The sequence below is a fragment of the Paroedura picta genome, chromosome 10, assembly GCF_049243985.1.
Source record: "Paroedura picta isolate Pp20150507F chromosome 10, Ppicta_v3.0, whole genome shotgun sequence".
Taxonomy (NCBI): Eukaryota; Metazoa; Chordata; class Lepidosauria; order Squamata; family Gekkonidae; genus Paroedura; species Paroedura picta.
The window spans coordinates 79399688-79618999 of NC_135378.1; the positions used below are offsets into that span (position 1 = coordinate 79399688).

Below are 219312 nucleotides of genomic sequence, written 5' to 3' on the forward strand. Positions count from 1 at the left end.
CCCCCCCCCGGCTCCATCCCCAAATCTCTAGGACTTTCTCAGCTTGGCTCTGGCAACCCTTTACCAAACCCTACCTTCTCAAGGCTCAACCTCCAGTCTATCTCTGAAAGGCTACTAGAGGAGCAAAAGAGTTTATTCAACAGCCGGTTGTCCATTTGGCTACTGCATAAGCAGTGGAACATCTTTATTCGAGCCCAGTAGCACCTCAGAGACCAACGCGTATTCCCAGGTATAAGCTTTGGAGGGTCGACGTTCCCTTTGTCAGATGAAGGTAGCTTGGAGTCTCAAAAGCTTACAATGGGGAAATTTAGTTAGTCTCTAAGGAGCTACTGGAGTCGGATCTAACTGCTATCCTGAAGAAGGAGAGTTGGTTTTTATATCCCACTTTTCTCTACCTTGAAGAGTCTCAGAACAGCTTACGATCAGCTTTCCTTCCTCTCCCCAGAACAGGCACCTTGTGAGGCAGGTGAGGCTGAGAGAGCTCTGTGAAAACTGGGCCTGGCCCAAAGTCACCTAGCCAGTCTCACAACTCTCAAAATGCCTTAGAACCTCTGTCCCTCTCCCCACACCAGGTACCTTGTGAGGTGGGTGAGGCTGAGAGAGTCCCGAGAGAACTGGGACTGACCCAAAGTCACCCAGCAGGTCTCATGTGTCTCAAATTGCCTTCCCTTTCTCTCCCTACCACAGGCACTTTGTGAGGCAGGTGGGACAGAGAGAGCTCTGAGAGAACTGGGCTCTGAGAGAACTGGGACTGGCATCCAATTCCTCCCTCATAGACTCACAGAGCTTTGCATTATTGTAGTCTCAGTATTAGAAATATGGACGATACCATCCCAAATCTGTACATCTATAGCAGGTAGGAGGAAGAACAATGCAACAACTAGGACTGGGAAAGTCTAGAGATTTGAGGGTGGGGCCTGGGGAAGGTGGGGTTTGAGAAGGGGAGGGACTTAATCCTGGCAAAATACCATACAGAGGTCTTCTCCAAGGGAACTGATCTCTGGCAGATCCCCAGGCCTCACCTGGAGGTTGGCAACTGTAGCCACAGCTGCAGTGCGCCTTGGAATTTTCCTGTCCTTTCTCCCCCACAACTTTCCAGTAGTGTGAAGACATTCCAGCGTTATAGGCTGCAAAAATCTACTGCGCCTTTATTTCTCTTCTGATGATGGGTTATTAAATCATACACTGTTATGAGTAAACACAGTGTGGATTGATCATTTTAGAAGCTTTCTCCAAAGGATTTATGTTGTGTTTTTTTTTTCTTGCCCGTATTACGCCGTGCCCACTTGGTGGCAGAATTACGCCGTTGAGTTATGTGAATTAGGCCGTGAGGTTTTTCAGGAACACGGTCGCTCCAGGTCTGATTTATTGGTACAGGAGTTTTATTGCTTTCTGTCTCGCTAGACAACTGGCTTAAAAGAATGTAAAAATCTATATCATATGATAAAGGAGGCGCAGCCTTCTCCGCAGGACTGAAAATTAGAAGTAAAAACAGATTTTTATGCTAAATCAGTCTGAACTATGGGGCTGCATTCTAAAAATTGCTTTGTCAAAAGGAGGGAGGCTGGTGAGCATTTATTGGCAAGCAGCATAATTAGAAATGTTGATTCTGATCCTATGCTGCCGTTTCACCCTATTGATTGCCATTTTGGCGTCACTTGAGAAGAGTTTAAAGGCCTGGCTGGATCTTTCAATAGCTTCCTTAAGTGATATGGGACTTCCCCACTTCAAACCAGGGCCAGAGCCTTCTCCATCCTGGCCCCCACCTGGTAGAACGAACTCCCAGAGGAGATCAGGGCCCTGGCGGAACTTGAACAGTTCCGCGGGGCCTGCAAAAGGGAGCTCCTCTGACAGGTATTTGCCAGGCGCCTCGCCACCCCTTTCCATGGGCCCTGCCCCTGAACCTCCCTCCTATGGCACCCACTACAATTCCACCCAAACCACTGGGCCATCGGTATGTGTTGATTTAATGTTTTCCAGGTAACATTTCCAGGTTCTGGCCACCTTTCGCAGTAGCCATTTTCACCAGACGAAGTAGAATAAATTTCGAAATAAATAATGAATAAGCTTGCAGAGGGCAGGGAGTTCAATGGGGTGTAATGTCACACAGTCCACTTCTAAGCGGCCATTTTCCTCAAGGGAACTGATCTCTGTAATTCCGGGGGATCCCTAAATTCTCAATAGGCTAGCATCCCTAAATTCTGTGGCGAAAGAAAGAAAGAAAGAAAGAGGGAGGGAGGGAGGGAGGGAGGAAGGAAGGAAGGAAGGAAGGAAGAAAGGAAGGAAGGAAGGAAAAAGGAGAGAAAGAAAGAGGGAGGGGGGAAGGAAGGAAGGAAGAAGAAAGAGGGAGGGAGGGAGGAAGGAAGGAGAGAGAAAAAGAGAGAAAGAAAGAGGGAGGGGGGAGGGAAGGAAGGAAGAGAAAGAAAGAAAGAAAGAAAGAAAGAAAGAAAGAAAGAGGGAGGGGGGAAGGAAGGAAGGAAGGAAGGAAGGAAGGAAGAAGAAAGAGGGAGGGAGGGAGGGAGGGAGGAAGGAAGGAGAGAGAAAAAGAGAGAAAGAAAGAGGGAGGGGGGAGGGAAGGAAGGAAGAGAAAGAAAGAAAGAAAGAAAGAAAGAAAGAAAGAAAGAAAGAAAGAAAGAAAGAAAGAAAGAAAGAAGTCCTCAGTGGGGTACGGTGGCAGAGTTCACCTTTCAAAGCATCCATTTTCTCCAGAGGAAATTGTGCAATTCTGGGGGATCGCCAGGTCCTACCTGGAGGCTGGCGTCCCTCCTCACGATCGCCTTCTGCACTACTCTTACAGCAACGCAGGAGACAGGCTGTCCTCCCTTTTTGTCAATTGACTTTTACTGTGTTTGGGGATCTTCTTTGTACAGTTTGTTCAGTGCCTAGGAGCCTCATGGCAAGCAATCCCTTGGAGTAACACGAAATATTTCCGCATTACTTTAGCAAATAGGCTCGAAAAGCCCTTAGTGGAACTTTTGTAGAGTGGCTTAATTTCATCATCTGTCAAATATTGTGTGACTGTCTTGTCTAATATCGTCCTCATTCGTGTTTCATGCATTATTACCCGACTATTTGTTTTGTAATGAATATCTCATTAGTCTCATATGGTGGAATCTCTCCATAGACCTTTTGTCGTCACTAATTCTTTGGCTCCTCTTCTAGGGAAGGGGCTCTCTAGAAAGTGTTTTACCTGCTGTCGGAATATACTGCTCATTTTTTATTCTCATTCACTGGGACCCAAAACATGAATGTTTTTGTAACAGAAAACTGCAGCTTCACTGAAGTTATCTGCACCTTCCTGGGTTATAGAAGAAGAAGAAGAAGAAGAAGAGTTGGTTCTTATATGAAGAAGAAGAAGAAGAGTTGGTTCTTATATGCCGCTTTTCCCTACCCGAAGGAGGTTCAAAGCGGCTTACAGTCGCCTTCCCATTCCTCTCCCCACAACAGACACCCTGTGGGGTGGGTGAGGCTGAGAGAGCCCTGATATCACTGCCCGGTCAGAACAGCTTTATCAGTGCCGTGGCGAGCCCAAGGTCACCCAGCTGGCTGCATGTGGGGGAGCGCAGAATCGAACCTGGCATGCCAGATTAGAAGTCCGCACTCCTAACCACTACACCAAACTGGCTCTCAGGTTCCAGGTAGATCCTGGAGATCTCCAGATTTTTTTTGTTTATTCATTCATTTGGCTCATATACTGCCCCTCACTGTGATGTCTTGGGGTGGTGTACGTCGAGCTAAGAAACAGGGAAATAGATTAAATATTAAAGCAACCATTTAAAACAAGGAAATATAACTGTCATAGTTAACTAATAGATAAAAGATAACAAGAATGGCCTAAGAGATGAGAGGGATGTATTGGGCATTGGTGTTACAGTTTCCTGGGGGCTGCATCAATTTTGGGGGTCCTTGTCTTATCCGAAAGCATGGCGGAAGATCTCCATTTTGCAGGCCTTATGGAACTGTTTGAATTCCTACAGGGCCTTGATCTTGCTGGGGAGCAAATTCCACCTGGTTGGGGCCAGCTCTGGCTCTGGTTGAGGCCAGGCAGATTTCTTTGAGTCCAGGGATTACCAGATTGTTGGAATGGGTAGAATGAGTCGCTCTCCAGGGAATACAGACAAGCAGACTGTCCTGGAGGTATGCAGGACCCTTACCATGTATGGCCTTCAAGGAGAGCACCAGCACCTTAAACTTGATCAACTGGTAGCCAGTGGAGCTCCTGGAAGGTCAGTTTCCCAGAGTAAAATGACTCATCGGAAGGTCGGCTCTATGACGTTATCCCCCTCTATGGCGTAATATCCCACTGAGGTCCTATTCTTCCCCAAACCCCTGGATGTAAGCTGTATACGCACTGGGTACCAGTAAACTAAAAGATAAAATTAGAGAAATAGATTCCCCCACAAAATGACCACAACAAGAATATCATTCCTGAAATATGCCAACAGTAGAGATCTACCAGTACTCACCTGGGCAAAGTTTAGAGGGCTAGGAGTTTGCCATGGAGAAAGAAATAAGGAAAGATAACCCCTGTACTAATCTGAGGGTTGCCAGCTCTGGGCTGAGAAATATCTGGAGATTTGGGGACTGGAGCCAGGGGAGGGCACGGTGTGGGGATCTACAATAAAAAACAGTCCCTCTAAAATTCGTAGCTCAATTGAAGGACCCAATGCCTGGAGGAGGAGGGACCCCACAGATCTTCCTTACTTTGACCTCAACCAAACACCTGGTGGAAGAGATATCTCTGCCATGGTCCTTCGCTCTTCCGGGCCCCTGACTCTAACTCTGCTTTAGATTTCTGCTTGTGGTATACCTGCAGTTCTCTCTTTCCTATAAACCCAAAAGGTCGATTAGTGACTTGTCCAAGGGTAGCGGCTGTGTTTCGTGGATGAGGACGTACCCGATACCTCCTCTGCTTTTAGAAAGAACTGGTCAAGAATTCGATGGCACTCTGCATCCTTAATGGGCAAGGAGACAGGAAAAGAGGTAGTTAACATGGACAGAGTCCCCTGTGTGCTTCAGTGCACTGAGCCATCTGGATGGGGGACAGCAGCTGCTTTTTTGCTGCTTTGTCTAGTGCTCCCCTGACAGCAGCCGAAGCCAAAAACCAGGGCATCGGCTGTCCTGGGACACAGCAAATATACTTCAACCGATGCTGCTACTGCTGGTAGAGAAAAGGTAAAAGTGCTGATTCAGCTGTATTGATCCTCTCCCAGAAACCTGCCTGGAAGAAACTGCTGATTTCCCCCCACTTTCCCCTTTTCACCCCAGAGACTTTGGGCAATTAAATGCAAATATTGATATAGCTTGACCTTCCTAAGCTGCTCTAATCTTATTGATTGTGCTCCTTTTGTTGAGTGACTACAGTTCTAACGCTACAGTGAATGTGGTTTTATTAGATGAACAGCTTATTTCTTAGCTTTATTGATATTAAAAATGTGTGTGTGGGGGGGGGCTTTGTGTCTTGCATAATAGGCTGCCAAATGAAATCCGATGATAGTGATTACCTTAAAATTATATCTACAGCAAGTAAATTGGATTAAGTTTTGCTGTCAATAAAAGTTTTCCGTCCCCCGAACTTCCAGGGAGGAAATGCCCTGATGTGTTCCGTCAGATTACCAAAATAATTCATTCTGAAATGTAGCATGGATTTTCTGGTTGCGGAATTTGGCATTTCCCCACATCCCATTCTGAGCATCCTGGTTCTAGCTTTTATCCCCCAATAGTTGCAGGTGGGGATTCTTAAGAACCTTAAGAACCTGAGAGCCAGTTTGGTGTAGTGGTTAGGAGTGCAGACTTCTAATCTGGCATGCCAGGTTCGATTCTGCGCTCCCCCACATGCTGGATGATCTTGGGCTCGCCACGGCACTGATAAAACTGTTCTGACCAGGCAGTGATATTAGCGCTCTCTCAGCCTCACCCACCCCACAGAGTGTCTGTTGTGGGGAGAGGGAAGGGAAGGCGACTGTAAGCCGCTTTGAGCCTCCTTCGGGTAGGGAAAAGCGGCATATAAGAACCAACTCTTCTTCTTCTTCTTCTTCTTCTTCTTCTTCTTCTTCTTCTTCTTCTTCTTCTTCTTCTTCTTCTTCTTCTTCTTCTTCTTCTTCTTCTTCTTCTTCCGATTGATTATTCTGGAAATATACAAAAGAATTCCAAATTCTGATGGCAACGCACTGGAATAATCGGATATGATTTAAGAATATAAGTGTTAGATCCATGGGTTCATAGATCAGGGCACTGGGAGTTCATTTCGCCTCTTTATTGTGACCCCAGCTTGATGGTACACAGAAGCAAAAACTGAACCGAGGAAACTTACAACCCCAATTTATATGCAGAAACCGCACAAGAGATCTTCCTGCCAGTGCGCACTATTGGTCAATTTCACTTAGTAGTCAGAGATGCCCATTGTGGGAATCTCCTGTGAAAACCCTTTTAAATACTTGAAATACTCAGCAACTCTTGAGGTTTTTGCAGCGTAATGAAAGGTGCAATTGCTAATACTGTGTGTGACCTGTGAAGCTGAAGGGTACTTTGTCTATCACAATGCAAAACATATTACTAATACCAGTTCGGTTTTGGGTTCAGAGTGATCCCGAACACCCAAACTGAACCAAAAGCCCTGAAATGAACTGGCCAGTTTGGATGAAAATGAACTCACTGGGAGAAAGGGGGGATTGCCCCTGACAGCAATGTAACCAATCTGGTTTTCTTCTCCCTGCTTTGAAGTTTGGGGGGGGGGAAGCAAAAATAATCACTTGGAATGGGAAGTAAAATGGAGTTTAAATGGCTCGTAGTCATTTAAACCTAGCAGCTGACAGGCGTAACACCCTGCACTGCTGTTGCATTTAAATGGCCCCAGGGGTAGTCAAACTGCGGCCTTCCAGATGTCCATGGACTACAATTCCCATGAGCCCATGCCAGCGAATGCTGGCAGGGGTTCATGGGAATTGTAGTCCATGGACATCTGGAGGGCTGCAGTTTGACTACCCCTATAAACACTCTAACTAAACCAAACAAAAGTATGGAGACTATTTGGGAAAGGTGCCTTCCATGAAACTCATGTTGGGCGGCATGAACTAGGACAAATTTGTGACGAATTCCAACTCATGAGCCGATTCCTGCACATCCCTATCCTGGACTACAAAAGCTCGATGGCTTTGAATACAACACTGTTTTGTCATTTCCTTTCAAGTAAAAAAATAATGACTGTGTTTTTTGCTTTTGTTCTAAAAGTAGGTAAGCTGGAAACAAGTTTGCTATAAATTGAGTTTTGTAGGTGACCGTTTTCTGTCCTGTATTATGGAATTAATATCAGCAAGATTTTCGGGTACAAGCTCTCATGAGTTAAAACGCTGTTGGTCAGATGACACATTCTTTGTATCTGACAGAAGCGCTGACTCCTGAAAGCTCATGCCCCAAATATCTTGTTGGTTTATCAGATGCTACTAGACCCAAACATAGCTCTTCCTTGGATGGGAAGAGGACAGTGAGTTCCATCTACTAGCCAAGACAATTAGCATCCATTTTCTCCTGGGGATTTGACCTCTGTAGGCTGGCGATGAGCTGGCATTCTGGGGGAACCTCAGGTCCCACCTGGAGGCTGGTATCTCTAGCTTCAGGTGCCCACCATGGGTAGATAAAACAACCCCCTTTCTGTCTGGCATATATACAGTTCCCCTACACCAGTGGTTCTCAACCTGGGGGTCGGGGCCGCTTTGGGGGTCAAATGACAGGGCAAGCAGCTTGGTGGGGGGGGCGCCATCCACAGAACAGCCTTGCGGAGTAGATTGAGATAGAGATTCGTCTGTCTGGAGCAGCGGAAAAGAGCGAGATTGGCATGGTGGGACAAGAGGCAGAACCGAACTGAGAAACCCCGGGGGGAAAACAATTTATATGCCACCGTGAACTATGGATCTTCACCACAATTGGTCAATTTGGGTTTAATTTCTGTGAAAGAACCCTTGCCTAATTTTATGGCTGGAGGTCACCACAACATGAGGACGTGCATTAAAGGGTCGCGACATTAGGGAGGTTGAGAACCACTGCCCTACACCGAAGTGATACCCCTGTAAAAAAAAAAAAAATCTCATTAGGTGAAAAAACCCTCCTTTGACACGTTTACAGAAGTGAGAAGAGGGGCCCTTGTTAGTGCTATTTAAGGTGATACCGATCTTTTCTTCTCAGGCTAACATGTGCAGCGAGGCATGATAATTTCGCCAATAATGCAGCAGAGCTAAATGCGATAACCGCGGTGGCGTGTTTTAAGTATTATGAATGTGTCAGGATGATGAATTTGCCCTAACGATATCACACCAATGGTAGGATACGCGGCTGGCTAGATCTCCATTTATCATTTCCATGCACAATCTTAGAGCCCCAGACGGACAGCTTCAGGGGGCTGTGGGTAGGGGGGGAGGAGAGGAAGTAGATAATTGCTAGTAATACTTGCTTGATTGAGTTGTGCTTGCCTCAAGGGCAAATGGCCGATGGTTTAGGAAGCAAAGTTCTTTGTAATAGATTTAACCTGCAGGTTAAGGATTGCCAGCAAGAGACGCTCGGGGAACTTGGGGGAGAGGCTGGATGCGGAACAGCGAAAACAAGTCCTATTAAAAACACCATCATAAAAATCTTAATCGGTCTACGGCTGCTTTCCCCCGCTCTTGGGGGAGGGGGTGGGGAGAAAAGAACCGAGCAGGCTTGTAGATTGCCATGCCAGCAAGATGAACTTGTCAGATGAAAACCAGATGTGGTGGTAACCTGGATCGCAGTAAAACTCATATATATTTGCACATACTAGACGGGCATTAAAAGACCCTGCGCTGGCTCTTGGAGTGGAGAACGCGCCCCTGTAATGTGAACAGCTGTGCATTTGGGCTTTCGCAAATAAGTCTTCTGACTCTGGCGGGCCATGCGTGCCGTCAAATGTAACACCAGGTACTAGGGAATACAGAGTGGATAAAGGACAGCAGCTGGTAAGCTCTGAGTTGCTGTGTCCTCCTTGCAGGGCGACCTGGGCTGGGTGAGGGCAGGGTGCAGAGGAAAGCCTGCATGGGTGGATTGGAGAGCCAACGGTGCACCACTGGGCAGATGGCATCACATGGACTGGAATGGGAGCAGGGACCTTCTCTAGCCCGCTTCCACCACCAGTACTCTGAGCCTGGCCCCCAGGGTAAGAACACAACGCAGCTGGGTGTTGTGAGCCCCCCCTGCCACCAGCCGCCATGGAGGGGGACTGGGAAGATGAGTTGAATAAGCCCCCCATTGTGGAAGTGTGTGTGTGTGGGGGGGGCAATGTCTCATGCACAAGGCCACGTGCACAGCAAGACTCAGGGAAAGCCAAGCCAGATATACTGGAGATGCTCATGCAACAGCAGCTGCCTCCAGCCAAGGCCATCATGCAGTCCCTAGTGGGGCAGTGCATGGGATTCAGGGATCACCAATTTATTGGAATAGGACGATCGTAATGTCCTTTGGGGCAGGGCATTTGCTGGCAGGGGCTCATGGGAATTGTAGTCCATGAACATCTGGAGGACCATAGGTTGACTACCCCTGCTTTGGGGGATATAGCTAGCTAAGTCATCCCTCATGTATGGCCTTGAAGGTTAGCACCGTGTACAGCCAATTTTAATGGCCCTTATTTCTGTGGGCATTTGGCCACTGATGCAAATGAGGGCTTTCGCCAGCCAAGGAACTAACCAATCAAAGGAACCTGTTAAGGTCCAACCAGATCGCTCTGCTTATTAGAGCCAATCCGATTGCTCTGCTTAGGGCCAATCAGAGGCAGCAGCTGGCTGCCTGAAAGATATAAAAGTGCATGAGTTTGCCTGTTTTTTCTCTGTTCAGTATTTGAAGTTTGTTGCTGGAGTTTGTATATAAAAAGAGCTGTTCTGAAGAATTGGGGTCTGTGTTCACGGGACCCGCAGACTTAATAGCCCTGTTGCAGATGTTGTGGTTATGTAAAAAGCAGAAAAGTCAAGAGCAGTATGAGTTCCCGATCTAGTAACCCCATGAAAAAGAGATCTGCTTCCCTGGGTGGGAACGAGGGAGGGGAGGGGAAGGCTTAAACCCATGTCCCCTTGCACCTTGATCTGAATGGACAGTAAGTTCCGGTCAGACAAAAGGAAATACCATTTTACAGAGATTGAATAATATGTGGAATCTGCTGCCAGAGGATGTAGTGAGGGCCAAATAAACGGCTTTAAAGGGGGGTTAGATAGATTAATGGAGGGTAGGTCTATCAGTGGGCACTAGTAACAGTGATGGAGAGGAACCTCCACATTCAGAGGCACTAAACCTCTGAATCCCAGAGCCAGGAAGCAACATCAGGAAGGAAGGCCTTGGCCCAGGGGTAGTCAAACTGCGGCCCTCCAGATGTCCATGGACTACAATTCCCAGGAGCCCTTGCCAGCATTCGCCAGCGAATGCTGGCAAGGGCTCCTGGGAATTGTAGTCCATGGACATCTGGAGGGCCGCAGTTTGACTACCCCTGCGTTGGCCTCTCTGCCCTGCTCTTCGCCCTTCAGAGGAACTGGTTGTGTGAAACAGGATCTGAACTAGATGGACCACTGGTCTGATCCAGCAGAGATCCTCTTACATTTTTGCGATGTCTTTGTTGTATGTCACCTGTGTCATTCGATGTTTTTATGAATCAGGTCCCTACGCGCCTAATTTTTCTCAAATAAATTGATGTGGGACATACTGACTGTGGAACTCACAGGTCACAGAGGCTTCAGAGGTTTCTGAACAGACTGATTTTTAAAATAAGGCCAGCCTTCCTGCGTTTTCAAACACGTGTGCGATTTTGGGCATGGGTGTGCTTATGGCTTTATTTCGTATACCTTCCCAGAAATGGCAGGAGCTGAAGAGATGTTTCCTCACTCTGGGAAGTTCTGGGATGTTCTTTCCCCGCCGTCTCCTAATTGCCCGGCAGACGCATGTTATCTTGCAGTGGCCCCGGGATAAGTAATTTGCGTCCCAGGGATGCAGGAACAGAGCTGCGACTCCGTTTGTAACAGCTATCAGCGGCAGCAAATTGGCTTAGGCAGTCAGAGCTGATTCTTTCTGACAGCATCGTGTTTATCTGGCACCCGCGTCGACTTGTTCCCCTTTTTCAAGAGTGCCTCTGTGTAAAGCGAGGCTTGTTGTCTAATTGCATGAATAATAAACGTCCTCGTGCAAAAGTTTTCGGTCCCAGGCAGGCTGCTGCAGAAGAGAGCCAGCTCAGTCTGACGGGCGATGCTAATTAAAGCTTCCCAAGCAGACCGCTTTCTCTGTCTGTTTTCCAAGGAGAGGTTGAGGCTAGAAAGGGAGGGGGGAAAAGGCACGGTGGCCAGACTCCAGGAGGTGCCTGGAGATCTTCTGGATTTTCAGCTGATCACCAGATCACAGAGGTCCGTTCTCCTGGAGATAATGGCTGCTGTGGAGGGGGGGATTCTACAGCATTGTACACCACTGTCCACACCTAAATATTCTGGCATTTCTCAAACCAGTGTTAGCAAGCCTAGGCAGAGGGTTTAAACTGAGAGCCAGTTTGGTGTAGTGGTTAGGAGTGCGGACTTCTAATCTGGCATGCCGGGTTCGATTCTGCGCTCCCCCACATGCAACCAGCTGGGTGACCTTGGGCTCGCCACGGCACTGATAAAACTGTTCTGACCGGGCAGTGATATCAGGGCTCTCTCAGCCTCACCCACCCCACAGGGTGTCTGTTGTGGGGAGAGGAAAGGGAAGGAGATTGTAAGCCGCTTTGAGCCTCCTTCGGGTAGGGAAAAGCAGCATATAAGAACCAACTCTTCTTCTTCTAAACCAGGCTTGGGCTGGTTTTCGATATCTTCTCATTTCCTTTCTGAGCAGAGCTCCTCTCCCATACAGTTTGGGATCACACAGATCCCATGATGACCTAGCAGTTTCTAACTGCAGATTTGGAAATTCCTAGAGATTTGAGGGTAGAGCCTGAGAGGGGAGATGTGTTTCGGGAGGGGAAGGGCTTCAGTTGGGTAGAATATGATGCAGCCTGGCTTTCCAATGCAGTCATTTTCTCCAGAAGTGAGATTAACATTTTCAATAGATAAATAATAAATTTAAAAGGCGATGATTTCTGTGTTCTGGAGACCAGCTGTAGTGCCCTGGCTTCTCCAGCCCCCACCTGGAGATTGGCAAGCTTATCCCCAACATAGTTTTAGGCTAGTTCCAAATGACCAAGTCATTGCTTTTTGATCAGTGGGAAAGCTGCTGGGGTCTAACCCTTTTGGTATCACGAAGAGATGGGCAAGCAATATGTACAAGCAATAGCAATTTTTTTTCTAACCCTGGTATACATAACCAGGAAAACCTTGAACAAGCAAGAACTATTGTGAATTGGAACCATGAAGTCCAACTGTTGTGCAGAGTCTCAGGGGGTAGCCCGGCCAGTCTGCAGGAGAACAGTTAGATTTGAGGACAGCGGCATTTAGAGACCTAAAGGAATTTCTGTGGAATTTTATACCCTCCAAATGTTCCAGATCTCTAATGTGCTACTGAACTTGAATCTAGCTGCTCTTGAGAGCCAGCTTGCTGGCAGGGGCTCGTGGGAATTGTAGTTCATGAACATCTGGAGAGCCACAGTTTGGTCATCCCTGGTGTTGTGGTTAAGAGTGGCGGCCTCTAATCTGGAGAACTGGGTTTGAGTCCCCATTCTTCCACATGCAGCCAGCTGGGTGACCTTGAACCAGTTGCAGTTCTCTCAGAGCTCTCTCAACCTCATCTACCTCACAGGATGTCTGTTGTGGGGAGAAGAAGGGAAGGTGATTGTAAGCCACTTTGAGACTCCTTCAGGTAATAAAATCTGGGGGACCAAAACACAGCTCTTCTTCATGCCAAGAGGCTGAATTCCAGCATTTCCTAGCACGGCAAACCAAGACCAGCGATAGGCTACACCAAATACTTAACAGTAAAACAGTTATGGTGTTAGAACGACGGGAGATCCTGAAAAAAAATGCTTCAGCAGATTAAAACAAAGTTTACCACTTGAAAACCGCTGACATCTCCAGTGCAACCCTGCCTGTCCTTTTAAGACCAGAATATAGCTTAAAGCATTTTTTTTTTCACTCTTTCTCTCGCACTTGACATGTTCCTGTGAGAAACAGGCAGTTTTAAATATAGAACGGTGCCATTTCTGGTGTGTGGGAAAAAAGGAACTTCAAAACATGCTCATATTGGGCTTTTGAAGCAATTGAAGAAAGCCATTCAGAGAGGATACATTACAGCAGGGGTATTCGCTGGCAGGGGCTCGTGGGAATTGTAGTCCATGGACCTCTGGAGGGCCGCAGTTTGACTACCCCTGCATTATATCCATCTCAGTGTGAGTGGTTTCAGGGTAGAAGGAGAGGAGCGCTGTTTTTTCTGCATCCCACTTGGCCATTTCTTGCTGCCCTAAAAATGTAGGGACCCTAAAACGAAGGTATGACCATTGTGCTCAACATCTATAGCTCCATCTGACTGGATTTGGGTCTTCTCTAGATGGCGTGTGAGCATCAGCTGTGCCCTAATGCATTACGCTTTTTATTATGTCGCGTGCACACTGTTTTATTGGGAAAATAATTGCGTGCGGCCCGAAACAATGTTTTCCATCCAGATTTCCATAAATGTTGCCCCTGCTATATATTGAGGCCAGGCATCTCAATATTTGGATAAACTGAGAACGTAAGCTTCCCTGTTTCATCCGATGGCCTTCACTAGCCGCCACAATCTCTTAAATAATACGCGACAGAGATGCAATTTGAAAGGGATTTAGTACCCTGCAGCCTCACAGCCCCCCCCCCCTTGTTTATCATTAGCATCTCTTCCCACTGCCCGGACAGCCATGCGGCTTGCCTGGGACTGGAAGAACGCCTGCCTGCTTACAATTCACAGCGTCTTTCAGATGTAATACTCGTTATTGAATCTGGTTACAGAGAGTTTGTCAACAAGCTTTGGAATCTATTTAACGGGTACTTTCAAATTCCCTTCGGACCAGACGATAAATCCGCCGCGTCCCCTTTTTAATGAATAATCCTAGGAGGCGGTTTGCTTTTCGTTTTGCTGAATCCACACAATCTTTCCCCCCCTTCCACCGCCCCGACTCAAAGAAGTAAGTTTTGCGCTGAAGACGGTAACCAGAGAGGAGTCTTGAAATCTGCATCTCCCCCACAATGCCGGGGGGCATGATGGGAAATGTCCCCTCTAAGAAAGACGCCTGTGTGCGGAGGCTCATGTGTCTTTGGGAGGGAGAAGAAAGGAAATAAAGAAATGCTAGAGATCCCTGCTGAAACTAGTGGGTATATGGGCCAGTCGGTAATTGAAGACACTGCAACTTTGACATAGCTCAGGCTAGCCTCATCTGGGGAGCTAAGCAGAGTCAGCCCTGGTTAGTACTTGTCTGGGATGTCACCAAGAAAGCCAACGGCTGCTACATGGAGGTGAGCAACAGCAAATAACCATTTCCGGTCCCTTGCCTTGAAAAATCTATGGTAGTCCTTTTCAACCTTTCGACCATGGAGAAGCCCCTGAAATGAATTTTCAAATCTTGAGGAGCCCTGGAAGAGATGCCAGCTGGCTACGCCCCCTGGAGGCGACACCATCACACGCGTTAACAGGCAGACTACGCCCCCTGGATGGGACAACATCACACGTGTTAACAGGCAGACTACGCCCCCTGGAGGGGACACCATCACACGTGTTAACAGGCAGACTACGCCCCCTGGATGGGACACCATCACACGTGTTAACAGGCAGGCTACGCCCCTGGAGGCGACACCATCACACGCGTTAACAGGCAGGCTACGCCCCCTGGAGGCGACACCATCACACGCGTTAACAGGCAGGCTACGCCCCCTGGAGGCGACACCATCACACGCGTTAACAGGCAGGCTACGCCCCCTGGAGGCGACACCATCACACGTGTTAACAGGCAGGCTACGCCCCCTGGAGGCGACACCATCACACGTGTTAACAGGCAGACTACGCCCCCTGGATGGGACACCATCACACGTGTTAACAGGCAGACTACGCCCCCTGGAGGCGACACCATCACACGTGTTAACAGGCAGGCTACGCCCCCTGGAGGGGACACCAACACACGTGTTAACAGGCAGACTACGCCCCCTGGAGGCGACACCAACACACGCGTTAACAGGCAGGCTACGCCCCCTGGAGGCGACACCATCACATGCGTTAACAGGCAGGCTACGCCCCCTGGAGGCGACACCATCACACGTGTTAACAGGCAGGCTACGCCCCCTGGAGGCGACACCATCACACGTGTTAACAGGCAGGCTACGCCCCCTGGAGGGGACACCATCACACGCGTTAACAGGCAGGCTACGCCCCCTGGAGGCGACACCAACACACGCGTTAACAGGCAGACTACGCCCCCTGGAGGCGACACCATCACACGCGTTAACAGGCAGGCTACGCCCCCTGGAGGCGACACCATCACACGCGTTAACAGGCGTGTGCAGGCTACGCCCCCTGGAGGCGACACCATCACACGCGTTAACAGGCAGGCTACGCCCCCTGGAGGCGACACCATCACACGCGTTAACAGGCAGGCTACGCCCCCTGGAGGCGACACCATCACACGCGTTAACAGGCAGGCTACGCCCCCTGGAGGCGACACCATCACACGCGTTAACAGGCAGGCTACGCCCCCTGGAGGCGACACCATCACACGCGTTAACAGGCAGGCTACGCCCCCTGGAGGCGACACCATCACACGCGTTAACAGGCAGGCTACGCCCCCTGGAGGCGACACCATCACACGCGTTAACAGGCAGGCTACGCCCCCTGGAGGCGACACCATCACACGCGTTAACAGGCAGGCTAGGCCCCCTGGAGGCGACACCATCACACGCGTTAACAGGCAGGCTAGGCCCCCTGGAGGCGACACCATCACACGCGTTAACAGGCAGGCTACGCCCCCTGGAGGCGACACCATCACACGCGTTAACAGGCAGGCTACGCCCCCTGGAGGCGACACCATCACACGCGTTAACAGGCAGGCTACGCCCCCTGGAGGCGACACCATCACACGCGTTAACAGGCAGGCTACGCCCCCTGGAGGCGACACCATCACACGCGTTAACAGGCAGGCTACGCCCCCTGGAGGCGACACCATCACACGCGTTAACAGGCAGGCTACGCCCCCTGGAGGCGACACCATCACACGCGTTAACAGGCAGGCTACGCCCCCTGGAGGCGACACCATCACACGCGTTAACAGGCAGGCTACGCCCCCTGGAGGCGACACCATCACACGCGTTAACAGGCAGGCTACGCCCCCTGGAGGCGACACCATCACACGCGTTAACAGGCAGGCTACGCCCCCTGGAGGCGACACCATCACACGCGTTAACAGGCAGGCTACGCCCCCTGGAGGCGACACCATCACACGCGTTAACAGGCAGGCTACGCCCCCTGGAGGGGACACCATCACACGTGTTAACAGGCAGACTACGCCCCCTGGAGGGGACACCATCACACGTGTTAACAGGCAGACTACGCCCCCTGGAGGGGACACCATCACACGTGTTAACAGGCAGACTACGCCCCCTGGATGGGACACCATCACACGCGTTAACAGGCAGACTACGCCCCCTGGAGGCGACACCATCACACGCGTTAACAGGCAGGCTACGCCCCCTGGAGGCGACACCATCACACGCGTTAACAGGCAGGCTACGCCCCCTGGAGGCGACACCATCACACGTGTTAACAGGCAGGCTACGCCCCCTGGAGGCGACACCATCACACGTGTTAACAGGCAGGCTACGCCCCCTGGAGGGGACACCATCACACGTGTTAACAGGCAGACTACGCCCCCTGGAGGGGACACCATCACACGTGTTAACAGGCAGGCTACGCCCCCTGGAGGCGACACCATCACACGTGTTAACAGGCAGGCTACGCCCCCTGGAGGCGACACCATCACACGTGTTAACAGGCAGGCTACGCCCTCTGGAGGCGACACCATCACACGTGTTAACAGGCAGACTACGCCCCCTGGAGGCGACACCATCACACGCGTTAACAGGCAGGCTACGCCCCCTGGAGGGGACACCATCACACGCGTTAACAGGCAGGCTACGCCCCCTGGAGGGGACACCATCACACGCGTTAACAGGCAGGCTACGCCCCCTGGAGGGGACACCATCACACGTGTTAACAGGCAGGCTACGCCCCCTGGAGGCGACACCATCACACGTGTTAACAGGCAGGAGTTTAAGCATGGCTATAATGCAGGGGTAGTCAAACTGTGGCCCTCCAGAGGTCCATGGACTACAATTCCCATGAGCCCCTGCCAGCATTCGCTGGCAGGGGCTCGTGGGAATTGTAGTCCATGGACATCTGGAGGGCCGCAGTTTGACTACCCCTGATTTAGGGAGTACAGAGGGTACTGCAGGCCCAACTCAAGGGGTGGAACGACACAGAAGAGAGAGAGAGAGAGAGAGAGAGATGGTTTTTATACCCCACTTTTCACTACCTAAAGGAGTCCTCCGAAAGTGGTTTGCAAACACCTTTCTCTTCCTCTCCCCACAACAGGAACCCTGTGAGGTAGGTGGGGCCGAGAGAGCTCTAAGAGAACTGATCTGTGAGAACAGCTCCACGAAGATCCGAAAAGGCTGACGGTGTTCCCCTCTCCCCCAGTTTATCCTCACAGCAGTCCTGTGAGATTTTGCTCCATTTAAACTATACCAATTTTTTATACACACTGTGCTTTGCCAATCATAGCTCTCCTTTTTTTTTCTCCCAAGGTTCCTCCTTGTTTTTTTGTTTTTTTTTAACCACCACAAAAATAGACTGGAAAAAATACAAGAAAAACACAACGAAAAAAAACCGGGAGAGCGTTAACAGACAAATTACACTGTGTGTAAGGACAGGTTGGGGGGGAAATAGGTACAGTTCCAAATCCAGGCTGGGGGAAACACTGGGTGCTGGGAAGCCCATAATAGTTATTTCGACTACAGATATAAACTGCTCGTGGAATACTGCCATGAAATACCAGCAAAGGCCAGTTGTTGGCAAAGCAATAACTCTTTGTATGTTATTTGTTTTCCCAAAGTTGCTCTTTTCTAATATGTTCACAGCAGGATGTTTTGTTTTTTTTTTTAAGGCGAGAAAATAACTCACATCAGCACCAGTTTCCTTAGTACCCACTGGGGAAATATTCCACGTCTCACGTTGTTGTTTATTCCCGATCAATCCTGGATCCTCGGAATGCCCCTGTTAGACACCGGCAGCGTGTACCTACTTTGCTCTGTTTTCGGGCAGCGGGGTGGAACTGATTGTTTCTGCAAAAGGGGAAGGAGGTGGAAATGCAGATTTATTTAAATTATTGAAAGCCCCACAAGGCGGGCATGTGTTCGACATGACAATGAGTGCGAGGAAATAGCAGACAAATGTTCTTTTCCAGATCAGCGGTGGCTGTAGCATTTAATAGCGATGCACCGCTGTCTGAATCAGGGAATTCAAATATAGAGCAGGGACTATGAGGAAATGGACATGCAGTGGGAACGCTTTAATGGGCCTTTTGCGATCCCGCCCTGGAAGCATTAAATGTCTTCTTTTTGACGGCGAGTACAGGGCTTTTCATGAGCCTCTTGTGGCGCAGAGTGGTAAGGCAGCAGACATGCAGTCTGAAAGCTCTGCCCATGAGGCTGGGGGTTCGATCCCAGCAGCCGGCTCAAGGTTGATTCAGCCTTCCATCCTTCCGAGGTCGGTAAAATGAGTACTCAGCTTGCTGGGGGGTAAACGGTAAAGACTGGGGAAGGCACTGGCAAGGCCACCCCGTATTGAGTCTGCCATGGAAACGCTAGAGGGCGTCACCCCAAGGGTCAGACATGACCCGGTGCTTGCACAGGGGATACCTTTACCTTTACAGGGCTTTTCAGCTGATAGGCAGTTGGAAAACGTCTTTAAAATTTGCTTGGTGAACCCACCCAAGTGTGGTTTTGATTGAGTCCAAAGCTGCCCTGTTCTCTGTGATATCACAGCAGCTGAACCAATGGCAGCTAGACAGGATGCTATATCTAGGGTTACCCTGCATCGAGTGCTCGAATTTGACGGAAGATCTTGTAAATTGTTAAAAAATGGTCCCCCACTGGGTTTTGAGTGCTATGATTTCTAATTTTAAATTTACGTCCATTTATTCTTTTGTCTAGGGAACTGACCGGTTTGCCCGATGCAGAGTTTAGAAGCTGATATTTGACGGTGCATATAATGCTGGGAGACGAACGAGTGAATGACTCTGAGATGTTAGGGTCTCGGGTGTTAAAACCTGATGTGTTCCCCTCTCCAGTCAAGCCTCATCCCTTCCTTCAGCATCTCCCTCTGTTCCAGACACCGGCTACTGTCTGAGTCCAGTCATGCTGCAGTCTGCTCTGAAAATCCACCGGTATTAAACAGATTGTCTACGGAGAGAATGACACCTTCCCGGCCTGGAGGGGAGGAATGAATGACTAGGCACTTGGCAGAAGCATCTCATAGTTTGCTGAGTCATTGACCTTGGGAGATGCTGCACAAGGCAAAAAGACAGCCTGAAAGCTGCTGGGCAAAAAAGGCAGCCAGAAAGGAAAGCTGCTGGGAAGAGTAGCGTATGAACTTCCTAGCTGGCAAAAGAAGAGTCTGGGGCAGTCCCTGCAATAGACAATTAACTGCAAACCAGCTAATCAGAAAGCTGGGGGGGCAACTGCCAGAGAGACTTATCGATGGGCCTTCTTCATTAAAATCCCTGGGCTGATTCATGGGCATCTTTTGGCAAAAGCTAAAGAAGTGCCGTGTCGTCTGTGCTGGACCACAGGTGAGTTTTCCAAGCAAAACTATGTACCCAGCTTGCTTGCTGGGGGGTAAACAGTAATGACTGGGGAAGGCACTGGCAAACCACCCCGTATTGAGTCTGCCAAGAAAACGCTGAAGGGCGTCACCCCAAGGGTCAGACATGATTCAGTGCATGCACAGGGGATACCTTTACCTTTAAAGAAGCGCTGTGTCGTCTGTGCTGGACCACAGGTGAGTTTTCCAAGCAAAACTACATTACCTGGGAGAGGCAAAAGTGTCCGATAAGTGTAATATCATTAGGGGTGCTGTGAATTTTGTCGGGAACATGTATAGCAACTGGACTTACTGTATTTGAAGTTAGATCCAGGTGGGTAGCTGTCTCTCTCTGAAGCAATAGAAGCACACTTTGAGTCCAGCACACTGAGACCAACCAAGTTGAATTCTAAGCATCACCTTTCATGTGAGCATTCGGGGAGGGGAGTATACAAATAGAATGAATGAATGGATGGATGGATGGATATCTAATGAAGTTCACAGGCACATGAACACTTCCAGAATTTAACTCTGTTGGTCTTAAGGGTGCCAGTGGATTCAAACTAGGATCAAAAGTCATCTCCTAATTGAGCCAGTTACCTGGGCTGCTTGGTTTGCGCTAAACAGCTGCAGATGCTGACCCAAGAAGTTTGCTTCAGAGTTTTGCACAAAACTCTGCGTGCAAAGACATACCTCATGCCAACTGACTGGCAGCCTTTAGCATCACTGGGAGCGACTTAGACAGACACTTGAGGATGCAATTCAGAGCATTTAGGTAGGTAGCCACCCGGAAGAGGGCCTTCTCATTGCGGGGATGCCACCTCCAGGGGGGTCCTGGGGAGGGGGTCTCCCAGAATTACTGCTCATCTTCAGACTACAGAGTTCATTTCAGGGTGCCACCCTCTTCTGAATATTATTCTCCCCACCAGGCTGAACTTGGGGGGAAGTTGGGTAACTACGATCAGAATTGTGACCACCGCCGCTTATATGTTATATGTGACTTGTTGTTGATGTTAATTGGGGTTTTTATGGGGATTTTATTGTGTTTTAACTGTTGTAAACCGCCCTGAGACCTATTTGGAGAAGGGCGGTCTAAAAATTAAATACTAATACTAATACTAATACTAATACTAATACTAATACTAATACTAATACTAATACTAATACTAATACTAATACTAATACTAATACTAATACTAATACTAATACTAATAAAATGGATCCTTCGGAGGGTGGAGCCTATGACATTGTACCGCACTGCGATCTGTGTCCTTCCCAGGATTCACCCCTAAATCTCCAGGAGTTTGCCAACCTGGAGAGGACGTGGTAGCGCTAGTTCTCAGTCAAGGCACCAAAGAGATGGAACTCTTTCTAAAGGGAGATTCACCCGTCCCCCTTCTGTTGCTGTCCCCCTCGAGCAGGTTTTTTTAAAATTTGTATTTATTTATTTTTGGATTTATATCCCGCCACTCTCAAAAGACTCACGGCAGCTTACAATTATAAAATCTCATAACCCAACAAAACCCCTATATCCCCCGTGGCAACCCTGCAAGATTGGCAGCCAAGTACCCCTACCTCCCGAGCAGGCCAACCTAGGAATAGGGTGCATAGATGTAAATGCCCGGCCTGAGGAGGGGTTACGTTGTTTCATTTCTGCATTCCCTCTTTCGATTGCTGTTTCATGTCTATGCAGTCTTTTAATTTAACAATGCATATTTTTTTTGGGGGGGGAATAATCGTAATGGTCTGAATTCATGCTCTCCATCATGTGTGTTTTATATGGCCGTGATCCTCGGTGGGCCTTGTCAGGACAGAAAGGCGGCTTACAGATTTTGCAAGTAAATAAATAAATGTTTCTGTGTTCTCATACCCCCCGCCCCCGACCTCATGTGGTTTGGAAGCAAAGCCTAAGCAAAACGCCCCTGCGGAAGCAACCCTGGAAACAAACGCTGCACTGCTGACGCTATGCTGAGGCTATCACACCTCCACAAATAGCATCTTGCATCTGTGTCCTTAGACTTGCATTGCAACCGTGGAGAGATAAATGTCCCCCGGCTGCAATCCAGTGGACTTGAGGGCCTTGCAACCGTTTGAACGTACGGTGTGCAGATGGCACTTGTGCACGGATATATCTTTAGGCGTCGGGATAGACGCTTAGCTGCAGACTTGCCACCCTTGCTGAATTTTCTTATTTTGCGGTTGTCGTTTCTTTTCCATTCAGGGGTTGCCATCTTTTTAAGATGCCTTCAGAAACCCTTTGCTACATTCACACAGGAATGCTGAAAGCTTCTAAGCATGACTGGACTGATTGTCTGGCTGCCCCGCTGCAACGGGGAGGCCAGCCGTGATCCCCTTGATGCGTATTTAGTCATTCCTCCCATGACTTCCACTGACTTTGCTGGCCACCGGTCCTTACTGCCTGCCCAATGCTATGTGCAGATTGATAGGACGACGACTGAGGCTGTCCAGAGAGACGGTTCGGGGGTAGGGTGGGGGAGGAATGCCGCTTGGCATACTGCAGTCTCATTATCTTTCTCCTTGCGGGACAAGAAGAGACGGGAAATAGATCCGCTGAAAGACCTAACGACAATAGGAATGCCGAGACCGATGGAGTCTTTCTAGGAGAAAGGAGGGCGAAAACTCAGGCATACGTGTGACCGGGCGAAGGCATTATGACTTAACTCTGGCACGGATGTTATGAGACACAAATGTTGTGGTTTGGAATGTCTGGGTGGGATGCAGCCTGCTTTTCTGCTGGTGAAAAATTGAGTTGCGAGTCCTGTTTGACTACCCAAAAAGTTTGTTCTGAGGAGCATGGAATTTGTATGGACAAAAGTTACATAGGATAAGAGGGCCCATTCTGCACACAGTGGATAATGCACTTTCTATGAGAGGAATGGGAAGGCGACTGTAAGCCGCTTTGAGCCTCCTTTGGGTAGGGAAAAGCGGCATATAAGAACCAACTCTTCTTCAACTCTTCTTCTTCTTCTTTTGCCACTGGATTTTCCTGTGCGGAACAGGAAAATCTACTTCTAAAGTGCATTGGAAGAGCATTATCTAATGTGTGTGGAATAAGCCGAAAAGTACTTGCCAAGACTGAGCGAAAAATCTGGCTGGATTCAACCCTTTATATCTCAAGTAGCATGCAAATAAGGAACTCTGCAGGAATCTGTTCTCCCAGGATGTTTAAAGAGGGAATCAAAACGTCTTTTGATTTTTCTCTTGAATTCTCAGAACGGTTGAAGGTGGCTGTTGAGTTGTGAGAACCAAACAACAAGAATCTGTTTTGTGGCTCATGATCTATGACCCAGACAAGACTTTGAAATGAGTAATGTAGAGCAGACACTTAATTTTGTACGGCTTGTGAGGTGGCCTGGTCTGCTTCCGAGCACTGCAGAAGATGGATGCAGAACTAGCTGAGATGGTTTCAGTCCACCTCTGCCAATTCTGTGTTGCTTCGCAGAGTTTGCAGTGGATGAAAATGCATCTTGTGCAGACTGAGGGTTCAATTACATGGTATGCCCAAAATGTGTCAAGTCACAGGTGCATGATTGGACTTGTGGTTGGACAGAAGGACCTTGCAAGTGGGGGGAGGAGAAGGAACTTCTGGTTTCTTCCAGCTCTATTTTTGCCAGTGGAAACTGCCCCTTTTCTCTGTTCCATGCTCTCTAGGATGCCCCTACCCGGTTGTCATTTCCACTAGCAAAACCAGAACAGGAGGGAAACCAGAAGCTTCTTTCCCCCTTTTATTTCTTTCACAGCACCAAGCGAATGAGTGCTGTTGCAGGTGAGTTCTTTTCTGTTTCTTGACAGTTCCTCCAAGGGGCATCCGACTGTGAGCTCAGTCACGCACCTGTGACTTGACCTATTTTGGCTACATCACAGATTTGAGCCTTAAATTTTCTCACTTTAAAGTCAGACATTAATATAGATGCCCATCCAGGACGGATTTTACTGCATTCATGTAGACCAGGCTTTCTCAACCAGGGGTTTGATGACCCTGGAAAAATTTCCTGAATGGGTGAAAGTTAATTTATAGATATAGATATAGATGATTTTTTTTAACATTTATAGGATGATATGACCATACATGGTCATGTTGACCTGCCCCCACCCATGGCCAATGATGGGCCTGGAGGGTGTGGAAAGGGGAGGAAGGTTATATCCACTCCAGGATATCGCGTGGGAAAGGTAGAGTCACTCCGGATCAATTATGCGTGTTGCAGAGGGGAAATTTAAATCTCCCCAAACCAAAATGGAAATTGCATTCAGTGTAGATGGCAGGGACTGAATTGACCTGGGATTGGAATAAAAGCTCTATGCAGATTCATCCCTGGTTGCCTCCTCCTGTTACTTTTCCTAGAAGAGTGAAGGAATGAAGACCAGCCCTGGAGTTGCCTCTAAATCTGCTGGAGGTAGATGGGCTGAGCGTCCTTGGTTAGCTGGTGCTGGATCCTTGAATCTACTTCTGTATCTTAACCACCCATTTCTGCGTAGTCCTACTTCCTCAGGAAGTTCTTCTTCTCTGGCAGATTCAGGGGGTCCTCAAGCATTCCTAGTAACCAGTCCTTAGGGTCATTCTTGGAGTTTTAAAATTTGTATTTATTTATTTGCCTAATATACTGCTCTTCCGGCAAAGCCAGCTCGGGGCGATGTGCAACATTAAATCACACAACAATCCCAATTGAGTTGCTCAATGGTAGTGCATACGCTTTGCATGCAGAAGGTCCCAGGTTCAACCCCCAGTGTGTCTAGTGACAAGAATCAGGAGATGTTAAAGACCTCTGCCTGAGACCCTGAAAGCCCCTGTCAGTCAGAGGAGACCAGTCTGTCCTTAGGAGACCAGTGGTTTGACTTGGTATAAGTCGGTTTCATTGTTTGTGAAGACCTCTGTGTTGCCACACTATTTTGAGCAATCTGGGGGGTGGGAAAGATCTGAACTGACTCTAAGGGAAAGTGACAAAGAGGAACAAAAAATGGGAATGGGATGAGATTGTTAAACATTTATAACGTTGTGCTTTAATGCCCTGTTTTTAATTATCCAAAGCATTTAGTTGTATATGCAACAACGGGGGCAATTTATGACACCTGCCTCACAATAATAATGATTTTCTTTCCTCCCATCAGTGTTACTTAATGAGATTTTATCGGGCTTTGAAGGTCACCCAGTAAAACTGTTCCATCTTGTAAGATTTAAGCATAGGGAAATTGCCCTGTTAGCGCCTTTGCATTTCCACCCACCCACCCCAAAGCAACATCAGTCTGTTGTCTCAGTTATATTTAGCGAAGGCCAAAGTCATTTCCTGTGCAAACCTGTTTAGAGTGATGCCAGTTTAAGGGCATTGGGGGCTAAAACTGAACTGACTTGGTTTCAAGTTGTACTGTTAGTTACTGTCTTGAAAGATTATTTCTGTCTCCTGGTGTGTTACCACTCGGCAAAACTGAATTTAAGCTAATCTGTACCTCCAAGGATTTGGCTGGAGTTCCTCCAAGTAACACTAGAGGCCATGACACAGAGGCAGGCCATAGCAAACCACCTCCAAATGACCCTTGCCAGGCGGCCAGACAATCCTCAGGGCCATTCCGCACACTGGCCGATGTTGCTAGATGTCCACGGCAGCCCAAATCACTACAATTAAGAGCAGAAATTTGTTATTTCACATGCCAGTAATTGTAGCGCAAAATTCATGTCCCCCTAGCGCTTTTTCAGTTCCCCACATGTTTCCGGTCTTGCCGAAATCGCAAGCAAGGAGATATAAATTTGTGGTGCTTCTGCTGGCTTCTGCCCGTCAATCAAACAGAAGAACCAATGAAACAGAGAGATGTCCTTGTGCCCCCAAAATGCCCTTTTCCGTTTACATTTTTTAAAAAACCAAAAACACGTGGCAACAAATATGTCTTCATTCATTGCGTCATATAGAACCGTCTTAAGTTGTCTTTTACGAAAAAATTCTTATTTTGTTTTAAAAGTGTACAAGAAAGTAACGCCCACAAGACAAGCCCACAATTTACCTGCTGATAGTCACCCACACGTACACCTGGGCACCCTCTTTCTTTGTTCGCCTTTACCTGTTGCTTGTCCCTAGCGCAATGGGGCAATGGAGAACATCATTATTGCCTTGGTGGCTCAGATGCTTGTCCTTGCTGGATGGGACGTGTTCATGCCACCATTTTGAGGATGATGGCTCAGATTTCGCCTACACAACACATGCCATACTAACTGGTTAGTATTTCAATGAGAGACTGTCAAGGAATTCCATGGTTGCTATGCAGAGGCCGGACATGATGAGCCATCTCTGAATGTCTCTTGCCTCGAAGGTGAGTTGCTATACGTCGGCTGCATCTTAACACCAAAAAACAAACATCAATTCTAGAATCATAGAATCATAGAATAACAGAGTTGGAAGGGACCTCATTGGTCATCTAGTCCACCCCCCTGCACTATGCAGGACACCCACATCCCAATTGCTCATCTACTGTCACCTGCCACCCCTTTGCCTTCACAGAATCAGACTCTCCATCAAATGGCTCTCCAGCCTCTGTTGAAAAATTTCCAAAGATGGAGAACCCACCACCTCCCAAGGAAGCCTGTTCCAATGAGAAACCGCTCTAACTGTCAGGAACTTCTTTTGGATGTTTAGATGGAATTTCTTTTGAATTAATTTCATCCCATTTGTCCTGGTCTGTCCCTCTGGGGCAAGAGAGAACAGCTCTGCTCTATCCTCCTTATGGCACCCTTTTAAATACTTGAAGATGGTTATCAGATCCCTTCTCAGTTGTCTCCTCTCCAGGCTAAACAGACCAAGCTCCCCCAACCTTTCTTCATATGTCTTGGTCTCCAAACCCCTCACCATCTTTGTTGCCCTCCTCTGGACACGTTCCAGTTTGTCAACATCCCTCTTCAATTGGGGTGCCCAAAACTGAACTCCAAGTGAGGCCGAACCAAAGCAGAGTAAATTCTAAAGCGTCATGCAGTCACTTGACTAACTTCCCCTGCTTTTTCAGCCATAACAAAGGACAGAAATGAAATCCTGAACAGGCAAGATCTTTCAGCAGACCTGCCGGTTGTCCTTTTCACCAGCTGGACTTTGTTTCCCAGGGTCGGACAATCATCAAAGATTAAGCCTCGGGTTCCTTTTTTGATCTCTGCCTCCCATTGCCCTGCATGTCTCCGTGGAAGCTTGAAAGGTTGGATCTGATCACATCCTTTGAAGGCCCTGTCAAAGCTGTTTGATCTCTCCTTCAAGCCCTTCTGCTTTGAAAAATCCCATCCGTTTGTCTTTTTCCGGAGACGTCTTATTACTAGGTTTGATAAAACTCGGCAGGTAAAGTTTGTTAATGCGATAGGAAAGGTAGTTAAAGGGAAGGGGGAAGTGACTTTTCTGAATATGGCTTTTGCGCCAATTATTTGTTTTCCTGATCAGAAGAAAGAATGCAGGATCAAAAAAAAACAGAAAAGAGAGCTTCAAAGGGGAGGAAACTTAGTTCTGCTGACAGTGAGGGCAGCTGGCTGGACTGAGAACAGAGCAAGATGTATATCCATCCAGAAGGCCCTTCCCTGAATTATTTAATGTTGCTGAATAATTCATCTGAAAATGCCCTGAAGAATCAAAGCGGTTGGGTTCATCCTTTGGTTACCGAACCATAGCCAAGCCTTGACAATCATAGAATCATAGAATCATAGTTGGAAGGGGCCATACAGGCCATCTAGTCCAACCCCCTGGACTAGATGGCCTGTATGGCCCCTTCCAACTCTGGTTGGGGGTCACCACAACATGAGGAACTGTATTAAAAGGTTGCGGCATTAGGAAGGTGGAGAACCACTGCCTTAATGCAAGAACATGCCATTCTCCAGATCAAATCTGTGCTGCATAATAGCAAATGACGATGCTATCCAAAGCACCAGGTGTGGAGGACATTAGTCGCTAAATTGTTCTGGTAACGCTAGGGTGAGAAGGTATGCAATATGGCAGCAGGTGACTTTTATAGCAGTTGCATTTCATAGAATCATAGAATCCTAGAGTTGGAAGGGGCCATACAGGCCATCTAGTCCAACCCCCTGCTCAACGCAGGATCAGCCCTAAGCATCCTAAAGCATCCAAGAAAAGTGTGCATCCAACCTTTGCTTGAAGACTGCCAGTGAGGGGGAGCTCACCACCTCCTTAGGCAGCCTATTCCACTGCTGAACTACTCTGACTGTGAAATTTTTTTTCCTGATATCTAGCCTATATTGTTGTACTTGAAGTTTAAACCCATTACTGCGTGTCCTCTCCTCTGCAGCCAACAGAAACAGCATCCTGCCCTCCTCCAAGTGACAACCTTTCAAATACTTAAAGAGGGCTATCATGTCCCCTCTCAAATTTCTTCACATAAGGAAATGGCTTTGTGGCAAAGGAGTAAGTAACCCATCTCCTTCCACTAGAAATAGATGGCCTAGATATCATTGCAAAGAACCCCAGTGGGCAGTAGATTAAGATTCAAGGTGTTCAGTGCATTGCAGCACACTCTCAACATCCCCATAAAATATTGAACCGGGGTGGGGATCCCATTCTTTGATATATGTAGTCTTACACCAAAGATGAATAAAACCCAAAAAAATCCCAACAAAGGCTTCCTTCTGAAGTCTCTCCAGAGGATTCAAGTCATGCACAATGTGGGATCGTCTGATTGTCAGGAAAGGACAGGATGTCCAGACCTGTGACTAATCGTCTCTCTTGATGAAGTACAGCTGTCATAACTGGGGGTGGGAAGTGTCACTGATTATGACGGTGATTGATAATAATAGGTGTCCACCTGCCAAGGCCTCATTAGGCGCGTCTCGTCTTCATTGCAAGCCAAAGCTCCGTCTCCTGCGGCATTATTTAAACGGACACCAAGAAAGCCGAACAGTGCTTTGATCGAGACGGTTTCTCCTACATCACCTACAGATCTCTTTGTTATGGCAACCCAGGCGTAACACTGGGGTAGTAGGATTGCCAGGCAGAAGTCCCAGGAGATGACACATGGGGGCGCTGCTGGGCAGCAGCGTTTTATCACTGCCAACAAAACTCCGTTAATCCACTCTGTGAATAGTCAGGAAACCATAGAGTTTCCAGTGATTCTTAGAGCTGATGAGGGTCATGTTTGGGTTTTCCTCAGGAGTGATGTCATGCCATTGACCACTGGCAATTAATTTTTTCTTCTTCTTCTGCTGGTCAGAAGAGGGGAAAAGTGAAATAGGATTCAGGGGTACGGAATCCCAACCCTCAGCAAGAAACTAGCAAGCTTGATCTCTGGGAATACCTGAAGTATTGCTATGTTAGTCTATTACAGCCTTTTAAAACTTTTTTTTTTACCATTGAGAAACCTCTGAAATATTCTTCAGGCCTTCTGGAGCCCCAAAAGTGGTGAGATCGTGCAGAATATGGTCAGGAAGCAGAGCTGTGGACACGCCCACTCCAGGCCCCTCCCCTTTCCACGCCATCTAGGCCCATCATTGGCCATTTTGGGAGGGGGGAGTGGCAACATGACCTCACATGATCGTATCACCCAATTAATGTTTAACAAAAATGTTAAAATATATGAAAACTATATAAACTCCCACCCATTTAGGAAACCCTTCCAGGGCCATCAAGAAACCCCCGGGTTTCATAAACCCTGGTTGAGAAAGCCTGGTCTATTGTAACAAAATAGAAGTGTAGTGGTGCCTTGAAAACCACTTTTAGAAGAAGAAGAAGAAGAAGAGTTGGTTCTTATATGCCGCTTTCCCTACCCGAAGGAGGCTCAAAGCGGCTTACAGTCGCCTTCCCATTCCTCCCCCCACAACAGACACCCTGTGGGGTGGGTGAGGCTGAGAGAGCCCTGATATCACTGCTCGGTCAGAACAGTTTTATCAGTGCCGTGGCGAGCCCAAGGTCACCCAGCTGGTTGCATGTGGGGGAGCGCAGAATCGAAACCGGCATGCCAGATTAGAAGTCCGCACTCCTAACCACTACACCAAACTGGCTTTATTCTATAACAAGCTTTTGTGAATCAAAGCACGCTTCTTCAGATGCAAAGGAGGAGCGTTCTGGATCCCTGCGCTGGAAGGAAGGGGGCTAGTAAAGAGAGCTGGGCTATGTATCTCAGTCTGTCACCAGCAGGGTACATGTATGACTGTACTATGGGTGTGGTCTACAGATCTCTTGTGTGCTGGTTACTCCTAGCTGTGTGCAGTATATCAGGGGTAGTCAACCTGTGGTCCTCCAGAAGTTCATGGACTACAATTCCCATGAGCCCCTGCCAGCAAATGCTGGCAGGGGCTCATGGGAATTGTAGTCCATGAACATCTGGAGGACCACAGGTTGACTACCCCTGCAGTATATGACAACACAATGCATTCTCTGTAGGGAATGGAGCCAGTTGGCTCAACCATGGCAGCCAACAACCTGAGGCCCGTGGACTGTGCAGTCCTATGTAGTTACTCCATTGTAAGCACACTAAACGATCAAATGCAACAGCTCAGAATAATATTGCACTGGTAGCGGCTGTAGTTCGTGCATATGTTAGCTCAATATTAGTTACACGTGTAGCTTCAGACAACAGCTGCTTAATTGTTTTATTTTGTTCTGAGATTTTTCAATATATTTGAGCCTGTTTTTCGCTTCAGGGATAGAATGGCAGGCTAAAGATGCTATGAATATTTAAACTCGGTTTGACGTACGTGCTGCATCTCTTTCCCAGGGACATAAACCCTTGTTTGCTTGGCATTCCAGGCCTATGCAGAGAATGGCTGTAGATTTGTACTTCTGGACTACAACTTATGCCATCGTTGGTTCCCAGGGTAAAGAAAGTACAACTTTCGGGAATGAATTCTTCTAGTGCTGAAAACACTGGACTGGTAGATCATTAGGCTATTTTTGGATTCTGGGTTGGATCCAGAATTATGGATTTTCTGCACCCTTGATTTTTTTTGACAGCTGGGCAGAGTCTGCACTTACTTTGTTTATTCCATTGTCAATCCTGTTGAATTCAGAGCACTTTGAACTCGGGTCTTCTCCCCCCCCCCCCCATTGAAACAGGAAAGTCTTCTACACGTGGTTAGGGTAGTTCAGAAGGTGGGGGGGAGCCAAGCCTCTTTCTTTCTTTTCTTGAAGGGGGGGGGGGAGAGGAGCCAGGCAGGGAGCCTCCTTCTTTTCTTGGAGGGAAGGGGGAGAGGATCGAAAAAAGTAGAGGAGGGAGGAAAAATCCAGGACCGACAGAAGTTGAGAGAAATTAGGGGCTTCTCCTTTAAGGCAAGCGTGTCACATGACCAGGTGTAGCCTATCAGAGGTTCTCTACCACGGAGCTTTCTTTCCCAATGGATATTGAGCGTTAAAAGCACTCCAAGATATTGCACAATAAAGATAGGGTCACTCCGGATCAATCCTTCTTGCTGCAGAAGGAAAATTAAAATCGCCCAAAATCCAAACGGAAATCGCATTCTGTGTAGAGGGCAGGGACTGAATCGATCTGGGGTTGGAATAAAAGCTCCGTACAGTTTACACCCTGATCTAAACACGTTGGAATTGGTTTCAGCGCAGATGTTCTGCGTGCCTACCCTCCCTCTTCATTTCCACTTCTGCAGGGCCCATACATTTAAATAATCTGGATTTTCAAGGGAGGGGGCTGTCATCACAGCGTTCCCTCTTTGAATCTGTTTTTATTTTTGTGCATCATCGCATCAAACTATCCATATTATGGCTGCACTTTTTCCAAAGGCACTAAAATATCGATATACCATTGTAATGATTCTTTGAATTGCCAGCTTTTTAGGATAAATCTCCTATTGCTTTCTCTCCTGGCGATGTAAGGAAAAAGGTATATCTCCACAAGGGAACAGGCTAGAAACTTCCTTTAAAAAAGAAAAAGAAAGCTGGAGATTTTGTTTAACCTGCCATTACAACTGTATGTCAATATAGTGATATTTTAGTGCCATTTAATTTTTTAAAAATATTTTCAGAGTGGGTAGGAGAGGGCATGATTTGTTGATGATGACACTCCATCCGGTCATAATAAAAGTGGGCGGAAACAGGCAAGACGAAGAAAACTGGCATTATGCATGAAGAGCAAGTGACTTCCAGAAGAGATTGTGGTAAAGGTTATCTCAAAAGAACCAGCAAACAAACAGAAAACTAAGTGGCCAAAAATGCATGTGGAAATCACAGGAAAAATCAAAACAGTATGGGGACGGAGCTCCTCCTGCCCCCACAAAAAACCCTGCCAAAAACCCCTGGACAGGTAAACTCCTAAGAACACCTTGCTTTCAAGAAGGCATGTTTCCATAGACCTGACCTGTCCCCCCAGGGGCAATTTGAAATGATGTAGCTCAGAAGCAGTTTTGCTGACTCAAGTAGGTATCAAGTAGCCTAGAAGATAGTCCATGGTTGCTCCTGGTGTAATCTAGCCCTTAGTTGGGTGTGGTGTGCAATTTGCAAGATTCCACAACGTTTCCCCCCATTTTTAATTGGGTTCATTATTAGAATGATCAGTTAAGGCTTTAGCCATTTAATTGAGGGGGGGATTGTAATCAGCAGGATTGAAGATAAAGAAGAAGAAGAAGAAGAGTTGGTTCTTATATGCCGCTTTTCCCTACCCGAAGGAGGCTCAAAGCGGCTTACAGTCGCCTTCCCATTCCTATAATAGGTAACCCTATTACATTTCATGGGTTCTGTTGTTGTTCCATATTAGGAAAGTAAAAGAAGAACATCTCTTTTTTGTAACGGAAGTAGCTTTTAGTTCGAAAGTTCTTATACTTCTTTTAGGAAACATCTCTTTTGAATTTTTGAAACGAATTCAAAATCTGTTGACCGTTTTACTCATATGAGATAACAGCTAACTGAACAAGACTTTTACATGGTTCCAGAACCCCTCAAAGGGTTTACATTACAGATTATCAGTGGTCCTTACTTTTTATGTTCCTCTAGTGAGTAATAATATCTTCAACTGCTGGATCTTTGTCTTTTTAATCTCCCCAACCATATAGGTTATAGTAATGCTATAACTTATGATGGGTTAGAATCATAGAATCATAGAGTTGGAAGGGGCCATACAGGCCATCTAGTCCAACCCCCTGCTCAACGCAGGATCAGCCCAGAGCATCCTAAAGCATCCAAGAAAAGTGTGTATCCAACCTTTGCTTGAAGACTGCCAGTGAGGGGGCGCTCACCACCTCCTTAGGCAGCCCATTCCACTGCTGAACTACTCTGACTGTGAAAATTTTTTCCCTGATATCTAGCCTATATCGTTGTACTTGAAGTTTAAACCCATTACTGCGTGTCCTCTCCTCTGCAGCCAACGGAAACAGCATCCTGCCCTCCTCCAAGTAACAATCTTTCAAATACTTAAAGAGGGCTATCATGTCCCCTCTCAACCTCCTTTTCTCCAGGCTGAACGTTCCCAAGTCCCTCAACCTATCTTCATAGGGCTTGGTCCCTTGGCCCCAGATCATCCTCGTTGCTCTCCTCTGTACCCTTTCAATTTTATCTACGTCCTTCTTGAAGTGAGGCCTCCAGAACTGCACACAGTACTCCAAGTGTGGTCTGACCAGTGCCATATACAATTGGACTATGACATCTTGTGATTTTGATGTGATGCCTCTGTTGATACAGCCATCTTTGGAATTCTTTGGGTTCTCCATCTTTGGAAATTTTTAAACAGAGGCTAGATAGCCATCTGACGGAGAGGCTGATTCTGTGAAGGCAAAGGGGTGGCAGGTTACAGTAGATGAGCGATTGGGATGTGAGTGTCCTGCACAGTGCAGGGGGTTGGACTAGATGACCCATGAGGTCCCTTCCAACTCTATGATTCTAATGCTCTTCCCTTGTAAAGGTATCTTTCTTCCTTCTCTGTTATTGTTGGATTTTGGACCGAGAGAGGCTGGTATTCAAATCCTGTCTTCCAGGTGAGGTTGTACCACTGATTTATAAAAATTAATGCTAAGAAATTCTGAATTATTCACGACCACAGTGGCACCCTGAGCAGGCCTTACGAGCTGCCTGCGAGGGAGCCTGACTCCCTTTTCTGAATAGTTAATTTGGAAGCTATCAATGTGTCAGAAAAGTTCAAATTATTCCTTCCAACTCACATTACCTACCTCAGAGGAGTGGTGAGAGGTTTAATTACTTAATACCCATAAAGTGCTTTGAAGCTGTAAAGTGCTATCTAAATCAGTATTATAACATTAGAGGAAATTAGAGAAGAAATGTTATTTCTCAACTCGGCTGGCTTATTAATGTCACAGGTATTTGCATAATGAGAGGGCTTTCCTCACGGCAGACCACATCCATTAACGGCCGTAGGCAAGAGCAGGCTTCTGGCCTTGAATTCTTGCCCCTCTGAGGACCGCGGGGAATTTGGACAGAGGTGGCCATCGCTTACTGGTAGCGCATATGAACATGGCGCAGAAAGTCCCAAGTTCAGTTCTCAGTTACAGGAACAACTAACGGTTGTTGGGAAAGACCATTTCTGCTTGTGACTCCGGAGCGCTTCCGCCCTCACGCATGAGACAGTTCAGAGACAGATAGGCCTGTGGACTGATTTCTGTATATGACACTTTTTGTATATCGTGTAAACCACTAGTCCCACTTACAGCACTTGTAACTATCGCTTACCATGTAGATCTGTTTTCCTCAGCTCTCTAGGATGGCCTTTCTCAACATTTTTACATTGATCTGTCCAGCCACCATTTAAGGGGCCATACAGGTCATCTAGTCCATCCCCCTGCTCAATGCAGGATCAGCCTAAAGCATCCAGGAGAAGTATCTGTCCAGCTGCTGCTTACAGAATCAGAGTTGGAAGAGCCATACAGGCCATCTAGTCCAACCCCTTGCTCAATGCAGGATCAACCTAAAGCATCCAGTAGAAGGAGCTGTCCAGCTGATCACCGGTAAGATGAAAAGCACTACTACAGTCCAAAATGGCACATTCTACCACTTTATACCCCTGTGTGTGTGTGTGTTAAGTGTCATCTAGTTGCTTCTGACTTACGGCAACCCTATGAATTAATGATCTCCACAACGTCCTATCACAGCCTCGCTCAGGACTTGCAAATGGAGAGCTTCCTCAGTTGAGTCCATCCATCTCAGCTTTTCGTAGCATTACTGTCTCTTCCAATGACTTTTGTCTTCTCATAATGGCTGCACGTGGAGGAGCGGGGAATCAAACCCAGCTCACCAGTTTAGAAGCCGCCGCTCTTATGCCTCTACACCAAGCTGGCTGAGATTCAGGGCCTCTCAAAGGCTCTCCCATACGTTGGGTTGAAGGTCTTGCTTCCCACTGCTGGTCGTGGATGAGCTGCGTTCTCTCTTCCTCCTTTACAGTCTCCTAAGGAAGGACTCATCTCCTCCCCTTCACGCCCCCCTGCCCCAGCTCCATGGAAGAAAACTGACTCAGCAAACTGTATTTCCCTCACAGCGGCATGTGTGACATGGCTTCTGGCCTCGTGGTTTCTCTTTCTATAAGCCCCGAAATTTATGACTCTGTCGATATTCTCCCTCTGCTCCGAGAAACAGGCCGACAAAGCAAAAGAGGCTCTTCTGTCAGACTCGCCATGAAATTTGTAGGCTGACTGTCAAGGTGAAATGCCTGGGTTTTGAACAGGAGCTAAATGAATTTTGGCTCTATGTGGAGACCCCTTCTTGGCAGATCGTGGACTCTTTTTCAGATTTTTTTTAAAAAAGCAGGCGTGGCCAAACTGTGGCTCTCCTTGGACTACAATCCTCCCTCACAAAAAAAGGGATGCAAGTCTTCTAAATAAAGAGTAACTGTTATTCATTTACTGTGTACGTTGGGTGGTGGTGGGGAGAAAAGAGCGTATGAAAAGTTCTATTGTAGTTTTGCCTTCCTGTCTGAAGTTCTCATCCCACTCCGCGTAGGAGTGAGAGTGTTGAAGGAAGCCCGGGGAGAACAAGGGTTAAATTCTTCTCTTGTCAAGAAACTCACTGTGTGATAGGGTTGCCAGTTCCCCCATAGCCTCTGGCAGGGGATGGGGAGGGGGAAGGGTTTCCAAATCCAGTCTGGGAGACTCCTGGTGTTTTGGGGCAGGACCTTGGGGTATGACAGAGGCCTCAGTTGGATACTATGCCCTATAAGCCACCCTCCAAAGCATCCACTGTCTCCAGGGAAACTGATCTCCGTGAGCTGTAAAAACAGGGGATCTCCGGGTCCCACCTGAAGGCTGGCATCCGTATATGTGTGTGCTTGGACCAGTCACATCTCCACAGGGTCATTCCAAAGATGAACTTGAAGAAGGGGAAGCCCATGTAAGCTCTTTCATTTTATTCAGGCTCTTTTATTTAAGGAGATACCTGCACCCCCTTTTCTCTGGGTGACCTTGGACCAGTCTCAGTTCTCTCAGAGCTCACTGACCTCACAGGGTGTCTGTTGCGGGGAAAGGAAGGGTTGGCGATTATAAGCCAATTTGAGACTCCTTTGGGTAGTAGAAAGCAGGGTACAAATACCTCCATCTCTCCTTCTCCTTCTCCTTCTCCTTCTCCTTCTCCTTCTCCTTCTCCTTCTCCTTCTCCTTCTCCTTCTCCTTCTCCTTCTCCTTCTCCTTCTCCTTCACCAGGGCTGACCCTGCATAGCTTCAGAGATCTGTCAGAACCAGGCTAGCCTGGGCGATCCAGGTCCAAGCAACACATCAGCGTGGGACTCTGGAAAGAGTTGTGCTCACGAAGAAGACAATTCTACGCACTGTGATCTCAACATTGCCTTTCGCCGTGTGGCAATCTAGGGGCATTTGCTCTTGTGAACCTTGGGTGTGATTTCAGCCCTCTCCTTTCCACAGAAACTTGGCACGGCTGAGATTCCGCTGCCCTGGTTCCGGGAAAACCAGGACGCAGAGTGGATTTGCCCTGCGCCTTTGCTGCATGCGCCGGCTTCCCCTCCTCTGGCTGGCCTTGGTGCTCTGCAATGTTGTCCCTCTCGCCTCCCCCTTGCAGGGCCCCTTCCCTTTCACAGGGGTACCAGTGACATTCATTGGGAACACGGCGGAGAAGCAAGCATCGCTTAGCCCCAAGCCCCTGTGCCGGGGACTGATTCCTTTCTTACCCTTCTTTCAGAACCGCCTGCCCTGCCGGCCGCTCCTCGCCTCCCTTGCAGAATGCCTGGGCGGGATGAGATCGGGTAAAGGAGCTTCCCTCTCGGAAGGAACAGCCATAGCTTAATCATAAAGAACAGCCTCTCCGCTGAGCTTCACAGGAGATACATATATATATATATATTTAAGCTGGCACCGTGGCAGCAAGATCCCTCGGCAAGAGGACTTCCTCCCTGCTTGTATATGGCAAAGTTTCTTTCAGAGCTCCTGGGCTGCACATTGCCACGCAAGAGACACTCCCCGATGTTCGAGGTAAGTGCCAAGGGCTTCGTGGCTCATGTGCTCATGTGCCTTGGCTTGCGCGTCGGGGAGGAGAGGGGAGGACCGGAGAAGACCTGGTCGGGTCTGGTGTAGCCTTCGAATGCCTTCAGGAAGCTGCTCTGTCATCCTAGGTCAGGAAGCCATCTCATGGGCAGGGCAGGGCAGGAAGAGGGAGGGGAATCTCTCCAGCCGTCTCCCCACCTGTGGTTCTCAAACCCAGAAGGGTTGCTTGCTTTCCATGCCATAGACCAGCACCGTAGCTGTCCACCAGCAGGGCTTTAGCAGTGGGCTCTGGACTTTGCAGTACTTGTTGGAAAATCCATGGCTTTTTGCAGCATACAGGTGTTACCTAGGCAGCTCTTTCGGGGATTCAACCCATCCTGTCGCTAGTGGAAAGCCTGCAAGGGCATTTCTTCTTCTGGGGAGAGGTTCTTGGTTTTGGACGTCTGTCCGGCGGTTCTCTGAAGGGAGTCGTGACTGGTTTAGGATCTGGAGGGCAACTCTTATGAGCCTCTTGTGGCGCAGAGTGGTAAGGCAGCCGTCTGAAAGCTTTGCCCATGAGGCTGGGAGTTCAATTCCAGCAGCCGGCTCAAGGTTGACTCAGCCTTCCATCCTTCCGAGGTCGGTAAAATGAGTACCCAGCTTGCTGGGGGGTAAACGGTAATGACTGGGGAAGGCACTGGCAAACCACCCCGTATTGAGTCTGCCATGAAAACGCTAGAGGGCGTCACCCCAAGGGTCAGGCATGACTCTGTGCTTGCACAGGGGATACTTTTACCTTTACCTTTAGGGCAACTCTGTCTATGGGGTGTGTGTGTCAAAGCCTGGACTGGGATTGCAAGGAGAGGGTTCGCTCTGGCAGGACTGGAGAAGGGTGCGAGGATGTCTTCCCTGGCAAAGATGCTTGTTAAGCATTGGCCGCGGGAAGGGAGTTTCGTGAATGAGGCACCTGTGCCCAGTCTGCTTTGGCAGAGCTTCCGGGGATTGCGTTTAAGGATGAGAAGCAAGCCAGAAAGCTGGCAAGGAAGGTCTCCTCGAGTGAGAATGCCAGCACACACACACACACACACACACACACACACACACACACACACACACACACACAAAGGCAGCAGCCGTAGGGGGAAAAGGAACAATCTGTTTCCTTAGGCTTTACCTAAGCGGTCAGTGTTGTAGGTCTGAAATCTAGGGATGGAGAATTCTGCACTTAGCCCCAAATGGGGAAGGAGGGCCTCGAGTTCAAGATACGCCCAATGTGGTTTGGTGAATAAAGTGCTAGTTTTGGCCTCAAGTTCAAATGCCTGCTCCATCCTTTGTCAATGTGGGTTGACTTGAATCAATCTCTCTCCCCCCACCCCCTAGCAATTTACCTTACCTTGCTGTACCGAAGAGAGGAAATCCTCCAGCCCCCCCCCCCCAAATTCATGGAGGAAAGTTGGAATATAATTATAAGTCGTGGTATTTCATCAGCCAGGTACTTCCGAAGACTTATGGGCTCATCGCCCCCTCCTACTGCAGAACCCTAGTTTCCTGTCTGTTGACCCCCAGGAACAAGATGTTGGGGTTGGGGGGTGGGGAGGCTGAAGCAGGAAGGGGAAGGGGGGGAGGCCCACTGTGTAAGATGGGCAGGTTGTTGGGTGACTGCCCCTGATGAATCTGGGTGATGCTAACCTGTTAGGTATTTGCAGATCAATGAGAAGGGCGTGCAGTTAAGGATTCATGCGGCGAATTTCTCGTGCAAACAGTGCAGATGTAGCTTTCTTACAAATGTAGTTTGAAGCCTCGTGTTGGAAATGCAAAGGGGATGGGGGAAAATAGTTCACGCTGGTCCTAGTGCCCCAGGGATAATAGGGGCTATGTTCTATAGAAGAATCATAGAATCATAGAATAATAGAATGATAGAGTTGGGTCCTCCTGGGTCATCTAGTCCAGCCCCCTGCACAACAATGTGTATTAATGGGCCGTGTCTGGGTGACCTGGACTCGATGTGCTTTCCCCTGTGGCAGCATGGCAGCCGTGGGAAACAGCTTTTGAAAGGTGTCCAAGTTGGCGCTTAACCATGGCATAAAGCAGGGGTGGCCAAACTGGTTCTCCAGATTCATTTAGATTTTTATACCGTCCTTCCCTACGGCTCTGGGAGGTTTACAGAAGACATATAGAACATTTACATAGAACAATGTCAATATAACAGTATCACAGATTTTAATATAACAAATAACAATAACATGTCAGCTAGAACGGCATTTCAACAAACAACTTGGACAAGCCCTCGGTAGGTTGACCTTTCCGTCTGGAGGGGGGGGGCAATGTCCGTGTATTGCAGTTCCCATGAACCCCTGCCAGACAGGCCAGTCGGCAGTGGCTTATGGTAATTGTAGTTCACAGACATATGGAGAGCCACAGGTTGGCCACCCCTGGGGGGGAGGGCGAACTCCTGCCCTCCTCCCTGCCATTTTCCTAGCTGAAACAGCTGGGGGGGGGGGGTTTAATTCAGCATGGAGAGGAAGCAGAAGCATCTTTGGCTCTGGCCACAGGCTGGTGGGATGCTCCATGTAATGAGTCCAGGGCCCTACGGGATTGAAAAGAGTTCTGCGGGGCCTGTAGGACTGGGCTGTTCCACCTGGCCTATCCTGGAGGCCATGGAAATAAGATCGAAGAGTCAGGCCCAACCTCCCTGAGAATCCATTCGCCCCAGCTAACCAAAAAACCCTACAACAACTGTTGCTCCTCCCCATAGGAGTACATATTGAATAAGAGGCATTTTAAAAATAGTTTTAACAGTTGACCTGTTTATTTATTAATTTATCAGACTGTTGGATGTTTTAACCTGAGCCCGACAGGGAAGGGCAGCATATAGAAATAGAATTTACTTATTTATTCGTCCAGGCCTAGACCCAACTCATTAAAAACACAACATGTAGTTCAGTCTTTTCTGTGCTTGAGGTTTGAGCTAGCAGCTTCCATGCGGTCTGCCCCAGGGAATATTTCCCACATTGCCTCATCCCACGGAGACGCCATTACCACTCTGTACCACAGGGGATTCTGGGTTATCTTTCCCGAGGCCCTTTAAATTCACCCGGAGCATCAAGCAGGTCTCCCATTCCTCTCTGAGGGCCAGTGGAAGAGTTATGCAGCCCTCGGGTCCAGTCAACCAGACCCCCCCTGCCAATTGTTTGCCTGGAAATGAATCCCCAGATGTGCCCGATGGGGACCGTGGCATCCGGGGACTGACGACTGAAGCCTTTTTCTTTGTGCTTCTTTGCTGATCAGCCTCTCTGTAAATTTCCCCAATGTGGCAAAGAACAGTTTCTGGGGCCACTTCAGTGAGAGAAAATGGCGCCCAAAGAGCACACACCCTGCCTAGAAGACTCCCTGAACCAGCCATTCTCAACTTTTTTTTTACCGTTGAGATAACCCTGAAACATTCTTCAGGCTTTGAGAAAGCCCCAAAGTGACACGACGATGCAGAATATGGTTGGGAAGCAGAGCTGTGGACACGCCCATTCAAGGCCTCTCCCCATCTCATCGTTGGCCAATCCCGTGATGTTTTTGGTTTCGATTGCTATACGTCAGGGGTAGTCAACCTGTGGTCCTCCAGATGTCCATGGACTACAATTCCCATGAGCCCCTGCCAGCATTTGCTGGCAGGGGCTCATGGGAATTGTAGTCCATGGACATCTGGAGGACCACAGGTTGACTAGCCCTGCTATACGTTATGTGGATCCCTGGATGGCCCAGAGTAGCTCTCTTTTGGCTCTCAGTAAGCCGCTTTGAGACTCCTTTGGGTGGAGAAAAGCGGCATATAAGAACCAACTCTTCTTCTCCTTCTCCTTCTCCTTCTCCTTCTCCTTCTCCTTCTCCTTCTCCTTCTCCTTCTCCTTCTCCTTCTCCTTCTCCTTCTCCTTCTCCTTCTCCTTCTTCCTTAGTTTCCTGTAAGATCAGCTCCCAAGCAGGATTTGAACTGGGGGTCCCACAGCAATGCGAGTTAACCCTTTGCCCTCCTTGTGCCATTCCAGATAACCACTTGGGGAACAGCTGCTGCTTTCCGCTAGCCTTGGCGGAGCAGATGATTTGTCTTTCTTCCGTATCCGATTCGAAGCTAACCGATTGGCAGCAGGGGAAATTGCACGGGGGAGGTTAAAGACTCTCCTGACCGCTGCCCCAGTTCAGATTGGGGTGAGGACACGGAGAGAGACTGGGTCTCTTGCATCTAATCCAGTCAAGTCCTCTGAGTCGTGATCAGTTTGTCAATGATCCAGGATGTGGCTCCAACCTTTCTGCTTTGGGAGTTTTCCCATGTTTCTGGCACCAAAACCAAGTTTGGGGGCAAAACCTTGGTGGGCATTGAATGGGGCCGGGCCAATGAAACATGACTTTGAGGGAATGGACTGTGTTGCCTTCTCTGCTGCTGCTTTTTGTTTTGGTAGTTCAGCAATGGGGCGGGGAGGGGGGGGGGGTAGCTGAGGAGAGTTGCTGAAAAGCAGTAGTGTCATATAGCAGTTCTAGTGTTGAACTAGGCTCCGGGACAACCAAGCTGGAAACTCCATTCTGCTAGGAGAGCTTGCTAGGGGATTTGGGGGCAGTCATTGGGAAAGCCAACACTACGTTGGGGAATTCTTGGGCATTTAGGGCACAGCCTGAAGAGGGGCAGAGTTTGAGAAGATGCAAGACTTAAGTGGGGCATAATGCCATAGAGTCTGGTGTGCAAAGTAGCCATCTTGTCCACGGGAAATGACTTCTGTAGTCTGTAATTTTGGGAGTTTTCCAGGTACCACCTGGAGGTTAGCAGCCCTAATGTCCCTCTCTCTTTCTCACCTACCTCATAGACTGGTTGTTGTGAGGAGAAAATAGAGGCGAAAGAGAGTTTGTAAGTCACTTTATGTCTTCATTGTGGAGCAAAGTGGGGTATAAATATCTAAATAAAAATAATTAAAGGCCTGATTTGTTTTTAAATCTTCATAGGATATTTGTTGGAGAAAGGACTATTTTGAAAAAAAAAATAGTATCCCTTCACTTCAAAATATATTGAGGTGAACCCCCCCCTCCCCTCCTTGCTGCCAAGTTTCTGATCTCTGAAAGGACCACGCTGCCACCGAAAAGACCCATCAAAACACAGCCCCGGCCTATCAGCTCCTGGCAGGGGCTAAAATTAGCTGGCTCTTTTGGCAGCTTCTGTATCCTCCAGCCTCGGGATTTCAGCATTTGTTAAGAGAGCGTCGGGAGCATTTGGTACTCAAAGAAGAACAGATAGCAAATTAGCCGCGGACTCTCATTCCATTTGATACCTCCTTCACATGGGGTCGCTTTTCTGTGTTCAATGAAAGCGGCCTTTGTATCTCCATGTGGTTTGCTTGATGTTTCAGACATGCCTTTGGGTTTCCCCCAAACCACGCGGGTTTTCGGAGAGAGGTGTGCAAAACTGAAAATTCAGAGGCAGGAAGAAGAGATGGTTTGTAATTAACCAAGGAATGGTGTGTCCAATTTTGAAGATCAGAGCATCCTTACCAGAGTGGGGATTCAAACCTGAGGCTCCCAGATACTCTAAACCAGGGGTGGCCAACCTGTGGCTCTCTAGATGTCTATGGACTACATCTCCCATGAGCCCCTGCCAGCATGTGCTGGCAGGGGCTCATGGGAATTGTAGTCCATGAACATCTGGAGAGCCACTGTTTGGCCACCAGCAGTCTATCTAGAGCAGGGTTAGTCAAACTGCGGCCCTCCAGATGTCCATGGACTACAATTCCCAGAAGCCCCTGCCAGCATTCGCTGGCAGGGGCTCCTGGGAATTGTAATCCATGGACATCTGGAGGGCCGCAGTTTGATTACCCCTGATCTAGAGGACATCAAGCAAACTAGAGAACAGGAAGGCCTGGAGGATCATTGTCCATGGGGTCGCGATGGGTCGGACACGACTTCGCACCTGACAACAACAACAGTCTATCTAATTTACTTGGATAAAATGGCTGCTTTGTTGAGGTCTCTCCGCAAACCCTCTGAGGTTCCCCCCCCAAAAAACCCCCCATGTTCCATCCCCCTTCCCTATAGGCTTGGGGTGTCTTACACTCTCTGCCCCCATCAGTGTCCAAGTCTTGCTAGATGGGGATGGCCAACTCAAGATATTGCTGAGGGGATCATACAAAGTCACCCCCAGCAATGGTAAGGGCAGCAGAAAGAATTCTGATTAAATTAGCATGTCAGTGATTTGGGCGGGCGGGCTGGGCTCTCACGCAATCTGCAGTCCTAAATAACCTGCTCAGATTTTAGCAGTTCAACAGCATCATATCTCCTCTGACAATTGCAGGAGCATATGGTGCCAGAGACAGCCTGTCGGTCCCTTCCAACGCTATGATCATTATACGCAAATATTAATTTGGCAACCGACTCTGCCGGAAAGTTAAATATGTTTTAATTACCTTGGCAGTAGGAGGAGATGTGTGAGCAAAAGGATGGGTCAGATTGCATCGCAAGCTTCCAGGTCTTCAAGGAAGTCCCTCTTGGGACAACAATCCTCTCTCGCTTTCATCTGTTGCTTTGCACCTTGAGCCCCCCCCTCCTCCGACATCATCTCAGAAAGGAGGTTTGCCAAGGGAATGAGATGGATTAGCGTTTGCTGATGCCCATAAAATGAATTTTTACACTGCCAATCCCTGCTGAGGTTCAACATTTCTTCCCTTCTTAGGTTTCAGATGACAATTTGAGTAACAGGCGCTAAAACTGGAAATGCCAGCTGACAATGGAGCCCTGAAAGGTCAGGCAGGAGGCTGTGAGGTTACCCACTTCTGGATGGGTCCCGGAGAGCTCCTGAAATTACAACGGGTCTCTTGACTGCAGAGATCAATTCCATCGGACACAGCAGTGGCTCTAGAGCAGTGGTTCTCAACCTGGGGGGTTGGGACCCCTTTGGGGGTCGGACGACCCTTTCACAGGGCTCGCAGCAGAGCAAGCAGCTTGGCTGGGGGGTTGCCATCCATACAACAGCCTTGCGGGGTAGAACGAGATTGAGCGTTCGTCTGTCTGGAGCAGCAGAAAAGAGCGAGATTGGCGTGGTGGGACAAGAGGCAGAGCTAAATTGAGAAACCCCAGAGAAAAAACCAATTTAGATACAATCATGAACCATGGATCTTCATGCCATTGGCCAGTTTAGGATTAATTTCTGTGAAAGAACACTTGCATAATTTTATGGTTGGGGGTCACCACAACATGAGGAACTGTATTAAAGGGGTAGTCAAACTGCAGCCCTCCAGATGTCCATGGACTACAATCCCCATGAGTCCCTGCCAGCTGGCTAGACCTGTTTGCTTCAGATTTTTCTCAGGCAAAACAAATGTTTATTTAGTCATCTGGCCTTTTAAATCTAATTAACTAGTTTCCTCTAAAATACTTACTTTTATCTGGAAGAAACGCTCAATCTATTTCTTTCAAATCCCCAGTTGAGAGAATTTGAAGCTGCTTTAATGGTTTTTCCCCCCTAGTGTTGGAAGAAAAATTACTTACCAATTCTTGAACAGGTCAAAATCTTATCCGGTATAAGAAAATACCGATCAAACAGTCTTTAGACGCTTTCTAAAATGTACCTTCTTTTTTGTACCTAATTCAGGGGTTATAAACGGAGACGTATATCAGGCTGATACAATCTATTACATGAGAAACCCCATTGTTGAAATTGGAATGCTTTTTCTGTGAAATATAAACTTACTGAATGTGAATGTGAATAGTCCAGTGAATGGACTAAGCCAACATAAGCATTATTGCTGCTGTCAAAACACAAGCAGTTTCAAAGAAGGGAACGGGGAAAAAAACCACTGCAGTGTTGGCAGAGTTTGAATATGCAGAGAGGGCTGAGCACCAAGCTGCTTAAAAAATAAAAATAGTTTTATTTATGAAGAGAAACGAGAGAGAGAGAGAGAGAGAGACCTGATTGTAGAGTTGGATCCCTTGGCCATCATAGAATCACAGAGTTGGAAAGTACCTCCTGGGTCATCTAGTCCAACCCCCTGCACCATGCAGGACACTCCCAACCCTCTCGCTCATCCACTGTCACCTGCCACCCCCTTGAATCTTCACAGCAGTTCCGATTTATCCCCCTGCCCCCATGAACTGGAATGTTTGTGAGCTAGGATTTCAATATGGTTGGACTTCCTTGTTGTTAAGAATTCCAAACCTGCCTCAACAAATACCAAGGAATTTGACTGTTTGATTGATTTATACCCCACCTTCCCTTGGAGGCTCAGGGATGGTGCCTGAGTAGGATGGAGTTTGGGGAGGGTGATGTCACTACTGGGTGATGCTCTGGTCTGCCTCCCCTATTCTCTGTGGTCTTTGCTATAGGAGTAAGGGAAATTCCTAGAGTGCCACTAGGTGGAGACCATTTTTGTGTCTTGAAACACCATGAGCCAAATTGTTTATGCTCTGTGGCGGACAGTCTCCCTCAGCCAGTCTTTGGCTCCCACCACTGCTTGAATTTTCTGGCAGGGACTAATGGGAATTGTAGTCCATGAACATCTGGAGGACCACAGGTCGACTACCCCTGCTCTAGGGTAGCTATTTTCTCTAGGGAAATGGATAATGGTCATCTGAAGTTCAATTGTAATAGTGGGAGACATCCAGGCACCACCAGGGGATTGGCAGCCATACAATTCTCCCCATGTACGGTCACGTATAAAATTCTCAGCTGAGGCGACATTTGGACCCCATATATGGCCAGTTATCATCTACATTTATTGTTTGATGGAGTAAGGCTGTTACTCCTGAAGGCATGAAACAACCAGCTCTCCCTGAGGTAGGTTTTTGACAGGATGTACGGCCTGCCCGTTCTTGAGGGCCCTCGCGGCCCTTCGCCGCTGCCACTCTTCTTGACTTTATTGCGTTTATTGATTATGGTCTTTGAGCTTGTTTTGTTTTAATTTTGTGGGAAGACACCTTGAGCTTCGGAGAGGCAGGGAATAAATGGCTTAAAACAAATCAATACATAGAAAACAGGGGAAAAAAGAGACACTACTTTGTGAGGATAAATTGAGTTGCCCCTGCAGAAGGAGGACTTCCTACCCAGAATGCATTGGGATGGGGAGGCTCATTTTGCACAGGCCGTTTCCTCACATGTGGTCTCAGAACTAGACGTGATGATAAAGAAGAGGGTTGACAATGAAAAGGGAAGGCCTAGGTCGAGGTTGTTCCTCCCTGACCTTTACCACGCAAGAAGTGTTGTGCAAGAAGAGCCACTGTCCGGTTTTTGGTTTGGGGCAGGTTCTTCTGCCTCTTCCCCGCTCCGCACAGGGGAACATTTGGCCTACTGCACCCAGTCCACCCTGGGTGTGTGCTTCTGCACAGCATCCAGGGCAGGGGCTCCACTGTGCTGCGGAGTGATGTGGCCCCCCTTTTTTTGCTTTTTTTTTTTTTTGCATTGAAATACAATGCCACTTTCTTAAAACAAAGAAACAAAAAATGCCCCAGGTAGCTCTGCCATGTTGGAGCTGCCTGGGACATTTATTTTTTCCTTCCAGGATGGATGGATGGATGTGCGTCTATGTTGTGTGTCAGCTAAGATGCAGCAATGTTGAAGACTCCTCAGAGGAGCAAGGGCCCTGTGTGGCTAGCTCAGAGGCAGCAGTAGCCAATAAACAAGCTGAGGAGGTGAGGAAAAGTGCTTGCTTCCTGGCTAGATGTCAGTTACCTGCTGAGAGTGATGATGAGTCATTGTAGGACTGAGCCTGAACAGCTGGTGTTTAGCTATTAAACCTCCTGAAAGATGATGTGGGACATGGATGCAATGTAAACTATAGATACTAACATGCCGACGCCTTCTTGCCTGAATGCTGGAAACTGTGACTTTTTGGACCAGACTATCATGCTTGACTGATTTCTGGAATTCTGAACTTTGGATAGGAATGACTTTGAACCTTGTAATCTCTCTTGGCTTACTTTATTTGGAACTGTAAAGGATACTGCACCTGACAGACTACTGCACCTGATACCAGCACCTGGCAGGCTACTACACACACACACACACAGAGTAGAAAAGCAATTCAAGACTCACTTGTGCTTCGGGAAAAAGTGTGATATGGGGGGAAACAATCAAACCCAGCCTTAATATGTGGGGATTCTTCTTTTGAAGGATTATGGGGAAGTTCTGGTCAAGTCCTGAAAAATAATGTGCTGAATCTAATTTCTGGCTTGCTGGAGAATTCTCCATCTTCATTAATGTCCTTGGCTCGACATATTGCTGAGCCAGCTTTCAACATCCGGAAAAAAACCGAGCTCAACCCTACCGTTCACTTACGCTGACCCTCTGCCTGGTAGATTTTTATGATGATAATATTTAACTTACATCAGCTAAGAGGTACTTGCATAACCTCATTTCTTAATTTAAATTATTTAGCTATATATATATTTATTATATATATATAACAGTTATATATATAAGCTTTTTTTCAAATAACTGCTGAAAATGGCTTACAGATGAGTTTGGAATACAGAGTTAATAGAAATACAGAAGATCCTACTAATATTCTGTTAGCAATTATGAAATCGTCCCTCAGTGGGGAATTTTAAGGCCACAGGTGAAGGCGGGGCCTAGTCTGGCTTGACAAAGCTTTGGGATGTATGACTGCATTCCCTCAAACACCCTGGGTTCCAGTTTCATATACCAGTGCTGTACATGCTTGGAAAATATGCACATTGTCCCATTCCTGCAAAATGGTGACCACGTGTGTCAGGAGGACTGTGTGTTGAGTGTGCTCCCCTTTTTGCACGATTGGAGTCCCAAAATCAAACATCTGACAGATGTCACCATCCTCCTCTTATCACCCTTGCCTTTCCCAGACCCTGCCCCCCAAATCTCCAGACGTTCTAACCCAGAGTTGGCCTTTTTCCTCAGCTTTTGGTCTCCAGTATTTAATCTGCGGAGCCTCTTGTGGGGCAGAGTGGTAAGGCAGCAGAAATGTGCTGTCTGAAGCTGTTTGCCTATGAGGCTGGGAGTTCAATCCCAGCAGCTGGCTCAAGGTTGACTCAGCCTTCCATCCTTCCGAGGTCGGTAAAATGAGCACCCAGCTTGCTGGGGAGTAAACGGCAATGACTGGGGAAGGCACTGGCAAACCACCCCGTATTGAGTCTGCCATGAAAACGCTAGAGGGCGTCACCCCAAGGGTCAGACATGACCCGGTGCTTGCACAGGGGATACCTTTACCTTTACCTTTTTATTTCATCTGCAGTTATCACCTTCTCTGCCTATTTTTCTGAAAAAATAACACCCAGCTGTCAGCGAGACGTTACAGGGCACAATTGGGAGTCACATGCAATCAGATCTTAGCCCTGGGAATATACTATGTAGATACTGGTGGGGCTGATGTAAAGGAGGCGTTTCTTTAGGGGCGGGAGATTTTAATGACTTCTCCAATTAGGCTTTTGATGGAATCCCTTAATAGAGGTTTGCTCAGTTTGTGAGCTCGTTGGCTACTTAATTAATGCCTGTTTCTAGGAATGTGCACAGCCATGTTTGATTAGCACATACCTCCTGATGTTCAACCTTTCTGCTCCAGAGGACAGCCGATATAACATAGCAGCTATGGTTGGGAGCCATGGTCCCTGGTTCAAATGTCGCCTGAGCTGAGAATTCAGTATGTTGTCACATCACTCTTTGGTTCTTGTCGCTCCATGAGTCTGCCTAGGAGTCCAGCATTCTTACAACTTCAGAAACGGTGAAAGTGGTTCATAGCCAGCATAGCATTAACCTTTCTGGCTGCTGAGAGGGTATTTAGTATCTCCCATGAAAAAAATGCTCAGAAAGTGTTGCCAAATCTGTGAGTTGCACCAGTGCAGACAAGTCTTATTATCAGCCTGCAGGTGGGGCCTGGAATTCTCCCGTAATTGTACTTTTTACTACCCAAAGGAGTCTCAAAGTGGCTCCCAATCGCCTTCCCTTCCTCGCCCTGCAACAGACACCCTGTGGGACAGGTGGGGCTGAGAGAGCTCTGAGAGTACTGGGACTAGACCAAGGTCATCCAGCTGGCTGCAGGTGGAGGAGGAGCAGGGAATCAAACTCGGTTCTTCAGATTAGAGGCTACCACTTTTGACCACTACACCACGCTGGCTCACAGGCGGCATCTGCTCCAAGATCACCTTCTGAAGTTCACAACCACCGGAAAAAACTAACTGGAGCCCAGTAGCTCAGAAACATAATAAATCCATAACTAGGAGTTGGATGTGTAGCTCCTTAAGAGCAGGTACTGATGTCCCCGCCCACCTCATTTGGCTACCACCAATGAGAGATGACTGCGAGGTTGGGGTAAGCATTTGAATGAAGGAGTAGCTTGATTCACTCAGTCCTGTCCAGTCTCATCAGGGCTTGGGAGCTAAGCAGGTTCAGACGCAGTCAGTATTTGGATGGGTTGCTACAAGAAGGTTGGGTTGCTACTTGGAGGAAAGCACTAGCAAACTAGCAAAGGAGGTACTCTGGGTCTTCTTCCTGGAATGTCCTGTAGTAAGGAAATGGTTGCGTCTTGCTGGCATGTTCTTCTAGGACAGCCTTTTTCAGCTTTTTTAGCGTTGAGAAACCCCTGAAACATTCTTCAGGCTTTGAGAAACCCCAGAAGTGGCGTGATTGTGGTTGGGAAGCATAGCTGTGGACACGCCCACCTGGGGCCCCTCCCCTTCCAACACCCTCCAGGCCAATCATCGGCTGTTTTGGGAGGCGGGTTGAGTCAACGTGACGATATATGTTCGTATCACCCAATAAATGTTTTATTAATTTAAAAAATTCAAATTAATTAACAACCAGCCATTCGGGAAACCCTTCCAGGGCTGTCAAGAACCCCCCAGTGTTCCACAAAACCCTGGTTGAAAAAGCCGGTTCTAGGAAAACCCAGATGTCACATCACAGCTATCTAATAATAGTCAGAAATAGCTGGTTTTCTCCAGAATTTATATCGGTCCTTTCTAATAATCGCCATGGGACATCTGGAGAGCCAAAGTGTGGCCCCTCCTGCTCTATGGTAAACCCAGTGATTCCTAGAGAGGCGTGATATCACTTCTGGATTCTCCCGCAGAGGCATCACATTATCACTGGCGAGAGTCTCTCAAGCTTCTCCCTCCCCCCCCCCCCGCCCGCCCCTGGGGTCTTCAGCTGGCCCCCCAAGCGGGGCTCGGCTCTCCGACAGCTCCACGAGCGCCATGTTGATTCTGAATGCTCGGAGCTATTTGACACGGTGCTCCAGAGTGTCCCCCAACTCGGTTCTGCACAAACAGCATGTCAGAAACAAGGTTGGCCATCAAGCTGATTTAGTGACAGCCAAAGAAAAGAGTACAGGGAAGAGAAAATGTCACCTATAAATCAGCTCTTGATCAATTTTGATAGCATAACCTGGAGGCTTGTTGGAAGGGACAGAGACGTAATTGGCACAATGTCAGCCAGAAGACTTTTGCTTCTTACCCGTGGTTAGAAATGAAATGCCGTTGCAACCTGGGATGAATGAGATGGGAGGGAAGCACATTGCGGGTCAAGGGAGAAGGGCAGGGAAAATTGGGCGCAGCATTCGTGCAGAAAATAAATTGCATCCAGCCTATGAAGTGCACCCCATTATCGGCTACGAATTGTTTTTTTAGTCCCTCTTACCTACCCAGATGGACAAGTTGATAGCCTCGTGTATTAAGGACGAGCTCTGACAAAGAAGTGAAACGTTAATAAATGGCTAGGCAATCAATGTTGCAAGAGACATACTGATGGGCCGCTGGACCAACTTCATTTTGATGGTTCACTGCAAGACGGAGCTGTGCTTCTTCAAGAACCGGAATCACAGCAGGCAGAAACATTCTCTGCTGGTTTCAGTAGGCGATTCTGCATTTCAGGACGGTGTTTTGGGGCTTGCTTGTTTCAGACTAGATGCTACAGGCTAGTTTTCTTTCTTAGAAGCACGTCTCTGTTAATTTTTAATGTCTAGGTCGAAGAAGAGCTCAGTTTTTGTACCCTGCTTTTATCAAAAAGAGTTTCAAAGCAGTTTACAGTCACCTACCCTTCCTCTCCCCACCACAGACACCCTGTGAGGTAGGTGAGGCTGAGAAACCTCTGAGAGAAGTGCGATTGACCCAAAGCCACCACAACCGCTACACCATGATGGCTGTCTTTTAGACAATATGATATATCTTCTGTGTCTTTCCAGTAAAGATTATTCCTTTTAAACCTCAAACCACTGTGAGTTTGGATCTTTGCCACAAAGATAACCTACACGCACTCTGTTACTCTGTAGCTCTATTTTTTTCTGGAGGGACGTAGGACCAAGACTAGAAGAAGAAGAAGAAGTGTTGGTTCTTATATGCCACTTTTCCCTACCCGAAGGAGGCTCAAAGCGGCTTACATTCGCCTTCCCTTCTTCCCCCCACAACAGACACCCTGTGGGGTGGGTGAGGCTGAGAGAGCGCTGATATCACTGCCCGGTCAGAACAGTTTTATCAGTGCCGTGGCGAGCCCAAGGTCACCCAGCTGGTTGCATGTGGGGGAGTGCAGAATCGAACCTGGCATGCCAGATTAGAAGTCCGCACTCCTAACCACTACACCAAACTGGCTCTCTGTCCAAAAGTCCCAACAGAAGGTCATTATTGCACATTCTAAATATTTAGAAGGCTGTCACTTGGAGGAGGACAGGGAGCTGTTCCTGTTGGCAGGATAGGACCCACAATTATGGTTAAAAATTGCAGGATGGAAGATACCAGCTTTTCTTTTTCCAGGAAGAGTAGTTCAACAGTGGAATTAGTGGCCTAGGGCAGGGGTAGTCAACCTGTGGCCCTCCAGATGTTCATGGACTACAATTCCCATGAGCTCCTGCCAGCAAATGCTGGCAGGGGCTCATGGGAATTGTAGTCCATGGACATCTGGAGGACCACAGGTTGACTACCCCTGCCCTAGGGAAGTGGTAAACAGCTCCTCAGTGGCAGTCTTCAAGCAGCGGCTGATGATCAGTCATCAGGGATGCATTTGGCTGATCCTGCATTGAGCAGGGAGTTGGACAGGAAGGCATGCGTGGCCCCTTCCAATTCTATAATTCCGTGGTTTGTCACGAATGCTACAGTGGACCAGCCGAAACACATTGTCAAAATAATTAAGTTATCCTGATCCTACGCTTGTTTACATGGAACCAGGTCTCGTAATTCAGTGGAATCAAACTTGCAGTGGTGCTTAACAAAGGCAACCTCAATAACCCCAACGTACTTAAGGCCAAAACAAACACGACAAGGATGAGAGGCCTCCATCAGTCAGTAGAAGGTGAATAAAGTTGCACGTGCATAAAGTTGCAGTTTGGATCAGGGCCACTTGGGAAGAGAAGAGAGGATTAAGGCTGTCAAGACTCACTCATCAGCTCCGGTTTCCCTTTGCATGGGAAGTAGTAGCTTTAAAAAGCTGTCATATTCTGTCAGCGGAGCACAGCCTTAATGCATTCCTCCTGGGAGAAAGCCAAAGGTTAGCTTAATCCCATGAAGGCATTTCAGTGGATTATAGGCCATTGGGATGCACAGTTATGCACATTGTCTCTTTGAGACCAGACGGGGCTTTTGTAAGAGCCCTGACACAATCCTGTCCCATCTAGAAAATGAATGCCACAGGAACTGCCGTGTTGAAGTGAATACCTGACTCCACTCGGGAAGACCCAATTCAAACTGACCCACAGCTATGAAGCTGACCTTGGTCTAGCTGTGCTCTCTTGGCCCACCTCGCAGGGTTATTGTGAGGAGGTGGCTGAGGAGATGAGAACATATTCATAGCTCTGTTCTCCTTAGAGCGAGGGTGGGTGAAAAAATGTGAGATGTACCCTCGAGATGGAACTAGATCAGTCTTTTCCTACCTTTTTGACCGTGGAGGAACCTGAAGTATTTTTTCAGGCTTTGAGGAACCCCGGAAGTGATGTCAGCTGACCACGCCTGCCTGCCACGCCCACCAGAAGTGACGTGTCACCGGAAGTGACGTTGCCCATACACTGCCACTGGTGTTTGGAAGGGCCAATAAGTTAACACGAAAATGGATGCTTTAGGTCTACTCTGTGTAGGGGCTGTAGAGCAACTGGGGAAGTGGGCTCCATTGACATTTGGGCTCACTCCACTTAGCGGCAGCTGCGGAACAGAACGCTCTGCAGTTTACTGTGTCTCCACGGGGGACACATTTCAGGGCTGGATCTGCTCCTCCGCCAAAATGTGTCCTTGCGGGGGGACACAGCAGTGGTGGAATAGTTCCGCCGTGCAAAGGGGGGGGGCTACAGGAGAGGTTTATTTTGCAGGATGGTTGGATTGCATTCCACACAAATCCCACCTTATACTGCAAAATATGAGTGCCCTGGTCCGCCCCGCGGTGCAGCAAAGCACCTCAAAGCCGACCGGGGCATTCTTTACCTTCTCTGGGCCACCGTAGGGCAGAGAGGAGCCGGGCCTGGAAGGCCTGGTTCTTCCCTGTCCACATGGGCCTGCTGCGGGACACACCCTGTTAGCTCCCGCAGCGGTTAAGGAATGTGGATTCTTTTGCATTCCCTTAGCCTGGGCCAACTCAGGGCCTGATCCGCAGCAGGACTGGGAGGGGACCTGCCCAGAGGCTGCTTCATGTGGAGGCAGGGATTTGCCCTGCTTCGATAGGCCTCCCCTCTCAGCCTTTCCTGCCCATGCAGAATCAGCCCTGGTGACGTCAGAGGCCAGCCGAACTTCTGGGAAAGGCCACGGAACCCCTGGTCGAGAATATCTGCCCTAGGTGTTCAGCCAGACTTCTCACAGAATCCTAGAGTTGGAAGGGTCCACACAGGCCATCTAGTCCAACCCCCTGCTCAACGCAGGATCATAGAATCATAGAATCATAGAGTTGGAAGGGGCCATGCAGGCCATCTAGTCCAACCCCCTGCTCAACGCAGGATCAGCCCCAAGCATCCTAAAGCATCCAAGAAAAGTGTGTATCCAACCTTTGCTTGAAGACTGCCAGTGAGGGGGAGCTCACCACCTCCTTAGGCAGCCTATTCTGTCCCAGAATAATTCCCCCCTTCCCCGTCAAGATACCAGGGACGGATCGTGAGATCTACATGCAAAGCAAGTGCCTTCCCCCCCCCCCTCTTCTGAGTACAGCTCCCTCATTTCATCCTCGACTATCAGCCATCCTGAGTTGACAAAAGGAATATCTCGCACGATGCAAACATATCAATATTTATGAATCATTCAAAAGATCAGGGTCTCGCAAACGATGCGACGGGGGGGGGGATTTATCAGGGTGACTTTTCCTTTCGACTGTCGCGTGGCCAGAATGATTCCTAACGGATAAGCGATTCAGGGATATCTGCTGAGTTTTTCGAACCCTGGATTTGGGCATCGGAAGATTTTTATTGAAATGAAACGTCGGGCTGTGGGCAGAACAGCTTGCCCGCCTAAGCCCTTGTTGCAGCTGTAAATTCCACGGCAAGCTCGGTGACATCTCTCCCCGGGTGCCTGGCATTTAGAGGCTTAGCAAGGTATTGCATTTAAGGAGAGAAAAGCTGAGTTAATAATCTTAACACTGTAGTTAACCAGGAGTGGGGGGGGGGATGTGCTGAGCAGCCTCCCTGTAACCATAGGCTTGATCCCGTCAGAGCAGAGCACTTTGAAGTCCTGTTAAATTCAGCCAGGAAGATTTGAGCGTGTGCTTAACATTAACATCGGTGGGGTTTTAGAAAAAAATCACTTTGCTTGAGAGCCAGCGAGGTGTCGTGATTACGAACGGCGGCCGCTAAACTGGAGAGCCGGGTTTGATGATGATGATGATGATGATGATGATGATGATGATGATGATGATGATGATGATGATGATTATAATATTTATATCCCGCCACTCCCTTGTGGCTCGTGGCGGGTAACAATATCACAAATCCCCATTAAAATCCCATAAAAACAATAATAACATTGCCAATATTACCGGCATGGCAAGAACGGCAGCTCAACTTCCCCCCTCCCTCCCACTACTAGCGGGTGGAGAGGAGGTCCTGATGATGTTTTGCTTCGGGTCCGGAACCCGAGTCCCCGGGGGAGGCATAGATCTATTATCAGCCCCCTCCTCAACCATAAACCTGGCGGAAGAGCTCCGTCTTGCAGGCCCTGCAGAACGTTGAAAGATCCCGGGAGCTCTCCCGGGAGCTCATTCCACCAGGTCGGGGCCAGGACCGAAAAGGCCCTGGCCCTGGTCGAGGCCAGGTGTGCTTCCCTAGGGCCGGGAACGACCAACAGATTTTCACCCGCAGAGCGCAAGGCCCTGTGAGGTTCCCTGCTCCTCCACATGCAGCCAGCTGGGTGACCGGGGGCCAGTCACAGTTCTCCTACAGCTGTTCTCACAGAGCAGCTCTCACAGCCCCACCTCCCTCTCAGGGTGTCGGTTGTGGGGAGGTGAAGGGACAGGTGTTTGTAAGCCGCTTGGGGACTCCTTTCGGGTAGTGAAAAGCGGGGTATAAACCCCCCAGCTCTTCTTCTGTTATTGTTATTAAAAACCCTTTATGTTTAGGTGGGGATAGAAGAAGAGCTGGTTTCAACTGGTTTCATTTTTATAACAATGCAAACCACGGATTCCTTCCGTGTCTCCACCCCATGAATGTCAGCTTGGGTAGGGTCCGAACGAGCGCTGAACATTGTTTCTCCTTTCCTCAAGGGCATACAGACCTGAACCAGGCTAGCTCGATCTCGTCCGATCTCGGAAGCTAAGCAGGGTCAACCCTGGCTAATATTTGCTTGGGAGATGGCCAAGAAGTACCAGGGTTGTGATGCAGAGGCAGGCAATGGCCAGACAGCTCTGAATGTCTCTTGCTTTGGAAAACCCACCAGGGGTCGCTGCAAATCTGCCGTGACTCCAAAGCCCTTTCCGTCACCCAAATTCACTCAGACTGTTTCTCGCTCGCTCGAGAGGGCTTGTCTCAGCTGCCACTCCGAAGGCAGGCTTGACCTACATTCCAGGCTCCAGGAACATCAGCCGGTCACAAATGCTCTTCAAGCAAGCTCTGTTAAAACAGACGCAAAGCCATCTCTTTATCCTCGGCAGCCACAGAAGTAGGGAAGGTTAAGGTAACACCCCTTGCTCTTTGCTCTCCTCGAATGCCTGAGAGCAGTTGCCAGGGTATCAGAATGGATGTGTACGGAGAGGATTGCCTCTACAAATGGTTCGATGTGGCTTTAGGACCTCCTCCCCCACCCCTGTGTTCCTCCCCCTCTCCACTGGATCTAGCCCTGTGTTCTTCCTTCTCCCCACTGGATCTAGCCCTGTGCTCCTCCCCCACCCCTGTGCTCCCCCTCCCCACTGGATCTAGCCCTGTGCTCCTCCCCCTCCCCACTAGATCTAACCCTGTACTCCTTTCCCACTCCTGTGTTCCTCCCCTCCCCACTGGATCTAGCCCTGTGCTCCTCCCCCACCCCTGTGCTCCTCCCCTCCCCACTGGATCTAGCCCTGTGCTCCTCCCCCACCCCTGTGCTCCTTCCCCTCCCCACTGGATCTAGCCCTGTGCTCCTCCCCCACCCCTGTGTTCCTCCCCCTCCCCACTAGATCTAACCCTGTGCTCCTTCCCCACCCCTGTGCTCCTTCCCCACCCCTGTGCTCCTCCCCTCCCCACTGGATTCAGCCCTGTGCTCCTCCCGCACCCTTGTGTTTCTTCCCCTCCCCTCTAGATCTAACCCTGTGCTCCTCCCCTCCCCACTGGATCTAGCCCTGTGTTCTTCCCCCTCCTCACTGTTAGCAGCCTTGGGCATAATACATCAAGGAAAGTTCTACTCTTCTGGAAGGGCATGGCTTATCTCCTTTCCTCCCTGTCGACCAGCTTTGCAGCTTTGCGCCTGTATGAAGCCGGGGAAGCGAAAGGCATGCTATCAGAGACTATCTACATACATTAGAGGCTTTTAAAATTCGTGTTGTTTCTCCTTCTTGACAGCCTGCGTCTCCTGACCTTAAAGTGAACTTTCCAGTAGCTCTAATCCCTCGCCTGGATTCCAAATGTCTAAGCAAAAGAGAGAGACAGAGAGACAGAAAATTCAGCCGCGTGTCATCCACATATCCAGAGGGAGAGTTGAAGTCTATGACTTAAATTTTTTTTTTAAATGTTCGCTGAAGCGACAGCCAGAACAATTTTCATTCCCTATGGTGGGGTGGAATAACAATCTATCTATGGCATTTGCAGGCCCTCCACCTCTCAAGGCTCAAAATGCTGGAAGGAATCCATGCGGCCTTTCTTTCTTCTCTAATAGGTGCCCGATCGCATTGCCATAAGTCAGGCTTTCTCAACCAGGGTTTCTGTAAAACTGGGATTTCTTGACGGCCTTGGAAGGGTTTCCCGAGTGGGTGGGAGTTAATTAATTTTTTTTTTGAAAATTTGTTGAACGTTTATTGGGTGATATGACCATGTAGACCCACCCACCCCTTCCCAAATGGCCAATGAGGTGGTAGGTAAGGGAGGAGTGTCAGGTGGGCATGTACACAGGTATGCTTCCCAACCATATTCTGCACGATTGAGCTGCTTCTGGATTTTCTCAAAGGAAAAGGCTGGGATGGCATCAGAATGGATACGGGGCTAATCCCAGTGTCCACATGATATCACTGCCATTCCAGGGTCTGCCACAGATCGGGCCCTCTTTTGTTCTGGGCTAAGGGAATGCGGGAGAATCTGCATTCCCTTTGCCCACCAGGCCCATTTGGACAGAGGTATAAAATGCCACAGTCTGCCTTGTGGTGCAGCAGGGTGGAATGGGGCTTTTTTATTTTGCAGGATGGTGGGATCGTGTTCCTGCAAAATTTTTAAAAAACAAGGCCCCCGCACAGCGGAAACTCTCCACTGCAGTTGCATCCCCTGAGGGGGACACATTTCAGTGGGGGACTGGGTGTCCTCCCCTAGGACACATTTTGGCACCGCAGCAGATCCAGCACTGAAATATGTCCTCCATAGGGACACAGAAAGCTGCAGAGCATCCAGCTATGCAGCTACGCAGTGCCGGCAGCCTGGCACGGCTGCCACTGTGGAAATGGCCAAAGCCTGAAGAAAATTCTACCCCTGACTCACAGGCAGGGCTGCTTTCAGTCAAACTGGGCTTGTGTTCGTATACTATCAGACAGGGCCTTTTGTCACTGCCCTGGCAACTAGGGTTGCGTGCTAGGGTGGATGCCGTGGGACATTCCGCCAATGGCCCGGGACGTGGGACTTTTGGCAAAAAGTCCGGACCATCCCCTGTTTTCCTGACGCATGGTCACTATAACTAGATGGCCTGCCTGGCCCTTTCCCACTCTAGGAGTCTATAAGCAGCGGCTGGACAGATATGCTCATCCCTCTTCCTCAGTCTCCAAATCAAGTTCCCCCTTAGTAGTGGTTTCTTTAATTTTAAAAACTGCTGTCTTGCTTCATTGGCAAAAAAAAACAAAACAAAAAAATCTCATGGGAGCTTCTGAACAAAGTTTCTAACAAGTCAGTGATTAGAGGCACAATAAAATAAACAGGCTCAGATTGAAAAATTAAAAGGCAGCAAATTAAAACGAGATAAATAAGAGCCGCGTTAAAAAATAAAAACCCAGAAGATTAGAAACCGTTAAACTACTTATGGGTAGTCCTAAACAGATCTGCCATTCTTCTAAACCCATTGATTTCAATCGACTTAGAAGTACGAAACTCTGCACAAGATTGCACTATTAGCGGATGCCACTTTGGCCCACATCTAGAATGAGGAGCTAATATTCTTTTGTAAAAAGAGTTGGGGCATTCATCCTACAAAGACAGGTCAGGGATAGGAGAAAACAGGGAAGAAAATTTGGGAGGACTCCTTGCTATGGGCCCTGGCTAGTGAATCCCCCCCCCCAAAAAAAATTTCATCCACAGCCACATTCCAGAAAGCATTAAAACTGCAAAAGTTTGCAGGCGTAGAAAACATGATAATCATCAAGTGCAGGGGTAGTCAACCTGTGGTCCTCCAGATGTCCATGGACTACAGTTCCCATCAGCCCCTGCCAGCATTTGCTGGCAGGGGCTCATGGGAATTATAGTCCATGGACATCTGGAGGACCACAGGTTGACTACCCTGTATTGAGTAGTGGCACATTAAACTCTGTTAAATGTCAAAACTCAATCTTGGAGCTGCATACAATTGAGTTATTTATGCTGGCTCAAGCAGATTAGCTTCCATTTCCCTGCTGGATCCCCAGTAGGGCTTGGATTCTTACCTCCTTCCGGTTTTCTTCCCTCTTGATATTTTCCCCGCTGACCTTGGGGTGACAAGAGCATATGGACTTTATTGGGAAACCAATTAAAGGGCTATCAATACCCATTAGGACAGTGCACTCTGGGATGTTAATTTTTGAAGGGCCTGCAGGGCTTCAGAAGGTGATGAATGCCCTGTGTACTCCAGGGGAAACAACAATCGTTGCTTCTCATCGATAAAACCTATCCTGCTGTCTCTCAGAAACCTCAGGACCTTTAGGAAATGTCACCACTAGGTAACGCTTCATGGGAGGGGGGGGGGCATTGTTTATGGTTTTGTCCCTGAGGTGACGTACCGGGGACAGCAACTGAACTGCGAGATAACAGATCCTGGGTTCAAATTTTGCCTTGGGCCACCCATGGTCATTCAATCTGCTGTAGAGATTATTGTAACGGGGGAATTTGGGACTAATCAAGGGTTATTGGCAGCCCCGGCAAGGTGTTTTCAAGGCAAGTGAGAAGCAGTGGCCTTCCTTTGCAAGGTCTCCCTTGGTGGCCTCCTGTCAATGTACTGACAGTGTTTAGCTTCAGAGATGTGATGAGATCAGGACAAGGCCGTACGCGGTTTGGGCCCAGTGTATCTGAGAGACTGCCTCCCTGCCTATACCCCCAAAAGAGCCCAATGCTCCGCCAGCTCCAACTTTAGGGCTGCAGATCCCTGGCCCTAAAGAGGCACGTTGGTCCTCAACAAGGGCCAGAGCCTTCTCGGTCCTGGCCCCCACCTGGTGGAACGAGCTCCCTGAGGAGATCAGAGTCCTAACCGACCAAAGTGCAGGGCCTGCAAAAGGGAGTTCCTTCACCAGGTATTCGTTTGAGGCTGACTGTAGAACAGCTGCTGAATCCCCAGACTGAAAGAACCAACCCATGAAAGAATCAACCCGCAATGTTACTGTTCATTGTTATTTATAATGTGGTTTATGTTACATCCTGTTTATGAAAGTTTATGTTACATACTGTTGGTACTATACATCGTTCCATGTAATTTGTATTATATAATGTTCAATGTAAACCGCCCAGAGCTGCAAATAAATGGGCGGTATAGAAATCTAAATAAATAAATAAATAAATAAACAAACAAACAAACAAATAAATAAATAAACAACGCCACCTTCCCTCTTTGCTATTCACAGAGGAATTCAAGTCATGACACTGGGTTTTGGCTCCTCTGTCATATAAAGCATGTGAGATTTATGCTGCCTTAGTGATATCTGTTTATATGCAGACATGGGGAATGGAGTAGCTGCATTCACCCAGACAAAAGTCTTTAAACTGTTTTCCCCCAAAGCAAACAGCATCTGCTCAGTTTCCCAAAGTCCCTTGTCCAGTCTTAGCTGCCAAAGGTAAGAAGTGTTTCAGATCTACTGCAATCCTAAGGCTGCAACCCTAAGGACCCTTCCTGGAAGCGAGACCCATTTTAATTTATTTTAAACATTTATATGCTCCCTTATGACCTAAAGAGCATCTTGTAGCGCAGAGTGGTAAGGCAGCAGACATGCAGTCTGAAGCTCTGCCCGTGAGGCTGGGAGGTCGATCCCAGCAGCCAGCTCAAGGTTGACTCAGCCTTCCGTCCTTCCAAGGTCGGTAAGATGAGTACTCAACTTGCTGGGGGGTAAACGGTAATGACTGGGGAAGGCACTGGCAAACCACCCCGTATTGAGTCTGCCATGAAAACGCTGGAGGGCGTCACCCCAAGGGTCAGACATGACCCGGTGCTTGCACAGGGGATACCTTTACCTATGACCTAAATAGGGTCCCCAAGCAGCAAGCAACACAAGGCTTACTTCTGAGTAGGCCCATTTTGATTTACTCCCTTGGCTGCTTTCCCAGCTCGCCCTGAGTATAGAAGGGGGGGGGAGGTGTGTTGTAGCTCATTGGCCACAGACCCTTGCACAAAAATCGGAGAGGGCTCCTTCCACACCGGCTGCTTCTTAAGAATCAATCCCATGACACGCAGGGAAAAGTCCACCTCTTCACTTGACATGCCAGGATGACCTTTATGTCCCGCCGTGTCCTCTCTCTTCCCTCCCGCCTGCCCTTTGTGAAATTTCCCATGGTGAGTGCCAGCTCAGCAAAGCTTATCGCACATTGCGCATCACTGCCTGTCTTGAGCCTTTGTGCCAGGGATTCTCTGAGAATACAGGGCTTCTGCCTCGCCCGCCCTCCCGTTACGGAAAGTTTGAATGTGTTTTAAATAATTAAAATGACGACTCATTAGTTCAGCTCCAGTCTTTTCTCCCCAGTCATGCCACAAAAATGCATTACTGTTTACTGATCCTTATCTTGTTAACGCTGCCAGATGTTTTCCGGTTCATGAAAAGGGGGGCTGAGGGTAGATCAGAGGGAGGGCAGGAGTGAGCCAGGGTGAGGTTAATGAAGGGTGGTGGCAGCGCTTCACGTTGGATTGCATTTCTGGGGTCCCACGCAATTCAGAAGACACACTTGTCTTGTCCCTCGCATATATTGCTATTTTCTCTCTTTCCCCACCCCTCCCCAAGCAGTGGCAGATCTCACAATCTGCTAAGGATGGAGCTTTGGAGAATGAACCTCTCTCAGCACTGGCAGAGAGAATACTGAGGGAAGAGCCATCTTGGTGTAGTGGTTTGGAGTGCCGACTTCTAACCTGGCGAGCTGGGTTTGATTCCCTGCTCTTTCTCCATATGCAGCCAGCTGGGTGACCTTGGGCTCGCCACAGCACTGATAAAGCTGTTCTGACCAAGCAGTGATATCAGGGCTCTCTCAGCCTCACCCACCCCACAGGGTGTCTGTTGTGGGGAGAGGAAAGGGAAGGGTGATTGTAAGCCGCTTTGAGACTCCTTCAAGTAGAGAAAAGCGGCATATAAGAACCAATTGTTTTTCTTCTTCAGTAATATCAGGGCTCTCTCAGCCTCACCTCCCTCACAGGGTGCCTGTTGTGGGGAGAGGAAAGGGAAGGCAATTGTAAGCCGCTTTGGGCCTCCTTGTTTTATGCCTTTTATTTTAAAACTGCCCCAAGGTCCATAAATGCTGTGAGCTAAAACTCTGCCATTCTCTGTTTGCACAGTCCCTTCTCTTCCCGCAGCCAGCCAGCTCATTTCTTTAATAAACACAGAAATCACATGCGTCGCAAACTCCTTATTTATTTATTGGCCCGATGTTGGGTTTCTTCAGCTGTAAACACTTAACAGCGACTTTAAAGATGCATCCCGGTTTCATGCGTTCCTTTCTTAAAACTCAGCAGAGTGTCAAGTGTCTCTAAACAAACCCCAGGTGGATGTGTTTGCACATTATAAATTATTGCGCAGTGAGACAGGAGAAGGAGGCTGAGCACACGGAGAATAAGAAACAGCCCAGATGCTGAGAGAGTGATCTTGATCTTGGAGGAGGGAGGTTTGAAGGTTGTACACACTGTCTGCAGGAATGCAAGACAAGAAGCTGCTTTAGGGGGGCAAATCCTACCACAATGTCTTCAGCAATGTGTAGCAGACAAGCCAGAAACATACTGCCTTTTTCAGAAGCTTCCTTTCTTTATTAACAAAATTATGGACAGTGTTTTTTTTCTTTCTCACTTGTTTCGCAGTCCCATACTGGCGTGAAGCAAAACACCAAGCAGAAGGTACGTTTGGAACTTCTTCCATCAATCCTGATGCTCTGATCAGACATTATTGATGCGGAAACACATCTATTGGTGTGCCCCCTGTAACGGATATGACTACGGATGTGACGTCCATTGTCCCACCCCAGGGAGCGTGCCAGTAGATGGCGGTTGGCCAGGCCAGGCCTGGCACTGAACCCTGATTGCTGTGGCACTGACGCCTCTGACATCCATCTCAGCTGTCAGGAGTACGGGGACAGCCTCAAAAGATGGGCACCGGAGGTGGTGACAGTAGCGGTGCAGCAAGTGGGGCTCAGCATGGGCCTCGCCAGCCACCCCAGTGTCCATTATGTGAAATGTGTTTCCACATAATGGGCGAAAATCCACTTGACACTGGATTTGTACGGTCACAGACCAGGTTATAAAAATTAGACATAGTAAAACATTATGATTGAAAACATGTTGTGGGGTGCTGATGCTCTGCTTTCACCATTGTCTAAATGTCTCAGATGTGAGAGTCCATGTGCAAGGATTCTTCTGTCTCTTTACTTTTAGTTCTTGGGTAAGAATGGAGCAGAAACCTTCTTTTCATCTAATGGTGAGAGCGAACCCCTAGAAACCCTACTCCAGACGAAAACTAAATATGTGTATAAACATAATGGAATGTTATTGATTTATACTGCTTAATCTGCTTTGAATCGCAATGAGAAAGGCGGACTATAATTACAGTAATGATATAAGTAAACTGAATTCCCTGTATCCGAATGGCCTTTTGAGGGGCATTAGATCAGCCCCCCCCTACCTACACACACACATTTATGGACAGCTCAGGATAAGGGTGAAATGTCTCCAAAACAGCTGTAGCATTTTGAAGGCTCAGATTTTGTGCAGAAAGAAAACCCCAAACAATTCCCCCATCACATACAAAGAACCATCCAACAAGCACAGTGTCAGCTGAAAGAACTACATTAAGGTTTTGTTTTATTTTTTAAATAACATTTTTATCATTTTTGCTTATAAGAGAAAAAGCATTAACTGAACTTCACCGTTTACAGTCCCCAATGTTCTCCTATCGATAACAACTCATTAAGCTATTTATTGATCTGGTCCATGTAGAAATGCCAATGCTCTTGAGTTGGTGAGTTTGGCCATCTCACATAGTTCCCAAATTTTATCCAACCAATCACTTATCTTGGGTACATTACCGTTTTAAACATTCAGAAACTTTGGTGGTTGCAAGATGTGTGCGAGCGCTGTCAAGTTAATTTGTACGGGACTGAACCCAAGAAGTGGCAAACCAATGTGCGGAATCAAGAATTGGAAAGTTTACCCTGCAACAGAAGATGTCCAGCGGAAAAAGGGTTTATATTTAACGATCTGTCCTGTTACATCAGTAATGCCTTGTCAGTCATGCCAGACAAAGAAAAGCTAATTGGGTTTACTAGCAGGCTGCTTTGCTCTTCGGTGTTCACCTCTTGCAAATTTTTGCTGAGGAGTGGGTGGGATATGGTTGACCCCACATCCCTAAGCTGGAGAAGTCTTTACAGGTTCTGTTTTAATGAGGGCGAGAGAAAGCGAGTACATGCCTCCATGAGGATTACTGGAGCTTTTTTTGTAAAACAGGAACAACAACAACATCTCGGTAACAGATTTACAAAACATCGGCATTAGTAGACCACAGCCCACTTCATCAGAAGCATGTCTGTTTATTTGCAAATGAAGCGTTGGTGATCTGGTGGAACTCAGAGCAATGGGTTGGTGTCGTGGTTAGGAGTGGGGACTTCTAACCTGGCGAGCCGGGTTTGATTCCCTGCTCCCCCACATGCAGCCAGCTGGGTGGCCTTGGGCTCGCCATGGCACTGATAAAGCTGTCCTGACCGGGTAGTGATATCAGGGCTCTCTCAGCCTCACCTCCTTCACAGGGTGTCTGTTGTGGGGAGAGGAAAGGGAAGGCAATTGTAAGCCGCTTTGAGACTCCTTTGGGTAGGGAAAAGCAGCATATGAGAACCAACTTCTTCTTCAATAATATCAGGGCTCTCTCAATCTCACCTCCCTCACAGGGTGTTTGTTGTGGGGAGAGGAAAGGGAAGGCAACTGGAAGCCACTTTGAGACTCCTTCAGGTAGAGAAAAGTGGCATATAAGAGCCAACTCTTCTCCTTCTCCTTCTCCTTCTCCTTCTCCTTCTCCTTCTCCTTCTCCTTCTCCCTTCTCCCTTCTCCCTTCTCCCTTCTCCCTTCTCCCTTCTCCTTCTCCTTCTCCTTCTCCTTCTCCTTCTCTTTCTCCTTCTCCTTCTCCTTCTCCTTCTCCTAGCATCTGGAAGTCAAGCAACAACAGCTAGCCTTGAGTATCAGTCGGGCTTCCAATTCTCTGCCCATGCACACGTTTTTGCTCCTTCATTAGGGCCTTCAGTTAGTTTGAGAATATGCGTTGTATTGCTAGCACGATGCCACATAATAGCTATCATGGCTTACAGTACGGCATTATCACTCTATTGCACCCTTGCTGCTCTTAACATTTCCCAACGTAGCAGGAGTGTTGTCATTAAAATACATTAGAACATTGAATGGTTGTAGCATAACATCCGAATCTACCTATCAGATCAGCTTCATGCGGAATGTTGGTGCTTCCCACATGTAATGATTGAAGGGACATACTTTAAATATATAATCATCACATTATATCCACGTGCTGCTGGAAACCAACTCACAGGGGTGTCGATATCATGACAATATTTATTTATTTGTTTGTTTGTTTGTTTGTTTGACTTATAGCCAGCCAGTCCCGCAAGGCTAGTGGCAGGGCACAGCAATAAAATCCCCATAACGCCCCCCCCCCCAAATACAATTAAAATCTTCTTTAAAATCTGGTAAATCCCGCAGGGCCCGCAGCTCACCCGGGAGCTCATTCCACCAGGCAGGGGCCAGTACAGACAACTTCACTAGCTAAATGTGGTAAGTAGTGTTGTGCATTTAAAAGGTTATGTGGATCTATGGCTGGGGATACTCCGAGCCACTGCGGGACCCCATTCAAGGATTCCACCCCTAAGCTACCTTCATGTCCTGCAGGCCCAGCCCAAATCCAAACTTCTCTATCGATATTACTTCAATCCATGTTTCATGTTCATATCCCACTCTCCTTTCAAAGAGCTCCATGGAGTGTATGCACCCACCCACACACACCCCTCCACAGAATCATAGAATTGGAAGGGACCTCCAGGGCCATCTAGTCCAACCCCCTGCACAATGCAAAAACTTCTATAAGAAGACTGTGCGACAGATTAAATAGAGCAAGAGAATGACTAAAGAGAGCCAGTTTGGTGAAGTGGTTAGGAGTGCGGACTTCTAATCTGGCACGCCAGGTTCGAGTCTGCGCTCCCCCACATGCAGCCAGCTGGGTGACCTTGAGCTCACCACGGTGCTGATAAACTGTTCTGACCGGGTAGTGATATCAGGGCTCTCTCAGCCTCACCCACCCCACAGGGAAGGCGACTGTAAGCCGCTTTGAGCCTCCTTCGGGTAGGGAAAAGTGGCATATAAGAACCAACTCTTCTTCTCCTTCTTTTTCTTCTAAACTAAGGTCATGCTTATTATTCTCCTTCCCTGCCAGCAATAAAGGGGATGTAGGATTTATAGCCACACCTAACAGTGGCACTTCAAGCTCCAAGGGTGACTGGGGATCCAAGAATATTGTCTGTAGTGCATCTCCTCTTGATGACCTCTTAGGATGAAAGAAAAGACTGGAGAGGAGGAAACTAAGCTCCTGCCAAGAGACCCCAGACAAAGGTTCCTTCTAGGTTCCCCTTCAGCCTCCTAGGCTCAACCCAAACAACCCAACCCAAAGGTAAATTGCACGAATTGCCTGACTACCTGAGCCCCCAAGGCGGGGTTGTTGGTAGCCTTTGGTCATGATGTCACTTCTGGTTTGTACCTGGAAGTGATGTCATGGCATTCTAGGGATTTGCTCATCTATATTTATTTTATTTATTTTGAGATTTCTAAACCATCCTACTGCAAAATTGGCCTCGGGGTGGAGTACAATAGTAAAAGAATACAAAATACAGATACACATAGAAACCTGAATAAAATTTTTCACCACTGAGATGTGCGATTCCTAGAGCGTTATGACGCCTTTCCAGAACAAATGGGAAATGACATCATAATGTTGCACAATATCCCTCCCCTCCCCTTGCTCCTCCTGGACTGAAGAAGACTCTTGGGGTTTGATGCCTAGCAGGAGCTTGGCTACCACCCCTACCTCAAAGCAAACAGGGTTCCTGGAACTTTCCTCCCCCTGTTGGCTTTCTTCAGCAGCCCTGGAGGGAGGCGAGTAGGGAGAATGCAGCTGGGCATTGGACCATCAATTACCATCGCTCAACATTTACTTTCCTCTCTGCCTTGGCCAGCCATTCTAAAGTAATGGGAATGAAGGACACACAGCCTGGCAACTGACTACCAGGTTGTCACTTGCCAGGGAAGTGAGACCAGATGGTAGGGGATAGGAATGACCTGAACTTGAGTAGCAAACAAATAGCCTATTAGCCTGAGTACTGACCTTTGGGTGGAATTCAGCACAAGAGTAGCTCTGTACCAAAGGAGCATGGGAGCATCTGAAAACGAAATGTATTTCACCATGCAATGAAGCTGCCTTGGGGATCTTTTTGGGTCAAGGAACAAGGCAGAAATCAAATACATATGTAATCTGTTGCTAGGGTCACAGAAGAATAACCCTCCTTTTACTATGTCAGCCACTGGATAAAGTTGTTTTTCTTTCGATTATGTATGGACGGTGTGCATCCAGAAATAACTGTAGGATCTCCTGCTTCCAGTGATGGTAGTGTTTATCCCAGTAGCACATGCTATGGGCTCCACAGTTCCAGGGCCCCCGCAGTGCTGTATGGTTAGGAGGGGGGCTTCATACTGCGATTGTTAGGGGGTCTTCATATCTTGCAGACTCCAAGAATGAAAAAAGGGTGATATGCATGCTCTGTTACTATCTGAGCATGCACATCACCCATTGAGCATGCAGGTGGACCACAAGCTGCATAAGTGTGAAGGTCCCCTGAGATATTGGGGCCCTGCAAATCCTTGAACTGGGTCGGGTGCTATGGGCCCTGCACATCCTTGAACCAGACCCACGTGTGGTAATTGCCTGTATAGTCTTAGTATCTCGACTATTAGAAACACTTGAAAAGGTGACAGAATGTGGCAAAAGGAAGGCGTGGGGGAACACCCCTAAACAGGCTACTTCTGCTTCACCTAGAGAATTGAAATTCAGTGCCCACATATCCCAAAGCACTTTCATGATAAGACTGCAAACAGGACTTTTGTACACAGGTCCCTGAAAAACGAGATAGCATTTCATTAGCAAGAGCTGTGGTGCCAGTGTGAGAGGCAGTGTGGTCTAGTGGTTGGAATCAGCAGGGTTGGGTTGAGTTGGGGAGATTACCATCTACCGCCATCTTATAATGGTGGGATATTGAGATTAATGTTGTTGTTTTAATGGGATTTTATGGGATATACTTTTTTACGGTTTTACTCTGTAACCGCCTCGAGGCGACATTGACGTGAGAGGTGGGGTATAAATCTAAAAATAAATAAAATAAATATAGATCTGAGGATCGGAAAGGTTTTCTGTCTAGTTTAGTTTTCTGACTGCCTTGGTAAGCCACCAGGAACAAGACCTAAACAGACGCTCGGGCATTTTGTCCAGGATGTGACCCTGAAAGTGCCTAGATTCATTTCTGATTTAATAGCATTTTCCAGTTTGATATCTTAGCAAAAATGTGGCAGTTCATAGAGGAGAATAAATCTGGAAACACCCCCCTGCCCCCTGCTGGGCTGATAAATTGGCTATTATCCACCAAGAGCTATTGTAGACACATCCAGACATGACTGATTAAAATGACATGGTGTTCTGTGTTTGTGAGTAAAGTCACTAATGCCTGGTCTGCTATTGATTGGAGGGTGAAATTTGATTTGCACTCTGAGAGGGTGCTGTTCTCTTTGCCTTTTTCAAGTATGCATTAAGTCTTTGAGCATAAATCCATCCAGGGAGCAAAAAGATCTCTGGACGAATCAATGGTAAAGCCATTATACAGCCCATCCGAAAATACCCTGCCACGTATCTCACATTAGGCAGTTGAATAATTCCACCTTTGATGGGGCATCTATGTTATGGAATTCACCATGAACATTTACAGAAGGGCTGTCATCTGTAGTGGGTTAGTCAAGTTTGCTGCCTGTTATCTGAATTTCTGTTCGTCCGAAGAGGACTTGGGGGCAGGGAATCCAGCCCTCCTGTTCTCATCAGCTGGACCTCTACAATGCCACCCACCCGACTCAGAAGCATTTGAGAGCACAGCCTGGAATGGGTCATTGTAGGACTACTCATCGCTAGGTCCCCCCAGGCCACCAGTGGAGGGGGGTTACGGTGCCAACTCCAGGACGGGGAACTCCTGGAGATTTGAAGATGGAGCCTGGGGAGGATGAGGACATCAGTGTAGAGTTCACCCTCCAATGCATCAATTTTTCTCCAGGGGAACTGATCCACCAGGGAGTTTTATATCTGCCTCACCGCAATGAAAGAGAATTTGGCACAGTAGGAAGGATGGAAAGAGGATGTTCATAGAATCATAGACTCATAGAGTTGGAAGAGACCTCCTGGGTCATCTAGTCCAACACTCTGTCCTATGCAGGTCACTCACAACCTAAGTTAACTTCCAATGAGACATAGGCTAGATATCAGGAAAAATGTTTTCATAGTCAGAGTAGTTCAGCAGTGGAATAGGCTGCCTAAGGAGGTAGTGAGCTCCCCCTCACTTGCAGTCTTCAAGCAAACGTTGGATACACACTTTTCTTGGATGCTTTAGGATGCTTAGGGCTGATCCTGCGTAGAGCAGGGGGTTGAGCTAGATGGCCTGTATGGCCCCTTCCAACTCTATGATTCTATGATTCTATCTCCGTTTAAGACCAATGAGAGATCCTTTTGGATCTTGTTCCTGGACGAGAGATCCTTTTGTTCAGGATCTATATATATTGGGTAAGGTTGGGGAACTCATTTCAGTGTGTTTTGCTCGGGTCAATAAGGAGCTGAAAGAAACTACCAATCTGCTGGTCTCTGAGCCCACAGATTTCCAACAAAAGGCACCAAAATATTGCTGACCTAGATTATTTTTAAAAAACTCATAGGATTTTTCAGAGGCTGGATATCGAAAAGCCAGTTCCCTCCCAAGCTTGCAGGTTGCTCTCCACTGAGTAAATATTGTCTCACAATTAAGTGGAACGATTAGATGCATTTAGCATTAAATGAAGGAGTAAGTGGATGTGATCTTATTGATGGTCTGCATTTCAGGCCATCCGCTTTCTCTCTCTGTAATTATCCAAGAGTCCGCCAAACGTTCATTAAGTAAATGGACGGCATACGAGCACCGTTAGTCAGCGATATGAATCCTGCTGGCACATTTTGTTAGCTCTCTCTGCACGATTAATATTTCCCGCATTACCACTTCTCAGGGAAGCTCAATGTTACCTGCTTCTTTATGGACTGCAATTGAGGAACAGCTTCCATATAGCACATATCCTGTGTTTCTGTAGCCAAGTAAAGGAGGCAAATGTAATGATTCTGGTAACTGCAGATGGCAAGGCCTCCGCGTGAGAACATGATGACCTGCCTAATACCAACCGTGGCATTGATATTCATTCATTCATTCATTCATTCATTCATTCATTCATTCATTCATTCATTCATTCATTCATTCATTCATATCCCGCCACTCCCATACGATGGCTTGTGGTGGGCCACAGAGTCATTCAAAAACCCATTAAAACCCCCATTAAAAGGACATACCAATACAATACAGAGAAAACACAGCAAACAAGGCAATAAATAACTCTATCCCCACACCCAAAAGACACCCACTATGGGGAGGGAGAGGGGGCCTAGCTGGCAACAACCCAGGTGCTAACACCAGCCCTGGGAGGGGGTGGGGCATGATCTTCCTCACTGCCCTGGCCTCAATCATAGACCTGGCGGAAGAGCTCTGTTTTGCGGGTCCTGGAAAACGCAGAAAGCTCCCGCAGGGCCCGCAGCTCACCCGGGAGCTCATTCCACCAGGTCAGGCTGGCCCAGGCTAGCCCACTCTTGTCAGATCTCAGAAGCTAAGCAGGGTCCGCCCCGGTTAGCATGTGGAAGGGAGACTACCATGGAAATCCAGGATTGAAGAGGCAGGCAAAGGCAAACCACCTCATCTCTTGCCTTGAAAGCCCTATGGCAGGGGTGGCCAAACTGTAGCTCTCCCGATGTCCATGCTGTAAATTGGAAGGGCCTCCCTGTTGCTCCTGGTAAATGCCCTCCCCTTCCATCAGTTGATTTAAAGCTTCATAGGCTCCATTATGGAGCAATTGTGCCCTTGCGAAATGTCAGGAAGAGACACAGGCATAAGCATAGATGTGCTGCGTTTTGATACCAGGCACGGGTAAGCGAGGGATTCTGCTACTCCAAGGTTTGCCCGAAGTTCTTAGAACCCGAGCTTCGATATTTTCAGCACCAAAGCCAAACCACTTAAGGCTGCTTTTACGGGAGGGCTTGTTGGGAGACTTGCCCCCTGCAGGCTGTTTTGCAGAGAATGCTTTCAGGTTGTTTGCCATCGCACTTTACATGTGGCTGCGCTTTCCCTTGAATGCGCATGGAACCGTCGGCACGGGTTTAATGTGCAAATGCAATGCGTGCCCGGAATGAAGACATAGAAAGGAGTGACCTTGGCAGTCTTTTATTTCTCCTTGACTTCTTAGAGCAACCTGGAAATGTTCGCTTTCCATATAGACGGCGACCAGAGTCTGAGCCATTAAAACCTGCTGGCCTGCAGCTCAATCCCTGAGAATCGGTCCTTGCATTAGGCCTCCCCGTGCATCCCCACTCCCCACCCCTCGGTTCTCTAGCTTTTGTCTCTGCTGTCCTCGGCTTCGCTGAACTGAATAGCGTCTGAGTATTTGGGAAATCCCAGAGCAGAGCTGTGTTAGTCTATAGCAGGGGTAGTCAAACTGCGGCCCTCCAGATGTCCATGGACTACAATTCCCAGAAGCCCCTGCCAGCGAATGCTGGCAGGGGCTTCTGGGAATTGTAGTCCATGGACATCTGGAGGGCCGCAGTTTGACTACCCCTGGTCTATAGCAAACAAAACAATACGGGGTTTCTTGAAGACTAGCGACTTTTGTGAGCCAGAGCATGCTTCATGCTTTGTCATCTGGCATGGTCATTCAGTCTATTTGCTTCCCTGCCAGTAGGAATGCTTAGAATCATAGAATCATAGAATCATAGAGTTGGAAGGGGCCATACAGGCCATCTAGTCCAACCCCCTGCTCAACGCAGGATTAGCCCTAAGCATCCTAAAGCATGCGTCCCTGCCTGCGAAGGGTGCAGGAAGATCAGCAAGGCCAGAGGTCGTCTAGACCAGGGTTAGTCACCCTGTGGTCCCCCAGATGTCCATGGACTACAATTCCCATCAGCCCCTGCCAAAGTTTGCTGGCAGGGGCTCATGGGAATCGTAGTCCATGAACATCTGGAGGACTACAGGTTGACTACCCCTGTTCTAGAAGACAGGCCCAGCAGAGGCAATAACAGAGTGCTCCTTGACTTCACCTACAGCAGGGGTGGCCAAACAGTGGCTCTCCAGATGTCCATGGATTACAGTTACCATGAGCCCTTGTCAGTGTTGGCAAGGGCTCTTGGTAATTGTAGTCAGGGGGCATGTGGAAAGAGACACGTTTTGGCCACTTCCGACCTAGGGTTGCCAGGTCCTCTCCGGTGGGGAATGAGGGGTTAGAATTATCAGATCCCGGCTGGGGAAGAGTTCCATTTTGCAGGCCTTGTGGAATTCTGCCGCGTGAGAAGGTAGTTCCTGTGATAAGAGAACTCTTTGTCAGTGGAATCTTGATCTTTTTTGCGGCGTGGCCCAGTGAATGTGTCCTCATTCCAAATTTTGCGTTGTCCTCATAACAGCATTTAAAGGTAACGAGACCTGAGCGAGCTTTCTCACATTCTGTTTTCCAGACCTCGCCATTCAGCTCCTTGGCCAGTGAGAAGTCTCTCTTTGACTGCAGAAGAGTAAGTGGATTTTTTTCTTTCTTTTAAGCGTCACCCCCGTCAGATGCTCAAAGCGTGTTGCTCAGCCATTGGGCAGATCAGCATCTTGAAGGGCGAGAACTGCTGCAATTAAATAACAGAAGAGAAGCCAGCGGATGCTTGAACAACAGCAGGTCAAAGAAAGTTGACATTTCTTTCAGTGTGCTATAAGTGGGCACGGAGTGGATTATGAGGTGTTCCTTCCTGGGCTGCCATTTCCTTCCAAGGGATTAGAGCTCTCCCCAGCGCCATTGAGGTAATAGCCATGCCTCTGTCGTGTTTGATGACATGGTTCTGAGCTTTTAGTTCCTTTTTATAGCATAATAGCAAAGTAATGACAATGGAGGGAGGAACCAAATCGGTCTGCTGATAGTTATGTCCAGGTGGGAATTGTAGCAGCCGTTTGGAAATGGGCATTTGGTTTAAACGAATGGTAATGGCTGTATTTACGATGGCAAAAGTTTGGTAAGGGCACATTTTTAAAGGCGGAAGCGTCTAAGGTTGTCCAGTGCTGAGAAACCCAATTCCCTCTTTCAGACTCATGTTTCTTAATCGGTCGTTTTAATCAGCCATCGGGCTCTTGCAATGGATCAAGGAAGCCGTTGACTTTATACCCTTCTGCAAGTGGCGCGATTTCTTTCCCGTTTTGCGTCGTGCTCTTCTTTGCCTCTGGAAGTTATTCCTTTAAAGATGGTTGTCCTTGCTTAGGCTGTTCAAATAGTTCTAAAATTTTCTTACCAAATGAATGAACTTGTCCCCCTCATCCCCTTTCTCATCTAGCCGTGTGGAAATTTGGCAAACCATTGCAGATTTGGGATGCTGTTCAGAACAGGATTTCTGCTGTGGGTTGGCTTCCTTCTCAAGAAGGGAGTTTAGAAGTTTGTAGGTCCCGCCCCTGAAGTCCAGTTCTGTTTTTCTGCAAACCAGATGGATTTGAGGTTGCTCAAACAGCCCCCAGTTCTGTTTGACCTCCTGTTTGCACGGGGCTATTCAAGCAGTCGATCAAATGACAAACAGTTAAGGTGTTCCCAGCCTGTTCAGGAAAAGGCTATTTGCATCTGGCTCTCAGCTGATGAAGGAACTTCTAGGAGTCGGCCTCTGATCTCCCATCTAGAGGGGGAAATTGCTGTGTCCCAGACTTTGTGAGACACTGCAAATTTCACTGTATGATTATGATCCAAAGCCCTGATGAATTCCCTTCTCTTCTCCCCAATCGAAGCTTGGACCACAGAGAAAATAGATGATCTGTTTCTGTTATCCCTTTTGTAATGAAATAGAGGGGAGGGAAACATTTTCTGTCTTTTGCAGTGCGGAGATGAGACACAATCAACTTCTGGTCCCGGCAGGGGTGCAAATGATTGTAATCAAAACACTGAACCAAGTTTTATTTGTGCACATCTCTCCCCCACCCCCCCGAATGCGCAGTAAGGGGATTTCTACCATCTCTTTGTCGCACAATGAAAACATATTGAGGACATTCAAGCCTGCTGAACTGGAACGTCACGTTGGTTGGCCCCTTCCAAGTCAAAACACAGACCTTCACCTCTCTCCTCCTCTCACCTGCCTTGCGTCTGCCCTGTATCTGTCACCTGACATCCTGTTTGACAGAGCGATGCTAATAGTGGCAAAACATCTGCGGAAGAACACAAGCGACATAACGTATTCCGGGGTTGGAACAGCACCGTGAGTTTCCAGGAGGCTGCACAGCGACTCCGGCAAAATATTTCCCTGGAATCTCCATAAAATATTCATGACACCTTTTAGGTATTGGAACAAAAGCTTGGCGCCAGCTCCCTCTGCCCTGTCTGGCAGGTAATATCAGGGACACAGGTGTTTGCGAAGAGCGCATGGTGTGAGCGTCCTACCCTGTGGGTTTGGAGGTTTGTTTTTAATTTACATGGATGATATTTCACTCGCCCAGACAGGGTAATCTTCATTCAGGAAAAGGGATTATTGGAACCACACGGCGCATAATGGGACGCAGAAATCCGTAGCTGTCTCATCGATGCCCCGCAAGGCCTTGTTGTCTGTTTAAACTTCTCTCCTCCCAAACAATAACGCTAATGGCTGTTTGCTTAATATTCCACACCAGCGTTTGATATTGGAGGAGATGTGGCGGGCAGGTATTAATTCCAGATTCCAGGAGCGCTTCGCTCAGGAGTTGCCTCTAGCAAGATGAATCCCATGGCGGATAACAAAATGTTTGCTCCCCCCGGGTGGGTTTTGTCTCGAGACGTGATGCCTTTCTGTGCCAAGTATTCATGGTCTCTGCAGGCCCATGGTGTGTGTGTGTGTGTGTGTGTGTGTGTGTAAAGGGCCATCAAGTCCCAGCTAACTTTTTGGCAATCTCCACAAGGGGTTTTCAAGGCGAGTGGGAAGCAGAGGTGGTCTGCCGTTGCCTTCTTCTGCATAGGCTTCCTTGGTGGTCTTCCTTCTAAGAATTAACCCTTCGTAGTTCCCGAGCTCTGATGAGATCAAGCTATACCAGTCAGGCAAGCAGAGGGATAAAGGGCTGTCAAGTCATGGCTGACTTACTGTGACCCCACGGATTCCAAGGGGAGTGGGAAGCAGAGGCGGTTTGCCTTCCCTTGCAGAGGCTTCCTCGGTGGTCTCCCTTCCAAGTTAGCTTCCGAGATCTGATGAGATGGGCTATAGCATGCTACCTTTTCTTCTCCGTCTGTCTCATGTATGTAAGTGCTGTCAAGTCACAATGGCGATCCCAGCAAGGGGGTTTCAGAGCAAGTGAGAAGCTGAGGTGGTTGGCCATTGCCTTCCTCTGCAGAGTCTTCCTTGGTGGGCCCCCTTGCAAATACCGACCCTGCTTAGCTTCCAAGACCTGAGGAGATCAGGGTACAGTAGACCATGCAGCCTTCTCTCCTACAGAGAGCAAGAGATAGCACTGTTAAACTATCATATCTGGCAGTGGCTTAAAGTATTTTCTTCCCCTGCAGAAGAAGAAGAAGAAGAGTTGGTTCTTATATGCTGCTTTTCCCTACCCGAAGGGGGCTCAAAGCGGCTTACAGTCGCCTTCCCTTTCCTCTCCCCACAACAGACACCCTGTGGGGTGGGTGAGGCTGAGAGAGCCCTGATATCACTGCTCGGTCAGAACAATTTTATCAGTGCCGTGGCGCGCCCAAGGTCACCCAACTGGCTGCATGTGGGGGAGCGTAGAATCGAACCCGGCATGCCAGATTAGAAGTCCGCACTCCTAACCACTACACCAAACTGGCAGTGATGGGCTGCCGCACAAAGATTTCAGTGTTGTGTAAAACAGTCACCTCTCAGAACATTAGAAGAGTAGGGGCAGAGACCCTTTAATACAGGCTTCCTAAACCAGAGTTTCTTGAAACTCTGGGGTTGCAGAAAACTTAATGAACAGGAAACAAGAATGACCCAGATAGGAAGATCTGAATGTTCTGTTTTGAAGATGATGGGATGGAGAATTTGTGTAGCAACTGGAGCAAGTCTGGTGAGCATTTCATAGTATCATGCAGTTGGAAAGTCCTCCAGGGTCATCTAGTCCAACCCCTTGCACAATGCAGGAACTCACAATTACCTGCCTACCCATAGTGACCCCAAGTTCATGCACAAGTGATCCACCCCCCAAAAATCTCCAGAACTCACCCTGGCCTAGAGGGAATTCACCTACCATCACACAGTGGTGATCAGAAATTCCCTGGGTATGCAAGGAAGGGCCACAAGAGACAGAAATTGGCGCATTCCTTCCTGCCCACCCACTCACAATCGCCCTAGGTTCATAAAATCAGCACTTCAGTCAGATGACTAACTAGCCTCTGCTTATAAACTTCCAAAGAAAGAGAGCCCACCATCTCCCAAGGAAGCCTGTTCCACTGAGGAACTGCTGTAACTGTCAGAAACTTCTTCCGGATGTTTAGCAGATAATTATTTTGAATTAATTTCAACCCACTGGTTCTGATCCGACCCTGTGAGGCAACAAGAAACAACTCTGCTCCATCTTCTATAGAACAGCCCTTCAAGTATCTGAAGATGGTTATCATATCACCTCTTAGATGTCTTCTCTCCAGGCTAAACAGACCAAGCTCTCTTAACCTTTCCTCATACGGCTTGGTCTCCAAACCCCTCACCATCTTCATAGCCCTTCTCTGGACATGCTCCAGTTTCTCTACATCTTTCTTCATTTGTGGTGCCCAAAACTGAACACAGTACTCCAAATGAGATCTTACCAGAGTGGAGTAAAGCAGTAACATCACCTTGATCTGGACACTATGCTTCTTTTAATACAGCTCAAAATCCCATTTGCCTTTTTAGCTACCGAGTCCCACTGCTGACTCATGTTCAGTGTCTGGTCTACTTGCAAAAAGAAAATTAAATTTTATGTCTTGATGAGAAAATGGAAAGCTTCTAAGGCAGAAAGGTTACATGGGTGTCGAAAGGGGACCTCTCAAGCTGTCAATGAACTCATTTCTGTCTGGGAGGACCAGAGATGTCAACAGAGGTGAAAGAAAACTGCTGGCAGCAAATGACCCTTTTGTGTCTGAAGGCTAAAGGAAAGATGAACTGCCAGTGTCTACTTGGGGGGCACTGGGGGTCTGCACAGTACAGAATCCGTGAAAATGGCCTCTCCCCGGTTTTTGGCTGGTGGAAGTGCATTTCCCAGCAGCTGGACAGAGACTTCTCTTGGATGCTTTAGGTCAGGGGTAGTCAACCTGTGGTCCTCCAGATGTTCATGGACTACAATTCCCATGAGCCCCTGCCAGCGTTTGCTGGCAGGGGCTCATGAGAATTGTAGTCCATGAACATCTGGAGGACCACAGGTTAGACTACCCCTGCTTTAGGCTGTTCCTACATTGAGCAGGGGGTTGGACTAGATGGCCTGTATAGCCCCTTCCCACTCTATGGTTCTATAAGCAATGGTTGGACAGTTCCATTAAGGTCCTCAGCTCTTCCAGGAGCTCATTCCACCAGGTCGGGACCAGGACTTTGGCAAGTCAAGGTTCTAGCCAAAACCCTGTTGGTCTTTAAGGTGCTATCAGACTGTACTCTAGGTATCTATTCATCTAGTTCTGAACTTGGCCTCAGAGTGCCGATCAACAAACATACACAATGGATACAGGGGACTTTTCTGCAAATTTGAGGGAGCCCTTACATTTATCGAAAAATCTGAAAAGAAGAAGGGAGAGGGGCTTAAAGCCCCACTAAACTCTCTGAGTTTAAGCTGACATACAGAAACGGATTGATTTTGTGAGGCTATGAGATTTAAAGTGCCAGTTTGAGATGGGGGTGGGGCATTAGATCCATGGGTGCAGAAATCAGGACATTGGGAGTTCATTTCAGCTCTTTATTGTGACTCTAGCATGATGAACCAAAACTGAACTAAAGAAACCCACAACCAACCCCAACCATTTTGGCCCTGGCCCTGGCTTGGTGGAATGAGCTCCCACGTGAGATCAGGGCTCTGCCTTAACTCCAGCAGTTCCGCAGGGCCTGAAAAATGGAGCTCTTCCACCAAGTCTTTGGTTGAGACCAGTGGGCACCTACTGCATGTAGCAGAAATCAGGCCTTCCCCTACATACATACATACATACATACATACATACATACATACATACATACATACATACATACATACGTCTACATATGTCTATGTGTCTATGTTGCCCCCTCTATTTCTGGGGTAGAAATTTACCATCTTTCCCCCAAGTCGCCCAACTATCCCCACACTGGGACGAATGAGATGGGGTTCTGATGGCTGATTTTGCAGAGGAGTTGTCTGTCTATCTTATTCTTTATTTTACAATTTTTATTCTAAATTACAGGCTTTGTTGTGAACTCTCCTTTGTTAGCCACACCAGGACTTTGCGAGAGGTGGGATATAAATTAAATCATAAATAAATGTGCAGAAATGGAGTCAGAAGATAGACACTTAAGTGGGTGTTCCTGGCCACCAGCAGATGATGGGGAGGGAGTGGGGATAAGGGTTGCCCAATACAATTTGGGAAACTCCAGGAGATTTGGGGATGGAGCCTGGGGATGACAGGGACCTCAGTGAGTTATATGACCATCGAGTTCACGCAACCCCCGGTCCGGAGACCGGTACCGGTTCATAGATTAGTCAGTTCCGGGCCGCAGCTCCTCCTCATCCTCCTCCCCGGCTGCTGCCTCGGGGGCTGCCCTACCACTCTGCCACTGGCTCACCTTTGGTGCTCTCCAGTGGCCGCCATGTCTGAAGATCCCCCTTGGTGTGGCATTGCGCAACTGCTGCTGGCAGCGCCCCCCAGTGGACGGCAGGATTCAGGGGCGCCGGTGGGAAAGCAAGTGGTGCAGGGGCTCAGCCGGCAGCGACATCCCTTGGCAAAGGACTACCCCCCCCCCCCGCCGGGCCTCAGTAAAATTGTCAAGCGTTGACCGGTCCCCGGTGATAAAAAGGTTGTGGACCACTGCTCTAAAGCATTCATTTTCTCCAGGGGAACTGATCTCTGTAGTCTGGAGATGAACTGTAATTATGGGGGATGCCCAGGTCCCACCTGGAGGCTCAAACATCCAGCTTACCCTACCCCTGGTAATAGCCATCTCTTTGTTTACCCACCTGGAGGCTGGCAACTCTACCCTTCAGCAAGATATACATTTTGCGTGTATCTGGGGCCCAACATTTCTTTCCAATGAATACATTTCTCTACCGCATGCGAGGGGCGCAGGGGGGGGGGGCTATCGCCTGACTTAATTATAGCTCCATTCCGATCGGCTTCCTCCCACCTAAGAATGCACAAAGGGAGACGCTTTTGTTACTTCTGACGCGGCGTCTTGATTTCCTTCGCGCCTCTCTCTTGACAACGTCGTCCTTTTGCCCGGATCTGTTTGAAATTCCAGGCTCAGCTTTGTCTTGCTTCTGTCAGCCTGCCGCTCGGTGGACTCTGTCATTGTTATGACAGACTTTGAGAGTCTCTAGATTGGATGCCTCGTAGCATGCAAAAAAAAAAAAAGAAGAAGAAGAAGGAGGAATAAATAGTGCAAATGGCTTGGTAGGGGAGGGCTTGGGAAAGCTGTCATCCCAGTGGTGTCAGCCAAATTGCCCCTAATTACCTGAGCATGCTGGAGGAGCTCCTGGTTGTGCATTCAGAGAACCGTCTGGCAGAGGCAGCAGCATGTTCCCATTGAGAGCCAGTTTGGTGTAGTGGTTAGGAGTGCGGACTTCTAATCTGGCATGCCGGGTTCGATTCTGCGCTCCCCCACATGCAGCCAGCTGGGCGACATTGGGCTCGCCATAGCACTGATAAAACTGTTCTGGCTGAGCAGGAATATCAGGGCTCTCTCAGCCTCACCCACCCCACAGGGTGTCTGTTGTGGGGAGAGGAATGGGAAGGCGAATGTAAGCCGCTTTTCCTTCGGGTAGGGAAAAGCGGCATATAAGAACCAACTCTTCTTCTTTTGTAGGGGCAAATGTGCCCCACAGACCTGAACAGAAGCCAAAGCATTGTAGACAGGACGTCATTTCACCCCATCCCGTCTCAGGGTCAGAATTTATAACCGTGTGGCATTCTTAACCAGTCTGGGGCGTAAATTCTCATTCCTAGTTCATATTTGCCTCCTCAGCCAGGAGACAAACCAATGGGAGCCATGCCTCTTCTTGGCCCTTTCTTGCATGCCTAGGCCCCAGGGAACGCTGATTGCCACTGTAGGGTCAGGAAGGTATTTTCCTCCAGGCCAGGTTGGCCCAGGGATCCTGGAGGTATTTGGCCTTCCTCTGGGCTTGGAACAGAGGTCACAAGGGAAGCTTGTGTTTTGCGGGGAGGTAGCTGTGGATTTTCTGACAAGATGGTTTTCAGGGGTCCCATCCAGCTCTATGTTTCTATGCTTTTTGCTCTGGAGATATATGCACGTGAGACTTTCCATGGCCTGGAACTCAACGTGGTCACCTGCTCATTGCTTAAGTGACCAGTGGACCAGTAGGAGTAGGATTGCCAGGCAGTTCCTGGCAAATGGCTCGAGGGCTGGCGTGGAGGGGGGCAGTGTCCCAAGAGTAAAATTGAAAAGACAAAGTAGTCTTCGGCTACGTACTGAACGTTCTGACCATAGAGTTCCTGGCGATTCCTAGAGATACCCAGAAGCCACAAGGGTAGCTCTAGGGGGACAAGGGTCATACCAATATAGCAAGACTGCCATAGGGTTCTGGCAGTTGCTAGAGCTACCCCTGTCACTTCCAGATACCTCTAGGAATTGTCAGGAGTTGGATTTTGCGACGATTGTCATTCAGGAAAATGGAGCCTATCTGCATCAGTTGTCCTACCATGCGTTATTGCTACACGGGTAGTCATAAAGAGGAAAAGTTAAGATACTTCACCTGATGTTGGAGCTCTGCTCTCTGAAATCTTTATTCAACCACTTACTTGGCTTATTGTAGGGATGCCAGTCCCCTGGTGGGACCTGGGGATCCCCTGGAAGTATAGCTCATCTCCAGGTGACAGAGATCAGTTCTCCGGGAGAAAATGGCTACTTCGGGGAGTGGCCTCCACAGCATTACACTCCACTGACGTCCCTCTCTCCCCAAATGACACCCACTCCTGGCCCTACCCCCAAAGACTCCAGGTATTTCCCAACTCAGAGCTGGCAACCCTATCTTTATGATATAGCTTTTTTTTCTGACGCACTCTCAGCACAGAATTATATAATAGCGAAGAATGGTGACGCTAGGCATATATCTTAGGAGGTGGTCTCCAAAAATGATAAAATTTACATATATTGGTTGGAGCCATAATGTACAGATCCCATTCAACCACTCAGCTACACTTTATAAAGAGTTTAATATAGATATTTTTTATATAGAGTGTCTTATCACAGTTCTGACCACTGAGGAAGACCCAGTAGGGTCAAAACACGCTTGGTCTTATGTGCTGTTAGTTCTGTATAGTTTTTATTAAGTTTTTATTCTGTTTTTAATTGTGCACTATAATAAATAATTAACAAGTTTTACATCATTTTATTGTACAGCTCAACTTCTGAGTTCCTACCTGTTAAGGTTGGGTTGTGTTCCTGTTTTGGTTTTGAACCCCACCTTTAGGACAATATTCATAGATACTTCCTTTTGACATGGTCCTTTGTGTAGTATCTTATAAACTAGGTATTGTACGAAGAACATCAAAATTCAGTCCCTGTCAGGTCTAATTTAGATTGGGTGGGGTGGGGTCTTTAAAAATAAAACTGAGATTTAGACAAATACACTCTTCCAAGCCAACCCCCCCCCCCCAAAAAAAAAACAACTACTGACATAGATTGGATTAAAATTTAACACAACTATTCTAGCTCAATCTTGGATAGAATCATAGAATCCTAGAGTTGGAAGGGGCCATACAGGCCATCTAGTCCAACCCCCTGCTCAACACAGGATCAGCCCAAAGCATCCTAAAACATGGATGGACCAGGTGAGCCCAATCTTGTCAGGTTTCAGAAGCTAAGCAGGGTTGGCCCTGGTGAGCATTTGGGTGGGAGACAGAGGCAGGCAGTAGCAACCTACTTTTGCTTGTCTCTTGTCTTGCACGGTCACCAGAGGCTAGCTGTCACTTGACGGTCCTTTCCATGACCTCATGTAGTGTAACATGCCCTGCCAGCAGCATGGATTCAGGCTCAGGAAAAGGATGCTGGGCTCCCTTCTGCCATGGAAGCTGGCATTTTAAACTTTAGTTGGAGCCTAGGGCAGATTGGTGCCCAGCTGCTTCCCTCTCTCTGACCAATGGGGAGCTGTAGGGAGCTCAGTTTTGCAGCCAGCATGTGGCTTTCCTGAGTCTCTGCAAAACCACAGCATACTTGGATCCTGGTTTCAGCTCTGAATGTGCAAAGATGTCGAGGATACGGTGGCCAGATCCATCCAAAGAGAGAATAAAACCCCAGAGATGGCGCTAGAAAAGCATTTTTAGCTCGGTCTGCGACTCCCAGCTGCAGGCATGGCTCTGGGCTTTAAACCCCAGGAATCCAGCCAATGTGAATTTTAATGAATGGGCAAAGTGACTTTGTTCCTTTCCAATATTTCTAGGGCTGCAGCCATCTGTTTCTTTGCCTTGCTAATCACCGAAAGTTAAAGGCATATTGGCAAAAAGGTAGCCAGCTTGACGGCCAACAAACCAACAGTTTTAATTATTCCGCTTTAGATAGCTAATGAGGGATGAAGCCTCCTTATTTACAGACAATGTGCTCCTCTTTAATTAGGCAAGTAAGGAATTTTCAGGGAAGAGGAAAGAATCCTAACTGGTCATCGTTGGTTGATCTTCTGTCCGGCCTGGGGCACAACAAAGCTCTCGGTGAGTCTTTGGTTGACAAAAACGGAGACTAAAGGAATGGAAATAGCAATAAAAGTGAATTGTTTTCCTAGAAAGAAAACTAAATCAAAAATGCCGTAAGGCTGAGATGGATTTATGTCCCATCTCATATCCTTTCAATGCTTTTTTTTCCGGTTTGGAAATGGCAAGGATCAGTAAGTTTATGAGCACAAATCAAGTCTTATTATTGTCAAATTCCAAGTTCCTAGTTAATCTGGAGTTTGGCGTGAGAATTGTTTGAGAACATGTCGTGAGGAGGTGACAGAGATGTCAAATCATAGCTGTCTCTTTTCGAATGGGATCTCCTGTGTTTGGTTCCACAGTGGATTGTAGTAGGAGGGGGCAACCCTAAAATGACACATTTTTTAAAATGTATGTTTTCTCACCGTTTCCTCATAGCTGGAGAGCGGAAAAAGCTTTGAAACTGTGCATAGGAAACGGTGACCATATATACAGATTACCTTTAATGGCATAAAAATTCAAGTAAATACAGGTAGCCACAACTCAGAAGAAGATAGGCAGTCTAGCATTTTTGCAAACACAAAAAATATTAAATTTTAACATTGAACAAACTTTAGACATTGGCAACTTTGGACAGCAGAGCATGGTTCTTCTAACTGAGAAGAGCTTTCAAGGATGTATGTATTTATTTATTTAAATTTATATACCACCGCTCTCAAATGTCTCGCAGCGGTTTACAAAAATCTGTGAATACGATGAAATTCCATCATTTGCTGTTCATTCCTGCAGTTCAGCCCTAATTTGACTATGTAGTCCTGACCCGGGGTACATTGGCTACAAAGGGCCGGGCAGGATTGCTTTAGGATGCTTTGGGCTGATCCTGTGTTGAGCAGGGGGTTGGACTGGATGGCCTCTATGGCCCCTTCCAACTCTATGATTCTATGATTCTAGGCCAGGATGATGTGGGAGAGGGTGTCAGGGACCTCTCTCTGATTCCAAAATATGACAAAACTTGTCATGAGTCCCATTTGAGAGAAAGGCTTTCTAGGAGTAGTGCCTGAAGGGAGTCCGAAGAATAAAGATAAGCGGACAGTGGGAACGGTGACTAAAGAGGGCGACATATTGGTGTCTGGCAAGAGAAGAAAGAATCTCCCCTACGCTGTTATATCGAGTAGATTTGACAGCAGCCTTTGTCAAAGTGAGAGCGACGTATGCGCAAGGATGTTTTCCCTCAGAGCAGTCAGTTCTGTCAGCAGCCATAAAGTCAAAACCTTGCAAGTTTAGGGAGACTTCCGCGAAGGCAGCTTGAAGCACAAGCTGAGACTTCCAGAGCGACAACAGGAGCTGCGGCAACAACCCGTTAATTTAAAAAGCTCAGCGGCGAGAAGCCTCCATTTTTCGGAGCAGACACCTGGAAGAGCGGCTGACCGTTCATTGTGTCCATCCGGCAACTCTCCCTTCCTCACCTCGGAAACAATTACGGTGATACGGAGGGAAGCCTGCCTGTTGACATTTATCGCATTTTCAATTTCGCTCCATTTGCACTGCTCTGGGCCTGAGTGTATTAGACTGAGTTACAGTGTTAAGGCCTCAAAATCCCTCGGATGCAGGAGGAATCAGAGAAGTTCAGCATTTGCTAACTAGGGGAGGGGCACACAGGAAACTCTTCTGCCTCTGCTTCTGTTCCCCATAGGGATGCCAGCCTCCAGGAAGAACCTGAAGATTCCCCAGAATTACACCTCCAGACTGGAGAGATTGGTTCCCCGGAGAAAATGAAGGCTTGGGAAGAAGGAGAAGGAGAAGAGTTGGTTCTTATATGCCACTTTTCTCTACCTGAAGGAGTCTCAAAGTGGCTTACATTCGCCTTCTCTTTCCTCTCCCCACAACAGACACCCTGTGAGGGAGGTGAGGCTGAGAGAGCCCTGAGATTACTGAAGAAGAAGAGCTGGTTCTTATATGCCACTTTTCTCCACCCAAAGGAGTCTCAAAGCGGCTTACATTCGCCTTCCCTTTCCTCTCCCTACAACAGACACCCTGTGAGGTGGGTGAGGCTGAGAGAGACCTGATATTTCTGCTCAGTCAGACAGTAGGGTTCCTATCCCATTTGATGCCTGATGCAGGCAGAACTTGTGGGGCTGGGGGGCAGGCTGGAGACTGGCAAACCTAGTTTCTATGTAGCCATCATAACTGGGCTTCCATCCTCCAGGTAAGGCCTGGAGATCTCCCAGGATTATAACTGATCTCTGGATTACAGAAGCTAGTTCTCCCGGGGGGAAATGTCTACTTTGGCAGATGGGCCCTCCAGCATCACATCACAGCTGAGGTCCTTCCTCTCCCCCAATCCTTCCCAGGTTCCAGGCCCAAATCTCCAGGAAAGCTTCAACTTGGACCTTACTGCCCCCTGCGAAACATCTGCAGTGGCTTGGGTCGATTAGCCTTTTTTACAAGGTTTTTTTATTCTGCCACATGTGAGCACCGAGTAAAAGAAATGCTGTCAAATGCTTGTATGGAACTGAGGATGGTAGAAAACGGAAGGGTTTAAAAAAAAAAACAAGAACAAGAACAAGAAGTGCCAGTCATTTCAGAATTTTGCCAGGCTACAGACTTAGTTCAAAAGCCTGGGCCCTTTTAAAGCTGAGAATAAGTGGATTACGCAGGATAAAATGAAGATGCCATTTTTCCTTTCCTCCTGCAAAGCGCTTAGTTATGCTATTGAACGGAGCTGAGGGTTGCAGTTACGGCTTGTCACATCCGCCGCGTGTTTTGCTAACGCTTCAGGCTTTTGAATGCAAGATGTCCTGGTTATTTTTTTTTACAAAAGGAGAATCTATGTTTGACTTCTTGTTATGTCAGCAGTTAAGCGCCTTTAGTCTCCCCCTGTTCAGATTTAGTGTCTCGGTCCTCTTGAACTTCGGAAATGGTCCTGGCTGCCTTGGATTCACCAATGGAAACAGGGTTCTCATTTGGATTACTTTTACTGACCAAAGAGTTGAGAAATGTCCTTTGATTTGCCAAGCAAACTGCATACGTTGCTCATCCTCAAGGCAGCGGAGTGTATTTGATTTGAATGCATTTGCATAATTTGCTGATTAAGCTGCCTATTAGTCTTCTGACCTTTGTGCTTTTATGGTGCCGCATAATGATGAGATCCCAAATGTTGTCGAGAACGTACGTCTTCACAATGGATTTATAACCTGTGCACTTTGGGGTTGGAAGGTACGGTGCCGTCCTCCTGACAGCCTATTTTTATCGTTTCAAAATGAAAATTGGTCTATCTGATAGGCCCCGTGCCATGAATATTCATGCCAAGTGTTCATTTCCTTGTGCCAACCGTCACACAATTGCAGTAAATCCTTGATCGATGGCTTTGCTGCCATGCAGGTTGTGCAGCAACCCTGGATGGCTTGCTAGCAGATGTGTCTACGGGTGACAGTACAAGTCTTGGGTAGGGTTGCCAACGTGGGGCTGGGAAATTCCTGGAGATCTTGGAGACGGAGCCTGGGAAGGTCATGGTCTGGAGAGGGACCTCAGTGGGATCTACTGCCAGAGCCTGTTCTCCTAGGCAGCCACTCTCTCTGGGGGAATTTGATCTTTGTTGTCGGGAAACCACTTGTAAAAGCGGGAGATCTACAAACCCCAACGCAAGATTGGCAGTTCTAGTCTTGGAACTGGAGCCCAACTGGGTCAGGGATCCCAACAATTGGAGGGTGTGTCAGATGCAGCAGTGGGGGGAGATTGGACAAGAGAAGAGGTGGGAGATGTGATTGGCCAAAGGGCAACTGGCCCCAATATCCCTGAGGCTGGGTTCCATACGACTATGCTTGCACCCCTTCTAATCTCCATCCCATCCCTAGAAACATGATAGAGGCTAGAGGAGCTACCCTGTCTCTGACACTGATGTTGTGCAACATCGGGTCGAATAATAACATATCCTCGACTATGCAGGCATGCTGTGCTGAGGACGAGGTTGACCTGGTGTGCGTGACCGAAGGGAGGGAGGGAGAAACAGTGGCCTTGAAAGAACTGCCCCCCACAGATTTTCAGTCCTGAAACTCAACCCCTCCAAGACAGAGGTCCTGTGGTTGGGTAGGAAAGGGTCAGGCAAGGAAGTGCAACTACCCGGCCTAGATGGTGTGCAGCTCATGGCTGCACAATCCCCTGGGAATCCGGGCGTGATATTTGGTGCCTCCCTTTCAAGGGAGGTGTGGGTCATGAAGGTACCTCAATTGACATTTTTCCATGTTGCTGGGCTTAGCTACTAGTACCCCCTTGACCCCAGGTCACCTGGCCACAGTCGCCTGGCTAGACTTGCTCTCTGTGGGTCTACCCTTGACTCTGACCTGGAAATTGAAACTGGTTCAGAATGCAGTGGCATGAGTCCTTGTGGGAACACCTTGGAGGGATTATATTCAGCCAGCCTTGAGGCAACTGCACTAGCTCCCAGTTGAATTCCGGCTCCAGTTTAAGGTGTTGGTATTAACCATCAAGGCCATACGCAGTCTGGGCTCAGCGTAGCTGACTGACTGTACCCCTGAAGAGCACTGTGTGCTGCCTATTCCAACAGTCCAGTGATCCCTGGCCCAAGAGACATACATCTGGCCTCAACCTGGCCCAAAGCCTCTTTGGTCCTGGCCTGTACTGGTGGAATGAGATCCCAGAAGAGCTGAGGGCCCATTTGGAGTGGACCCAGCTCTGTAGAGTCTGCAAAATGGAGCTCTTTCACTAGGCCGAATGGAGCTCTTCCACTAGGTTGGGGCCACTGAACTCCATTGATAATAACCTACAACATCACCTGGGCTCCCCTCCACATGGATACTGCCCCTCCCCCCATGCGCAATGGGCCTATCAAAATAGCCAGGAATGATTTAAGGATTGGCGGGGCCTGTAGCACCAGAGCACAACTGCAGCAGGAGCAGCCAGACCAGGGGCGGAGGGGCTCCCACAGTGGAAAGGGGTAACACTCTGAGGGTCCTTAAAGAAGGAAACGGGGGAGGAGAGAGGCTACAGCCCTGATCCATTGGGGGGGGGGGGAAAGGTGCTGCACAGGGCCCCTGGAAGCGCAGGGCCCGTAGCCCGTGCTATTTGTGCTGTATGGATGAACCAGCCTTGAAAATAGCCCTGCTGCAGTTTAAATGCCTTCCCGCACCCTTGACTTGCTCTCCCCCTGCAGCCGCCACCCATTTCCTGCCAAATCCTGGTTGTAGCTGACAAGAGATGGCCTCACCTTGTCCAGATTAATGGCAGCCTTTCAGTGGCTGGGTCCTAAGGCAGACACTGTTTCTTGGCACTTTCTAGAGATGGATTGATCAGCTTCTTGGTTTGTGGCCACTGGGGTGCCATGTACAAAACCCTTCCTGGCAGGGAGTTGCCAGCTCAGACCTTGTCCAGGACTGGCCTTGGAATGTATTTGAATTGCTTTAACAGCTTTGGATCGGAGATGTAGTTTATCAGCACCAGATCTGATCAAAACCAGGACTGGGGAGCTGGAAATCCGGGATTCCAGGGCTGAACTCTAACGGAGCACCAATATAGGCATTGCAAAAAAACAAAACAAAAGGGGGGGGGGGAACAGGTTGCAAAATTCACTGCCACTTCTTGCTGTCACCTCTCCCATTGTGGCCTTTGTTTGCAGGTCGTCCTATCAGGTTAAATGCAGGGGGAATGGCAGAGAAAAGCAGAGGAGCATCTTTTTATCAGCAGTTTTTAGCAGAATAGCCCCCTTAAGAAAAGCGGAAATGTCAGCCTCTAGCCACAAAGTCATCCCATGCAAGAGATTCAACTGGCACCGTTCAGCATTGACAAAACAGATCCCCGGCGGAGAAAGCTATTAAAAAATAATGTGCCAAGCATTTCAAAAAAGCAGAAGCCCTTGACGTAAAAATATATTATTTGAAAGAAATTGCAGAGGCCCAGACATCTTCCGCAGGCCACCTCCTGGGGGGCAGTGTTAAGCAGTATCCCCCCCGGGCTTGGAAAGAGGGGGGAGGTCTGCAGTGCGACTGTTTAGGCCAGGGGTAGTCAAACTGCGGCCCTCCAGATGTCCATGGACTACAATTCCCAGGAGCCCCTGCCAGCATTCCCTGGCAGAGGCTTCTGGGAATTGTAGTCCATGGACATCTGCAGGGCCGCAGCTTGACTACCCCTGGTTTAGGCCATGGAATCGTGAAGACAGAAGTGGATTGTTTCTGAGTGGCGTCTTGTGTCAGGCTTCCTAAATTCCAGTCTTCCTAAAGGAGAGTGTTTCTCGATGGCTGCCACCACATGAGCCCAGACAGACTAAGCAAAGGGTCTGCAGGGGAACGTGTTACTACACTGATGTGCTAAAAGCTAAGCCTCTTGCCAATGTCACAACTCCGCCTTTTGGACTTGAAACAAAAGCAGACGTGGGATGAATTAGGGTTGCCAACTAGCCTCTGCTGCTCTGCCTTTAACTGCAGCCAGATCTGCCGGGATAATGCAGCTATCCATGCCCCACATCCCAAGCAGCATCATGCGCCGCTTTCTGCAGAGGAGCAAGAGAAGCCAACTTTTCGGCTCAGGTCAGTTGGCAACCCTAATTACCGCCACCAGATTGGATAGATTTGATAACACTCACTGCAGGAGATTTCATCCAGCTGTCGGGTGGCGGAAAGAAAAGAGAAAAAAGCAGTAGTGTCAAATTCTGTAGGTATAATTTTTAAGATCCAGAATGCAGTATAACAAAAGAGAAATGATTATTAACTACTTATACCACATAGAAATCAGTATTAGAAAGAGCAAAACGAACTTGCTACTTCACCTATGACTCTCCTCATCTGTTCCACCCCTCAAAGATCTATATCGATGATTCCCAACCGGGGGCATAGACAACTGGGGTCTGCGGGTATTCTGAAGGGGGTCTGTGTAGGCGTGGTATGCGGGGGGGGGGGGTCAGGGCTATCTTCTCAGCTCCTCCTCTTCTTTCCAGCCTACGTGAGGCAGAGCCACCAGAGTAATAGTAAAGTCTGGGGGAAGGAACAAAAAGAGGCCTAAGGTAGTGATGTCACTTCCGGGGGGTATGGCACGGAGGGCGTGGCCAGCTGCCCACTTCCAGGGCACCTCAATATCTGAAAAATTATTTCAGGGACTCCACCAAGGTCAAAAGGCTTAAAAAGACTGATCTATATGGTGTTAAGCATTGTTCACTTGAAGACACAGTTACCCTTACAGTAGAACTCCGCAAGACTTATCCCACTCTTTTAGTTCTATTTAGCTTTCAATGCAAGAGCCAGCATGATGTATTGGTCCAAGTGTTGGATTAGAATCTGACAGAGTCCCAGGTTCAAATCCCCATTTTGGAAGCTGGAAGTGGGCGAGAGCCCACCTTAAACAAAGGAATCCCTAGAGCATGTGGCTCAGAATTGCCTGCAACCTCTCCAATGACCACTTGATGCCACTAGTGAGCACATTGATATAGCTGAGCTGTTTAAATAGCTTAACAACAGCCCTTCAAGGCTGACTTCACCTAATTACTTGCTGATTGCAGTTCCAGCAGAAGGGACCTCAGTGGGATATAATGCTATATTGTCCACCTTCCAAGCCACCATCTTCTCCCGGTAAACCGATCTCTGTCACCTGGAGATCAGTTGAAATCCCAGGAGATCTCCAGCCACCACCTGAACATTGGCAACCCCAAGGAGGGTACTTCTGATCGCCGAATATCGAGGCCTGTAATTTCCCTCCCTTCTGCCATCCGTTTATTGTCTCTGCAGGCCTCTCCTGATCGAAAGGACAGTGTCACGGGGTGTTTTAATAAGAAGGGATCAAATTGCCCCCAAGAAGGATGTTAATATTGGAAGGGGGATATTTGCATGGCACAGGAGGAGAGAGAGAGCTTTTATAGGTTGCTTCAAGCCTGGCAGGTCTTAATATCACCCCATCTGTGTGTTCGCGGCTCTGATGCCTCTGATTACAATTGGAAATGAAGAGCTTAGTCGTTAAGGCCCACAAAAGCTCCCAACAAGAGGGAATGTATTTAACGTGGATTTTGGTAAATCGCTGGGAAGTGATTAGCATTGCTGGCTCGTTTTCAACACACACCAAGTCTGGGTTGTCTTCTGTCTCCCTCCTCCCCCTCCCGGCCCCCCTGGGGGAAGATTTTATGATATTTGCCTTCCAGTTTCCAAAGGCCTTTACACCAGCTAGCAGTGGGGTCTGGAGGGCTGCTGGAACCATTGCAAGCTCCTGCGTACGAGCAGACTGGCTGCTCTCTAGCCGTTTAAGCTGCAGGCTTTCCAACCAGAGGGGCTCTGCTAAGAGCACATTAATTTTTTCGTCTTGCCTTCTCTCTACGCTGATTCTGGTGGCAATCGGCAGTCCTGGATTGCTTGGCTGCTTTTAAGAAAAGGAAAAATGGCCCCAGACAAGCACTAGTGGCCATAAAGATCGGTCATGGCCGCCAATTAATATGCTGTGAATGAATTCACAATATTTTAATCCATGCTGGCCTCCCGTCGTAATCCCGGTTTCTCGGATGTGAATATTAAGCCGTCTCTCCTGCCTCGAGGAGCGATCGCACCACAGCAAAGCAGCAATTACAAAACTCATTCCGTATGCCGAGCGACATGCCGCGGCTTTCCTTAGTGTCAAAGCAGTTTGGAGCAAAACACCACCGTATCTATTGCATTGGTCTTAATTGTCCCTGTTTGCAATAGATTGCTTTGTTTTCTTGAGTACCTGCCCAGAGGAATGGGTTTCCCTGCTCTGTCTTTTTTTCCAGAAATTCGGGTGGGTGCTTTAAAAAAAATATTTTTAGGGTATGCCCTGATCTGGATGGCCCAGGCTAGCTAGATCTTGGCAGGTCCTGGAAGCTAAGCAGGGTAAACCCTGGTTAGGATTTGGAAGAAGAAGAGCAAGGAGAGTTGGTTCTCATATGCCACTTTCCTCTACCCAAAAGAGTCTCCAGTCGCCTTCCTTTCCTCTCCCCAAAACAGACACCCTGTGAGGTGGGTGAGGCTGAGAGAGCCCTGATATTCCTGAAGAAGAGTTGGTTCTTATATGCCGCTTCTCTTTCCCCGAAGGAGTCTCAGAGCAGCCTTCCCTTACTATCTTTACATTTTTTAGACTTCTGGTAAGTACCTTGTATAAAATGACAAGAAACTGTGACTCCATTTCTACATTCTCATTTTCCTTGCTTGTGTGTTCCTGTTGCTTCAGGGTTGTTGTTGTTTCCTCCTCTATACGTATTTTGCTCCCTTTAGCGACCAGTTCAATAATACACTGCTTTATGTCTGATGTACCTCTTTGCAGATTCCAACCACAGGTTTTTATGCTGGAAATAAAAGATGTAATGTCAAATCAGCCACTAGAGGGGGCAAAACAAATGCAAAACAGAATTTCCCCCAGGAATATGAACACACAAGCAAGAAAAATGAGAATGTTATTTCATTCCCATAATAATGTGCTAAACAGTCTTAGGTTCTTCACTGGGGTTCTACATAACAATGTGATGTCATCGGCATACTAAAGAACTGAGAAATGGTGATTGGCTAGTTTAGCTTAGTGGTCAGCTTCATGTAGATTTTAGATGAGACCATTTATAAGGAAGTTGAAAAGCAAAGGGTCCAAAAGGAGCCCTTGTCTCACTCCCTTTTTTGTCCTGATTATGTCAGAAAGGTGGCCTTACCTGCTGCATCTGACTTGCAAGACAGTTTGTTCATGGAGAGCTCAATTTAGAAACAATAGGAAACGATTGTCAGACAAGGATTCCAATTTTTTCCAGAGCTTTATATGGGAGATGGAGTCAATAGCAACCTTCAAGTCTACAAATGCTGTATATAAAGAGGATGTGTCCTTGTTGCCGTACTTTCCCACTATATGTTGTAATACAGTACAATGATCGATGGTAGATTTCCCCTCAGTTTATAGCTTGATATGTAGAAATGCACCTGGCTTGACTAGCATCAGTGGCAGATTTCACTGGGCAGGTGGTGGTGGATTTAGGTCAGAGAAAAGGAACCATCACTTCACACAGCACGTTGTTCACTCATGGAATGAATTATCACATAGGTGGCAATCAGTGAGAGATCGGGAGGGGGGGGGCTAGGACTTGCCTTTCCAATGTGGTGTAATGTAGGGGTAGTCAACCTGTGGTCCTCCAGATGTTCATGGACTACAATTCCCATGAGCCCCTGCCAGCATTTGCTGGCAGGGGCTCATGGGAATTGTAGTCCATGAATATCTGGAGGACCACAGGTTGACTACCCCTAGTGTAATGGATAAGAGGAGTGGCCTCTAATATGGGTCTGATTCCCTACTTCTTCTCCACATGCAGCCAGCTGGGCCACCTTAGGCCATTCGCAGTTTGCTCAGAAATCTCTCAGACTCACCTACCTCTGTTGCGGGGAGAGAAAGGGAAGCATGTTTGTAAACCACTTCGAGACTCCTTTGGATAGCGAAGAGCAGGGTATATAACTCTTCTTCTTTCTTCTTCATCCAATACTGAATTTACACTGAATTATACACTGAATTATACACTGAAAATCTTGTTTTTATTTATCGATTTGATTTTTATACCACCCTCCCACAAAGAAATGGCTGGAGAAATCTTTATTAGAAAGAAAATAAAAGTCTGGCCGATTTTTATCTTTCTCTGCTGAGACCTCTCCCCTCCCACCTTTTCCCTTGTCAAGTGTTTTATTGTTGCTCCTTTACGACATGAAATGCCCATCAGTAATGGCTTCCTCATTTCAACAGGGGAACATTTCCTTCAAAATACGTTGTCTAGTGCCACTTTTAATTGTGGCTCAGATTCATTGTCATTTAATTTAGTTTAAGAGCCGGCTGCAACGGCTGAGGAAGAAAACCCTGCCCAGGCAGGCCGTTTTCCTTTCTATTGAAAGCATCCAGATGAATCCATTCTAACAGCCAAAGCGCAAGGTGTTTCGGTAGTTTATTTTATTTTATATTTATTCATATTGTTATTTCTAGGCCATCTCTCTCTATTAATAGTCTTGGGGCGGCTTCCAAGAAATTAAAATCTCAAGCACAAAATTCACACACAAATTCAAATACTGGTAAAATATGTCAACATTAAAACCATGTCAACATTCAAACAAGTAGGCTTTAAATGATCAATCCAAACAGCGTAATTAATCCGATTGCCTGCTCTGTCACTTGACCAGGGGGCAGATGTAATATGTTTCACCCCAGCTTAGGTCATGGAGAAAGGGAAAGGTGACCAGAAACGGGGGGGGGGGGCATGCAGCTGATGGTAGATGCTTAGCTAAGTTCGTGTTGGGCAATTCCTGGAGATTTAGGGGTGGAGCTTGAGGAAGGTGGGGTTTGGGGATGGTTATAATGCCATAGAGCAGGGGTAGTCAACCTGTAGTCCTCCAGATGTTCATGGACTACAATTCCCATGAGCCCCACATGCAGCCAGCTGGGTGACCTTGTGCTTGCCACAGCACTGATAAAGCTGTTCTGACTAAGCAGTAATAGCAGGGCTCTCACAGGGTGTCTGTTGTGGGGAGAGGAAAGAGAAGGCGATTGTAAGCTGCTTTGAGACTCCTTCGGGTAGTGAAAAGCGGCATATAAGAATAAATTCTTCTTCTTCTTCTTCTTCTTCTTCTTCTTCTTCTTCTTCTTCTTCTTCTAACTATCTTAAATGAGTGGGGGGCAATTGTCAAGAATCAACATCCCCGCTCTCTGTCCTTGCAGAAATCCTCATCAGAATCTAACCGGTATTAATTTCATGCTCACACAGATTCACGCTTCATGCACATTTTTGCCAGATTCACACAAACTAGAACATCTCTTGAGTTCTTCCGGCTCCGCTCGTGCGTTGGCCGATAAAGCATGAATTGGAGTGGGGAAACATGGCAGGCCTTGCTGTTAGAGCTAGTCCCAGTGCCCTTCAAAACGCTGCATCCGTAGCCGATCCCAAAGCACGGTCTGTCTCATAATACCGGTAGGAGCTGGTGGATGAGTGCCCTGATCCCAAGCTGTCTTCAGCTTTAAAGGTTCAGAGTAGGATTTACAACAAAGGCTAGAACCTCCAGGGAAGTTCGTGAAGGACCTATCCTGAGCGGGTGAGAATCCTCGGAATTCCCCTGTGCGCAGTTGGAAGGCTATTCCTGCAAAGTGCTTTGGCAGAGTAAAAGAGCCGTAGGAATGAAAAATGATCTCAGTAAAACGCAAAGTGGGAGGCATTTGAGGGGAAGGTAAAAACATCATCTCTCCCTCCGCTGACTAACACTAAATCTTGGTCGGCACCGAAGAAATGTCTGCAGAAGTTGCAGTGGAAGAGGATGGGATAAAACTGGAACGCAACGGGAACTGTGACATTACCTTATGCTGAATGGGAACTTTGGCCCATCAAATTCAATAGTCCTTCGATTTCCAGCAGCTCTCCAGGCCAGCCTTTCTCAAAGTTTTTACCATGGAGAAACTCCTGAAACGGTCTTCAGGCTTTGAGAAATTCCACTGAGAGCCCCTCCCCACCCCCACTAGGCCCATCATGGCCCCTTTGGGGAGCAGGGTTGACACGATCAGATATGGTCCTACCACCCGATAAATGTTTAACAAATGTACAAAATGGATTAAAAACTTAGTTAACTCCCACCCATTTGGGAAATCCTTCCAGGGCCGTCAAGAAACCCCAGGATTTCACGAAACCCTAAGGGCTGGTCTAGGGTCTCGGACAGAGGTCTTTCACACCCCCTGCAGCCTGGTCCTTTTGACTGGAGAGGCCGGCGATACAACCTGGGACTTTCTGCGGGCCAAGGAGATGCTTCATCATTTAGTCATGGCCCCTAACCAACTCAAGGTCTCATCCTGCCCAGCAGTGACTCCAGACCAGGGGTAGTCAAACTGCGGCCCTCCAGATGTTCATGGACTACAATTCCCATGAGCCCCTGCCAGCGGTCGCTGGCAGGGGCTCATGGGAATTGTAGTCCATGGACATCTGGAGGGCCGCAGTTTGACTACCCCTGCTCCAGACCCTTCCTCAAAGTTCCGAGGCACATCTGTACCGATGCAGTTGCTAATTTCATAAGGGAGCCTCACTTGATGGCACTAAATTGCTAATGAATTGCAACAAGCGTGGAATTATTCCTTGCTATGGAAATCCAGCATCAAGGCTTCTCCCAGCACTGCAGGAAACCCCCCTTGGACGGCACCCCAAGCTCTTCATTAACCTTTCCTTTCAAGTGGTAGGACTGATCACAATTATCAGACCGGCGTCTCCTCTTCCATTTTATCTGTAGGAAATAGATAGGAGCCTTTGTGCAGATTCCTCCTCATCATTCTGCCACTGTGTTGTGTAATCCCGTGGAGCACGTTTTCAAACAAACCTGCAACAGGCCTGTAGAATTACTGCCTTCTTCAAAAACGGGTTTTGAAGCTGATTGGTAAGGTGTTCTTCGGGAGAGACATCTGAGCGGGTTTTTGGGAGGGAAGCAAAAAGGGTTTTGATGAGACGAGTGACTGTTATAAAGCAGGCAGGACGGAGGTGAGCCCCCCTGACCTGACAGGTGAGCCCGTTCTCATCCGATCTCATCTGCTAAGAAAGGTCAGCCACGGTGAGTTAAGGTTACCGGATTTGGGATGGGAAATATCTGGAGATTTTGGGGATAGAGCTGGGAGTGGGTAGGATTTGGTCCATCAAAGTAGTGGTCCAAGAAAGAAAAATCTAAAATAGCTAAGGGAAGCTTTTTGATAAATGTTGTGTCTGCAGACCTGCCGAGGCTGACCAGTGCATGGCTGGATCCCATCTACCAGATCTAGTCAGTTCAAATGGAAACTGACCAACCGCATGCGCTAGCAGGAAGATCCTTTGTTTGCAAGTATATATAAGTGGGGGTCTTCTTGGGGGGGGGGGGTTGGTTCCGTTGCTTCTTGTAACATGCCGGGGCCCTAATAAAGAACTCAAATAACTTCCAGGGTCCGTGTCTACCTCTGAACCCGCAGCTTGAACAAATAAATAAATAGGGTGATTCTGCAAGGATGTTTGAAGGAGGGCAGAATTCTTTCTGACCTCCTTGGTAAGGATTTGGGATGCTGGGCTTCCAAACCATTTATTTATTTATTTGTTTGTTTGTTTGTTTGTTTGTTTATTTGATATATTACATATATCCAACTAAAACACAATTAAAACTCATTAAAATTCCATTTAAAGGACTATAACAGCAATAATCAACAGCAAGTGAAGATGGCAGAACCCTCAAACCCTCCCCCATTCATCTACTAGAGGGATGAGAAAGGAGAGACAGATGATGTCCGTTGTTGGCAACAGGGGCCCCCGATTCCTCTTCCTGCACTAACCTGGCCTCAACCATAGACCTGGCGCAAGAGCAGGCCCTGCCGAAGGCACCAAGGTCCCGCAGGGCCTGCAGCTCACCCAGGAGCTCATTCCATCAGGTTGGGGCCAGGACCGAGAAGGCCCTGGCCCTAGTCGAGGCCAGGCATGCCTCTCTCGGGCCCCTTTCAGGGGAAGGTGATGTTGTTCACCAGCCCGCTCGACTCCTGGGCCTGCCTCAACTCCCTTCAGCCTAAGCATCGTGTGGGCCTTTGAAGCAAGGCAACCTTTGCCGGGACCGTGTTCGAAAGACTTCCAGCCCTCCCGTCTGCCGGGAGCATGGTCTGTCACGGATGGAAGCTATTTCACTGCATCAGCATATCTGGCACAGCCCTGTGTCAAATGGAACCCGGGCAGTGCAATCCTAAATGAGAGTTATATGCCCTCCTCAGCCCATAGGCTTCAGTGGAGTCAAGAGGGTGTACCTCTCTGCACTGTGCATTTGTTAGCAGAAAAGGAATACATTGAAGACGGGGTCCAGTTAGAATGCCCGGGGAAATTTCAGCTCCATTTCCTCCTGCTTCCTCCACCTTCGCTATCGCAGGGCCAGGCTGGCTGTGCGCTGCCTGAAAGAAGACCTCTTGGCCTATTATGTTCTATCGACTGTTCTGTTACGCTGGGTTTTTCTTTGTTGCTTGCAGAAACTGTAATGTTAAGAGTACAGTAGAGGAGGGGGAAAGAATCATAATTCTTCAAGCAGCAAGAGCGGAGATCCGTAACCTGCATAACATCTGCAGACTAAGCAAATACGTAGGTTTCACGAAAGTGGGAAGCCAATATTCACGGAGGTAGGACATTGTGACTCAGTATCATCAACAGAGGGAAATTCCGCACATCGGCAAAAATAGCGCTACGCCAGCTGAACGGTGTCGTGCTAAATATTATTTTGCCTCCCAGCCCCTCCTCACCTTTTTGCTGTTTTGCTCTTGTCTTCTGCCTTTTCGTGCTTCTCACTCTCCGCATTGCCTGCTGGAAATGGCGGAAGAGAGCAATGCGCTTTACACGCGACTCTCTTCCGCCTGTCAATCAATCCAGGTAGACAATCCCCTTTCTCCCTTATTAAAGGTCCTGCGATGTCTCCACCCCCACAATCTCTGGGTATTTCCCTATCCAGAGCTGGCAACTCTAAAGGCAGGCAGTCCTCAGGGCCCTTCAGAACAGTCCAGCCCAGTGGCCAGGGGCCTTGTTGAAAATGAACTGTTGACCACATCCCATGGATCAGCTTCGTCCTCTATTTGGTGCTGTCAGAAGTCTAATCTGGACCAACGCTTCATCCTGTCAACATTTTGTATGTAAAATATACGTAAGCTTGGGTGGGCAGAAGAACATTGCCTGGAAAAAGGCACCTTTTGGGTGCCCTTTGAGTGCCCAGAGTATTTTCTAGCACTGGGCTATGGAACATCATGGCCCCCTCCTAGCCCACATGATTAGATATCGGTAGGAGGGTCAGGTTTGGTTTCGCCATTTGTGGTTTTCTTGTTTATTGTTGGATGTCCTGTTTTTAATGGGGTTTTATCTGGGTTTTATGATGGACTGTTGTAACCCGCCACAAGCCAGCTTTGGGAACGGCGGGGAATAAATCACATAACAACAACAACAACAGCAATAACAACAACAACTATAACAATAATAATAAAATTGTTAGAACATGGTACAGTCTTGGGCGATGACAAGTAAACTGGTGTGATTGTCCCTTCTTGCCGTGTTGCCAATTACTGTGGACTTATTATCCGACTCTGCTGTGCGACTGAGAAACGGAAGGCCCGTTAATTAATCCACTGCAGTGATTAAAATGCACCTGCATGTGCATCTCAGCACACAGATGCACATGGCAGAATCTGCTCTTCGCTGTATGCGAGAGAAGGTGAAAGGGAATCTGTTCTACGCAGCATGTGCGTCAAGCATTCTTCTTTCTGAACATCTGAGAAATACGCAGTTCCCTGATATAAAAAGAGGAAGGACATTTTTATCCAAACCGCAAGCATTAGTGCCTTTTATGAATGTTTTCTACAAAGAAATGCAACAGTGAGAACCCATGTTCCGCATGATCAGCAACTGAAAATTAATCACTTACTAGATATTTTGTCCAATCCAAAGAGAGAACATGTTTTGTGCAAGCAGCTCTTACCAGCTGCAAGCTGATAAATGGATAGCAACACATTCTATACATATGTAACTGTGAACTAATGTGGTGTAGTGGTTAGATTGTTGGAGCAGGGTTATTGTTCATCCCTCCCTCCCTCCCTCCCTCCCTCCATCCATCCATCCATCCATCCATCCATCCATCCATTCATTCATTCATTCATTCATTCATTCATTCTTCACTTTTCTCACTTGGCTCCAAGGTGGATTACAATGATTAAAAACAATTTCAACAAGTCAGACAGCAGAGAACAAAATATGATCCCCTCAGGACTCTTGGCACAATGCACATTTTTAGCCAACCAGACTGGTTTTGTGAAAGTACAATGAAAGGGTCAGTCCCTGAATGCCTTGGAGGAAAGTTGGAATACAAATAGATGGAAACACGTGGACCTCAGAGAAACAGCCGCCCGTTCCTTGAAGGGTGAGCCCATCATCTCTCCAGTTGGGGCTTCAGAGAAATCGGGATGAATCAGTCCTTTCCAGCCTTTTGCCCATGGAAGATCCGTCAAAATACTTTACAGGCTTCAAGGAGCCCTGGGACCGGGCCAGAAGTGATGTCAACTGGTTATGACTCCCTGCCACTCCTGAGAAGGACTAAGGGGAGGGAGGGAAAGGAGGCGGTCTGTGGCAGAAATAGGTGTCCAGGCTCCACCCTCTCTCCCAGGCACAGTAACCACCCATTAATGCAGGGGTAGTCAAACTGCGGCCCTCCAGATGTCCATGGACTACAATTCCCAGGAGCCCTTGCCAGCATTCGCTGGCGAATGCTGGCAAGGGCTCCTGGGAATTGTAGTCCATGGACATCTGGAGGGCCGCAGTTTGACTACCCCTGCATTAATGCCTTCCTCAGGTCAGTGGAAGCAACCAATTCCCTGCTTTCACAGCAATGCCAGGAATAGCTTGTGGCTGAGTCCATGAAGGCAGGATATAGGGGAAAGTCCTGGGAGCACTCGAAGACCTCTCAGGGAACCCCAGGACTCCAGGGAGCCCTGGTTGGGAAACCCTGGGATAGATATTGCTAAGATTCTGTTGTCAGCCTAAGATTCTATTGGCAGCTTTCAGTGTCTCTGACTTCCAAATGTTGGACAATAAAATCAGAGTCCAGAGGCACCTTTAAGACCAACAAAGGTTTATTTAAGGCGTGAGCTTTCGAGTGCAAGCACTCTTCCTCAGACTGTGAACTTCCATCATGACAGTGGGAATATAAAGCAAAAATGAATTCTGTTAAATTAGTAAACTGTGTCACGCCTTGAATCAATCTTTGTTGGTCTTAAAGGTGCTCCTGGACTCTGATTTTATTGTGCTACTTCAGTCCAACAGGGCTACCCATTTGAATCTTCCATATGTAGGGGAAAGGCAAGCTGTTAGGGGTACCAAGTCCCTTATGCGCTCCTATGGGACAGGGGAAGGAACAATGTTTTACCAGGATTGGGAGGGAAGCCATGGTTACGTTGCTGGTGAGGGGGCAACTTCACCTCCAGAAGGTGCCAGAACATCACAAAATGAAAGCCAAAAGAGGCCACCTGTAACAAAATAGTTCAACATTATTTTTTTTTTGGCAACAGCTGTTGAAATCCCTCCCAAAAGGGATTGGGATGGTCTCTGAGCACTGCTGCAAACCATTTCCCCAAATGAGTCCTTTGGGGCTTAGCCCTGCCTTTGGGATCAACTTACACATGGTCTCCATTTCAGTTGGCTGGGCCCCCTATTTGGGAGCGTGCCCCTTCCCCCCCTGGAATCCGGGGAGACCGAATTGCTCATGTATCAAGGGCTGCTACCAGCGGCAGTCAACGTTCACGCAAGCCGACTATAAAATACCAACAAGCCCAAAACACTGTGGTGCAGCAGCAATCAAATACGGGCAAATATGAAAGGCCAGTAATCAAACACTGCCAAATGTGAGATGCCGTTGCGTGTCAGCTGTTAAACTCCGTCAGATATTTTTTTTTGAAAAATGAAACCAAACACCGTCAGATGTCAAATGCAAATAACAGGTTGGGATCCTGATGAAAGAATCTGCTGATGGAAGGTTTTCGGCACACGGAATCAAACTTCCTTGCCCCCTGCACCGCTACAGACCGGGAAAGGAAAGGAAAAATGACGGGAAAGGAGGTTCTACTTAAATATTAGGATCAAATGTGTAGCCGTGTTGGTCTGAAGTAGCACACTAAAATCAGAGTCGAGCAACACCTTTAAGACCAACAAAGATTTATTCAAGGCGTGAGCTTTCGCGTGCAAGCACTCGAAAGCTCACACCTTGAATAAATCTTTGTTGGTCTTAAAGGTGCTACTCGACTCTGATTTTATTAAATATTAGAAAGCATTTCCTGGCGGCGAGGGCTGTTTGTAGGTGGAATAGGCTGCCTTGGAGTGTGGAAAATTTCCATTTGTGGGAAGGTTTTAGGATATTGCATTCGTCAGACCCCACCTGGAGTACTATGTGCAGTTCTGGAGGCCTCACTTCAAAAAGGATGTGGAGAAAATTGAGGGGGTTAAGAGGAGAGTGATGAGGATGATCCAGGGTCTGGGGGTTAAGCCCTGTGAGGAAAGGCTGAGGGACTGGGGAATGTTCAGCTTGGAGAAGAGGAGGTTGAGAGGAGACATGATGGCTCTCTTAAAGGATTAGAAAGGTTGTCATTTGGAGGAGGGCAGGGAAAGGTTTGTGTTGGCAGCAGAGAAGAGGACCTGAGGTAATGGGTTAAAACTACATGTAGTATCATACCAGCGGAGTATCAGGAAAACATTTTCACAGTCACAGTAATTCAGCAATGGAATTGAATGCCTGGGGGGGTCCCCCCCCCACTCTAGGCACCACCGAAGAAGAAGAAGAAGAAGAAGAAGAAGAAGAAGAAGAAGAAGAGTTGGTTTTTATACCTTGCTTTTCACTGCCCACAGGATTCTCAAAATTATTTACAATCACCTTCCCTTCCTCTCCCCACCACAGACACCTTGTGAGGTAGGTGGGGCTGAGAGATCTCTTGAGAACAGTACGATCAGGGCTTTGACAAGCCAAATGTCACCCGGCTGGCTGCATGTGAAATGGGGACTCAAATCTGACTCACCAGATTAGAAGCCCTTAACCCCTGTACAACAGCTGCTGGGAGAGCCCTTGATGGATTTCCCAGCATCTTGTCTATCTTCCCCCTCAAACTGGGGACTTTCTAATCCATCTGCTCAAAGGCTTATTAACTGGAACCTTCAGAAGTTGATCTTGCAGATATAAGCCATGTCCCAAGTCACCGAGGGGGTTGCCACCCTCCAGGGGGAGGCCTGGTGATCTCCTGGAAGCACAACTCATCTCCAGATGACTAAATATCAGTTCCTCCGGAGAAAATGGTTGCTTGAGGGGCGGATGGACTATATGGCATCACACCCCTATAAGATCCTCCCCCTCCCCAACTCCTTCCCTGGTTCCATCCCTCAAATCTCCAGGAATCTCCCAACCCAGAGTTGGCAGCCAGAGCCCCTCAACTGTGACCTTTCCACAGCTGCCAAACTGTTTAGCACTTCAGATGCATTCTTCCGTGTGTCGTCCAGCGAGGGGGTTGGGGACTCCTGTAACGATCGGAGAACCCACGGTGAGAAAAAGATCTAACCCTGGCAGATGAAAACAGAGGCCCTCTGGGCTGCCTTTGTTGTCCCCGAACGAGGGCTGACAGGTGGGCCCCGGTACCCCCTTTCCCCCCACTTCTGTCAGCCTTGCCAGAAGGTCTGTGCGTGTCCCCCCCCCCCCACTCATGAATCCAGCTGTCAGTCAGGACGAAAGATGCTTTCCCCAGCGCTTCCTCGCCTGCCTCTTTCTACTCCAGCTTCAAAGCTTTCAGCGAACGCCAGACGACAGCAAGGAGGTTCGGTTGACAAGCAAGCCCTCCTGGAAAAGTTCCAGGCCAGCTACATGTTTTAACAATTCAGTCTCTCGCCTCCCGGCTGATAGGAGAGATGAACTTCCTCCAGAGATCTGGCTGCCTGGAACAGCTTGCTGGCTTCCGACCAGCTTGGAATGCAGCCCTGAGAGGCCGGCCAGGGAGGGGGCAGGGGGCAGCTTTGAACGGAGGCGGCCGCCACACGCTCCAGAAGGATGGTCTCGGAGTCAGGTATCTTTTTGCCGTTTGTTCTGACCGGCAGCCACGTTATGCAACAGCAATGACCGCTCCTGGCAAATGCGTAGGCATCGGGGTGGGGTGGGGGGGTTGGTTGGTTGAGAAAGGAGCAAAACTAAATTTCACCAAAACAAAAGTCAAGATTCTTGGTTTTTCTGCCCCACTTTCCACTGCAAGAGAGGAACGGAGGCGGTTGTCCATGGCCTGCCTCGTGTAAGAAGAAGAAGAGTTGGTTTTTCTACCCTACTTTTCACAGCCCTAAGATGTCTCGTTATTACCGCTGTCGGTATTGTTTGCCAAAAGCCAGGAGGAAGAGTGTCTGCACTCGAAAGCTCACGCCTTGAATAAATCTTTGCTGGTCTTAAAGGTGCTACTGGACTCTGATTTGATTGAAAGCAGGGAAAGTGAGGGATCTCCCTGCCACCACCTAGGAGACATGCGAACGGTCAGGCCCGGTGTCGATTTAGCCCATTTGCAGGTTGCACACGTAGATAATTCCTCTCTCCTCTGCTCACTTGCCCTTGGCCTGCATCTAATGGTTTCGAACAATAATCCCTTCTGTGAAACACCAGTGAGTTGGCCTCTGACAGAAATACTCCTGAGAACAGCGCATTGATTGATTGATTGTCCAGTCTGAGTTTGAACTCAGAGGGGGTCCTTTGTCTCTGCTCCTTTCTTACTGAGTTAGGATCGGGCTAGCTTCTCCCTAGTCCCTACTGGTCCTTAGGTTCTAGAATCCTTGGCAAGCTGGTTCCCAGGAAGGTAGGAAGATTCTCTGTTCTTGCCTTTTCCCCCTTGCCATTGGAAACAATGGAGGTTGGATGGGGGCCCGTAGAATTGGACCCCCTGGTCCAATCTGTCTGAAACTTGGGTGTTCTTTGGAAGAGAGGCTCCCACAGCTACGCTGAAAATTTGGTGCCTCTGCCTCAAACCACCGCTTCCCTTCAGGCCAAGGAATAGACAAAAAAGGGAAAATTTTCTCCCTTGAAACTGTCTAATCTCTGCATGGGCAAATAGCACCTGAATAACTCCTGCACTTCTCTTTCCTCCCCTGCAATGAAAGGGGGCAGGAGGGGGGGGGGGGGGAGAAGGCAGGCCAGGCTTCACGAACAAAAGTTGGCTAGGCTCCTTGCAACTTCCCACCCCTGCATGGCCCTGCATGGCCCGGGGGGGGGGGGGAAGAGAGTTCTCTGACACCCCCAGCTTCCCCAGGGTCAGAAATGGCCCAGCAGCCTACTCGGCTGGACAGGAAACAGGACTGGGGCAAGCACCTGCTGCTCCCTCACCCCCTCCCACAGCCCCAATGCGGTTAAGTTAAAATGAGAGTACTCCAATTGCTACCATGGGCAATGAGCCTGGGACAGCAAGGACTTTTGGGGCCAGGACCCCTTCCCCCCCTCCAGGCCCATCACTCGCCATTGGGGGGGGCAGGATTGACATAACTATATATGCTCATAACACCTGATTAATTAAAAATATATATTAATTGACTCCCACCAGTTGGCAAGCATTTTCCAAGGCCATCCAGAAGACCCAGGGTTTCATGAACCCCCTGTTGAGAAAGCCCTGCCCTAGGGAGCTCCTGCCGGCTTGAATGGACAATACCAAACTGGATGGGCCAGGGGTCTGCTTGAGTGCAATTCCTGAAAACAACAGTAAAAGCAACAACCTTTATTGGCATAAAAAAATAAGACAAATCCGAATACAGTCAGTTCGTTCTTATGTTCTCGCAGCTTAATTGCCATTTGTAAAAATTTAGCCACTTCATCAGTTGTATCTGGATCCTGATTGGAGAGAAGGAACTGTACCTTGCATTTATGAGAGTAAGGTAAAAGGTAAAGGTATCCCCTGTGCAAGCACCGAGTCATGTCTGACCCTTGGGGTGACGCCCTCCAGCGTTTTCATGGCAGACTCAATACGGGGAGGTTTGCCAGTGCCTTCCCCAGTCATTACCGTTTACCCCCCAGCAAGCTGGGTACTCATTTCACCGACCTCGGAAGGTGAGTCAACCTTGAGCTGGCTGCTGGGATTGAACTCCCAGCCTCATGGGCAGAGCTTTCAGATGGCTGCCTTACCACTCTGCGCCACAAGAGGCTCTAATGAGAGTAGCCAATACATTTAACTAAGTCTAGAGCTTTAGCCTGAATAGCATCGTATATGGGGCAGTAAAAAAAGATGTTTTCTATGGTTTCTATAGAACAGGGGTAGTCAAACTGCGGCCTTCCAGATGTCCATGGACTACAATTCCCAGGAGCCCCTGCCAGCGAATGCTGGCAGGGGCTCCTGGGAATTGTAGTCCATGGACATCTGGAGGGCTGCAGTTTGACTACCCCTGCTATAGAACCTTGTTTACATGGGCAGTGTCTCTGTATGTAAGGAATCTTCTGAAATCTCCCCATCATAATTGCTGTTGGGAGGATGTTAAACCCAGCAAGCATAAAGTCCCTGCGTTGTTGGGGGATAACAAGAGGAGAAAATATTTCTGAAAATAGTTCCGGGCAGAAATGTTGATCTCTCTGCCGTTCCCCTCACTTTCCTCGCATTGGTCAGTGTCTGTTCAACATTTCTCTGGTTAATGACCATTGTCTATCTTGTTATTATTTATTATTATTTATTTGATTTGTATGACCGCCGTTCTCGGAAACTGGCTCGCGGCGGTTCACAATATTTCAATACAAATACATGCAATCTGGGCGGAAAGTTCTGCTAAAAAAAAAAAAAGAAGAAGATACATGTTGATTTATGCTCTGGAAAGTTGGGTTACCCAATCTGCTTCCACGGCAGGGTCCTGGTTTCTCCTTTGAAAGAGGATACGCTTGATCTTGGCATCCTCCCTGTTCACTAGGCAGCTGTTTGGAGACTGCCCGGATCATTTCTGTCGTTTTATTGGACCACCTTCTGTTCAGGGAAATCAAACGAGAAAGAAGGCCTGTAGATGATGTCCTCTTGCTAGATTCCAGCCACTCCGCATGACATCGCCAGCCTCTTGTGCCCGGCCAGCAAACTGCTCTCTATAGCCAGCATTTTAAAGTGCAAGTTCATGAATCCCAAAAATTGAATTCATGAACCTAAAAAGTTATTGTGACACAAAGCATGCCTCTCTAAAGCCTCTCCCCTCCCCCCCAAAAAATCAGGAACGAGATTAATGTTTAAAAGTATCTAAAGACTTGTGATTCCATAAGGGGTGGCATTCAAAAAGCACTATGTGTCTGTGCATAGGCATTTAAATGGAGAAGTATGAATTAACAAAAAAAATTAGCGGGCATCGCAGGACCTTTAAGACATAGAGAAAGGGGATTGGCTGCCTGGATTGATTGACAGGTGGAAGAGTCGCATATGAAGCGTGTTGCTCTCTTCCGCCATTTCCAACAGCAGTTATAGAGTGTGAGAAGTACAAAAAGGCAGCAGACAAGAGGGAGACAGCAAAAAGTTGAGGAGTGGCTGGCAGGCGTGATAATATTTAGCGCTACGTCATTCAGCTGGCAGAACGCTATTTTTACCGATGTGCGGAAATGCCCTGAGTTTTCCAAGTCCTCCCTAGCAAGCTTCATGACAGGGCTCTCCCAGCATGATACTTGGACCACTACCTTACACTGGCTTGGTGTAGTGGCTAAGAGTGGCAGCCTCTAACCTGGAGAACCAGGTTTGATTCCCCACTCTTTCTCCACGTGCAGGGTGAGCTTGGGCCAGTACCAGTTCTTCCAGAGCTTTCTCAGCCCCTATATCACAGGGTGCCTATTGTGGGGAGAAGAAGGGTAGACGATTGTCTGCCACTTTGTAACTCCTTTGGATAGTAAAAAAGAGGGTACAACCTGAGTCATGAGTCAACGCTAGAGGTGGTTTATCCTAACAACACATGTAGCATGAACTACGGGCACCACGGTTCCAGGGCGCTGTACAGTTAGGAGGCCTTCACATTGCGATTGCTAGGAGGTCTTCATACTTATACAGCTTGTGGACCGCAACAATGGAAGAAAAAAAAAAGCTCTCAGTCACTTCCAATGTTGTGCTCTTCTAATGCCCCGTGAATCCTTAAACTGGCTCTGGTGCTACGGGCCCCACCAAATCCTTAAACCAGGGCTGGTCAAAGCAAAGGTGTTTTTCTCCTTCTTACAAGAACCCCTGCAGCCATCAAGAGTGCACAAGAGAGGCTGTTCCTCCAGTCAGTGGGAAAGGGGAAGGAAGGAGGATTTCCTGCCCTGTCCCTTTTCGGCCCCATCAGCAAAACAAAGCAGGCATGCCAAGCACATGGCTTTGCACCTGCGGGGTGAAAACTGCCCATTCCACCAGGCATCCTTTTGTTTTCATCGCTAGCAAGATGTTGTTCCCTTTCATGCACGACATCCGCGGTTCCCCGTGTTCTGTGGCTCCCAGTGTCCTTGGGAGAGGCTGCGGAACAAACACAAGAGCACCGCCTGACCCGGCTGAAGCACTCCAGACCCAATCCCCAAAGGGAAAGTCCGGAATTCCATCACTTGGAATCCACACTGTGAAAAAAGGGTGATTCTGACCAGTGGTCCACCTGATCCGGTATCCTGTCTCACACAGCGGCCAAACAGTTCCTCTGGAGGGTCAACAACAGGGCGCAGAGGCGGAGGCCTTCCCCTGATATTGCCTCCTGGCTCTGGGATTCAGAGGATTAGTGCCTCTGAAGGTGGAGGTTCCCCTCGGTCACCCTGGCTAGGGTTTCTCTATCCCCTTTTTAAAGCTGTCTATGCCTGTGGCCATCACTGCATCTTCTGGCAGCGAATTCCACTTCTTAAACCAGGGGTAGTCAAACTGCGGCCCTCCAGATGTCCATGGACTACAATTCCCAGGAGCACTTGCCAGCATTCGCCAGCGAATGCTGGCAAGGGCTCCTGGGAATTGTAGTACATGGACATCTGGAGGGCCGCAGTTTGACTACCCCTGTTTTAAACACTCTCTGCGTAAAGCAGCGTTTCCTTTTGTCCGTCCCGAATCTACAGCCCATCTGTTTCTCTGAATGCCGCAAGGTCCGGTATTCTGGGAGAGGAAGAAAATGTTATCGCTGTCCACTCTCTCCATCCCATGCCTGATTTTATAAACTTCTATCACCCCCTGCCCTGTCACCTTTTCCGTAAACCAAAAACTGTTCTCAACTGTTGGGAGGCAAGGACCGAGTTTTGCCGCAGCCTATTCCAAACGGCGAATATAAGAAGAGAATGATTTTAGCAAAGGCTCCTCCTCTTCCTAGCTTTTGGGGCTGCAAGCCAAGGAATGCTGGATCCTGTGTTCGGGTTTTTCATCATAACAGGGCTTTCCTAGTGCCGTGAGCCTTATATTGGGTGTATGAAGGAGGGCAGCGTGTCTGGCTTATTAAAAAGAGGAAATGAGATTATCTTCTACATTTAAAAAAAAACCTTTATTGGGAGGAAGTGCTGGATTTTATTGGGCAAGAGAAGACTGCTTGAAAAGGGGAAAACTGTAAGCCAGTGCTGGATGAATGTTGAAATCAGAAACCAGGGATTACTTTAAGCAGATCAGGGGCTGGAGTTCTGGCCTGTGATGCGTAGATCTGGTGCATAATGCAGCTTAGGGTACAACAGATGTGGCAAAGATCCCCAGCGGTAAATATAAACGACGAATTACATGCCCATTCCAAAATTCTAGACTTTATGGCTGCAGGAGCGGGCTTGAAATCTTGTGTGTCCATCTGGGGTAATGGCTAGAACAGGTTTTCTCAACCAGGCGTTTGTGAAACCCTGGGGTTCCTTGACAGCCCTGGAAGGGTTTCCCAAATGGGTGGGAGTTAATGTAAGATATAAAAAATTTCCCCCTAGTTGTGGAGTGAGGAGAACATGGGGTGGGAAGGCGTAGAAAGCAGCTCAGCTAGTAGGAGGGCTTGAATCTGCTCCTAGTAATTATCGTGGCACCAGATAGCATATCCCCGGAGGGACATCCTGGGTCTCCCATCTCGAAGCGGGCCTTGTTTCTGAGCCAGTTTAATGCCTGTCATTTCGGAATCCCACCGGACTGAAAATCAACTCACAGCTTGCTCACAGAGATTGCGACTTTGTTTCTAAGAGCTGCCTTTAACAACGGACTCGAGCTGATTGCCTCTCAAACTCAGCCAATTAAAAAGAAATGCTTTAACTTTTTTTCCCCATAACATTGTCTAAGATTTTAGACCTGGGTAGATTGTTTCTGGTCATTTTCTGAAACTTTCTGAGAAAGAAGTTTGTTCGTTTCCTTTTTAAATTAAGCATCCAGGAGACTTTGTTGCAATGCTCCACTCCACATGAAAATATTCCTGCAGAGGTGTGATGTCACTGCCACAAGTGTCCTGTCCCCCCCGGGGGGGTCTCTTGCTACTTCCTAGGCCATGGCAAGCAACCCTAGCACCACATTCTGCTTTTACTTTAGTTTCAATTTCCTGTGAGATGGTAGTGGGGAAACAAGGTAAAAGAGTGACACCAGAATGTATGCGCCTGACAGGGATGTTAACCACCCAAAACGTTTAGCCCATAATTACACTATCCAGGATGGCTTGAATTCAGCTTTGCTGCTCCTAGCAAAGAGTGCCTCAGAGGTGCACATCAACTGGTAAAATATGATGGCAGAATTACAACATGCAAACGATCATAGCTTCAGACCGTATAAAGAACAACATAGTTTTTATTCAGAAGAAAAACAACAATGTATAGAGAGGAGACAGAAGAGACTTGTCTATGCTAACTGTTGTCTGAAGTCATTCTTCTGCTTGATCAACTGCTGTTATGGAGGCAAGCGGGGAAGAAGTGCCCTGAAAAAGCAGGAAGTCTCCTGTTGAGCCAGTCAAGACACTGGAGGAGATAATTTGAAACCCTTCAGGAAGTTCCTATCCCATATATCCTAAATATACATCTCTAATGCCCCCTGCATATTCTCTAATGCCCCCTTCATATTCCGCTTAATTATGTACACTGCAGATCATGCATATTCCAACAAACAGAGAGCTAAGCTGTTTGCTCAGCCTCACTTTCCACTTTCTCTGGTAAACCATGGGCCATTTCGCACGGCTTCAAAATAGCACAATGGTTGCTAATTGGAAACGCTACTAATTTGCCATAACCCACGACGTCGTAGACAATCTGCAACAATCCTGAAACCGACCCGCCAAAAGCGCTTCGTTGTGGCGCTTTCAGGGGAATCCAGAAAAGTGGATTCACCCTCCGGATAGCGATACACTCCTGCAACCAATCTGCAACACTAGCGCTAAAGACCTGTGCGTTACCATTGTTGCTGGTTCTTCAAAGTCCCTCCCCCTGGCTCTCTCCTCCAAACTTCCGGCGAAGCGATCGCCATTTTTTTTTCTCCGAGCGAGCGGGGATAAACGCACCGGCGAGCCTCTTTCTGTTTAGAGGCTTCCCTGGCTTCAGTCCTTCACCTTTAGTCACTAAGCACAAACCACTTAAAAGCCCGTTTGCTGAAATAAAGTCCCTTTATTTTTTACACATAAATTCAGCCGAAAATCGGGCCCGTGAGAAGGGGGGGGGGATTTTTTTTTATCACTCGAGGCAGTGTGCAAACGATCATACAATCAAACGACAGCTCACATTAGGCAGCTGGATGGGTCTCTCCGTAGCAACGAATCTACCTAGATTCGTTGCTATGGGTCTGTTTTTTTTTTTAAACCTTTCTTAAAGGGAAAGGGGCTGTTTGGGAGCATGCTAACGGCTGCCCATTGGCTGCTTGACGGCCAGGGGCGGGACGAGCTTGGCAATAGCGCTTCCTTTCTAGCGATTTCTGCCGAGACCGGAAGCCTGTGGGAAACGCTAAAAAATGCAACTGATTCCACTACAAAGCCAGGTGTGCAAAACGACGAATTCCACTATTTTAAATGGCGATTTTTCATTCCGCAAACAATTTGCAACAAAGATCCCCGTGCGAAAAGGCCATTTCCCACTGACTTGATAGAGCTAGTTCTCTCTAGATTACCAAAAGTCTACATCCGAGGCTCTAAAATCCTACTCATCTCCTTGGCTTTGCTCAGTGAAACTCAGGTCCCCACCGTTAAAGGGAAAAGAGATGTTTAAGCTGCCATTAGCAGAGCTGGGGACCCGATCAGAAGCTGAAGGGTTAAACCCTCTCTCCCTTCTCTGCATTACCCCAAGACAAATCAAGGCAGCACAACAAACCTGCAGTTTAGATTGCAGGGATGGACGGAGAGGTGCAAACTTCATCTCATCTGTTTGACCCCTTTTCGCACCATTGCTGTCTGTACCTGGTACCCAGCTGCTGAGATTAAAACGATAGCACTGGTGCATTTTACACGTGGGAAGAGTCTGTTCTTCAGGAAGAAATCAGGGGCCCAATGCAGTTTTTGGCATACTTGTATAATGTGCTGTCAGGGTTAAGGTTGCAGGAATCCTGTCTACGTGTCCATTGTATTCTCGCCTTGAGCCTCTGAGAGATTCTTTTCTTGTGTCTTTCTCGTTCTCCACCATTTCCAGGACTGACGTGTGCCCCTCGTGAGTGCTCTGGCTGATGCAAAGCTGCGCTAGGAATTTATTTATTCATTGTGGCGCTTTTAATTGTATTACACTTTAGCTTCATTTATATTCTGCCGTTCTCACTGGGGCTCGGGGGCAGATTACAAATGTGACAAGATCTACTCAGTCAATCAGCAAGCAATTTACAAAGGATAATAATTTTCGAGCATGAGTCGCCCCCCCCCCCACACACACGCACACAACTGTCTTGAGCCTGTGGACACCTTTGGAATTCTAACCCAGGATGGCGGGCACAACTACAAAATGGCTGCTGCAGGAGGTGGAGCCAGCCACAATATGGCTGCGGACAGAGGCGGAGCCAGCAGTAAAATGGCTGCTACAGGGGGTGGAGCCAACCCCATAGAAGAAACCAAAATGCAGGACATAAGAGGGTTAATTTAAACAATGAACAGGGTAAGAGGAGAGAGAATAAAGCACTGTGGGAGCAAGTGCTACTGAAACAAGTTATTTCAACCTGCGCAGCCAATCAGGTCTCCAGGGGCCATTCAGAAGTCCTGCTGGGCAAGGGCCCGATCTGGTCACCAGGGACGTTATTGGCAGACACCACAGCGCCCAAGGGCCCCACGTTGGGGATCCCTGATTTCGACTACAGAAAAGACTACAGAACTCAGAAAAGACTACAGAAGAGGCTGATTGTGGCCCGTCTGTTTTGCTCTGTCCCCCATTACCGTGCCTGATGCTGTTCTGCCAGAGAAGGGCTTTTTGTCAATGCCAGGCGGCAGCCCCGACTGCAGCTGTTGAGGAGCATTTCGGGATGAGGCATGGCCCCATCATTCCTGCTGTCAAGTGTAAGTGGAGCATATTGGGAAAGACAAATCACGCCATTGACACGGGGAGCGAGATTAGCGTCAGAGTTGAGGACAATTAACATTCAGATGGGAAGTTTGGATAGATCCATTTCATTTCTTTACGATCCCGCCGTAGAGTTTACAGCGAGCCCTCTTTATTTACTTTCGGCTCAGTGCCTCTGACCATTACGTTGTTTATCATTGGAATCGTCGTGCCGAAAACCCCGAGCGTTTCCCCCGAGTTCGGCAAAACCAGCCGTGGCTCGAGGAAGCTCATAAGTGCTGTTGGTTTTTAACGTGAGGCTGGACGTTTGCTTCATTTTGCGTACTCAGTAGGGTTGCCAGCTCTGGGTTGGGAAATACCTGGAGATTTGGGGAGAGGTGCCTGGGGAGGAGAGGGGAAGAGTCTCAGCAGGGCGTAATTTTGTGAAGTTCACCATCCAAAGCAGCTATCAATCAATCGATCGATCAATCAATTGTATGGCATGTGTCATGTAGCCAGGGGATCTGAGGATCATCTGACAGCCAGGCAAGGGACGTTCAGAGGTGGTTTGCCATTGCGTGTCTCTGCGTCATGTTTTTGGGGGACCCCCATCCAAATCCTTGGAGGTCTCCCATTCAACTACTAGCCAGGATCAGCTCTTTTGATCTTCCTAGATCTGACGGGATCAGGTTCATCTGGACTATCTAGGACAGGGCAGCAGCAGCTGTCTTCTCCAGGGGAACTGATCTCTGCTTTCTGGAGACCAGTGGCAATCTGGGAAGTCTCCGGCTGGTACTCAGATGCTGACAAACGCTACATGGTAGTGTTGGGAGGAAATGAGAACTTTGTCCCTGCAGGAATCGTTCATCTTGCCTTGTAGCATAAACTTGTCCATGTGCCTCGGATGTTGTACGATCTAAGACCAGAGGGACATACTACCACGGGTGTACTCATGTACAGAATAACATACAGGTGTTCAGAATCACAGAATCCTAGAGTTGGAAGGGGCCACACAGGCCATCTAGTCCAACCCCCTGCTCAACGCAGGATCAGCCCAAAGCATCCTAAAGCATCCAAGAAAAGTGTGTATGCAACCTTTGCTTGAAGACTGCCAGTGAAGGGGAGCTCACCACCTCCTTAGGCAGCCTATTCCAGCTGTACCTATGTGCCTGGGAAAACCCTTCTCCCTGGTGATCCTTGCTCCTATTTGCTCACATTTTATCCAGGAGCGGTTTAAGGTTTCATGGGGCCCGTAGCACTAGAGCCAGTTTAAGGATTTGCGGGGCCCTTGTGGAGGGAGCAGCCAGACTGAAGGATGGAGGGATCTCCCCCCACATTGGAAAGGGGTGTCACTCAGAATGCCCTTAAAGGATGGTAGTGAGAGGCTACAGCCGTGATCCATGGGGGGAAGTCCCCATGTGGGGCCCTTCCCATAGGGCCCATAGCATGTGCTACATGGATAATTCAGCCCTGGGTTTATCTCTTGGAAAGATTTTGGAACATTTTCTTTGGGATGGGACTAGCCAGGTATTGTTGTTTGTGTGTGTGTATGCATGCACATGCTCAAGTTCCCCCAGTTCCCCTCCTTGCTACAACGCCCATCCCACCATAACTCACTTAATAGTCAAAAAGGGACCCCCTTGTGCCCCCGTTCACTAGGGAGAAATCTGGTTGGACTTAACCTTTGCGTTTTTTTGTGTTTATGTGCAAATTGCATTAGGGTTGCCGACTCCATCTTGGGAAATGGCTGAAGGTAGGTGTGTGTGTGTGTGTGTGAAGCCTGGGGAAGAACCTCAGCAGGATATCTCTAGTCACTGTTCTCACCAAGCAGTTCTCTTAGAGCTCTCTCAGGCCCACTTACCTAACAGTGCGCTTGTTGTGGGGAGAGGAAGAGAAAGGTCTTTGTAGACCATTTGGAATTTGTTTGGGTAGTAAAAAGCAGAAGATAAAACACCAGCCTTCTTCTGCTTCTATAATTTGGAATGATTTTGAATTTCTCATCATTGCAATCTCTACCCCCCAAAAAAAGCCCTTTCTGCTGTTGCCATTTCCTTTTTCTTTGCACGGAACGTCCCCCCCCCCCCCCATCACATGTGCACATTTTTCAAAGTTATTTATGCGTTGATGAATCAGCGCTGCCCAGAAATGTATAAATGAAGTGCATTGTACTTATAAATACTGTGCAAATTGCATATAAAAACCGCACAGCGTGCGCCCAATACAAAACAAATCTACAAAAGCCAACGGTGAAAAGCAGCGACCTGGAACCGCTGAAAGAAATGAACAGCGGAAAGGAAGAAAGCCCGGAATGTTTCCTCATCCCTACCAACAATGACACTGACAGGCCTGTTCTAAACATGAGGCCTGTTTTTTGAAAAAAGAGATTATTGAGGGCAGGAGACAGTCTCTTAGTTGCTTCTAGGGATGCCAGTTCTCCTCCCCATGTGAGATCTGGTGAACTCCTGGTTTTCCAGCTCACCTCCAAGTGACAGAGACCAGTTCCCCTGGAAGAAAATGGATGCTTTCGAGGGGGGACTTCTTAGAATTATACTCCATTGAGGGCCCTTCTGGCTCCAAACTCCACCCATTCTTGGCTCTACCCCTAAAGTCTCTAAATCCCGCCCACTCTTGGCTCCACCCCAAAGTCTCCAAATCCCACCAACTCTTGGCTCCACCCCCAAAGTCTCAAATCCTGCCCACTCCTGGCTCCACCCCAAAGTCTCCAAATCTCGCCCACTCCTGGCTCCACCCCAAAGTCTCCAAATCCCACCCACTCCCGGCTCCACCCCCAAAATCTCCCAATCCCGCCTACTCTTGGCTCCAACCCAAAGTCTCCAAATCCCGCCCACTCCTGGCTCCACCCCCAAAGTCTCCAAATCCCGCCCACTCCTGGCTCCACCCCAAAGTCTCCAAATCCCACCCACTCCCGGCTCCACCCAATTCTTCTTCTTCTTCTTCTTCTTCTTCTTCTTCTTCTTCTTCTTCTTCATTAATCTCGGGTAGAGAAAAGCAGCATAGAAGAACCAACTCTTCTTCTTCTCTTATATGGTCATATCACCCAATACATTTTAACAAATTCAAAACACATTTTAAAACTAATGCACTGTCACCCATGTGGGAAACCCTTCCAGGGGGTTTCATAAAATCCTGGCTGAGGAAAGCCTGGTTTATCCTCTCGGGGCTGTACAAGTGACTCATGCTTCCGGTGCATCCATGGACTTTGGGAAGCACCATTTTGACTACATGCCAGTTTCCCTTTAAGAAAGATTTCCTTTCCTTCTTTGGAATGTGCAGCATCTCCTCCGAACAGATGTGTAGAGGCCGTGTAAAAGTCACCCAGGGGCCATCAGCACTTTCTCGTTTCTAATTGCGGTACATCGGAAGAGGTGCGGGAAGCTGAGCTTGGAGGGTCATGCTGGAAGACCTCTCTTCTTCTGCCGCCTGTCTTTCTACCACCTGGAAACTGCATTCGTGGGCCCGTTTGGTGGAGGCCAGCCAACAGGACATGGCTCTTTTTGAGTCCTTCTCACCTGTATACTCACCCCTGCGACCATAACGCAATGGCTGTTTTTCAGCTTGTACATATGCTGCATTTTGTTCATCTCCATTGCTCATCTCCCAGGGAAGCGTGCCCTGTAGCCTAGCCAGATCGGCCCCACTGCGTGGGAGAAAGAGGTTTGTGGGAAATCAGGATGCAGTTAAAAATAGAAGCAAACAACCCTGTCCTTATGAATTTCCAGGCAGGCCTCCTGTTTGGAAACCTTGTGAGTTCTGATCATGCTTGAAACAATTTAAACATTATCGCATGCATTGCCACCCCCCCGGGGGAAAAAATGTTGTTGAATCTTCTTGATATAGTAGCCTCTGTTTTTTTATTTATAGAAAAGTATGTCCTGTCCCTAAATTACAAAACTTAAAAATAAATAAATAAATAAAAGCCCCTCCTGTGGTTTGCATATCTGACTCAGCTGGGATAAAGGTCTTGTCGGCCATGAATGCCTTATATCTCATGTTTTAATTACGGCTGGAATGCCAACATAAAATTGGTGTGGTTGTTGGACTGAGAATGTCGAAGATGGACAATTCAGCATGCTTGGATGTTGGGGAGTGGACACTAGATCACTCTCTCCGTGTATAGGTGCTGTCTCCTTGAGTGAGATGTCCTCCTTTGTCTTTACCTGGGAGCTGCCCTCTTGGAATCTCAGAATCATAGAGTTGGAAGGGACCTCCAGGGTCATCCACCTCCCGCAGAATGCCGGAAATTCACAACTACCTAGCCACCCACAGTGACCCCAGTAATGTCCAGATGATGCTCCCCTTCCCCCAACCAGATTGTCTGGCCAGTCTGGCCAGGAGGAAATTCATTTCCTGATCTCAAAGTGGTGATCGGCATTTCCCTGGGCCTGCAAGAAAGGGCCACAAGCACTGACACAGACCCTTCTGCCCACCCACTCACAATCTGCCTTAGTTCACAGTTCACAATCTGCCCTCCTCTGTCCCCTTTGCCCTCTCACTCCATCCACATAGCCTTCTACGGAGAGACACATCCCTGATGAGACCGTGCCCTCACAGAAGGCTGGACACGCTGGCCATTTGTGATAGGGGAAGTGCTCTTTGGATTATATTTATTGATATATTATTTATTTATATTTCGCTTTATAGGCCACCCCACTCGTCACGGTCTTGGGGAGGCTTACGCAACACATTAAAACCAGCACAATAGATTTGGGTTTTAATATACATTTAAAACATACTATAGACATTGTTCCTGCACTCCCTATATCCCTGGAAATAAGATGGTTACCGTTGATTCATGGGACAGAATGGAGGAGAGTGGAGGGGTGTGTGGCTGGGGGCCCCGGCTTGATGGTGATGGTGGTCCTTGGCCTTAACCCCATGGAATAGTGACATCTTGCAAGTCCTCTGGAACCTAGAGAGCTCCATAAGAGCTTGCATGTCAGCCAGCAACTCATTCTTCCAGGCTGGAGCCACAGCTAAAAAGGCCATGCCTCTGATTGAAACCTCTCAGTGGAACAGGCTTCCTCGGGAGGTGGTGGGTTCCCCATCTTTGGAGATTTTTAAACAGAGGCTGGACAGCCATCTGACGGAGAGGCTGATTGTGTGACGGTTCAAGGGGGTGGCAGGTGACAGTGGAGGAGCGATTGGGATGTGAGTGTCCTGCATAGTGAGGGGGGTTGGACTAGATGACCCTGGAGGCCCCTTCCAAATCTATGATTCTATGATTCTGTGACTCTATGGGGCCACAGACCAGAAGCCAGTTGGGTTTCTTTCTCTCCTTCTGACTGCCACCTGAATGTGAACTGGATCTCCTTGAATAAATGTATTTTTGCAATTTACTTCTTGGAAGATTTATTGACCAAATTCAGTATCACGCTCCTATGACTGGGCAAAACTCCAGTGAATCAGGACCCTACTGCACTCTCCCCCGGGCCAGCAGCCCCACAGCTTCCCAAGGCCAAGCCGTAGCGCTACTCATAAAATGCTTTGAACTAATTCAAACGAAATCTCCTCAAAGGAAGGGCTTTCGTTGCATTGTTTGGGAAGTGATTCAGCACCCCGGCGGCCTGCAGAGGAAAGGGTGAAAGATTGAGATGCAAGCTTTGGCAGACCCTGGACGCTTCTCTGTTTGTTTTCGGGTGTGCAGACTTGAGCTACTGTTTTTCGAGACAGCTAAATTGCTGCCCAGCCCTGGAGGATAAATAGCCTTTCTCCTCTTCATGTGTGGTTTGGCAGCGAGACAGGATCGGCTCGGAGTTCAGGCCCTTCTTCTCCAGCCTCTGTTTTGAGTTCCATTTTTCTGTTTTTGTTTTCTTTCCATTTTCCCCTCCTCCAAAATAGAAAGAGAAGAGGGGCCAGGGCCTTTAGTCACGTAAACACGGCTGGTCTTGGGATAACAGTCTGGTTTGCAGCGGGAGGCGGAAAATGCTCCAAGCAGGATTTATGCGTCTCCTTCCCCTCTGGTTAGGGTTGCCAATCTCCATGTAGCTCCTGGAGATTTCCCCCCTCTTGGAATTAGGACTGGTTGCCAAGCAACAGCGACCTGTTTGCCTGGAGAAAAAGTCTACTCTGGAGGGTCAACATTTAAGGCGTTATACCCTGTTGAGGCCCCTTTCTTCCCGACCTGGCCCTCTCCAGGCTGACAACCCTGCCTCTCCCACTGTTAGAAGAAGAAGAAGAAGAGGAAGAGGAAGAAGAAGAAGAAGACTTGGTTCTTATATGCCGCTTTTCTCTACCCGAAGGTAGAGACCAACACGGCTACTCTATCCTTATTTACCCTGCTAACATCCCCCCCCCAGGTTTTGTCATTTGTCTTCTGCTATAATCCAACTGTTGCCATAATCTTTGACCCCCAAATATGCCCCTCATCCTACATCATTTTCTCGTGACCCAGAACGAGTCCCACTCCCAGGCTGGCTCTGCTAGGAAGAAGAACAAAGCAGACACTTTGATTTTGGACTCAGGATTCTCCTGATCCCGGGCGACAGGTGTTTGCTGACTGATGTTCTTCCTGTGATATTTCTTCCCCCACCCCCGGCGGGCAGATGGGTTAAGCAGCAGTCCTGGCTTGCACAGGCATCCCCTTCCCTCCTCTGTGATTCATGCCCCGGCTGTCCCGATTGCCTCTGATCTCCTTTCTCCTTGGCCAGCTGCTTGGTAGCTCCTCTTTTGGGGCTCTGGAAGTGGCCCCGCTAACCTGTGAAGTGCCTCCGGGCGATCCAGCCTCCCAGCCAGCCAAAGAGGCGGGACGAGGGGCAGGTGGCGGCAAGCCGACTTCACAAGGAAATCAAACAGAAGTTTCCTTTTCATGCGTAATCTGGGAAGGAGAAGGGGTGCAGAAGGCCTTTTCATCGGGCCATCTGGAGCGCCAGGCGGTTTTGCCGTCACTTGTTCCTGGCGCGGGACATGCAAGGGGAAGAGCTCAGTGGGAGAGCATTTGGTTTGCATGCAGAAGGTCCCAGGCTCATGGTGTGGGATGCATGGGTTCGGAGGTGGGCACGGACGCTAGAAGCGAGTTGAGCTCTCTAATAAGAGAGAGAGAGAGCCAGTTTGGTGTAGTGGTTACGAGTGCGGACTTCCAATCTGGCATGCCGGGTTCGATTCTGCGCTCCCCCACATGCAGCCAGCTGGGTGACCTTGGGCTCGCCATGGCACTGATAAAGCTGTTCTGACCGGGCAGTGATATCAGGGCTCTCTCAGCCTCATCCACCCCACAGGGTGTCTGTTGTGGGGAGAGGAAAGGGAAGGAGACTGTAAGCCGCTTTAGGACTCCTTTGGGTACAGAAAAGTGGCATAAAAGAATCAACTCTTCTTCTTCTTCTTCAGTAATATCAGGGCTCTCTCAGCCTCACCTCCCTCACAGGCTGTTTGTTGTGGGGAGAAGAAAGGGAAGGCGACTGGAAGCCGCTTTGAGCCTCCTTCGGGTAGAGAAAAGCGGCATATAAGAACCAACTTCTTCTTCTTCCTTCTTCTTCTACAAGCAGAACGCAAAACTGAACCAAAGAACGCCCAAACGATCCCACCTTTTATACAAAAGCCACACAAGGGATCTTCCTGCCAGCATGCGCTAGTGGTCAGTTTCACTTTAAGTTGTCAGGTTCCGGCAGATGGGATCTAGCTGCCCATTGGTCAATTTCATGCTGGCCAGGATCCTGCTAGGACCCCAAGCTCAGTACTCAGCAGGTTTACAGGCACAACACATGGTATCTCCCATTAAAAAGTATCCTATGGACAGAGCTTGGGGTTTGGACTGCCCCCGCAGTACCCTGCACTGGGCTAGATGAGCCAACAGGCCAACAGTTAACATGCAGAAAGAATCTCAGAGTTGCACGTCTCAAGAAGTTTCCTGCTATCATTGAGTCCCTGGGCTGTGCCTGAGGTCAGCAGTTAAAGAATATGCCTCAGGCATCTTTTATTCATTTAATTTGTACTCCCCTGTTTCTCCCCAGTAGGCTGCAACATTCTCCATTCGAGCCTCACAACAACTCTGTGAGGTAGGTTAGGCTGAGACTGTGTGACTGACCCTAAGGGCATCCCCGGGGCTTCCACGGCATTGTAGAATTCGAACTTGGGTCTCCAGAAAAACAGATCTCCCCATCGGTGTTCAAATAGCTGATAGGGAATGTTTATTGATGCAGTGCTAAGGCGGAGAGGAGTTGGGTTTACTCTATAGGAAGAAAAAAAATACAGTGATCCCTGTTTATATACTTACTTTAAAATTGGTACCTTGCTAAATAGTAGTCTAACCTTTTGCAGGATACCCATGTGCAGACGCAATGAACTGTTGCATACCGACAGGCAGACTCTTAAGCAACTCGGGGAAATCCGAGGAACGCTTAGAATATATTGCTCTATTGGTGCAGATAAGTCGTTGCTCCATGTCTGAGGAGCAAATGATGCACGGCCTGAATTTACGGCGTGTTGTTTTGTAACGGCATGATATCTAGGCCTATTCTGGGAGATACCTTTAGCCCAGGGGTAGTCAAACTGTGGCCCTCCAGATGTCCATGGACTACAATTCCCAGAAGCCCCTGCCAGCGAATGCTGGCAGGGGCTTCTGGGAATTGCAGTCCATGGACATCTGGAGGGCCGCAGTTTGACTACCCCTGCTTTAGCCCATGTGCTATGTCTGGGGGCCTGTGCTGTCTCCGATTGTGTCACCGTTTGCCCCACGTTGCCGTGTTGTATATTACCACCGGCGCTGAAACCCACAAGAGCCTGAAGAAGACTGGATTACTTGAAAACCTTCCCCACATGACAAAGGATCGGTAACTGATTCACCACGCTGGCAATCAGCCCGGAATTCTTGTCCTTGCCTTTAAAGTTCTCCAGGGGATCCCGTGCATATTTCTTGCTCGCTCATATGGCCTCTGCTTGGACTGATGCTCATCACTCCCGGCTGTGGTTGATCCCGATGTCTCCTGCTCCCTGAATAGGCTTGCCAACTTGCAGGCAGGGCCTGGAGATCTCTCCTTATCACAATTGGTCCTGGAAGGGTTTCCCGAATGGGTGGGAGTTAACTAATATTTTAGATGTTGTTGACGTGTGCTAAACATTTATTGGGCGATATGACATAGAATAATAATATTATAATAACTTTATTTTTGTAGCCCGCCCTTCCCGGTTGGTCATATATGGTCATGCCGACCCACCTTTCCCCAAATGACCAATGCTGGGCCTGGAAGGGGTGGGAAGGGAAGGGGCCACAGGTGGGTGTGTCCACAGCTCTGCTTCCCAACCAGTCAGAGTACCTTTACTGGCATAAAGGTTATCCCAGTCATATCCGAATAATTGTCTTATGGTTATCCCAGCCCTATTCTGCACGATTGCACCACTTCTGGGGTTTCTTGAAGCCTGGAGAATGTTTCAGGGGTTTCTCAATGGTAAAAAGGTTGAGGAAGGCTGGTGCAGAGACTGGGGAAGGCAAGGTTAGGGAGGGGAGAGACCTTAGCAAGGCATAATGTTATAAACTCTGAGCCTACAAAGCTGCCATCCCCCCACCCCCCGGGGAATTGATCTGTGTAATCTGAAGATTTGCCCTGATTTTGTGAGATCTCAGAAGCTAAGGATGGTCAGCCCTGGCTAAGTGACCTTCAAGGAGTACCAAGGTCACAGCACAGAGGCAGCCAACGGCAAACCACCTCAGATCGTCTCTGGCTCTGACAACTCTGTGGGATCACCGTAAAACAGCCATGACCACCACCACCAATCTGAAGGTCAGCTGTAATTTCAAAAGCAGACAGGAAAGAAGTTTTCAAGCTGGCGATGGCAAAAACTTTATTCAAACAATAGGACGAGTTCCTAAGTAGAAAACCTCGTTTTCGTATTTTACTTCATCAGTGAACTGTAACAAAATCAAAGTAAATCATGTCTTCATGCAGACCTTATATAACATTTATACATACACACACACACACACATATATATATAAATGTTATATATGGAAACAAATATATACATTTTATAGCCTATATCGTTGTACTTGCAGTTTAAACCCATTACTCTTCCTCCTCCTCCACTTTTGCCACTACTTTGCTTGTACATTTTACACAGCAGTGTTCAGATCTTGCATTGGTTTATAAGCTCAGTGTCTGGGCTGGACTGTGCATTTGTATACGCCTGTTTCCCCATGTGCCGAGCAGGTTCTTTGTCTGCCTCCCCTCCCCTGCATCTTCGGCCGCCTGTCCCTCCGCCCTCAGCATTTCCTGGCAGCGCTCCGCTGCAGCGGACTCTAAGCCATTGGCACAACGTCCACAAAGCCAAGTGGCAGCCTGGGCCTGCCAGCTTTATAGTGCAGGCCACCTGGCACAGCTGGCCTCCCCCTCCCCCCCATCATGTTGTTCCTTTATCTAAGCAGGGATGGCCCAGCCAAGAGAGCAGACGAAGCGGAGCAGAGTGGATTCCCAAATCAAATGGGGATCTCAGGGGCACGTGTTACTCTGGCATTACTGCCTCCATGCTCTTTCTTGCTCCAAGCGTCAACGACGCCTCTCATCACTGTGGCCAAGTAAGCTGTAGGTTTGCCAGCTTCTTGGTAGGGTCTGGAGAACTCCTGGAAGTCCAATTAGAATCATAGAATCCTAGAGTTGGAAGGGACCTCATGGGTCATCTAGTCCAACCCCCTGCACCATGCTGGACACTCACAATCCTATTGCTCATCCACTGTAACCCACCACTCCCTTGAGCCTTCACAGAATCAGCCTTTCCCTCAAATGGCTCTCCAGCCTCTGTTTAAAGATTTCCAAAGATGGAGAACCCACCACCTCCTGAGGAAGCCTGTTCCATTGAGAAACCGCTCTAACTGTCAGGAACTTCTTCCGGATGTTTACACAGAAATTGGTTCTGGGCCGTCCCTTTGGGGAAAGAGTGCTCCAGATGTCCAAGATCAGCTCCCCTGGAGAAAAAGGCTTCTTTGTAGGGTGAACTCTATGGCATTATACCCCTCTGAGGTCTCTTCCCAACCCAGACCCCACCCTCAATAAGCTCTACCCTCAGATCTCCAGGAATTTCGAAACTCAGAGGTTCCAACAAGTTTAGGAAATCCCTGGAGATTAGGAGATGGTGCATATGGAGGGTGGCTTTGAGAGAGAGTTGGATGTTCTGCCGAGATCTGTTGCTACAATACAAGCAGGTGGCTGGTGACAGTGGATGAGCGATAGGGTGAGTGTCCTGCATAGTGCAGGGGGCTGGACTAGATGACCCAGGAAGTCCCTTCCAACTCTATGATTCTATGATTCTACCCGCCTTCCAAAGCTACTGTTTTCTCCAGGAGAAAATATATCTGCTGTCTGGAGAGAAGTGATAATTCTGGGAGATCTCCAGACCCCACTTTGAGGTTGGTAAACCTACTCAGAACAGCTGCCCCAACGGTTACCTGTTGAGGACTGATTTGTCCCAGTGAAGATGGTAGAAAATCTGCCTGGCCATTGAAGCCGTGTAGCCCATTCTACAGCGCCCCTGGGCATTGCCCCTTCGCCGCTGTAGTCAGTCTCTCCTGACTTGAAACGTCACAGAAACCCCCACACCAACTATTCCTATTATTATAAAATGCGCGGGGTGATAGATTGAGAGCTCCCCCTGAAGCCCTCTTCAGTTTCCCCCCCCCCCCCAGGAATCACTGCTTATTGCTGTGTTGGCAGAATCCTGTGCAATTACAACACACACTACAGCGTTACCACTTAGCCTCATTATAATATTGTGAGTGTACAAGGGAAGCCAAAAGAAAAAAGAAAAGAAAAAAAGAAAAAGCAATTTTGAGATTAAAATACTCAGTCCATCACCTTTTATAGTAGGAGCCAGGCTCGTTAAAAAAAAAACACACCCTCCAATTAACTTCTTAGACACTTGTAAAAAAGGAAGATTTCTCCAGGGACAAATCGGTAAGAGGAGTTGATTCTTTATGCATAGGATTTTGATTCATCAGTGACTTTGGTGCTGATGAACAGATCTGTTTTATTAACTGGGCAAAGGATGTATGTGTCATGAGCAGGGCTTTGGGTTTGGAACTCACTAGTACCAGCATCAGAGCCTCTTGTGGTGCAGACTGATAAGGCAGCAGACATGCAGTCTGAAAGCTCTGCCCATGAAGCTGGGAGTTCAATCCCAGCAGCCGGCTCAAGGTTGACTCAGCCTTCCATCCTTCCGAGGTCGGTAAAATGAGTACCCAGCTTGCTGGGGGGTAAACGGTAATGACTGGGGAAGGCACTGACAAAGCACCCCGTGTTGAGTCTGCCATGAAAACGCTGGAGGGCGTCACCCCAAGGGTCAGACATGACTCAGTGCTTGCACAGGGGATACTTTAACCTTTACTATTAACTGGGCAAAGGACGTATGTGTCATAAGCAGGGCTTTGTGTTTGGAACTCACTAGTACCAGCATGGGGGGGGGTCTCCCAAGTAAGTCCTATGTGTGTGTGTGTGGGGGGGGGGGATTGGAGGAAATTGGTACAATGTTATGTATAAGGGACTGCCTGACTATACACCCTCCCCCACCACCCAAAGGGCCAGTTCAAACAGGCTGGCAATCCCTGGCCCTCAAGAGCTTCATTTGCCCTCAACCAGGGCCAGAGCCTTTTCGGTCCTGGCCCCTACCTGATAGAATAAACTCCTGGAACCACCTGTGGACCCTTCAAGAGCTGGCTCAGTTTCGAAGGGCCTGCAAGATGGAGCTCTTCCACCAGGCATTTGGTTGGAGCCAATGGCCAGTAGCGTCATCTGAGCTGGCCCCCTCCTGCAGTGAGTTCCCTTGGGATGAATGAGGTATGCGTACAGGCAGTTGCTTCAGGATCTGAAGCCATGAAGGAATTTGAGAGAGGTGTTCTATTTCAATTAATGTTGTTATTTTTTGCGCTGATATTAAGGGCCATTCTGCACCAGGATCTATGTAGCAAATTGGTTGCGGAACGAAAAAAAGGCATTTTAAATAGTGGAATTCGTCGTTATGCATACCTGGCTTTGTAGTGGAATCCAGTTGAGTTTCTATCGTTTCCCACAGGTTTCCGGTCTTGGCAAAAATCGCTAGCCAGGAAACGATATTGCCGAGCTCGTCCCGCCCCTGGCCGTCAAGCAGCCAATGGGCGGCCGTTTTCATGCTCCCAAAAAGCCCCTTTCCCTTTAAGGAAGGTTTAAAAAAACAAACAAAACACACACGTTGCAACAAATCTGCATTGATTCGTTGCAACGGAGAGACCCATCTAGCTAGCAGGTGGTGTTTGAGCTGCCGTTTCATCGTTGCCACGCTCCCCCCGAGTGAAAAAAAAATAACCCTCCCCCCCCCCCCCCGCACGGGCGCAATTTTCGGCCAAAAATAGAGTGAAAAATAAAGGGAAAATAAACCAGAAACGGGGCTGTGTGTTGTTTCGTGCTTGGTGACTTAAAACAGCTCTGGGGAGGGACTGCAGCCAGGGAAGCCTCGCTGGGTAAACAGAGGCTCGCCGGTGCGTTGATCTCCGCTCGCTCCGAGCAAAAAAAATGGCGATCGCTTCGCCGGAAGATCAGAGGAGAGAGCTAGGGGGAGGGACTTTGCAGAAACCGCAACAATGGTAACACACAGAACTTTCCCGCTAGTGTTGCAGATTGGTTGCAAGAGTGTAGCGTTTTCCGAAGGGTGAATCCACTTTTGGGGATTTCCCTGAAAGTGCTACAACGAAGCGCTTTTTGCAGATCGGTTTCAGGAGTGTTGCAGATTGTCAACGACGTTGTGTATAACAGCAAAACAGTAGCGATTTCAATTTGCAACCATTGTGCAATTTTGAATGAGTGCGGAATGGCCCTAATGATTCTGTTCTATCTATCATGTTGTTAACCGCCACCAAGTCAGCCTGCTGGAGAGGCGGCCATAGAAATCCAAACAAACAAATAAACAACTGGTACCTCCTTTAAAAAGAAAAAAAAAACCCCACAAGCGATGAATATGTTATTTTTTCCGCTGATATTAAGGGCCATTCCGCACCAGGATCTATGTAGCAAATTGGTTGCGGAATGAAAAAACGCCATTTTAAATAGTGGAATTTGTCGTTATGTATACCTGCCTTTGTAGTCACCCAGCAGTCACCTATGATATAGTTCCAGGCCCCTGCCTGGTGGAATGAGCTCCCAGAAGAGCTGTAGCCCCTGTGGGAGCTTTTGGCATTCCACAGGGCCTGCAAGATGGAGCTCTTCCGCCAGGCATTTGGTTGAGGCCGGCGGGCTAAGGAAGACCGAGACCCCCCTTCTGGGATATTCTGTCGGCGGAATAAGATCAGCAACCCCTCTGTCCACCCAGAGGTGATAGTGGGTGGGATTTTTTAGTTGATTTTTTGCTGCTGTATATCTGGGTTTCTGTATTGGTTTATGCTGTATTTTATAGTGTTTTAGGGGTAATATTTATTGGGGATTTTATGTATATTGTAACCTGCCATGAGCCTTCGTGGGAGTGGCGGGCTAGAAATTTAGATGATGATGATGATGATGATGATGATTTGCAGTCACATTCTATACACATTTTCTTGAAAGCAAGTTCTGTTCAATTGCCATGGAGTTTTTGCCCCTCTCCCAGCTGGCTGAGGATCTGGCTGAGTGGAGAGATGATTCTGTACAGCAGCCTTTTTCAACCTTTTGATCATAGAGGAGCCCCTGAAAGAATTTTTCAGGCTTCGAGGAACCCCAGAAGTGGCCACGCCTCCCTGACACACACCCAGGAAGTGACATCACTGGAAGTGACGTCACCACCGTGTTAACAGGCAGGCACAAGGAAGACTGAGAGGGGGAGAGACAGGAGGGGGTTTCAGGTGAAAGTAGGTGTGCAGGCTCTGCTCCCTCCCAGGCACAAAACCCACAAGAAAAACACAATGGAAGTGTCTGGTTCCCTAGCCACGAACCCCCTCCGGAGGTCCCCCGGACCCCTAGTTGGGAATCCCTGAAGAGTCTACCCACCCAAGCTACCATTTCCTCCAGGGGAACTGATCTCTGTTGCCTGGGGACGTGTTGTAATTCCAGGAAATCTCCAGCCGTCGATTGGAGAGTGGCATCCCTATTTTTCATGCGCATAAAACGGCAGCTGCTCTGGCCTGCAGGCGGTGGGGTGGCCAGCCCACCAGGGATTTTATGAAGCATGAAAATTGCTTTCCAAGTCAACAGCACTTTGTGCAGTCAAGGAAAATATGCCCGCGAGAGGGGCTTTATCTGAGTTTGAATAATCCATTCTTCAGCACCATGTAAATCTGCCCTTTCTTTGATTTAACGTCAGTGCAGGTCGCTCCGATGACATGCAAAGCATTAGTGCAGTGGTGGTTTTGTGGGTGGTTTCCCAAGGGCATTGTCCCCCCCCCACACACACACACATCTTACATTTTGTTTGCTCGGACAGAAAGGGCATCGGAATTGGAGGGAGGAGAAAGGAGGCCTTAAGCATACGTAGAATGCCAGGCATGGAAAACGGACACCCAGACTCGACATACATAATTACCATATTCTGTGTATTTATTCATGATTGCAGCCTATTGGCACCAATGTATAATTTTGTAAAAAGGAATGTCTTAATAGCGCTAAGAAAGTTCCTTAAAAAAACAACCACAAACTTGAGTTCAGAGGTATCACCACACCTCTTGCATGGACCTCGTGGAGGGAGAAATCAGGCAATGAAGTAGTTATTTGGAAGAAGCAGGGTAAATGGAGGTTTGTTAATGTTTTCAAGCAAAATGTTTCAGTGCCGTCTTCAAGTATTTAAAGTTCCTGAAGGGAGCCAGTTTGGCGCACTGGTTAGGAGTGCGGACTTCTAATCTGCCATGCCGGGTTCGATCCTGCACTACCCCACATGCAGCCAGCTGGGTGACCTTGGGCTAGTCACAGCCCTGATAAAGCTGTTCTGACCAAGCAGCGATATCAGGGCTCTCTCAGCCTCACCCATTTCACAGGGTGTCTGTTGTGGGGAGAGGAAAGGGAAGGCGAATGTAAGCCGCTTAGAGACTCCTTCGGGTAGAGAAAAGCGGCATATAAGAACCAACTCTTCTTCTTCATCTTCATCTTCTTCTTCTTGTTCTTCCGAGATTTTAAAATGTAGCCCTTTACGAGTTTTATTTTTTTAATTTTTTAAAAAAATATTGGTGTTTTATTTACGTTGGAAGCTTCCTTGTGTTCCACAAGTTAGACAGGTGGCTAAAAATGGTTCTGAAATAAACCAACCCCCTCCTCCGACCCCTGTTAGTAGGTCTCCAGGAGTGGCGGGGAATGAATGAATGAATTAATTAATTAATTAATATGCAGGGGACATTTCCTTGCTGTCAGGCTGGAAACATGGCGGAAGCTAATGGAGGGGGGGGGAGCCTGGTCCACAGTGGGGGCCCAACTAGACAAACCCTCCTAGATTTACCCCTGGAAGGGGCACACGTGTTCGAAGCACCTCTCCTGATCTGTTTTTTGCACAAAAGACGTGCTTCACCGTGAAACGGTGTTCCCTCCCCAAAGTGTGTTGGCTTTCTTTACCAAAATGCTGGAGGGCTTGGCTAACAGTGCGTCTGAATTTCCTGACGAGCGGATGACAGCAGGCACGATCTCCCCCCCCCCCCCCAGTGCGTCTCCACCTCGGCGTCAGCCCTCCCTCCAAAGACCTTGGGATGGCAGGTATGGGCTTGTTCCGTTTTATCTTCCCATCAGACCTGCCAGGGAGGTTAAGCTGCAGTCGAGTGATTTTGGCAATGCCATTCAGGAAGCAGGGCTGAGTTGGGCAGGGCCAGGAGGAGTACAGGCAACCATTGTTCTGGTTTTACTACAGAAAGCACCCAGGCCCTGTGTGAGCAGGTGCTGAAGTAGAATAGTAATACGAACGTCCTTTTTGGCAAGATAGTCTCTGATCATTCTGTGAAAACATTCACGTCCTTCGGGGAAGGAACATACAAGCCCTCCTGCTCCATATGGTTGGCGCTGGGAGGTTGGAGAACTCTGCAGCCGTTCCAAGTCTCCATCTGCTGATGTCGCCCCTTCCCCAGGGGCGTCGAACGCTGGCAGAGTTTAAGCATGCAAGAGGAGTCCAGCACCAGGTTGATCAAAAGAACAAAATAGTTTGGTTAAGCAGAAAAACCTTGGTGTAGTCTGCACGGGGCTTTTTACCCACTGCCAGTTCGAATAAATCCCTCCCGTCCACACTGAATTTGACTTCCATTGTGATTTTGGACGCTTGAAATTTCCCCTCTGCAACATGCATGACTGATCCGCAGTGATCCTACCTTTCCCCTGCGATATCCAGAAGTGGATATAAGCCTTGATGTTTTAAAAATCACCATCAATAAGTGTGCAGATTTCTACTTTTTGCAAATGAATTCCTTTCTCTGTGTCCTGTAGCAAAGCAGTCTCCCCTGATTGGCCAGGGCGTCAGTTCAAAGATTTCCTGGTTCCCAGGTTTTTTTTATGCATCCAAACTTCCAGCAAGAGCCTATAATTATGGGTAGAGCAATGTAACGTTTATGGCATTGATGTCTTCTGCCATGCGGCCTTTTGTCTCCCTGGAAAATGGCTTTCCAGCCCTATTCTCCCCACTGCTCCCCCATGGCAGCCTTTTCAGAACTGAAATGTGCCCATTCCTTTTGTTCTGTAAATCTCCCCACATGCCAGCCTGCCTACTCTGACTTCTCTGGCTTACAAGGACTTGACCGCTGCTTCCCAGCCCCTCCCGGGCAAACAGGACACGCTCAGGCTGTAGGCTTGGGGGAACAAAGCAACTCCCCCTGTTTTACTTTATTATATTACACGTAGGAGGGTCAGACTAAACCATTACCCTTCTCTGCTTGGCCAGGGCACAGAGCCTTATATCATCCCACCCTGTACAACAGGACATGCTGTGTGTGTGTGTGTGTGTGTTGTGTGTCTGTTCTAGGAGCCCTGCCAAAGACTGCCATGGCCAAAGCTTGTGCTGGGACGAGAGGACGGATGACCCACCACAGAGGACCCGTCCTGCTTGCCTCCCACTCGCTGTCATTGGAAGAAGCCGTCATGTCAGTGGCAGCATGAATTAGCCGGCAGGGCGACTGAGCAGATTAAGCGTTGAGAACACAGCCTGCCCGGAAAAGGGAGAGGAGCCAGGCCGTCCACAAGCCAGCGTGGACTGCTAGTTTTGATTTCTTTAAAACGCCCCAAACAAGGGAGATCTAACCTTAGTGTAGCACAAAAAACTGACAGGCAACAGGGTCATTTCCAAATTGTGTCCCCTGCTGCCCTGCTGTGATCTGTGGAGTGATGGAGCAAACAGGGATGGGGCAGTACCTGGAAGGGACAACACAACATCTCACAATGCTCTAAAGGTAAAGGTAAAGGTATCCCCTGTGCAAGCACCGAGTCATGTCTGACCCTTGGGGTGACGCCCTCTAGCGTTTTCTTGGCAGACTCAATACGGGGTGGTTTGCCAGTGCCTTCCCCAGTCATCACCGTTTACCCCCCAGCAAGCTGGGTACTCATTTTACCGACCTCGGAAGGATGGAAGGCTGAGTCAACCTTAAGCCGGCTGCTGGGATTGAACTCCCAACCTCATGGGCAGACAGATTCAGACAGCATATCGCTGCCTTACCACTCTGCGCCACAAGAGGCTCTTCACAATGCTCTAGAAACCCCCAAATTACAATACTGATGGTGAAATTCCTTGTATGTTCAAATTACCTCTGTGGGGGAATTCCTAGAGCGTCGTGTGATGTGGTGACATCACTTCTGGGTCGCAGGAGTTCCATCCTGGGGTCATGCAGTGCTGTTTCCTCCACTCTCTGCCCTCCAGGACCTCCTGCCTCTGCCCTCCTGGAAGCCCTACTTACAGGCTGATTTGCATTGATCTACTTTATCCAGAAAGGAGGGACTTCCATGGGGGTATAATCCTACAAAGTCCTCCTTCCAAAGTGGTCATTTTCCCCAGGGAGATCGGTCTCTGTCACCTGGAGGTCAGTTGTAAAAGCAGGATATCTCCAGGCACCGTCTGGAGACTGGCAACCCTATGCTTGCCCTCTCACTTGGCTTGGTTAGGTCCTGACTCTTTTGCCAGCCCCCAAAGAGCACCAGCTGCCTTTGAGTCCTCTCCGTGCCCTTGAGTGTCCCATGGATTGCTTTAAAATATGTGAAGCAGACTCAGCATCCCCCAAAACAGGATTGGCAGCTCCAGGTTGGGAAATACCTGGAGATTTTGGGGGGTGGAGCCTGAAGAAGATGCAGTTTGGAGAGAGGGGAAGGACTCCCAAGCAGCCATTTTCTCCAGGGGAACTGGTAGGTTGCCAGGTGGGCGGGTGTCTCTTGCTTTCTGGATGCATCTCACCCCATCGAATTCCCCTCCCTAAATTCATTCCGACCCAGAAGAATCTTGGTTTTTAACACAGCGTGTTAACATCACCTGGAAGTGACATCAGCATGCTGGGGCCATCCGGGGGGATGCTCTGGTTTTGGGGAAAAACTCTATGAGTTGAAGCATATTCTACCCCAAAGCCAGAGTACTGCCCCACAATGTCTCCAATGCGCCGATGTCTCTTTTGGGTGATGTGAGTTAGTTGGAAAGCACCACTTCATCCCCTGCTGGGAACACCGATACCTCCCAACAACCCTAAGAAGTAGTCTGGGTCATTCTGAGAACATCGGTAATAGGGGAAGACCTCCAGGATCTTTGCAAACCTAAGAACTTAACGGCCCTGGAAGGGTTTCCCAAATGGGTGGGAGCTAAGTAATTTTAAATATTTTAAATATTTTTCTAAATATTTGTTAAACATTTATCGGGTGATATGACCATACAGGAAGAGCCTCTTGTGGCGCAGGGTGGTAAAGCGGCAGAAATGTTGTCTGAAAGCCCTGCCCATGAGGCTGGGAGTTCAATCCCAGCAGCCGGCTCAAGGTCAACTCAGCCTTCCATCCTTCCGAGGTCGGTAAAATGAGTACCCAGCTTGCTAGGGGGTAAAGGGTAATGACCGGGGAAGGCACTGGCAAACCACCCCGTATTGAGTCTGCCATGAAAACGCTAGAGGGCGTCACCCCAAGGGTCAGACATGACTCGGTGCTTACCTTTACCTTTATGACCATACAGGGTCAACCCATCCTCCCCTCCCAAAATGGCCAATGATTCTGTGAAGGTTCAAGGGGGTGGCAGGTGACAGTGGATGCGTGACAGGGTTGTGGGAGTCCTGCATGATGCAGGGGGTTGGACTAGATGACCCAGGAGGTCCCTTCCAACTCTATGATTCTATGATAGGCCAGGAGGGAATGTGAAGGGATGGGGCCCCAGGTGGGCATGTCCACAGCTATGCTTCCCAACCATATTCTGCACAATCGCGCCAGTACTTTGGTTTCTCGGGGCCTGGAAAATGTTTCAGGGGTTTCTCCATGGTAAAAAAAGTTGAGGGAGTCCGTTCTGGGGGTGAGTGTGCTTCAAGGTGCTGTCCGCAAAGGAAGCAGGAACGGGTGTAATCTGTCATAGGACGAGTGGTTTGCTCATCGAAGGCTTAGTTATGCAACGTAGATTTCTGGGTGTGTGCGCCCAGCTGAGAACGGTTCATGCCCAACGTAAACATTACTCATGAGAACGAGGCACATAAACAGAGATCTTTCACGAGGAAGACGTTTGGCCAGCGTTCAAAGAGGGATCTTAAAAAGAAACTTTGCTGCAATCCCTTATTAAAAATGAAAGAGGGAGGTTATACTTAGCAACCGAGCACATAATGTTCTGTGTTCTTCAGCACAGGCCTGTTAAGTCAGACTGGGAGGAAAAAAACAAAGGGCTGGATTCGAGCACCCCTTTTTTTGGCAAAGTTTGGAGCCTTTCCTCCAGCCTAAGGAGGGTTGCTCGAACCTCAGTGGGAGGTTGTGAGTGTCCTGCATTGTGCAGGGGGCTGGACTAGATGACCCAGGAGGTCTCTTCCAACTCAGTGATTCTATGGGGCTCCCAAAGTGGCTGTTTTGAGACACTTTGGCTAGAGAAGAAGCGTTGATTTTTATACCCCGTTTTCACTACCCGGTCTCTTCCTCTCCATGCAATGGGCACTTTGTGAGGTTGGTGGGGCTGAGAGAGCACTGAGAGAACCGGGACTGGCTCAAGGTCACCCAGCTGGCTTCTTGTGGAGGAACAGGGACTCAGTAGGCACTCAGTTCTCAATAGGTTTTCCAGCAATTCCTGGAGAGGTATGATGTCACTTCCGCAATTACATGCTCTCAGCCCAACAAGTGTTTTTAAAAAATTATATTTCGCAAGCTGGCAGCCCTGAATTCCAGCCTTCAACCACCAGGAAAGTGTTTCTGCTCAACTCTTCCCCGTCGCATGCTCACACCCAAGTCAAGTTGACTCCCCTTTGAAATCCCTGCACAGAATTTGAGTGACACTTTAAGCTGTAGCGAGAAATGACGCATTCAGTCCAGCAAGGTGTGATAGAAACTGGACCCCAGCGATTGTATCTGAGGTCGGGATTCTCCCTGCCTGCCTTTCTCACTTATAGACCAGCTTTTTCACCATCTTAGAGCCTTGTGATCAAAATGGACAAATGGGGTTTTGATAGTAAGGCTTTGGGAAGACTCAAGAGAGGAACACTAGACTGGGCCTTCATAGTGAAACACCAAGCTAAATCGATGTGTCACTTGAGCCACTCCCCGGTGGAGTCTCAATGCGGCTTACAATCACTTATGCCTCCTCTTCCAGCAACAAGCACCTTGTGAGGCAGGTAGGGCTGAGAGAGCTCTGGAAGAACTGTGGATGGCCCAAGGTCACCCAGCTGGCTGCATGTGGAGGAGGACCGGGGAATCAAACCTGGCTCTTCAGATTAGACTTAATCGCTCTTAACCACGACACTAGGCTGTCTTGGAGATTTGGGAGGTGGAGCCTGGGGAGGGGAGGGGTTGAAGAAGGGGTCTCAACAGGGGGAAATGCCAGAAATTCCGCCCTCCAAAGTATTGATCTTGGTTGCCTGGAAACCAGTTGTAATAACAGGAGGTCTCCAGGTGCCATCTGGAGGTTGGCAGCCTTATACGTGATTCCGAGAAGAGAGGCCGAAACATGCCTTTTCTCTCCCCCCCCCCCCCCTCTATTCTTAACAGTCTCCTTGGCAAAGTGTTCTGGAGAGCTCAAAAAGCTTGTTGACTGTTTCATGTTATTTTTATTGGCTCTTACACGGCTCCATTACATGCTGGGAAAGTGGAGAAAGGAGCAGAACAAGTGCATGGAAATTCCCCCTTTTTGCTTACCCACGCCTTCCTCCCACAGGGGTGGGCACTAGCCGACTTACAAATGAAAGCTCATGACTAACTTTGGCTGGTTTGCCCATGTTTGTGAACATTAGAAAGGCCGCAAGCATCCACGAACTTCGATGCAGGGGGGGGAGCGGAAAGCAGGGTTTTAGACTTTAACCAGCTCATGGACCTATACGAACCAGTTCAGTTCGGGAACCAGTTTGTGTTAGGTTCATGGTTCAGTCATGAATCATGAACCAAACCACAAAAAACCATCCCCCCCCCCATTCCACCACGGGCCAGAATGCCAGTGGGCAACGAGAGCTGTGTGTGGAAACTCTCCCAAGCATGTGTGAGTGTGCCCTTCCACCCTATCAGGAATGCTGCAGAAATGAGAGTCTTGATCATGTGAGTACTTTAAGCTGTCTTCTACCAAGTTACCCCAGTGTTATCTCAGACCAGAGGTCTTTCCCATCATCTACCACCAGAGATACCAGAACAAGGAACCTTCTGCACCCAAATTATATGCCCTGCCACTAAGCCACTGTGGGACTCTTCTTCTTCCATTTCCCAAACCAGAATTGGCAGTTCTGGTCATGTGAAGACTCCTTCGGGTAGTGAAATGTGGGGTATAAACTCAACTTCTTTTCTATTTCCTAGCCCTAATCCTGTGTCAAATGTGACTAGAAAATCAAGCAGTGCTGGGTGGAGCTTCTCCTTTGGCCTTCTGGAGCAAGAAGAAAGCGGCAGCTTCCACTTGTACGCCAAAACATGGGGCGTACAGTCCAGCCGCCAACCATGATGCCTGTTTCGCCACTCCTTCTAGACTCTGTCTCTAGCCTGAATTAATAATTGTTTCCTGCAGCTTCTACCTCCGTGCTGTTATTAGGGAAAGGGAAGCCACTGGGGCAAGAAAGTCGAGGGAAGTCACTGGGTAAATAGAAGATATCGGGCAGAAGAATAGCAAAATGTGAAGACGTGAAAGATAAGGTCCACCCTGGGAAATGGGTAGACAGTGATTAGTGTCTTGGACAAGGGGTGGGATCTCGGTCTTGGCTAGTTTCCTTTGGATCCAGGAGGCCCCGGAGAGTGGGTTTATTTTCCTAAAGCAAAGTTTGGGAAAGCTAAACTCTGAGAGCGGAATTTTGTTTCTGTAAGGTCTCACTTGGGAGGGAGGGAGCCCAACCCCTTTACAGGCAGCCAGCTGGCCACTGAGGTAAAACTGGACATCTCCTGTTATTACAGTTCTCTCCAGATGAGCAAGTTCAGTTCCCCTAGAAAACAGCTGGTTTCGGGGGGGGGAGGACTCTAAAGGCATTATACCCTGCTAAGGTCCCGCCCTGAACCCTGCTTTCCCCAATCTCTACCCCAAAATCTCCAGGTATTTCCCACCCCAGGGCAAGGCCCCACAAGAGTAGGGAATTCGGGGGTGCTGTGGCCAGAAGGAAAGAAGGATGCCTTATTTAAATCCAGATACCAAATCTACTGCTCTAGGGAAAAATGTCATTGTGATCTCCAATGCGTTTTTTGTTTTTGTTGTGCTGAAGCAAATTTCTTTTTACTAGGTGTTGTGGGGGGTGGGGGTAGGCCACCGGGTGCAGTTGTCCCCAGAGTCAATGGGAGGCAGGAGGAACCAACAAAAGTGCAGGGAAACATTACACACATGAACAAATGTGACTCCGAAACAGATGAAGGCAAATGTGATCTCAAAAGAGGCAGAAAACTATCTGCCAGTGGCGGAAAAGCATGTATGAAAGCCAGGGGATAAACCAAAACAGTTTGGAGCCACAACTGATATAATAAATGCCTTGTGCTGAATTAATTGGTTCCCAGCATAGAATTCTCACTTATTATAAGGCTGGGATTTTCAATGATACATGGGTGTGTTTGCATCGGGGTATGTCTAGAGGGAAAGAACACACACACACATCTTGAATTAATCTGCTGTCCAATGCATGGGTAAAATATAAGGCCTTGGAAAGGATAGGTCTTTTAAGGCAGGGGTAGTCAACCTGTGGTCCTCCAGATGTTCATGGACTACAATTCCCATGAGCCCCTGCCAGCTGGCAGGGGCTCATGGGAATTGTAGTCCATGAACATCTGGAGGACCACAGGTTGACTACCCCTGTTTTAAGGGATGTAGACAAAATGCACCATTCCTTATGGCCTGTGCTCACATATGTGAACGCGCACCCCCAATTTCTTAACCAAATGTCATCTCCGGACAAACTAAAACTACTAAAACCTATAAAATTGATAGGTTACAGCAGGCTTTCTCATCCGGGGTTTCATGAAACCATGGGGTTTCTTAATGGCCCTTGAAGGATGTCCTGAATGGGTGGGAGTTCATTTTTATATATAAAGATAGCTTAGTATTGTTAAATATTTGTTGGGTGATATGACCATATATGGTCACGTTGACTCTCCAATGGATAATGGTGGGGTGGGAAGGGGAGGGGCCCTGGGTGGGCGTGTCCACAGCTTTGCTTCCCAACCATATTCTGCATGATCCTGCCACTTCTGGGGTTTCTTGAAGCCTGAAGGATGTTTCAGGGCTTTCTCAATGGTAAAAGAGTTGAGAAAGGCTGGATTAGAGAAATGAGAGCACACACAATAAACAATGACGCCTCCGTTGTACCTCCTTCACCTCTCTCCATCTACTGGCTGGCTGTGGCAATCCTTGCAGCTAGACTACTGCCATGTACTCACCATGGGGCTGCCCTTTTTTAGCATGGTGCCTGACACCTGGCAAGCACTTTTAGAAGAGGGGGGTGGGGGAAGGCTAGGCAGGTATCTGCAAAGCAGGCGTCTGATGAAGAGGCATCCTGTTAAACAGGGTTCCTGCCTGAAATGCTGAACAGTTACATGTAGCCTTGCTTCCAGACACTTTGTGACTGGCTCCACCTCCTGTGGCAGCCATTTTGTGATTCGGAACACTGCCCTGTCACGGAATTCTAATCGCGCCCTGTTATTCCAGGCAAGGAACTGCTGTGTGATATGTGGTTTTATTATTGTAATTGTTCCACTATATGTCCTGCCTTACGTATGCAAACGGATAAATTATGCCTCATAAGGGGCAGGGAGGTTATAAATATCATAACAGATGAGTTAATGAATAAGCAGCATCTGGCTTTGGTTTTATTCCAGATGGGAGCTCTGCCTTGGTTTGCTTTTTGCTTGGCACATGATATAGTCCTCCTTCACATACCCATGCTATAGTTTCTTCCCCACTTACTGACTGTCGTTGCCATTGACGACCCTGACGGCCCAAAAAGGCTGATGCTATTCTCCTCTCCTCCATTCTATCCTCACAACAACCCTGTGAGGTAGGTTCAGCTGTGGTCCCAACCTTCCCTAAACCCTGCTGTCTTCAGCCTTCACCTCCAAATCTCCAAATCTCAGGCGGATGGTGAGTGAGTGGGTGGGCAGAAGTTGGTGCTTGGCTCTTGTGGCCCTTTCTTGCCCACCCAGGGAAATGCCAATAGCCACTTTGGGACTGGGAGGCAAATTTCCTCCAGGCCAGACTGGCCAGGAATTCTGGAATTTTGGGGGGGTTAGGATTAAGGTGGAGGAGTGATCATCTGGGAATGGAATTGAGGTCACTGGAGAGGCAGGTAGTTGTGAATTTCCTGCATTCTGCAGGGGGTTCGACTAGATAACTCTGGAGGTCCCTTCCACCTCTATGATTCTGTGACATTTCTCCAGACCTGGAGCTGGCAACCTTGGCTCGCCTGCTCCTGTACAACCCACGCATGTTGCTGTGATTAAGAGGAAACACTTCCAATGAAGTGATGACGAGTCCCCATCGCTTCTGCTTTAAACAAAAAAATGAATCACTCCCTTGCCGTTTCAGCCCCTGCCCGTGTACAAATGGGCATTTTTTGAAATAAAAAAGAGATACATTTTAGACTCCTAAAATCTACCACTGACTGTAGAGCGGTGGGAGGGGAAAACCATGGACGGCTGTCCATTAATCTCTTTTCACTGGATGAGTGATGCCTGTGATTATACTTCAGCTGCAAAGGAGGCGTTTTGAAGGACTTGATAGGTCATTCAGGCCTCCTGCGTTCTGGCAGTTACCTGATAATGGGAGAGACCTTGGCGCACTGTAAAGTGTATGGTTGAACCTTCATAATCAGACCCTGTCTCCCATCTATAATGGCAAGGTTTCACCACCTGTGGCCAAAATACGCTGCCCGAGAGGGAGGGGAGCACAACCTTCTAACATTCTAGAGCAGGGGTAGTCAACCTGTGGTCCTCCAGATGTTCATGGACTACAATTCCCATGAGCCCCTGCCAGCAGGCTGACTACCCCTGGTCTATGGCTTGCAGCCCTCTGCCAGTGGTCCTCCAGATGCCCAGGGGCTCATGGGAATTGTAGTCCATGGACATCTGGAGGACCACAGGTTGACTACCCCTGGTCTATGGCTTGCAGCCCTCCACCAGTGGCCCTCCAGATGCCCAGGGGCTCATGGGAATTGTAGTCCATGGACATCTGGAGGACCGCAGGTTGACTACCCCTGTTCTAGTGAACCTTCTAACATTGCACGTAGAGAAGGGGTGGCCAAACTGTGGTTCTCCAGAGGTCCATGGACCACAACTACCATGAGTTCCTATCAGCATGGTCAGTTTGGCCAACCCTGCTCTCAGTGGTCACCTAGAATGTTAGAAGGTTCAAAGCAGTTCTGGCAGGGGCTCAGGGTACTTGTAGCCCCTTGACATCTGGAGAGTCACAGTTTGGCCACCTCTGACCTAGAGGAATCCTAGCAGATTATGGGGTAGAAGATGCCGTCAATGAAGTGCACGAATTCATGGAACGGTAGCAAATCTATTCAACGGCAGTGCTGGAGAAACATCAGGGGTAATTCCATCGACGCCAAAAACAATACCCTTCTCAGCACTCCATCCACTGGCAGATGTGCCGGATTGGATGAGATTGGGCTAGGCTGAACTATCCAGGTCAGAGCTGGGTATAAATACCAAGAGAAAATACATAGAATCAATTTCATCCTCACCGGTCTAAAAGCAGGGGTAGTCAACCTGTGGTCCTCCAGATGTTCATGGACTACAATTCCCACGAGCCCCTGCCAGCAGATGCTGGCAGGGGCTCGTGGGAATTGTAGTCCATGAACATCTGGAGGACCACAGGTTGACTATCCCTGCTAAAAGAAATGATAATTTATGAGAGCGTTAGAAGGCTAGAGTGTTGAACTCAGAAGGAGGAAACCTGGGTTCAAAGCCCCCATTCAGCCATGGACCTTGCTGCCCTACTTTAACCTACTTTCTCGGTTAGTTCTGGGGACAGAATGCAGGAGGAAAGCCAACGCATGCAGCCCTGAACAGGATATGAAAAATACGTGAACACACTAATAATGGTGCGGAATTCCTCATAACTTCAGAGAGAACCTCATTAAGTGCCGGAAATGCCGTGGCTTGCCAAAAGACACATTATTATATGTGCCTGTCATCTGTGGAACATTTGGTGAGCCTGCATGCACCTCTAGACTAATGACAATAATAATTTTTGTTATTATTATTTATTAGATTTAGAAACCACCCGTATTTTAAAGGCCTTGTTTGTTTTTACTTTGGGTGTAGTTTTCTTTCATCCTTGGCAACGAAGCCTTGTAATTAACTAATTGGTTCAACAATGGGATTGAGCAGGCATTGATTCTAAGGGAACCGAATGGTTCGTTTTCTCCAGCAGCGCCCTGCGCAGGGACTTGCCTGGACTTGGACTTGGTTTCGGCTTAGCACCGTGGCAGGCAGTGTGGTGTAGTGGTTTAAAAAATGGCAGGCTCTAGTTTGGAGAATTCGGGAGGGTCTGGTAACCCGACTCCCCACCCACCCCTGGTAGCCAGGGGTAGCATTGCTAGGTACCCCCATGACCACTGGTGGGGAGTGTGTGTGTGTGTGTGGGGGGGGTATGGTTGACATATTAAGTACCTGCTGAGAAGGACAAGGAGCTCAGTGGGGTAAAGTGCCATGGGAGTCCACCCTCCAAAGCAACCAATTTCTCTGGGTCTGGAGATGAGCCACAGTTTAGGGATGAGCTATAATTTGGGGGCAGTCCCCAGCTCCCATCTGGAGACTGGTATTCCAAGCCAAGGGGGACCTGGCAACGTTAAGCTATGGTGGGTTCAGCCTTGTTGCTGTTGGCGATTGCCAGGAAGTGTGATGGGCCCAGTAGTGTCCCTAGTGAGGATGGGGGAGGAAGCCACAGCATACCAGGTAGCAGCAAAGGAGGGGGGAAAGTTAAGAGGGAGGAAAGCCCAAATTATCACATGTCCCCACTTGTTATCCCATATTCTCCTCCCATTTTCTCCAGGGGAACCCAGAATAGACACAACAAGGTTGGCTATTAGCCCCGCCCTCTGCTATTCCTTGGAAGGGGTCTCCTCATTTTCTTCCACTCTTCTCTAGGTCGGCTGCTCAGGGGTTTGCCAGGACTCGTTCCCAGGTCAACAAACTCCTCCTCGTGGTTTTAGGGCAGCAACGTAAACATCCAGGGCCACTGGCTACTTCACGCATTGGGCGTTTTCTGTATACGCTAGAGTTGCCCATTCTAGGCTGCGAAATCCCTGGAGAATGAGGTGAGGACTCAGCAAGTGTGTGATGCTATGGAGCCCTCCCTCCAAAGCCTTCACAGGAGGCTCTCTGAGCACCATTCTCCGATGAGGCACCTGTTCTGTTTCTGGAATGCAGCTAAGCCTCTTGTTCAGTGGGGGAGAGTGATTAGCAGGTCATTCCCACCAGGAATTAGCATTAGGAATGACCATTAGGTCATTCAGTTCAAATGCCTGGCAGAAGCGCTCTGTCTTGCAGCCCTGAAGAACTGAGTTACTAGTTCCAATAGGGCCTTTGGCTTGGTGTAATGGTTAGAAGTGCAGACTTATAATCTGGCGAGCCAGGTTTGATCTCCTGCTCCTCCTCCACATGCAGCCAGCTGGGTGACCTTGGGCTCACCATGGCACTGAGAAAGTTGTTCTGACCAAGCAGGAATCTCAGGGCTCTCTCAGCCTCACCCACCTCACAGGGTGTCTGTTGTGGGGAGAGGAAAGGGAAGGCAACTGTAATCCGCTTTGAGACTCCTTCAGGTAGAGAAAAGCGGCATATAAGAACCAACTCTTCTTATTCAGTAATCTCAGGGCTGTCTCAGCCTCACCCACCTCACAGGGTGTCTGTTGTGGGGAGAGGAAAGGGAAGGCGAATGTAACCCGCTTTGAGACTCCTTCGGGTAGAGAAAAGTGGCATATAAGAACCAACTCTTCTTCTTCAGTATTATCAGGGCTCTCTCAGCCTCACCCACCTCACAGGGTGTCTGTTGTGAGGAAGGGAAAGGGAAGGTGCATGGAAGCCTCTTTGAGACTCCTTCGGGTAGAGAAAAGCAGCATAGAATAATCAGCTCTTCTTTTCCAGTAATCTCAGGGCTCTCTCAGCCTCACCCACCTCACAGGGTGTCTGTTGTGGGGAGAGGAAAGGGAAGGAGATTGCATATAAGAACCAACTCTTCTTCTTCTGAGAGTCTCCCTGTGACCTAAGCCTCATTGAGGGATGCCAGCCCCCACTCCCCGGTGGGACCTACGAATCTCCCAGAATTACACCTCATCTCCAGAAAACAGCCACTTAAAGGTGGACTGTTTGGCATTGAAGCCCCTCCCCTCCCTGAACCCCGCCCTCAACAGGCTCCACCCCTGAAGTCTCTGGGTTTTTTTCCACCCCTACTCATGCTAGGGTTGGAAGTTAATATGGCTCTTTTGGCAGACAGTATATGCAAATGTGGCTCTCCATAACCTGGGGAGTGAGCATCACTACTTTAGAGCAGGGGTAGTCAACCTGTGGTCCTCCAGCTGTTCATGGACTACAATTCCCATGAGCCCCTGCCAGCGAATGCTGGCAGGGGCTCATGGGAATTGTAGTCCATGAACATCTGGAGGACCACAGGTTGACTACCCCTGCTTTAGAGTACCACACCCATGATGCTAACGTTACCCACAGTTGTGGCAGAATATGCCATCTGGCAAAGAGCTTGGAACGGCGTTCTTTGAACCTCCCGTGCCACATTTCTGCGCTCCACCAGCCGGTTATTTGGAGAAGGGCGCGGATCCACCCACTAGCAGCATGACCGTCTTCTCTCTTTGCTGCTGAGGTCGGGTGCGTTTCGTTTTCACTTTGCAACCTGCACCAAAAAAAAAAAAAAGAAAGGAAAGGAACGGGAAAAGTTCCTTAACAACACACGCTCTTATGTTAAGAAAAATGCACTCATTAGGAAATAAATGGCTCAGCTTTCACAGAACGCTGCCTGCATAGCTAAACCTGCCTGCTTTGCCGTGATTTATCAAGATGTGTGTACGGCGTGGGAGGAAACAGGCTGTGGAGTTTGTTCTTCTTGAGAAACTGGGGGGTTCCTTTGTTTATTGAGAAGGTCGATTGTGTCTTTGCTTCGCTTGTGCAGGCTCTGCTCCCGTGGAGCCCTGAAGGGGCCTTTTATAAAGCAGAGCAGGGGATTGTGGCCTTTGTGTGGGGAACGTGAAACGTCACCCTGAATAATGGTGACTCACACAGAAGTTCAATGCAGCTGAACCTCAGACTCTCTGTCTGGCTCCTTTTGGGCTGCCAGGTCCCCCCTGGGCACCGGAGGGACAAAGGTAAAAGGTAAAGGTATCCCCTGTGCAAGCACGGGGTCATGTCTGACCCTTGGGGTGACGCCCTCTAGCGTTTTCATGGCAGACTCAATACGGGGTGGTTTGCCAGTGCCTTCCCCAGTCATTACCGTTTACCCCCCAGCAAGCTGGGTACTCATTTCACCGACCTCGGAAGGATGGAAGGCTGAGTCAACCTTGAGCCGGCTGCTGGGATCGAACTCCCAGCCTCATGGGCAAAGCTTTCAGGCGGTTGCCTTACCACTCTGCGCCACAAGAGGCTCTACCGGAGGGGTAGGGGGGTAGAATTGCCGGAAGCATGTTGAGATCTGGGGGTGGAGCCTGGGGAGGACATGGACCTCGGGGGGGATACAATGCCATGAAGCCCACCCTCCAAAGCATCCTTTTTCTCCAGGGGAACTAATCTAGTCTGGAGATGAGCTCACATTCTGCGGATCCCAGGTCCCACTTGGAGGCTGGCATCCCTAGTTCCCTTCCATCCCCAAATGCGAACTCTTTAGCCCAAACCACTGGGCTGTTGTTTCAGACAGGCTGAGTATTAATTCCAGAAAATCATAGAATCATAGAGTCGGAAGAGGCCACACAGGCCATCTAGTCCAACCCCCTGCTCAACGCAGGATCAGCCCAAAGCATCCTAAAGCATTCAAGATATCTAGCCTATATCGTTGTACTTGTAGTTTAAACCCATTACTGTGTGTCCTCTCCTCTGCAGCCAACGGGAACAGCATCCTGCCCTCCTCCAAGTGACAACCTTTCAAATACTTAAAGAGGGCTATCATGTCCCCTCTCAACCTCCTTTTCTCCAGGCCGAACATTCCCAAGTCCCTCAACCTATCTTCATAGGGCTTGGTCACTTGGCCCCAGATCATCTTCGTCGCTCTCCTCTGTACCCTTTCAATTTTATCTACGTCCTTCTTGAAGTGAGGCCTCCAGAACTGCACACAGTACCCCAGGTGTGGTCTGACCAGTGCCGTATACAATGGGACTATGACATCTTGTGATTTTGATGTGATGCCTCTGTTGATAGAGCCCAAAATGGCATTTGCCTTTTTTACCGCTGCATCACACTGCCTGCTCATGTTTAGTTTACAATCCACAAGTACCCACTGGGCTCTCCCAACCCCGGCGTTGTGCATGCATGCACACTACTTTGGGGCAGTCCACATGAGCTGGGGGATTCTGGCCTCCATGCGTTCTCGGGATGCCACCCCACCGCAAGGACTTGGCAGCGGCCCGGCACAGCCATTGCTGTGCATAATTGGTCCAAAAGACACGCCGTGTTGCCCACGTTGCTGCTATATTCTAAATCCTTTCTCCTGGCTGGGGCTTTTGACCAAGAAGGGCCGTTGGTGATAAGAATAAGCAGGGACTAGTTTTAAAGCCCGACTTCAGAGGAAGCAGCAGTAATCCCTTTTATATTGTAACTAGAGTCAATATGACATTATAAATGGCTTTAGACAAGTCCTTCGCTGTGCGTTATCTCTCCAGCAGGCTTTTAATCTCTCCAAGCAGCCGTGTCTGAGTGGGAGGGGCTTGTGTTCAGAAGGAATCCGGGGGAATTACAAGGCTCTTTGATCTCAGGGTCCTCCAGGTAATTCGGAGAGTGGGTTTGAACCTGCAGAGAAAAGCAAGATGAGTTAAATACAAGGCAAACACGTTTAAAAGGGCATTAAAGTTGCCCTGACTTCTCCCTGGCTCCCATGAAAGGAGTAATGAGCCAACCAATCAATCCTTTCCCCTTGACATGTTTTTAAGTTTGGAGGTTTTTTTAACGACCGGCCCCCAAAGAACCAAGATACCCATCTTGAAGGTCACAGCCAGCTTGAGCACCTCAACTGCACACTGGCGCCATAAAGCATCGCTCCATGGAGGGAATGGATACCTGTGTTCCACTTTTGATCCGGCTCCAAGATTGATTCTAACAAGCCCCTCTGATATAGCATAACCTTTGTAATGAAGGACGGCTGGGTAGGAGGCATTCAAGTTTTCTTCCTGTCTTCCCTAGTCTTTCTCCTCCTCTGCTTCCTTGGAATTCAGGCCTGTTGCGTCCTGCGCCATCTTGGTCTTGCTGTTATACAAACAGTCACAGGTTGGCTGTGGAAACTGTTGTGATATTTGGGTTTATTTATTTATTGTATTTGATTTCTATACCGCCCTTTCATATGGCTCGGGGCGGTTTACATACAATATCACAGGGGATACATGGAACGAGTTAACATACAACATAGTCAATATACAACAATAACAACCCAACAGAGGTTCTAAACCAGGGCTAGTCAACCTGTGGTCCTCCAGATGTCCATGGACTACAATTCCCATGAGCCCCTGCCAGCATTTGCTGGCAGGGGGCTCATGAGAATTGTAGTCCATGGACATCTGGAGGGCCACAGGTTGACTACCCCTGTTCTAAACAACTTCAGTGGTCCCAGCAATAACAACATACAGGCTAAACCCCCTAGAGAGTTCAGGCTTCTTCAGGCCATGGAGGGGATGTCAGAGGTGTGGGGGGGGGGGACCTGTGGTCGGTCTCAGGCAAATGCCTGGTGGAGGAGCTCCCTCTTGCAGGCCCTGCGGAACTGTGGGAGTTCGGGCAGGGCCCTGATCTCTTCAGGGAGCTCATTCCACCAGGTGGGGGCCAGGATGGTAAAAGCTCCGGCTCTCATTGGGGACCAACGTGCTTGTTTGGGGCCAGGGATCATGAGCCAGTTGGCAGTGGCAGAGCGTAATGCTCTTTTGAGGGTATAGGCAGAGAGACGCCTATCACTCGGTTAACATAGCCGAGTTGGCCCAGTCAAATAGGCATGATGTTGTGCGGGGATGTTAGCAACCGTTTGTGGTACACAAAAATCTGTTAGGGGCAAGGTCATTCCCTCCTGGTGAGCCACATCGGCCTTTAGTCCAGTAGAGTCTGCAGAATGCTGCCTTGGGAGAAACCCACCCTGGTGTGTATTATGACAGCTGTGACCTTCATCCCTCCCTCCCTCTGATGCGGGCCACAGGATACAGCCCCACCCTGTGCTCCACTGAGGACTCTTAGGAGGGGAGCCAAAGAGACACGAGCAAGAAGCTGCTGCAGGCAAAACAGGAAGCGCAAACTGGACCAAAGGAACTCGCGTTGCGGCTGCTAATTGCCTTGGCGGAGGAAAGGAAACAGGTTTTACACGCTCTTCCTCGTGGAGGTAGAAAAGCAGCGACTGTGCAAAAATTACATTGACTCAGCAGAACCCAGCCGAAGGGGGCGGGTTCACCCTCAGTGAGGTTAGCGTCACCAGTGGAGTGGATTCGAGTCAAGGGAAAGGCTGTCAGATGTGGGTTTATTGCAATGTCAAAAAGCTCCACTGGTTCAAAACAGTCTCTGTAGCCAAAGGCAGAGATCCAGACTGGGGCTTCTCAGCCTGGAGAACTGGGGATGGAGCCTGGGGTTTGGAAGGGGTGGGGGGACCTTAACAGGGTATGATGCCATAGGGCAGGGGTGATTAAACACTGGCTCTCCATATGTTTATGGATTGTTGTTGTTGTTGTTATTATTATTATTATTATTATTTCAATTTATTGCCCGCCACTCCCCAAAGGCCCGAGGCGCGTTACAAACCTCTGGATAAAACCCCAGTAAAACCCCTTGAAACAGACGTAAAAACAGAACAATGCAAAATACAATCAAACCCCATGAGGATAAAGATGCTGCGGCAAAAACTCATCCCAGTCCCGATAATCCTCCCAATAGTACATCCTGGAAGGGAAGGGCAGAGGGTGAGTGGCAGAGGGTGCAGGTGGAATTTGCTAATGCCACTCCTGTAGGGGGGCCACGATCTTCCTTGCCCGCCGGCCTCAACCGTAGGCCTGGCAGAAGAGCTGTGTTTTGCAGGCCCTGCAGAATGCCAAGATTTCCTGCAGGGCCTACAGCTCTCATGAGTCCCTGTCAGTTTTCCGTGCTGGCAGAGGCTCATGGGAATTGTAGTCCATGAACACCTGGAAAGACACAGTTTGGCCGCAGTTTGGGTGGACTTTATACCTTCAAAAGCAGCCATTTTCTCCAGGGGAACTGATCTAGGCTGCCTGGAGTTCAGTTGTGAAAGTGGGAGATCTCCCTACCCACCCACCCCGCCCCCCAAGGCTGGCAACCGTAAGAGAAGAGGGAACAATGGTTTATGCCTTCCACTTTATAGGTTCTTTTAAAAGCGCACCAGTGATCTCTGGGCCGTAACCAAGGAGTTTCCTGAGTTAAATAACCCTGTGGTCCAGCTTGGAATATTTCTCCATTGGGCACAATCCACGAAGCATGTTTACTGCTCCAGAACGATGAACGCAAATAAGATTTATGCCCGAATACACCCATGCCCTGTCTTCACAAAGTTGTCCATTTTCTGGCACAACCGACTGTTGCCGGCAGATTGAGGCTGTGCTGTCTTATTATTGCATGCCGTAGCCGAGATCAACTGAGGTTGTTCTGGACGGAGAAAGGAGACACAAAAGAATGCGGGTGTCATTCCAACAAGGCTAATTATAGATTTACATCTTCACAAAGGCTGCAGGGCACCGAGGGGGAAATCGGGGCTGAAATGAAACGCAACGAAATTGATTTCTTTTCAGTCAGACAAGCTGTATCTCCTCCGCCAGGATGTTAACAGATTTGTAATAGCAATGCCTCTGTCTCCCGTACCAGCCGGCCCAGGAGCTATCAGACTCCTGTGTAACAGGCCGCACGTGCAAAGGGAGAAATTTATTCCTGCTAACAAGGAGGAAGAAGCTGGGGAAGGGACAGGGAGAAATCATACCTGTGTGTGTGCGCATGTGTGTGTGTATGACAGAGAGAGAGAGAAAGGGAGATAGAGAGTGGGTGTGAGTGCGAGGGAAAAACTTGAAAATGTCCCATACTTCAAAACTTCTCCCTTCCATGATTATATAAACTGAGAAGGTGACTTTTCCCTCCCTTATTTTTCTGTGTCACATACAAGGACATACTAGAGCGCGTAAAGCCTGTTATGTAAGGTAAAATCACTGATATATCACTGAAAGGCAGAAGAAGGAGGAGAAGAAGGAGAAGGAGGAGGAGGGCAATTTACACGGTGGTCACAATATAAAAATATAAACTTCTTCCCAATAACTCAGAACCCCTTCGCCAGCATGGACTGCAATCACAGCATTGGTCATGGAACAACAAACAAGGTTTCTTCTGTCCGTCAAATTTCTTGATCAGAATGGCTCGTCTTGCTGACGATGAATATTTTTTCTTTGTCTCCGTTGGGTTAGTGAGCATCAGGATGGGTTTCCTGTTCTCCATTTAGAGGAATTCCCTTTCAGTTTTTTTTTCTTTTCCAGAAAAGTATCTTTCCTTAAACACTGTGTACTCTGACAAATCCGTGTGAAGAATGCCTGACTCAGTCACCCTTAGATAGTTTTCGGTCTGGCGCCGGTTCTTGTGCCAGAGCCCACCAGTTAAGGTCATCAGCGTGCGATAAAAACGTATGACCTTCCCTTCCTCTGAGACATCACGGATAAGAACAAAGGGAGGTGTGATGTCGGATGATGTATTTGGTTCCCACCCACCCTAAAAAAAGGAATGCGTCCTTTGAATCTAGTCCCCTTCCTAGGGCCTGATATGGGCCCACTGGAATCTCACGGGGTACATTGAAAGAACAAAATTTGAGTGCAGGGGCGCTTTAAAGTTTTATTCAAGGGCTGAGCTTTTGTGTGTATGCACACTTCTCCAGATGGTGAAATGGAAATCACTAGACTACGACTATCGGGACAGAGTAAATTAGCAGTAAATAAGTAAAAAGAGTCAGGAAAATATCCAATAAATAGGCAGCATAATGAAGAAGGAGGAGAAGGAGAAGGAGAAGGAGAAGGAGAAGGAGAAGAAGAAGAAGAAGAAGAAGAAGAAGAAGAAGAAGAAGAAGAAGAAGAAGAAGAAGAAGAAGAAGAAGAAGAAGAAGAAGAAGAAGAGATGGTGAGAGAGAGCCAGCTTGGTGTAGTGGTTAGGAGTGCGGAATTCTAATCCTATTGCATCACTCATGGGCCATTCTATGCTGTCTGATTGTGCTGTTTATATCCTTTAATCCACCTTGAGTCTAAGCCAGAAAACCAGACTATAAATAAAGGACACAATAGTACAAATCGTAGTGGGGTCGCCTCGAAAACCTTTTAAGTAAAAAAGACATACAAATGGCTTTAGAAGGGAGTAACTCCGCTACAGTCTGCACTGACCTGGATAGGCCAGGTTAGCACAATCTTGCCAGATCTCAGAAGCTAAGCCAGGAGGTCCTGGTATTTGGGTGGAGAACACCAAGGAGGACAAAAATCACAGTGCAGAGGCAGGCCTCATCTCTTGCTTTGAAAACCCCACAGGGTTTTCAAAGCGACCCCACTACGAGTTGTACTATTGTGTCCTTTATTTATAGTCTGGTTTTCTGGCTTAGACTCAAGGTGGATTAAAGGATATAAACAGCACAATCAGACAGCATAGAATGGCCCATGAGTGATGCAATAGGAATAGGGAGGCAGAATCCAAGAACAATGCAAACAAACTATCTGGGGTAAGATTCACAATACAGAAAGTTACTTTCAGGGTCTAGGACAATGCAGTAGAAGGCAGGGGGTCCCTGCAATAGTCCCTGCAGTGGACTATAATCCAGTTCCATGATAAAGGCTGTTCATTTTCCTGGGCTGTTCCTTCTTCTCCAGTTATGCTTGGCAACCTCCAGGTGGGGCCTGGGAATCTCCTGGAATTACAGCTGATCCCAGGTGATTGGAGTGTCCGGGGAATGGGTGTCACGTGTGTGTAGCACCTGGTACCCAGTAGTAACCAGTCTGTGGTATTCTGCACTCACAGGAGCTTCTGAATTGTCTTCAAGGGCAGGCCCATGTAGAGTGCGTTACAGTAGTCTATCCTTGAAGCAACCACAGCATGGATCCACATGGCCAGATCAGCTGAGTCAAGAACGGGGGATTTTCCAAGCCAATAGGAGCCTGTGGAATGACTCCTTTGCAGCTGTATTAATGGGCTTCTCCAGGAATTAGGCTGGGTAACTGAGTCAGAGAGGGTCAGCTGGACCCCAGTAGTGGCGGGGAGCCCACCCCTCACGATTTCAGGTTTCTCAGACCGCATGGTCTCCATTTATTTATAAATGCATTAATAGATATTTATTAATAAATGTATTACTCCATATTTATTTCATTTGTGCCACACCTTTCTCCCCGATGGGGACTCAAGATGGCCGACCTCATTGGCCTCTCCTCTGTTTTATCTCGCCGGCGATGGAATAGACTCGAGTGGGATTCTGAGTAGACCGGCTTAGAATGGCCCTTTTTATCGCACGAAATGCAACACTAAGCGTAATTTAATTAGCTCTTGACATTTCCAATTAACTGATAACGGTACTGGCTCAAAAAGGAATTTGCGACTGAAATGGGCCTGTCAATGTCATCGTTTCTATTAACACAAAACAAGCATGCTATGCAATGAATCTGTCAGTGCGTGAGTCACCTTTCGTGCCTTGAGAATGCAGAGTGACCTTCTACCTACGGCTGGTGCTCCAGGGCAGGAAATATCTTGAGATCTTTGGGGTTGGAGCTCGAGGATCAGGCTAAAGCATCCAGGATAAGTATCTGTCTTGCCACTGCTTATAGGATCACTGGACCATAGAGTTGGAAGGGTCATAGAATCAGAGAATCATAGAGTTGGAAGGGGCCATACAGGCCATCTAGTCCAACCGCCTGCTCAACGCAGGATCAGCCCGAGGCATCCTAAAGCATCCAAGAAAAGTGTGTATCATGCTGCAGAGTCCACCTTCCGAAACGGCCATGTTCTCCAGGCGAATAGATCTCTGTGGCCTGGAGATCCCTTGTAATAGCATTAGATCTCCAGACACCTTCCGGAGGCTACCACAAGAATAAATTGGCTCCACAGTATAGGTAGCTAAGCACGAAAATCGTGAGAGGCAACTGTATAACAAGAAGAAGAAGAGTTGGGTTTTATACCCCGCTTTTTACTGCCCAAAGGAGTCTCAAAGCGGCTTACAGTCACCTTCCCTATCCTCTCCCCACAACAGACACTCTGTGAGGGAGGTGGGGCTGAGAGAGTTCTGCCAGGATTGCTCAGTCAGAACAGCACTATCAGAGTTGTGATAAGCCCAAGGTCACCCAGGTGGCTGCATGTGGAGGAGAGGGGAATCAAACCTGTCTCGCCAGAGTAGAAGTCGCTGCTCTTAACATGCTAGTTTATTTTGTAGTACTAATAAGAGCTTCAATAAAGGCTTCCTTGATTTAACTTCCTTATCAATTCCCCATATGACTAGCTCATCTAGATTTAAACAGCACCCGGTAACACTGCTTTCAAATCAGAAATCGTCATCTGAATTCCAATTATGTCTTGTCTCTGAGCTGTCAACAGGCACATACTCCCTTCAGATTCTCACTCCAAAATGCTACAAAAGAAACTGGGAACGTCTCATGATCTTCATGCTTCGCTACCACCTGGAATCTGGGAACCCCTCTGCTTCATGCCACCCAGTCACAGAATCATAGAATCATAAGAGTGGGAAGGGATCTCCTGGGTCATCTAGTCCAACCCCCTGCACTATGCAGGACACTCCCAACCCTCTCGCTCATCCACTGTCACCTGCCACCCCCTTGAGCCTTCACAGAATCAGCCTCTCCATCAGATGGCTCTCCAGCCTCTGTTTAAAAATCTCCAAAGATGGAGAACCCACCTCCTCCCGAGGAAGCCTGTTCCACTGCTCTAACTGTCAGGAACAGGAACCAAATCCTGTACCAGGATTCAGCTCAAAGGCTTTTGGTTCTTTTCCATTTCCTAGCCTGCTGGATCCCAGCAGTAATATCTCGGGGTATTTTTATGGGCGCCGTACGACTTGATGCTGGATTTTATTGTTACGAGGCAGAAGATCCCCAAGCTAGAGTGCCACAGGAGTTTGAGAGGTGATGCCAGCAATTCATGGAGTTTCAGCCTCTGGATTGTTCAGCAGAGCAATTCAAGTGTAACGGAATTATGCCGTAATTCATACCATGGTGTGTCTATAAATACGTTTACTGTCTCGATGGTTTCAGATGTTTGGTAATTGCCTCTAATGTTGTTCAGTATAAATCCCGGAGAGGACCCTGCAGAGAAGACCCATTAGTGTAGGATTAAATGGCCCCATATTTAAATGCTGTGTGGAGCCCCCCGTTTCTAGCTGATTGTGGAAGAGTAAGGCCAGTAAGGGAAGGAGTCTGAGTTTGCCTCGTCAATATCCCTGCAAGAGCCAGAGATTGCCCAGAATTACAACTGATTTACAGATTACATATTTCCCCTGGAATGGTGAAAACGGGTGTTTGGGAAGTTGGTCTTTTTGGAATTATATCCCACTGAAGTCCCTCCCCTCAATAAACCCCACCTTCTTCAGGCTCTGCCCCCCAAATCCCCTGGGATTTTGGCTTATAAGCAGTGGCAAGACAGATACTTATCCTGGATGCTTTAGGCTGATCCTGCAGGGGGTGGGACTAGATGGCCTGTGTGGCCCCTTCCAACTCTATGATTCTAGGATTCTCTAAGCAGCAGCTGGACAGAGACTTCTCCAGGATGCTTTATACTGATCCTGCACTGAGCAGGGGGTTGGCCTTCATGGACCCTTCGCACTCTATGGCTCTAGGAGTCTATTCTATGAAACCCGGAGTTGGCAGCCTCAGTACTCCTCTGAGAAGTACAAAAGCAGCCGTTTAACATTTAAATCTCATTGGGTAACCTGCCTGCAGTATGTCTTTGTGTCTCAAAGTTGCCAACTCTGGGTTGGGAAATTCCTAGAGATTTGGAGGATTGACCCAGGAGAGGGGAGCAGGGTATGGTGTGATGGAATCCACCTTCTGTAGAAGCCACGTTCTCCAGAGGTTCTGATCTCTATGCTCTGGAGACCGCTTGTAATTCTGGGTGATCTCCAGGCCCCACCTGGTCCTTCTGCTTCATCTTCTGGGCTTTCCCACTTTCCTGACTGGTCATTCCCGTTTGCTCCTACTTGCTGCTTGGCAGACTTCCAATCACTTGAATCCCAGACAGACCATCCATTTGTTTGTTTCCTAGTTCAATTCAAGGTGCGGAATATTGCCTGCAAAGACCTTATCTTAGAAGTGATAGTGCTGGGTTGAAATGAGAGGATGGAAGAACTCCAAAACAATAATTTGACAAAAGCTGACCCCCTTGAAGCCCTTCCCCTCCACAAACTCTACCCCACCTCAAAAAAAAAATCTCTAGGGATTTTGCATCCCAAAGCTGGTGACCCTAGTTTTGAATCTTGGAGTAAAATGGGGAATGATCCAGGAAGCTAGAGGGTGGGCATTTGTGTGTACCGAGGACACCCCATGTGCTGCAGATAAGCAACTAGAAGAAGAAGAAGAAGAAGAAGAAGAAGAAGAAGAAGAAGAAGAAGAAGAAGAAGAAGAAGAAGAAGAAGAAGAAGGGTTCTTATATGCTGCTTTTCTCTACCCGAAGGAGGCTCAAAGCGGCTTACAGTCGCCTTCCCATTCCTCTCCCCACAACAGACACCCTGTGGGGTGGGTGAGGCTGAGAGAGCCCTGACATTACTGCTCGGTCAGAACAGTTTTATCAGTGCCGTGGTGAGCCCAAGGTCACCCAGCTGGCTGCATGTGGAGGAGCGCAGATTCGAACCTGGCATGCCAGATTAGAAGTCCACACTCCTAACCACTATACCAAACTGGCTCTCCAACCAGAGAAGAGCATATCCATGTTTTGACCGTCTCCTCGGGCCGTCTGATGTATAAATGACACGGGCCAAATGAGCCTGAAGGTGACCTAAGTGCTTAAAAAAAACTGGCTGTGTATCAGAAAGTGTTTCTATTAGATTTTAGTCCTGACATTTCAAGGGACCTGAGGCATCCATCGGCCGGACTGAAAGTTTTCCCTGTAAGTCTGACTTAGAGTCCCAGAGTGTAAACGAACCTTGACATCAGCCCCCAAAGAAGGATAACCAATCTGGGATCTCTTCACAAATGACTCTGCGTTTTCTCTGGGAAAGGCAGGCAGGGCAGGGTGAAAACAGGTCCCGCTCCATGGTGTTTTTCCCTCCACGGGAGCAAAATGTTCCAGGGCTCCTCTGTAAACTTTCGCATACTTGGTTTTCTGAGGCCAAGGTTACTGCTGGTCACTCTGATCAGACCGGGGTGGAAGGCAGCCAATGCCACCACGCAAAAGGAAACAAATTACAGTGCCCAGAGGGCGAGGGAGAAAGTGCTCATTTGCATCTCAGCTTGGGTAACCACGTGGATTCTGGCTTTCTTCTTCTTTACCTTTTCCCCTGTGTGTTTATGACATTTAACTGGACATATCTGGAAGTTATCAAGTAACGAGGCAAGGAAGGGGGACGTTAACACAGGCTAGATGTTGGGCCAGTTTGCAGAATATTTTGGGGGGGAGGAGGGGATGGGGACCGTGCTGTCCGGCACTGTAATTTCAGGAAAAGCATGGTCATTGTGACACCGGTGACAGGTAACAAAAGCTTCAGTTGCTGCTACTGAACATGTTCAGTGTGCGTTTAGAGCATTACATGAGCATGCTGAGTAGGGTTGCTGGTCATAGAATCATAGAATCATAAGAGTTGGAAGGGACCTCATTCTGCACGTGTTGGATTATGGCGTCTCAATGTGCTTTTGCAGCTGCATGGCCAGCAAAACAGGAAAATCTGCTTTTCAAGTGCATTGTCCAACATATGCAGAATGAGCCTAGGAATATCGTTTATAAGGGAATCAGCTTAAATGTGGAGCCAATGAGTTAGAATCATAGAATCCTAGAGTTGGAAGGGACCTCCTGGGTCATCTAGTCCAGTGGTCCCCAACCTTTTTATCACCGGGGAACACTCAAAGAGACCGATTTTTAATCTCCCCACTCTTCATTGGAGTCCCAAAGAGGCTTAGAAGCACCTTTTCCTTCCTCTCCCCACAACAGACACCCTGCGAGGTAGGTGGGACAGAAAGAGCTCTAACAGAACTGCTCTGTGAGAACAGCTCTAAGAGAACTGTGACTAGCCCGAGGTCACCCAGCTGGCTGCTTGGAGAGGACTGGGGAATCAAACCTGGTTCTCCAGATCAGAGTACCACTCTTCGGAGTGTGGACGGTATGGCATACTATGGAGAACTAGGAGAAATATATATCCCTCCCCAGACACTGTTTCTACATCTCCAGGAATTTCCAGAGCAAAGTTGGCAACCTGGAAAGCAGCTGGATTAAAACAAATGGTATCTCTGCCACTCAGACCAAGTCTATTTGTGCCAAACCAGATAATATGACAGCTGTTAAATCCATGGACCCAGATACCAGGAGAAAGAAAGAAAGAAAGAAAGAAAGAAAGAAAGAAAGAAAGAAAGAAAGAAAGAAAGAAAGAAAGAAAGAAAGAAAGAAAGAAAGAAAGAAAGAAAGAAAGAAAGAAAGATCCCTTTTGTAAACCTAAAAGCAAAACAATTGTCGTGCCAAAACAAGAGGCAATGTTTATTGCTAAAGTGTTATATAGGAGAGATTGGATGTCAACAGAGACACCCTGGGAGATTCACTTCTTATTATGCAATTGTCATTAGCATCCTGGGGTACATTTTCCACATAACAATAAATTGACCCACATTCGGGTGCGCCATCTCAGTGGTGATTTCTGTGCCATTTAAAACCCCATAAATACACAGCAATCTTCTGGGTGATTTTATTTATTATTTTAATTACTGGGCGGGAGGAGGGACCCTCCTAATCCACCTTTCCAACCACAAAGGGCAGCTTATTATAGCCATAAAAACATCATCCAAACAAACAGATAAAGTGGAGGAGAGTGAGAACGCATCATGTCATCCTGAAAACCTGGCTGAGATTTTTTTTAATGCACTTAAATGCAAAATAATCTGGGAGTGACTAGGATTTCTCCTTATTCTTTTTGCAGAGGAAATTTATGACCCTGATCTGCAACAGGTAATATAATAATAATAATACAGATACGTTAGCCAGCTTGGTCTCGTACTCAAGAGTGGCAACCTTTAATCTGGAGAACTGGGTTTGATTCCCCATCCCTCCACCTGCAGCCAGCTGGGTGACCTTGGGCCAGTCACTGTTCTCTCAGAGCTCTCTCGGCCTCATCTACCTCACAGGGTGTCTGTTGTGGGGAGAGGAAAGGAGGGCGATGGAAGCCACTTAGAGACTTCATCTGGTAATCAATAGTGGGGTACACAAATCCAGCTCTTCTCCTTCTTAAAAGCTGCATTAACCACGGCAAAGCATCTCGAAACACTGGTCCACAGGAATCAGATGCAAATGAGCATAGAGTCCTGTAAGGTGGCCCGCACCTGGCTGGCAACTGGTGGGAGTCTCACCAAAGCAGCTGAGCCATTGCCAACAACATGATGATATTGCCGGCAATGGACTGATGTCACTTCCTTTGCGACAGGAAGTGATGTCAGTGTGTGTTCAGAGTTGCTCTAGCACTTATGCAAAACTCTATGGTTTGACTTTTACCAAATGAGAGCGCCTCCCTGGCAATAAACTGATGTCAATTCTGGGGTGTCAGGACACAGGCTATCAGCCCCCCACCCCATTTTCTACTCTATTGTTCTTCCTCTGCCCAAGTGAGGACTCACCACAAATGGGGAGTCTCTCACCTACAGCCAGACTCTGGCAAGCTGGGGGAGGGTAGCAATTTTAATTTAAATATTTCTGTGCCACATTTCTGCCAACAGGTGCTGTCGAAATGCACAGGCCTGCTTAGCTTCAGAGATCAGGCTAGCATGGCCTATCAGGCTGCTAGTTCTGAACGCTTGATTATCTTTACATTTCGTTAGTAGCCCCTTTTGTATCTTCGATGTCCAATTTGCACGCAAAACGTATCCCTGTTGTACAAGAAATAAATCTGCCCCGCAGCGACTTCAGTGAATGCTTATTCGTGCCGTCTCTAAGCAAATAAAAAGAAATGTGCTTGTGCTAGAGATGATGACAAAGGGTTATTTCCGCGGTGTCAAAATCGCTCAGATGCACACCCGCCTTTGCGGGACAGGCAGCGAGAAGGGACGCTGTCCTGCCATTTAAAAAACAACAACCCTGCGTGTTGGCACAGTGTAAGGACATACGACATATTGTCAGCTTGACAGGTGAAGATGAACTCTTTGGACTATTTTTTTTAACAGCTGCTGAGTAGTAAATTACCTAGAAAGGCCTGCTAGCAGAAACACATCCTTGCAAGCCCGGGGCTATTTCCCAGGTCATCTGCTCTTTAATCTATGTTTACATACCGTTGGGACAAACAATTAAGAACTGTGGTCTACACTGCCACACATACTTGCTGTAAGTAAGACTCTACCAAGTCATTATGGGTGGGCAGGTAGTTGTGAATTTCCTGCATTCTGCAGGGGTTGGACTAGATGACCCGGGAAGTCCTTTCCACGTTCCTTTCCAGGTTCCACCTCTCCACCCTCCATGGATTTCCCAGCCCAAAGCCGGCAACTGTGCCATGCCACTAAATACGACTTGGATTGGTTCAGGCATTGGGACAGATTTCGCAAGGTGCGAACAAATCAAGGGAGGTTGCTTTCCCCGTGAGATCTTGGGAGGTCCCTCCCCAAAAGTGTGATGGGCCAGGGTGGGGCAGAGGGCAGCCAAAGTTCTCATGGGAAAGCAACCTCCCTTGATTTCTACACCTTACAAAATCAGCTCCTGTGTGTTTTGCCCTGAGCCGAGCCACGTCACGAGAACGGTGCTGTTTAGCCATTCTGCCGCTCAGCTGATACAGCTCTGGGGACAATTCGCTTGTGCAGCGTCTGAGCAGAGCCCGGTGAAGAGATTGGGGAAGAAAGGAACAAGCAAATTAACTCCCTCCCCAGAGAGCTGTCACTCTGTTTCCTGCGTAAGTGGAAATAATCAAGTACATTGCTCTGGCCCTTTCCCCAGCCCCCTCTTTGCCCTTGCTGTTTGACCTTGACTGTTAACCTTTGCTGCTCAGATTTGATCAACACTCCAGGAAATGAAGACCATGTGCATCCATATGCCATATCTCTGTATTATCCCAGAATAAGATGAAGGCTGAAGTAGCATTAATTGCGATATCCCATGGAGGGGGGGGGAGGTAGAACAAAGATGTTTATCGCTATTCTGGGCTTTTTCATGAAACCCTGGGGTTGCCTGAATGGGTCGGAGTTAATTAATTTTTAATATATTTGTTAAATGCTTATCAGGTGATATGATGGTTTACGGTCATATCAACCTGCCCCCCCCCTCCAGAAATGGCCAATGATGGGCCTGGAGGGGGTGGAAGGGGAGGGGCCCTAGGTGGGCATAGAATCCTAGAATCCTAGAATCATAGAGTTGGAAGGGACCTCCTGGGTCATCTAGTCCAACCCCCTGCACTATGCAGGACACACTATGCAGGCATGTACACAGCTATGCGTCCTAACCGTATTCCCCACAATCGCACCACTTCTGGAGTTTTTTGAGACTATGATCGTCAGACTATGATCTTGCACTTGAAAACTCACGCCTTGAATAAATCTTTGTTGGTCTTAGAGGTGCCACCGGACTCTGATTTTGTTTTTTGTGCTGCTTCAGACCAACACGGCTACCCAGTTGAAACTATTTAGCTAAACAGCCCTGCAAAATTTCATATTCCTATCTGGCAGGTGTGCTCATAAATTAATTGTCTAGATTCAAATTAGTAGGAAATTTTCTGTTCTTGGTTTGCTTCTATGCCAGTGCCAGATTTTGGGGTACATCTACACGACATCATCACCTAATCATTCTGCATTTCCACCCCCTGCTGGGGTGTGATCTTTCCTGAATCTGTTGACACAATCTTTTTGGAAGGGTGTCAGACAAAACTCCTATGGGAAGATATGTGTTTCTGAATGCCCCATCCACGCTGGCTCCATTTCCTTTTTAAAAGTTTGTTAATTGCTTGATCAGTGTAGCATATTAACATTATAATAACAAATTGCCAACCATCAACTACTTCCTCTGAATTTCCAACATTCATTGTTTAAAAAAGGTAACTTCAAAAGGGACATGGGCAAGATGGAGAGAGGGCAGAGAAGAGAAACAAGGATGAGCCGGGGCCTGGGGACCAAGCCCTAGGAGAAAAGGCTGAGGGACTTGGGAATGTTCAGCCAGGAGAAGAGGAGGTGGAGAGGGGACATAATTGCTGTCTTTACGTATTTAGAGGGGGGCAGAGAGCAGTTCCTGTTGGAAGCACAGGATAGGACCCACAGTAATGGGTTTAAAATGCATGTAGAATGGTATCAGCTAAATATTAGGATAAAGATGTTCACAGTCAGAATAGTTCAGCAGTGGAATCGGCTGCCTAAGGAGGTGGTGATCTCCCCCTTCATTGGCAGTCTTTAAGCAGTGGCTGGACAGATACTTCTCATGAATGCTTTAGACTGACCCTGCACTGAGCAGGGGCTTGGATTAGATGGCCGGCATGGCCCCTTCCAGCTCTTTGAGTCTACGTAGCCCTTTTCATTTCACAGATATAAGGAGAAAGGTGAAGACTTTATAACAAAAAAAGAGTTAGGGATTTTTTAAAAAACTGTGGCTGGGAATTCAGAAAAGCTACTAGATTGCAATAACATTATAAATGATTTTTTTAAAAACCGTATGGCTGTCAGGGTAGAGAATGGGAGACATGGAAGGTATTTCAAAGGGTGCCATATTGAGGATGAAGCAGAGTAGTTCTCTCTTGCCCCAGAGTGACAGACCAGAACCAATGGGATGAAATTAATTCAAAAGAAATTCCATCTAAACATCCGTAAGAAGTTCCTTACAGTTAGAGTGGTTCCTCAGCGGAACAGGCTTCCTCGGGAGGTGGTGGGTTCTCCATCTTTGGAGATTTTTAAATAGAGGCTGGGTAGCCATCTGTCAGAGAGGCTGATTCTGTGAAGGCTTAAGGGGGTGGCAGGTGACAGTAGATGAGCAATTGGGATGTGAGTGTCCTGCATAGTGCAGGGGGTTGGACTAGATGACCCAGGAGGTCCCTTCCAACTCTAGGATTCTCTGAACATTGAGGCAAGGAAAGTGTAGGGGCAACCGATGTCCGGCTGCTCCATTGTCACTCCAACACCCTCTGCATCGAGAGTGGCAGCATGCAACTCACCCCCATGTAAAAGTGGCCTTGGATCAATTTGCATCGGTCAAGAGGTACGCGGGCTTTCATGTTACACAAAACGCTTCATCTTGCATCAACTCGAGTTCTCCGGGATACATGAAAGCTCCCCTACTTTCGTGCCCCGCGCAGCTGTTCAGGAAAAGGTCATCTCGACACTTTGGTTTATTTTTCTTCTTGAGGAACCGGAGACAGTGCCAGCTGTGTCCTCTGAAGACCAGTAATCACTGACTTTGGAGTGCAGTGGAATTTCTCTCCGTATTAATTCTGCTGCCCCATCCCACCTGCTGTGGTACATACGAGGGGAGGAGGGGGCCACGAGAGGCCAGGATTAGAATGGGCTATTAGAGGACCCAATTTGCATTCTGAGAGCTCATTTGGTGGTTGGCTGGGAATGAGGGAAAGCTCCCGGAGCAGATGCCGTCTGCAGTAGGGAGCTGAGAATTCCCCCCCCCCCCATATAATGCTTCTGACCTTGAATTTATGAAAGGGCGTTTTGATCCCATGTCATTGGCTGCAAGGTCCTTGTGGGTAGATAACAAGGAAACGTGGTCCACGTCGGTCTTTCCATCATTTGGGGCATAACATTTATGCATGCAAAAATATGCTTCTTGAATTGATCCTCGGAGGGCGTGCCTCTTACTTTACCTAAAACGCAGTCCAAAATGAATCTCAGAATTAACCAAATAAGGGATCGCATTCCCCCCCCTCTGCGCTCCCCCTTTCAAGGAGCCTGTCTGGTTCCTTTGGGATTGAAGGGACGTTTGATCAGCCACCGTTTTTCAGGTTTTGAGAGCTGGTGTGGTGTTGTGGGAGGCATAAACGACAGGGGATAGCAACGGGGCTCAAGTTTCTTGCCAGGGTTTGCCAGGAAGCAGCAAGAAGAAGAGTTGGTTTTTATATGCTCTTTTTCTGTTTTTCTCAAAGCGGCTTATAATCGCCTTCCCTTTCCTCTCCCCACAACAGACACCCTGTGAGGTGGGTGAGGCTGAGAGAGCCCTGATATTACTGAAGAAGAAAAGGAGTTGGTTCTTCTATGCCACTTTTCTCTACCCAAAGGAGTCTCAAAGCGGCTTCCATTTGCCTTCCCTTTCCTCTCCCCACAACAGACCCCTTGTGAGGGAGGTGAGGCTGAGAGAGCCCTGATATTACTGAAGAAGAAGAAGAGTTGGTTCTTATATGCCACTTTTCTCTACCCAAAGAAGTCTCAAAGCAGGTTACAATCGCCTTCCCTTTCCTCTCCCCACAACAGACACCCTGTGAGGGAGGGGAGGCTGAGAGAGCCCTGATATTCCTGCTCAGTCAGAACAGCTGTATCAGCACCTTGGCAAGCCCAGGGTCACCCAGCTGGCTGCATGTGGGGGAGCAGGGAATCCAACCCAGCTCGCCAGATTAGAAGCTGCCGCTCTTATCCACTGCACCAAGCCATCTCTCAAGCTGCTTTGGCTTTAACTACAGTCTCATCCTCCATACATGTACAGAGATTTCCAATTCCACGTTCTTTCTTTGGGACTTTTGGACCTCTGCTTGCCATGCAGAAACCCACCTCTACTGCCTTCTTCAGAAGTTCTGTCTAAACCTCCTACGTTCAACCTGTGGATCTTTTACATGCATAAATTGTACTAGAGGTGAAAATGATTTTCATATCTGGGGATTTGCAGATTTAGAGAAGAACAATTTGAGAATTCGGGGTCCAGCAGGGAGGGAAGAGGCCTGTGGCTTAAATGCTGGATGTTAAGGCAGTTTGGGTATCCTGAGGAACTTTAGAGAAAAAGACACGGAAACTACAGGAATAGGACAGACAGACCTTGATTACTGTCATATGTTAAAACCAGAATTTAAGACATCCTAAAATACAGCATTGAAAGATGAATGGTTGCTATTTTGTCCTTGTGCATCGAAAGGGGGAAAGATAAAGCTGGGTCACCAAATATAGGAAGTCCAAAGAAATGCTCCCGTAATTTCAGGGCAGGGTATCTGAGAAGCCAGGACTGACTGTGAATTCTGAGATGGGTTTGGAGTAGGACTGCCAAACTCCCCCACCCCATCTCACCGACCACTGGATAAGGACGCCAGACCCAGGTTGAGAAACATCTGGAGATTTGGGAAGGGATCCTGGGGAGGACAGGGACTTCCCTCAGGTGCAGCACCATAGAGCCCCCCCCCCCCCCAAAAGAAGCCATTTTCTCCAAGGGGACTCACCTTTGTAGACTGGAGATGAGTCGTAATTCAGGGGGAGCCCTCAGGTCCCACCTGGAGGCTGGAAATCATTGTGCGATAAACTCAAAAATGCTTTCCCCTCCAAAAAACTATCATATTCAACTGCTTAGGGGGGGGGGGGAAAATGCATGTACATTTTACAAAATTGCTGTTGCTTTTTTACTTTAGTTGTCACCCTGCTGTCCGCGTGAAAATCTGGCTGAAACTTTGTTTCACTGAGTTCTTGCTTCTTCAGTGGATTCAGAGGACCACGTAGAAGAAGTGGATGGCCTCCCCCACTCCCTCCCCCAGGAGCTGGAAAGGCTGCAGGCAGCTCTTATGGAACTCACCGGCAGGGGCAGCTCTCACACAGCAGGGATCTGCAGCCTCCGAGCCTCAGAGGGAAGTGGAAGGAGGAGGGGTGATCAGGGGTGGGGGACGGAAGGTGATTGGCTGGCCACTAGACAGACAGGCCAGGCGGTTGGAGGAAGAGGCACTCAGGGGTGGGACAGCTGCCCTGCGTGGGTGTTAAGCGCTGAGTGACACAAACCATGAGACCAGCTCCTCCTCCTAGGCCTTACCAGAAATATGTGGAACAGATTGCACTCTGTACATGCTCTGTGAAAAGGTCCGGCATTTTAAAATTATGTGTCAAATGTGTCCTACTGAGAACCAGCGTGGTGTAGCGGTTGAGAGCCACAGCCCTATAATGTGGTGAACTGAGCTTGATTCTCCACTCCTCGCCATGCAGCCAACTGAATGACCTTAAAAAAGTCACAGCTCTCTCAGAGCTCTCCCCCAGGGTGTCCGTTGCGGGGAGAAGAAGAGCAGGCAATTGTAAACGGCATTGAGACTCCGTCAGGTAGTAAAAAGCTTGGTAGAAAAATAATTCTTCATCGTCGCCTTCTATTTTTACTATTTCATTATTTTATTAGACTCCCTCTGACAAAACTGCATGTGAAATGCCTAGAGGTTATACACTATTAAAGATTCTATTTCCCTGAGCACCGATTTCTCTCTTCATCTTTGTTTTGCCTGGTCCCCCCCCCCCCTTCATTTTGGCTTGAGGCCATGGTCACGGACCATTTCTCTGATTCTGGCCGTACCTTGATGCCTAGGGGGAAAGACGCCCGGCAGATAATGAGATTTTATTTGCACAAAGGCTAATGATCTAGCTTTTGGGATGCATTTATTAAATCGCAGAAGCCCCAAAGCTCCGTGATGAAACGGCCGTCCCGAGGAGGCCACCAGCCAAGAGATGTTATCAGAATCTATTTGATGCCGGTAATGCAAGCGAATAGCATTTCACGAAGACTAATAAGATTCATCTGTTCTTGATTGCCATTGTGGAATAGTGCGCAAAACGATGGGGTGTTAAAAAAAAAATAGCAACTCCTTTGTGAAGTTTTCTCAGGATCTTTACAGGGGAAGGCACAAGCTGTGGGGGTCTCCCTGCCCTCCTCCATCTCAGATATGGAACGTCACACAGGATGCATATTTTTGACAAGGATTTCCAAGTGTGTGAATAAAGCACTGCCAATTTGCAGCTTATTTCGGGTGTTCGAGGCAAGGGATTTTCAGGGGTGATTGGTCAGTGACTTCCTTGGTGGTCTCCTATCAATGTACTCATCAGGGCCCACCTTGCTTAGCTTTTGGAGATCTGATGAATCATAGAATCCTAGAGTTGGAAGGGGCCACAAAGGCCATCTAGTCCAACCCCCTGCTCAACGCAGGATCAGCCCAAAGCATCCTAAAGCATCCAAGAAAAGTGTGTATCCAACCTTTGCTTGAAGACTGCCAGTGAGGGGGAGTGAGAGCAAGCCAGGCTGGACTATCCGGGTAATCGATGTGCCGTCAAGTCACAACCAACTCATGGGGGCCCCAGCCATAGGGCGTTCGAAGCGAGAGAGGGGCAGAAGGGATGGTCATTGCCTGCCTCTGCAGAGCGACCCTTGACCATGTGAAACACCACATTATATTACTTGGCAGAAATCACTCCCTTTCAGTTCATGGGAAAGGCTCACGGGGAGGACTGGAAACTTTCTGTGTGACAACCCTGTTGCCCGAAAAAGAAAAGTCTGGGGTGGTATTGAGGGAAGCGTTTGATCCCTTTCATGCGTACGGCTGTGCACAAAGTTCTTCCACATGCAGCTGCCGTGGGAAGGGTTTGAAAGTGGTTTCCATATGAAAAGCTCTGATGAACCTCAAAACTCAAATCTCTTTAGAAACTTGGGAAGGGATATGGAATAAGATGCCAAAGCTAACTAGGGCAGAGTCTGCACTTACTATTTTTATTCCATTGTCAATCCTGTTGAATTCAGATCACTGTGAACTCGGGTCTTCCTCTCCCCCATCCTCCAAATTGAAACAGGAAAGTCTTCTGCACGTGGTTAGGGAAGCTCAGAAGGTGGGCGGGGGGCTCTTTCTTTCTTTTCATGGAGGGGGGGGGGAGAGGATCGAAAAAGGCAGAGGAGAAAGGAAAAATCCAGGACCGACAGAAGTTGAGAGAAATTAGGGGCTTCTCCTTTAAAGCAAGCGTGTCACATGACCAGGTGTGGCCTATCAGAGGTTCTCTACCACGGAGCTTTATTTTCCAAATGGATATTGAGGATTAAAAGCACTCTAAGATATCGCACAATAAAGGTAGGGTCACTCCGAATCAATCCTTCTTGCTCCAGAAGGAAAATAAAAATCGCCCCAAATCCAAATGGAAATCGCATTCTGTGTAGAGGGCAGGGACTGAATCGATCTGGGATTGGAATAAAAGCTCAGTGCAGTTTACACCCAGGAGTCAGGCCGTTAGGGAGAATTGGTATAAAATGTTTGATCGTTGGTACCTAACACCAAAAGCTTTAGTAAGGATGTCCAATAGGGGTAATAACAAATGTTGGAAGTGTCCGGAAAAGGTGGGATCATTTTTTCCCATGTGGTGGAGGGGTCATAGGGTGTATAAGTATTGGTCCAAGGTTCACTCTCCACCAGGGTTTTGTGATGCCCTGGGGTTTCTTGATAGTGCTGGAAGGGTTTCCTGAATGGGTGGGAATTAATTAATTTTTATAGATTTTTAAAATTTATTCAGCATTGGTCAAAGATAGGCCTGGAGGGGGCGTGAAGGGCACGTCCGCAGCTCTGCTTCCCAACCATATTCTACACAATTGCACAATTTCTGGGCTTTCTCAAAGCCTGATGAATGTTTCCAATGATGACGCTCCACATTGGCTCTCATTGGCCCTACTGGGTTAATATTGTTTTCAGTGATAAAAGGGCCACATAGATTGTTTTTCCCGATGTGCAGATAAGGTTGCCAGATACATGGAGATTTGGGGGGTGGAGCCGAGGAAGGACAAGGTTTAGGGGAGGGAGGGACCTAAGTGGAGTATAACGCCGTGGAATCCACCCTCCCAAGCAGCCATTTTTCCAATGGATCTTGGCCATCTGGCAATCAATTGTCGCCGTGGGAGATATCCAGGTGCTACCTGGAGGGTGGCAACTGTATGCACAGGCTCCCCAGTCTCACTGTGGCAGCTGAAACAAAAAGGGTTATTTGACAAAATGGTTTATAAACCTGCAGGCATGCTTCTGAATTCACGAGTGAGAAAAATACCAAGCCCGGTGATGTGATTTCCATTTCATACAATTCAGCCCTCCTTATTCAGCGCACAGAGTTGCCCAGTCTTTCTTCTTTTTTTTGGCAAAAGACATTTAAAATCCGATCAATCGTCTATCAATAAGAAGGGGAAAGTGCCCTTGGTAGCAGCTCTTTTCTTATCCCTCCTTCCCTCCCTCCCTCTTGGTACCTGGCAATTTCTTCTTCCCATGGCGCACCGGCATTGTTAAATGGGTGCATTACAAGAAAGCACAAACGCCTTTTAAAACAGGGGAAATTCCACACTAATTGCTCAATAACTCAGTCTCAGGGATAATAGGCATTGTTACAGCCATGCCGCCAAGTGGAGAGAGGGGGACAGGAATCTCGTAATCATTGCTGGCATTTCCACCTCCCTCCCTTCTTCTTCTTCTTCTGAGGGTGGCTTTCTATTTGAATTGTAACACCAGCACGAGGTGGAGAGAATTATCCTCCACGGGTTCCAATCTCATCTATTAATAACGTATGTGGGAACTGCGCAGGAAGAAGCTAACGAAGGAAGCCGGGAGGAGATGTGGGCAAGCCGACTTTGATTAGCTACACATTGGTATTCCGGTTTCTCAGTCAGGACGGCATAGCCAGAATCCCTCCTGGTGTAAACACATTTCCCCAGTTTCCAACTTTAGCTTGAAAGAACCGTCCCCCCTCCAAAAAACAAACAAAAAAACCACCCAGATCCCTTCTTTTTGCCTTCTTTTTCCTTTTCCTTTCTGCCTCGCATGTACTTTCCAATAAAACTTGCTTTGTTGTTGTTATTAGGTGCAAAGTCGTGTCCAACCCATCGCAACCCCATGGACAATGATCCTCCAGGCCTTCCTGTCCTCTACCATTCCCTGGAGTCCATTTAAGCTTACACCGACTGCTTCAGTGACTCCATCCAGCCACCTCATTCTCTGTCATCCCCTTCTTCTTTTGCCCTCGATCGCTCCCAGCATTAGGCTCTTCTCCAGGGAGTCCTTCCTTCTCATAAGTTGGCCAAAGTATTTGAGTTTCATCTTCAGAATCTGGCCTTCTAAGGAGCAATCAGAGCTGATCTCCTCTAGGACTGACCGGTTTGTTCGCCTTGCAGTCCAAGGGACTCGCAAGAGTCTTCTCCAGCACCAAAAACTTGCTAGAAAGCGTTTTTTTTTTCCAGAAATCTGCTTGCATCTGAATCGCAAACAAACAATAACAATACACTGCAGTGGTGGGAAGCTGTGCTTTGCGGAGGGTGTGCAACAGGCCTGACATGGAGGAGGTTGGATGAGCACCTGTCAGGAGTGTGTGGTTTTTAACTGCCCTGAGACATTACAGTGAAGCTTGGTATATGAATGAATGAATGAATGAATGAATGAATGAATGAATGAATGAATGAATGAATGAATGAATGAATGAATGAATGAATCCTCGAGAAGTTAGGGGGATAGGCTGAATGGCCCTTTGTGGTCTCTTCCAGCTGTGTGTGATTGTGTGATTCTGTGATCGCTTTGCCAGCTCTGGGTTGGGGGATTCCTGAAGATTTGAGAGCTGGGGGGTGGGGGGATTGTACCCCACTTTTCACTACCCGAAGGAGTGTCAATTACAATCTCCTTCCCTTCCTCTCCTCCCAACAGACACCCTGGAAGGTAGGTGAGACTGAGAGAGCTCTGAGAGAACAGGGCCACCCAGCTGGCTTCGTGTGGAGGACTGAGAGTGGAGCCTGTGGAGGGCAGGGTTTGGGGGATGGACATCAGTGGAAATGTGATGCTAGAAAGTCCTTCCCCCCAGAACAATGGTTTTCAGGTTCTGAGAAAGCCATCATCCGCTAGTGGCCCTCATTTTGAGGCCTGCAAGATATTCAGTGGGCTGCTTGTTGTTTATAGCAAACAGCGGGTGTTATTTTCAGCTCAGCGGATCACAAGTTTCGCAGGCCGTACTGTACGGCCTCAGCTGAGAAGCATTCCAACGGGCAGTTTTAGCCTCTTAAGGAGGTCAAAGCTGCTTTGCTCGGAACATCCGTACTTTTTATTGCAATATTGATGGTGGTGGGAAGTGCCGGCTAGTGGCAGCTGACTTGGGCCGGCCCAGTAGGTAGAGTTTTCAAGGCGAGAGAGGTGATTTGATGCTGCCTGCGTCTATGCTGCAGCCCTGGACTTTCTAGGCAGTCAGCCATCCCATAGACCAGGGGTAGTCAAACTGCGGCCCTCCAGGTGTCCATGGACTACAATTCCCAGGAGCCCCTGCCAGCGAACGCTGGCAGGGGCTCCTGGGAATTGTAGTCCATGGACATCTGGAGGGCCGCAGTTTGACTACCCCTGCCATAGACTAACCAGGGCCGATCCTGGTTAGCTTCCCAGATCTGATGAGGTTGGGCCAGGCTGGGTCATCCAGGTCAGGGCATTGAAATACTTACTTCCTATGAGGCTCAAGCCACTTTATAACGTCATCTTGAAAATATACAGAACACTAGAAAAGCCCAAGTAACCATCCTGCCCCCCTCCCCAAATCTGCAGCCTTCAGTCCATTAATAGTTAGGGATGCCAGCCTCCAGGTGGGACCTGGGGATCCCCTGGAATTACAGCTCATCTCCAGGCAAAAGAGAGCAGTTCCCCTGGAGAAAATGGGCAGCATACAAATGGAAATATAAGTCTTCTGTAGAGTGGGGCACTTAATACAAAGTGCCGGCTAGTCAACGCCGTTGTCTTCCCCATAACAACCCATGGATGTGAAAGCTGGACCCTGAAGAAGGAAGACAGGAGGAGAATAGATGCTTTCGAATTAGGGTGCTGGAGACGAATTCTGTGGAATACCACGGGCAGCCAAAGTTACCAACAAGACAGTGTTAGAGAGGAGCGAACCAACTATGTCATTAGAAGGGAAGATATTACGGCTAAAGCTCACTTACTTTGGACACATCATGCGATCAGACTAATTAGAAAAATCATTAATGCTCGGCATGGTCAGCGGCAAAAGGAAACGCGGTCGCCAAAGGATCTGCTGGCTCAACACGATCAAAGCCGATACAGGGATGACCACAGAATCATAGAATCCTAGAATCATAGAGTTGGAAGGGGCCATACAGGCCATCTAGTCCAACCCCCTGCTCAACGCAGGATCAGCCCTAAGCATCCTAAAGCATCCAAGAAAAGTGTGTATCCAACCTTTGCTTGAAGACTGCCAGTGAGGGGGAGCTCACCACCTCCTTAGGCAGCCTATTCCACTGCTGAACTACTCTGACTGTGAAAAACGTTTTCCTGATATCTAGCCTATATCGTCGTACTTGAAGTTTAAACCCATTACCATGAACCAACTGAAAGAAGCAGTCAGAGACAGGGACGCATGGCAAAGACTTTCCTGTAGAATTGTCGAGGGCCGGACACAACTGAATGGATAACATCATCATCATATAGTGGGGTGCACGTACTTCAGACGTGCTGAGGATGTGAGAAGCTGGCATGGAGGAAAGAGGGAAGGTGCTGCCATTCTGGACGACCAGCCTGTGGTCCACTCCTGTAGGATTTGCAGCCCTCTTTCGGGTCCCGGCCCACAGCCTGGCAAACCCCAGTCCAGACGGCGCCTCAGCCTTTTGTAACGAGAAGGCGATGCTCAGGTTTAAGATATTCGTAGGCCTGAGGCAGAAATTCCAGAATGTACACCCCCATGCACAAAAACAACTATAATTATAGAATATAAAATAGAATCGTAAACTGGGTAATTGACAGTTGGCTGCTCTTTAGTGCCCCCATGGCAATTTCGGAGCAGAGAGAGTATTTGTTCCTTCGGTTAAAGACACATTAGGAAAAATATAATCGCCCCCATGATGCCTCGGCACCAATTCAAAAATGTAATTTAATAGCGGCAGTGCGTGGAACGGCAAACGACTACCTGGTGCCTTAGCGTTCATGTGCGCGTGGGCGGGCTTCTCCTTGTAGAAGAACTCACGTTCGTTCTCGCTCTGAGACAATTTGTAGAGACTCCTTTGACGGAACTGAACTCAGAAGAACAACAAGTCAAGCCATGTGTGCGACTTATTTAAGAGGCCAGCATCCAGACTGGGGTTGCCAATATCCAGGTGGGGCCTGGCCATCTCCCAGGATTACAGCTCATCTCCAGGCGACAGGGATCAGTTGCCCTGGAGAAATTGGCAGCTGTCTGGAGTGCCCTGTATGGCAGTCCACCTCTCTACCTTCCCTCTCTGAGCTCCACTCCTAGATTTTCAGGTATTTAAAAGGGTGCCATGTAGAGGATGGAGCAGAGTTGTTCTCTCTTGCCTTGGAGGGATGGACCAGAACCAATGGGATGAAATTAATGCAAAAGAAATTTTGTCTAAACCTCCGTAAGACGTTCCTGACAGTTAGAGTTGTTCCTCAGTGGAACAGGCTTCCTCGGGAGGTGGTGGGTTCTCCATCGTTGGAAATTTTTAAACAGAGGCTGGAGAACCATCTGACGGAGAGGCTGATTCTGTGGAGGCTCAAGGGGGTGGCAGGTGACAGTGGATGAGCGAGAGGGTTGTGAGTGTCCTGCATAGTGCAGGGGGTTGGACTAGATGACCCAGGAGGTACCTTCCAACTGTATGATTCTATGATTCCCCAAATTGGAGTTGGCAACCCTAGCCCAAAAGGAAACAAAACCAGGACAGCGACTTATAAAAGATGGGTGCTAGAAAATTGGGATTCTGTGTGTAAAATATTATCGAGGCACAAGCGACTCATGGTGACTCCAGCAAGGAGCTTTCAAGGCAAGGGAGAAGCAGAGGAGGCTGGCCATTGCCTCCTTCTGCAGAGGCTTCCTTGGTGGTCTCCCGTCCAAATGCCGAAACTTCTTGGCTTCCAAGATCTTTGGTTATGCCATGCTGTCTTTCTCCCTTGAAAACTGGGGTCCCCCCTGGTAAATAAGGACCATTTAAAAGATATAGCTCTCATGCACCTGTTGAGACAAATGGACTGACGCAGCAGAAGGCTGCTGTGGTCATGTGGCCAAAACCTGCAATTGGAGGCAGATTGTTGCATCGCCTGCCTATAGTTAAGGTCTAAATATGTATTTTTTGGTAAAAGTAGATACAATTCAGGCACTCTGGCCATGGCCAAGATCATGGGAGTGTGGAATGCAGTAAAGGAAACTTTTGCCACAGGTGAGAACTGGATAATCAGAGCATTTCTCCAACCAGGCTCCCAGTTCAAAATTTTTGGAGAAAAAACACGAAAGGCGTTAACCATACTGCTGCTAACCTTTTACACATGTACAGCGCACCTTCTTCACCTATGGAGCAGGAGAGTTCAGAAATAACGTCTTCCTTTTTCCCGAGAAGCAAATCTCTTTCAAGCAAGAGGCTTCCGAGAAGACTTTTTGAGGAAGAGCGCATGAAACATCAGGCCGGCACCTTCCCAGCTGCTTCTTGGAGCCATGAGTTTCACAGAGGCCTTTGCTGGAAACCGCATTCCATCTTCCCACCCAGCTGCACATCGGCTGTTCAAAGTCATTGCCAGATTGCTGGCTCGGTGCCTGGCTGCAGCCCATCTTTTCCGTCCGCTGGAAGGCCCTTTGCCCTGACCTGGCTGGGCCAGACGAGCCAGAGCTCATGAGAGCTCAGAAGCTAAGTGATGTTGGCCCTTTCTAATATTTGGATTGGAGACTGCTGTGGAGTACCAGGGTTTCTGTGCAGAGGCAGGCCATGGCAAACCTCCTCTGGATGCCTCTTGCCTTGAAAAGCTTACGGGGTCACCAGAAGTCGGGTGCAATTTGGGGGCACTTTCCACCACCACCCGAAGACCCTTCGGCAAAGGCTGTTGGGCTGTGTTCAGAGGTCAGCTTCACACATCTGTCAGCATTCAGAGTGTGTATAACACTGTGCAGGAAAGAGCAGGGCTGGCTATTAGGTTTGGGGGGGACCCTGCACCAGATCTGGGGTCCTTCCTCAGGATGCCGGTACATCTAGGGCAGGAGGTGCCCCCTTGCCCTGAAGCTGGCTGGGCGGGGAGTGCAGGGGGCGAGCGATTTTGGTTTGGCAGGGAGGAAAGAGGGATTATACTGCCAGGGGGTTTAGAATTGCATTCTTACTGGGGTTTTATTGTAATCCGTCACGAGCTGGCTTGGACCGGGAGTGGTGGCCAATAAATTAAATAAATAAATAAGATGCTTGAATGCTTAGGGAAGTATCCTTCTCCTTTTCAGCATACCACGGCTGATGCAGCAAAACTAACCGTCTCTGGTTGTCTCCAAGCTCTACTGAGCATGACCCTGTTGCATCCTCCACTTTGCGTATTTGCACAAGACAGACGTGGTCAGTATCAGCAGGTATAGGGGGTGCTCCCTATGAATACCTCTACCACAGAATCCTAGCATCCTAGAGTGGGAAGGGGCCAGACAGGCCATCTAGTCCAACCCCCTGCTCAATGCAGGATCAGCCTCAAGCATCCGGAAGAAGGATCTGTCCAGCTGCTGCTTATAGAAACCTAGAATGGGAAGGGGCGATCCAGGCGGTCTAGTCCAGCCCCCTGCTCAATGCAGGATCAGCCTAAAGCATCCAGGATAAGTATCTGTCCAGCTGCTGCTTAAAGGTGGAACTCCCTGGCTTAATTAAGCACTCTGCTAAATTTTCTGGATACTGCAGACCCACATCATGGGTCCAAGCACTCAATATCTATCAAAAATATTGTAGGTCATCTGTGATTGATATTCCCCCCGCTCCCAAAAACGAGCAAAGCTTGAGTCCAGTGGCACCTTTAAGAACAGCAAAGTTTCATTCTGCATATAAGCTGATACCCAGAATTAAAATTTGTTGGTTTTACAAGTTCCAGTGCTCTGTTCCATTGTTTCACTCACCTGAATCTATCCCCCCCCTCCCCCCACACCAATGTTTTTCTTAGTTTGGGATATCAGTTAATCAGTTTTACACAAACATGTCACAAGGCAAGCCACGGAAACGTCTTTTTTGGACTGCAAGCCTCAAACGAAATACGAATCTTTGGGGTCTTGTCCCGGGGTTTGGCTGCGGTTGGGAACTGCTGCCCAGCTTGGAGATTTTTGGTGGAGGGATTATTTGGGCATGAAATTGGGCCCACTGGGGGTGGGCAGGTAGTTGTGAGTTCCTGCCTGGGGCAGGGAGTTAGACTAAGTGACCCTGGAGGTCCCTTCCCTCTCTGTAATTCCTAAAAGGCCTGTGGGGGCAGGTGCCGGGGACAGACGCTGTGCCAAACCACACACGAAGAGGGAACATGTTCTAGGCCAGCTTGCGAGAGGCAAATTAAAACAGTCAGCTCTGTCTGTAACGCAATCCGTCAGCGTGGAGGAGCTGTCAACTGAGTGGCTATCCGAGGAATCTTAGTCACCGTGAGCGACAACCAGCGCAGCGTTAATAGTTCTCTGGAAGAGATGAGACACCCTCCCCCACTCACTGTTGACGTGCCTCATTGGCAAAGGCTGAGCCTAGGAACCACCCTTGCCGAATCATTTGCAAGCCCAGCATCTGCAAGCAGGCCAGCCATGGCTGTAATCCGGAGCATTTAGGCAGGAAAGAGGAGGAAATGATGTCATCTCCCCCATCGTCATCCTTGGCCGGTTTTTCTGCATGGCACCTTGATCCAGTGAATTCTGTGAGTTCCTCTGATGCTCCAGGGTTTAAACAGAGCATTGGGTCTGACCTGATTTATCTCAGGTGAAAAAGGGAGTGTCGGTTTGCCAACTTTGACTGAGTTTGCCTGCTCTCCAAAGGATCAGTTTTCTCCAGGGCCTGTTCTGCACACAATAGATAATGCACTTTCAATGCACTTTAGAAGTAGGTTTTCCTGTTCTGCACAGGAACATCCAGCTGCCAAAGCACATTGGAAGTGCATTATCCTATGTGTGCGGAAACCCTGCAGGGGACCTGATCTCTGCAGTCTGGAGGTGAGTTGGGGTTCTGGGGAAGAGTGGACTCTGTGGCATTGTATCCACTGAACCCCACTTGGTGGAATTGTCCTCATTCTTCACAGACCCCTCCCCACCCAAAAAAATCTCCAGGAGTTTCTGAACCCCTTCTGGAACCCCTACCCCTCTAATCACCTGTCCCTGGCCATGGATGGAACCTGGCATCCTCAACTGGAGTGCAGATTTAGTAGTAGAGGCCTGTAATGACAGAATGACATCTGATGGTCTCCTTCTTCCTCCTACCCCATCTCTACCACCCGTTGTGAGTGATTGTATCCACTTCATCTGTAAGAGCTCTCTCAGCCCTGCCTACCTCACAGGGTGTCTTTTGTGGGAAGTTGAAGGGTAGGCGAATGTAAGCCCCTTTGAGCCACCTGAGGCCTGCTGGGCCGGTCACAGGACCTTGGGCCAGTCACAGTTCTCTCAGAGCTCTCTCAGCCTCACCTACCTTGCAGGTGTCTGTTTTCGGGAGAAGAACGGAAGATGATTGTAAACCGCTTTGAGACTCCTTTGTGCAGGAAAAAGCGGGATATAAAAAACAACTCTTCCTCTTTTTAGCTGCCTCTCTTAACAGGAGGGCCAACCTCCAAGCATGACTGAACCCTGCTTTCCTCTCTGCCCATTTTAAGCTTGCCAGCTCTGGGTTGGGAAATACCTGGAGCTGGGAATGGACAGGATTTGGGTTCAGGAGTGGAGTGTAATGCTATGGAGTCCCACCCAACGAAGAAGAAGAAGAAGAAGGAGAAGGAGAAGGAGAAGGAGAAGGAGAAGGAGAAGGAGAAGGAGAAGGAGAAGGAGAAGGAGAAGGAGAAGGAGAGAAGGAGAAGGAGAGAAGGAGAAGGAGAAGGAGAAGGAGAAGGAGAAGGAGGAGAAGAAGAAGAAGAGTTGGTTCTTATATGCCGCTTTTCTCTACCCGAAGGAGGCTCAAAGCGGCTTCCAAGCGCCTTCCCTTTCTTCTCCCCACAATCAGCCCCTTTCTCCAGGGGAACTGATCTCTGTAGTCTGGAGATGAGCCTTAATTCCCAGAGACGGACATCTCTAGCCCCTATCTGCTGCTGCTTTACAGTCTTAAGGGGCTCTGCTGTAGCTAGTAAAATCCAGGCAAATAACTCCCATGGCTTCCTGCCCATGGGACACTCCTGTGCCTTCAAGGCAGCAAGCGGCATGGGTTGGGAAAGTGCATGAGGATGTCCGTCTAACCTTCAGAAATGTGCAGGCGGGTGGAGCTTTCAGCCACATCATTATGAAATTGCTTTGGCCGTGTGGGTCGGCTGGCAGTCCAGGGCCGCCCTCTCACCAAGTCGCTTTTGCAGCAGAAGTCAGCTGCATTGAAAAAGAGCTATTTCATTTCCCCACATTTGCCGCTCGAAAAGTTATAGAAACCCCAGCCCAAATGATTCCTTGTTGCCTAAGAATTCAGAAAGGACTGCTTTGGTCTTTGAAATCCCTCTGAATGGCCTTCTTGGACTGAGCCTCGCCAAGGCAGCTTCCTCCTGACTCCAGTCTGCCCATAGGGCATCCCTTTCCACAGTACGAGCGCCCATCTGTCCAGCAGAGGTCAACCCAACGACATGTGTGACCTCCAACCCATGCTAAGAGGTGCTTGGCAGGACTACTGAAGTTCACAGTCACAACCTGGAAGGGGAAACAAGCCCAGCTGGATATCGGGAAGAAAAAACTAAGGAAGCAGCTTCTGTTCTCCATTTCTTTCAGGAAACCGAATATTCCCCCCAGATGTTTGTTAAATCTCTCCAGGCCTCCTGAAAGCTCTTTCTGGATGCACTTCAGACGCTTCCACCCTCAAAGAGCATGCAGCATTCAAAAGCTAGACGAACCATGTCTTGGAGCCCCAGAGATGTTATGGGTGGCCCAGCCATCACGATGGGGGTGGGAAAGGCAGGTTGGTGTGTGACAGCGGGCCAGGAGGGCATGGGTCCAAGTAGAACGAAGGTGACTGTGTAAGAGCCGCAGATCCTGGGAATGCCAGGGCTTTCGTCCTCGGTCTGAAAGGCATTGCGTAAGCAAAGTCAAGGGGCATCTTGGTTGGACGTGTCTTTGCGAATACCTTGGAATTTTGCAGAGTTCATATCACGGGCCTGCTTTCCCAGGAAGAGGTCCTTTGTTACAGGGAAACACTGAATTCGCCAGAATCTTCTTTTCCTTATGCATCATGAAGACTAAGCTCAAAGCAGAGAAAGAGACCTTCTGCTGAATCAGACCCTTGGTCCGTATTGCTGTCTACTCAGACCCACAGTGGCTCTCCAGGCAGGCTTTCTCAACCAGGGTTTCATGAAATCCTGGGGTTTCTTGCTGGATGGGTTTCCGGAATGAGTGGGAGTTAATTAATTAATTATATAGAGCCAGTTTGGTGTAGTGGTTAGGAGTGCGGACTTCTAATCTGGCATGCCAGGTTCGATTCTGCACATGCAACCAGCTGGGTGACCTTGGGCTTGCCACGGCACTGATAAAGCTGTTCTGACCGGGCAGTGATATCAGGGCTCCCTCAGCCTCACCCACCCCACAGGGTGTCTGTTGTGGGGAGAGGAATGGGAAGGTGACTGTAAGCTGCTTTGAGCCTCCTTCGGGTAGAGAAAAGTGGTATATAAGAACCAACTCTTCTTCTTCTTCAGTAATCTCAGGGCTCTCTCAGCCTCACCTCCCTCACAGGGTGTCTGTTGTGGAGAGAGGAAAGGGAAGGTGACTGTAAGCTGCTTTGAGCCTCCGTTAGGTAGGGAAAGTGGCATATAAAACCAACTCTTCTTCTTCACTTCCAGGAAAACTCAATAGAAAATGCTACAGAAATCACCACAAACTCTATGGTAAAGCCATCTCCCCGACAGCAATTTTTGGGGAGTTATTTTTCTTTCACTGTTGGAAGGGCAGCAGGATTAATGGGTTGCCGCTGGGAGGTCTCCCACCATAACAAGAGACCTCGCTAGGGATGTCAGCCTCCAGGTGGGACCTGGGGATCCCCCAGTTTTACAGCTCATTTTCAGCGACAGAGATCAGTCCCCCTGGAGAAAAGGGCTGCTTTGGAGAATGGACTCCATAGCATTCTTCTCCACTGAGGCCCCTCCCTCCCTTAAACTCCGCCCACTCCCAGCTCCGCCCCCAAAGTCTCCCAACCCATAACTTGGCACCCTAGACTCGGCCACCCTCGTGCAGAATGAGAACCATTTATATGCAGCTGACCTGCTTTTGGCGATGCTCCAACGCAGCTCTTAGAAGAAACTGGGCTTGATCATGACCCAGATGTTTTCTTTTGCGGAGAGAGGACACTCTTCTGAAACGCTGACAAAAAGCTCCCTCCTTCCAGGGCCTCCCAAGCAGAGTAAAACGGCAGCCGCTTGGCTCCCGGTGACGCTGCAGGATTGCCCCAGGTCCACCCACCTCCACACCCCCAGAGTCTGCAGAATCTGATTATTCACGTCCTTAAACCTGTGGCAGACTGTTAATGTCTTAATGCTTATTCGAGTGCCGGAGACTGTTGGCAGATGTCAGGTTAAATAGCGGCCTGTCAGCGAGGGAACGACTTCCCAGCCACAAAGCCAGGGCTGCCGTCTGTCAGGCGGCATTTGGGCAGGGCTGTCTGATGGAAAGGGGAACGTGGAGGGTGGAAGATGGTGGGGGCAGGGCTGGCAGGAAGGGGGGCTCCAGCAAGATCCTTCCTCCCGTCCCACTTCCGATTTTGTTCTTCTGGGGCCGACAGACGATGCGGAAACAATCTGGAGCCCATGTGCAGGAGGCACCCAAGGAAACCACAGAGGGAAAAGACAGCTCATTTCCACCCCAGCTTTGTTGCGATTCCAGCTTCCATCCAATAGACCAGGGGTGGCCCAACGTTGGCTCTTCAGATGTCCATGGACTACAATGACCATGAGCCCCTGCCAGCTGGCTGGCAGGGGCTTATGGTCATTGTAGTCCATGGACATCTGAAGAGCCAACGTTGGGCCACTCCCTGCTTTAGACTCATGGTCATTGTAGTCCATGGACATCTGAAGAGCCAACGTTGGGCCACTCCCTGCATTAGATTCATGGTCATTGTAGTCCATGGACATCTGAAGGGCCGCCGTTGGGCCACTCCCTGCATTAGACTCATGGTCATTGTAGTCCACGGACATCTGAAGAGCCGCCGTTGGGCCACTCCCTGCATTAGACTCATGGTCATTGTAGTCTATGGACATCTGACGAGCCACCGTTGGGCCACTCCCTGCATTAGACTCATGGTCATTGTAGTCCATGAACATCTGAAGAGCCAACGTTGGGCCACTCCCTGCATTAGATTCATGGTCATTGTAGTCCATGGACATCTGAAGGGCCGCCGTTGGGCCACTCCCTGCATTAGACTCATGGTCATTGTAGTCCACGGACATCTGAAGAGCCGCCGTTGGGCCACTCCCTGCATTAGACTCATGGTCATTGTAGTCTATGGACATCTGACGAGCCACCGTTGGGCCACTCCCTGCATTAGACTCATGGTCATTGTAGTCCATGGACATCTGAAGAGCCACCGTTGGGCCACTCCCTGCATTAGACTCATGGTCATTGTAGTCCATGGACATCTGAAGAGCCACCGTTGGGCCACTCCCCCTCCACATGCAGCCAGCTGGGTGACCTTGGATCAGTCACAGTTCTTTTGGAGCTGGTCTCACAGAGCAGTTCTGTCAGAGCTCACTCGGTCGCATCTGCCTCACAGGGTGTCTGTTGTGGGGAGAGGAAGGGAAAGGAGTCGGTAAACTGCTTTGGGATTCCTTCAGGTTTGGGAAAGCTTCCTTTTAGCTTTTTCTTTTTCAAACTACTATTCGACAACCTTATGAAATGGCCTTTTAGTGGCGGTCTGTCATATGATTTCAAACTTTGGCTCTGTTTAATCGTCTGCTGAATGGAACAGGACCTCCTGAAGGTGCATGAGAGGTTACAAAACCGTTTTCACTTTTAGCTTTTGTCCTGTGTCCAGTAGCTCTTTAATAGTTTGCAGCTAGCAGTCCCCGTTAAAGCACAGGCGGAACAAATGCAGGCTTTAAAAGAAACTACCCGAGGCTTTCCCCTGTGGAAGGGGAGATTCCTACACCCTGCAGAACTGAGATTTAGCAGATCCTCGGCCCCCACAGAGAAGCATTCCCCTAAAATCTGGGGCACCAGTTCCTCTTGGGGATTCTGCATTCATCCTTTTTCCAACAAGAGGGTCTTGCCGTGCCATCCTAAGCAGAGTTACACCCTGTGAGGCCATTGATCTCAAGGCAGTTAGAAAGGGGGAAATCTGTTTAGGATTCCACTGCAGGCAGAGAAAGAGGAAATTGGTCATAGTTCTAGAAAAGAGGAAAAGTTATCATGCAAATACCAAAAACTTTATTTTGGTGCTGAAGGGTTTTTTTTTTTTTTTAAGGAAGAGGGAAGTTCCTGCAAACAAATTAATCCTTTTCGTTCTCTGCCGGTCTGTGGAGTCTGCTGGAACAATTCCCACCCTCAGCATTTGAAATGATCCCAAAGGCTTAATTCTTTGTATATTTATTGATAGTTTGCCTATTTATTGATAGAGAAGCAGCATGGTATTGTGGTTAAGAGCAGCAGCCTGTAATCTGGAGAACCGTATTTGATAACATCCAGTCAAGTGACCTTGGGCTAGTCACAGTTCTCTTAGGACTGTTCTTGCAGAGCAGTTCTCTCAGAGCTCTCTCTGCCCCACTTACCTGACCGGGCTTCTGTTGGGGGGAGAGGAAGGGAAGGCGATTATAAGCTACTTTGAACATGAGAGAACATGAGAGAGCCTCCTCCAGGTAGTGGAAAGCGGGTTATCTTTCTCTTTATGTTATTTTTAGTTCTTGTATAATTGGGGGTTTTGTGGGTTTTTATGCTGTATTTTACTGGGGTTTATGTGCAAACCACCCCAAGACGATTTGTCGTGAGGGCGGTATAAAAGTATGAACATAAATAAATATAAAAACCAACTCTTCTTCATCTTTTCACTGAGATGCAAGGCAGATTATGCCCTGTAAATCAATACATTCAAAAGGATGTGTCACCTAATACTCTTTATTATGAATTTATTTTCTTCTTTTGGACCTGACGTCTCTCCCCAAAATAACTGAAAGCAGCTGACATCCTTCTCCTCTATTTCATCCTCACAACAAACCTCTGAGGTAGATCAGGCTGAGAGAGTAGTTCACCCTGTGAGCTGCCATGGTGTAAACAATGTGATTGGACTAGGAATACTGGAATTTGAACCAAAGCCAAAAGAAAAAAAGTATTAGGCACGTCATGCTTAACAATAAAGGAAATGGTACTATAATATCATTTTTCGGCTTTAGCGGAATGATCTGTCTGAGATCAACCTCTTCCGGGATCTCACACAATCCCGGATGGCCTACAAAACTGAACTTTTCCACCAGGCCTATGGTTGAAGCCAGGCCATAGCGTCATGGGATGCTGGCCTCCCCTCCTGAAAACACCCACCCGCAGGGCCCCCAAACCCTGACCCATCCCCACAGGGAGGCAATAACAGGAGTCTGTTTTTTATGAAGGCCTCGTTACTTTATTGGTCTCATTGTTTACAAGGTATTATATTAAAGTGTTGTTAACCGCTAAGAGGCATGGGGCAACATGCAAAGCAAATATTGATTATTTTACCATAATAGTAATAGCAAGGGAGCTCCAGGCCTCACCCGGAGGTTGGCAACCCTACTTTCAGTACCCCTCCCTCCTCCTCCTCCCCCCCCCCGGTTGTTTGCATTTTGTCATTTCTGCCCGGTGGATCATCACATCCTTGCTCCAGAACCACAGCTCAGAGGTGATTGGACGTTGCTCCTTCAGCAGCTGAGGTTGGGGCTCAGCCCGCCTGGCTTCCCTCCACCCGCAGCCTTCCAGATGCGTATTTGGATGGGAACAGACGGCCAGACAGAGCCTCTTCAGGTTGCCTCACCTGTGAGAGCCTCCGGGCACTTGAGCAATCCCTGAAGTCTCCCTTCTGAATCACCCGTCAGAGGTGTCTGCCTACCTATCCCCCGGGTGGCCCAAGTTCTACCTGTGGGAAACGACTGGATCCAAGGAGCCCTTCTACGGTATCCTCCAGAGGTTACAGAGACACAACTTCTTTCTCAGCCACTGTAGGTGTCCCATTACTTAGCATGGCCGCCCCCTTGGCTCCTGGGCCACATTCCTAGTGACCCCCCACGCAGAGAGACACGAACGCACCCGGTGTTAGGTCTACTGCGAATCCAAAACACATTAGATTGCATACACTTCTTTTGTGGTGGTTGTTCTGCAGCAGCCATATTGAAGTCTGGAATATATATACACAGATAAGTTCTCTGTAAAAGTCACTTTGGGTCCTCATTGGGGAGAAAGACAGATGCGGGGAGAGAGAGAGAGAGAGAGAGAGAGAGAGAGAGAGAGAGAGAAGCAAGCAATGGAAAATCCCAGGACCAGGAGCAAGCAGGAGAAGGCTTTTCCAGCATCCCAGCAATGGAAACTTTTGGGGAAGGGGTGCCAACCCTGGATTAAGAAATCCCTGGGGATCTGGGGTGGCACCTGGGATGGACGGAGCTCAGCAGAAATACTGTCCTTTCCTTCAAGAAGCTAAGAAGGGTTGGCCTGCAGAGCATTGCACCTGCGTGTGTGTGCCCCCCCCCCAGCGCCCACACCTCCCCTGGCTGCTTCGGGTCCAACCTTATCACACCTGCTGTTTCTACTGTTGCCAGCTTCCTGGTGGCACCCAGAGAGCTCCCGCCGTTACGATTAATCTCCAGACAGAGAAGATCAGTTCCCCTGAAGGAAAATGGCTGCTACGGAGGAGGGATTATCTGCCATGAGATCTTGCTGAGGTCCCTCCCCGCTCCAAATCCTGCAAACGACGGTACAAAAAATTGTAAAAAACGAATTGCACGGATACCAGCAATTTTTTTAAAAAGAGCAATGAAAACATGCTAATAAAAACAGCCAGTATAAACAAGAATGCCGAAGCCTCTAGAGCAGGGGTAGTCAACCTGTGGTCCTCCAGATGTCCATGGACTACAATTCCCATGAGCCCCTGCCAGCAGGGGCTCATGGGAATTGTAGTCCATGGACATCTGGAGGACCACAGGTTGACTACCCCTGTTCTAGAGAGCTGCTGCCAGTTGGAGAGAGCAATACTTGTTAGGGTGGGGGTCTGACTCAGCAGAAAGCCCCTTAAATGTTCGTTTGTACTTGAACACCCCCTCCTCCCAGTCCAGGAGGCTGCACTGAGCAGCTCCATTACCTAGAAAGGAACGCACAAAACAAGTAAATCGTTTCACCTTGACAGCCGCAGCGTAGCTTGGGGGGGGGATCTTTATTCATAGACCTTCTTGTTTAATATTTATAAACACCTCTGCAGCGTTTCGGGTGCCGTGCCACACTCAAAACCGACACGATTCTGGCCGCAGACTTCAAACCAACTTACGTCCCTCTCGTTCCCAGAATACCTTTTAATTTGCTTCTTTCCTGAACGGTCTCTTGGGCGCCGTGGGCTGTATCCATTACTCCGATTGAATCTGAAGCAGCGCCAGCAAAGGCGGGCCCTCCAGTTCGGTGTTTCGGAACAGGAGAACGCTGTGAGTTCGCCAAAGCCCCCTCGGAGTGTAGTTACCTTCTTTGGGGATCTGGTGCAGGATGAGAGCGCTGTCTGTTTCCGGGGCCGCATCTGCCTCTACTCGACTTGTGTGTTAGCAAATCTTGCAGAGAGATTGGACGTCCCTGGTGCTCCTTCATCCCAAGGAAGCCAAAAAGCAGCTTGCAATCCCCGGAACTTCTTGCCACTCAATTGTAGGGAAATGCAGAATGATATTTCAGGCTGTTCGGCTTTCCTGCAGCATTTGTTTGCAGTTAAGTTAAGGAGGGGGTATAGCGAGTGAGTATAACCAGATCTCTTCTGAGCTTGGGAGCTAACTGGCCTGCTTGGTACTTGGATGGGAGACCTCTAAGGAGAACAGCAGAGGAAGGCCATGGCAAACCACTAAATGTGCAAATGACTGCAAATCAGCACTCTCCGTGCTGAATAGAAACGCCCAAAAGGGCTTTAACAAGGAAAATGAAAAAGAAGAACAATTGTGACTCTCAGCCACTTAGCTGGAATTCAGCTAGGATCTATTAAGGCTTGAAATGTAAGCTGTCAGCCACTAAAAGTTCCTGTGAAAATGGATTCAGTCAGTGCGGTGTTTGAGATATGGCAAAGATTCTGTCCTCAGGCTGACTAAGCGGCATATAAATGCCGGGATCCTTGCAAGGTTATTATTTATTTACTGAATTTATATTCCACTTTCCTCAAGGCGGCTTACGCCAGTCTCCTCACCCCCGTTTTATCCTCACAACGACCCTGTGAAGTAGGACACTGCTTCTGACCACCTTAAAGCCCAAATCACACATTATGTTCTGTCAGTTCATCTTGGGGACTTGCAGCCTGACTTCAGCTACAAGTCCCTGGGCAAAAGCACTACAGAGCCCCCCCAGTATAGGGCTGCAGGAGGTAGGGCTTCTGCCTTCTCCCCCATTCCCTTTTCTAGAGCGGCGTGAGTCACGCCCCATGGAGGGACTCCATTTTCTTCTCACAACAGCCCTGTGAGGTAAGTAAGTTAGACCACAAGTGTGTGAGCGGCCTACGGTTCCATGAGGAGTCTTTTTGAAGAAACCCACCTCACAACCTTCCTTGTCCCTTTGGGAGAATGTGCGTGATATAGACCAGGGGTAGTCAAACTGTGGCCCTCCAGATGTCCATGGACTACAATTCCCAGGAGCCCCTGCCAGCATTTGCTGGCAGGGGCTCCTGAGAATTGTAGTCCATGGACATCTGGAGGGCCACAGTTTGACTACCCCTGATATAGACATTAGTCACACTGAATCTTTCTGACTGCTATGGATGACCTTTGGAGAACCTCACTGATAGTTTCTCTCACAACCTACACATAAAACTGGAGCCCACTGGCACCATTAAGACCCACAACATGTGAGCTTGGGTGTGCAGGCACACTTTGCACAAAAGCCCGCATCTTGAATAAAAGTTTGTGGTTCGTAAAGGTGCCAGTGGACTCCCAGTTTTGCTCTGCTACTTCAGAATGACATGGCTACCCACCTAAATCAACCGACATGTAATTATCCCTTTATTTTATTGTCCTCAGGTTACAGCTGTATGGCAACTAGAATAACAGAATATTACAGTTGGAAGGGACCTCCTGGGTCATCTAGTCCAACCCCCTGCACTATGTAGGACACTCCGAACCTAATCACTCATTCCCTGTAACCTGCCACCCCCTTGAACCTTCAGAGAATCAGCCTCTCTGTCAGATGGCTATCCAGCCTCTGTTTAAAAATTCCCAATGATGGAGAACCCACCCCTGTTCCACTGAGAAACCACTCTGTCAAGAACTCCTTCCGGATGTTGAGACAGAATTTCTTTTGAAATAATTTCATCCCATTGGGGTTTTCAAGGCCAGAGCTGTTCAGAGGTAGTTTGATATTGTCTGCTTGCCCTGGACTTCCTCAGTGGTCTCCCATCTTAATATTAACCAAGGCTGACCCTGCTTAGCTTCCAAGATCTGGCAAGATCAGGCTGCCCTGAGCCACCCAGCTCAGGGCAAATGTCCTTCCTATCTGCTAACAAACTGGCCAGCTCTCATAGGGATGAGGATACCGCACAGTTGCATCACCCACGGTAAAAGTACGGTCTCCCGTGGACTCGGCAGACTGCCCAGGTACACACACAACAGGATTGTGTAAACCAATCCAAAGAAAAAAGACCCTTTGAAAATTATCTGAGGAGGATCAGCCGTGCTTGCTCAAAACAAGGTTAGGATGCAGAGGGCGGCTCTGTGAAGGGAGAAAACAGGGTGGAGGGTAAACAAAATCAGTTTGCTGAAGGTCCTGAAATTGTAGGGAAGTTATTTTGGCAGGGGGGGGGGGGTTTGCATGGGATTTCTAAACTGTTTTGAAAGCAACAAATGGCAGATAAATACTAATGGCCAACCCCAGGTTGCATCAAGACCCTCTTTTTATGTATCATTGATGTTGGCTCCGGTATTTGGGCAATAGCCCTCCCCTCCCCCAATAGCAAGGATATCACAGAGTGGTAACAAAATACCTGCAGAAAGCGCACACGCGCGTGTCTGCCATGGATCTGGGCTTCAGAGCTCTGATCTGGGGTGCCACGCCTTGGAGACTGCATCCAAGGGCTTGGAGACACATGCCCACAATTCGCACCCCGTGTTTGCTGAGGGATTAGGGAATGCCACCAGCATCCAAGACAAATAAGATAAGCGGTCTCATCCTGCAGCCTTGGGCTCTCTGCTGGAACTGGCAATGATAAACAGACTTGTTTTTGAGGGGAACATTTCAGTTAAGGCATATGGTTGCCAGCCTCCAAGCAGGGCCTGGAGTTCTCCTGGAATCACGACCCATCTCCAGAGGGCAAAAAGCAGTTCTCTGGAAGAAGAACGGCAGGTTTGGGAGGTGAATTCTACAGCATGGGGTACTTTCCCTTCCCAAATCATGTTGTCCCCAAACCCCATCCCCCAAATCTCCAGGAATTTCCCAACCTGGAGGTGGCAACTTTCGTTCATGCTCATTTTTATCCTGCTCCCCTCCCCCGAGGATCAGGGCGGTGTATCCTTATTATTTTTGACTTTATTTACAGCTGGTCTTTCTCACTGGGGTGCAAGGCAGATGAGTGTGAAACACAGCATCAAAATAGCACCAGCCTCCCTAATAAACAATGTAACGGAATGAACTGCAGAAATCAGAAACTGGGGGAAAAACAAGGGGGGGGGGGAATCTGGAACGCTGTCAAGTCAAGTAGAACATGGGTTGACAAAAGTAGAAAACTGCAGGAACAACAGCCTTCTGAGGTCGGCCAAGCCGAGCGCCTGGCCCGAGATGACCTGCTGGCACTAAAATTTAAGGACTTGCCAGCTTTACCTGCATTGGGCAACTGGTTAACTTTTGCTTACATACTACTTGAGAAGACAGGAGTCAGTGGGACAAAAGGAAGATCCAACCTGAGATGGATGCTCCGTCAAGGAAGCCAGGAGACCTGAGCAAGGCTGTTCAGAAGAGGACATTTGGGAGGTCAGGTTCCACCTGCCAAGGGTGGCCCTTTGAACTGGACGGGAGATGCCAGGGACTGAACCTTCTCCCTGCAAAGCGACCCTTCCCTGACCACATACTCTACCCAGGGGTAGTCAAACTATGGCCCTCCAGATGTCCATGGACTACAATTCCCGTTCGCTGCCAGGGGCTCATGGAAACTGAAGTCCACGGACATCTGGAGGGCTGCAGTTTGATTACCCCTGCACCATTCCCTTTTGCTCTGGGGGATTTAGGGAGGGACCGTGGCTCAGCAGCTTAGCATGCCGAAGGTCCCTGGTTCAGTCGCGGCAAAGACCGTTCAAAGACCTCTGCCTGAGATCTTGGAGACCTGCTGCCAGCCTGAGCGGGCAATGCAAAGTTAGATGGACCCATGTTCTGATTCAGCGTAAGGCAGCTTCACCCGTTCACAACCAGCACGGGAGGCGATGCGAATCCCCGCGCAGAAACACGCTACCCCTTCCCACCGAAGATCTCTCCTTGCTTAAATCCCCCCTTCCTCCCTCCCTCGCCGCTCCCCGCCCCATACCACCCAGTTTGTGGGCGGAGAGATCCCGGCCTGCGATTGGTGGGAGAGCGGGAAGGGCGGAGCAGCAGGGCCCGTCTTAACGGGGGCGTGCTCGCTAGTAGCAGAGCGGCGAGGGAAGGGAGCGATCAGTCGAGGAGCAGAAGGCGGCTGGCGCGCGTTATCGATCCGACTTGCTTGGAAGGGGCTCTGTTGATTGCAACGCGATGCTTCGCCAGATCGACGCTAGAGGGCGGCGCTGAGCTCTCGCCGCCGGGGCTCGGAGTTTTCGCTCCGGCTTTTGGGCAGAGGCGCTGCGGGTTCCGCGGAGTTTCGCTTTCCGAGCCAGGGAGCTGGTGCTGCACCGGCCGACCAGCCGGGGGACTTTCTTTCCCGGGATCTTCGAGCGCGAAGGAAAAGCAGGTCGAGTCCCCGGGAGGTCGCCCAGAGCCGCGAAGGTAAACCAGCAGCTCTCCCGTGCGTGGTGTGAGTTTTCCTTCTGGGGTACGCCGATCCGCGTCCGCTTTTACTCGCGAGTAGTTGCTTCGGCGCTGGCGGCGCGCGAATGGGTCGCTCCGGAGTCAGCCCGAATTCTGTGCGCCCCCAGGTGCGTGCGGTTCGGGGCAACCTTGCGCCCCCTTGGCCAACTCGGAATTGCTTGCGTGTTGGTTGCAGTAGGTTTATACCGGTTTAAGGACTCCGGTTTAAGTGGCCGCCGGACGCGCTGCCCTGTTGGCTCGGAAGCCGGTTCGATGGGATGCGGGGAGGGAGGGTCCGTTTTTCGTGCGCCCCCTCCCCCCCAAAAAATTCTATGCATTCTCCCTTTTCCCAAACTGGGTTGGCTGTTCCTGCAAACCGAACCGGGATTTCAAGAGGCAGTTTTCAGTTTTGTGTTATGGAAGCGGCGTATGGAGAGATCCGAGTTCGAATCCTGTTTCTATAAACAGGTGGGTCGCCCCCGGGCAGGGCATAGGGGATCTGCCCCCCTCCCCGCATAACACGGCCCCTTTCCCTGTTTACGATGTGCCTTAAACCGGCTTATGGGTCACCCCGTGGAGCAGGAGCCTGGAGTAGAGCTGTAGCCGGATCCGTGCCCGTGTTTACTCGGACTTAAACCCCGTTGATCTACGGCCAAATGCCTCTTCCTCTCTGCAGCCTAAACGTTTGCCACCAGTGCGACTCTTAATCTGGGATGAAAAACCGGTGAGACTCAAGCTGGGAGGATTCTTGATAGAGGAGAGTGCTGGCAGCTGCTGTCCGTTCTAGAACCTCCATGTCGGGGAGCAGTGTACCTTTGGGGACAGCTATTGGAGGACAGAGGCTGATCTAGTGAGGATGCCCACAGGGATTTCTTCTGGTAGCAGCACACTAACTAAATAGAGACCCGTCTGTCCCAGCGTCCCTTCTCTTTTGCTCTGTTACAAATCTAGACTTGAAGCTGCTAGAGAAGGCTGTTTAAATTGGCCCCTGGGTAGTTAGGACCATATGGAGTCTCTTCTTCCATGGAAGAGACCAGGCCAGCTTCTTCAGCTAGGCAGCAATGAGGGTGTGTGTATGGGTGTGTGTTTGGGGGGGGGGGAGCAGAGACAGTGTAAACCTTTGGCTCGCCTGTCGGAGTGGGCTGTGCCAGTAAATGGCTCTGAATCAGCACGGAGGAGTTTGTTTTGGCTGGTTTTGGCCAAGCTCCGTCATCCCCGGAGTAAGGCCTTTAATACTTAAGGCCGGAGGAGGTGCATGAGGAGAGGGCGACAGAAAGAAATCTCTCGAGTGGGGAGGAGGGCAGGAGGGCGGACTGAATGTTGGTCATGGGAAGGTGGCAGCCTGGTCATAAGAGAGTGATCTGGGGAGTGAGAAATAAGCTAGTGATGGTTTGTCCGTCCCCAAACAGTGCGTAGTGATTTATATATGGGTGAGTGATACAGTGGCTGACGGACAAGTGGAAAGCTTATTCAGAGGGAGTAGGATGCAGAAGGTAGGCTGTCTTTCTGGAAAGGGGAAGAAGAAATGGGAGGAGAAACAAGATGTCACTTTGATATATTCTCTGCAAACCTGGGATATTTTTTTTCCGGGTTGATAGAAAGATGCCTTGTCTGTACATGGCCCCAATGTCCAGGTGTGAGTATCCGCCATTGGGGTCAAGTTGAGAATTAGCTATGTGGGTTATGCTCGGTATTTAACAGAATGCAGTAACAGAGCTCAAAGGGAGCAATCTGTTAATGTAGATTAACCCTTGAAGGTTATGAGCCAGATTTCTATGGAGGGAAGTTGTACTGGCTGCCATGCAGATAGCTTTGACCAGGCTAGAAAAACAGTCACCATGTGGAAGGTATATGTGGAAGGAGTACCCAGCCTGTGGGTTCTCCATATCATAAGAAAGACTTGGGCATCAGAGTCCTAAAAATCAAGGTTTTCATCATTTTCATTCCTCTTGGCATATCTGTGCAATAGCCATATGCTACAATTCATGTATGGGGAGTACTTGGGAATGGGCACCATATTCCCTGTCCAAGCGTCTCAGGTTTTTTACTGTCTATGCTAAGGTGACCAGATTGTCCCACTTTTGGAGGGACATCTAGGGGCACCTGGCAAATTGTACTTACAAAGGTAAAGGTATCCCCTGTGCAAGAACCAAGTCAAATGCATTGGGCTGATCCTGCGTTGAGCGGGGGGTTGGACTAGATGGCCTGTATGGCCCCTTCCAACTCTATGATTCTGTGATTCAAATTGTACTTATGTCGAAATTAAAATATATATATTACAGTACTATTTTTGCGTTCTATGCAAAATTTTGTTGCTCCATATAGACCACATTTAAATCAGGACACCCCCCCCCCCCACCGGTCAATGGTGTCCTGCTTTACCAATGTTAAGATCTGGTCACCTTAGCCTATGCTGTCATTGCATTTACCTGAGAGTTGCAGGTAAGCTTCCCAGAGGAGCGTTGACGTTAAACAATGGCTTCCAGGAGAATGGTGGAAAGAGGATATGCCTTTGATGGAAGAACCTAAGCCAGGGGTAGTCAAACTGTGGCCCTCCAGATGTCCATGGACTACAATTCCCATGAGCCCCTGCCAGCTGGCAGGGGCTCATGGGAATTGTAGTCCATGGACATCTGGAGGGCCACAGTTTGACTACCCCTGACCTAAGCTGTTCTGCCCCCCTTGCTAAGCAGGTCTCTGTACTTTTTGAGCAGACCTTGCTGGTTGTCATTTGTAGCATCGGAGATTTTAAAGTGCCCCAGTGGTTGCATCAATGTAGTGCATTTTGCAGGTCAGGATTTCAAGGCTGGGGAAGTGGATCATTTTCTGAATAATGGGGGGGTGGGGGGTAGAGGTATTTGCTTGGAGGATTTTTAAACTTCAGACTCTTAGATACACAAAGTTATCTTCTTAGCCAGCCCATTGCAGACTGTGAAAGGGCCTGGAGACCTTCGAAAAATGCCAGATTCTTTGTCAGGGCAATCTCTTCCCGCCCTCAGCCATATGAAAAGCGGCCAGGTGTTCTTTCGGTCTCTCTGTATTATTGTTGTGAGATAAAGAGCTGGAGGCTTCATCAACAGTTGGCCTGAGACGTTTTGCAAGGTTCCAGAGTGACTCAGAGCTATTTCTCTTAACTCGCTGGAAGGAATTTTGTTGTCGAGCCTTCCCACGAAATGTGTAGGTGTCTTAACTTTTGACCTCCTTGTGCAGACGTATTGAACTCGTTCATCTCCAAACCATTTTCTCTCCCCCCTAATGTAAAAATCACACGATTTCCCACAAACTTAAAAATATCACACATGGAATGACCGTTCCCTTGTTTCCAAATCGCTTTGCCGCGTCTTTGTTTAGAATTCTCCTGGGCTTTTGGCTTTTAAAGTCTGTTGACTTTGCAGGCGTGATGGTTTCGAAGCCCTGTGAGACTTTGATCCGTGGGTTTAGGATGGGCTTTCCGCCTTCTGCTGGCATCTGGATCCGAAATAATCCAGCAGATACCGGTCGAGAAACCAATCCAACCAATCCTCACCCCCCCCTCTCCTCCCAGCCGATTTCAACTGAGTTCCGCAAAAGACATTAGCATCTTCTAAATCATATGAGATTTGCTGAGCCATGCATGACCTGTGTTTGCCTATTTCAATCGCTCACTGTTTGGCAGCACCTATGACAATGGTTCGCTTTTCCTTCTTGGCTCAACAGCTTCCGCTCCTTTGGACAATGATCAGTTTTGCATAGAGATGTAGAAACGCCAGGAGTGAATATGCTGGTGCATCGTACAGGTTCATTAGAGAGCACGCTGTCGGATGAGCCCCTGTCGGATGTATTTTCAGTGGCAGACGTCCTGCCTATCGCTCTTCGTGTTTTCTTCCGAAATTCCACATCTTGAGAACGTATGAATCTGCCTTCTACTGAATCTGACTCTTGGCCTGTCAAAGTATTGTCTACTCAGGCTGGCAGAAGCTCTCTAAAGCAGGGGTAGTCAAACTGCGGCCCTCCAGATGTCCATGGACTACAATTCCCATGAGCCCCTGCCAGCAAATGCTGGCAGGGGCTCATGGGAATTGTAGTCCATGGACATCCGGAGGACCACAGGTTGACTAACCCTGATGTAGAGGATGGAGCAGAGTTGTTCTCTCTTGCCCCGGCAGGATGGACCAGGACAAATAGGATGGAATTAATGCAAAAGAAATTCTGTGTGAACATCAGGAAAAAGTTCCTGACAGAGCAGTTTCTCAGTGGAACAGGCTTCCTCGGGAGGTGGTGGGTTCTCCATTTTTGGAGATTTTTAAACAGAGGCAGGAGAGCCATCTGACAGAGAGGCCGATTCTGTGAAGGTTCAAGGGGGGTAGCAGGTTACAGTGGATGAGCAATAGGGTTGAGAGTGTCTTGCACAGTGCAGGGGGTTGGACTAGATGACCCAGGAGGTCCCTTCCAACTATTATTTTATGATATTCTATTCTATGAAGCACCAGTCTTCTTAGCTTCTGAGATCTCTTAAGCTCAAGCTGTGCTGTGACACCTTCGTGTTGACTCCTTGGGTTCAAAACCGCAGCATAGGCTCAAGGAGAGTTGACTCATGGGGTGGATGTGATGTTTGGAGGATCTTTGCAAAAATACCAACAAGAAATCCTGAGGCATGCTTCTTGATACACTTGGGAACACTTCTGTGGAGTCATAAGGACATAAAGAAAGCCCTGCTGGGTCACCTAGTCCAGCATCCAGCCTCACACAGTGGCCAACTGGTTCCCCAGGAGAGCCAACAACAGGGCAAAGAGGTTGAGGCCTTCCCTTGATTCAGAGGTTTAGTGCCTCTCCATGTGGAGGTTCCTCTCAGTCATCTCTTTTCAAAGCAGTTTATTCCTGTGGCCAACATTGGCAGCAGATTCCGCATTTTATTCACAGTGTGAATAAATATTTCCTTCAGTTCTCTCTGAACCGTTGACTGCCCTCACAAACGGAGCCCATCAGCTCCCTACAAAAGGCAGCCAGATGGACCCCTGTGTGACAGTGTTATTTTCCCTCTGTCTCCCAGCTGTCTGGTCGTAAATAATGGGGTGGGGATGAGGGACCCCAGCTCCGTCCTCAAATGCTGCCTGCTTCGTGGAGAAAGAGCAGGTTTTTATTGTGTGCTTAGACTGACCTTGCTGTATTGTTCATGCCCTTCAAATGAATTCCTTCCATCAATCACCCATGCTTTTGCTGTGGTGGAATGGGCTGAAGGCTGACTTTTTCCGTGGTCTTTGGTGGATCCGAATATGGAGCAAGTGCAGTTCATCAGCCACTCGAAATAGGATTCTTGGACAGAGTCTCTGTAGCCGGAGGCACTTGAACTTTCTGCTTCTTCTGACCTTTCATCCCTTCTCCCCCAATTGTGCTTTCTTCATATAGGTTCCTGCTCCCTTCCCCACAGGTCTGATGGATGGTAGGAGCACTTGAGACAGGGGTGGGCAAACGGTGGTCCTCCAGATGTCCATGGAGTACAATTCCCATGAGCCCCTGCCAGCAGGCAGGGGCTCATGGGAATTGTAGTCCATGGACATCTGGAGGGCCACCGTTTGCCCACCCCTGCCTTAGGAGAAACATCTAGAGTAGTTTAGGAAAACGAGCATTCCTTTGTTATAGACTTCAGCTCCAGGGCGGAGGGTTTCCACAGCTTCCTGCATGAGAAAAGGGGAAAAGAGAGCCAAGATAAGCTGGACATTGTGACCAAGATAATGCGAATTAAATGGGTTTGTGTATTGGCTTGTAGCACTGACCTGAATAGCGGGCAACTCCAGCCTCCGCTGACCTCAGAAGCAAAGCGGGGTCAGCTCTGGACAGTGTCTGGCAGGGAGACCACCAAGGAATGCCAGGGTTCATGGCATGGAGGCAGGCCACGGCAAACCACCTCTGGATGTCTCCTGCCTTGAGAGTCCCTCCGGGTCACCAGAAGTCAGCTGTGACTTGCCGGCAGGGTCTCACGGGACGTGTAGTTTGGCCTCCCCTCGCATATTGCATGCTGGTTTTTAAACACATTTTTTTAAAAGCTCGCAATCCAACGAACTGGGAAATATCCGTATATCGGTGGTGGGACGAGACAGAAGTGGGTGGGGAGAGTGGGGCGGACTTCTCCAGACACCCCCCTTGTGTCTTTGTGATGTTCTCCTGCCTGCAAAACTGGGTGTGCAGCACTGGCACAAAGTGCTCTGTCGAGGTAGCTGGGATCAGAAGGGCGTAAGGAAGGGGTCTGGTTCTAAGAAGGGGCCCGTAGGCTTTTCCCCTGTCGGCTTCTTTTGCTGACAGCTGACCTGATGCTCAGCTATGGAGACAAAAGCCCCCCAACCCCCCCCCCTTGCAAGCAGCATGTGGCCCCCTCATGCTCCCAGAGTGTCACCTGCCAAGCTCCGGTCACAAGAGCGCCTTGTTCTGCCTGCATCCAGCACCGTTTTCCTCCCTTGTGCACGTGGACTGCACCGGATCCTCCTCCTCTTCGCCCTGCTCCCCCTTTTGAGTGGAATCCAGCAGAACAGCTGCAGGCAGCGAGGGACAAGTCTTGCCCTCCCTTATTTTGATGCAAATCTCCTTTGGCATCTTGAAAAGAGGGATTAGCCTTGGGGGTCATGTCGGGCAGGGAGCCTCTGCTAGCCGGACCTCCCCTCCCCCTTCCCCAGCTAGTGAGCAGCAAGTTCTTGCTCTGTTCGGCTTTCCGAATCCTCCAGTTTGGGGCGAGCTGCTTTGAATGCCTCCATTGTCCCAACCTGCTGCCAGCCTCTTGTGTGCAGGGTGTTTTCTTTTTTCTTTTTGTCCCCCAGGAATCCAGCTAATAACTTAATAGCTTCTCTAAGGGGGGGGGGGAGAGGTGCTTTGTTGGGGGGGTGGCCGAATGCACAGATGGAGGAGGGAGGGAGAGAATTTATTTGGCCACAGTTTGTGCTGTTGGGCCTCCAGGATCAGGTGTTTTCCCAGGCTTGGAGGCATGGGCATTTATTTTTTGAAGAGGGGGGCTTTCTTTTGCTCAAAGGGGATTTGTTGCACAATGCGGAGAGAGACAGAGAGAGGGAGCACCAAGTAACGGCATCTGCCCTTTCGGTGACGGCTGGGGGGGGTTATCCAAGCTATTCACAGGCACGTGCAGAGTGCCAGCGCTCTTGAGTGGTAGCCGTGCATGTGCCAGTGGTTTGGGCCTCCTCCCTTTCCCACGAGTCGAACCTGTGGGATAATCTCTTTGAGCGCAGGGCATTTAATTGGCAGTCAGGGTGCAACTTAATGATCATCGTTTTGAGATGTTTTTAATAAATCCGGGACGTGCGGTCCAGTTACAGGTGACTGCAACTTGGAGGTGTGTTTACACGGAGGCTCATCCGGCTTCCTGTTTCAGTCGCTGTCCCAGTAATTGTTTTTGGGATGGTTTTCTTTCTTTTAATTGGTGTCTTGTCTTTTAAGCAGTTTGCATTCTGCTTATCCCCCCTTCAGTGTGGCTTACAGAGAGAGTGAGAGACAGAAGAAGATAAGAGCTGGGCAGTTTTCATACCCTGCTTTTTTATACCCCACTTTGCACTGCTCGAAGGAGTCTCAAAGCGGCTTACAATCGCCTTCCACTCCCCACAACAGACACCCTGGGAGGGAGGTGGGGCTGAGAGAGGTGGGGAGGGAGGTGGGGCTGTTGCCCACACTTGATGATATAGCTACAGTGGTGAAATATCAGTGATTAAGAAAACAGAAGAAGGTTGATACGGGAGTATGTTCCATCTAAACCAGGGGTAGTCAAACTGCGGCCCTCCAGATGTCCATGGACTACAATTCCCATGAGCCCCTGCCAGCATTCGCTGGCAGGGGCTCATGGGAATTGTAGTCCATGTATTGTAGTCCAGTATTGTCTGGTGCATTCCCATGCTGGTCACTGGGTGCGCCAAGCACAGCACAGTGGGTCCACTTCGATAGAGCCAGTGTGGTGCAGTGGTTAAGAGTGTTGGGCTAGGATCCGGGAGACCCGGGTTCGAATCCCCCCCTTGTGCCACAGAAGCTCGCTGGGGTGGCCTGGGCTCAGCTCCGATCTCTCAGCCTCACCTGCCTCACCAGCTTCTTGTTGTGATGATAAAACGGACGAAAACAGAAGAATGTAAAGCCGTTTGGGGTCTCCCCCGGGGAGAAAGGTGAAGGGCGTACAAATGAAGCCAATCCCAAACGAAAGTCATGATTTAAGTGCCCTAGCGTGGCCTGTAAAGGCTGTACGAGCCGTGCCAGGAATAATCAGTGTCTTTAGCGACTTAACAGGTTCCTCTGTGGCATGCATGCGAAACCTGGTCCTCTACCCAGGATGCATTGCAACATCCGGGGCCTCATCCCGGTAGAGCCGGTGGGAAGTTCTTAGGAAGATAAGCTGAGGGCCCTCCCATTCTTTCCAATATTTCACAGATGGTAATGGGAATGAATGGGTGGGGCTGGAGGTGGAATTTGGAGGTCTGGATACCAGCCGTTTGGGTAGCCTGTCAGACTTATCGAGGCCGTGCTCAGCACGTTTCCACGGTCCAGCCACGTTCCCACCCACCGTAATATGGCCTTCCCCACAGGGTTCTTGCGGACACTGAGGAGGTGCTTGCTCCGTGAACGTTGACTGCAATGTTATTGTGTGTCCCCAGGAAAACATGCCTCAGACGCCGCCCTTTGCCACGATGTTTGACAGCAGCGGGTACAACCGGAACCTGTACCAGCCGAAAGAAGACAGCTGCGGAGGCCTGTATTACCATGACAACAACCTGCTGTCGGGATCCTTGGAAGCCCTCATCCAGCGCTTGGTGCCCACCGTCGATTACTACCCTGATGTAAGCCTGGGCCATTTGCAGATTAAATTGGCTCGGCTGTTGAGCTGAATCGGGCCAGCTCCGCTGTGCGTTTTGTGGGGAACGGACTGTCCTGTGGGGACGCTGAATAGCCGCCAGCCATCGCAGGAAGCTGTTTTTTTTGTCAAGCTGGCATTCAGCACCTCTTAAAAATAATTTTGGATGTAGAGGGCTGTTTGCTGTACTTTTCCACTTACTAGGGCAGAGTCTGCACTTACTTTGTTTATTCCATTGAAAAAGGCAGAGGATGGAGGAAAAATCCAGAAGTTGAGAGAGGTTAGGGGCTTCTCCTTTAAGGCAAGCGTGTCACATGACCAGGTGTGGCCTATCAGAGGTTCTCTACCACGGAGCTTGGTTTCCCAATCCAGATTTTAAAATATATTGAGCATTAAAAGTACTCCAGGATATCGCACAATAAAGATTGCACTCCGGAGCAATCCTTCTTGCTGCAGAAGGAAAATTAAAATCGACCCAAATCCAAACGGAAATCGCATTCTGTGTAGAGGGCAGGGACTGAATCGATCTGGGGTTGGAATAAAAGCTCTGTGCAGTTTACACCCAGATCCCCCAGCAATGTTGTGGATTATCAAGGTTTGATTGATAAAAGCTCACAAAGGCTCATTTTGTAGACTGAGAGGCTAAGAAAAGTCCACTCCTTTCATGACCTGCCAGTTCAGTCTTCTTTTGACTTTTTGGCATAGTCTAGGCAAGGGTTCCCCAGCGTAGTGCCCACCAAGTGTTTGTAGAACATAGGTAGAAACACACCAAGGGTGTGTTTTTCTTTTTCTTGCTGATTAGAGATTAGCAATCTGATTGGCTGTGGAGATCGAACTGTGCAAGCTAGCTGGATTTGCGATAGCTTCACACTTTCCTCTGCTGCTTGCTCTTCTTGCATGGAAATACTGTAGCCGACCCAATGACACAGTCTGGTCAAGAGCTCACGTGGGAAGTGCTAACTCTGAAGCCGCATGGAATGTTCCGTCCTGCGGTTGGCCGGCTGATAGCAGCCTTACTGTGAAATTGTGTGCCGGAAAGGAGCAATAATGGCCATACCGGCAGGTCCTGAAATTACGTTTGGTGGGATAGATCTGAAACATGTGGCATAATGGCTGCTTGCTAATGGGCCAGTGCAGTGTGCCATGGGTGCTATGGTCTAGTGGCTAGCGTCCTGGACTGGGCCAGCTCAGTTTGAATCTTGTGCCTGTTACAGTCTTGGCCAAGCCTACCTCACAGGGTGGTGGTTGGGAGGATAAGGTGAAGGAGGAAAAAATGGCGTAATAAGCCACTTTAGTTACATGTTTGGAACAAAAACGGGGGACTCAAAGCTCCTCTCCTCCCATTTTATCCTCCTAATGACCCTGTGAGGTAGGCTAGGTTGGGAGCATGTAAGTGGCTCAAGGTCAGCCAGCAAGCTACTGTGGCAGAGAGGGGGCTTGAATTCGAGTCTCCCAGATCCTAATCTGACCCTCTAACAGCTACACGATGCTGGTACCCTGGAAGCCCCCCAGAGTCATGAGCAGAGCCAAGAGTCTGATAACCACAAAGTCGCAAATGCTTGGAAAGTTTGACTACCCCTGCCTTAAGATCTGCACGCTTCCCTCTGCGGCAGAGGGGCCGTCTCCTGAAATGCCACCGCCAGTCCCCACACGAGAAGATGAGCAACGAACTAGGTCTTGAACGGCAAGCCGCATCTGATTTGCCTTTCCGTTTCCCTGCAGAGGACCTACATATTCACCTTCCTGCTCAGCTCCCGGCTCTTTGTGCACCCCTACGAGCTGATGGCGAAAGTTTGCCACCTGTGTATCGAGCAGAGGAGGCTGGCGGAGCCTGCGGCAGACAAGGTAAGTGGGCTGGCTCGTGAATGGAGTTGAGTGTTGGGCCAAGATTCGTTTGCGAGCATGAGAACGAAGAAGAAGAAGAAGGATCCGCTGGTGCTGGGTCTCTGTCAGGAACATTGGCCCTGATTGCAGAGGAGAACTTTGTAGTCCCCCATGATCCCCTTGCACCTCTCCCTCCCCCCGAGCTTAGGGGTGGCCACGCTGGATGCTGGCAGGGGCTCATGGGAATTGTAGTCCATGGACACCTGGAGAGCCACAGTTTGGCCATTTCTGCCCTAGTTTGTAAATCTCCTGCGTTGCAGCAGTTCGAGGGGCTTTAGTGCATTGTTATTAGCCTCTCTCCTCTGGGTTTTCCCGTTCTCTGTTGCAGCGTTTCCAAAACCTGCTTCAGCGCCATCTTTCCACTGCTGGGAACAGAGGAGGGAGGAATATGGCTCTAGTTAGGGATTGACTTTGCCTGCCATCTTTGTTATTTAACATGCTGTATAAATTGGGAGATGGGATTTTAAAATTATCAGCAAGAGGGGGTTCTTGCTATCTAATGTTATCTTGTTGTAAGCCACCACGAACCTGCAGGTCCAGGAGTGGGCGGTATAGAAATTTAATAAACGTCAACAATAAACATGAAAAAAGGCAAAAAGATGTGGCTGGGGAAGTGCAGCTTTCCTCACCTCCCTGCCCACGTTTGGTGCCATCCCTCCCCCCCCCCCCCACACCCCTTCTGATTTCTTCCTATCATTGAGGAAGATCAAGCTGGGTGTCTGCTTTAGTCTGTCTTCAGCAGTAGGAAAAAGCAAGAATCCAGGGGCTCTTTAAAGTCTAGCTCAATTTTTGGCAAAGTCGATGCTTTCCGGAGAGCAGCGACTCACACAAGCTGCTACCCGGCCACAAGATTTTAAGCTACATTGGTCTCTTGTTCTTCTCTACTTCCTATCACGGATCAGCTTTTTCCCCTGGCTGGAGATGATATTGAAATCGGGAGAGCCAAGAAGGAGGAGGTGGAGGGAGGCCGAAGTCACTTCCGGCTGGCCTGGTCTCCACCGTAGGCCCGGTGGCATGCTGCTTCGATAACAGTTTCCTTTCCTCTCTTCAGAATCGGTTGCGGAGGATCGCCCCCAAAATTCTGCAGCTGTTAACAGAGTGGACAGAAACATTTCCGTATGATTTCCGGGATGAGCGGATGATGAGGAATTTAAAAGAGCTGACCCATCGGATAGCCAGTGGAGACGAGGTGAGTCTCTTGAAGGGGCCTGAATAATTTTGTGGGGTTCAAGTATAAGTTTGCATACGTGGTACCAGATACCCTCTCTCGATTTCTGTGCCTGTGTGTGGGCACGAGTGCCAGAACTCAGCAGAAGACTCCCCTCTGGGTACTGGTGAGCTAACCAATGCAGATGAAGAGCTGTAATAGCTCTTGGGGAAAACACCTGTTCCAAGTTACAATCTCAGATCTTCCCCTTCTCATATGAGGATATTAATAGTGGCCTACTTTGCAGGGGTGTTGTATGGAGCGCAACATGGTGTGCATTTGCATGTAGTTATTTTTGTGCTGCTTTTCTCCCAAAGCAGCTTCAAAGATTGTTGTGCCCTTCCGCATTGGATCTTCACAACAACTATCTTGTGAGGTCGGTTAGCCTCCGAGAGTGAGCCTGGCCTAAGGTCGTCCGGGGAGCTTCCATAGTAGAGTGGGGATTTGAACGGAGGTCTCCCAGAATCGTGGTAGGACACCCTAGCCCAGCCTTTTTCGGCCTTTTGACCGTGGAAGAACCCCTGAAATACTTTTCAGGCTTCAAGGAACTCCAGAAGTAAGATGTGGGCCATCGATCGATCGCTTATGGGTTTTCCATGGTGGAGAAGGAGGCTAGGCCTATCGAGCACCAGGGGAAGTGGGCTCTGGTGATGTCTAATGATGTCAGCGGCCATCTGAACTTCTGGGAAAGGCCGCAGACCCCCTGGCGAGCTCTAGCGTAACCCTGGTTTGGTATCTCTGCCCTAGCCAGGATGGCGTGTTGTTGTTCAGGTAATATGCATGTCAGAGCACTCTGTGGTTGCTAAGGAGGAGTAATGTTAAGCGTCTCTTGGCTTCAAGGGAGATTTCTGTGTCCCGTTCCAGGAGCTGATCCTAAGAAAATAGATTTGCATCTTTTTTTCGATAAGCAAGGTTGCCAACTCCACGTTGAGAAATCCCTGGGGATTTGGAGTAGAGCCCGGAGGCTGTAGGGTTTGACAATGGGGTTGCCAGCTCTGGGCTGGAGATCTCTTGGAGATTTGGGGGGTGGAGCCTGAGAAGGGCAGGGTTTGGGACATAAGTTCCTGAAAGCAAAACCTCCAAAGCGGACGTGATCTTCGGGTAAGCTGATCTGTCATCCGGAGATCAGTTGTAATAAGTGGGGGTTCTCCAGCCACCAACTAGAATTTGGCAACCCTATTTGACGAAGGGGAGGAACTTCAGCAGAGTATAAGGTTACTTTTCAAAGCAGCCATTTCCCACTGATGAACTTTAGCCTGGAGGTGAGTTGGAATACCTGGATTTTGGCAGCCCTCTCTATAAACAGAGTGCTGAGTGCCTGTGCCTTTATTCTGCCATTCTCAGTTGATGCTCTTTTGAGTTCCCTTTGCAAAACCCCACACTTGAAGCCTTCCCTGTGATTTATTTCCCCCTTTTCTTTTCCGCCGAGTGCTCTCTTCCCTGCGCCCCCCCCCCCCAGCCCGGGTTTCTGTGCTCCTTGTTCGATCGGCTTCTGGCATCCCTTTCAGCCGTCTGTCCCCCCTTCCCCGGCCCAGCTGCCTGGTTCTGCATCAGCCCTCCACCTGTTCGCCAGCTGGTGCTGTCAAATAGCCGGAGGGAAGGCAAATGCCTGGACACGTCTGTCGCTTTTTAAGCAGGGCTTTATATCCCACCCTATTCATGGGGCCCAGGGTGGGTTATCCCTATTCAGGAGCATGTGCTTTTAGAAAAATTCTCCCCAAAGGCGTCACCGAGTAAAACACCAGCTGTTTTCCCCATTTTTTTTTTAAGGAAGGGAAGGCATGCAGAGTAAAGGGAAAGCAGGGTTGAGGGGAGCCCTGAGGAGCCCCTGCCCAGCATGTCCCAAGAGATACCCATCCATGAGCCTGGAGCCCTTCATAGCGAGGTTTTGTGACAGGGGGTTAGATTATGGTTGGCAGATGGTCCCCCACCTTGAAGCAGCACATGGAACTGATGGGCAGTAGGTTCAGGACAGACAAAAAGAGATTACTACTTTACCCAGAGAGTGATTAAAATGCGGAATTTGCTGTAGTGACAGCTGCAGGAAAAAAAACACCTTTAAAGGGGGATTGGATTCATGGAGGATCAAGGACTACTAGCCCAGCCTTCACATTCAGAGGCACTAAAATTCCCAGAGCCAGGAAGCAACATCAGGGGAAGGCCTTGGCCTCCATGCCCTGTTTTTAGAAACGGTTGGCCACTGTGTGAGTCAGGATTCTGGACTAGATGGACCCTCCCTGGTTGAACCCAGCAGGGCTCTTCTGATATTCTTATGAAGGTCTCAGCCTCTATGTCCTGTTGTTGGCCCTACAGGGGAACTGGTTGGCCACTGTGTGAGTCAGGATGCTGGACTAGATGGACCCTCCCTGGTCTGACCCAGCAGGGCTCTTCTGATATTCTTATGAAGGCCTCAGCCTCTCTGCCCTGTTGCTAGCCCTCCAGAAGAACTGGTTGGCCCCTGTGTGAGACAGGAGGCTGTACTAGGTGGACCCCTGGTCTGAACCAGCAGGGCTCTTCTGATATTCTTATGAAGGCCTCAGCCTCTCTGCCCTGTTGCTAGCCCTCCAGAAGAACTGGTTGGCCACTGTGTGAGACAGGAGGCTGTACTAGGTGGACCCCTGGTCTGAACCAGCAGGGCTCTTCTGATATTCTTATGAAGGCCTCAGCCTCTCTGCCCTGTTGCTAGCCCTCCAGAAGAACTGGTTGGCCCCTGTGTGAGACAGGAGGCTGTACTAGGTGGACCCCTGGTCTGAACCAGCAGGGCTCTTCTGATATTCTTATGAAGGCCTCAGCCTCTCTGCCCTGTTGCTAGCCCTCCAGATGAACTGGTTGGCCCCTGTGTGAGACAGGAGGCTGTACTAGGTGGACCCCTGGTCTGAACCAGCAGGGCTCTTCTGATATTCTTATGAAGGCCTCAGCCTCCCTGCCCTGTTGCTAGCCCTCCAGATGAACTGGTTGGCCACTGTGTGAGTCAGGATGCTGGACTAGATGGACCCTCCCTGGTCTGATCCAGCAGGGCTCTTCTGATATTCTTATGAAGGCCTCAGCCTCTATGTCCTGTTGCTAGCCCTCCAGAGGAACTGGTTGGCCACTGTGTGAGTCAGGATGCTGGACTAGATGGACCCTCCCTGGTTTGATCCAGCAGGGCTCTTCTGATGTTCTTATGAAGGCCTCAGCCTCTATGTCCTGTTGTTGGCCCTACAGGGGAACTGGTTGGCCTCTGTGTGAGTCAGGATGCTGGACTAGATGGACCCTCCCTGGTTTGATCCAGCAGGGCTCTTCTGATGTTCTTATGAAGGCCTCAGCCTCTATGTCCTGTTGTTGGCCCTACAGGGGAACTGGTTGGCCTCTGTGTGAGATGGGATGCTGGACTAGATGGACCCCCGGTCTGATCCAGCAGGGCTTCTTTTAAATTCCAGTGTTCTTATGACTGGAGGGTGGATGAATTGCAGGCCTCCCTGAGGCACAGGCTGTATGTCAGGGACGGAAGTGAACATGGCCCTTTTGGTGGATGGTTGTTGCCAATATGGCGGTCTGCAAGTTGTATACACCATTGGCCCGAATAACTTGTGACTCTGTCTGGAAATAATTCTCAATATTACCTGCCATACAGTGAGTGACAGCTGCTTAAAACTTCTATACCTATTTCTCCCCAGAGCCTTGGGGCATGTCATAATGGGAACACATACTTTGGCAGGCGAGAATTAGCCACAAAGTGCTGTCTGCTTTGGGTCTTGATGCAGGCTTCTCGGAGCTAAGCTAGTTGATCTCTACTAGGGACCCAAAAAAACAGGACAAATTTATGCCTACTTTGCATGAGCAGAAAAGCAGCTGACAGCTGTCAGGATCAGCTGGCAGAGCTCAGCTGCTTGAGTGCCGATGTGCCACTCAAATATTGTCAGGAAACTTCTTCCCAAGGGGGCGGGGCAGACAGTTCAGCTAATTCGACTGTTCCTGAGCATTTTGGAGAAGACTGAAAAAAAATAATCAGACCGCTCTGCTGGCACATAAGGCCGTCTCTAGGAAATGTTGGAGATATGAAATAGGCCACACGGGTGGCCCAGGTGAACCCAGCCGCTTCAGTTCTTGGAAGTTAAGCAGGGCTGGAGCTGCCTAGTACCTGGATGGGAGACTGCCAAGGGAGTTCACAGTCACTGCGCCGAGGCAGGCAATGGCAAGATGCCTCTGGATGTCTCGTCCTTGCTGCCGGGACGTGAAAACACGTTCCATCACCATTGTGAAATGAGATTCGGACTGCGATGGCAAGCCACCTCTGCTCCATCCTTACCTGGAACACCTCATGGATGGAGTTAGCACGTGGAGGAGGAAAAGAGTTGGGTTTTATACCCCGCTTTTCACTACCCGAAGGAGTTTTGTACCCCGCTTTTCACTACCCGAAGGAGTTTTATACCCCGCTTTTCACTACCCGAAGGAGTTTCGAAGCCGCTTATGATCGCCTTCCCTTCCTCTCCCCACAACAGACACCCTGGGAGGTAGGTGGAGCTGAGAGAGCTCTGAGAGAACTGGCCCAAGGTGGCCCAGCTGGCTGCATGTGGAGGAGGAGAGGGGAATCAAACCCGGTGTTCCAGATTAGACGCCGCCATTCTTAACCCCGCTACACCATGCTGGTTTCATGACATAATTATTTCTGGTTGCGGCTTAATTATTAGGAAGGTGATGGACCTGAGGTTGGGTTGCCAGCTCTGGGTTGTGAAATTCGTAGAGATGTTGCGGGGGTGGAGACTTGGGAGAGGAGAAGCCTCTGCATTACAGATTTCCCGGTGACTGTGGGAATTAGAAGTTAGCAAGGGAAGGGAAATGTGCTGACGGATCGACGAAGGCAGCTGTGGTGCTTCCTCCTATTTCCAGGAACCAAAATTGGAGTGCTCTTGGAGGGTTACAGCAGATGCTATGAACCCTTCTGGACAGACACTCAGTGTTCGTCGTTGTCTCCGTTTTTTTGGCAGATGTACCGGAAGAACGTTCAGCAGGTCACCCAAAGCCTCATTCGGAAGTTGGCCTCGCTCAGCCAGTACGAAGAGGTGCTGGCAAAGATCAACGCCAGCTCGACGGACAGGCTGACGGTGCTGAAGACCAAGCCGCAGGCCATCCAGCGGGACATCGTCACCGTCTGCAGCGACCCCTACATGGTGGCCCAGCAGCTGACCCACATAGAGCTGGTGAGCAAAGATGCTCTCACTCCTTCCCATCACCAGCTCATTTGTTTTAAATCATGTATGCCTTGGCTTCCTTCCTCTCCATCGGAGACCCAAAGCAGCTTGCCCCAGTCTCCTCTCCTCCGTTTTACCTTCACAAGACCCCTGTGAGATAGATTAGGCAGAGAGGGGTGTAACCAGACCAAGGTCTCCTGCCAAGCTTCCATGGTACAGGCGAGGATTCGAACCGGGGACTTCCTGATAGTAGTCTGACAGTCTTAACCACTTCCCTGAGTCTCCACTTAACATTCTTTATTGAGTTGGGTTTGGGATGAGACTTTGAACTCAGAATATGCTGATGAACCATGCATTCCTCCGTTCTCTTTCTAGGAGAGGCTGACCTACATTGGACCGCAAGAATTTGTCCAAGCGTTTGTGCAGAAGGATCCCCTGGACAACGATAAGGTGAACAGCAGGGCTTTGCAGGGGAAACTGTGCAGCAGGTGTTGCTTGGCAGTTAAGCGGTTTAATTCTCTAGCAGTGTTGCTCTGTGGTGGAGCAGCTGGATTTGAGGCTGGTATCACCTTGGAGCAGACTTTTTGGAGCTTTTGAGCGTGGAGGAAACCCTGAATTAGTTTTCGGCCCTTGAGGAACCTTGAAGTGGTTGCCTGCCCCTTCAGAGGGGTCGCTGCAGAAGTAAGATGCGGGAGCTGACAAGTCGATCAATTGCTCATTTACAGTTTCCATGGTGGAAAAAGAGATGAGGCCTTTAGAGTACCGGGGAAGTAGGCCGTAGTGATGTCAGTGGCCATCTGAACTTTTTGGGAAAGGCCGCGTAACCCCAGGGGAGGTCTCATGAGGGTTCCCCAGAACTATCGTTGGAAATTCCTGCCTTAAGAGACAGAAAAGTTTTTCATGGTCAAAGTGCCCTCTGTTAGCTATATTCGACTCTTGAAAACTTACAAACCTTGGAACTTTTCTTCATCTGCTGATCTCCCCTCCTAAAACCCACCCATCAGCGAGTTCTTGATTTGGGAAGAGGCAGTGGCTTTTAAGTGATTTTAAGCCTTAAATTGAAATTTAGAATATTTTCTCCTGAAATGCAGCCTAGGAAATTTAACCCCTTGTTATTTCTTCCTAATTTCTTAGAGCTGCTACGGCGACCGTAAGAAGACTCGGAACCTGGAAGCGTATGTGGAATGGTTCAACAGGCTGAGCTACTTGGTGGCCACAGAAATCTGCATGGTAAGCAAAAACCTTTCTGTTCCTACCCTGCTTGAGTAATAAATCATTTATCTGTCGCAGTGTTTGGAATTCTTCTTGGGCTTAAGCTGGTTGAGAGGCATCATGGTAAAATTTAGGATCGGTAGCTCTTCAGAGTGCAGGGAGTGGAATTTGCTTTCATTAGAGTGGCAAGATGAAGCCACGAGAGGAAACTCATTTTCTGGAGGGGGAGGGATTTTAAAAAAAAAACAATATTAGTACTCTTTACAGATTGAAAGTCACTTTTCTGCTTTGGGAACATAAAATGCAGCATGCATAAATTAGCTTGGCATAATGGTAGCATCATGTTCGGTGTGTAAAATGTACAACTTATTTAGGAAATGAGGAATTGAGTGGATTCTTTTTGGTTATCCATAAGGAGCATCTTTTTGCCAGTTTATAAGAGCAGGCAGGCCTAAAGCTCCCAATAAGAACTGAAGAAACCATCAACAGAACAAAAGAAGAATGTTATTTTATCTCTTCCAATCCTCTCAGTTCTCTGCAAGCTTTGCCAACATGATTGCTCAGAGACAAAAAGGAAAGTGAAAGTTTCCCCCCACTCTTGTGACCACTGCAGTGTCCCCTAGAGACAGAAATGCATCTTTCTTTTGCATTTGGGAATTGTAGCCTCAGCATTTTCTCAGTATTTGAACTGTATTCCAGCACTTGCTTTCTCTCAGCGTATGGGAATTGCAATATTTTTGACACACTGCATAATCTTACATCAAAGCCGTCTTGTCACAGTTTTTATAAATAACATTGAAGGATTAATGTATGAACACCTTGTCATAAACATGTTATTTATTTATCATTGTAAGGGAAAATATTAATTAATCAAATTTTCCTTAAAAACAAACAAACAATTGTGTGGGACAGTCTACCCACACAATTTTCCCACTTTTCCTCAGGTCTGTTCATCTCTAGCTTTAATATTTCCCATGTACGCCCCCCCCCCCCCTATAGTCCACTAGCCTGATGTCATTGAGAAGGCAACACAAAATCTTTCTCTGAAATGTTAGCTTACACCATCCAGTGGTGTGTTTGTGGATCTCTCCCCTCAACTGTCCTCTGAGATATTTTAGGCCAAGAGAAAATGACCCAGGTTTCCCTCAGTGAGTTTCACAACCCGGCAGGGATTTGAACCCAGGTCAATCCGGTCCTGGTCTCACCACTCTACTACATTGGCTCTAAGGGACTACCAGTTTTCAGCCTATTTAAGGACACTTCACGCTTAATTTGATATCTCTGCATTGGATCGCCATGCTCTTAATGTCCAGTTGTTGGCTCTGATTCTCAGGCTCAGCATCTTCTTTAAAATTGACCGCATATGTGTGCAAAGTCCCTGCTTGCGTAGCATTGGCACACCACTCAACGCCACCCAAGGCTACAGATGGGTGAAGTGCTAATGTTGCGTGTCTAGCCACTTTGCATGCCCAGTGGGAACGAAATATTGAGCGCACGCTATGTGTCCGAATACGCTTACGCCATCTTCCTTAACATGCACCTTTCTGTCAGTCTCCGGCAAGAAGTGGGAGTAATTGATTCTGTTCCCTTCTGTTTTTTTTAATCTCTGGCAGCCTGTCAAGAAGAAACACAGAGCCAGGATGATAGAGTTTTTCATCGATGTGGCCCGGGAGTGTTTTAACATTGGCAACTTCAACTCGTTAATGGCCATCATTTGTGAGTATACTAAGAAGTCCTATATAGATTTTTTCCCCTGGAGTCTTTGTGTGTAAACGGTGCTCAGCTTGGATATGGTCAAAATCAGGCCCAGAACTAGTTGTTACAGACGCTGCATGACTGCCTTCAAAAAACAGTCGCTGTGCATCTCAAAGAGATGCAGGGCAGCCCTTTTCAGCGGCAGACCTGTGGCTTTCTCATGGTCCTGTAGGAAAGCCGGAATGCTGCAGTCCATCCCCCACTGGAGGACTGCAGTTTTGCTGTGCCCCACTGGAGGACAGCACTTTTGCTGTGGCCGCCGTATGGTGGGGGATTATCTTCACACTAAGGACTAAATCAGGTGTCCTCCAAGGTTTTTGAGTCTGTGGGCACCTTTGGAATTCTGGCACAGCATGATGGTCACAGCCACAAGATGGCCGCTGCAAGAGGTGGAGCCAAGGACAAAATGGCTTCCGCAGCTAACCTTCAGTCGCATAGTCTTTGTGCTGTTTTGCCACCTGCTTCCAAAGCAACATCTTGCAAGCCGATCAGATCTCCAGTGACCAGTCCGACATCTTGCTGAGCAAAATCTCTGCTTTGTAGAAACACTTGGCGGGGTTCAGGAAAATTGTTGGCCACTCCCGTGGGGCCCGTGAGGTCCCGGTTGGGGGCCCCTGCGTTAAATGTTTCTTCCTTCCCCCTCTGTGTTGTCTCAAATATTCACGTGCTCTTCTTCTCTTGTCTCCTTAATCCTGCCCTTTCCCCTCCAAACGAAAAGCTGGAATGAACATGAGTCCCGTCTCTCGGCTGAAGAAAACCTGGTCAAAAGTCAAGACAGCCAAGTTTGATATCCTTGAGGTAAATCTGATGGAGGCGCTGGAATCTTGTTTGTCCAACTCCATGGGCGTGGGAGAGAGCAAAGCTCCTTTTCTTGGTGGGTCATTTGGCCTAAGCCCTTTGTGCAAACATACCTGCCTGCTCGAACAATTCTGTGTTGATTGTGTACCTGAATGTTCCTTTAGCTGAAGTGTGTGTGTGTGTGTGTGTGTGTGTGTGTGTGTAGGGGTGGGTGTGTTGAACTGCTGTTATTGCAGAGGAAGGAAGGAGAAAAGAGATTAGTCCACAAGAAGTAAATGGTAGTAACCTACTTCTTCGGCGTACCTGTAATTAAAATGGATCATTACGGGAGAGTCTTGTGGAATGCCCGGCCTTTGTGTTTAAACAGTCTGATGATCCAGCCCTGCATTCAAAATCATTTCTGCCACTGGAAGCCCTGATAGAACTCCAGAGAAATTAGGTCTCCCTTCTTGCTGGCTTGCAGTCTTGATAAGCCTTTCTGCGTATCGTCTGCGTGCGTCTCCTAAAACAGTAGGATTCCTACTTGGCAGCAGACTTTTTTTGTCCTGCCGAATTAAATGCCGGACTTCTAAGGAATCGGTAACGAGGTTTCTCGGTGTGAGTGGTGCGGAAGCTTGTTATCTACATTTCCACCCTTCCCCTCTCTTTCTCTCCGGCTAGCATCAAATGGATCCTTCCAGCAATTTCTATAATTACCGCACGGCGCTCCGGGGAGCAGCTCAAAGGTCCTTGACAGCTCACAGCAACCGCGAGAAGGTGAGGGTTGTAAATAGCGCTGCAGCTACACGGTGCTTGTTCATCTGAGCACCCAGTCCATCTCCTCAGCTGCTCAGTCAAACAGACTTCATAACATATACACATCCATTCATTGCTTAGTGAGCGTTTCTTTTGCCCTAGAGAAAGCTGTTGCCCAGTCTATGTAATCAGTGGGAGTTCTGCACTGAAATATCACATGTCTGTGCCAAATTCCGCACCAAGAAAAGCTCCGTTCTGCAATCTGTATAAATTATGCACAGTCAGCTGATCTGCGTCTCTTATTTTGCCTGATTCCAGTTTTGCTAGTTATAGGGGAGAGCCTACAGCAGGCTTTCTCAGCCAGGGTTTTGTGAAACTCTTGGGTTTCTTGACGACTCTGGAAGGGTTTCCCAAATGGGTGGGAGATAGTGGGGGTTTAATAGATTTTAAAAATGTTGTTAAACATTTATCAGGTGATATGACCAACCAGCTTTGGGGAACAGTTGGAAGGGGTCCACCCAAAAGGTGATTCTGGGCACCATGGGACCTCCATAGACAAAAGCCATGTGGGGCAGGGGGCTAGAGGAAGGGTGGAAGTTGACCAAGACTGATTGTTGGCTGGATCCAGCCTTTTCAGGGCATTAATACTCTGCCCAGCCCCGATTCCAGTTTTACTAGTTATAGGGGAGGGCCTCTTGACGGCCCTGGAAGCGTTTCCCATATGGGTGGGTTTTTAATACATTCTGTCCCCTTCCAACTCTATGGTTCTGTGATCTTCACCTTGATCATGTCCACTGCAGCATCTGGAATCCCATTTGCTTCTTCTCCCTCCCCCTCCTTTAGATTGTGATCCCCTTCTTCAGTTTGCTCATCAAGGACATTTACTTCCTCAACGAAGGCTGCGCCAACCGTCTCCCCAACGGCCATGTCAATTTCGAGGTAAGCAGAGCATGCCCAGAATTTCCTGGCGTCTGACAGCCAGGCTGTTTAATTAGCAGATGGAGCTTTACGCATTGCCCGGGGCCATTTTGGCACCTCTGGAGGCTTTAACGGCGAGCAAGGTTAGGCCTCACTGGAAGCGTCGGGATCTGGTTAACGCTAAAAGGATCTAGCAGGAGGTGACGTAACCCAAGACTCTGGAGAGCCAGTCTGAATAGATAATAGGGACCTCGGTGGACCGAGGGTCCAAATCAGTATGAGGTTACTTCCAGAGTCTCTGGTCCCTAGCTTGCAGAAATGAAACTCTGCCCTTGATATCCCATCAGAGGTGTTTAGAAACAGCACAACGTGCCCTTAAGATAGCGTGTCTATGTGATACTTCTAAGAAGCCATGTTGGATCAGGCCTATGGCACGTCCAGGTGGACACTCTGAGTCACACAGTGGCCACAACCCAGAGGCCATCAGGAGGTCCACCAGTGGGGCCAAGACTCCAGAAGCCCTCTCACTGTCACCCCCCCAAGCACCAGGAATACAGAGCATCCCTGCCCCAGACAGAGGATCCCACCTATGCCTTCTGCCTGAATAGCCACACGTGGACATCTGGTCCATACGTTTATCCAATTCCCTCTTGGAGCTGTCTCTATTCGTAGCTACCACATCTTCTCACTCGCCCATGTGGGTGAAGAAGGACTTCCTTCAATTTGTTCTAAGCCTACTTACTTGCTCATTGAAAGGGGGAAAGTATTTCCTTTTCTACCTTCTTTATCCCATTCATAACTTGGTGAACCTTTGTCATCCCTCAATTGCCGTGTCTCCCAACTAAAGTGCCCTAACCTGTCTCCTGTACCACTGCTGAGACAGATGCCGCTTTTCCATACTTGGCTAGAATAAAATAATAGCAGCGTGACCTGCGTAGCAGATTTAGCAGAATTGGAGCATTTAATCTTTTTTAAAGGTTTGTTTTGTTTTACGGTACTTGGATGCTGCCTTTTCAGAAACACGCTGGAGGCAACTTCCAAAAGGGAAACAAGCCATAAATAAAAACGAGCCATAAAAACAGCACTCCACAGCCCCAAACCGTATCCCTACAAAAGTCCTCAGGCTAGAAGTAGCCTATGCAAACAGCTTTTTAAAAAGATGGCTAAAGACCCACACAGCGGTAAAGTTTTGGCCTGGTGTATAAAGGAGAATTGACATTTTCAAGAAATTGAGATTGACCTTGACAATCGGAACCTCTAGTTTAGAATTTGCACTGTGAATCTTTTCACTTGTATCAGTCTGAGGGGCATTTGAGTGGGGGGGAGTTTTCACTCACTCTCTTCTGCTTTCCTCATTGGGTGACAGAAATTCTGGGAACTGGCTAAACAAGTGAGTGAATTCATGGCGTGGAAGCAAGTGGAATGCCCTTTTGAGAGAGACCGGAAAATCCTTCAGTATCTGCTCACCGTCCCAGTCTTCAGCGATGATGGTGAGAGCTCTCTTTGTTTTTGGTTTAATGGAGGAGAGCAGCCTGTCTTTATTGGGTAAAAATAGGGTAAAAATAGATGTAATGTTTTGGAGCAGGTCTGCAAGCCGCTTTCCTGCATTTGGTAGAAGCACATCTTGGTTGGGTGAGAAACACAGTTACATAAGTTCACAAAAAAAAAAAAAATCCAGAGATGGGTAGCACTGATTGGCTAGTTCCCATTCCATCACCAAGAATCCGCTCCCCAATATTGGGAGCACGATGGAACATATTTGTATACATGACACTTTAAAAGAAATTCCACCAGCTGAGCCAGGGAGGGCAAGAAGCAAAATTGGTTAATCCAACATTTGACTCCATAGAATGTTTGGTCGGTGCTTAGATTCTTTAGTGGGGAACAATCTGAGCTCCCTTTGCAAGTCAAGAGCATTTGCATCTGTCTTGAGATATTCTAAGCTTTTATGCTACTGAGGAAAGTTCTTCCCCAACCCACAGCTGATTACATTCAGAACCATTCTAAAAGACTTTCAGAAAACTGCTGCTGGGGGAGGGGGAAGGTGGGAAAAATTGGGAAATGCCTGCTAACAGACGTCTGTTTTGTTCCCCCTAATTCCAGCGCTATACTTGGCTTCCTACGAAAGCGAAGGGCCTGAGAACCACACGGAAAAGGACAGATGGAAGACTCTGAGGTCAGTGTCAAAGCAGGATGGCCATCAATAAATCAGACTGCAAACAGGCTGCTTTGTGGATGCCAAATGTTCGGCAGCATGCCTCGACAGAGGAACACGGCGTGGGCTTTTAAGTTGCCTAATTTCTGATCTTTCGGGATGAAGGGAGACAACCTGTCTCATCTTGCCCTGCCTACCATTGTGTTAGGAACTAGTCTTCTGCCGGCTTGGTGTAGCGGTTAGGAGTGGCAGCCTCTGATCTAGAGGGCCGGGTTTGATTCGCCACTCCCTCCTCCACGTGCAGCCAGCTGGGTGACCTTGGGCCGGGCACAGTTCTCTCAGAGCTCTCTCAGCCCCACTTACCTCGCAGGGTGTCCGTTATGGGAGGAGGAAGGGTAGGTGTTTGTAAGTAACTTTGAGGTTCCTTTAGGAAGTAAAAAGTCGGGTATAAAAAGCCAGCTCTTCTGCTTTCGTGTTTCAAAAGAAAACTCCTAAGTTCATATTTCTGTCCTTCTTTCCTTTCCTGCTTGCCTGCCTTCCAATCGGTGCTCTAGTTAATCACCCATAACTTCTCAAGTCTGCAGCTTGAAGCTTCTGTCGACAGGACAACGCCATGAGATAGATTCAAGTGGGTAGCCGTGTTGGTCTGAAGCAGCACAAGAAAACAAAACCAGATTCCGGTGGCACCTTTAAGACCAACAAAGATTTATTCTTGAATAAATCTTTGTTGGTCTTAAAGGTGCCACCGGACTCTGATTTTGTTTTCTTGCACTGTGAGAACCTCCCTGCTCCTAGTCCAGCCCTCTTAACCCCGACAGCCCCCCTGGCGCCAGATATGAGACTGCCTGAAGCCATTTTTGAGGATCTCAACAAACGTTCTTCTCTCCCCTCTCTCTGTCTCTCCAGGTCAACACTTTTGGGAAGGGTTTAACTCGTGACTGCTCCAGATGCTGCTGTTCCGAAGGGCCGCTATTTATGCCCCTTTATTTATTTCCCTCCCTCCCCCTTCTTTTCAAGCGAGTGACTTTTTTTTTAAAGTTACAAGGGCTGCAGCTGGATAAGACACGTCAAGGCGAACAAAGGGGCCGACTTCTCGAACCGGGCTGATCAAAGACAGTCGCAAGGAGACTCTTTTGAAGATCTGACTGTCCTCTTCTCCCTCCCCTTTCAAGCCCTTTCGAAACACCTGGATGGATTTCCCAGCCCTCGCTCCGTTGATCTTTTGATGTCCCGTGGCCTGTTGCTGCTTGCCTTTTCCAGCGGGAAGGCTGGATTCTCCAGCAGTTTCACGTCCGTGCTCGAAATGCCAGTTTAGACTCTTTCCCCATGTCCGGCGAGGAACGCGAAACTGAATACCGTTTTGCCAAGCCGATCGAGGAACTTGTCTTTCCTCCCGTCAGGGGGGAAAAAACGGCTTGTGACTAATCGAAATGAACTTCCATGATGTTTTTTTTTTCTTTCTCTTCATCTATTTATCGTGGCAAAGGGGATTAATGATTATTCGGATGTTCTTTGGGGTTTTATGTTTGTTTTTGCTTCGGTTGGAGTTGGCTGCTGGCTGGCAAACTCTTGTTGTGTGTTATTTAAGAACTCGAAAGTAGTCGCAAGATCCGGTGCTGCGCTAGAAAAAGCAGACACTCGAAGGAAACAGAACAAAATGTAGCTAGATTGTGTAGAAAAACAACCCCTTCCCCCTTAGAGAATTTGTGTTTGGTTTTTTTGGGGGGTATGCTTATGCTGCAGACTTATTCTGGCATGAAACCAGTTTAACTTCCTGGCTTTCTTCAAGCAAGCTGTGGGAACTGTGGTTCTAAAGCCAGGCTCCCCAGCCATGGCACCTCCTGACACCTTTCCTGGCGTCCCTGTAAGTGAGGCCAGGTGGTTTTGACCCAGCGAGGTTGTTGGAGATTTGATTGGCTGTGCAGATTTTTAAAAAGAGATTACTTTTGCAGCTGTTGTTGCCACACATGGCTGTTCACCGTGTGTCTGAAGACACACGGTGTCAGCCGTTTTGGAGGGGGCCATTTTCTGCCTGCCCCGCCCTGCTGTGTCGCAATTCCAGAGGACCCTGCGGGCTCCAAAAGATCAGGAGACCCTCATGCAGAATCATTAAGGAGTCCCCTAGCTTGATTCACAGGACTCTGGGAACTGTAGTTCTGTGAAGCAACTAGATGCCTTCTCACAGGACTCTGGGAACTGTAGTTCTGTGAAGCAACTAGATGCCTTCTCACAGGACTCTGGGAACTGTAGTTCTGTGAAGCAACTAGATGCCTTCTCACAGGACTCTGGGAACTGTAGTTCTGTGAAGCAACTAGATGCCTTCTCACAGGACTCTGGGAACTGTAGTTCTGTGAAACAACTAGATGCCTTCTCACAGGACTCTGGGAACTGTAGTTCTGTGAAACAACTAGATGCCCGCCACAACTACAGTTCCCAGGCACCTCTGGGGGCGGAGCAACATCCATCCAAACGCTCTGACGCAGGTGTGTTGCCAGTGACTCCAAACACCCCTCATAGAATAGAAACATAGAATCATAGAGTTGGAAGGGGCCAGACAGGCCATCTAGTCCAACCCCCTGCTCAACGCAGGATCAGCCTCCTTCTCTGTGTCTCCCCCTTTCCTCCTTTGCGTCGTGAGCCAAGCAATTGGATTCTTTTTCCGACGCGAGAAAATACAGTGTGTTTGGAGGTAATGGCCATGGTGAATCTGATTCCCCAAAGCATCCCTGAACAGGTGAAACCCTACAGGCAGCTCGAGGTCTCTCTCCCAACTGGAAACTGGGAACAACGTCCTTCTGTCCGTCTCTTGCGCCTTGAGTTGAGGGGTTTCGTGCTTGCCGTGGAAGAAGTCACTCTGTTAGATCTGCTCTGTAGTAGCTCTGAATGCTTAGCCCCCCCCTGTATTGTATGGATTTTGAGCAAATTAAAGCCCCCTGCCCCTCAGCCGCCATGGCCAAACTGTGCTCTGAGCAATAGGACATGCACGTCCTTGGTGCCGCTGTTCAAAACTGAAAAGAAATAAACATATGCCCCGCTTTTAAACATATGTGTAGCTTTGTGGCCTTCTATCTATGTGGATTTGAAAAGAAACTCGTGGTGGTTTGATTTTAAACAAAAGACCGTGGATACTTTCGCTTCTGTCTAATTATCTCAGTTTCCCTGTAGGCACAGTCTCCAAGGGCCTCCCCAGAGTGAATTGATCGCCATCCTTGTTGCCTCAGTGGGTTAGGCTTTCTTCCTACCAAGACTATCTCAGTGGGGATTTCAACCTGGGCCTCCCACAATCTTGTTTCAACCTTTTGACTGTGGAGGAACCTCTGAAGCTTTCAAGCTTCGGAAGTGGTGATACACCCCTTCAGGCACGTGAGCCCAGACGTAAGATGTGGGAGTGGTCTAGTCGATCGATGGAGCATGTACCGTTTTTCCATCATGAAGAAAGGCTAGTCCTGCTGTAGAGCAACAGGGGAAGCGGGCATCTAGTGGTGTCAGCAGCCGTCTGAACTTCTGGGAAAGTTCTTGCAGAACCCCTAGAGAGTTCTCGCATAACCCCAGGGTTTCCAGAACCCAGAGTGAGAACCCGTCTTAGTTGGATGCTTGAACCCAGTGGTTCTCAACCTGGGGGTTGGGACCCCTTGGAGGGTCGAATGACCCTTTCACAGGGGTCATGGCAAGGCAAGCAGCTTGGCCGGGGGGGGGGCGCCATCTACACAGCAGCCTTGCGGGGTAGATTGAGATAGAACGTTCGTCTGTCTGGAGCAGCGGAAAAGAGCGAGATCGGCATGGTGGGACAAGAGGCAGCACTGAACTGAGAAACCCCGGGGTGAAAAATGATTTAGATACAATCACAAACAATGGCTCTTCACCACACTGGCTCTATCTCACTGGCTGAGCACTGCTGTGATGCCATCACCCCCCCTGAATCAATTCCATAGATCAGGGGTAGTCGATCTGTGGTCCTCCAGAGGTCCATGGACCTCTGGCGTTTCCTGGCAGGGGCTCATGGGAATTGTAGTCCATGGACATCTGGAGGACCACAGGTTGACTACCCCTGCCATAGCGCACACCAGGGGCACGCTTGGCATTCAGACAGGTTGGCTATCTGCTGATCCCGCTGTTGCTCCTCTTTACATTTAGGAAATCTGCCCAAACCTTTCGGGCTGAAATCTAAGAAAAATGCACGGAGGGTTGAATTGGGGGAGAGAGACGGAGAGTGCGGACTTGGCCGGTGCTCACGACACAGCAGCCAGCATTTGTGGAAGACTTCATAGAATCAGTGTCATAGAGCCATAGAGTTGGATGGGGCCCTAGAGGCCATCTAGTCCAACCTCCTGCTCAACGCCGGATCAGCCCGAAGCATCCTAAAGCAGACTTCAGCCTCGCCAACACTCAGCACTCAGGTGCTGCCCCATGTGCCAGTGTGGGCTTCCTTGCTTTGAGAGCACATGCAAATGCTCTTGCCCCAGGCAAGCCGGAGGCCCTGCTCTTAGGATGCAAATCAGCTTGGCTTCTGCCTGGAACAATCCGCCTGCCTTTCTCCCTCTCCTTCTGTGCAAATGCGCTCATGGTGCATTGGAGGGGGGAGATTGGAGGTGCGTGACACGTGCGCTGGAAAGAAGCTGCACTTGGGCACTCAGCCAGGGTCTGAATAAATGAAAGGTCCAGCCCCGTGTTATTTTCTTATTAAATTTACAGACTCACACACACACCCCTCCGTGAATAGTCCTGGGTCGATTTTCAGCATATTAATGTTCAGTTCAAGATACAATGTGAACAAATGCTCCATGCTCCATTTTACCGTTGTTTCTTCACGTATTCAGTGGAGGGGAGAGATGTTCCTCAGCTTGTTTGTTTCTTTGCTGTGGCTAAACGAGGCAAGCCTAGGTTTTAAGCCCAGTGGGGAGTGGCTTGCCTCTTCAGCCTCAGAAACAACTGCAGGGAAACCAACAGTGTGGCTCCAGCCATTGTCCCAGGGAGCTTTCTCAGTGGCTCTTCCGACAGCGGGCCAACACTGAAGGTGGAAGGGGAGCCATGCTGGAGAAAGGCTCATTTTGCTGAGCAAAGAGGTAGTACGGGGGGGGGGATCTGCCCCCATAAGTTGCCCCCTTGCTCTATGCACCATTTCGCTCCCTTTCCTCCCCCGGTCACTGGTTTGTGTCCTGGCCTCCAATCAAGACTGTTGGATTGAAGTCTGCAGGGGAAGAAATTCACGCCCAGCCCAGGCCGTCTGCCTGCCGAGTCTGTCGCTATTAACCAGGAGGATTGTGGGTGGAGCAAAACAGCGTCCAGGGAGTTCAGTGGATGGTTTAAGGACTCCAGAATGCTGGTCCTGTGAGGATAGACCGGCCCCGAGGCCCTGTGGCATCAAACATGGCGCCTGCAGCATTACACCGTTAAGCACGTGCAAATTTTGAACCAGCTTAGTCAGGAGAATTGGGGTTATGAGATGGCTTGAGTTTAGTGAAAATAGTCCCTGCCCCCCCCAAATTTCAAAGAATGTGGTAGGCTACAGTGGGTGAGCAAGAGGGTTGTGAGTGTCCTGCATAGTGCAGGGGGTGGACTAGATGACCTAGGAGATCCCTTCCAATTCTATGATTTTAGGTGATAGGCTTGGGGCCTGGAGATTCCTTGCTTTTATAATTGATCTCTGAATTCTGGTGATCAGTTCCCTGGGAGAAAACAGCTGCTTTGGGGGGTAGACTGTAGCATTGGACCCCCCTGGGGGCTCTCCCCAGGTTCTTTCTCTCCCCCCCCCCCCACACACACACTCACAAATCTTTGGGAATTTCCTAACCCAGAACTGGGGAAACCATTGGGCAAACTCCACAAAGATGCCCGGATGCTTTTATCTGTCACTGCCTGAATGGTGCCCAGAATCAGGGCACGGAAGTCAGTTTTTATGACAATCCAGCCTAGAATGTGGAGAAACCCTGCTGGAATGCAGGCAGATTGCCCAAACTAGCAGGTGCCAGTGTTTCCCCTGCTAAGTAGTAATCCAGAGTCACACAGGCCTGTTGTCTGTGTTAAGATTACAGGAGTTCTGCTGAGGATGTGAACTGCTCCGGTCAGCAGCTCCTGGGCTAGCCTAAGAAAATCACAGCGAGAATTACAAACCTGACCCCACTTATCAGTGGGGGTCTATCCAATTGAACATCAGTTCTATCCAATTGAACCGGCTCCGGCCTCAAGGTAGGTGTAGATGTAGTAGCATCATCTCGATGTTAAAGTTAAAACATCTGGAAAAGGGGCCAATAGATCTCCCGTGTTCTGGCCTCAACCGAACACCTGGTGGAAGTGCTCCGTCTTGCAGCCCCTTGCAGCCCCTGCAGAACTGATAACTCCAACAGGGCCTCAGTTCTTCCGGGAGCTCATTTCACTGGTTTGAGGCCAGAAGCAAAAAGGCCCTGCCCCTGGTCGAGGCCAGGTGTACCTCCTGTGGGCCGGGGACCTTGCAACAGATTTCCTGGCTCATGGATTCTTTTTGCTATGATTTTATTAATGTTATAGTCTGCCTTTCTTACTGGGACTTAAGTCATATTACACAGAGTGAAACAGTAAAGGTAAAGGTATCCCCTGTGCAAGCACCGAGTCATGTCTGACCCTTGGGGTGACGACCTCTAGCGTTTTCATGGCAGACTCAATACGGGGTGGTTTGCCAGTGCCTTCCCCAGTCATGACCGTGTTTACCCTTCAGGAAGCTGGGTGCTCATTTTACCGACCTCGGAAGGATGGAAGGCTGAGTCAACCTTGAGCCGGCTGCTGGGATTGAACTCC

At 48.6% G+C, this 219312-nt stretch overlaps 1 protein-coding gene across 3 annotated transcripts; it reads left to right on the forward strand.

Moving 5' to 3' along the window:
- Positions 1-36828: 36828 nt before the first annotated feature.
- Positions 36829-215583, forward strand: RASGEF1B (RasGEF domain family member 1B). 3 transcript variants are annotated; one of them, XM_077301071.1, is made up of 16 exons: positions 36829-37168; positions 62933-62968; positions 72996-73049; positions 196510-196692; positions 198429-198551; positions 199642-199779; positions 204765-204977; positions 205344-205418; positions 206103-206198; positions 207794-207896; positions 208654-208733; positions 209394-209489; positions 210312-210407; positions 211753-211876; positions 212490-212562; positions 213448-215583. In XM_077301071.1, the coding sequence occupies exons 1-16, from the start codon at positions 37100-37102 to the stop codon at positions 213470-213472; spliced, it is 1584 nt and encodes a 527-aa protein (XP_077157186.1). In that variant the 5' UTR covers positions 36829-37099; the 3' UTR covers positions 213473-215583. The 3 variants fall into 3 exon arrangements, with proteins under 3 accessions (XP_077157186.1, XP_077157187.1, XP_077157188.1); XM_077301072.1 differs by lacking the exon at positions 62933-62968; XM_077301073.1 differs by lacking the exons at positions 36829-37168; positions 62933-62968; positions 72996-73049 and adding an exon at positions 187550-187873.
- Positions 215584-219312: the final 3729 nt, after the last annotated feature.

Bases quoted from the DNA above. Each gene is read 5' to 3' on its own strand.
- RASGEF1B (XM_077301071.1), top strand. From the start codon at position 37,100: ATGGCAAAGTTTCTTTCAGAGCTCCTGGGCTGCACATTGCCACGCAAG. The intron at 37,169-62,932 runs GTAAGTGCCAAG...CTTGTTTCGCAG, and splicing joins GACACTCCCCGATGTTCGAG to TCCCATACTGGCGTGAAGCA. The intron at 206,199-207,793 runs GTAAGCAAAAAC...AATCTCTGGCAG, and splicing joins TGGCCACAGAAATCTGCATG to CCTGTCAAGAAGAAACACAG.